This window comes from Hemicordylus capensis, chromosome 5, assembly GCF_027244095.1.
Source record: "Hemicordylus capensis ecotype Gifberg chromosome 5, rHemCap1.1.pri, whole genome shotgun sequence".
NCBI lineage: Eukaryota > Metazoa > Chordata > Lepidosauria > Squamata > Cordylidae > Hemicordylus > Hemicordylus capensis.
Genome location: NC_069661.1, coordinates 41,210,054 through 41,498,411, shown reverse-complemented (window position 1 = coordinate 41,498,411; position 288,358 = coordinate 41,210,054). Strand labels below are relative to the sequence as shown.

Below are 288,358 nucleotides of genomic sequence, written 5' to 3'. Positions count from 1 at the left end.
TTGTATTCATCCTCTGAAATTGATGAGAATGTTAAGACCTGGAGCTATCAGAACAAAATGTCTTTTACGCTCCTGGCACCATGTGAGTGTGCGTTGCATTGTGGGGATTTCCCCAGTGCCAGCCAGGGACCCTGTTGTCTCCCAGCCCCAGCTGCATTATGAAGGAGGGCTCCACAGGCAGGTTTGCCACAGTGGCAGCAGCAACGGCTTGCCTCCCACTGCTTGTCACGAGCAGCCAAGAGCAGGCTACGGCAGGATTAAATGGTAGTGCAGGCAAATGAGACTGAAGACTCTGAGAACAGAAGGTGGAGGAGGAGGAAATAGGTGCCAAGAAGGGACAGCTTTGAAACAACGTGGCTGTGTTCACAGCTGTCCAAAATCACTGGAAATGGCATGAAAATGAACCCAAAATTAGTACTTTTGGTCCAGCCCAATTGATAAGTACTATGAAAAGAATGTGAATGAACTTTAAACTGGATCATACATGTAAGCTATATTCTACTGTAACTTTAATATTGGCAAGAGAGATATTCCCTAAGAGTCACATTTCATTTTTCTAGCCACTGTTTTGATTTTTTTAAGAACTAAAAGACCCTAATTTTAAATGCAGCTCCAATGCAAATACTAAGCTATTCATTTCAGAATTCTCTAAGATTCCTTAATTCTTAAATAAGGCTCATTTCTGAACAAGGCTCAAAGAAATATTGCATTTAGCAATTTAGCTCTTCTTCAGGTTCCTAACAAGCAAATATTAGCTCCAGGATATTATTGTCCAAACTATTATTTCAGTTTATCCAATCAGCCCCACCACCTGCTGAATACAGTGTTCTGGCAGCCAATTAGATGCAGTGGGCAAGGAAATGGTTTTTTAGATCCACAGCTGCTGCACAATTGCTGTTTATCCAATCATCTGCGTTGCCAGGTAAGTATTCCAGCAGTGGTTACTAGCCTGTTTCCAAGCAACTGCCTCAGGCTGCCTCAGGCAGTTTTCAGATAGCAGGTCACTGCTTTCCTTAGGCAAAGTCTAGATCTGAAATGAATTTGCCCCCAAAACTGCCTTCTCAAACTTCTGTGCACTTTGACAGTGAACATTCTCTGAGATTTCAAATGTTTGCTGAATGTTTTATGTTCAGTATCTGTATTTGACTTCTGATTATTTTGGAGTAGCCGTCAAACTTGGGCAGCATCTGACATATAGCAGTCAGTAAGGTTGTTCTCACGGCCGGTGAGTGGGGCGGGGAGGGCATGTGGGGGAGGCAGGAGAGATCTTACCTCCCTGCCCCACCAGATGATCCATGTAGGCTTCTCGACAGAGCTGCTGCTTATGCACCCACATGGGCAATGCTGCTGGGAGAAGTGCGGTGGTCTGGAAGCTGGGGGAATGCAGCCTAGCCCTGAGAAATCCCACAATCCCATGTGTGATGGGTGCAATACTTTGGGGGATTCCCCCCAAAGCTGGGTATTCTAGTCACACAACCAGGTAACTGGGCAGAAGAGCATGCCTTCTACCTTGGTAATAGCTCAAGGGGAATCCTTGGGCTACCCAGCAAGGCAATGCCAGGATTTGCCCTGATCCTGGTGCTCCACACAAGCACCCCTACCCAGGAAGGCCTGTGCAAGCCCAGGTAGGGCGGTTCATTTAAACAGCCTCAGAATTTGGCAGTAAGTGATATGTAGCCATCACTGTTTTACAGCATCCTGATGTGCAATAGCAATCAGTATTTGACAATCTAATGGGTGCTGTGCAATAGTATATTTTGTATTAACTGCATCCATATCTTCCCTGAAACAATCACATTTGAATGCTAATGTCATCTTGATATTTAATGTAGGCTTTTGAGTTTTTTAATCATAAAATTGCCATGCTTTTGCAAGGGAAATTTGGAGCATACTGTGCATATCCTTATCACATTTACTTTGTATAAATCAGTGTTTATTTTTTACTTCTTTAATTTAAAAAGCATCAAGTATTAATAATGTTTTATGGTGGCCATTCCCCCCCCCCCCCAATGTTTCAGATCAAATCTACAGCTTGGCTTTGTAGGAATCCAGTATGGTGGCCAGCAGCCTTCCTTCCCCATGTTGGGAGGAGGAGCAGTGTGGTCATTAGAAAGATTCCTGATCCATCTTCAGTGGTGGACCCTATTGGGGCACTGGGGTCTCAGCAAGTGCTCAAGGATGCTGCATGGGGACATCAGGATTCCCACATTCACATGGTTCTACAATGAGAGCTGGTGTGTATGAGAATGTTGAAGAATAACTGAGGAATGTTTGAATCAAAATGATGTGTCTGCTCCATGTCTGCAACTGTAAACTGGTGCAAGGAAAATCTATTTTTTGATTTATTTACTTTTTCAGGCCTTATAAAGTTTTTAATATCTGACGTGATAGATATTTATATTGATATTTCTTTCTGCTCCCCCCCCCACTGCTCCTTGTTTTTATTTGAGTTTTCTGCTTTTATTATTTTGGTCAGCCACCCTGGAAATATTACTAGTGAAGGATAGGATATAATTGTATAGCATACTAGTAAAATGGCTTGCAGTCTGCAAACATATAAGAACATAAGAACAGCCCTGCTGGATCAGGCCCACGGCCCTTCTAGTCCAGCATCCTGTTTCACAGAGTGGCCCACCAGATGCTGCTGGAAGCCTACGGGCAGGAGTTGAGGGTATGCCCTCTCTCCTGCTGTTACTCCCCTGTAACTGGTTCTCAGAGGCATCCTGCCTTTGAGGCTGGAGGTGGCCTTCCACCTCCAACTAGTAGCCATTGATAGACATATTCATAGTTAAGATATATGAATATCTTATCTGTCTGTGACTCTTGCCTTAATTAATTTTCCCAGGGGGTTAGATTTGTGTTGTAGTCTGGACGAGGTCTGGAACCTACCTGTGAAAACAGCATGTTTCTATCTTTTGCGGTTTGGTCTGGGAGTTTCATGATAGGCAGGCAGACAGTCAGTGAGTCAGTAAGGCCCAAGCATCTTTACATTATAGATCCATTAGAGATTAAGTGGATGTGTAGTCAATGTGTCATAAAAGGGTCTGTTTTCATGACTCCATCAGAGGAAGCCCACAGAAAAATGAGATCCATTTTCTCAAGTGAATTGAAACAGGTTGCACAGCTTCCCCCCATCACACACACACACACACACACACACACACACACACTTTGTTGCTGTTGTTGTTTATTCGTTGGTAATATACAGTTGCATTCATGTCCTGTGAGTACATACTCCAAATACCCTTCTTTATAGAAGCAAATTTGATTTCAATGTACTCTGGACATCTAAATTCATGGTTGCACCATATATATACATTGTCACATGTCACTAAATTCATTCATGTGATGATTCATTGTCACATCTACTCAGAGATCCAACTGCCTGTTGAGTTTCCTGTAGGGTTTACCTAGTGAATTTTGTATTTGGCATTTGGAGCAAAAATATGCTGAGCCTTCTGATTTATTTTTCAGCAAAGCACTCCACAAAACACCTTTTCTTTAAGATTTGTGCTCCATCTGCCTGCAATTCTGTAGTTTCCATTTCAAGCAGCCCTTTGTAATTCATATAGATACAGGGACATGTTGTGCATTGTAGAAGCTCCTCTTAACTAGGTCAGCATGAGCTTGGTCAGAATGAATTTGCAAAGGTTATAAACCCTGTAGATTGTATTTATTAAAGGAGTATACTCAAAGATGGCAATCAAAACTGGCTCTTAAAATTTTATTTATTTATTTATTTGCAGCATTTATAGAAGACCTTTCTGCAGAAGCACCCAAGGCAATTTACAAATATTTAAATACTAAAATTACAACAAAAGATAAAAGTTACAAAGGATAATTACAGATTTGTCATGTCTCAAACCAGAGGTACACCTAATGGCCTTTGGAGTCCCACCCCCCGCTGCAAGTTAAGCATCATTTTTTAACACATAGGTTCTTGAGGGCACAAACCATACCACCCAGAACAGACTAAAGATTATGTTTGGGAGCCCAGAGGGTGTGAAGACCCTGGACTTCAGCCCCAAAGTCCAGGGGTAAGAGCACCTCTGTCTCAAGCTGCTGGTTGTCTCTTCAGCAGCAAATGGTGGCCTGGGTCCTCTTCTTTCTTCTTTGTTATTTATTTATATATTTTATACCACCTGATATCTAAATCTCTAGGCAGTGTGCAAATCTCAACATTAAAATCACAGGTTAAAATACATACAACATGATAAAAACCATATAAAACAAATTATTAAAATTATTAACATTTGAATTAAAAGCTTGTGAGAACAGCAAAGTCTTGAGGGTCTTCCTGAAAACAAGGAGAGAAGGAGATGCTCTTATTTCAGCAGGGAGCATATTCCAAAGCCCTGGGGCAGCCACAGAGAGGTCCAGTTATGGTTGCTACCATCTCATCTGGTGGCAACTCACATGAGATGATGGCAACCGTAACTGGACCTCTTTCTTCCCTCAGGACATCTTAAGGTCTTAAGCAGGCCCTGGGGAGATGAGGGGGAGGATGTTCCCAACAAATTTTCATGCCGGAGCAGGTCTCTTCAGAAGTGGATGTTGTGGGCTCCTCTTTTTCTTCTTCCTTCCATCAGAGCACACAAAGTATCCCTTAAGAAGGGCTTCCCAATCCATTCAGCAATATATATGCCTATCAGGACTCTCCATGTACAGACCTTGGATGTAACATACCATTTACTTTTAGATTTAATATATCCTCACAGTTATCTATCTATTTACCTATTTATTATTACTAGGATTTTTATGTTATCTTTCAGAAATCATAACCAATGTGGATCTTTATAACCAATTTCTATTCCATTTCTATCCACACATACACATGCAGGCCCTTAAGAGGCAATAAACCGATAGTTTTCAATAAATAGCATTTTATGTTTGCTCTCCACCCCCACCGCAATTTGATGTATAGGCAAATGGAAACAAACTGAAAATATACAAAAGATATGCAAACATATACAAAAGGAAGATAAATGGTAATCAATAATTTAACAAATGTACATGTATTTCTTTGTGTGGTGTGCACGCACACACTCACTAAAATAACCAAAATTCTGCAGATCCATTTTGAATGGTATATCTCAATAGTGAAAAATATTAAATAGCATTTTGATGCTGATCACAAATCCAGGATCATTTAAACACACATGCCATGCTCCTGACTCATGGTGGATATTGCCTCACGGCAGAATCATAAAACCAATTGCTTTCTATTAACTGCTTTGCACATAATGGGAAACTGCAGGTCCAACGGACCCGTGGTTTCCCCCATTCCCCACTCCCAAATAGTCCAATCTGGAGGAGTGCAGTGGGGAGAAGGACTGGCTGTATGGGGTTCCTCCTTCTCATGAAGGACAGCCACAGCAACCAACAAGATACAGAGAGAGGGAGGAGCTTCCTACCCTCAACTTTGGTTAGAAAAAAACAGCAGCCTTTGGATGACATGGTGCCACTTTATAACCGGAGTTATCACTCATAAAACCAAAGAGCAACTGAAAGTGCAAGTTCAGGTTTGTGACCTGAAACCTTGGCTTGTTTTTTGAACTGAACTGAGTTTCCCACATTTGAACGACCAGAAACCGTAACCTCCGACATGGTTGCCTGAGGTTTGGCATGATGTCTGAAGGCAGCCTTAGATTTAGTTTGAAATCAACCAAACTACTCACAGCTTCTAAAGATGGCAGCTATCCATTTTTATTGTTATTGTTAACCTTGATGAAGAGAACAGCATAGTTACTTCTTCCAAAGGCACAGACTTATTCTTTTGCTAAATGCATAGTAGTAAAATCAAAATTATCTAGACTTATCACATGGTCCCAGGAAACCTGAACTAAAAAATCTGAATATTGAAAAGGAAGAAACTAAAAATCTTCATTAGAAATCTCAAACTTTTCAAGTGGAGCAATTTTGATTTGTACCCCTCGTTAACAAGGATTGGTCTATTGGCAGAAAACATGAAAGAAGTATTTGGAAGAGGAATCTGGGATATGGGTGCCTAATCCTAGACACTGAGCCGGGTCTCACGATCAGTGAGACCTGGTTCGGGAAGCTCAGCAAGGAGAGCAGGCTAAGCCCACACTCCCCGCAGACGATCAGGGCGGGAGCCCTGGGCAGCTGGATTGGCTGCCCACATGATTGCTGGCTCCACGATGGAGCCGGCTGGGGAGTTTGGGGGGCCACATGGCCTCCGGAAGCTCCAGTATGCCCTGCATGAGCACGCAGGGCATACTGTGGAGACCCCTGAGCCGGGAGGCTGCTTTTCAGCTTCCTACCAGGGGTCTACTCGTGTGTAACCGCGGCACGGAGCCGCGCTACTCACTATAAAAAAACCTGGGTTTGTGGAGCACTCACTCCACAAACCCGGTTTTAGGGGCGGGCTACTTGAGCAGGTTACTCGCTCAAGAACCACCGGGTTCGCAGCCGAGCCTGGTGGTTCTCATGATTGTAAAAATCGAGCTAGCGGATGCTATACCGATTTTCTACAATCATGTGAATAGCCTCACTGATTCTTACAGTTACAAGGAGGTTATTTTTGCATATCTTTGAGGTTCTCTTCAGGAATTGTATTAAAATGAAAATGATCCAATTTGTAACTGGACAGGGAATCCCCCTCCCCTTGACCTCATGCAGAGGGGAGGGAGTTTGTCCCAGCCCTGCTCTGCACGAGGCCCAAGAAGTGGGCCGATTGGCTCTTCGGGTCTGGGGGCGGGGTTTCGGCCGTGGTCGGCCGATCCCCACCCCGTCCTCCTCAGTCTGGGCCAAGCATTCCCCTCCCTCCCTTCCCTGGTGCAGAGCAGTTCTAGTGACTGGTCACCCTCGGGCGCCGAGTAGGAATTTTTTGCTCCTAATGCATTGGCCAATGTTGGGTTTTTTTCCGCCTACCCCGTTCTGTGTCCCAGGTGTGTAGATAGAGTTAGGCCGGTCACAATGCCAGTAACAGTGCGGGTGGGGTAACAGTGCGGGTGGGGTGGTCATTTGAGGGATAGAACATCGGTGAGCACCCTTGGATATTTAAGGGGTGGATTGGTCAATCGCTCCTTTGTGGTCTGTGCGGCACGGGGAGAATGGATTGCCATAAAACCGGCTTCAGGACTTCACCAACCTTTGGGCTGAGTGGTCCAGGGTGGGTGAAGACCTTGAAGTATCCAGACCCTCTCTTACTAAAGGGGAGGTTGGCTTTGAAGGAATTGGGGGGGGGTGTACCTGCCCGTTTCCCGAGCCAGGGTGTGTCGCCCAGTAGGGCACTGGGTAGGACGTCAGAGTCCTAACCCGGTCCTAGTAGGCCCGCACTGTTCTCTAAGGGTGATTAATCACCTGGTGTTCCAGTCCGCCATGTCTTTTGTCCCAGTTAATAAAGTTGTGGCCCTATTTACCCATATTAAGTCTACGTGTCTTCTTGGGCTGGGGGCTGGGGACAATGTATTATCCATACCACCCCATATTAACACAATAAAATGAAAGAGATTATCGTTGTTTGTTAATAATATAGCTCCATCAATGTAGCTAGTGCTACACTGACATAGCAAAAAGAAGAAGATGCATTTCTGCCTTATGGAGATTATATTTTAGGTTTCAAAAATTGGGAACACTTCCCATGTGTTTCTCTGGTGTTTTCATATAGTGCAACAATGTCCCAAACAATATTATAGTCAAATAATGTCAGCTTGTTAAGCTTAACCATTGCAAGATGAATTGGATGTAGATTGTGATTCCATATTGCATAAAAACAGAAGTATAACATGAGAGTAATTTGCAGCCATTTTTGGAGGCTATATTTCAAGAGAGTTTTCATGTAAATGAAGAAAGAACTGCCAATACTTCAAAGAATATTGCAAAGTGTAAAATATGGCTGGCCTATATAAGTACCTGTTGAGAATTTAAATGAGCAGCATCATAAAATGCTAAAATCTTCTTTTGCAGATTCTACTTCAAATTCTGTAGCTAAAAGTCCCTTTAAAGTCTCGGTGAAATCAAATGTGTTTTAAATGTAATTGTTTCCAAGATACTTCTCTTTCAGACTGGAGTTTAGATCAGGTAGCTGCAAGCACAGAGTCTTTTGCAGAAAAGCATTTAATTTAGCATCATTTTAGCCTGAGAAACTGGCAAGTAGAACTCCTGCTGAGGCAGTCACTTTAATAGGTTTGGCTGGAACTGTGGGTTTTTATGTTCTTTAAGCTCATGTAATGGCTTGGAATCGCAACCTTTTTCAAGGACTAACAGACAAACCTATCATTTGAACAAAAAGGATCCGCCCACATGGACAAGGTCTTAGAATGGGAACTTAACATGGGCGCCCATGTTGCTCAAAGCAGATTTGAGAAGGTGATAGGGAATCTAGTCGCACTGGGATAATTTTGGTACGGGTTGCATCGTTTCAGCATATGTGGCTTGAAAGTTTGAGAGAGGTTCATCTTCCCTAGCAGCTCTGCTTCAAGCAGCCTGAAAAACCTGACTATTTTGATTCAGTATTTCAATATGTATATCTCAGATTGCCCATCTTTTGGTGCTCTGAAGTACCACCAGAGTGTCAGCATTACTCAAATTATAAGCCCTGCTAATTGGGCAAAGTGGCATTTAAAAAAGTGTTCTCTTATATGTAGCCGGGGATAGCAACAACATCCCTCTAGTGATTGATGCTGGTGTCTACCTTGTGTTTCTTTTTAGAGTGTGAGTCTTTGGGGGGCGGGGAACCACCTTCCTTTTATTTTATTTTACTTTATTTTACTTTACTTTATTTTATTTGCTTGTTTTCTATGTAAACCATTTTGCTGGGGGTGGAACATTTTGTTGGAAATAGGATTATTTATTTATTTATTTAATATTGAGGCTTCAAAATGTTTTATCAAAAAAAATTTATAAGAAGATCAGGAGCCGCATGATCCTGGGCCGCATGGCATGTACACCCACATGACTGATGCTTTTGCAAGCCATGCAGCCTTTTGGAGGCCGGGAAATGTGCCCTAGCCTCCACATATCCCACAATGCACTATAAGACTAGCATGATGCATTGAGGAATTCGCCCATGAGTCAGGTATTCTAGGTGCCCAGCTCTGTGTCTGCTGAGGCTGCGTTCAGCCCGAGCATTCACATGGCTCTGTGCTCAGGTAAAAGGACGCACTTGTGCCCTTCTATCCAGGTAAACAGTTGGGTAAAATCCATGGGCTATCTGGGAGGTCACTGCCAGGATCAGTTTTGACCCCGGTGCTTCACACAAGCAGCCCTACCCATGCCTGGGAAGGATGCTCGTGTGGACAGCCTCATGGTGTCTCTGCAGTTTCCCCTTTTCTTTCCATCAACAAATGAATAAAGAAGCTTGGGGTGGGGGCGTAATTTGAGCTGAAAAGTAGAGGTGTGCACGGAACCGCGGAGCTGCGGTCCAGCACTAGGGTGGGGGTTCCTTTAAGGGTGGGGGGAGGGTGTACTTACCCCCCCCCGCCACTTTCCCCCCTCCGGCGCACATATTTTAGTCAGCAGTTGGGGCGGCAGGATACCTCCCTGCCGCCCCTTCCCCCGCTCGGCTGCAAAAGGCTTCAGGAAGCCTTTTGCGCGTGTGCATGTCACGCGCTCACATCACGGAGACATGACATGCGCACGTGATGTGCGCACATGCAAAAGGCTTCCTGAAGCCTTTTGCAGCTGAGCGTGGGAAGGGGTGGCGGGGAGGTATCCTGCCGCCCCAATTGCTCACTAAAATACGTGCGCCGGAGGGGGGAAAGCAGCAGGAGGGATAAGTACACCCTTCCCCCCACCCTTAAAGGAACCCCCACCCCAGTCCGCCTGAGCTCCGAACTGTCCATGTCCGGACTGGTCTGGAGGCCTTCAGAATGGCCTCCGGACCCGTCCGTGCACATCGCTACAGAAAAGGCGAAAGCCTCCATCAAGCAGTGCATTATAGACACTGAGCACCAAACCAATCTCAGCAGGGTCCTGAACTTTAATATCAGTGATGGGCTTAGGTATTCTGCCTCTCCCCACTCTGGCTCACTGCCATGCCCTCCCTTCAGCAGTGCTAGAAGGCCATTATAGGACTCCATTTGCCGAGCGACTATGTCCTTGTGGCTCAGGGCAGATCGAAACTATCAAGCACATCCTCCTCTACTGTCTGTTCTATAGAAACCTTTGCGGCTCCATCACCCTTCCATTGCTTTGCAAGTATCTGGGACATCTGAGCCAATTCTCCAATTCAATTCCTTGTTGCTTTCTGACTTTAAGCCTGCCATCACATATAGCATTGCCAGAATCTGTGTGGCAGTGACCAGCATTTGTCGGCGGATGGTAGCCAGTGAGTCCTATCAGCCTTAATCTGACCCTTGGTGACTCAGGGTGGGCTCTACACTTGCTTACTCAATACTGTTTAAATAGAAGGACTTCCACTCCTCCCTTTTTCTTACTGCCCCTTATAGCCTTATAGTCTGGCTGTTATCCAGTTTTATTACTTAGGCTTTTATGTATTTTTGTCCTTTTCATGTCTTTTAATCTTTTTACATCCATGTTTATGCCCCCCCATCCCATTTTATGTCTTTTATGCACTTTTATTACTTTTATGTATTTTAGGCTTCTATGCCCTCATGCTTCTTGTGTACTTTCTACTATTTTTATTATTTTTAGTATTATTATGTACCTAGTACCATGCGGGAGAAGGCAATGGTAAACCACTCTTGTATTCTACCAAGAAAATCACATGGCGCTGGAACTGGAAAAGGTGCAGAAGAGGGCAACCAAGATGATCAGGGGCCCAGAGCACCTTTCTTATGAGGCAAGGCTACAACACCTGGGGCTTTTCTAGTTTAGAAAAAAGACGACTGCGGGGAGACATGATAGAGGTCCATAAAATCATGCATGGATTGGAGAAAGTGGACAGAGAGAAATTCTTCTCCCTCTCACATAACTCTAGAACCAGGGGTCATCCCATGAAATGGATTGCCAGGAAATTCTAGGACGAACAAACAGAAGTACTTTTCCACACAACACAAAGAGGCGGGTCTCACAATCCATGAGACCCGCTTTTGTAAGAACTGTGGGGAGAGCGGGCTAAGCCCGCTCTCCCCACAGATGAGCGGGCAGGGAGCCCTGGGCGGCTGGATTGGCCACGCACACGATAGCCGGCTCTGTGACGGAGCCGGCGGGGGGTGGGGGGAGAGGGGACTGCGCTGCCCTGCAAGCCCCAATGTGCCCTGCACGAGTGTGCAGGGCATACTGAGGAGACCCCAGAGCTGGGAGGTGGTGTTTTGCCTCCCGGCCAGGGGTCTGCTCATAACTAGGCGCGGCTACTCACGAGCTGAAAAAGCAGGTTTGCTGGAGCGCTTGCTCTGCAAATCTGCTTTTTAGCAGGGGTTCCAGAGCGGGTTTGCCGCTCCAGAACCACCGGGCTCAGCTGCAAGCCTGGTGGTTCTGATGATCAGCAAATATCGGGCTAGCGGATGCTAGCCCAATTTTTGCTGATCGTCAGAATCGCCCCATAATCTACTTGTGGAATTATCTGCCACAAGATGTGGTGACAGCCAACAACCTGGAAGGCTTTAAGAAGGGTTTGGATAACTTCATGGAGAAGAGTTCTATCAATGACTACCCGTCGGAGGGCTAAAGGCCACCTCCAGCCTTTAAGGCAGGATGCCTCTGAGTACCAGTTGCAGGGGAGTAACAGCAGAAGAGAGGGCATGCCCTCAGCTCCTGCCTGTGGCTTCCAGCGGCATCTGGTGGGCCACTGTGTGAAACAGGATGCTGGACAAGATGGGCCTTGGGCCTGATCCAGCAAGGCTGTTCTTATGTTCTCTGTGGTCACCAGGAGTCAACAGCACAATCTTTCCTTTCCCTAAGTACCATACCATATGAGTACTTTTTATTGACTCTTACTTTTAATATGTAATCACCCCTTATACTTTATCATGGCCTATGACTGTAATAATGATTGATTGAGCTAAAAATGGAGGAGAGGAGAAAAGATTAAATAGCCTCTCATGTGCACACTGCCTCCATTCACCTTGGGTTTAAAAAAAAACATGCAGTATGGAATCATGAAACTCCGTGTCCCATGTAGTTGGAGCCTCAGGGATTTCTCATCCTGCCTCTAGAGGTCTTTTAAATGGACAGCCATGAGATCTTACTCCCCTGATGCTTCTCCATCAGCCTGCAGCTGCAATGTCCCATATTCTCTAACAATTAGTAGCATTTTTGCTAGCAATTGATTGAAATGGCTCTAAACCACCCAGAGACATAAGTTTTGGGTGGTATAAAAATATGTGAAAAAAAAAATAATAATAATAATAATAATAATAATAATAATAATAATAATCCCCCAGTGAGGCACTACCTTGGCGTGATTGTGGGGCTTGTGTGCTCTGAGGAAGGTGAGAGCTATGCCAGAGGTCCAACCATACTGGACAGGTCTCACCAGAGGAGCCAGACAAAGAGTGCCTCTCCCATCAACAATATGGTGAGACGTAACTTTAATAAATCAATACCGGATCGGTCGCCGCCCGGGTCAACAAGGACCACGCCAGGTGCTGGAGTCCCTGGACATCTGGAGGCAAGTGGGCAACAGGACTCAGGATCTTCAGTTGAGCAACCAGGGCTGGAGACTGCAAGGTTACTGGAAGAAACATCACTTAACCGGAAAAATAATAGGAATAATGCCAAGAAGGAAATAATGATCTGCTATTACAAGTCTCGTTCAACTAGAAGAGGTTATTTAAAAAGAATGTACCAAATTTGGAAAGAGAAGCATCCAGATACAGAAATAACAGAACAAGGGTTAGCAGACCAGAAAAGATACATAATAAGAAATAAAGTATTCACAGGAGTTGAGCTGGAAGAACTGCAAAGAGCAACACAGGCTCAAGATATGGAAGAAGAATTACCACCAACGATGAACTGCATGGCTTTTGGCTTAAACACCTAACAAGCCTTCATAAACAACTATCAAATCACTTCAATCACATTTTGCAAGGAGGTGATATTGAACAATGGATAACAACTGGGAAAACTCATCTCATCATGAAAGACACAGGAAAAGGTGCAGTCCCAAGTAATTATAGACCGATAACTTGCCTGCTAACCATGTTCAAATTATTCACTAGAATAATAGCAGATGAAGTGATGCAACACTTATTAAATAACAAACAGCTTCCAGTTGAACAGAAAGGAAATTGCCCGAACACCAGAGTCACAAAAGACCAGCTGCTGATGGACAAAATGATTTAAGAAAATTGCAAGAGAAGAAAAACAAATCTAAGTGTTGCATGGATTGACTACAAGAAAGCCTTCATTTCATTGCCTCACACATGGATACTAAAATATTTAGAAACAACTGGTGTCAGCAAAAACATACAGATATTTATTTAAAAAAAGCAACGAGCATGTGGAGTACACAGTTAACAATCAATGGCAAGACTCTTGGACAGGTTTGCATTAGAAGAGGCATTTTCCAAGGGGACTCAATATCCTTTCTGTTGTTTGTAATCGCCATGACCTCACTTTCACAAATACTAAACAAAACAGGCCTCGGATACCAAACATCTAACACATCAAGTCAAATCAACCATCTGCTGTACATGGATGATCTGGAGTTGTATGGAAAGTCCCGGTCAGAAATTGGATCACTGCTAAACACTGCCCGTATATTCAGTAGCGATATAGCAATAGAGTTTGGACTAGACAAGTGTGCTGCATTAATAATGAACAGAGGGAAAATAAGAAAAACAGAAGGAATAGAACTGCCCAATGGAAGCAAGATCAAGAACCTGGAAGAGAAAGAACCTTAGAAATACTTGGGCATTCTCCAGGCTGATAACATTGCACACAGTGAAGTTAAAAGAAAAATAGGAAGTGAATACATCAGGAGAGTTAGAAAAATCCTCAAGTCCAAACTCAATGGTGGGAACACCATACAAGCCATAAGCACCTGGGCTATACGTGTTATCAGATACACTGCAGGAATAATAGACTGGACTCAGGCAGAGCTAGAGACGGTAGATCGTAAGACCAGGAAAATCATGACCATCAATCATGCTCTGCACCCCCACAGTGATGTATATAGGTGGAAGAGGAATGCTGCAAGTCCATCAAACAGTAGAGGAGGAGAAAAGAGTTCTCAAAGAATATATCAAGGACAGTGAAGAAGATGCACTTAAAATGGTCAATAACGAGAAACTATTCAACACCAATGAAACAAAGCAGGTCTACAAGAAAGAACAAGTCAAGAACCGAGCAGAAAAATGGAAAAAGAAGCCCCTGCATGGTCAATATTTGCACAATATAAGTGGAAAATCAGACATCACCAAGACCTGGAAATGGATTAAGAATGGCAACTTGAAGAAAGAAACAGAGGGTTTAATATGGGCTGCACAAGAACAGGCACTAAGAACAACTGCAATAAGAGCCAAAGTCGAAAAATCCACAACAAACAGCAAGTGCCGCCTTTGTAAAGAAGCAGATGAAACAGTGGACCACCTCATCAGCTGTTGTAAGAAGATCTCACAGACTGACTACAAACAAAGGCATGACAAGGTAGCAGGGATCATACACTGGGACATCTGCAAAAAATACAAGCTACCTGTAGCCAAAGATTGGTGGGACCATAAAATTGAAAAAGTTGTAGAAAATTAAGATGTAAAAATATTATGGGACTTCCGACTACAAACAGACAAACATCTGCCACACAATACACCAGATATAACTGTAGTTGAGAAGAAAGAAAAACAAGTTAAAATAATCGACATCGCAATACCAGGGGATAGCAGAATAGAAGAAAAAGAAATAGAAAAAATCACCAAATACAAAGATCTACAAATTGAAATTGAAAGGCTGTGTCAGAAAAAGACCAAAATAATCCCAGTGGTAATTGGTGCCCTGGGTGCAGTTCCAAAAGACCTTGAAGAGCACCTCAACACCATAGTGGTCACAGAAATCACCATCAGCCAGTTACAAAAAGCAGCTTTACTGGGAACAGCCTATATTCTGCGACGATATCTATAACAACAGCAACAAGATTGACAATAAAATTCAGCCATCCCAGGTCCTTGGGAAGGACTCGATGTCTGGATAAAACAAACCAGTCAATAACACCTGTCTGACTGTGTAAACAAGAAATAATATAATAATAATAATAATTATAATTATACTGTTGTTACGCCCATATTAATTAAATAATAATTTAATTGTGTTTTAATAGTTTTAACTTTTAAATTTTAATTGTTGAAATGTTTTAATCTTTTTATTGGTTGTTTTTATTCTCTTGTAAACCACCCAGAGAACTTGCATTCTGGGTGGTATAAAAATATGTCAAATAAATAAATAAATAATAATAAAACATCCCAGATCCTGCACCTAAAACACCACAAAGCACTTGAGCAGGCCCTGCAGCCCTCTGTAAGTGTTGCATTGCAAGCTAATTGGAGACCCTGTCTCTTGCACAGGTGTAACTTTTTAATTTTGGTAGAGGACAAAGGTGGTAGGGAAGACAGTGAGGAGCATAAGCAGAATCAGCACCAATTTAAATTATCCAGCCATCTTTTTTCCTTTCTAAGCCATGGAAGAAGAAATCATTTCCTTGTATTAATAACAGCCTGTGCTAATCTTCTTCTTCTTCTTTTCATGGCTGAAGCTTTCAGTGCAGTCTTTGCTCATTCTAGATCTAAAGCTGATATGGAAGAACAATATTAGTTGGTGCAGTTGATTAAAATTTCTTAGCAGGATTTAAAAGGCTCTGAAATATTTTGTTAAAATGAGCATGCTCATCTTATGGCCAGTTCCATGTTTAAGGGTCTACAGCTAAAAGCCCTTGATTGCCCCCCTGGACTCCTTGCTCCCTGTCCCTCACCCTTCAATGGCCCTGATCACCCTTCAATGGCCCTGCTCCATCACCAAGGGGGAGAGGATAGCCCATCCAATGCAGGCAGTAGCTGCTTCTTGCAGCATTGTGGCTCATTACCTGCCCAATTGGAAAAGCGCTTGTGGAATGCAACTGGAAGGTAGAGCAGTCATCACCTATGTTCTGTCTCTATGGACAGTATGGTGGTTGGAAATGGGCCCAGTGGGGAATGGGTGTTTAAAACATTCCAGGAGTCCTCCTGCCACTGGTGGTGACTTCTACTCCTCAGTGGCAATTGAAGGTACAGAGGTCAACACCAGAGAACCGTGCCAAGGTACTGTGGCCACAACAGCTTCCCAAGAGTGTTGACCCCAGACACTGGCCACACCATTTGCTCTTTAAGAGCTCAAGGGCCTCTATGACAGACATACATTTTAGCCCACAGGGTGTTATGGAGATTGGGGAAACATGCACCAACCATTTCTTAATAGAAGTCGAGAGGCAGGCCGAGCATCACATTTTACCCGCAGGGACACATTCTTGCCTTCCATCATCAATTCAATTAGTTTATTTTAGTTCATGAATTGTAAATGTCAAATGTGCTATTGCACTACTTTTAGGTCAAGTCTTGGATTTTTTTTTTTTTTGAGACATGGAATTTTCAGTTATTCTTAATGATATGCTTTAAAATAATGAAGTACTTTGCAATAATGTATAGAATAGGCACCTGGGGGTGAGGAAATTTAAGGGGGAGAAACCTCAGAATCTTTTATAAGGTTCCCTTTTCAAGTATATGTTTTGTACAGGTAACAAGATGATTGTATCTTCTGAACCTGCTTCATGGCCATCTTATTCCAATGTATTGAACAATCTTGCTGTGAATATGTTTTAATTAATGATTTGAAATGTGGAGCTGTACAATTACAACATAGTCGGTGTGTGGGTCTAGAGAAAAACAGCATGGAAAGGCATAATTATTTTCAAAAGCTCGGTTGGAATAACACAGGTAAAAAGGGGCCCTGCTGCACTTTCATTCCCCACCCCGCTCTGTCCAATTATCATTACTATTTCACATTCTTGCATGCTTTGTAGAAGGTTAGGTGCCTGGACTTCATGTTTTATGAGACTCCCTACGGTTCAATTTTTAAAAACTGAGTTTAAATGACTTTTGCACAGATGTCTGGAAGGGTAGTATTCAGGTAAAGGATTTAGGTTTATTTGGAAATTATGTTGGAACTCTGCATGGAAAAAAGGAAAGTGTAATCTAAACAGAAAAAAATAGAAAATTAAAAACGGCTTTTAGAAAATAATATCAATGTGAAATAGCCTTCCCAGTACAAAGGCTAGAAACATTATGTGAATCTTCAACTGCTTCTTCTTCTTCTTGGATCTTCTTCTTGAATCTTTTCTTCTTGAATCTTCAACTGCTTTTTTTTCTTCTTGGTATTTTTTGGAAGCATGAAGAGGAATACTCAGCTGTAACATCACAGTTTGGAGGGACATTTTCCCTTACAACATTGTGGGGCTGAATCAGGGCTGAATCAGCTTGAATGTGGTGGGCCTGTCTGAATAAATAAGTCTGATTCATATGTTATGAAAAAGCCCTGCTGTAGCCATGTACAGTGGGGCAAAGGGGGAAGAGGTCCCACCCTTGCTGCATCACTCACCTGTACAACCTACTGCTCACGGTTTCGATGGGGCTTGTCTAAAGAGGGAAAATCCACCCTCACAAGAGAAAGACCATGGTCAGTACATATGAGAGACAAGAATAATGGAAAAACAATGCCACTTAAAGTGTGCATTCTGGGGCTAGAACACTGCACATTAAAAAGACCTTCCTATATAAGGATGCCTGTTCAAACCGTGAAACATTGAGCACTGATGATGACGTGTTAACTTCAAAACGTTTGCTTTTACAGAAACCTTTTGGATTAATTTCCCTTTTATAAACACAGTAAAGAAGGTCTTCAAAAGAGTATTGTTGCAGGTTTGTCATTATGTGTATTCCATCGCCACTATATCAGCTGAAAACCAATAATTAATTAATTAATTATGGTTTGGGGGCATAAAAGATGAAATCAAGGTCTTGTGCACTCAGATGCATTAGAGACATGATGCATCGATCCATCAAGAGATCTAACCTCTGGAGATTCTGAGGGAGTTGAACCCCAACGAATGGCACCTCTAGAAAACCATTAGAAAAATTTAACAAGCCAAAAATAGAGACAAATAAGCTCTTCTCACGATCAGTGAGATGAGCTTCTTGGTGAATCTACAGGGAGAGCGGGTTTAGCCCACATGACTGCCAGCTTCATCATGGAGCCAGTGGAGGATGCGGGGATCAGGGGCCTCCTGGCCCCTGGAAGTTCCAGGATGCCCTGTGCAAACGTCGGGGGCATTCTGTAAAGACCCCAAAGGCCGGGAAGCTGGCTGCAGCCTCCTGGTCAGGGGTCTACTCATGTGTTGCTGCACGTCACAGCGGCACACGAGCAAATAAATTAGGTTAACGGAGCACTCTCTCCATTAACCTCATTTAAGAGGAGAGGGAACTAGGCAGGCTAGCTGCTTTGAAATCTCCAGGCTCACCTGCGAGCCCGGTGGTTCTGACGATCAGTAGAAAGTGGGCTAGGTTCCCTTAGCCCGCTTTCTACTGATTGTGGGAATAGCTTCAATGAGGTCATGCACACAATCAAAAACTGTTCTACCTGGGTTTGGGAGCTGTCTGTGCTCCCAATTTTTGGATGTGTGAAAGCAAAGTAGGAGGAAAACCTGGGTAGAAGTGATTTTTGTGGAAGCAAGGTAGGAGAAAATTTTGTGGAAGCAAGGTAGGAAGCAAGGTATCCTGGTTTTCCTACATCCTTGCTTCCACACAATCACTTCTACCCAGATTTTCCTCCAACCTTTTCCTCCAACCTGAATTCCTCAAATTCAGTCTGAATTTGAACAGACCACAAAAATCGGTCTGTGCACATTCCTAACTCTAGCCAAATTGGTATCTGTAGTACTTTATCCTATCCCCATATAATGTATATTAATTTAGAAATGAAACTCTGAGAAGAGACAGGAAAGGGCAGACTTTAGAACTGTTGAATAAGAAGAAGCATCAAGATGTAATGCTTGTTTGTATGTGGGAAGGAAATGATAGCAGTCTTTTCAGAGAAGTGTATAGGTGACAGAGAAATACCTGTGTGGGAAAGATTTGAATGGGAAGATCAGAAGTGCTTTTAAACATTTTCGTAAATCACAAGTAATAACTCTATATACACGTCCAACATGCTGGATTGGCTCTGAGGAGGTGGAAAGGGAAAACAATTTCTTCCTTTCTTTTCTTTTGCTTTGACTTGATAAAAGTGTCTCAAAGCAGATTATTACCTCCTAGGGCACTTGTTTTGGGTTTTTGGTGGTGAGTCAGATACTGGCTGACATACTGCACAAATTTCTGTCTGCCTTATCACAAAGACTGCATACAATTAGACAAGAGTGCCCTTGCACCAATGTGTGAAATTGTGCAAATGGAGTTTCATGAAGGACAGCCATTATTTCCAATGCCCATCCATCACACAACTATGTTTGCACAATTTTGTATGGATGGACAAGAATACTCTTGCTCAATTGCACACACCCTTTATTGCAAGACAGATGGAAGTCTGTGCAGTATGTCATCCACCATTTTCAACCTGAATTCAGATCTTAATCCTCCTATTAAACCCCTCCCAGAGTTTTCACAGGGTTAGAACAGGGAGAATGAATATATGGGCTCAGTTCAGCCTTAGCTGACATTATCTATGCCCAGCAGCTGTTGAATGTGACTGACATTCAGGGAAAGTGTCTCAGCCTTTTCAACGATTTGCGAAAGGGTTAGATTCTTCATGGCATGCCCTCAGAAGTAGCTTGCAGCTGTTGTAGCTCACACTTCATAGCACATGTGAGATAGAGAAGGAGGGAACACTTCCTTCCTAAGGCTCTGCTCATCAGTGGCATATAGATGTGACAGCTGCCACTTAATGTAGTATGGTAGCATCAAATGTAATTAGTGTCTTTTTAAAACATAAAATTGCCGTTGGCATGGCTGTTTCCTACACTATTCTGTCCATGACTTCAGAAGAACATCTATCCTTAGCCAGATGGATGGTCTTGCATTGCAATAAGACACATGAGGACAGAGGCAAAACCTAGAAAATCGAGGCCTATGAACTGCAGGCCCATTTGCACAATATGTTTGCCAGGCCCTTGGCAATGTGGGGAAGAAACATTAAAGTAAATTTTAAATTGTGAAGAGTAGTTCAAAATGATTGTCCCCATCCAACTATGTGATGGAACGTTGGCATGCAAGGTGCAAGGGAAACATGGACACATTTGCTCCTCTCCCGTGTGATTCCAAGGGCCAGTGGACATAGCATCCAAATGAAGATGTTGAAACAGTATACCCTGAATGTTCGTGGGGGTGGAGGTGGAATGGGATTGCAACTCTGCTGATCTACACTACCCGCTGCTGATCTACATTCAGTTTACCTGGGGTGTAACAGGGTTGAAGTGAGCCCTGGGACAAAATGTGGCCCCTCCCCCTCCCCACGTCCTCACCTTCCTCTTCAGAGAGGCAGGTGGAGGAAAGCAAAGAGGAAGCTGCCGCTCAGCTGTTTGGGCACCCTACTGGCTCAATTATAGCTATGCCCCTACAGTTTACTATTTGTCTTCATCCTATGCTCAATTGTGTATATGGCCCTTGCTATTCACGGGGGTTCTGTTCTTGCCTATAGGTGTGAGTACGGAAACCATGAATAATGAAACCTTACTTCTATGGGAATTGTTGCAGAGTCAGGGGCACCCTTTCCTGGGGACTTCCGAGCAGATGTCCAGTCCTCGCAGGCCTTGGGGCCCCCAAATTCCTGCTCAAGTAGTGGCGGGCTGTTGCTAGCTTGCCTGTGTGGTGCTGCAATGCCGCTGCCCCCCCCCCCACACTGTGCTGTGCTGGACTGTGCCGGAGGCTGAGAAGCAGGAAGAAGAACAGACCTCCCCTACTGGGAGCTCTAGCTCCATCTGGATGGCCTACCTGGCTGGCTGTCTCCCTCACTACCTCCCTCTGCAAGGGGGGCACAACTGGAGATGCTGTGCCCCCACACCGCCAGAGTCAGGTCACCTCTTGGCTCTGCTCTGGCCTGCCACTTCCAGCTGGGCCTTCCAAATGGAGCCGCTGCTGTGCCACCACCTCCCCGGCCAGTTCCAGATGGTGAAGCACAGTGAGCTGAGACTCCTTTCTGCTGCTGCTGCTGCTGACAGATCAATGCCACTCACCTTTCATCTGACTAGCAGTGCTCTGCAGAGGGTACAAGGCAACCAGCCTTCCCAGAATATGCTATGCAGCAGAAACTGCTGCTGCATGAGCAAAGGAGGCAAGGCAAGGTAAGGCAGTACCCCAGCTTTTTTACTGGTGAGGGAGTGTCATGGACAGGTGAGGCGGCAGGTAGGGGGTGCCTACAGCCTCTGTGTTGTGTTTCTCTCCCCCCCCACACACACACACAACACAAACACTTGCTTTTGGCCCCAAACAGAGGGGAGAGTGGCTGGACTCTCCATGCAACATGTGGCATCTGCAGGTCAATGGGAAGCATCTTATTCAAAATATCTTCTAAAAATAAAATAAATTTAAAAAGTTTCCACCTTTCCCTGAGCATGTTCTAGTGTAAAAATGTCAAGGCACTGTTATGAAGGGAAGGGGAAAATACATCCTTAGAAAACCATTGTCAGTGAGCAGAGAGCCAACCTTGTGGCAGTAGGCATGAACTGTTCCCTTTGTTAAGAAGGGCTCACCTTGGTTTGCAGTTGGATGGGCAACTACATGTGAGCTCTGTAAGATAGTCCCCCAGGGGATGGGGCCATAGCCCAGTGGAAGAGCATCTGCACTGCAGTAGGTCCCAGGTTCTCTCCCTGGCATCTCTAGATGAGACTGGGAGAGATTCCTGTCTAAAATTTTGGAGAGCCACTGCCAGTCAGTGTAGAAAATACTGAGCAAGGTAGACCAATGGTCTGATGATATAAGGTTGTTTCCTATGTTCCTATGGCCCATTTATAAGGTGACTTCATGAATATCTATTTCTTCTTTCCCAAGTGGTTGAACATACTAAAAGCAGACTGCAGAAGAGAACTCTACATTTGTAACGTTATATACATTTTTTTCAGATGAGAATGCAAGAGATGAGTGCAGCTGCAGCTTTAGCCAAGGTAGAGATAACTTTTTTGCATATTTTTGATATGTGATCTTATCAGCAGACAGCTTTTTTTTTTCCGCTGCCCTGTTCAATAAATCCTTGTAATACCACAGTACAGAAACCTGACAGTACAGAAAGTAATCTTCATGATTACTACAAGTCTTTGAGCAATATATATTGTAGATTACAACGGTTGCCTATTATGGGCATAATCATTATTGCAGAGTGCTTAATTTGCTCCTGAACTGTGGGCAGCAGAGGTGATATGGGGAAAGTGCTCATAGGGATGCCCTTACTTTAGTGCCAGTTAGTGTTTGGTGGTGTTCTAAGCAAAATATAATGTTTTCTCTGCTATGCATAGAAGGGGGAAACGTGGAAATTGCAAGGACCAACAGATAAATCTTGAGGCTCATCTAGCTGAATCTGTCTACATAGCCTCTTAACAATCACAGACCTAAAAGTACTAGACTTTTTAAACAGAAAACGTTTAAAGAATATATTAAGATCCCGAGTGCCTTACTGTGGCAAGATGGCTCCCTACAGAATATCTTCCAATACTTCCCCACCCACCTTACAATATCATTTTTATTTCTAATTTTCACTTTGTGGCTTCACTGTGTAATGACATTTCATTTACTTTCCCTGGTTAAATTATGCCACTGCTCGAGTGACCTTAATATTAAGTATTTTTTTAAAAAAATGTTTAATATGAATTTCCCCTACCTTTCTCACCTGAAAGTCATTACTTCTTTAAAGTACCCAGCAAATCCTTACCAACTTTAATGTTACTGTGCGTTGATATATACCGGGCGGCTTCACACATTCCCTGAGAACTTCTGGAGTGTGCACTCCTGGTAGGCATGACATCTGAACCCAGCCAAGTGTGGTTCCTGCACCAAACTCCTGAGACTCACCTAGCATTCTCCCAAGATTCTCCACCCAACTTCAAGCCTCAGTTACAAGTGGGCAGAGGACCTCATCGGTTACAAGTGGGTGATAGTATGAAGCTGCCCACAAGTAGTGGCTGACATGATGAGGATGATTACTTAAATGCCGAACTTGTCTTTTTAATTTCAATGGGACTACTTTGAGTAATTCCCCTCATCATGTCAGCTAACACAGTAAAGGTGCAAAGGGAGAACCACTGGTCAAGGGAGGATTAACTCTTTTGCCGCCCATATGCAAAAAGGTTTTAGCTGCCCCTAAAAAAAAAAGGTGCAGTGGCAGTAGCTGGGTTGGGGGAGGGGGTGAGAGGAGCATTCCCCCCTTTTATTTGAAAAGGAGGGGAAGCCACGGTGGCAGCAGTAGCTGCAGGGAGGGGGGCAACTGGACGAGGGAAAAGATTCCACTTTTGCCCCCTAAAGTTTGGCTGTGGCAGCTAGCTGCAGAGAGGGTGAGGGTGAGGAGGGGAGAGTACCCATTCTTTACCTTGTGAAAAGCCCGTTGATGCTATGTGGGTGGCACAACCTCCTCCCCCCCCCTAGTGACTGCACATGAGCTCTGCTATCCATAGCCCATTTCCGGCTTTCCTTCAGTGCAGTCAGTCTCTGGGGAGGAAGGAGGAGCTCCGCATCGACTTCTCCAAGTGCGCCAGCCTCAACATGAAATACAACAACAACATATGCGCCCAGACCTGCCTTTTGGGGACAGCCAGTCCTCCCTCGACTAGACCATGGCAACTGCCTTGGGTGCCCTGGGGATCATTCCTGCCTCTCCATACGCTGGCTTCCCTCCTGATTTTGCCATTCCTCAATCTGCAGGCCTCTCAATTCCAAATGTCCACGGAGTGCTTGCTCCTTTGCCTATCCCAGCAGCAATAGCCGCAGCTGCCGCAGGACGGATTACTATTCCCGCCTTCACCGGGGCAGGGAACGCTGTTCTGCTGGTTAACAATTTGAACCCCAAGTGGTCTATGGTGATGTGCAGAGAGTGACAATCTTGTTCAACAAGAAAGTGACTGACTGCATGGGTTCTGCTATCCGTAACCCATTTCCAGCTTTCCTTAAGGAAAGCTTGAAATGTGCTATGGATAGCAGGGCCCATGTGCAGTCACTGGGGAGGAGGGTGGAGGTTGTGCCACCTGCATAGTGTCAGTGGGCGTTTAACAAGGTATAGAATGGGCACTTTCCCCTCTTCACTCCCCACCCTCTTTGCAGCCAGCCGCCACCGCTGAACTTTAGGGGGCAAAAAGGATTCCATTTTTTTCCTTTTCCTTCGCCCGGTCTTCCCCCCTAACCGCAGCTACTGCTGCTGCTGCAACTTTACCCCTCTCTTCAAGTAAAAGGGGGGAATGCTCCTCCCATCCGCCCCCCCCCACAGCTACTGCTGCTCCACAAATTTTGCCGCCATAGGCAGATGACTCTTCTGCCTATGCCTTAATCCGCCATTGCTGCTGGTGTTTCTGAAGAGTTCAACTCAGCTCCACTGCTAGCTCGACTGTGGGGACCAATTTCTTTGACCTCCCCTTCCCTGGAAGCCCTCTGTGTCATCTGAAAATATGTCCCTGAGGGTTGTGCAGCCCTCAGGAACATATTTCTGCGTGACACAGAGGGCTTCCAGGGGAAGGAGAGGTTGTTGGAATCCCCCTATGTATACACTAAAACTCAAGCTGTGTTAGTCTGAAACTCTTCAGAAGCACTGGTGCTTCTCCCATTGCACCGGTGCTTCATTAATCCAGATGCCAGCCAGTGATGGCAGCCCATCTTTTTTGCCATCCATTTCTGATGACAAAATGACAAATCCCAAAGTCATGTGATGAGTTGAAGAAAAGTATAAAAGAACATGAATAAAATAAAATAAATCCCATTGTAACCATGTTTTATCATTTTGCTTTTCTCTGTGAATAAATGCCACTCATCTTTTGATATTTTATTTAGTGATAATATGTTTATTTTGCCTTTCAGTAAAATCAAATTTTGAAGTTCTTAATAACAATAATTAAAACAGGCAAAATATACACACTAATGACATAGCAATAAAAAGACCAATTAAATAGGTCACAACTGGCAGATGCAGTACAAAGAGCAAGACAACCTCAAAGACCAGCATTAATATGCAAATGGAATACATTATTATTATTATATTTTAAATTACTGGTACTGAAAACCTAATATTTTTTGTTTTTAAATCAGACAGAAGACTCCATTTTCTATTTGTGGTCCTTTCACATAGCCTAGACCAGTGGTTCCCAACCAGGGTTCCTCCAGATGCTGGTGAACTACAACTCCCAGCATCCAACACAATACATTAGGAACATAGGAGGCTGCCATATACCGAGTCAGACCATTGGTCTATCTAGCTCAGTATTGTCTTCACAGACTGGCAGCAGCTTCTCCAAGGTTGCAGGCAGGAATCTCTCTCAGAGAAGCCAGGGAGGGAACTTGAAACCTTCTGCTCTTCCCAGAATGGCTGCATCCCCTGAGGGGAATATCTTACAGTGCTTACACTTCTGGTCCTCCTTTCATATGCAGCTAGGGCAGACCCTGCTTAGCTAAGGGGACAAGTCATGCTTGCTACCACAAGACCAGCTCTCCTCTCCTCTCCATACCCATTATTGCTGGGGATAATGGGAGTTGTCCACCAACATCTGGAGGAACCCTGGTTGGAAACCACTGGCTGATACTCATTCAGCATTGTTAGTCCTAATTTTTACACCACTCTTTCCCATTTGGGGTGGGGGGATGCACCATCCATCCTGCTTCCTGAGACAGCCCACTAGTGTTCCCTCTAACAGGGATTCTCAGATATTGTTGACTACAACTCCCATAATCCTCAGCCAAAGGCCATTGCAGCTGGGAATGTTGGGAGCTGTTGTCAAAAACATCTGGGAATCCCTGTTACAGGGAACACTGCCGCCCACCCTAAATATCCCAACCCATAGAGAAAAGCTGTCCTGCAGATGATTGCCAAGGGATGTTCCATCCAAACACTTCCCAGGCATTTGGGAAGACATTGGAAACAGCTGAGGTGCTTGAGCCTTGCTATTTTCTTTCTCGGAAATGAGCCATATTTAACGACATGGGAACTGCTCCTCTATTCCTTCTTTTCACACTGCTTCAGTAATGTATGCATGAAAGAACTATGTAATTGGCCCTATTACCATGGCTCTTTCATGCACACATTACTGCAGTGGCATGGGAAGAAGCTACGGTGACATTCACAGGTTCCTTGCTATGAACTGGCCATCAGTTAACACATTCCTTCAGTGTGACAGGCTGTGTGTGAGCCATGCAAAAACAGAAGATGTTTGACCTAGATTCTGCACTGGCTGTCAAGCCCTGTTTAAGGAAGGAACCAATGATGAAAGGGGGGGGAGGTTTAGAGGGTGCAAAGGTTCAGTGATTTTGTTCCCTCTTCAGCTGAACAACTCACAGTGCCAGCTGGTGCCACCAGAGCCGGGGGTGTGGAGGGCAGGGAAGGTGGGTGCAGAATGGGCCACAGCTGCTGCTCTGTGGCTCTCTCCCCTTCTCTGAAATCTGCCCCCCTTTCTCTGAACCCCCCCTTTCTGAAACCCAACCCTAATTTTAACTTAAGCCATGTGGGTTGTCATTCGCCGGGCTGAGCCATACAGGCTGGTCATTTACAGAGAATTGTAGCTGAATGAATGACTAGTCCACCTGGTTCAATGCACTGAATGATCAGCCCATGCAGCTGAAGTTAAAGCCAGGGCAGGGAGAAATGAGAAAGAAAGGGGCAGCCAAGCCATGGTGGGAAGAGAAAACTGGAGCCTCAGGTATGACCCATTCTTTGCCCACCTGCCCTGCCACCAGTCTTTGCCCACCTGCCCTGCCCCGGTGGCACTGGTCTCTACTGGTACCCCACATGGAGCAGGACACAAGGAACCCAAGAGGAAGATGAGGAAGGAGGTGTCTGAATCTTCCTGCTTGCATATCCCCAGAGATATCTACATTTAGCTTTTTTGATTGTATCTGCTATATCTGTGACCAATTTAAAGTTGGTCACTTTAAAGCCCAATAATCACGAATTGTGAATTAGTGCCCAAATGGTGGGAAAGGACACATGAGTGGTCATAAAAACCTTCTACGTGGTTATTCGGAACAATGGCATAAGGAGATTCCATTTTTGGATTAGAGGCAGAAACCAACAAATTTGTCTCCAAATCCCCATGTGTTGTGGCAGCCAAACATATCAAGGGCAAAACATATCATATTCTCCTGTGATCTTTACAGGCTATATGAAGCTCACAGACTGAAGCCTCTGAAGACTGAATCTGTGGGACAGAGAACAGGAAATATGAATCAAGTGAAATCAAACACACAGTACAATTGAATACAAACCAAGGTGGACCCTGCTTGGCCCACAATTCATGCCCACTACCAGAAGACCAGTTCTCCTCCCTAGTGCTTTGCTCAGTCTGGGAACTCTAATTCAAGAAATATGTTGAAAAATGACAAAGGGGCAGAAGAGCCCTACAAGGATGCCAAGAGGTCTCAAAGGCAAGAGAGCATGGGGCAGCCTGCAGTAGACCATAAACTACCTTCGGTAGCAACCATAAACTACCTTCAGGAATCCGGCACATATTGCCACTGTTCATATTCATCAAAACTAGGGCAGCAAGCCATGGCTTTTCATTACAAAATATAACAAACATTAGGAATATTCCCTAAGAACAATCCGTCAGTTAAATAGACTGTCTAGGAAGGCTTTCAAGAAACTATAACAAACATTAGGATGATTCCCTCAGAACAATTGATCAGTTAAACACACTGTCTTGGAAGGCTTTCAAGAAAAGGATGTACATGGGGCACAAGTTTAGGGAGGTTTCTTATTCTATCTCAAGAGTATGCAGGCCATGATGTGGTGACTCATGATGTCAGCCGGTGTGGTGTAGTAGTCAGTGTTGGACTAGAACCAGGGAGACCTGAGTTCAAATGCTTGTTTGGCCATGAAGCTCAGGGAGTGATTCTGGGCCAGACACTTATCTGTCAGCCTAACCTACCCCACAGGGTTATTGTGAGGATAAACATAACCCTGTACACCACTCTGGACTCCTTGGAGGAAGAATGGGATATAAATGTAGTAAAACAAAATAAAATAAATGACGTTCGATCTAGTTCAATGGTAAATTCACACAACTATGCTTTCCCTGCCATGTGTTGGTTCTTCCAATAACATCCTTAAACACATACAACCAGAATTCTTCAATGGAAGAAAAACCTACCTGTGCGTTGATCATAAATCAGCCTCTGAATCTGCTCGAATTCCATTAATTTTAAGTAAGTTAAGATTTGATTCTGGACAAAGTTTCCAGATCTTTCTTATTCTGCCAAGGACCATTTACCCAGCAATTACCTCTGTTATTACTAGCAACTGTTTTACCATGAGCGAAAAAAATAGCCAGACTCAACTACTAATGGATGAAAGGAAGGCTTATTTTGATGCTATCGAACCAACTGTCATGTTTCCTGATTACCACACTCCATTGCTTTTGTTAGGAGGCGTAGAGTGCTTTTGACAGGACTCCAGTCAATCTAGCTGCTTCACCATTATTATTAAATGACTGAATTTTTGAAGCATGAATTTAAGAATCTCTGTTAAGTGGCATAGTTATAAGCAACAGGGCAGTTTTCTGGGAATCTTTCTTGCCAACTGTCTTGTAACCTGACAGTACTATTTAATTTATTCAGGTTGAAGGCTTCCTCACCATTATCCTAAACTCCTATTAATGGATCCTAGTCCATTAAATATATACAAATTTCAATTGCCTATTGCCCCAAACATATTGCAATCTGCAGGTGTTCTTAATACATAAGTAAATAAATAAAATTCCAACTCAGTGACAAGGAAGACCTATTTTGGTTTAAAGCCAGCAAGATAATTTACCATACAATGTTATAGGGCACTCATTAATTTGTTTTCACTCTTCCTTTCTTTCAGCCCCCCCTTCCCCCACCTTCCCTCACCACTTTTCTTGGTTCTTTTTGGTTACTTATTAGTTCAGTGTGCTAACTGACTAGAACTGCACATGTCAATTCTTGCTTCAGGAAAGACACTACCCTGCATTGGTCAGTCTATCTTCGTTTCAGAATTCCGAACCTGCATGCAGTGAAGCTGTTCTCTCAACCGCACCAGATTATTTTATTTTATTTTATTTTATTTTATTTTATTTTTATTATTATTATTTTTATACCGCCCTACCAAAATGGCTCAGGGAGGTTTACAATTAAAACAAACCACTAAAACAGTAAAGAGCTAAAACAAATAAAAAACAATATAACAATTAATAATTTAAAAGCATTTTAAAACAACAATTAAACAATTACAGTGATTAAAATCCCAAAATTGGGTTTTAAATTTTAAATTAAACCAGATATTATAACCCCCAAAATTTAGGAAGCTGAGAAAGCTTGGGTGAAAAGATGGGCTTTCAGGAGCTTTTTTAAAAATACCAGAGATGGGGAGGATCATATCTCAGCAGGGAGCGCATTCCACAATCTCGGGGCTGTGTAGCCACCAAACAAGTTGGTGGGAAATGGAGACAGACCTCCTCAGATGACCGCAATGAGCGGTGGGGCTCATAATAAAGAAGACGCTCTTTTAGATACCCAGGGCCTAAGCTGTTTAGGGCTTTGTAAGTTATAACTAGCACTTTGTATTTTGTCTGGGAACCTTTTGGCAGCCAGTGTAGCTCCATCAGTAAAGGAGTAACATGGTGTCTCCGAGATGACCCAGAGACCAACCTGGTTGCTGCATTCTGAACCAACTGAAGTTTCCAGACTTCAGCCCCACGTAGAGCGCCCCTCTACGTGGCAGCCCCATGTAGAGCACATTACAAAAGTCAAGTCTGGAGGTCACCAACAGATGTACCACTGTTTTGAGGTCATTGATCTCGAAAAACAGGCACAGCTGGCATATCAGCTGAAGCTGATAGAAAGCACCCCTGGCTACCACCTCAATCTGAGAAACCAGGGAAAGGTATGAATCCAGAAGTACTCCCAGACTGCGAACCTGTTCCTTTTGGGGAAGTGTGACCCCATCTAGAACAGGCAGATCAAAATCAAGAGATCCAAAAGGACCAACAGAGTCACACCTCCTCTTTCAATTGCCAATTGGAGATCATCCATGAGGCCGACCAAAGCAGTCTCCACCCCATAATCCGCCCGAAAACCAGTTTGAAATGGGTCTAGATAATCAGTTTCCTCCAAGACCGCCTGGAGCTGAGAGGCCACCACCCTCTCAGTTACCTTGCCCAGCCATGGGAGGTTGGAAACAGGCCTATAATTGCTCAACTCTGAGGGATCTAATGCAGGCTTCTTTAGAAGAGGTCTAATAACTGCCTCCTTAAGACAAGGAGGCATCCTGCACTCCCTCAGAGAAGCATTTATGATTTCCACCAGGCTGTTTACAACAACCTCCCTGCTAGATTGAAAAAGCCATGTTGGACAAGGGTCAAGAGAACAAGTGGTAGGCCTCACTGCTCCAAGCAGCTTGTCCACATCCTCAGGAGTCACAAACTGAAACCAATCCAGTCGAATCACATAAGAGGAGTTGTTGGGCACTTCCAGCTGACACATCAAATTAATTGTGGAGTCTCCATCTAGGTTGGCCCAAATCTGAGAGATTCTATCTGCGAAAAACTTTTTAAACACATCACAGCGAGTAACTGATGACTTCAAATTCTGGTTCAAGGGAGGGGAGGCAGATACTAATCCCCTCACAACTCTGAACAACTCCGCCGGATGTGAATTCGCAGAGGCAATACTGGCAGAAAAGAACTGCCTCTTTGCCGCATGTATTGCCTGAGCACAGATCTTTAAATGTGCTCTATGTCACAATCTGTCAGATTTGAGTCGAGTCTTTCTCCACTTGCGCTCCAGTTGCCTACCTTGCCGTTTCAGCCCCTGTAGATCTTCTGTATACTAAGGGGCCAAATTTGGAGCAGGTCGGAGGGGATGCTTGGGAGCAATCATGTCTACTGCCCTGGTGAGCAAGTTGTTCCAATTCTCAACCAGGGCATCAACAGGATCACCAGCAAAGCCAACATTAAATCCTTCCAAGGCTTCTTGGAATCTTAGTGGATCCAATAACCTCTTTGGGTGGACCATTCTAATGTGCCCCTCGCCCCTGTGGAGGTGGGAAGTGTCGTAAGTCCAACCTTAACCAGATGGTGATCCTTCCATGACAATGGGGAAATCACAGGAGTCCCCACCCACGGAACACCACCCTGATCAGAGTAAAATACCAAATCAAGCATGTGACCTGCAATATGCGTCAGTCCAGAGACTATTTGGGATAGATCCATAGTTGTCATAGCCGCTATGAACTCCCCAGCTACCCCGGACAGATTGGTCCTGAAATGAACATTGAAGTCCCCCAGCACCAAGAGTCTGGGAGACTCCAACGCGAGTTCCACGACCAAGTCCGTGAGCTCAGTGAGGGATTCCGCTGGGCAGCGGGGCGATCGGTACACCAACAGAAGTCACAATCTATCCCTGGTCATCAAACTCAAGTATACACATTCAATATGGTCCGATACCCTGACAAGGACCCTGGTAAGGGAGATGTTATCCTTATAGACCACAGCCACCTCACCTCCCCGCCCATGTCACCTCACTTTGGGCTGCCCAAGGCAGGTTTAGGCTGGTTGTGATAAGCGTCGAGATTCTCTCAGATCCCTCCACTCCCTGTCCGCCTAACTCCTTTAACAAACCCAGGTCAAGGTTGATCTTGCACCCTTTACCCAGCTACCGGGTATTGTGTGGCTCCTCAGGCTGCCCGCATGATGGAGGAATCCCCAATGGAATGTGCATGCCACACATTGCACTGAGGGATACCTGGAGGCCAGAACAAGTTCCAGCCCTGGATACCTCCACCCTTTTTCATGCTTCACAGAGCTGTATGGAGCAGGGCTGCCCTTGTGGGAATGCAGAAAGTTTGCCAAAGAGGACCTGCTTGGCCATCTGGGGGGGAGGGAAGGTGAAAGGAGCCTGAAAGTCAGTTGCACTTCAAATCTCATTAAATGGATGGGATTTATTGCAATTAACGTGCTATATAATTTCAATGGGATTATAAGCATAACTGATGTTATCTTGGTTGAGGGGGGAGCAATGCAGGTTTACTTACTTACTATGATTATTTGCACACCACTTTTCAACAAAAATTCTCAAAGTGGTTGACATAGAAAATGAAGAAGAAGGCTCACAGTCTAAAAATAAACACGAGGTGGACATCAGCAACAGCCACTAGAGGGGTGCAGTGCTAGGGATGGATTGGGCCAGTTGCTCTCTCCCTGCTAAATAAAGAGAATCACCACTTAAAAAGTTAGCAGGATAATTTTTGTTCACTTGGAAAATTGCAGTCTTTGCATGTTGTACTGTCACTGAAGCCATTTGTACTATAGTAATCTGCTGCTATTATTCATTGCTACAAGAATGCTGGGAAGGTTAACCTTGTGTGCACATGTCCATATGCCTTCACATGATTGCCTGAATTATATAAGGAAAGAAATAGGGGTTCTATGATATCCATGAGTCCAACCCTTTGACTTCCCCCACTTTTGGCCAAACAGGACTCTCCTATAGCCTTCTGAAAGCGGTAGCTAAGGGGCCCATAGCTATAGGTAAAGGGGCCCATTGCTATAGCCCCTCTCCCCTTTCCATATGCTCACTGAGCCATGTGTGAGCCACTTCTCTATGAATTTATCCATAGAGAAGCAGCTGCAGTGTGGGTGTGTGAATGCCACAACCACGTGGACAGGGATAGTTGCATTGGTCTTTCCCACATGATTAGCTCCTTTACTGAAAGGCAAAGACCTTTGTGGTTGGCCCTGCCCACATGGTAGTGGTATTCACATACACTGCAGCCCTGTGGCATAGAACCACAAAGAAGTAAACTACATGTGGTGAGTAGTGGGAGTAAGAAAAACAAATGGAAGCATAGAGACTTGTGAGGGAGAGAAGGTTGAAACAAGTGTAGGAAAGCTGCCTAACCTATCTCACAGGGGTGTTGAGAGTATAAAGTAATGTCTTCCTCCAAGCATCTCAAAGTATACCAGTCTAAAATACTTGGAGGAAATGGATGATACACACATGATGCATATAGAATCATATAGATGTGTGTTTCCTGATTGTCTTAATAGTAAGATAGTATATAAGTATCTCTATGAAAAGGTATAGATATATAGGAGAACTTCGTTACACAAGTTCTGTTCTTTGCCTACTACCATGCATAAAATAACCGTGAGTAATGAGGCCTGTATAAAACAAGGGGTTAGGTTCCTGGGTGGGGGAAAAAGTTTTTAAAAGGCCAAAAAATCCCACACAAAACCCCACAAAAAACCCTACTTTACTATCCTCTTTGTTCCCTCCTTGTGCCCAGCAATGCCCCCCAAGCCACAAAATTCACCCCCCAAATGATGAAAAATAATGGGGAAAATGCTTGCTTTTAAAAGAAATGAGCCACAAAATGGTTCTTGGTGACATAATGGCAGCTGGAAGAGACTGCAGTCACTTCCGGCGCTCTAGGAACCATAGATATGTGGGTTTTAACCCTTTAGTATTCACGGATAATGAAAACAGGTGTCAATTAGACACCCGCAAATACGTGGAACTATGAATAGCGGTGCTGTGAGTAATGAGGGTCTCCTGTATATCTAAAACCAGATATAATTTTTTCTTGCACTTTGATAAATGTATGGTAGGGCTATCTGAAATAACCCATGCTTTGTTCAGAGGCCACTTTGGTGCTTCAAAGGTGGCCTCAATTTGATTCAGCTCCTCCGAGGCTGGCCAGAACCTAAGGGGTATACTCGTGAGTCAAATGGACCATAACCCAAAATTTGGCTTTTAAAAAGCCAAATCTGGCAACAGAGTGGACTCGGGAGAGGGACTATTCAATTTAGTTTTAAATTGAGGGATCATCTAGAACTGAATCATCCTGGGAACTATAGCCACTGCCTTAGTTCCTGGGGGGAAACTCCAATTCCCAGGAGCACCAGTGCCATTCCCAGGAAAGCTAAGGAAAAAAGCCTGTTTTATATTCTTATAAAATAGAAGCTGCCCTTACAAGCTGCTGCTCCCTCAGTTTTGGAGAAATAAATAAATAAATAAATAAATAAATAAATAAATAAATAAATAAATATTACAGAGGCTAACACAGTAAGTACAGTGGTTGGGTGAGCTGTGTGAAGCTTTGGAGACCTATTCAGCCCTGAAGCAATTTGGCCCAGTCTGGTTAAACCCATGGTCCCTTTCTTTGGGTCAAAGCAAGGCTATTGCTTTGGGGCCAAAACAGGCCTATTAGCTTTGGCGCCAAATAGACTTTCCATTAAATATATGATAGACAGATAGATAGAACTTTTCATTACAATTGTTTCACAACACAATATTTTGTGTACTTTCTTATTAATTAGAGCAATTATTTCTGTAATTATTTTTTGTTAATTGTTGAGCAAACAATCACTGTATTTACTATTATTTCATTTATTCAGTGAAAAATGATATGTTAACTTGGTTGTTTATCTTCTGTCCTCTACTAGTGGGTAGTCTAAAAAATTAATTTCCTTCACCTTTAATGAGGCTCTGTTATGTGGCTTTGTGTGCATTATTGTATGTTTTAGTCATAGCTTCACTGAGGGGAAATGCAGCATCAAATTTATTGTCACAGCAATTTTCTTTAAAGTATATTAAAAGACGAATTGGCAGATGCCTAGCTCATTTGCAGAAGCCAATATTTTATGCAATATTGCCCTCTATGGGAGCAACAGATATATTCTAGATCAGCAAGAAATTCCTCGTCTGTGTTGTTTCACTTTTTGTCACATTGCTTTGTTTGTGAAGTTGCTCTTATTTTTAACAGCCTGCTTAGAAAACAAGCCAATTTTTCTCTTATTTTTAATCTGTTCCTTTCAAAGATATTTCTTTCTAAGCTCTCATATTGCAATAGCAATGCATATTGTCATTCATAAACATGGGGATTTTACAGTCACATTTGTTTTCTGAAATCAATAACAATAAAATTGCTCATTAGTCACCATCGTCATCACTGTAGTATTAGTAGTAGTAGTAGTAACATAGGCTACATAGGCAATAGCAGTCCCTGCTTCCAAGGAGAGAGAATGGAGAGGGAAGGGTAGAGAGGAAATAATACTGGCATATGCTATTATATTTAGTGAACACAGATTGTCAAATTCTCCCCCAAATTGGAAATAATGTAAATGACTTTTTGAGTTAATTCAAGCGAAGCTTGGGAGAGCTCACCCATCTCTATTAGCTCTACATAATGGCATTTGCAGTAGCCCTGAATAGGACTATTTATCCCATGTTTCCTCAGGCTTTCCACAACAGAGCACTCACACCTAACATATCAGGGTGATGGAAAGAGAGAGACATACATCTTCTCCTCTCCTTTTACTCTACCAGTCCTGCCCCTGCCATGACCTTCCGCTATAGGTATATAAAGGGAAGCAGGGGCGTGTTTTGGGGAAGAAGTGGCAGGGGAGACTTTGGGAATGGTGAGGGTTGGTAGGAATAGAAGTAGAGAATCCAGGAAAATAATTTGGAATGTTTAAAAGTTTACTTCTCATTTGGGGTAGGCTTTTCATAGCAACCACAATTCACCTCTGAGGTTTCCTCAGGAAACCTTCTTAGACAACTCAAGAATGTGAGAATAAGGCAAATAATCACATGGAAATATAGGATTTTGAGGAATGATTTGAGAGAAAAGAGAGAAGTGATCATGGTCAATGCCTACAGTATAAGTCATTGTATGCATGTCCATAATAACTACTAATTGTTATGGAATAATTCACATGATTTGCATAAATAGCATGAAAGGCTACAGCTGGTCTTATGCTGCTGTGTAAGCTGTCCTTTAACTTTCGAGGAGGAGGCAATTCCACATGTGCAAAAGGGAGTACACACAACTGGTCCTTCAGTGAAGTGAATGGAGTAGCTGCTAAAGATGGAAGCCATATATATGCCTGGACCAAGGTGACCAAATGAATGCCAATCAAATGTATTGATCTTATTATTATGTAATGCCAGATGGCTACTCATTCTTTTTTAAATCTTCACAATTTCATACTTCTACTAAGTTTTGCTCATATTTAAAATTCATATTTTTTTCATAGGGAGTTGGGAAATCTAAACTCGAGAGATGAAAATATCTCTCTCTCTCTGTATTTTATTATTTGGGGGCATATTCTGGTGGGCATCATGTGTTGAAAGTAGGTCAATAACTCTTTTATAAAAAAAATAAATCTATGTGATAATACAAGTACCCACAAATAACAGACTAGTTTGCCAAACTTTAGATATTTTTAACACTGGAATTGATTCATATATTACAAGATAACATTCTTCTTTGAACAAGCATCATGATCTTCCTTGATCCAGTAAATATATTGTCTGAAGATCATTTCAACAGCAGCATCTTTCAATGTTCATGCACATTTATGCATGGAGAGTTGTTGTGGTTTTTTTAATGGTGCTTTCATTCTTTTAAATGTAGTGAATGCAGAGAAATTCCTCCCTCCCCCTGAATCGCAACTTAAGTTGATTTAGGTCATTGTGCCCATTATTGCCCAGGGGAAAAATTAAGTCAGCCCTTGGAAAAAGTGGCTTATACTAGAGCTCCCAAAAGAATGTGGGCATTCAAAAGTTTCAAACATTCAGGGTGATATGAATGGGAGGCTGTCATGATCACGTCATGCAAGAATTCTTGGGCTTTGTTCTTGTGCTGGGTGGAATTTGGCAGCATTTGTTGGAAGTAAAGCACGGATATGGTGATTGATGGCCCTCCATGAAAGCACACATTAGGGCAAAACTTTGGGATGCTCATACTGAGTTCGCAGATATTGTTTATATATGTCAGGCCAACTAGGAGAGCTTTTCTGTTCAAGAAATTTACAAATCCATTTTTTCCCCCATTTCCCCTTGCCCGGTTCACAATGTTAGGTGACTCACAGTACACTTTGGGCCTTTTTTTAATAATATGTGCAGTGTTCTTGCCTTGCTAGCCACATCAATGAATATTTGTTTCAGTGTGTGCATGTGTGAGAGGGAGGGGAGGGAGGGAGGGAGAAGGAGAGGCAGAGAGAGAGGAGGGAGTTTATGCAGTACATTATCTCAGAATGATGGTAATTTACAGAACAGAAAGGTGCCTAAAAGAACAGAGGCTCTTTTAAGGAAGCTTAGTGCAACATTAAGATTTCCCACGCTGGCTGGAACATTAGCAAAAAGAAGGAGCTCATAAATGAGATGCTTTCCCCTATAGGACCAAAACAGACAGAAAACAAATGATGTTGGGATTCCTAACATAAAAGATGAAACAAAATACCCTGCAAGACAGAATAAATTTTCAGAGCAATGCTATCTTAACCGATTTGAAATAATTGAGCAGTAGGATTGGTGTTTTTTGTTTTGTTTTGTTTTAATACAACTGAGGATTTTTTTGGCTTCCAATTAGATTACCTAATAAAGCCAACCTTGTAAGCTCCGATGTGGAGGGAAATGATCAATAAACTGCAATGGAAGCTTGCTATCTGGATTGCAAAGAAAGAAAAAAGAACAGATAAATGCTTTTGTAGTTTCACCTTTGAAAAATATCTTTTGTAGTTTCACCTTTTATTCCTAAGTTGCTTGGGATATTGAAAGCTCCTCCTCCATGGATATGTTAAAGTCTCCCTTTGGAACTACTGTATGTCTAATTAAGGCACTTTATAAGCCCTTCAAAATGTTTGAATAACTTAGGGAGTGAAAAAAAAATAGAGAGAGTCACTCAAGCTCTTAAACCAAGTGTTCACATTGTAGAGAGGCCTCATTCTGAACCATCAAGGAGAAAGAAAATCCCCAGATTGGTATTTGCACGCCATGACTTGGGTTAAGGAATGCTGCTGTCTGATGTGAGGATTGGTTTGCCAAATGCTGCTTTTGATTTCTGTTTATTAGAATCTCTGTGCCTTTAGGCAACTCATGAGCCAAACTAGGCTTTGACTGTTTAGACCGTTTGTTCTCTTGCGTGAGCTTTCAACTGTTGGCTCTTCAAAGGACACATCTGAAGCACTGCCATGCTGCTTTACCCACTTGTCGAACACTGCACTACAGTAAGATAAGCAATCTGCTGCTCTCTCCTTCTTTACACACAAAGCTCTTTTGACTGACACATGCAACTGCTGAACATGTCAATGAGTGATGCTATGCTCCCTTCTAGAGCCCCCCCCTTAATGCTACAATATTAGCAGAAGCTGAATGACAGCCGCTTTCTCTTTAACCTTTGCTCAGCCTTTATTTTTAAAAGGTTTCCCTTTCTACCATGTTTGTGCCCAGATGCTAGACATGCTTTCCTGATCTCATTGATGCCAGTGTAAAATTGCTTCTAAGTAAGGGTGGCAGAATTACTTTCCAATCTGGTTTTAGCAAATTGTGTATAGGAAAGTCACAAGGTCAGAGGCATGTGCCTATGCAGTACCTATGGCCAGAGACATGTGCCTATGGAAAGGGCAGATGTGAGGATGGGCTTCTACAATAGGATGGTCTTCACTGTCTCCCTAATATGGGGTACTATGTAGCAGTGGTAATCCAATTGTAGAGCATCTTTTTTTTCATGCAGAAGGTCCCAAGTTCAATCCTTGGCAGCTTCACTTAGGGCTGGTAAAGACACATCTGGAATCTTGGAGGAGCTGATTCACTGCAGGCAATACTGAGCTAGAGAGAACAATTCCCTGACAATTCATAGGATGAATTATGAAGAAGATCCTTGGAGCTATGAAAGACTTTTGTATTTAGAGTTGACCAGTGTTCCTTGTAACAGGGATTCCCAGATGTTGTTGACTACAACTACCATAATATCTAGCTGCAATGGCCTCTAGCTGCGGTCCAATGGCTGCAATCAACTACATTTGGCAGTCCCTGTTACAGTGAATGCTAGAGTTGACCCACCTGTTAATACAAGCTGTGTGACCCTCAATGGCATATTTCTGCAAAAAGGACTTTTGGAGAAGGGGAGAGAATAGGGCCTGCCTTCCTGTGAAGTGAGCTAAAGACCTGCTTAGGATGCAAAGTGGGCAGGGGCAGCAATAACCTGGGTCATGTGAGATGTGGCTGCCCTTTGCCCCCTATCTATGGTCTCCACCCCCTCCATGCATTTGTGGTGATGAGGAGAGCAGGTGAGTGGGCAGGTGTTTCCCATCACCCACCCACCTGCTTGCCCTCCTCACCACCAATCCCTGCCAAGAGGTGGGTGGAGGCAGTACTGGTGAGGATGGCAGGTGCATGCTCCCCATCATCTGCCTACTCTCCTCTCTGCTGCAATTACTTCCAACTGCAACAGAGCCTGTGGCCAGGAGAGTGGGTGAGCAATGGGGGCAGTGGGGGCACCTGGATGAGAAGGGGGTGCCCCTGAGCCTTGGGCCAGCCTTGGGAGAGAAGCAAATATCTCCTAGCCAAAATTCTCCTGGGCGAGAAGCAAAAATTCCTCATCTCCTTCTCTCCATGCTCTGCTGCAGACCAAGCCTTTGCCTCCCTGCGAGAGCACAGCACTTCTTCCACTCTTCTACAGCTGAGGAACATGTGGGCCAATGCCTTCAGGGGGGAAATGCAGGATAGAATACAGCTTTCACAAAAACCGAAAATGAGAGAAGAGCCTTTTCTATACTGCATTTTATCGAAGGGCTACTTAGATACCCACTTTTCTAACAAGAAAGAGAGGTCAAGAGAGGATCTGTGTAGTGTAGAAACCCATATGCTTCTGTATAAGCCTATAGGGTCCCTTTCAATGTAGTCTGAGCCACTAAGAGTCAAGCAGAGGGCAACTTTTTCCTTTACCACAAGGGTGTCCTGCAGTGCTCTTTACTCCTTCAGAGTGGTGCATGGCAGCTATGCAGATATATGGAAGAAAGTACAGGTGTGTAATGAGGCAGGGGTTCCCAACCTGTTGTCCTCCAGATGTTCCCAAACGTCAACTCCCATCATTTCCAGCTACGATTTATTGATGCTGGGAGTTGTAGTTCAGCAACATCTGGAGAACCACAGGTCGGGAACCACGGTGCTAAGGGACATGGTTGCAATGGCAGATAGATTTGCCCCCTTCCCCTAGTATCTCAAGTATTCAAGAGAGCAGATTTCACCTCCTCCCACAATCTTGGTGATTTCAGCCTGTTTCCCCCCCAAATATTCTATTCTAAATGTTCTATTTTCTCCAATAGAAGCCCAAACGAGTCACTCTCATTTGCATACCCCTGCCCCTTTTCCTACATAAAATATCTACTGCTTGCTTTAGACCAGGGATTCTCAAACTTGGGTCCTCAGGTGTTATTGGACTTCAACTCCCATAATCCCCAACCAAAGGCCACTGAGGCTGGGGATTATGGGAGTTGAAGTCCAATAACACCTGAGGACCCAAGTTTGAGAATCCCTGCTTTAGACCGTGTGTTTTTTTTAAAATGTGAAATGAAATATCAAAATGACTTAACCAACCCATGTTTAACAGACACACAGAGATAGAGACTGGTATCAGGGAAATGGTGCCTCCATGAAGATCTCTCTGGTGTCTCAAATGGCTTCTTCATGCTTCACATTAAGGCCCTTTCTTTCTTGCCTTCCTTCTTGACATCAGTCCAAAATATAGCTTCACTTATGGAAGAATTAAGGCATTCATTTTGGTAGCAATGCCTATGAAGCCATTAAACTACCCTTTCAGAAACATCAATATGTCTCAACATGGAATTAAATCAATAATTATAATTTTGAAATTATACTGCCAATAGTGTAGAACATGTATACAAAAGAAAACTTCAGGATCTGAGACAGAAGGAATCCATCATCCACATATCTTCAATGATTATTAAATTATATTAAGAGGAGGAACAGGAGGGGGGAAGTAATCACATTCTTTAATATTACATAGCATGAAAGCCTTTTGTGGTTTCTTGGTCTCACTTCTTTTTAAAGCAGGGAAGATTTTTTTATTGACTTTAGTTAGAAAAGAATGTATCCCATGCAGGGCTTCCATCATAGAAAAAACACAGAATGTAACTGAATCCTGAAAAATTAATGTAAAATATACAGTGGTATTTTTTAATAGAAAAGGAGTAACAAAATCCTAACATATAATATGATGTTCTCTTTGTCTAATATCAAAATAAGCCAAGAAGCAGCAGAATTGAAGGGGCTTACATATGACCTTTTCAAAGAGCAGGGAAAACTAGTGACTAGTGCTAACTTAGATCCAGTGACAGTGGTCCAATACCTTATCCTCATATCATTCCATGATAAGGCAGTTTTGCTGTAAGGGGTAACCTCCTAGTACTTTGAAGAGAGGAAGAGCACAGCCTCTGATTTTAAAAATACAATATGTCAGAGCACAGATAGTTGGGCCTGGCAGGTGCAGCTTGCTTCCTTCATGTGGTGGCAGTGGTAGTGATGATGAGAAGTTAGCAGTTACCTAACTTTACTCAGTTAGCAGTTAGCCCTGCCTAATGAGTAAAAAGGCAACTTTGAAATGATGAATCTTTTATATTTATCATGGGGAGAACAACTGGCCTTATCCAACCCCAACACAAGATCCCTTAAATGGCTGATGCTGGTATTATGTTGCATTTTATGCAAAATGGAGACTTTTTTGGTGATGGACATTGACTTTTCTTTTTCTTTTTTCTTTTTTGCCATCTGGACCTGGCAACCCTATGCCTGCTTGCCAGAAACACAGTCTAAAGTACAATAGCCACATCTATATTTTCCCAGCAACATAAGTTGGCGGTACTGGGAAACACCATTTCCCACAACAGCAGCAGTTCCTTCATGGGAAATCTTGATTTCCCACAGCAACAAAATATTATTTACAGATTAACATTCTCATCTAAGGTCAATTAGCTCTATGGCTGGCATCCTGACTAACGAAGCATGCAAGCTTCAAGCAGGGGCGTAGCTATGAGAGATGGGGCCCGTGTTCGCCCCTCTCCCCAGCGGCCCCTCGGAGTGAGGGAGATAATGAAGAAAATAGGGAGGACTGGAGCTGGGGGATCTGGGTTCTTTGAACCCATCTGCTCAATTATAGCTACATCTCTGGCTTCAAGACCTGTAGGAGCAAAATGAGAGCCCTCACATATTTCCCCCTTCCCGCACCCCCTGAAAGCACACTGTTGTGTAAGATCCATTAGGCTTCTGAGCACTCCTCTCATTCTGGAAGGGGTCTATAAGATTGGAATCAGATAGTTGGTTTTGGAATTTCCTGCTTATTGTGTTTAAAGGTAATTGTGAAACCAATGGTAAGAGCTATTTCTCCCTCTTTAAAAGCTTGCAAGTACTTCTAGATGAAACAAATTCCCATCTATTGTTTCTTCTGGAGAGAGATAGTGAAATGATCAAAAGCTATGTGATGTAATTACCAATGAAGTGGGGAATCTGCAGCTCTCCAGGTACCCTTGTGGTAAAAGCAACTAATGATAAATTAAAGAACTTTAAAAGATAGTATGATTCAAGCAAAATGGTGTTGGTGTGTGTGTGTGTGTGTGTGTGTGTGTGTGTGTGTGTGTGTGTGTGTGTGTGAAAACAGTGCCTGCCATAATTTCTGAAAGGAATCTATAGAATACAAAAGAGTTAATTATAAGATGGATTGCTGTCCGGTGCAGATAACTGAGGGATGTTCTCAAGGTCCTATTCCTAACCATAATTTTTCAGTTAATGGGAACAAGAGCCATTAATGACAAACAAATTGGCAATCTATGATGTTTATAGATCTAGCCTACTGGAGAATCTTCTTATACAAAAGAATTAGCATATCAGACATATGATGATCTACATATATACTTACTTGGTCTAAGAGCTAGATTTTCCTTTTTTAATTCACACTTAATTGCAGTTTTCTCTTCCCTCTCCAAACTGATTTCCCTGCTCTGCTGATTTCTCCCTCCCGATAGATTTTCCAAAATAAAACACAAAGGCAAATAATGCTCTTTTATTATTGCTGCCACTTCAGATGACTATGTGATTTTAAACTACCCCACAATGATGCTTACCTATCCAGTTTGGTAGGATTCAGACATGGATTTTCTCATGTAAGCAAGTTTCTGTGAATCAAATCATGGGCAACTTTGTAACCCTGTCAAGTGCTAAGTGGTGAGATGACAAAAAGGCTAGATTGTAATTATTACAAGAAGACACGTATAGCCATTTCAGTATAGCCATTGACTTAACTTACAATGTAACATCATTCACAGTGTTGTGGTCTGTCAGGATAGGCTAACTTTAACTTGCACAATGTTGAACGCTAACCATGTCGTGTGCATGTGTGGATGTTTTGGGTGGCATAATGGCAATGCTAATAAAGTGCTTTAGACTCTGGGCAAATATGCCCACAAAGTATTCTCCAAAATTTCATAGGGGAAGAATATGGTGTTGGAAATTCTGAGAAATTTCTACTGAGCTTTCAAATATTCTCCAAAATATCATCACACTATTATTTCTAGAAATGATCCCCGCTCCCCACATGATCATCCTTCAGGATGGCCTCTCCCATTCAACTTTGACCCGCCCTGTGAAGTTGTCTCAGGTGGGTCTTCACAGCATTCCAGGCCCAGGAGAGGTACATGGGGCCCGGGCTCATGGGAAGGCCTTCTCTATTGCAACCCCCCTCCTTATGGAACACTCTGCCTCCTGAGATTTGTAATGCCCCCCCTCCGCCGGCACTCTTCTGTCCTTTAAGAAGCTCCTGAAAACCTATCTATTTTGCCAGGCTTTTAGTTTTTAACGTGTGTGTGTGGGGGGTTCTTTTTCTTTTTTTTCTCCCTCTCCCCCATCTTTTCTTATCTCCATTGTTGTTTTAATTTAAGTAAACCGCATTGAGTCTAAGGAAGTCAGGCAGTCAATAAACAAATAAACAAATAAATCCTCATTCAGGGGAAGAAAATGAAGAAACAGTCACCATTGAGAAATAATATATTAATATTAATATTAATATTATGGCTGGGGCAAGTTAACCATAAAAATGGGTCTCCTCTAAGTAGGACTAAGTCAAGAATTGGGTCTATATATTTTTTTAAACTGATTTAATAAACTAGGAAAAAATATCCCCAAATATCCACACACAGTCACACAGTCATACAAACACACAATTGCCAAATTCAGACATACTAGGAAATTGGAGGTCACTTCACCTCCATTTTCCCAAGCTGCATGTCTGAATTGGTGAAACCAGAGTTAAGAGTGAGAAGGGACCCATGGTTTCACTTCCTCAAACTCTACTCTGAACCTTTGGTCAGAGTGGAATTTCACTGCCCTTACCTCCGGTTCTTCTAGCATTACATCCAAATGCTGGCACTGCTTTTTTGGTTCCATGGAACTGAAGTTGAGGGAGGAAGCTCTTCCCTCACTCCAGCCTGATTGGCTGTGTGGGCTGTTTTTTGGTCAAGAAGGAAGCCCACACAGATAGCTACCCTGGCTCTCTACAGTCTCAATGACTGCAGAAAGGCAGCTCTTCCAAACATTCAAAAGTGGATGGGAGAGCAGTGGGAGGGGGGCGTGGACTGCGGGTCCATTGGATCAGTGGTTCCTTTTTACATCTGAAGGCAGCCAATATTCCAGTTCCCCATTCCATTGTCTGAGTTAAGTAAGAGCTCCTTCAGGCTTCCTGGGCCTTGGAGAGCCTGATCACACTCACCTCTCTGTTTCTGCCCTGCATTAGTGACACTGCAATGCATCACATGATGAGGTGCATTGTGGGATTCCTAAAGCCTGAGGAAATGAGTCCCAGCCTCCAGAGCTCTGCACTGAGCAGATCAATGTGGATCATGTGGGCACACAGCAGTACACCTGAGAGGAAATCATCACTCATCAGGTCTATCCCTGCCTTCCTCCCCACCAGCCTTACCTGCTGCTATTTGGGTCATGCACACTTATATTCTCTTAACAACTTCTCCCCGCTGTGTAAAGAATATTTGAAAATATTCAAATTATTGAACATTCTTTTCCAAGTATAGCTTTAATGCAATGTTGGGTGTGCACATGCTGTGGGAGTTAGTGCTCAACCTTGACTGCAGCAAGCTGTGTACCAAGAAATGTGTGAACACAGAAGCCTGATTCAGACATTATGCTGTACAGTTTGAATGGATGTACATAATGTCCATTTTAAATGTGAACCTGGATCCAGGCCCTTCAAATGCATGGTACAGATAGGAAGTATACATCTGTACCTGCATTCAACATAACATGTGAATGACTGCACCTGTGCATCCGTACCTGTGCACATTGTACACTCATTGTATGAGTGCTGAACATAACATGTGAATTGGCTTTGTACAATAGGCCCTTGTTAAGAGGATGTGAGTGTGCCAACACAGCTGACCACATGAATCCCAGGGTCTGTAATCAGGACGAGCAGAGATCAGTATGATAATTGATACAGTCCTTTCTGCCTGTTACTATTATTTCCTCTAAAATTACTCCAACTTTAGAACTCAAAGTATTCTTCTTTATCGATACACTGACCAGCTTGCTTTTCACTGATGCCCTCCTGCCTGTCTGCCCAGTGTAGGTGCTGATCAGTTCACTACTGCTTATTTTGTTCCTCATGCAACTAGTTTTGATTCACATGGTACCAACCCATTGCTCATTATACAGGACTATGATGCATTGTTTCCCATTTCGTCAAACTGGTTTATAAAATCAGTTACAATGGTTCACAAATTTTATCCGCTTTCCCTCTTTTGTTCCTCCTGTGAATCTGTGATAATTTTCCCTGAACCTGTTGCTTTAATGCTTTATTCAAGAGAATTCTCTGTAGCTCATAGTGAGTTTGGCAATGTCTACCCCATTAGAGATAGGTGAAAGCATTGTTGTACTTACAGCTTCCTCTGTGTTTATAGTAAAACTGTAGTCATTTTTTACTAAAATTATATCGTCAGGTTTTATGTAGTCAAATGTAGTCAAAATTATGTAGACATAATTTGACTTTTATATTGAAACTGTAGTCAATATAAAGGGTTAGGGTGAGTTAGAGTCTGGATTAGGGTAATAACGAACAAATTGTACTCTCCATATGTGGTAGTCTTTGGAGGACATTCCTGCCAATTTTCATCTTCATCCTCTGGCAAGACTGATAAAAAATTAACAGTAGTTTTTGTATTTCTAAAACTTTTAAAGCACCATTACAAATTTGGCCACTACAAATTTTTATTGCCCTGATGGTCAGGGCAATAAAAGGAAGATAACACTGAAAGGTGAAAGTACTGCAATGCTATCACCTATTTTCCATCTCTTGGGTTACAGACTTTGTCAAAAATAATGAGTATTTGTCCTCCCAGTTGACTCTGATCAAAATATATGGCTGAAATATGAAAATGACTCCCCTTGAGAAGCAATATGGCGTCTGAATGAAAACTGCTGACTAAGTCAGCTGTCAGGGTTTCCCCAACTGTTTGGTCTTATCACCTTCCATCAGCTAGATGGAGGTCAGTATGTGCGCGGGGCTTCATCCTCTTTCCAGAGGTGGGAGTCCAGGGGGCCTTCAGACACTAAAAAATCTGGAAAACCCTGGATGAGCATCTGGAGAGACCTTTCTGCTATCTTCGGACCAAACGGGAAGAGGCATTTTCGCCTAGTCACAGATGACCTGCTCTAACTTTTATCTTTCCTACTAAATCTCTGAGATGTCCACGGCCATGAGTTTGGCAGATCTACGGCTTTTTTATCGATAGCTCTTGCTTATTTCTTGCTCTCTTTATTTTGCTGGAGATCTCAGCATTCCAATGCTAACAGCTTTCAGTTTTGCCTCGAAGAATTTTTTAAAATGCCTGATACTCCAGCAATTACTTATTTCTTACTTCAGTCTTGAACTCTAAACTATTTACAGCTTTAGTCAGAGATCATTATGGGTTTTTTAAATTTGTTTTTTCCATTTTAAACTCTTTGTGACACACACCCCCACCGCCTTGAACTTCCCAGCAGATAAGCACTTGCAATAGAGAAGTGGAATGGAGAAGAGGATAGACTTGGAGAGAAGAATGGATTCATGTTTTTTTCTCTTTTGATCTCATTTTTTCACTTTATTGTTTTGCAAAGCCACAAGTCTAACCAGGATATGTATGTCTTACAAAGCCCTGCGTGGAAAAATTCTGCTTACCTGCTTGCTGGGAGGATTTGACTCTAGAAGATTTTGCTTTGAACTAACAGTTCCATTTACAATTCCTTCTGTTTTCACGGCTGACAAAGTGTTTTAAGGCTGAACAATCATCTTTTTGCCATTAATTATCTAAGCTCTGACAGGGGAAATGAAAGTTTTGGAAAAAGAGTTTACTTCTTTTATGTCGAGACCCTGACTTTATCTTGAAGAATTCCCATATATATTACTTGGTTGAGCTGGAGCGGTGAAGATTTATTATTCCTCATTACTCTCATTCCTCATTACTTTCACTTTTACTGAATGTTGATCTTGCTAAAGACAGGCAGGGCTAACCAGTATGGGAAGAGACTCTTAAGATGTGTTTCACTTTGAGATAAATTCAGAAGGTTCTATCAGAATGGACCTGATAGCTTTAATTTTATTTGAAAGTTTACTTGCTTCAGTTGTTTACTTTGTGTGGGTGTATTAATAGAACTATTTCGCTTTGGGAACTACAACTATGGTGAGGTTCTGCGTGGATTGATCTCCACTGGAGTGATTTCTCTTTGAAGAAACTTGTCTCAGCCACAGAAGTTAAAGTTCCAGCTTGCTTAGTCTCTATGAGAGAATGTCCTTGGACATTGTTTCTAAGATTTTAAATTAACCCTTTGTGGTGTGAGTGGGAAGATTCTCAAAGCCTCAAAGATCTTAATGCTGGCTTCTCCCTTTTTTCTGTGATGTTTCTCTCTTTTTCCTTGGTTCCAAGAAATGTGATTAACTCGAGGTCTATCTACCTATCTAAAGGTTCTGAGTATAAATACATATTATACCTCTTTAATTGGCTCTTCAATGTATTCCCTGTGCTTAATGTTTTCTACATAAAATATTATTTAGGGAGTTCCACATAGGGTTTAATACTGAAATAACCTCAATATTCAAAGTCTTAACCTAAAGAATTAATACATATCATCAGAAAAGAAACTGAATTATATGTGATGATTTAGGGTTTTACTTTAGGATTGTAACTTTGAGTATAGCTTAATATTAAGCCTTATTACTTAGTCTTTCAAGGTATTCCCTGTGTTAACTGCCTTTCTTATTTCAACCATCAATATTTAGGGAGTTCTAAATAAGGTCTAACTTGGGTAATAATCTGATCAGGAACTAAGTGGCATTATGAACACAATGGTTTCAAAGACCTAAGGAAATGTCACATATATCTGCTTGGGGTTCTCTTTTGTTTTCTTGTTTTCTAAGGAAGAAATGAGAATGCATTGGGATTGGAGGATTCAAGGAAGAACTGAGAATATTCTTGCAAACTTAATTCTTACAAGCAAATTGATATAATAGCACAAATATTTTTAAACATATGGAACAAGATTACCGGCTATATTCTATTATATGACATTATAGTTCTGAAAGGATACGAATGTCAAGCATCTGAAGATTATGCTGTTTTTCTTTTTAGCTCCAGTTCATTATTCCCTCTTTCTTCCCCTATGGGCTTTTATAAATTACCCATTATGAATACTTTATAATAACACTTTGAGAAGCTTAGCTGGATGCAAACAATTGGAAGTAAACTGCGAAGGATTAGATATATGTATAGAGGGGATATTTTACTACTATAGTTCGATAGCTTATGCCACCAGCTGTAGGTTATAAAGATCAGTTAAGGCTGAATTTAGTCTCCCTCCATTTATCTCTCTGTCTTGTTTGTTTGTTTGTTTTTCATTACATGTGGAGGGGGACTGTTAGAGGTTTAGCTGATCTTTGTTAAGTATTTTACTATGGTTTTTGAATACTAGTCTGCAACAAGATGGGATATTTATATGTTGGTGGACACGAGGCCTTGTATTTACAACACGCATATTACTTTTGTCATGGCAGAATTCATACTTCCAATTCTTGTTTTCTTCTCTGTTGAATATTCTCGTTGGAAATGGTGTTGTATACGCAGTTGTCTAATAATTAATTGAATTCAGTGGGAGTGTTCCGTGAGAGTTTTAAATTCTATCCTCTCTGACGATTAGATTTATAGATGAGCACATAGACATGAATAAGTTTTTTCTGTACTGCTGTTTTTTGAACTTCCCATGGATTCTGCAGGAGGTAGCTGAATTGTGTTTGGAGGAGACAGCCAGTATGAAGGGACTGGTGTGATATAGGGCATGATTTGAGCACAAAGAAATGCATAACCAATTTATGTTTGGCTTGATAGATCTTCCCTTATTTATTGAAATTATAATAATATAAACGGCATTGAAGCACATTTAAAATTACACACCAGGATATATTTGAGACATATATTTGAGGTACATTTAAAAATACATATCTATTTTTGAGCTCTTACTAGTGGGATTGAATTCATCAACTTTATCTAGATCCCTTCATTTGTTATTTATAATATTGAAACTCAATTGGAAGAGAATTGCATAGCATTTTGCTGGTGAAGTCTGCTGGTGAGGTTTTTGTGGTTAACCTGTAATCTGGTTTGATAGAACAAGGATTTTAAAGTTCTCTGAATTCATTTTTGGTTCTGCTAGAAACATAGATGTCCTTTAATCTTCTTATATTCTCTCAGTCCATCAGCTTGTCATATAAGATAATACACGAAATTTCTCATTTAATGTAGCTGGGACAGAAAAGACTAGAGGATCCAAGATTTTTCAGAATTTTCCCTGTTATTTAGCATTGGAGAGTAATACATAACAAAACATATTTTATTAAATATATACATTATGAGACTCAGTTAACTTACTTAACAAAGTTTTTGAATAAACTTCTATATAGGTTTCAAATCAGATGCAGGATGAAATCGGAGTGAGAGAATTTATACTCTGTTTCCTCTAGAATACAGAATTTAACCACCAATATTTAACAGCATTTCTTGAGCTTGTGGTGTGGAGCTCACACCACAGAGTATTGAGGATGTCTGGCTCTGCGCTTGAATTACTTGCATTATTTCTATTTTGTTTGTCATAGTTGGGTTGGTTCCCTCCTCCTTAGATTACCTAATAGTAGGATGATCAACTAGGTTGGGGCTGTCCCCCCCTTTTTTTCTTTATGGTTAGGGTTCAAGATTCTTTTATTAATAGCTACTGATACCCAGTTAAGGACTTTTTTTCCAATTCTACTGTATTTTTCTTTTGTCTTGGTTTTGATGGATAAGACTTCATATGTTGACTTGTTTGGTTTTGTTGGATTCTTAGAGATGTAACCTTTCTGTTTCCACTTATAACACTAATAAAAGCATTTCCACTTTCCACTTATAACACTAATAAAAGCATTTTTAAAAAGAAAAGAAAAGAAAAAGAAAATGACTCCTCTCTGGGCTATGATAATGCCAAGATGATCCTTAAGCAGGACCATATAGTGTTCATATGGAACACCAGCTAGATCTAAGCCAGGCACCAAGTTTTGTGTGGTTTGGAGCTGCAAAGCCCTTGCAAAAAACAGTTAATTATCTGTATAATCTGACATTCCCAACACAGAGAAGAGTCCTGACATTAGCTCGGTGGGATGTGCTGCACTCTTTGGTATAGGAGGGTAGGTTTAGTAGAGTTTCCTACTGTGTCCTTGTGGGAATGGGGATGTTGAGACAGCTGGCCATGTGCTTTTGAATTGTTCCTTCTATTGTGATTTGTATTCTAGATATGTTGCTGGTTTTAGATACCCAAATAATTCTGCTAAGTTTTATATCAATTTATTTCTCTTGGATATATACGGATGTTTCTCATCTCATAGCCAAATTTTGTACAGCTGCAATTAAGATTTACTCATGGCGTGTTAGAAACAGTTAATTCAGGCTTTTATTTTGTTTCACTAATTTTATTTTGTATTAATTTTAATTAAAAACATTAATTTTATGTAATAGTTCCTATATGTGCATGTGTGTACAGACGCCCACACACATCTGTATCGGTATTCACCTTTAATGTTCTTTTTATCTGGGTCTGGTCTGAGATCTGTATATATAATCAATGATCATAATAAACTAAACTGCACTATGAAAATGACTAATGTCCATTATAGTCAGGCATGCAAAATCTTCCACCTGGAATTCCTTCAGAGGTTTGCAACACACATGAATATTGATGCTATGATTTCCAGATAAAGTATTCAGATACATGCTTGTTGATATTTTCCCTGCCACTGTGCAGTGTCTTTGTAGAATGCTGTAACGGATCCCATGAAGAATTTGCCATATTGGTATTTTTTTCATCCCCCACTGTGGAGAACACATAAATGCACACAAATGCCAGATAGGCCTATATACCTGACCTTTTCTGTATGAGTGCATACATGTTTGTGTGAAGCGCACACATCTATCTATCTATCATATTTCTATACTGCCTGGTATGATATGTACATCTCTAGGTGGTGTACAAAATTTAAAATATTTAAAAGTTACAAATTAAAATATATATCAATAAAAACAATAGGATAAAATAGATATTAAAGGTTCCATTCAGGCAGAGGCTTTGTCCCTGTGACAATGGGGAAATTGAAACCACAAAGCATGTACTCCTCTCCTGCCCCTTTTGTCAAGACATTCGAGACAAGCTGCTCCTCCTGTTACTCTGCAATACCCTGGAAGAGCGGACGGGGACCGGGCCCTCACATACAACACTGCCAAGTTCTGTGCGGCAGCGTGTAAGATTCATTGGACCTTGACTGCCAGTTTATAAACATGCTACTGATTTCCTTAACTGTTAACTACAGTTTAACTTGTCTTGTCTGCTCAGTTAGACTGGGACTTTGGCTTGTCTGCTGAGTTCTTTCATACATATTCTGTTTTTAACCCACATACTGGCTTTTACCATTATTTTATAAACTGTTCATTCTTAATTCGTTATTACCTGTTTCACATTTATTTTGTTTGCCTTGTCCATAACTGATCATGTTATGATTTTTAGCCTTTTAACCTTTTATTGAGATGCTTCTTACTGCACTTCTCTCATTACATAAGACATAGTGGTTTTATAAGCTATGTAGTTTGTAGTTTTATTGTACCCGTTCTTTTATAAATATATAGCACACTTTTATTGTAGGGCAGTAATTGGCTAATAGAGATATTTTAGATTGTGATGTATTTTTAACAGTTGATGCTTTTTCTATGCCCTTGTATACTTTTTATTCTTGTGCTGGTCTGGGGCCGTCATAAAGATTGATTGATTGAAAACACCCCTAAGAGGTGCAGAAGAGTGAGAACTACTGAAACTATACAGTACTATGGAAAATTCAACTGTGAACTACTCATCCTGTATTCCCTGCACAAAAATATTTGAAAGGGATGTATATTTGGGGAGTGTTTTCTGAAGATGTGATCTTCAAGAATTCTGTAAGCTTCTTTGTATCCCATTCACTATTCAGTTTCATCATGAGTGCTGAAATTGACTCATAGGGCTGTGCAAAGATTCAACCTCACAGTGTGGACGTCAAATCACCTGTACATGGCCAGCCCTTTGGAAAGGCAGCAGCCTGTAGTGCTTACCTCCATGCAGAGCGGTCCTTTGGCAACACTGGGGAAGGCCCTTAAAGATATCTGAAACCATAAGAAGCCAGTGACATCTTGGATGTTTGATGGCCATGCATATGGGGAGTACTGGCAGTTAGGGATGTGCATGAACCAGTTCCCTTTTGCGGGCCTCCGAACATGTTCGAATGACTGATGGTTCGACTAGTTCAAAGGCAGGGTGGCAGTGTACCTCCTTACCGCCCTGTTGCCTCATTGGACAGGAAATGACAGGAAGTGACAGGAAGTACCTGATGCACATGCAGATGTCATGCGTGTACGTGCCTGACATACGCACACACATCGAGTACTTCCTGCCACTTCTGGTCTGACGAGGCAACAGGGTGGCAGGGAGATATGCAGCCACTCTGCTGGACCCTTTTGAAGTGTAGCGCCAGTCGGGAAAATGTAGCGGGAGGGATAAGAGCACCCTCCCCCACCCTTAAATGCACCCCCCCACACACCTTCGAGCCACCCCCACTACCTACTGGCAATCCTTCCCAGTGCTTTCTGTTATGGGAACTTTCTTTGGAAAGTCCTTATGCGTATGAGCACATATATTGCTGTGTGTCTTCCAAGACATCACCGTGGCCTCCCTTGTTCTGCACAGAGGACCACTATGTGCAGAGGCAAGCACTGCAAACCACCACCTCCACACGGTTTCAGGGCCAATGTGCAGATGATTCTGCTTCAATGCTTCAAACACCATTTTCGCCCAGCCCTACTGGACAATATGAGGTATTACAATTTAATGGACAAGTTGCTCTGTGTTGGATTCTTCCACTATAGTGGAAGCTGTTCTGCAAAGAAACGAAGCTTAGGGACAGGCTAAGCATATTGATTTTAGCATCTAAATTAAAACAAATTTTGGAGGACAAGCTTAACCACTTGGCTAAAATCCCTCAGCAGGAGCATCTGTGCTATTGCATTCTATTGATGTCCCATTAAATTCAGAGGAATAGCATGGTGTGTGGCTGGCAGTACTTGGCAGAAAAGGCAGCAGAACCTGCCAAGTCTTGGGAGCCTACCTTTCAGCACAAGAATATACAGAAGTCAGGGCAAGAATACCCATCCTGAAATATTTTAATAATGTATAAATGTCTACAAATGTACAGACATTTATTGAAATATATAACATAAAACACTGATTCAGTAACATGTTTCCTAACAAGCTGTCCTAAAGCATTCCAATCAGACTAATATCTCAATACACTTAATTTTAAGGCAAATATTTAATGAAGCTTCTTGCTAATATAAAGATTTATTTATGATAGTCATAACAGAACCACCATAATATGCTACGGTTTGTGCAAAAAAAAATTGTAGACTGAAAATTCAGTTTGCCATATGGGTTTTGAACTCTCAAGTCTTCTTCAAAATCTTAAAATGAGTAAACAGTGACTTTATTCTTCCAGAAGTGAATCAGGACATTTTTGCACAAAACTGAAAATGTTGAATCACCTGCAGGGGCAATTTTATATTTCAGTAGGAGTTGGTAAGGGATTTTAGCTGCAAGTGGGACAAAGTTTAACAAAGTCTGAAGGCCTGAACTCTTGGACCACTCTTGGATTCAACATTCAAGCTTAAACATTCAAGTTTAAATCGCAAAAATCTATTAAAATTATATATTGAGATCATGTTCAGCTTTAAACACACATCATAATAATGATAATAATAATAATAACAATAATAATAATAACACTACCAACATAAAGTCACACACACACACACACTTTAAGCAAAGACATTTGTGCCTAGTTCCATTGTACCTAGTTCCATTTAAATTGTTTACAGCTGCAAGTTTTCAATGTGTACTATAGTATTCTCAAGAAAAATTCTAAGCATAATAAAACAAAAGAAAATGGATTATGGGACTCTCCCCTATTCTGCATGTTAAAGAGAGAAGAGAGGCAGTAAAGGTGAACCTCTTAATGCTCCATCCCATAAGCTGTCAGCCTGACTGAAGGTTTAAAACAAGTCTGGGGACAGGAGACTCATCACCACCATCCATTGCATGCGGTAATCTCTTTGAACAAGCTACCTCTGATGGTTTTATTACAGAGTCCATGAAGCTGTCCTCGTTTTGTGAGGTGATTTTTCCACAAGAAAAAAACTGGTCCTGCTGCTACTAAACAGCAATTCTGTGTATAGAAACTGATTTTTAAAGCCCAGTTCATTGGATTTTCTTTGAGAAAGGGCCATGCTACACATGACATTAGACACATTTTCATTTATTTATTTAATACATAAATATTGTGGTACACATTGTGTAGTTCCATATTTATTTTTTATAAGGTATCAAGCACATGTGCTTTGATCCAGATCAGGCCACAGCATGGAGGGAGGGAACTTAGCTAATAGTAGCTTGCCCGCTCTAGGGATGTGCAAACCTGCTTGACGTTGATCAGGTTCGATGTCGAGCTGCTTTGGTTTGACAGTCTGGGGTTGAACCGAACCACCCCCTGTTCAGTCCGACCCTGGACCGAACACCCCCCCCCACACACACACCTGATTGTTTTGGGTCTTCACAAATTTTTCTTTAAAAAAATATCTTTTTACCATATCCCCTTCAGGGGAGTTCCTTGTGGTGGCAGGGATGTGTGTGTCTGCGGAGGTTCTCCCTTTTCCCGTTCTGTTATCACTGCCAGTGGCCTGTTTGGCTGGTTTTTCTGAGAGGCCTGGGAGGGGAGGTTCGAGGGGGTGCCAGACCAAACCAGGCCAGCCAGTTCCATGAACATCCCTACCTGCTCCCAGTCAGCATATGGCAACTTTGGGGGCTTTTCTTTCATTGGGTCTACAGCTCAGGGGAAAAGGGTTAAACTTCTCTGTACCACAGTCCCAGTCCAAATTGGGAAGGAAGCACAAATGCTATTTAAAGAGAGAAAGGTGAAACTTTTCACGAACTCGCATCCGTGCTGACCTGGACTCCAGAGTTTTGGCAGTTCCAGCAGACATGCCTCTGGTACCATCTGGTCCCGTTGTGTTGGATTCTTTTCGGTTGGTGTGGCCTGAGGATGTGGACAAGATCCTGGGCAGTGTGCAGGCAACTTCATGCGCTCTTGACCCTTGCCCTTCATGGCTAATAAAAGCTGCCAGGGAGGGGACAGGCAGATGGTTGGAGGTGATCGTTAATGCTTCATTAAGGGAGGGCAGGATGCCATCATGCCTTAAGGAGGCGGTGGTATGACCACTATTAAAGAAGCCCTCCCTTGAACCCTCCAACCTGGATAACTATAGACCTGTGTCTAACCTTCCCTTTTTGGGCAAGGTGATAGAGCATGTGGTGGCATCCCAGCTGCAGAGGGTCTTGGATGATACAGATTATCTGGACCCTTTTCAATCTGGCTTCCACCCTGGGTATGGGACTGAGATTGCCTTGGTCGCTCTAGTGGATGACCTATGCCGGGAACTAGACAGGGGGAGTGCGTCCCTGTTGGTTCTGCTGGACCTCTCGGCGGCGTTCGATACCATCGACCATGGTATCCTTCTGGGCCGCCTCTCGAGTATGGGAATCGGAGGCACTGTGTTGCAGTGGGGGGAGGGCCCAGAACGTGGTGCCGTTGGCCTGTGGGGTCCCGCAGGGATCGGTCTTGTCCCCCATGCTGTTTAACATCTACATGAAGCCGCTGGGAGAGGTCATCCGGGGACTTGGACTGAGTTGTCAGCAATATGCGGATGACACTCAGCTCTATCTCTCCTTGTCATCTGATCCTAGGGAGGTGGTGGATGTCCTGAATCGGGGGCTGGAGGCCGTGATGGGCTGGATGTGGGCTAATAAACTGAAGTTGAATCCGGATAAGACGGAGGTACTGTTGGTCAGTAGGAGAGCCAATCGGGATGAGGAGATTTTACCGGTTCTGGATGGGGTTGCACTCCCCTTGAAGGAGCAAGTACACAGATTGGGGGTACTACTGGACCCGGCTCTGCTTTTGGAAACTCAGGTGGAGGCGGTGGCCAGGGTGCCTTTGCACGGATTTGGTTAGTGCGCCAGCTGCGTCCCTCTCTCGAGAAGGCAGATCTGGCCACGGTTAACCACGCCTTAGTCACGTCGCGGCTGGATTACTGTAACGCGCTCTATGTGGGGCTGCCCTTGAAGAATATCTGGAAACTGCAGCTAGTGCAAAACGCGGCAACGAGGGTGTTATCCGGAGCTGCCCGTTGGGAGCACATCACCCCCATTCTGAAAGAATTGCACTGGCTGCTGGTTCGTTTCCGGGTCCAATTCAAGGTGCTGGTTTTGACCTTTAAAGCCCTTAACGGTTTGGGCCTGGGGTATTTGAGGGACCGCCTGCTCCCAAGGGTTGCTGCCCGCTTGACAAGGACATCTGAGGGGGCCCTGCTCTGGGTGCCAACAATGAGAAAGGCCCGGCTGTTGTGCACTCAGGACAGGGCCTTCTCTGTTGCTGCTCCCAGACTTTGGAATGCTCTCCCAGTGGCCATTCGCTCCTTGGACTCCATCACGGCTTTTAGAAAGCTTGTAAAGACTTAGCTTTTTACCCAGGCTTTTACATAATCATTTTATTGCTGCTTCTATGTGTTTTTACTTGTATTGTTTTTATGTATGCTTTTAATATGTTTTTATATTTTTAGCTTGCTGTTTTTATTGTCTTTTTATTGTATATTAACTTTTGTAAACCGCCTTGGGGTTGTCTTTTAAGGAAAGGCGGTATAGAAATGCAACAATAAACAAACAAACAAACAAACTACAATGATGTCTTTAACAACACATGTAGATTGAACAACACAGGTTTTTTTCCCACAGCTGTGCATTCATGAGAAATTCATCCTAAACCTACTCCATGTTACATCAGAACTTCAGCATGACAGATTGGCTGCATTTGAACATAATGCAGAACCGGAGTTGCAGAGGACAGAGGTTGCCAAACCATTATCTGTGAATGTGTGCAACTACAGCCCCATTGGGGAAGTGACTGGATGTTGTGCTCCACAAACTCCAATTTGAACCCTCGGCTTGCAGTGAATATCACTGCTCAAAGCCGGGATTGAGCATGAATGCAGAACAGGAGGCTGCATTTGCTCTTACCAGAGTCAAGGGAGGCAGCTCCTCCCTCTCTCTGGCTGGGATTGGTTGTGCAGGCTGTCCTTCAAGCAAGAAGGAAGCTCAAACAGCCAGCCCCCCCCCTCTGTAGTCTCCCTGACTGCAGAGAGCCCACTTTCTGTTTCATCCAAATGTGGATAGGAGAGCGGGGTGGAGAGAGGAGTGGAACTGCTGGTCCATTGGATCGTGGTTCTGCATTGCATGTGAATGTGGCCATGATGTCATCATAGGTTCTTTGGGTCTTGGAATTTCTGAAAGCACTTTAAGGATTTGAGGAGAACAGAGGAAAGGATTCAAAGTTAGCTCCATTAAAATAAACATAAGTAAGTAGTAATTTATTACGGTCAAGGACCAGTCAACATACACACCAAAATATAAATCAGCATAAAACAAATCAAAATCAAAACAGTAAAACTAGATAACAAAACATCATGTTAAAAAATAATAATAATACGACTAACTGTAGTCCCATAAACTTCAGTGGGACTTAGTCATGCCTAATTTAGTCTGGATCCTGCCCAGAGTTTCCACAGATATCACTGTCAAATTACTCACAATATTTTGTAGGATCTGGCTGTCTAGCACTCAAAATTACATTGCATCCTATGTATACTTATTCAGAAGTAAATCCGACTGAATTCAGTAGAATCTAATAAGTAAGCAAGTACAGGTATGAGCTATGAAGGTCAAGGGAAAAAACACACAGGGATCTAATTGTGGTTCATTCATTGATTTTGCTTAAAAGTCATTGCAACTGTTGAATGCAGGCCAGAAGAACATCTGATGACTCAGCTGAATGCAACGCACCGATCATGTATGGTGATGCAACAGGAGTTGGTGTAATATTCTGGTCTTGTTGCCTTGGTGGGACTACAAAACAAGAGAGATTGTCAAGCATTTTTCAGGGCTGAATGCAGTGCATCTGGTGCACTGCATTCAGCTTTGTGGATCACAACAACTGCTTAGTCCCTTCTAAAGATTTTATCCAGGTTTGGGAAGCACAAAGACCATGAGTGATTTCCTCTTCTGTTCACCCCATCCATCTAAGGTTCAATCTAAACATGATACTGAACTAATTGCCTTTCTGTGTGTGCGGGGGAGGGGGTGTGATAATAGCTGTGGGGAGCCCTGATCAGGATTGGGACCATAGTGTATAAAGAGGAGGCTAACCCTTTCCCCTGAACTGATGTCCCAATAAAAATTGCACCCTACACTCCTATTTGTATAGCATCTTGGGGTATACAACAGCTTGTTGGAAAGGGGAATTTTAGTCAGGAAAACAGCATAGGAGAAAGGGTTAAATGTTGCTCCCTACACATCTGTATTTAGGGCTGCTGCAGCTCCTATTTTTAAAAAAGTTGGAAAGATGATAACATGTTTAACTGTTTGTCTCATCTAGTTTGACTCTAAGCTGGTTGTTCTGTGGAGGAAAGGAGGAAAGGCATTATTTCCAGATAAAAAGCATTATTACACCAAATAACAACTCTTGATTGCATCTTTCTGTACAGCTATTCAGATTTCCTTTGACAGAAATCATAAGTGTGTGTGTGCATGTGCACGTGTACGTGCATACAATAATAACAACATAATAATAAAAGGACATTCCATGCAAGGATTCCCAATAGAGCAATGCAAAATGCACTGGGTGGTTAATTTTGATCATGGAGAAAAGGGGAACATCATTCACACAGATATTTTAATGTCTCAATAATAACATGGTGGATGAGAGAATAACCAAACTGTGGTTTCAGATCCTAGTTCATTCCCTAACTGTGGTTAGGAGTTCAGGAGTATCACAGAACTGTGAGTTCAGGAGTATCACAGAACTGTGGTATACTTCTCATGGAAAGCTTTCTCTCTCCTTTCCTCATGCATGGAAAAGGAGCTGAGGGAAGCATGTGAACCCAGAGTTTGCTTGGGCTTGTTACTGAGCTAAGAATGTCCTGCCACCACTGCCATATTAGCATAATCTTAGAATGTTCATGTGTGATTGCCACAGCCTTGGCAACATGGCCCTAGAATTCTGAGCACCCAATCACATATGGCGGGAGTGGCAGGGGCGTAGCTATAATTGAGTGAAAGGGTTCAAAGAACACGGGCCCCCAGCTCCTGAGGGCCCTCCAGCTCCATCCCTCCCTGTTTTCTCCATTGTCTCCCTCAATCTGAGGGGCCGCCAGAGAGAGGGATGAACACGGGCCCCCTCTTCCCTAGCTACGCCCCTGGGGAGTGGGGGACACATCATACCGTCCTTCACCTCAGGCAGCAAAATAACTTGGACAACCCTGATGTAGGGGGTCCTTACTATAACTCCCGGAGTAATGGAAAACATTCAGCCAGCCACTTCAAGAGCAATCCTCAGAAGTGTCATACATATTTAATAAAGAAACAGTCCAATAGGGATAACATCTACAATTGTGGTTGAAAGCTCTATAGTATCTTCATTGTTGTGGCACAACCAGACTCACTCATGTACCATCACAGCTAAAATAGCATCCTATTCTTGTTGAGATTGGTCCATACATGCCTGTTTCACTAAGCCTCTAAAAAGGAAATGTTTGTTGCATTAAATGCCATTATTTGCTATAAGATCTTGGCTGCTCTGACTGACCCTCAGATGAGACCTTGAGGCTCTACACATGATCAGTGTGTGTAGAGCCTTACTGGGCTCTGCAGGCAGAGCAACTTAGCCCGCTCTCCCTGCAGAAGAGCAGGGAGTCATCCCTAGGCAGCTGGATTGGCCACCCACATGATTACTGGCTCCATCATGGAGCCGGTAGGGGCGGTGGAGATCGTGGGCCACCAGGCGCTCGTAAATCCCAGGATGCCTCATGAATCACCATGGTGTGGAGCCATGTCTTATGATTAGAAGAATGGGGTTAGCGGAGCACTCAGTCTGCTAACCTCATTTAAAGGGAGGGGCTTTTAGTACAGTTTGCTGCAGGGAGCCACACGGCTCCTGTTGCAGCACGGAACCACAGGAAAGTGGGCTAGCAGCCTTGGCCTGCTTTCCTGTGGTCGTGAGAATAACCTCCTTGTGGGATGTCAGCGGGGAACTCCCCAATGTGTTCCCCATTCACAGCTGATGCTAGTGCATTGCAAGGAGCTGGGCTGTACCCCATCTTTGATACAAGCAGATGTGGTGGCACCAAGTCATATTCTTAAAGTCAACATACAGCATAACACAGCATTTTGATTGATGGCAAGTTATAATTCTTCTAGATATGAATGGAATTGTGTTCAGAAACTGATATGGGGCATGGAATTCAGACCACATCCTGAAAAACCGAGCCTTCCCAAGCAAATTTCTAATCCTGAAGACTGGGAGATAGGCTCAGTGCTGTTTAAGCAGTGCCTGGTGATATCTCAGAAGGTAAGGGTTGGTCAATGTGGGGGCTGAGGTTCCAGTATGGGGATTCAGTGCCTTACCTAGTGTTTTATCCCTGCCTATGCTCAGCAGCAACAGATCAAATGCTGCATCCCGCCCCGCTCCACAAAAAAATCTCATCTTCTCACTTTACCTTATTTAGTCAGGTTACAGAATTCAGGATTTCCTGATTTAGAATTACCTGCTGACATGCTGCACCACATTATGCTTGCAGTGAAATGTAACGTTTGTGTCGTTGCATTAGAGCACTGTTGTGCATGTGCAATTGTGGAAATTGAGTTGCATGACATTGAAGCAATTGTATACAATGGTCCCACTGTTGCACAACTCCTTTGGACAGTGTTTGTGCTTTCACAACAGTGCTCTTGCACAAAAACTAACATGGAAAAACAAACTGCGCAAACATTACCTTCCACCACATGTGTAACATTGTGCAGTGTGTCAACCGTCTTTTTAAAAAAGCACAAAATATATACAGACCTGGACATGGAAACACACACTGAGACTTTGTTATTAAACCAGCAGCCTTGGTAACATTTCTGGGTTAAAACAGGGCTGGTTTTGTTCTGAATGCTGGAAGGGTGAGCCCCCGTCAGTCTTAAGCACGGATGATTCTCCGGCTCAACTTTCCCCCGTGCTTTGTGTCTGTCTTTTTGATGACAGGAAAATCGCTCTTCAAACTTCTCATTTCTCTGCGATTTTATTTTCACAGCTTCAACTGGAGATGTCAAAAGCTGCAAGTGGCATTCCCACTCCCGGATTTAATACAGCCAGGTTATAAAGGAGGTGGTCCAACAGTACAATGACAGATTATGCAAATCCTCCAGGAACAGCTTATCAATCACCAGGGTGTGAGCAGAATGCAGCTGATCTCTGAATTAGCTTCTGCTGGCATGTGTTCCTGTGTAACCCCACACTGACTGAATGACATCACAACAGCTTCTAGTCCTTGAAAACCTTGAGGATGATTAGCTGAAGGAATTGGCTGTTTCTGCCAATCATAATCCTCCAAAGCTGCCTTTATAGTTCTGTAGACATGAGGGGAGAGAAAAAGAGAGAGCGAGAAGGAGAGAGACAACTACAGCTAAGCAAGAGGCAAAGCAACAGCAGCAGTAGCAGCAGCTGGTATTCGGGTGATTAAGTAGTTCTCATAGCCTTTTTGCTGTTCTGTGACTGCTCCCTGGTGTAAGTCTTGTGTGTCCGAAAAGGAAGCTGCATTTTAACGGTGTGCTGAACAGAGGTTTGAATCCTTCCAGCTGGCTGCTTGTTTTGGAAAAGGGCTCTGTGTATAAATAAAATGTGACTGCTCCGGAGGAGTTGAGTGGACAGGGGATGGAGCGGGAGGAGTCTTCCTGAGATACCAGCATGATCATTGTGAAAAGGCACAGAAAGAGCTCCTACGTTACCTGGAACTGAAGGATGAGATCTCAAAAGAAGATTTTCTATTCCCTGCATGGACTTTCCTGGAAATTCTCTTAGGGTGAGTTATTCCATAGTTTGTGCATAGCTGAGGATGAGTTGTGCCCATTTTTTGTATGCATTTTGATGTACAGGTGGTACATGTTCAGTTATGAGCATAATACATGAAGGCAGCTTGCCTGAAGGGAAGCTATACATATTACCCACCTTTTACAAAGTATATCTTGGGAGGAAATCCTGTTATTTTGCATTCATGTTTCAGAGCAGAAGTATTCCCATCAGCTAGACAGAAGTGTGCTGAGGGTAGATTAAAGCAATATATGTTGACTTATTGATTAATCTTTGTCTCGCGGTTTGAAAGGGAGAATTAAGTTAACAGGAAATCAGAAAACAAGGGGAAAATCAGGAAGAATTAAACTGATGATCTAACCCTGGAGTTGCACTTCATACTCTTTTGCTGCCATCCTGTGCATGCTTACTTGAGAGTAAGTCCCCTTGAACTCAACAGAACTTCATTTGGAGTACACACACACATAACTGCACTGTAAGCTTTACGTCTATTAAAAATCTGGCAAAACAAGCCAATGAAAAGGTTATGATTACTTGGGAGGATACTTAAATGGAGCCATTTAAAGCTCTTCCCCTGATAACTAATCTGGTAGGGAGGTAGAATGGGCAGATTTGTTCTGTTCCACTGGTTTTGTAGTTGAACAGCAGCTGTCTGGGACATTTAAGAGAGATGGATTGTTCTGTGCTTGCTAGTACCAATTGCTTTAGACAGGAAGAAAGTGCAGGGAATGCAACCAGATCTAAAGAGAAAGTGCCTACAGAGTTAAGAGCAAGAACAGGGCATCCCAGCAGCTCTATCTTCTGGCTCAGAGTCATTGCTGCTGGGAATAAATACTCAAAACAGAACCGTTCCTAGAAGTGAATCAAGTTATTCATAAACACAAGAAGTCAGTGTGACCATATAAAAGCAGCTATAACTATTCTGAAGTTATCCCCCCGCACTTTACAGCCTGCTGCTCTGCCCTTCCTAATTATGATAACCCTATGTACAAATAAAGGGTTTCGAGGGATGCAAATATTTTGTGATCCCTAGTTCCTAATAATCATGCAGCCTGAGCCTATGGGTGTTTACTCCCATAGTAAGTCCTACTTACTTAAACAAACAGTCCTTACTCCCAGGCAAGTCGGGATAGGATTGTAGCATTTGAGATGCCTTTCCATTGATTTTGCAGCAGAAAACTCCAGACTCACACATGCTATGGTATTAAGCCCATGGGGGTGCAGGAAACTCTGAAATAAACGAGGAATTGGTTCTGGATTGGAGTGTAACTTTGGCTGCAGTCCACTAATCTGTTACTCCAAAGCAGTCCCACTTGCACGAATGGGGCTCCAGGGTTTGATGAACTCTAGCCCAGATCTCACTAACATTAAGGAAAGTGTTTAGCTTTGATATTTTTCTGAACTACTTCATCAGAGAAACCATCCCTTCCACATGACAAGCTGATCTCCACACTTAGTTCTGGGCAGAAATGTTGAAGATTCTTTTTTAACACCTTGTGCCATGTCTTAGATTTGGAACTGCTCTTTGATTCCCAGCATATGCTGAATGCTTTATCATCTTCAGAAAGCCAAGCATTCACCATTCAGTGCCAAACTGGCACACATTGAGCGCTTTCTGTAATGTTACTGAATAGTTCTCCTCTGTCTCATCAATTTGACAGAATAAAACAAAGCCTGGGAATTAGTTTTAAATATAAATAGCAATGGCTGAGTCACACACCACTTGCTTGTCATTAACTCCAACTGCTCTATACAATTTATATATTAACCACTACCTTTAAAAAGCCCATAACTTCAGCACTTCTGAACAGAACTTTGTGACTGTTGATCACTGCTAGATGGTCTGACAATGTGGTCCTTCCTTCCTTCCTTCCTTCCTTTTGTAGTGTCTGGGAAGTCTTATAACTATTCAATCTGTACAGAATACCAACTATTTCTTAACACCAATAAGAACAAAATATCCTGATATTAAAATGCTATTTTAGCACATGCCTCATTTGACAGGGCATCATCTCCATTGGCATTTTAGTGGTAAAATGCTTTCCACGAGAAAGAAGGCATTGACTCCAATGGAAAACTCAGTATGGGTCATATTTTCAAGCAAGGAAAGCCTCTATGGATATTTGAAAAATTCAAAAGTTAACTATGAACTACTCAATCAGTGCTCTGATTTATTTCATAAGATTTTATTTTATTTTTTACCAAAAGGAGAAAAGGGAACTTCATGAAATAACATTGCATTTTGAATCTAAGGAAATGTGGTTTAAATCACATTGTGCTGTTTCTGCATGGAATGATTAGGGAAGTGCTCTTGGAACATATGGTTTCTTTAGCTCACCTCCAATATACCAAAAATGATTCCCTGTACTCAGTCAATTACATCCCTAATATCTGAAAAGTTTTCTGAAGGAAATCAGAAATTTTGGAACTTTTCCCAACATGCAAGTTAAAGCCAATGATTTATTTAGAATATTTGTACCTTTGTACCTGCATCTAAACATGTTTATTTGTTTTTGTTGATCAAGTGTACAAATTCTGCAAAGAGCAAGTGTTTCCTCTGTCCAGTGAATATATTGTTGGGCACATATGTGCTAAAAATACCAGTTCAACTTCCAATTTATCAAATGGTTCTGGGCAATTTCTTTCCCTGTCACCTCCCTCCAGAAAATGGTCTTAATAATGAGTTTTATGATATGATGACAATCTAATTATCATCATAAACTGTACTAATGAAAAGAATGGGACCGTATAAATGCCCATTGAATCACCTTCTGAAAGAAATAATATTCAGCAAATGGAATCCACAATGTTAACTAGGTTTGTATGGTACACTGGTATTTGAATGCCCGCAAGCCTTTGGCCAGCTGTGCATATTTTCCTTTTTTTTCCTACATGGAGACACTGACCGCATTCAGACATAATGTGAAACCAGAAATAAAGGGCCTCTGGTTAAAATTTGTGTATGTCCGAATGCATGCAACTGCAGTTTGGACAAAAAATGGACCCACAGTTTCCTTCCCAGACTCTGATTTGTATCTTCAGTTTGTAGTGAGTTTTGCTGCCTTCAACTCCAGTTCTGGAGTGCCAGCATTACGTCTGAATGTGGCACTGCAATCACCCTGGTCGGCACCACAGTTGAGGGAGGAACCTCCTCCCTTCCTCCAGCTGCAATTGGCTGCCAGGGCTGTCCTTTAGTCAAGAAGGAAGCCGAAGCAGCCAGTTCCCCCTCCTTTCTGCAGTCATGCTGAGTGATGAGAGGGAGTTCTCCCTTATGTCCAAATTCAGACGGGAGAACCCGGGGAAGGGGGAACAGAACCCCAGCTCCATTGGACTCCCAGTTCTGTGTTACATGCAAATTTGACCAGTATCTGTGTAAGGACATATTAGTTGATTGTAATGTGTGAAGTTTGGCTCAAGTATTTGCCATGTTGCATGCCAAGGAACTGGGACACTTTATACATACTTATAGGCTGTTCATATATTCCTGCATTTCAGTGATCTCTGGTTTGAAAAGGGGTGAAGTTGTGCTGTAAAGCATTCCTATGCATACCTAGATTTAAAAATACCTTTTGCTCCCACTGATCATCTGTGACACAGCAGGTAGCTGAACTCCAGTTCTAACAGTATCCTGATGCTTGGAATATCATCTCCTATTTCAAAATTCTGTAGAAGCTCATCTAGCAAAACAGACTGGCCAGCTGCCAGAACTGACAGGTATTGCTGTTGGAAAGAATATTTTCGGTGCTCAACTTCATTAACACATTATGTAAAAGGATGCCATTGTACCTGAGCTTTGTCTCAGAAGAATTCTCATTTCATACTGGCAAACCTTCATTTTGCACTAATGAGAAGCTAAGGTGGCTGTGCTTAATAAAAAACAGAGAATACTTTTTTTAGGCAGTATAAAAGACACTCAGAAGATGCAGAAAGACAGACACTCAGAACAGAGTTGTCCCTAAAAAGGATGAGTAATGTCCTACATACCAAGTTTTATATGAGAATAATGTTTAACCTATAAAAACTGGCTGGATTAAGAAAATGAATATTGTATATACTAAACCAGAGAGCGCATTTGTTTCTAGTAATCTCAATAAGAATAGTTTTCCGCAACTGTTAACAGATAGTATCTGTGGTCATGTCTTTTATATGGCTAGCACTGTAATCCTATACATGTTACTTAGGCATAAGCCCAACTATGATCAAGTGCATAGGATTGCAATGTCAGCTTCCAAAGCATTTGTCCAAATTAGAACATTAAGTGTACTGTTTTATGCCATTAATTTTCCAAGAGAGTATATATAGGTTTATCTACATAGGATCTTCCTGCCCCATTCTCTGTGTGGTGATGAGCATGGATAACATACTGGCAGTCCCTGGTTCAAATCTCAGCTCAGCAGCTAATTCAAGGGCTACATTTACACATAATATGAAACTGGAGGTGAAGGGATATCTAGTTTTGAAAACTGTATGTCCGGATGTGGGCAACTGCATTCCTGTCAAGAAATGGATATGCAGTTTCCCTCCCCGGCTGGTGCTTTGTACCTTCATTTTGTAGTGAGGTCTGCCACCTGGACCTCTGGTTCTGTGTTGTCAGCATAACATCCGCACGTTAGTACTGCCATATGGTTGCCCTGCAACTGGAATTGAGGGAGGAAGCTCCTCCCTCACTTTGGCTGCTATTGGCTGCCAGGGCTGTCCTTCAGTAAAGAAAGAAGCCCAGATAGCCAGTTCCCCCTCCTCTGTGAAGTTAGAGAAACTGCAGAGAGGAAGCTTCCAATTTCGTCCGAAATTGGAAGGGACCCAAATTTACGTCTGAAGGAGGCCACTGAGTAGAACAGGGAACAGGGTGTGGTCTCTCAGGCTTTCTCAGTTGACATCAGTTGGTAACATAAGAACATAAGAACAATCCTTCTGGATCAGGCCCAAGGCCAATCTAGTCCAGCATCCTGTTTCGCACAGTGGCCCACCAGATGCCACTGGAAGCCACAGACAGGAGTTGAGGGTGTGCCCTTTCTCCTGTCATTACTCCCCTGCAACTGGTACTCAGAGGCACCATGCCCTTGAGGCTGGAGGTGGCCCACAGCCCTCTGACTAGTAGCCATTGATAGACCTCTCCTCCATGAAGTCATCCAAACCCCTCTTAAAGCCATCCAGGTTGTTGGCTGTCACATCCTGTGGCAGAGAGTTCCACAAGTGGATCACGCGTTGTGTGAAAAAGTACTTCCGTTTGTTGGTCCTAGACCTCCTGGCAATCAATTTCATGGAGTGACCCCTGATTCTAGTGTTGTGTGAGAGGGAAAAGAATCTCTCTCTCTCCACTTTCTCCACGCCATGCATGATTTTATTGACCTCTATCATGTCTCCCCGCAGATGTCTTTTTTCTAAACTAAAAAGCCCCAGGTGTTGTAGTCTTGCCTCATAAGAAAGGTGCTCTAGGCCCCTGATCATCTTGGTTGCCCTCTTCTGTACCTTCTCCAGTTCAACAATGTCCTTTTTAAGATGTGGTAACCAGAATTGTACGCAGTACTCCAAGTGTGGTCGCACCATAGTTTTGTATAAGGGCATTATAATGTTAGCTGTTTTATTTTCAGTCCCCTTTCTAATGATCCCTAGCATGGAATTTGCCTTTTTCACAGCTGCCGCACATTGGGTCGACACTTTCAACGAGCTGTCCACCACAACCCCAAGATCCCTCTCCTAGTCCGTCACTGACAGCTCGGATCCCATCAGCGTATACTTGAAGTTGGGGTTTTTTGTCCCAATGTGCATCACTTTACACTTGCTAACATTGAACCGCATTTGCCATTTTGTCGCCCACTCCCCCAGTTTGGAGAGATCCTTTTGGAGCTACTCACAATCCGTTTTGGATTTCACTACCCGGAAGAGTTTGGTATCATCTGCAAATTGGGCCACATCGCTGCTTAACCCTGCTTCTAGATCATTTATGAATAAATTAAAAAGCACCAGTCCCAGTACAGATCCCTGGGGGACCCCACTTCTTACTTCCCTCCATTGTGAAAACTCTCCATTTATACCTACCCTCTGTTTCCTGTCTTTCAACCAGTTAGCAATCCACACATGTACTTGTCCCCTTATCCCATGACCGCTAAGTTTCCTCAGGAGTCTTTGATGAGCAACATAAAAGCTTATATCGATTGTGGAGTTAAATAAACTGACCAGTATTACTGAAACAATTTATGTGGAACATATACATTCTAATTATAATTATGTCTTAAAATGATTGTGTGGGGTCTGTATATTGCAAGATCTCCAAAGAAGTCCTATGTGGACATTACAGTTCTGGCTGTATTGTACCCAATTGGAGGGAGGGAGGGAGGGAGGGAGCATCTCTACATTCCTCCAGATTACCATACTCCATGGCCACACCCTCTGCTGTCCCTGCATTAGAAACATAGTAAACTGCATTATGTCAAGTCAGACCATTGGTCCATCCAGCTGTGTATTGCCTACACAGACTGTCAGCAGCATCTTCCCCAGGCAAGACTCTTTCCCAGGCCGATCTGGTAGGGATGTGCATGGAACCATGGTGGGGAGGGGGTTCAATTCCAGTGGGGGGGGCAGCTTTAAGGGTGAGGGAGGGTACACTTACCCCTCCCACCACTTTCCCCCTGCCAGCGCTTGTTGCCAGTAAAAACCTTTGGGGCGGCAGTGTACCTCCCTGCTGCCCTTTCCCCCTCCTTGGCCGGAAGTGGCCAGAAGTACCGGGTGCATGTGCGCCCATCACGTGCATGTGCGTGCATGTCAGATGGTGCGTGTGATGTGCGCACGCACACCGGTACTTCTGGCCACTTCCGGCTGAGGAGGGGGAAGGGGCAGCAGGGAGGTACACTGCTGCCCTGAAGGTTTTTACCCACAACAAGCACTGGTGGGGGGAAAGAGATGGGAGGGGTAAGTGCACCTTCCCCCACCCTTAAAGTTGCACCCCCCGCATCAAACTTCGAACCCTGCCCCCCCAGTATTCGAACCTGTTTGGAAGTCCGTATAAGGGCCTCTGAACAGGTTTGTGCACATCCCTACTACTTGGAGAGGTCAGGGATTGAACCTTGGACCTTCTGCATGCAAAACAGGTGCTCTACCACTGAGCTGCACCCCCCCATACCCAGACAAGCATTCAGTGCTTATCTGCAGAGACAAGTGATGAACCTGGAAAGAGCAAAGGGCATGGCCACAGAGTGCAGTGCAGGATAGAATATTGGGAACCAATTGATAGATAGGTTCCTAAAAGTGGAAATGCATAATGTTGCATGTGGGGGAAAAAGAGGTACAACATTACCTTAGGCTGTGTGCAGTAGTCCCCTATATATTATATCACGTGCAGTAACCTGTGATTCCTCTAGGTAATTTGCCCTGTTGCCATGAGGCTGAGGCCTCTTTCCCAGGGACTCCATGTGGGAGGCACTGTTGTGTGAAAATTTGAAAAATTCCACACATATGGCTCTCTGCCAGATGTGTGGAATAATCCCATTCAGATGAGAGAGATTCACATGAACAACCCTGTCCATGTGATCAGTTTATTCCTAGAAAACTATCTTATACCAAGCCAGACCATTAGTCCTTCTAGCTCAGTATTGTCTCTCCTGACTGGCAGTGCTCTGCAGGGTTTTAGGCAGAGTCTTCCCCTGCATACAAAGCAAACGCTGAGCTACAGCCCTATCTCCATATAGTCATATCTCTCTACACATACATGCTACTGAGATCACAGCGCACCAAAGCAGATTCCATGCATGTGTGGGAGAGAGGCGGGGGGAGAGAAGAGAGAGGGAGAGAGAGCACCTTACAAGGGATGAGATGCACTGAATTCACATACCTAATCCTTACATGCAATACTGTGAATTGCTGGCAACACCAAGAACTACGCTAAACTTTGAATGGCACCATATGGAGAATGTTATTTCCACTTCTTGGCAATTGATTCTCTAAAGCAGTGGTTCTTAAACTGAGTGGCAGAGTACAGATGTGCCAAAACATTATCTGACTAGCTGAATCGCATGTACCTCAATTTAAAATCGAGGGCTTACACAAACCCTTTAAAGAGGAGTAGAGCAAGTCCTGCTCCTCCTCCACTCACCGCCACTGGCACCATCCCAGCGCTCCCCCCCACCCCAGCTATGACCGCACGTTGGTGGGGCATCTCCCAGTGGTGCTGGCACACACATGGCCTCTGCGCACATGTGGTAGCCATTGGCATGGGCAGTATGGTTGCATTTCCACATTTCGGCACATCCCCAGGCAGAGCCATAACACTACAAATATGCTTTGGTTCCTCCTTGTCTGTCTTCCAGTAAAAAGCTCCCAAGGTGTCTAACATCCAGTGTACCAATCATAACAATCAATGAAAGAGATTAAAAACCAGAGAGAAAAAGGGAGAGCCGATCACTGATCAAACAGTTCAATAGCTTGCCTGAACAAAAGGGTTTTTGAAAGCCAGTGGGATAAAAAGAGTATGGGAGCAGTACAGATTTCCCAGGACAGTAAGATCCACTATTCAAAATGCCCTCTCAGCACTCACTCCACCTGGACCTCAGGTGGGATGCACAAGAGGGCCTCAGAACATGACATCACCACATGATAACATATAATATCACCATGTGACATCCATGAACACCTAATTATTATTTCATCTAATTCACCTGAATTCTTTGAGGAGCACACAAAACACTGACATTTCCAGAAAGTTTTGTTTACATAAATCTTTGACTTTGGTCCTTATGGTGGAGCACAGAAAGCTAATAACTAAGGAGTTTTGAATTCAAAGTACAGCTAAATAGTCCTCAGAGTGTGGGGTGTTTGACTTCACACTCTTTAAGATCCTGTCTTTATAGGAATGTGCAGAAATCTCCAGCAAATTTCCTTCTTCTTCTTCTTTTTTTTAGAAACTCATTTGGCCTCTCTTGAAAAGGCCCAGGTGTTTTGCATCAGGCAGAACCCTGACATTCACTTCAAAATCTACTTTGGGGCGGTTCTGACAATACCAGCACCAGCACACATAAAGAAGGCAAGTATGCACCAAGAGCACACCAGCTTCCTTGTCACTGAAGGACATCCTGATGCACTGTCGGGACATCCTTCAATTGCATGAGAAGGGCAGTAACCTGAATCATCCCTCTGCATGTGTTCCAAAACCTGTTGAAACAGGCTTTTGCAGCTCACGTAGAGGTGCACTTCAGTTGAATGATCTCATGCATTCGAAGGATGTCACAACAGCGCTTTGGGATGCCCTTCAGTGAGAAAGGGGCAGGTGCACTCTTGGTGCATACCCACCTTCTTCACATGTGCTGAGGCCAGTATAATTGGAACCAACCCTTAGTGTGGAATTTCAGCACTGTGCCATTACTGCCGCATCATTAGAGATGGCTCAGATCCAGAAGGCAGTGATCTGAGACAGATCCACTTCTCCCGCTTCTCTGCCTTCCCAGATGATGGTGCTCAAGCAAGAGCCTTGGGAAATGAGTGGATAAAGATACAGTGTGGAAAAGGTTTTTTTTAAAAAAATAATAATAATCCAGGTTTGGAAAATGAAACCCTAAACTGTGAACAGTATTCCCTCTAACAGGGATTCTGAGATGTTGTTGACTACAACTCCCAGAATCCCCAGCTGCAATGGCTTTTGCTTAGGGATTATGGGAGTTGTAGTCAACAACATCTTAGAATCCCTATTAGAGGGAACACTGACTGCTCTCTGATAGGGCTCCCTATGCTGCCTACGTACTTGAGGAGGCAGTCTGGCTGATCAGTTGGAGTTGCATGCACTCAGAGCTTTAGCTAATGGGAAGAAGAAAAAACACACTGTATAGCCTTTGTTTTGATGTGGTTTTGTGGTCATGATATGGATTGGCTTGTATGGGGTAGCTAGGGAAATTGGTCTAAAATGCAATGCAGTGACTGAAGGGTTGTTTTGCAGTTTAGACAAATCCTGGTGGGAAAGGACAGAGAACAAAGCAGCAGCTCTTGATTGCCACTGAATGTGTGAAGGAGAACATTTGGCATCCTTTAATAGTACCCAAGAGTGTGCTGGAGAAGGCAGCAATCCAACACAATGTTGATGCACTGCAAATTACTCTATCATTCAAGAAGCTGAAATGTAATAGGGTGTGGTGTACACAGTCGATTGGCATCAAGAGTGTGCAGTAGCTGGAAACTAATAACATATGCCCCATAGCACAGGCTAGCAACTGGGCATGTGGCATCCTGTCTTGCATCAGGAAGATGTGTCTTGTCCTAGAGGAATAATCTAGCCATGCTTTTGAGCTCAGCCAGTTCTCGGCCGCAAGCTTGGTTTCCGCAGCCCTTAGGGGACAAATACGTATTCCGCTTAGTTAATTAAAAGAGAGAATCCTGCAAGTAATAACAATCAAGTTCCTGCTTGGAAATGAAAAACCGCTTCCCATAGGATGCAATCAATATATCCCATTTCAGGAAAGGGTGAGTCTGTGCTGCTCATGCAGAAGTAGATGACCGCTTTGCCAAACCTTCAGTAATGAGTACAGCAGCCCACATTGTGATACACTGAAACAGTCAATTGAATCAGCCTTTTAATCTTAAGTCAAGGCTGACATTGGGAAGTTTGGATGGTTGGAGAAGATTGCTAGAATGCACCATACTGCTGCCAGAGACTTGTCCCTGTTCACAAAGGCAATATCCCTGCCCAAGAGCTCCCTTAGGAGCAAAGGAACGTCTGGCATTCTTAATAGGGATATGGACGAATTCTCAGATATTTTTCGCTTTACATTTCTCCTTGAGATGAACCCTGAAATTTCCTCCAAATTCTATTTTCTCCATGGAGGAAACCAGAAACTCTTCAAATTTTACTTTTTTGAAATTTCTTATCATCCCTAGTTCACAACAGAAGATATCTAGAAGGTATCCCTTTCTATGTGCACCACTAAGCCAATCCAGGGATGTTCTTATTCATATAGTGGGTGAGACGGCTTACTTCAGTTTAACCAAACAAAGGAATGGCTTCAGTGTGGCTTGGACTTTCCAGTTGATCGGTGGAGGCTCTTGTGAGCAAGAATGATTCTCATTCCAGGTTTATGGAGCGTTATCCTTTCTCAAATGAGATGCCTGTGTGTCCAAAGTGCTTCAGATCATATCCATGGTATTAGAAATGTTATTTAAACTACAAAAGTAGAGATGTTGGGGTAATCTATCAGGCTTGATTGGCAGATAAAGTGGTTCTACTGGCGTGAACAATTATCCCAAACTGTATTTGTTGGGCAAAGAATCTGTTGGGCAAAGAATCTGTTGGGCAAAGAATCAGATGCACGAGTCCTTCCATGAATATCCATGGAGAGGCAGAGCAAAATGCTGCAGTAATAAAAACGGTGTGCAATTTGCACACATTCCTGCAAATACAAGTTGGACTATGTCGCCGGGATTCAAGAACCATTGACTCAGCTTTAGCCCTCTCCTCTTGGCAGCAGCATCCTGTGCTGACAGGTGATGTCTGAAATACAAAGTGGCTTCAGAAGGTGATGCAGGATGTGGAGTGGGCATCTGAGAGGGAGGGAGGGAGAAGTACTTACTTGTAAAGTGTTTTCCTTGGATCTTTGTTTCTCAAATCAATGCAGCTTCTCATGTTCCAACTATGTTCTCCAATATTCCCCTATGTCAGGCTCCAAGCCAGAACTATGGAATTAATAGTGATGATGGGCACAGTTGTGGAGCCAGCAAAACGGCGGCCTGGGTCCGGCACTGCTTGGCAGCCCCCTCCAGTAATGCCCCATGTGCATGATGTCACATGCACGAGGGCATGACTCAAGCTCCATAGAAGCTCAGGCTCCCTCCCTGGAGGAAGAGAAAGGGAAATATGTCCTCTCAGGCAGCCAGCGCTACCTAAAATAACAAGCAGAGAGTTTGCTCAGGGCTCTCAGGAGCCCGGGCATGAGAGGAGGGTAAGCTCTACAGGAGCTCTACAGGAGCCTGAGCCATCCCCCTCCGTAGGTTTTGGTGGCCCCTTTCATTGGTGGCCCGGGTACTTTGAACCCGCTTGCACAATCGTGGCTCCGCTCCTGAATGGACAGCACTCCATCAACGCTAGGGACCCACCAGGGCTGCTTGCAGAACTTGAAAGGCAGCCTAAATGCTATAGCATAACAGGACTGCAGCAGAATGGCTTAAACCCACTTCTGAGTAGCTGGGCTGCTGCACAGTGCTCCTTCCATGGTTTCCAATGGAAGCAGCACTGTGCAAAAGTGGTTTTAAGTCATTCAACCACAGGGCTACTCAACTTCAGCCCTCTTGCAGATGTTGGCCTACTACTCCCATAATCCCTGACTATTGGCCATTGTAGTTGGGGATTATGGGAGCTGTAGTCCAAAAACAGCTGGAGGGCCAAAGCTGAGCAGCCCTGTTCTACAGTAACCTCTCATGCTACACTGTCTGGATTGTCTTTCAAGTTGCACCAGCAGCCTTGGTGGATCCTTACCATCAACAGAGGGCAGCTGTTGTGTTGGCTATGCCAGAATCTACACTCCCAGAAGCTCTGAGTGAAGCCTGAGTGAAGCCTGAGATAGTCTTTGTCACCTGGTAGTGCTAAAGACTACCAGTGCAAGTCTGCTGAACTCCATAATCCATTTAAAAACTGTTATAAGCTGATTCACCATGCTCAGAAGTTCTGACACACTTGAAAACTTGTGAGAGATTTTATGTCTTTTTTGTTGGTCCTAACATAGGTTTTGGCTGATAATGCACAGAGTTTTGTGTACATTGTAACAGAAGATCCATGCAGTTTATTTTATTTTATTGTTCAATTTTTATACCGCCTTTCATAAAGCATCCCGAGGTTGTTTCTGAAAGTTAAAATACAATAGAATTCCATAAAAATCATTTAAGACCTTAAAATTGATTAAACAGTAAAAACCATAAAACACCAAAAGCAAAAACCATACAAAAAGACATCAGAAGCAGAAAAGCTGAGAGGCTTGGCAACCCCTGAGGGGTAAAAGCCTGAACAAATAAAAAGGTCTTTAGTTGGCTTTTTAAAAATGCAGCCAGAGATGTCAAAGAGCAGACATTCACTGGAAGAGCATTCCAGAGCCTGGGGGCAGCAAAAGAGAAGGCCCTGTCCTGCGTGCACGGCAATTTAGCCTCTCTCAATGTCAAAGCTGATAGAAAGGCAGGATATACATCTTTTAAACAAACAAACAAACAAACAAATAAGCAAGCAAGCAAGCAATAATCAGCTGGCCAGCTTTGAGCTTTCAATAAGAACCAGATTCTAGCTCTCAGTAAGAACCTGTAGAATCCAAGTGAAGGGGTTGTGGTATGCAAGGAGTCAAATCAGGAATATTAACAGTTTAATGAAATAGATATTATGTACAGAGAGGCAAGTGCAGACCACTTTTCCGTACTCTTGCTGCTGGTTGTTTGTTAGCCCCACCTTTACTCCAAGACTGGCATTCAAGTAACTGCTTTCAAAAGCTGGCCTGGATCAAGGAATGGATTAATGAAAAACACCACATAACCTATTCAATAAATACCTTTTGGGGCCCTTGGGAATGCTGCGTGCCAAACCTCTATGACATGGACGAGGTTTGGAATTGCATGGAATCAGTGTACATGCTCTGATCTTAGGTCAGTGAGGTGCTGCACAGTCCACAAGAACTGTGCAGTGGAAACCCAGCTCTCCGAGGTTTCAGAGAAGGGGATGCCAAGGACTAACTCTGAGACCTTCTGTATGCAAAGCACATGTTCCACCACTGAGCTGTGGCCTCCACCTACTAACACTCCAACCATAAGCAGTGGAGAGGCAGGGAATCATATTTCTAGTTGTGATCGATGGCTTTGTTCCTCTAAGAAAGTTTCTTCCCTGTAGGGGGGAAAAGACCCAGATGGTGCATGTATCATGGAGCACACTTATATTTCCTCCAGGAACCTCAGAATAATTCTTCATATGCTGTGTCAAGTCCTAATCATACATAGATCTGATCTAACAGTTGTTAAAATGACTGCAAAGAAATAAAACTGCACGAGCAATCACTGAAAGAAAATAAAACAAGTACTGGATGTACCACTCCACTGCACACAGAAGATTATGCATGCTGCATATCCCTAGGTAACCGTACTTTGTAACAATGATATTCTCTGTTTTTAAAGATATCAGATCAACCACAGTAATGCAAAGCTGCATATAATCTTGAAGATTTTACAAATATGCACATATCTTACTGTAAACTAGTGGACAGGGAAGTTTTTATGCAACCCACTCTACTATTGTGTTCACTCTACTAGTGAAGCAGATGTATGCTGGTTTAAGTGGGTTTTTCTGAAATCAACAGAACTAGTGGCTTCATCCTAAACACTTTTGCTTAGAAGTATAAAGATTGATTCACTTAGTATAAAGCAGCTTCATATACCCCAGTAAGACTTGGGATCTCCCCTATTGCAGCAAGTTTCTTCATGATCATGCTTAAGAATGAGTTTTACAATGCTATATGGGGAAATAGTGTATTGAAATTCAGAATTGTGTGATTTTGATTTTCCATGAAAAATCTGTGTGGAGGAATCTTATATGGCTGACATCCTAACAAAGTGCACATGTAAGAAAGACAATGGGGACATGGCCCTCATTGATGTGTTTCCTCTCTTACAGATCACTTCTGGAGTGCAGGCAGAACTGAGAAGTTGCATCTGCTTACGCATGTGGGGAGGGACCGGGAAGGTTGTACATAGGCCTCCATCACATACCTGCAGTGCACTCTGTTAGGAGGAGAGCTGGTCTTGGGGAAGCAAGCAAGAATTGTCCCCCATGCTAAGCAGAGTCTTTATTGTTGTGAATTAATATTTGCCTCCCCTCTGTGACCCAGGAGGATCATACGTGGAGTGCATTGAATTCAACCATGCAGATAGTAAATACTTCGCTAATCAGGTATGACTTCCTAGAGATAATGGGCCAAACCGATGTGAGGGGGCCAGTTGGATGATATATCCACTGGCTTCTCCACATCACATGGCACAAGAGCACATGCATGTGTGTCTCCCCCACAACCAGCATGCTGTCTCACTCTGTATAATAGTGAGAGTGGGGGGCTTCATCCACACTACCCCTCAGTACATGAATTAACTACCAATTTGTGTGCAAGAGGGTGGTTTGGATGAACTGACCCCTCTACAATTATGCAGCAGCAGGATGGTTCATGGAATTGAGAAGGAGTTACAGGCATACACTCCTCCCTCTTGTGATAAGAGGGGATGAAGCCTAGGAGTTCTGTGACTGAAACTTCTAATGTCTTTTTAAACAAGTAGTTGTTGAGGGATGGGAAGAGGTTGGATCACACCATGTGGCCACAGCATAGTTGGAGAGGAGGCATAGTTTCTTGTTCCCATAATGAGTCGCCAACTTAAATTGCTCCTCTCAGTGCTGCTATTAGCTCCAGAGGGCAAGTCGGGCACAAAAATTTGTCTCAGACACTCAGCATGAGGGTAGAGGGGTGTAACTCTTTTTCCCATGCCAATTCAATGCCTCCCCCAAAGCTGTTATTAGTAGCAGAGAGCAAAAGCTACAAGCACAACAACACATGTACTAAGATTCCAGTTCTGTGGCTATGAATAATAAGGCACTGGTTATTTCTTGCTTTAATCACTATAAATCAGAATACAGGGGAGTGCTGTGCATGGAGAAATGATGGGAAAGAAATGAGAATGAGACCATTCTGATTTTCTGATTACTTTGATTGAGGTAGCCAGCCCGGCTGCAAAGTACTAGACCAGTGGTTCCCGACCTGGGTTCCTCCAGATGTTGCTGAACTACAACTCCCAGCATCCCCAGCCACAATAAATTGCAGCTGGGAATGATGGGAGTTGTAGTTCAGCAACATCTGGAGGAGCCCAGGTTGGGTATCACATGCCACCTAGTCCCTACAGATCTGGGTGAAATGGCGTTAATTGTGGGTCCTTGTCTGTATTACCCACAAAGTTCAAGGAAAGCACAAGAGCTTCACTTTGAAGAGTAGCTACAGGAAGAATAAAGGAACTGGCGGGGAAGAGAACAAAAGAGTTGTGTATTACATAGATGGTATTTTTCCTGTTATACTTTTAGTTTACTGTAGCTGTTCGGTCACCAGCTGTGTGCCATAAAACCCACTGAGTATGTGTGGAAATTAATGCTGCTGTTTGAGGCTTCAAATTTGCATTGCCTGGCCTTTTTATTTCTAACAGAGCAACCTTAATGTTGCATTAATGCAGGTCTCTTGGCTGAAAGGGGAAAGCAAATCATACCTCAGAAACTTGATTGTGTTGTTGGCAGTGGTACAAAAACAGCAGTAAATGTAATATATATGGACTTCACCAAAGCATTTGATAGTATCTCACAAAAAGTTGCTTGCAAAATTCAATTAAATCAAATTGGCTCAGAGCAATGAGTTGACACAAGGTCCAAAATGTAGCCAAAAACCATTTTCAAATCCCAATGATAAATGTTAATGCATCAAATTGTAACATCGTGGGGATTGTCTAGGTGCTGGCCATAGTTTTGTTGAGTTATTCAGTTGATATCTTTATTACTTGCAAGGAGGAAAGTTGTTGTTCAGAACAGAAGGATTAGATTTGCAGATTTTAGAAACATGAGCAAGGACATAAAAAGGAGTCTTGGGAATGAGTCTTTTTATAATGAAAGACTCCGACATAAAAGAACAGTGCTGTGTGCCAGTCTCTGCTCATCCGCCCTTGATCACTTGCACCACATCTTCAACCAGTTCACTGGCATAAACTCCAACCGTTTCAAAAGGCACAATCTAGAGAGTGTAGGGTGCAACTAAAGCCATTAAAGGCAATGGCTGAGATCCTGATTATAAATTACTCAATAATTTACTCCAAAGCCGTGTTCTTCAATGTAAGGCCCTGAGGAGAGTGATGGACACACACACACCCCATCTGCCAAAAGTGCAGCCCTCTGACTAATTGTTTATTAGGCCTGTGTGAAGCTTTGGCTAAAGGTGAATACTCTGCACAGTCCCCCTGCTGGCACCATTCAGAGACAATATTCTCACTGGGCGGTGTTGTGATTTGCCCAGCACTTGGTGTTTGTGTGTGTGGTGGGTGGCTCCTTTAAGGGAAACATCCCTCTTGAAGCCCTACACCATCTTGAGTGCCTACACCATGGCATGCTGGGAAATTTAGCCTTTCCCGGTGCTTTCCCCATAAAGCTCTTAAGCGAGGGCGCCATCTCTCTTAAAGGGCCTTCCCAGCACTGAGAAAAGCACAGTACTCTGCAGAGGTCAGCACAATGGGAAACTGAAGGCCCCTCACACTGAAGGTTTTGTTGTTGTTGTTTTGCCAAAGTGGTCTCTGCTTGAAAAATATCACTGCTCTCAAGGACTACTAAATCTCACTTAGACTGTCTCTAGTCTATTTATTCAAGATGTCAGCCACTGTATCACAGACTCCAATCTCATGCACGCTTATTGAGAATAAGCCCATTGCACACAGTAGGACTTATTTCTAAATAAACATGCAAAAGGCCAGGCTGCACATTCTATTGATTCCAGTGTGACTAAGTGTGCCCATTTTCCAAGTTATTATCTGAGGAATTGTGAGAGAACCAAAACGAGATTTTTTTATAAGACCAGTGAAGTGTCTCAGGGGTGTTTTCACATTCCAGTGTTTTGGTTACATTGAACTCTCTTCTGTAAACTGGAAATGGTACTTTGCATCTTTCTCACAGATGAATAATCTTTATTGTGTGATGAAAGGGCCAGAAGTGTTTGTACAACATTTTGTTTTATGCTAATTGGATGGAAGTGCATTACAGAGATGCAATGTTAGTGATTGCTTTATTGCTGCTACTAAGGAAAACTCACTAAAGCAGTGCCTGCATGAGCTTTCTTCGGGGACTCAATGTGCTCATCCAGTGCAGTCCAGTACCACACCCTCCAGGCTAGAGTAGGCTATTTAGTCAGTGTGATCCAAAGTTTGATACTGGTACAGCTGGATAGTCACAACAAACAGCATGTATCTTTTGAGAACGCTGACTTCCATATTTTTGGTCTGATGCTGAACAAAAGTGGGGAAAAGCTCACAGAAAGGTCTGCATTCTGTAACGTAAGTCAAAATACCTTACTTATTCAGGGTTTGAAAAACATTCTTGGGGGAAACTGCAGGCCATTTTTTTTACCCCCCCAAAAAAAATTACAACAGAGAGCCAGTGTGGTATAATTCAATAGAAAACATACAAGAAGGAAACATTGGCTAGGATAATCTCAACATCCAGTGTGGTATAGTGGTTAAACTGTTAGATCAGGACTAGGAGACCCAAGTTCAAATCCCCATCCAGCCATGAAATTCCCTGGGTGGCTAGGCCAGACACGTATCCCTCAGCCTGACCTATTTGTAGGGTTGTTGTGTGAATAAATTTAACCATGGATGATGCTCTGGGGTCCTTGGAGGAAGAGCAGGATAGAAATGGTTACAAAGGTAAATAACTCTAGTCCAGCCAATGGTCCATCAGGCAAAGGTAGGCGCATCTTCAAAGGAAGGATCATCAATCTAAACATCTCCACAGATCATCCCACTTAATCCAGACCATAATATACCACAGGCAGAGAGTGAAAAAGCACTCTGTTTACAAACTGTTTGTAAGGAAATAAGCCTCTTCCTCCAGGTGTCCTGTTTATTACGGCAATGGAAATGTTCTTGATGATCCTTAGGATGTTTCTTTTGAAATATGTGTGTGGTCTGCTTGATAAAGCAGTGTACAGCCCTTAAGAAAAGGCCCCAGGGTTTGTTTCTCTGTGATTATAGCATGCATAATCATTTGTTCAATTGATCTAGAAGGGTATAGAGTACAGACATGTGCATGATGGTTGGTATATCAATGGTTGTTTGCTAATGTGGTCATAAAATAATCTTGAGGTTGGGATCCCCTGAACCTCAATGAAATAATTCCAGATATAACAGCATAAGAGACTGAGGACTTTATTAATCATCAGTCTTGGGAGAAGACATAATATTCGGGACAGGGTCTCTAGTCCCTAGAAAAATTAAAATTATTACTACTATCTATATACTGCTTTTCAACAAAAGTTTCCAAAGCTGTTTACATAGAGAAATAATAAATAAAATAAAATAAGATGGATCCCTGTCCCCAAAGGGCTCACAATCTAAAAAGAAACATAAGATAGACACCAGCAACAGTCACTAGAGGGTTCAGTGACTAACTAACAAGAAGGAGAAAGGAAACTGAAATCAAGCCACTCATTTGCACCTGAAGGGATGTCTAAGAATCCACACACAAGGAATTGTCTCAGAATTTCCACAAGGAAATGTCACCAGATTCCCAATAAGTAACAAGAAACAGGATTTATCAGTACAACGTCCCACATGTAGAAGTCTGTATGCATCCTTCTGCCATTTAATCTGGAACTACTTCACTGGGGATGTGCACAAAGTGAGGGGTGTCATGTGTGGACGCCATGTGTGTGCTGGTGCTGCATGTGGGTTCTTGAGACAAGCACCACCACAGCAGGAAGCTGCATGCTTCCTCAGTTCGTGCACATCCCTGTGGTTCATCAGTATGGATAACAGATGTGACATTAGAAAACTGAGGGTGTGGAGAATGTATGCTTGGTGTTTGAGGTATTTGCAAAGACCCCCAGGTGTGCCTTTATCCTCGAAACTACTATAGCACTAGTTGAGTATGCAAGGTTGAAATGTCTGTTTACACCTGTTTTTTATGATTAGAAAACTCTAGCTTTAACTGGCAAACATGCACAGTCCCTTCTATGCTGCTAATTCCAGCAGCTGTCTAACAACTTTATGACCCTCATCTCATATGAAGCTACTCATATGTTCTGTTGCCTTTGGCCAGTTCAACAATAATCATGGAACCACATGACTGGCACCACTACAGTTCACAGAGAAAGTATCTGTTAATCCCTTTGAGATCCCATGGATGTTAATAGAACACTCCCATTGATATCTGCATAACTTTAGTTGGTTCATGCCCTATGTTGTTTTAATATAGAGGGGAATAGTGTTCCCTCTAACAGGGATTCTCAGATGTTGTTGACTACAACTCCCATAATCCCCAAGCAAAAGCCATTGCAGCTACGGATTCTGGGAGTTGTAGTCAACAACATCTAGGAATCCCTGTTAGAGGGAACACTGGAGGGAAATCCCCCCCAAATGAATCTCATTCTCATAACTTCCAGGCTATCAAATTGTGTGGGTGGCATTAAAAAATAAACCCGAAGTCAAAGTTGGTTGGGAAGTTTCCATCTAACAAGGATGATGTTTAGTGTAGTATCAATAACTTGCTTAGAAAGCAGCCTTTCTTTATCACCAAATATTATTTTCATAGCATAGAGTTCTGGTGCCCAAGTCACCCAAGGGGAATGAAAAAAATATGGTAAAGATGCAAAGGGAAAAAACGGAAGTCTTCTAAAGTCATGGTCTTCATTTGTGCTGCAGCTGAAGACCTTTTGCAAATAATAAAGCAATTGCAGTATATGATTGATTAGCACTTAAATTATATTGTTTTAGCATTAAAGCCCAGAATTGGTGCTTCACCTGTTGCTTTAGATTGCTCTGACCTCTTGCCTTGATTGCAGATCCATTCAGCTATCAGCTATCCTGGTGGATAAACAGGGGATACCAATTCTTGCCTGAGAAAAATGGGAATATATTGCCCTCTAGTGTTGGGAAAAACAATCTGGTGTGAAAGCCAAATTCTGAATGTCTTATTATAGCAAATATGTAAAGGGAATTGTTTGGGTCTTTTTTTCTTTTTTCTTTTGGTTGCTATAAGGACCACTTTTTGATTCATTTAAGGACAGTACATATCCCTAATGAGATTGTAAACTCATGAGTCGAGTGTGATTTGATAAACTCCAAAAGTTAAGTTGCAGTGATTTATCAGTGTCACTAGAGCTGCTCCAAAACTGAAGCTCAGCCTTACAGAGAAGATCACTTGATTTGATTTCATCTTTAGTTATATCTTTAATTGAACCCTGATCAGTTTGAAATGATACAGAAAAGTATTTGAAACATTGAACTCAGCAAACACTCTATAAACAGGATTATGATCTTAGCAATTAACCAGTTACTAGCAGTAATAATACCACTAGTCAACATGATAACATCAATAGACTGGTTCTGTTTAATTTTTATCATGCTTTAATAGGGCATGGTTATTTACTAATTTCCCAGTTCTAAATTCTGGTATTTATTGCTATTGCTGATGTTTTTGGAGTAGTAATGTGTGTCACCTTCTCATCCTTGGTTCTTCAGCTGTAACAATGGAATAACGGCAGACGATATCAAGGTCAAGAACATAAAGCTTTTTACAAATCATATGTACTATCATACATATCAATACAGGAGGCCCTCTTTATTCATGGGGGTTCTGTCCTCACCTATAGGTGCAAATACAGAAACCATGAATAAAAGAAATCTTACGCCATGGGAATCTAGGGGTTAGGTTCCTCACACCAACAAAAGGGCCAAAAAGCATGTGGGGGGCAGAAATAAGAAGAGAAAAGCACAGAACCTTATTCTCCAGGTCTCTAGCTCTCCTGCAATGCCCCCAAATCAGTCAAATTTTAGGCAAATATTTGCCAAAAAAATGGGAGGGGGGGATGAAATGGCTCTGCACTGTAAAATAATGGTTGGAAATGACATTGGAAGTCATTTCTGAGCCATTTCCAGCCACTCAAAACCACAAATGCCTATTTCACCTATTTTTCATACTGTAGATAAAGAAACTGGGTCTCTAAGATATGTGATATGTGAAAACCAGAGTTGTTGAAACCATGGATAACAAGGACTTCGTGTGTGTGTGTGTGTATTCGATTTCTGTGCCGCCCTTCCAAAAATGGCTCAGGGCAGTTTACACAGAGAAATAATAAATAAATAAGAAGGATCCCTGTCCCCAAAGGGCTCACAATCTAAAAGAAACACAAGATAGACACCAGTAAGTCACTGGAGGTATGTTAAAATTGTTAATCACTTTATGTCTGTCTGTCTGTCTGTCTGTCTAATCAAACAAAATGTTCAGCCACAAAATAATGAGTTTATAGTGATAATGTACCTTGTTCACTTTGAGATGCTTTTATTGCATTTATAATGGCCAAAAAACAAACCCTCTGCATATGGAGAAAAAAGTGTATTGGCTTTGCATGTAAAGAACTGAAAGCTGGCACTGATGAATGAGGTGGAGGGGAGAGAAGAAGAATTAAGCGTGGCACAAGTAGTGATGTACCTCAGCAGTTAAGTTTATGATGTTAGGGAACAATCTAGAACTGACGCTAGATGTATTCTGTTGAAATTAGACAAACTGGCTGGCCTTCAGAGCAAGGAAGCACCAGTGCAGTGAGAGGAGCAGACTAAGAGCACTTCCAGATTAACTGCACCAGTGCACCAGGAAAGAGGCAATTTTTGATGACCTCCCCTTCCTCAAAAAGCTCTCTGTTCCACTAGAAAATATGTGGCTGAGGGTGGTGCAGGCCTCAGGGACATATTTTCAGATGACACACCATCTGTCACACCACATGTCATGTGGACCCACCAAAGTTGGCATATCTTGTCTTACATGCTGCAGGGAATGACATCTGTTACTTAGATATGAAGTGAGGGACAAATTTCAGATTTCCTGCAGGATGTAGGGCAGGATATGCCTCATTGGTAATGTTGTACAAACCACCATATCAATATATCAAAGCCAACACTGGAAGTAGGGGCAATGCACTCTCCCAAGGCTGCTCATGTGAACTTGAGGTGCTATATCATGCATGAACCTGCCCTTCTTTTTAACCTGTAATAGAAATGGCTTTTAAAATGAATCACAAACATTTGATCTTATACTGAAAATTACATTTTTAAAATATTTGGGTATGATTTACCTTAACCTATGCTTTTTCTTTGCCTTCATTCTGCTGTTCTTGCAAACAACCATCACAGTCAAGCAGAAGGTGTCCGCATTAATTATGGTTTTATTTTATTAATTATGGTTTTATTTAGCATGATATATAGGAAGGTTTAATGAATTAATATGACAAGTATTTTCTAAATGATATCTAAATGATAAGATTCTAAGTAATAATGATAATAATAATGTTTTGGGTAATAACCATAAACGATAAGTACATGTTTATGCATAAAGATATCCTATTCCATTTTCTGCAGATGAGTCAATAGAACTTTTATGCTTAGAATTGTTATAGAAGTGACTAGCTTATTTAATTAACACATTTTAATTGCTGTATGGATTTTCTTAACCTACTCTAATTTATCTCTTTGTTTCAGATAATGTTAAGTGTCTACTCCATTGATTATTGGGAACTGATGCATGCAAAGAAGACTGCTTCCGATATAGATTTCCAATTCTGTGGACTTCCAGCTCTAAGTGTTTCATAGCCTCGCCCACCCCCTTTTAAATGCATTGCAATGGTCACATGAATGTTTGGAGAGTGGTGCTGATACCATCTCTTGGTCTGCTTATAATGGCACTTTAGGAGGAAAAAGCCAAGTTTTAAAAATTCAATTGTGAGTACTGCAAAAAATGAATCTGATTGTGAAACTTCGTAGAAGTTTCCGAACACTAGTAATTCTCTTAGCCACCTTCTGCTTAGCGAGTATAGTGATTTCTGCCTATTACCTGTATACAGGTCACAAGCAGGAAATAGCCCTTGTTGAGAGCACAGGAGGGGCAGAGTGTGAGGATCTTAAACTTTTACCATACAGGTCCATGGAACTTAAAACAGCAAAGCCAATTGATCCATCTAGAACTGACCCTACTGTGCTGCTCTTTGTTGAGAGCCAATATTCTCAGCTTGGTCAAGACATCATCGCCATTCTGGAGTCTAGTAGATTTCAGTATCAGATGGTGATTGCATCTGGGAAAGGGGACATTCCTCCTCTGGCAGATAATGGCAAAGGGAAATATATCCTTGTAATATACGAAAATATTTTGAAGTATACATCGATGGATTCGTGGAACAGAGAACTTCTGGAAAAATACTGTGCGGAATACAGTGTTAGCATTATTGGTTTTCATAAAGCCAATGAGAACAGCTTGTCAAGCACGAGACTCAAAGGATTTCCATTGCATCTTTACAATAACGTAGCTCTGCAAGACTGCTTAGTAAACCCCCAGTCTCCTCTTCTGCGCATTACCAAAGCCCCAAGGGTTGAGAAAGGCCCATTACCTGGCGAAGACTGGACTGTCTTTCAATATAATCACTCTACTTACCAACCAGTGCTTTTAACAGAATTCCAGGCTTCCAAACCATTCCCAGCGTCACTGCCTAAGATGGCTCTCTATGCTACAGTGCTTCAGGATCTGGGACTTCATGATGGGATTCAAAGAGTCCTTTTTGGGAACAACTTGAACTTTTGGCTGCATAAACTCATTTTTATAGACGCCATCTCTTTCTTGTCGGGGAAGAGGCTTACATTATCCTTGGACAGATACATTCTTGTTGACATTGATGACATCTTTGTTGGGAAGGAAGGGACAAGGATGAACATCAAAGATGTGAAGGTAAGATGAGAATTGATGGTGAGATTTCTTCTCTGCTGTGTATTTCTGACACATAAAGCCTAGACATTCCTCTTAGCATTGTGTTACACTACATTTTGAAAACACCAGCTTGCTTTAGAATGGTTTAAAATATTGGGACTAGCTTTTTCTTTTACTAGTTTCTTACAAAGATGTGGGTTTCTTGAAAATAGTTTCTTACAGAGATGTGGGTTTCTGTAATTTTGAATAGGAAAATTCCCCTATGCAAAATTTTCTCTCATTTGCATAATGCATATTTGCATTAACTTTTCTTTTTAAAAAATTACTATACAAATTTTCCTGATGCTTTAAATAGATTGTGATCCGATCTAGCCTGTTATTTATGGTAAAAACATTATTTATAGGGTGTTTTTTTTAAACCCACCATATTAATTTCTTTTTGGTATATCTCAAATGTTTTTCAAGAAGCCAAGCAGAAATTTTAGAAATGGAAAAATTTCCATAGGAAAGAGAAGTATGGGATTTTTTCCCCCTGGAAAATTTTCCATGCCACATCTCTGGTTTCTTACCTGCTTATTCCATCTTTCCTTCAAAGTTTCCAGGATGGCATACATAAGACTTCCCCATTTATTGTCACCAAAGCCTTTGGCCCAAAGACACATAATGAGCTTTAGGGCTCAGCAGGGATCTCAGTCTCCCCAGTGTTTGTATTCAGATTAAATATATATAGATGTATTTTATTTCATGTAGAGATTTTTCTCTAAAACTCCTGCTGGGTAGATATGAAAAGGCAATGAGCTACTCACTGATGAGTGGATGTTTTTACAAGTCAGAAGAGTGCACAAACCACAAACACAGAGTTAGTGTATGAACCAGTAGTCCAACCAAGGGATCACAGAGCTATCTCCATCCTATGAACTCTCAGTACAGCTGAGGCTAATACTCCAGTGGGCCATTGGAAGAAGTACTTAGACATCAATGGTTGTGTTTAAAGAGTTTGCCTCCTGCTAAGCTGTAATTGTTAAGGAAATAATTTTGAATGTTGTCCTAAGGGATTCCCAGAGAAGAGGCTGGGCAAGACTTCGATACAATTTGGAGATTAAAAATAAATTAGTAGCAGTAGCAGTTATATGTAATTAAATCTTCCCTTGGAATTGTTCTAAATGTGTCCAAATATCAAATGAATTATCATAATGGGAGCAAAAATTAAACCAGGCCTGCTCAACTGAGATCCCCCAGCTGTTTTTGGACTACAACTCCCATAATCCCCAGTCACAATGGGGATAGCCAGGGTTTATGGGAGTTGTAGGCCAACATCTACAGGAGGGCCGAAGTTGAGCAGCCCTGTATGATACTAACTCTCCATTTCAGAGTGATGAGCATTTCTGTCATGAGTACATATTTACCTTGAAAGTCTGAAATTGTTCTAAGCAGAGGTTCCCAACCTTGGGTCTCAAGATGTTATTGGACTATAGCGCCTTCAACCACTATGACTGGAGATGATGGGAGTTGTAGTTGAACATCTATGCTCTGAGATATTAACATATCCTGTGCTGCCAACCTGCCAACCTGGTTAAGACTCATCTGCTGGATTTATCATTTGTTTGTTCCTGTACATATTCTGGCAGGCCAAGACCTGTGCCAAAAACCCAGTTCCATCTTCAAGAGTCCAGAAAAGTCCTACAATATATATGGCTCTTTAGAGTTAATGAAAGAACTTGAAGCATAGGCCTTGAGATCTTTTATTCAACTGTAAAATTCAGTTGTTTGTACAAACTATGAGTCTCTTCTCAAGACTGGTGAGAAGGGCTCCAGGGTGGGCTGCGAGGAAGGTAGGTTAGACTTACCTTCCCTGTAGATGACTGCTCCTCCTGTGCTGGGTGCGCTTCCCAGCTCCCAGGTGTGTCATCCCAGCCCCCAGAAATACCATTATTTATTTTATCTCTATATTTAATTCTCTTATATGTTCCCATCACTAATCCCATGTGTGGCAGCTCTCGCGAGCAGCTGCTGGACTAGCGAGGGGGATGGGGGAGAAAACAGGGATGCCGGCCGGTGGCTGCAGGGAGCAGGAGGAGGCGGCCGGCCCAGCCGGTGGGAGGAGGCAGCCACTGCTGGGAGTTGGTGGGCAGGCGGGAGGAGGTGGTGGGCCATCTTTCCAGCCCACCCACCAGCCAGAAAGCACAGGGGTGGAGAAGGGAGGGGAGAACAGAAGTAGGCATGGGGAAGTTTAGGTTGGCTGGCCGGTGGGGATGCAGGGAGGCCGCTGCCATGATGGCCTGAGGTGAAGATGCTCTGTGCCCTGCCCAGCTTTTTGTTTTTGTTTTGGTTTTGGTTTATCATTCATTCATTCATTCATTCATTCATTCATTCATTCATTCATTCACATCCCGCTCTTTTTCTGAGGAGCTCAGAGCAGTGTACATGGTTATTTTTATCCTCACGACAACCCTGTGAGTTAGGTGACATCATGTGTGCGGTGCATCATGGGGATCCCCCCTTCCTTCCCTGGGCTCCCCGCAGTCTACCAGCCACAGCTACAAGTAGCCATGGCTCACCCATGACCACAAATACGGGGTTAAAGGAGCTCACGCTCCCTTAACCTCATTTTAAAGGCTGGCTCTGTAGGTGGGTTTGCTGCTGTGGTGCTGCCGGGATTGGGACCACTCCTGGTGGTTCACACAGGTATGCAAAACCGGGCTGGGCTCCCTTAGCCTGGTTTTGCATGTGTATCTGAATAGTGTCTGTGTATTTTCCATGGTATGTTCAGACGTGCAGAACTTGTCCCTTTATTTCTGGAGCATTATCTGCTTTTCCATTGCCTGGAAATTCTGCAGGGTATCTGGGATATCCTGGTTTTCAGGAACTGTAAACAAAAATCTGATGCAAATCTGGGTACCCATCCAAATCTGGGACTGTCCTTTGGTTTCAGTGGGATATTTAATTAATTGTGTTGCCCCATTCTCAAATCTCTGCTAGCTTACAGAGGAATTTGCTTTCCAAGCTTCCAATAATTTTTCCCAAATGGAAAGTAAATTGGATGGAATTGTACAGAAGGTGGGTTTGGGATAATTCTCCATGCCAACAGAACTACAGTATCTGCACTGGAAATCAAACCTTCTGAATGTTTGGGATGTCCCTAGTTATATGCAATACTGCATCGTGTACCTCACTTCAGTTACCATAGCACCTAATCATGGCAATGTTTTCTTAGAAGTAAGTCCCATTCATTCCAGTAGGATTTCCTTATAATAGGTGTGCTTAGAACTGCAGGTGTGCTTAGAAATAGGTGTGCTTAGAACTGTAGCTTTAGGATGCAATACAACAATTTCATACTCCATATCAAACAGCCAAGAATTAGCCTTGAGGTTCACAACTGTGGACAAGTTGCTTGCAGCTGGACCTAACCATAAGCAGTAGGCTCTGCTGCCCTTCTCATCCCAAGGCTATGTTCAGCTCTGGGAGGGGAACTTAGGTACAGATCCTCTTCTACGTATTTGAGGATGTTGGGGGTTGTTAATTTTTACCCTCAGCAGATAACCAGCAGAGCACTAAGGATGGCATCCACTCCACTTACAGAGTAGTTGCAGAGTTTAGGTGTAGCAGCTATTTAGAGAACATTTGTAGAATAAATATTGAGTATTTATAGAAGTACACCTTTGGATAGGAAAGACCTAACCCTAATCTATAGAACTACATAATGACTAGGTAGGGGGAGAGAGAAAGAGATATTTCCATTTGGGGTGTGCAATTCGGATTATCTGTGTTTTGATTTGTAACTGAATCGAAACAGCCCTGATTCGATTTGGATCTGAATCTGACCCATCCAAATCACCCCAAATTTGATTCGGATCCGAATCGCGGCTGATCCGAATCGATTCGGGTTTTGGATCTGTCCTATTAATTTCCCCAGATTCCCAGCTTTCATTTTTTTAAAAAAAGCTAAGCTCTAGCCCTTATAGAAGTGGAGTTATGGAGCAAAATGTGTGGTCACTATTTTTCAAGTGTTCGGATTCTTTGGTGTATAATAACTTTCACTCAATGAATCCTTATGAGGATTCATTACACACCTTCATTTCTTCTATTCATTTTGACTGTCTTTTAGACAGTGCCAATTGTCAACTGCCATGTGCCAACTACACCCCACTCCTACCCACAAGGCAGTGAGGTACTACTCAGTTTAAGTTAAGTGCCTAATGGGTGGAGGCTACCACCCAAATTGCAGAGGGATTGGGCAAAGGGCTGGTTTTTGGTGAATTGTTGAAGGTTTAGTGTCTTTGAGGCAGATTTGGGGCATAAAGTGGGATCTGGGGTGGAAGAGTGTGGTGAGGTGGTAGTGCCTAATGGGTGGAGGCTACCATCCAAATTGCAGAGGGATTGGGCAAAGGGCTGGTTTTTGGTGAATAGTTGAAGTTTATTCATCTTTAAGGTTTTTCCCTATAAGGTATAATGGAGGTTTCAGCAGCCCCATAAGTGCACTTGGAGGGCGCTAGGGTGGCCCAGAGTGAGTGGTGGTGTATTGCACATAGGGTGCCAGCCACTCCCATGGGGTTGCTAACCCATGGGGTATAGGGTTCTGTTGTTTCTGAGGTGGTCTGAGTGCAGATTCTATGGTAGCAAATGAGAGTGGATTCATGGTTTGTACTGAAAATCTCATTTGCTATCAGAGAATCTACACTCAGAACACCTCAGAAACAACAGAACCCTGAACCCCATGGGCTAGAAACCCATGGGGGTGGCTGGCACCCTCTGTTCACTACACCACCGCTCACTCTGGGCCACCCCAGCACCCCCCAAGTGCAGTTATGGGGCTGCTGAAACCTACATGATTTCCTATGGAAAACTTCAACAATTCACCAAAAACCAGCCCTTTGTCCAATCCCTCTGCAATTTGGGTGGTAGCCTCTACCCATTAGAAACTTAACTTAAACTGAGTAGTACCTCACTGCCTTGTGGGTGGGAGTGGGGTGTAGTTGGCACATGGCAGTTGACAATTGGCACTGTCTAAAAGACAGTCAAAATGAATAGAAGAAATGAAGGTGTGTAATGAATCCTCATAAGGATTCATTGAGTGAAAGTTATTATACACCAAAGAATCCGGACACTTGAAAAATAGTGACCACACATTTTGCTCCATAACTCCACTTCTATAAGGGCTAGAGCTTAGCTTTTTTTTCGAAAATGAAAGCTGGGAATCTGGGGGAATTAATAGGACAGATCCAAAACCCAATTCAAATCAAATCAGCTGCGATTCGATTTGTACCCGAATCTAGCCAATGGACCACAGGGGTGATTCGTTTTGTCTCCAAATCACCCAAATCAGCTAGATTTGGGTACAAATCGATTTGTATCCGAATCGATTCGCACATCCCTAGTTTCCATCTGCTCTCTAAGATGAAAGGAAGGGATTTTGACTCAGCACAGGAAATACCTGTAGAGTCATATCAGGGGTCATAGAGTAGGGACAGGTAGAACAGTTAGGGAGACCCTTACTCACTATCTCTACTCCCAATGCCCCTAGTGATCATTCAGATAGTTGGTGCAAAAGGTCAATGCACTGGATGTCCATCTCCAACAGAGGAGGTCCTGCATCATTTGAGAAGTTCTTCTCCCGGCCAAATTTAATAATCCATATCTTCAGTCCTCAAAACATATTTTTCTCCTCCCAAAAGTGCCTTTCGCCCTCCCCAAAAATTTGAGGGGTCACTCCTCAAGCTTTCCCTCTCTCTGCATCCCTGGAGTGAGCTCACTGAAAGTATGGGGGGAAAGCAGGTTTCCCAACTGCCCAATTATACTTCTAATGGACCTTTTGAATATAAGAACCATAATATTATTCTAGATACCAACTTGAACTAACTGTAAGGGTGAAGGGAAATTTTGCTTTAAAAGCAAGGTTCAGCTGGATGGCTTTGTCCTGCTGGACAGGGATAATATGCCACTTTAGCTGCTTCTGTACAAGCTGCTGTTTGGGGGTATTAAAGAACAAGAAGATGAAATGATATATCTCAGGCATTACAGTCAACTATGTGTCCAAAAATGCTTTTTGCTATAAAAAGCTTATATTTGCAGTGATTCCAGGCTATAAAATTTCTGTGTCGTATAGGTTTCTCCATCTCCAGGAATGGGGAGCTTGCAGACAGATTCTCAAGATACTTTGCAAGGAGTTCACTTTAAATAAATGAAACTTTTATCATCAGTGGTATATTTAGGAAGACTGTTATGCACATTACAGAAAGGTATCAGCCTTTGAGTCCATTCTCATGATTGGAGCATGGGCTCGGACGGAGCGAGGGGAGGAAGCCATGGAAAGCTTACCTCCTCCACAGATGATCCCATCCATGTTGCTGGGTGAATGGATCGGCCACCCAGACGATTGCTGGCTTCTCCCGGTAGCAGGGAGGGAGCAGGAAGCTTTGGGGACCAAGAGGTCACCGGAACTTCCATAATACAAGTGTGCAGTACATTATGGGGAGCCTCCCAACACAGGTCAGAAGGCTACTTGTGTGTGTCACGCGAAGCTGCACAGCACCGACATGCGAGCATTTAGCCAACTTTTAGCAGCGGGCTCCCTAAGCAGGCTTACTGCCACCAGGAGCCATGCATCTCCCGGCGGTACACACGCACACCGAAAACCAGGCGGGACTTCCTTAGCCATTCAACTTAATTGTTGAATGATTATGTCAATAACTGAGTTTTGACACATATTAACATAGGTTGTGTTTCTCATGTATGAGAATGCTGGATGCAAAATTACAGTTGGCGATGCACAGTTGGTACGTCAATCGCTTTCTTGTTCAGGAATTCTTAGAATTGACCATGATTAATTTGGTAGATACTTTTGGCTGAAGTCAAAGTTGTGATGTGCTAGGAAAGAAATTCCTAAAAGGTATGATAAAATATCATATAAAGAGGTTATTCACACAACCAAAAACTGGTAGGAAAAGTGTTCCTACCCAGGTTTGGCAGCTATGTGTGCTCCCAATTTTTGGTTGTGTGGGAACAAACTAAGTAGGAAGAGGGAGAAGTGATTGTGTCAAATCATGGTACAAGTAAAAGTTGGGTAGGACAGCTTTTCCTCCTACCCTGGTCAAATGCTGGGTATGAAAGTTGGGTAGGACTGCACTGTCCTACCCAGCTTTTCTTCCTACTTTGATTTCATTAAATCACTTGTCCCTCCTCCTACCTAGTTGTTTGCTCCCACACAACTGGAAATTAGGAGCAAATACAGCTCCCAAACCTGGGTAGGACACTTGTTCTACCCAGTTCTTGATTGTGTGAATGACCTCATTATATTTTAGAATTTGACCAGGGGTGGAGAGGAGGGAGAGAAAGTTCCTGCTGAGCATCATATCCTACACTGAAGCTCTTCTCACAATCAGTGAGAAGAGCTTTGGGCAGGTCTGTGGGGAGAGCAGGTGAACTTACCCCTCCCCGCAGATGATCACCGAGCCATCCTTGGGTGGCTGGATTGGCTGCCCACACCGTTACCAGCTTCGTGATGGAGCCGGTAGAGGAGTCAGGGATCGGGGGCTGCCTGGCCCCCGGAAGTTGCAGAATGCCCTGCGCAAGTGTGCAGGGCATTCTGGGGAGCCCCCCAATGCCAGGAGGCTTGTTGTAGCTTCCTGGTAGGGAGGTCTCCTCATGAGTTGCTGAGCTGCACTGCAGTGATTTACAATTAAAAAAAACAGGATTAGCAGAGCGCTCACTCCGCTAACCCTCATTTAAGGGAAGGGCTACTTTGGCGGGCTAGCCACCATTGAACTACTGGGTTTGCCCACGAGCCTGGTGGTTCTCATGATGGAGGAAAACTGGCCTGGACTCCCTTACTCTGGTTTTCCTCCATCATGTGAATAGCCTCACTGACTGCTTCCCGTTCCTCTCTTGGCCCCCCAGGCAAAACCATCTCTGGTGGTGGTGAACAGTCAAAGCATAGACATCTTAAGTCTTTTTACTACTACTATTTATATTCCACTTTTCAACATAATTTCTCAAAGCAGTTTACACAGGAAACAGATGATAGATAGATAGATAGATAGATAGATAGATAGATAGATAGATAGATAGATAGATAGCCGAGGGGCTCACAGTCTAAAAAGAAACATGAGGTAGACACCAGCAACAGCCACTGGAAGGATGTTGTGCTGGGGCTTAGATAGTGGGTCTCCTGTTTACATCATTTTACAAAGTTTGTATCAGAAACATATTACTTCTCTAGCCATTTTCTTTGCTGAATGGATACATGCCACAGGCACAGCTGTAATCTGTTCTGATACCTATGATCAATACCTTCCTGTTGAGGGGAAAAAAGAGAGGTTTGCTGACACTAAGGATGATACCTGAATATAAAACAGCTTGAGAGTAATACGTATCCCACTTTTAGCTTTTAGAAGCTTCTGAGTTTCATTTTATTTGGTTTCAGATCAGATTAGTTTCTTCAAGTATTTGTTAATGAATCATTTACAGGCCATAGCATTTTAAACTCCATTAGTATCCAAACCAGGTTCTTTGCTAATGAATACGATACCAAAAACAGTGATCGGTATACAGTAAGGAAAAACTACTGTGTCTTAGAGAAATGGCTGAGAGCACTAGCACAATTGAAAGTCAGTGCATATGACCTTCCCCAGTGGGTTAAAGCACCCTCTCCAGAAAGAGAAATAAAAGGTTAGGAGGAGGCAAGGGAATGGATTTTTCTAAAGGATGTTGTTGAGTTGTTTATGTATTTCAAGATGTCTAATGCTTCTTAGATAGTAGTTTTTTCTCTGTGCCAAAACATTCCTATCTGATGTAAATGTTCAGGAACGGCTCATGGTTCAAACTCCACATGCCTGTGTTATCTCAGAATGCACAGAGGTCCACTTATTTGAATGTGTTGCCAACATCAGCATCTCCTAAAAATATGTCCCTAAGGGCTGCAGAACCCTAATATTTTTGGAACATATTTTTGGGAGGCACAGTTAGCTTCAGAAGGAAGGGGAGATTCATGAAAACCATCCCTTCCCAGAGCATATTCATAGTGTTACTGCACAAGCAGTTTATTGATCTGGATGTTAGCTCTAGTTTCCTGTGTTGCTGATCTGCAATTTAGCCTCATCCCACCCCTACTCTATTTTAACCTCTGTCCCAGCGCAGTCCCTCCTCCTGAACCTCTAAGCTCAAGTAAAGCTTTCCCTACTCAATGCATACCTCAAACATATGTGTTTGAGGTGTGTTTCTACATACCTCAAACACAGAATCATCTCATCTTTACCACAGACTCATAGAATTTTGGCAGCTGCATAAAGTTGCATCTGGCTTTATAACTGGACAGCAGGAACTGTGTTGAACCATGAATATTACTTGCTCTGTTTTCAGAAGCATCTCCCAAGTTGGAAGATGTTTCCCAAGTCTATAATTTCTGCATTGTTCTATAGGAGTAGAAATGCATTCAGTGGAAAGGAAAGGAAAGGTTGTGCCGTTGCGTTGGTGTCGACTCCTGGCAACCACAGAGCCATGTGGTTTTCTTGATAGAATACAGGAGGGGTTTACCATTGCCTTCTCCCGTGCAGTGCGATATGGTGCCTTTCAGCAGCTTCCTATATCACTTCTGCCCGATATAGGAGTTCCCCGTATTCTGGGAAACATACCAGTGGGGATTTGAACTAGAAAGGTATTGCCAGAAGAGTACAGCTGTCTGTACAACACAAGCTGTTGAAAAGTGATAGACCATAGTTTAGGAATGCCCTCTGATCATGTATTACTTTTCCCTGTGGACCTCATGACCTTCAAGAATTCCTTTTGGTTTCACAGTCAAAGCATTAACCTCCTTCCCTTGCTTCTCAAATGATATAAAATGACATTAGTCTTTGACACCTCCTTGGATTTTTGAAGGCCTCTGTATTTTACTCTCACCTGATCTTTGTGCATTTAAAAAGCACTTTGAACTTTGAAAGAGTGCTCCCATTTCAGCACCATAAAGACACAAATACATATAAGAGTAACACAGTTCTTTTGATCATAAGGAATGAAATGGCGCCATAACATCAGGGGACTGTATCCTACATGTGTTCCGGAGAAAGTGTTAGGTATGATAAACCTAATTATAGAGCCTCCATTTCATAACTTCTGTGATCCTTCTGAAAGAATCATTGATTTTATATACAAAGGAGGTTCAGAAATGTATACCAGGCACCCATCTGTGGCCAAACTTTTATAGTAAAGTTAAGAAGTGTTTTGTAGGCTGGATATAAGCATTCTTCATAAGTATCTGCTTCACAAAAGCATGTACTTAGTATGATAATACAGACTTTATCAGGGACATTTATTTGGGATGGCATTTATTGTGGGTGGTTAGTCCCCTGTAGGTATTATGGATCTACCAAAGAAAAAGATTACAAAAATTCAAAGTGGCTATGATGAATGCACATCTGGGATGATGTAGCTTTATGAAAGCAGGCTCATGGATGCAGGTGCTCTTTGGATGTTTAGAAAAAAAACACACAGGTTGAGAGTGCAGTGCCTGCAACCATGATGCTGCTTCCTCCGCATGCATTCATTGAATCCACTTTGTCTATAATGGGGTCAGAGGGGTCAAACTATAGGATTTGCTTCAGCCTGTATCACACCATTAGTCCATTTAGCTCAGCATCTGTTTACTCTGGCTGATAGCTGCTCTTTAGAGGTTCAGAAAGCAGTCTTTGTCAGCCCTACCTGTAGATGCCATGGATTGAACCCAGAACCCGGCATTGAGCTATCACCCCTCCAGCTGAAATGGAGGCCAGCTTACAGTAAGTCCCCAGGGACCAAGTAACACCTATGATTCTCAAGGGTTTTGCTCAGCACTGAGCCAAGGACTCTTTCTTTGAGCTCACTGGCAACCTAATCAGTTTCATTAACTGGTGAAAATAAAGTAACTTGGAAACCTGCCACCTGAAGTGCACTTGCACCCATCCTCTTTGTTGATGCCGATGCCTGCCTACTGAGTTTGGGGTAATAATGTTTCTAACAATATGACCCTAACAAAATGCTCTGGGAAGATATGATCTGTCTCCAGCCAAATGTGCTTCCTGTGGAGTTTGCTCAAGAGGAAACAGCGGTGCCAAGGGGAGGATCCCTCCAAGAGAGGAAATCATGTTTGTTGAATGTGAACTTATAATTTAAATTGGTTACCAAGCTGTAAATTACATTTAGAGAAGACTCACAGGACTACCAAGCTCAGGCCCAGATATGAATTCTGGGGCTCCCCTGAATGGAGAGAAAAGTGTTACAAGCCCTCTGAATTGTTCCCTGGCTTGGATTAATACCTTAGCCAGGAATCCTGGTTTAGCCCTAACATCCCCAAACTCCATCCCTTTGATATGCGACAACAGCAGCACACAGCAACACAACAGCAACACACAACATTTGATATGCAACAACAGCAGCATACAGCAGACCTCGAGGCTCTTCTCATGATCCGTGAGAAGAGCCATGAGGGGGTTAGTGGGGAGAGCGGGCTTAGCCTGCTCTCCCCACAGACGAGCAGGGCGGCAGCCCCGGGCGGCCGGAATGGCTGCCCACACGACTGCTGGCTCTGTTACGGACCAGGCGGGGGCTGGGGGGATTGGGGGGCACGCAGCCCCCGCTAGCTCCAGCATGCCCTGCACGAGCGCTCAGGGCATGCTGGAGAGACCCCTTTCAGCCTCCCGGTCGGGGGCGGTCTACTCGTGAGTTGCCGCGGTGTGGAGCCACAGGGCGGCAACTCACGGTTTCAAAAACTGGGTTTGCTACTTAAGTGGGTGACCCGCTTAAGAACCACCAGGCTTGCAGCCAAGCCCGGTGGTTCTCATGATGGCAGAAAATCGGGCTAGCGGAGGCTAGCCCGATTTTCTACCATTGTGTGAATAGCTTCCTCTTCTTCTAGCTAGTAGCTTACTGGAAAAGTGCAGTGCCTAAAAACCTGGATTTGTTTGTTTGTTCTTATTTTAACACAGCCGATCTGCAAACTGTCTGTAATTTCTGGTTCATCTAAGCCTATAACTCCTCAAGTTCCTGAGGTCATAGAGGCTACACAGGCTTCTGCTGAAAAACTGAAACTGTTTCCCCAGTTCTCTCACATGGACTTCTCATTCTGTGAGGGAAGATGGCCATGGCAGGAGGGGAGGAAGGAGCTGTCTCCTTTCCTTGACTCCCCAGTTCACTAATGGAGGCAAGCATCCCCAGTGGCCCTTGGGAAATGTCACTTTCCTAGCCATGGTCAGGTACAATTTGTTCAAATGGAAGGGGTACAGGGGTTTGGGGGTCAGGTATGGCAAAATTGGGTTGCCTTGGAAATTAGCAGAACCATTTCTTGCTTTTGGAAAAATAGCTTGGCTTATTTCTAAGCCAATCCAACTCAAGCTGGTGGGAGCTAACCCCTCTCTAACTGCATGTATACTTCCAGGAAATGGAATTTAGGGTTAAACTGGACATAGCTTTAAACATGTCATTTGGCCCTGCATGGTTGGGGTTCTTTGGTAGGCTTATATATGAAAAGCAGGATTTCCTTTACTAATGATGGGATCCTCCTGGTAGCACAGCTGTTTCCTCCTGAACCAACCCAACAGAAAGCAAATCCCACCCCCCGCCCGCCCACCCACCCACACAAACACACAAGTGATGACCTGCCAGATTATTCTGTTGGGGACATGTTGATGAAAATATGTTCATCCATGCCAAGTAAGAATTTGAAGGCTGTATAATGCATGTTGATTCTTGCTCCCAAAGCTCAAAAGGCCCAAGGTCAGTGAGCTTCACTGGCATCTCTACACACAATTTACAGTTTGTATGCTGATTTAAATTATGAACGCCAATGATATCACTTTTCCTGCAACAAATAGCAGTCATGGGACTGCTATATGGATTGGGATCATGAAGGGGCAAAGAGTTAATTTCCCCCATGCCATGACCTAGTCTGGATCACCCCCTCCTGCTGCAACAGCTATTTACCAAAAACAAAGCGAAACCTCGCACAGGGCCAATTAACAGGTTGAAAGTTATGTCTAGTTTGGCCCTCGATCCACTTGTCCGTTTAATACAGAGAATGGATTGTGTCTTTGACTTGATATTTCCAGTTATTCTATCCTTCTTTGTGCAACAGTGTAAAAGATTTAAGAGGCTGTGACAAAATTAAATGGTTTATTAATAGTTTATTCTCTTATTTGGATTCTGTAATTGCCTTACTAAATTGGGAATCTAGGTGGGAGGTAGCTTTAAAAAATTGAATTCGTTTGCATTTTCCCCTCAGGCAACTTGCTGAATTGTCTGTTGGAGCAGCTTTTACTTCAATAACTTGAGATATGCCCCCCACCCCTGCCACTCTCAGGCCATCCATAGAAGACATGGGGTGCCTTGTCAGCTGTCAATAAATTAAATTTCCCCCAGGATGCCATTGGACCGAGTTTATTCTGCTTAGTCTGTTCTAGATAATTTAGAAAACTAAATTATTTTGACTTTTGAAGTTATCACATTCCAACTGATTTGCCACATGAAACATACAAAGTTATTTACCCAGTTTAGTATTTATTGTATTGGATGTAAGTATTGGTACACATTCCTGCAAGACCAGAACCTAGATATGCAGAAAAATCTGCAGGATCTGCAGATAAAACCTCAATTGCTCAGGCAGCACTAACAGCATGGGAATCAATGGGACTTCCCACCTTTAAGGATTCTCAGGCAAGCTATATAGACACTATATGGAAGCTATAGTATGTAGTTATTCTGTTGAAAACATCCATCTCCAGTGCTTCCCCCCCCCCGGAAAATAAATGTATGGGTACCTCTATGGGCTGGTTCGGGCAATACTGTTCCCCCCACCCTGTACTGACCCCCACAATTAAGAAGGGGAATGCTCTGAAAGTGATGCTTTCTTGGGATGTCCTGATGTTCATCCAGATGTTTTCCTTGTCTGTCCTGACATCCTCCCAGCATTTTCCTTTATCATATGGGAGGGCAGTTCATCCAAATCATCACTCTATACAGAGTCTGTACACAATACAACTTGTACTGAAATGTGCGGCCCTGTTCGGCCCCATTTGGGCTGGAGATCAATCAGCCCCGCTGCATTGACAGCGACACCAGGAGTGGGTCTCCCTGCCTTTAAGGCAGCAGGAACAGTCACTTCGGATGCTCTGCCAATGCATCACGGGCCAATTTCAGCTCCAAACGGGGCCGTGCAGCCCCATTTGGGACTGAAATAATGCCCCCCGCATCTGATGCCAGATGCGGGGAGCATGTCTGGGGCCTGATTGGTGGCAGCCCGGGTTCTTTGAACCCATTCACCCAATGGTGGCTCCGCCCCTGCTCCTACCAACCACAATTGCCTTTGCCCTTGCATTGTTGATCCACCCATGATATTACAATTTCCCCCTATAGTAGATGAATAATAGCAGTCTGGCTTATCCCTCGGCTGCAAACTGACGTCCACTCAAATTACTGAATGTCGTTGTTTGTGTATTTATTTGGTGTATTTGTATACCACCAAAAACATGTGCTCTCAAGGCAGTTTACACACAAATAAAATACAAAGATACAAATTAAAAGATCTAAAACAATGAAAAAGCAGACAATTTAGAACTACTTAAACTACTTTAAAATTAACTGAAAGCATGAAAAATTCTGTCTAAATAATCTTTCTGAAAGCTGTCAGGGATGGTGAAGCTCTGAATGAGAATAAATGCACAGTTTTCTCAACAGAGGTAGGTAGGAAGTGGGGGTCCCCCAGGGATCAGTACTGGGACCAGTGCTCTTTAACTTGTTCATAAACAATCTAGAAGTTGGGGTGACCAGTGAAGTGGCCAAATTTGCAGATGACACTAAACTATTTAGGGTAGTGAAAACCACAATGGATTGTGAGGAACTCCAAAAAGATCTCTCCAAACTGGGGGACTGGGAGACAAAATGGCAAATGTGGTTCAATGTAAGCAAGTGTAAAGGGATGCACATTGGGATGAAAAACCCCAACTTCACAGATACGCTGATGGAATCTGAGCTGTCAGTGACTGACCAGGAGAGAGATCTTGGGGTCGTGGTGGACAGCACATTGACAGTGCCATCTCAGTGTGCAGCAGCTGTGGGGGGGGGAAAAACTAATTCCATGCTAGGAATCATTAGGAGGGGGGTTGAAAATAAAAATGTAATATTATAATGCCCTTATACAAATCTATGGTGTAGCCACATCTGGAGTACTGAGTCAGTGCATACAGCTTTAGTCACCGTATCTTAAGAAGGATACTGTAGAACTAGAAAAGGTGCAGAAGAGGGAAACCAAAATGATCGGGGGCCTGGAGCACCTTCCTCCTGAGCCTGTTTTAATGCAGTAAAAAGGAGTCCCTTCCCCATTCCTGATTAGAACAGTGTGTGACCTTAATTGCTGTCAACCCTTTACTCCAAATTCACAGCAATTAAGGTCACACACTGTTCATTGCATTGAAACAGGCTAAAATCTTTTTTTTAAAATGATAAAAAATAAACCATGAAACCCACCAGCTTGGGGCTCCCGGGGGGATTTGTGGCCATACCTGCCTTGCACCCAAACCCACTTTGGTTCCCAGGCACCCCCCAGGAGGGCAGTTGGGGCATCCGCAATTCCCCATTATTCCCTGGGGGGTGGGAATTTGAATTTTTCAAAAAAATTTGAAAAGTCTTCAAAACAAATTATCTAAAATTGCAGGAGCATCTGATTGCTTTGGGGTTCAGTGGGTAGTAGGCACCCTTGGGTGCCTAGCAGCCACCCTGGGTGTGTGCCCATAGGTGCTCTATATAGGGAATAATGGGCCAGTTCAAGTCCCCATTATTCCCTATGGGGAAAATGCAAAAAAAAGGAAAAATCTTTTTAAAAACAATTAAAAATCGCAGGAGTGTCTGATTGCTTTGGTGTCTGGTGGGTGCTAGGCACCCCTTGGTGCCTACCACCCACACAAGGATCGTGCTCCTAGGTGCTCTGCATAAGAAATAATGGGCTTCTTCATGTCCACATTATACTCTATGTAGAACCTTTTAGAAATGGTTTGAGTTGGGTTTGAATTTGAACTGAACCAAGGGAGGGGTTGAGCAAAACCAAAACCAAATCTACCCTGGTTCAAATTGGGTTCGAATTTGAACCAAATAGGCCAAACCAGTTTTGTGCACATCCCTATTGGCCAAGCCAATAGGATCTCCTGCCCATAGGGCCTCCACTGGGAAGCAGTTCCTGCAAATAAATCACCTCACCATACAAGAACACATTTTATGTAACTATGGAAAAGTCACCTATGGACATGTTTTGTAGACCTCTATATTATCCCATATTTTAAACAACACTGCATGTTACTCAACAGAGGAAAACAAGGGACCAGTTGTTTCCTGTATTAGAAAACAACACATTAAGTACTGATTTAGTGCCATTGCAGAAAGGCTAGCTAGTCCAACCCTAAAGAGCAGTCATAATTATTGTCTTAAAAGCACTTGATGCAGCAATAAACACTTCACAAAGAATGTCAAACATAATGCACTTCCATTAGTAACAGTATTACACATGTTTCTTTAAATATGTCTTTGTCATCCAAATGCATGGGGAAGAAATAGCTCTCAGGGCAGCAGCACCACTTAGTATCATTAACATTATCCAAGAAATTTCCAAGCAACCCAGTTCAGACAGGATCATTATTTATTCATTCAGTGTATGCATAGTCAGAGGAATAGATGGAGATGGAAGATGGCTGTAGAGCAAAAGTCACAATTTACTGCCTGGGTACTCTTTGTTTTGCAATACAAAATCTGTAGTAGTCAGACTCGGGAGGAAAGAGATATGCCTTCATTGTTAATAAAGGATTTGCTTAGTCAACATTTTGTCCTGGAACAAAGGCTTACCACTAGTCACTAATCTCTGGGCAGCTCAAGAAATTATTGGAGAAATTTAAATATAGAATTGTTATAGCTAGTCTTCCGTTCCTTCTCTGGTCAGGCTTCAGTGACACAATATTAGAGTCCTTTGGTCTTAGGACTATGAAGAGGTTAAGAAGTGGTTTTCTGAGGGTGAGTTGTTTGTTTGTTTAACATATTTAACAAACCCCTGCTTACATTAACAGCCCCTGCTTACTGGGCAAAGAGGCACCTTTTAATGTGGTGATTCTCTTTATTTAGCAGGGGGAGAGTAACTGGCCCTATCTAGCCCCAGCACAATACCTCCAGTGACTGTTATGGTTCTTTTAGATTGTGAGCCCTTTGGGGACGGGGATCCATCTTATTTATTTATTATTTCTCTGTGTAAACTGCCCTGAGCCATTTTTGGAAGGGCAGTATAGAAATTGAATAAAATAAAATAAAATAAAATAAATATTTTTATACCTCCAAAAACGCATGTCTCTGGGCAGTTTACTACAAAGCAAAAACAGAAAAAGTTAAAACATTACAATGATTTAAAATATTTAAAACATTGTTAAAACTATTAAAACAATGAGGCTCTTCTCACGATCAGTGAGAAGAGCATGGATGGGGTTTGTGAGGAGAGCTGGCTAACCGGGCTAAGCCTGCTCTCCCCACAGATGAACAGTCAGTTTGCTCCTGGCGGCCGAACCGTATGCCCACACAACTGCCAGCTCCGTTATGGAGCTGGGGGGGGGGAATTGGAGGCCACGCGGCCCCCAGAAGCTCCAGCATGCCTTGCACGAGCACGCAGGGCATGATGGAGAGACCTCCGAGCCGGTCGGGGGTCTACTCATGAATTGCCGCGGTGCAGAGCCGTGCCGCGGCAACTCACGATTGTAGAGCCCAGGTTAGCGGAGCACTGGCTCTGCTAACCTGGGCTTAGGGGAGGGCTTCTTGAGCGGGTTAACTGCTTGGAGGCCACCAGGCTGACCTGCAAACCTGGTAGTTCTCACAGTCAGGCAAAATCGGGCTAGGCTCCCCTAGTCCAATTTCGCCTGATCGTAGGAATAGCCTCAATATTTAATTAAAAGCCTGGGTGAACAGATGCATCTTTAAAGACTTCTTAAAAGCTGTCAAAGATGGGGAGGCTCTTATTTCAGCAGGGAGCATGTTCCAAAGCCTGCGAGCCCGGTGGTTTACTCTCCTAGCCCAATTTTGCCTGATCGTGAGAATAGCCCCATAATCCCTGTATGGTTTCTTGAACAGCTCTTTATGTGGCAATCTACATCTGATAATGAAAGGAGTGCAAAATCAGTTAGTTTGTGATATAGCCCTGGGATCTGCTGTTTGAAGGGGGGGTACAAAATCTCATTAAGTGCACACTAGGGATGTGCAAACAGGTTTGTAACTGAACCGGCTGGAAATTGAACTGGAAGGAGAGCAGTACCAGGAAAGGTGGCATGCCTTCATCTCCTGGATGAGTGGCTTCCCAAGCCATCTGGCGGGCCAGTGCATGAAACAGGGTGTTAGACTAGGCAGGCCTTTGGCATGATCCAGCAAGGCTTTTCTTATTTTTTTAAGGAACACAACACTCTATTTGATCCTAAATCACCACCTGTCCTACAAGGAAGGTGGCCAAGCTGCTAAGCCTCAGGATACTTATGTTTTCATTTTCTGAATCTTTCAAGGTCTGCACAATTTTTCCCTATTTCCTATCATCATGATATTTTTTAAAAATAATAATTTATTTTTACTTTCAGTCAATGCATTATGCATTAGCCTGATCCTTTTATTTACTACCCTGCACATGCTGCTAGGAACTCATGCTGCCAGCAGATTAAATTCTTCTGCTTTTTTATTGCAACTCTCTTCTCAGTTCAGTAGCACGACACCAATATCAGTTTTAGCTTAGCCTTCACTTCCTGTTTGTGTGCCTTATATCTTATTCATGTGTTTAATAGCTCTGTTATCTCCATGTCCTTTGTACAGATGCAATTCCAGTACCACTGTGGAGCACTTTTGAATTACCGCATCTCAGAGAATGATATATTCCAGGATAGTAGGAGAGAGCCTTGTAGAGTACAAAACTCTGTGCTTTATAGCAAGTACATATAATTACTATATAAATCTTAACAATATCGTCATCCAAAGAAAGACTGTGGGTACATACATGCTTCGTCCTCTAGAGCCAAAAAGAGATTAATCTTAAGGCTAACGAGAATTGGTTAGTAGCTAATCCTGGAAATAATACTACACATTAGGGTTGTACATTTTGGTTTTTTTTTCTGTTTTGTTTTTGGCATGAATCCAAAACACCCCCATTTTGTTCTTTGTTCAAAAACAGCCAATCCGAAACACCCCAATTTTGTTCTTGGTTCAAAATTGTAAAATCTGAATCTGAAACATTTTGGATTATAAAAAATGGCTCTGGGGCAAAACTAGTGGGTGGGGGTGGTAGTGCCCAATGGGCAGGAGCTACCACCCAAATTTCAGAGGAATTGGGCAAAGGGCTGATTTTTGGTGAATTTTTGAAGTTTAAGATTTTCCCCATAGGGAATAATGGAGGTTTCAGCAAAAGTATAGCTTCACATCAGGGGGAAGGGGAGGCTCAGAGCAGAGTAGGGTGGGTGGTAGTGCCCATTGGGGCAAGGATGCTGCCAGAATTATTTTGAAGGAATTGGGCAGATTGCTGATTTTTACAGATTTAATAGAGTTTACATGTCTTTAAGGTTCTTCCCTATAGGGAATGATGGCGGTTTCAGCAGCCCCATAACTACACTTGGGGGCCACCAGGGTGGCCCAGAGTGAGTGGTGGTATAGAGCACATAGGGTGCCAACCACCCCCATGGGTTGCTAACCCATGGGGTACTGGGTTCTGTTGTTTCTGAGATGTTTTGAGTATAGATTCTCTGGTAGCATATGAGAGTGGATTCATGGTTTGTCATTGAAAATCTCATCTGCTACTAGAGAAACTACACTCAGAACACCTCAGAAACAACAGAACCCTGCACTTCTTGGGTTAGCAACCCATGTGGGTGGGTGGGTGGCACCCTATGTGCACTACACAACCACTTGCTCTGGGCCACCCCAGTGCCCCCCTGATGGAGTTATGGGTTTATTTAGTATATTTCTGCACTGCCACCAACTCGTGTCTCTCGATTATTTACAACAGAAGTAAAACACATTCAAACAGTTTAAAACCACAATTCTAGTTAAAAAGCTTGGGTGAATAAATATGTCTTAAGAGTCTTTTAAAAGCCATCAGAGATGGGGAGGTTCCTATTTTGGCAGGGAGCACATTCCAAAGCCGTGGGGTGGCAACAGAGAAGTCCCATGCCTGAGTAGCCACCAGATGAACTGTTGGCAACTGCAAATGGATCTCTCTGGATGATCTCGGCGGGTGGTGAGGCTCAAAATGAAGAAGACGTTCGCTTAAATGTGATGTGGAGAAATGGTGAGTATGGGCAGGGGTGACCTTTTCATGAGGCAGTGACCTCAGGCAGCAGATTATTAGGGCACCAGCAGTGTGTTGAGATCCTCCCTGCTGCTGTCATTGGAGCAGCTCTTTGAGACTGACTTGACTCTTACAAGCTTAAGGACCAATTCACATTCCTTGCGTGGCTTGCAAGTCACATGAAAAAAGAAGCTGCTGGCAACCTTCCCTCCTCCCCATCTCCTATGCCACATCCAAAGCTTGCAAAGGTTGTTTTTGAAAAGGAGCTGGCTCCCACCAGGCCATGGGGCAAGGCAGAATTTTGTGCCTTACTTCAGGCAGCTGGGTGTGAAAAGGGTTAGGCCCTTCCACTTCTGTGATGTGAAGGGAAATTTCCCCCTTCCCTATAAGCCTTGCTTTTTTAAAAGACATTGGAACACTGCAATATTATGCATATATTACATTAGCATATGTTGTCAGCCCATAATATTCCACTGATTCACCAGAGTAAAAAGTTTTTTAATCACTTAAATTGCCAGTTGTGATGGCTGAAATCTGCTTACTGAAATAATTCTGTTTAATGCTTTCTCAACAATAAATATATGCAATTGCCTACTCTACCCTTTGACTTCCCTCTTTAGATAAATGTGACGGGTCCTTTTGGTTCTGTAATATTAGGATGCCAGACAAGCAAAATAGTATTTTTAACAACATGATACATTTCAAAAATGCTATGAGTAATATCAATCAGAGAATCCTTTTGAAGGTACCATGAATATTTTAGTACATGCCTGAGGGGAAAACAATTAAACCAATGCAAATAATGTCTACTTTTAAAATTTTGCTTCCAAGAATCAAAAGCATAATTTGTGTTCAATATTCAAATATAAAACTAATACCCATATCATCCACCAGAACGTTCTAGAACTTCTGTTGTAAGAACTTGCTTACCACTTTGAGTTTGCTCTGCTGTGAGTGTGACATACTGTATAGATATAAGTTCCTGGGTTATGTATTCCAGAATTCAATGTATCGCTTACCAGTTTGGCATAACATGACAACAGTTCTCCAGTACTTGCAGTTGGAAGCAGCACAAAGAAACTAGATCTACTTCAGTTCTTACTATGTCAATGTGGAAAGCTTTCTTTGCATGTCTGCCTCAACTTCATGCACTCTGCACAAAGTTATGTGCAAAGTAATGTTCATGTTAAGGTCTTTCAGTCTTGGCTGTGAAAACTGCTCTTCAAGGATAAAGCTGAGGAATCACACAACCATTTCCTCCTCTTCAAAAAGTGTTTTTGGTGCTGTTGTTTGTAGTTGCTTCATGAAATATAGTATGGTCGCATTCAAATGTAATACAAAACCGGAGTTACAATGGGGCAGAGATTGAAACTCCATTATGTCCAAATGCGTGGAACCACAGTTTCACAGCAAAAGCAACCTGTGGTTTGCCTCGCCAAACTCCAATTGGAATCTTTTGTTTGCAGTAAGGTTCACTGCCAGATCTGCAGTTTGGCCGCCGAAGCATTACATCCAAATGAGGATGACACCATAGCTATGATTTTGTGTGGTTTTTGAAATTACAATAATAGAGATGGTGGTGCAGAACCAACAGGTTCTTTCCATGCCTGTGGCACATCTCACTGGCTGCCTCTCTGACCACCAGCCCTGTCCCTCCTGTCTCCAATGCAGCAATGCAGTCGCCTGGCAACAGGGACGCTGCCATGTTCCATCCCAAGCTTGTCAGCATATCAAGCAGCAAAGTCACACAGAGGCACTTCCCCTTCTCTTTCTGTCCCTTGTCCCCCCCCCCTCCTGGCAAGCAGGAGGGGAAGAAGATGGGATGACAGGATGCTTTGCTCCCTGATAATAAAGTGACAATGATGCATGTTCACAAGCACAAACACTCCAAGTGGCAACATTAACAGGGCACCCCATTAGATCACTGGGAAAGAAACACTTAGTATGGGTGTTCAGGAATCCAACCAGGGATTCTTGAACAGCTAATTTCAGTCTTTTGCACAAAAATGTTGGGGAAGCAAGGTCCAGCCTCTTCCCCTTGGGGGAACCCTAGGCTTACTCATGAGAAGGACTGGGCAGCAGGGCCAACATTGCTGCAGTGGAAAGAGCTATTCGACATCTGTGATGATGATGGATTCTGATCCTGTGTGAACCACTATTCAACCACTATTACACTCATGTAAGGCCATGAGGACACCCCCTCATAACTTATGAGAAGAACTGTCTATAGGGACAGGGGTGTCGGGCAGAATCACTAATAATGCGTGATGACAAAACAACCCATTCTCTTATGAGAGTGCCAGGCCATTGAGGCTCTATAGAAAGTCAGGTTGCTCTATACAGGAAAGCCACAGGGGCGGGTATCCCAGAAACTGCTCTCCCTGTCTTGGTGACTACCACCAAGTAGCTGTCAAAGTGTGCTCCCTGCCTGCCCACTCATGTGGACATGTGTACCCTTGCTTGTGCCCCAAAATGGCAACCCTGCTTTTTGCTGGAAATTGGAGATCCCCTCTCCAGCAATTTCCCACATTGGAGGATCTGCATATGGTGCAACACTGGCCCGAACCCGAGAATTTTGAACGGGAGTAAAGATCCTTCCTTGCACCCAGTGTTCCCTCTTTCCACACACATGGCAAGGCTCTGACACATGAAGCATCACAATCTCCTTTGGGTCTGTGCAAGGCTTCCAAGAGGAGGAGCGGGTTGCTATGCAAATGTTCTATCATTAAACAGAGAGAGTTCTATCATGCAAGCAGGGCACACTTGGCGGGGTTAGCTCAACTCATGAGCACACAGTGGGATGGAAGAGTGAAGGTGTTAAACCCAATGGTTCTCCCAAGTAGAATGGCCCCCCTCATAAGAGTACTTGTCCACTGGCAGCAAGCTGACAGGGGAGCAGGAGTGTGGTTTGGTCTTCATGGACTGCTTTGCCAGGGTGATCACTCTCAGGAGCATCCTAAGTCATGGTGGGATAGATCCCCCCCCCCCGATACTTTGCCTTCCCTCATATACATATACCTTCCTAGGAAGTCATCATGTTCCCTTCCTTTTCCTGAGTAACAGGAAAATAGTGCCCCCCAAGATCCTGCCCCCCAAAAAAAAATCCTGTTTGTGCAGGACAGTTTTGTCTCTTAGGAGCCGGGCAGTGTAATCACTGTAAGAAGATGTGCTTACATGGCATGGAATTTAAAGGGATTTAAGTGCCCTAAAGAGCTGGTTGTTTGTGAAAAATTTGGGGTGAAATAATATCATAGAGGGGGAAATGTGTGAATCCACATTTATGAAGATGTATTATGGGATCTAAATGGTGGTGGGCCAGTGGGAAGCCTTGCTCCTCAGGGTAATCACACACATGATAATCTGCCAGGGTGAAATGAACCCTTGGTTCGTTCTACCTCAGTAAAAAGCCAGGTAGAAAAGTTGGGTTCCACAGGTCTGGAGAAGCTAGGACAGGAGGACTCCTGGCACTTCAGACAACATGAGCTGCCTAGGGGAACTTAGGCAGCTTATTCCGTGAGAATAGGGTCAATGTGTGATTGAGCTGGATTAGCTACCACATTTGGCATATTATAACTCTAAGTCCCTGTGGGGCAGTTTTCTGACAGTGCCCTTGTATAGAATTTGTGCTCCGTAAACTAGCTTTGTTTAAAATGTTATTCACCTGGGGACATGTCTCCTTATCACATACAAGAGGAGCAAGGGCTTCATAGTAGGAAAAAATTGAAAATGTTCGGAACAATAGCTGACATCCAGAACTGCTTGTGGAAGGAAGTTGTGCTCGTGCACAACAGTTGCAGTAGCTAGTTGCACTAAATCTGGAACATGTGCTACCACAAGCATACTTGCTCTTGTGCAACAGTTGTACAACTGTGGCAAACCTCATTTGTTTTAATGGGGACATTTGTACAAGAGTGCAGTTCTACAAATCCCCCTTGTTTTTTAGCATAGCTAAGCTAATGTCAAGTGCCTGAGCAAACCTGCTCACTCCACCAGCAGTTCAGGACGTCAGCTGGTGGGTATTGAATGAGCTCTTTCATGTGGGAATAGTTGGGCAAGAGGAAAGTGTCTGTGAGGCAGGTCTCATGATCCAAGAGACCCGCCTCGAGAGGGTGAGCGGGGAGAGTGGGCTTAGCCTGCTTTCCCCACACACGAGCAGGCCGCCCACATGACTGCCAGCTCCGATGGAGCCGGCAGGGGTTGAGAGGATCGAGGGCTGCGCGGCCCCCAGAAGCTCCAGTATGCCCTGCACAAGCACACAGGGCATACTGGAAAGACCCCCAAACCGGGAGGCTGCTTTTAAGAGCCATGCTGCGGCTACTCACAATTTTAAAAACCAGATTTGCGGCGCTCTCGCTCCACAAACCCGGTTTAAGGGGAGGGCTAGTTTGGTGGGTTAACCGCCAGGAAGCTACTGGGCTCGCCTGCAAGTCCTGTGGCTCCCACGATCAGCCGAAATCAGGCAAGGCTCCCCTAGCCTGATTTCGCCTGATCGTGGGAATAGCCCCTGTGTCTGTGAATGCCTGTGTGCACCTGAAACAGTGAAAGCAGAGGAGATTTGCTTTATAGACTTGGTGGCAAATTGAATTAGTTTAGCTATGCTTAAAAGGATGGAGATTTGTAGAAATGTGCTCTTGTACAAATGTCAGCATTAAAACAAATGAGGTTTGCCGCAGTTGCACAACTGTTTCACAAGAGCATGTATGCTCCTCCCTCTCTCCAGCTGCTATTGGCTGTGCAGGCTGTCCTTCATGAAAGAGGGAAGCCCACACAGCCAGATCCCCTGCCTCTCTGCAGTCTTGCTGTCTGCAGAGAGGACACTCTCCAGTATGTCTGAATGCAGACAAGAAAGTTGGGGGAAGGGGCAGAGAACCATGGGTCCATTGGACCTGCAGTTCCATGTTACATCCAAAGGTGGCCCATGGCTTCGTTCAGACATTATTTGAAGCCATGGTTTGGCATGGGAATTGTGAACCTCAGCCTAGCAGAGAGGATTTTTAAAAAACCCAAAAAACTCCATGGGGGTTTAGAACAAGTCAGGATTTGTTGCAGCATACAAACCAGGCAAATTCTGGTGGCTTGTTATAACCACACTTTGCTAGCAATACATGATATGAAAATAGAAATTTGCTGAGTTTGGATGTTGTGACAAGTCCCAGTTTGTTCTAAACCATCAACAGATGTAGAAAACTGAATATGGGATTCCTGTGGGAAACTAGCGATCACTACTGCTGTGCAGCATAATTTCTTCCTGAGTTCTGGAAATGATGCTCATTAATGACTTCTGACTTAATAATACTTTGACTCTGATCATATACATGCTTACAACATAAATTCTTTTTAAATCAATGAGGCCTTATGCCAAGTAACTATTTCTAATTAGAGTATTAATAGTTGTGTCATGTGATATGTAGAGCATCCCATATACATTAAGGACACAATCCAGCCCAAGTAATTTAAGCACTTTTGAAATTTCAATAGCAGCACTTGTCTACCCTACAACTGCAACCAATGAGACACAAGATTTCTGAACTTTCTTGGAATGTGTCTTCATGTATATGGATGGAATGCTCTTGGGGCACTTAGAAGAAACAATTACAAGAAATGAGTAAGGTGTGCCTATACTGACATCCCTATATTATAGAAGAGAGAGCAGGAGTGAAGAGATAATAATTTGCACATAGAACCATATAAAGTTGTCTTATACTGGGAGAGAGCTCATTAGTCCATCTAGCCCAGTATTTTATATTCTGACTAGAACCAGCTCTCCCAGATTTCAGGTAGAGCTGCTGCCCATAATCTTTTCAGCTGGAGATGCCAAAGATTGAAGCTGGAATCTTCTATATGCAGACATGTACTCTCTAAGTGAGTTGACTTTCTACACATATACAAAACTACTTAGGTGAACTGGAAACGTCCAAGTTATAACGCATGCACTTAACTACTATGCTGCACTATTCTACACTGGCTCTTCCATCAGATTTGAAATCTGCTTATTATCTTTCACCAAAATCTTCTCCAAAATTGAGGTTGTTGGAATCAGTGCAGTGATGAGTAAAATTTTGCAAGGGACATAGATTGAAGGTAAAGATAAAGTGTGCCAGGTCAATTTCGACTCCTGGCGCCCACAGAGCCCTGTAGTTTTCTTTTGGTAGAATACAGGAGCGGTTTATTAATTGATTGATTGATTGATTGATTGTTGAATTTATATACCGCCTTTCATTAAAAACAATCTCAAGGCGGTTTGCAAAAGTTAAAAAACATACGATAAAATGACAATAAAAATATTAAGCTAAAAATATAAAAACAAACCAAATTTAAAATCTATAAAATACAAGCATAAAAACTATACACGGGTAAAAACACATAGAAGCAGTAATAAAAACAATCATGTAAAAGCCTGGATAAAATGCCAAGATTTAACAAGCTTTCTAAAAACTGTGATGGAGTCCAAAGAGCAAAGGGCCACTTGGAGAGCATTCCAAAGTCTGGGGGCAGCAACAGAGAAGGCCTTGTCCTGAGTGCACAACAGCCAAGCTTCCCTCATTGGCGGCACCCAGAGCAGAGCCCCCTCAGATGACCTCGTCAAGCGGGCAGCAACCCTTGGGAGCAGGTGGTCCGTCAGGTACCCAAGGCCCAAACCGTTAAGGGCTTTAAAGGTCAAAACCAGCAACTTGCATTGAACCCAGAAATGAACTGGCAGCCAGTGTAACTCTTTCAGAATGGGTGTGATGTGCTCCCATCGGGCAGCTCTCGATAAAACCCTAGCGCATTACAGTAATCCAGCCATGACATGACTAAGGCATGGATAACCGTGACCAGATCTGCCTTCTCGAGAAAGGGACGCAGCTGCGCACTAGTCGAAGCCATGCAAAGGCACCCCTGGCCACCACCTCCACCTCAGCTTCCAAAAGCAGAGTCGGGTCCAATAATACCCCCAAGCTGCGTACTTGCTCCTTCAAGGGGAGTGCAACCCCAGCCAGAACCGGTAAAATCTCCTCATCCCAATTGGCTCTCCTACTGACCAACAGTACCTCCGTCTTGTCCAGATTCAGTCTATTAGCCCACATCCAACCCATCACAGCCTCCAGCCCCCGATTCAGGACATCCACCACTTCCCTAGGATCAGGTGACAAGGAGAGATAGAGCTGAGTGTCATCTGCATGTTGCTGACAACTCAGTCCAAGTCCCCAGATGACCTCTCCCAGCGGCTTCATGTAGATGTTAAACAGCATGGTGGACAAGACCGAACCCTGCGGGACCCCGCAGGCCAGTGGCCACGGAGCTGAGCAGTAGTCCCCCAGCACCACCTTCTGGACCCTCCCCTCAAGAAAGGACCAGAACCACTGCAACGCAGTACCTCCGACTCCCATACTTGAGAGGCGGCCCAGAAGGATACCATGGTCGATGGTATCGAATGCCGCCAAGAGGTCCAGCAGAACCAACAGGGACTCACTCCCCTGTCTAGTTCCCGGTGTAGGTCATCCACTAGAGCAACCAAGGCAGTCTCAATCCCATACCCGGGGCAGAAGCCAGATAGAAAAGGGTCCAGATAATCCATATCATCCAAGACCCTCTGCAGCTAGGACACCACCACTGCCTCCTCCTATGAAATATGAGATGATGCCTTTCAGCATCGTCCTATATCGCTGCTGCCCGATATAGTACCAGCGGGTATTTGAACCGGCAACCTTCTGCTTGTTAGTCAAGCATTTCCCCACTGCGCCACTTAAGGTGAACAATAAAAAACATGGGCAATTGTTCACTCTCTTTCAGGAAGCCTCCTCATTCTCATCTAATGCTCTCATGTAGCGTAGTAGCCCACTGATAAGGGGAAATTTAAAAAAATTCCTTGCTGATATTTGCTTTATGAGATTAAATGCTAGCATGATGATAACACGTTTGTCACTTAGATTTTTATTAATGTGCATTCTTAATATTATCCTCAATGATAACCCAAAGGCTGTGTCTCTTTTTACATTTGAAATGTATGAGTGTAATGGAAAATAATACCACTTTCACAAAACATTTACAATGCTGCTAGAACTATCTAAATGAGAATAAGACATCTATAACACATTATCTTTGGTGCTAGGTCCCCGCCCCCAGTAACCTCCCACTGCTTTTGCTCTTTTCCAGCGAGGCTCTCCTAATATTGCTGCAAATTAGCTAGGTTTTACTGACTCAGATTAATAATAAATTTAATTTTTCTTCTTCTAAAAGACTCATCCAACCATAGTGTGCAAGTTCTTTAATATTACAGAAGCTCTGTGTGTGTGTTTGCATCGCAATTCATCCTGAAATTCAAGAGCACTATAAACACACGTCTGTAGTATTATAAAGTGCAATTTCACTGTATTTGTTATTAGGAAAGGGAATAAAGTCTCCCATATGTTTCCATCATTATTTCTGCTGTAACTGGAAACATGCTGCTGGTACATTATCTGGAAATAAAAGCAGCCCAGAGGTACTGTAAATAATTCTGGGAGGCCACTGCAGATGGGATATCCATTAACAGCTGGCAAGAGGTTCCTTCTGAACACTGAGAAGAAGCTTGCATATCCAGAGGAGGGAAAACATGTAAATCCTGTGACTAATGAAACCCACCATGATATCTTTATGTGGTGCTGAAGAACATTTCCAATTCACTGCCTATAAATTGCCTTCAAAGGCAACTGAGGATGCCCCTGGAATGTGGAAATGTGGCAAAGCATGTGGATAACTGACAGGAAGGTCTTGTGAGGAAGAGCTGCAAAATAGAGAAAGAGCGTAAAACTGACACCTACTGCACTATAATTTTTGTGACTCTTTAAGAGCAATCTCCCCATGCAGCTGGTGTTTTAATTTGAAGATTAACTCACGTTAATCTGAGTGTATACTCAGGGGTGTGGCAAGGTTGAAGTGGGCCCTGGGACAAGAAGTGAAGATGGGTCTTTGGGCTCTCTGTCTTCTTCTCCCCCACCCCATGGTTTTGTTGCAAAATAACTATATATGGATGTAGTGAAAAACAAAACATTCTTAGAATATCATTTTCTCTCACTATGCAAATAATATTCTAGAGATTTGCACAAATCTGTTCGGAGGCCCTTTTAAGTTACTCGAAGTACCCGAAACGCATGCTTCTGGTCCGATGAGGCAACAGGGTGGCAGGGAGGTATGCTGCCACCTCGCCGGTACATGTTAAAGTGCAGTGCTAGATGGACCTCCTCTGTTTCTGTTTTATTGGACGCAATGGAGATGTTGAGAACTTGGGAGATGATTCTGGGGGCTGCTGGGGGCACGCAGGCTCTTGAATCTTACCATATTCTGATTCAATGTATCCAAGAGCACTTTCGTCATGGTATGGAGAGCTCTTGCCCTCATAAGCCCAAGTCTAGAGTATGGTTTGATCATGATTGTTGGATTGCCAGAAAGAACCTGGTTGCAGTTTATAGGGCATTGTACCCAGACCCCAGCCCAAAAAGACACAGACACAGAAATTATTTTTGGGTAAAGGGCCACAACTTTATTTTAACCAATGCAAGGCATAGCAGACTGACAGCAAAGGGGGTGATTAATCACCCTTAATTAACAGTGCGGGTCTACCAAGGTCGGGTTAAGACTCCATCCTCCTTACCCGCACCTTTAAGGGCGACACACCTTGGCTCAGGCAAGATGGGCCTTTGGGGCTCTCTGTCTTCTTCCTACCCCCGCCTCTGTCTGGGGTTCTCCTACCCCCCGCTTCTGTCTGTCTGGGGCTCTCTGTCTTCAACCTACCCAAGGGGGCCTGAATACTTCTAGGCCTTCACCCGCCCCGGACCATGCAGCCCAAGGGCTGGTGAATTCCTGAAGCTGGTTTCATGGCGAATCAATGTCCCTGGGCCGCACAAACCACAAGGGAGCGATTGACCAATTGACTGTTAAATATCCAAAGGTGCTCACCAAAGTTCTATTCCTGAAATTACCCCCCAGCCCACACTGTTCCTGCCAAGCTGTGACCTGCCTATCTCAGCTACATGCTTGGAAACAGAATAGAGTAGACGGGAAAAAACCCAACAGTGGCCAATGCGTTGGGAGCAAAAAATTCCTACTTGGCCCCCAAAGGGCGACCAGTTACTAAACCCACTCTGCACCAGGGAGTGGGAGGGTGGGGAAAGCCTAGCCAAGACTGAGAGTTTGGGGTGGGAACCGCGAGCAAACGGCTCAAGCCCCGCCCCCTCTCCGCCCCGACCAATGAGGCTGCTTTTTGGCCTCGTGCAGCGTGGCTGGTACAAATCGCCCTCCCCTCTGCACGAGGCCAAGGGGAGGGGCATTCCAGCAGGATCCCATAGGGATTACGCCAGAAAGTTTAATGGTAGAAAAGAAGAAGTATAAAGCTATTCTTAAAAATAAAAAAGATGAAGCTTTAAGGTCCTCATGGAAGGCTCTCTTTGAGGCAGCCAAAGGATCTAACCCAATTTCCTTCTGGCTCATTGTGAATAATCATTTCCACTGGGCATGTCAGATCCCGATGAATGAATGGGTGTCCCATTTTAGTGCTTTATACAACTCTGAGATGTTCTCTTTGACTCCGGTGAAGTTGGAGCTTGGCTACCTTCTGGTTTGGAGAAAAAGGAAAAGCGGGGAAAAGGTGCAGTGCCGGTGGGGGAAACGTGGTGGGAGGGGTAAGAGCACCCTCCCGCACCCTTAAAGATATCCCCCCTCCAACCTTGAGCCACCCCCCCCCCACCAGTTCCATGAACATCCCGATAATATTCCTCTTACCTCCAAACTCCGTTCAGGAGCCAGAAGCTTGCCACTGAGTCAGGGAGGTGGGAGGGGAGAGCAAAGAGTGGGCTGTTCCAGTGGTGGGGGGTCACCCAGGGACATTTCCCTCCCCCTTTTTGTTCAATTAGCCATGCCCTGATATAAACGTTAGTACATATACAGAGGCAATTTTCATGAGCAGCAGAAATCGGGCCAAGAGAGCCCAGCCGAATCTCTGCTGCTCATGGGCAGGAACGGGAGCTGTGCGGCTCTCAGCGGCAAACCCACCTAAATGCCCTTCCCCTTAAATGAGGTTAGCGGACTGAGCGTTGTTGTGAGTCTGCAGTGGCAGTGGACACACTCAGGGAGGCGGGAGGGGGACCACAGGAATGGACCATGTAGACATGCAGTGCATTTCTGAGGGGTGGGGCAGCACATAGCAATGTTTTCCATCGCCCAACCCCTTGAGCAGCTGGACGAGCCATGGCCAGGTGCAGGAGCGCCCAAGCAAAGCCGCCGCTCATCTGGGCAGGTGATCTGCTTGTCTGGAGAGGGGTGGTTGATCATCTGCAGGGAGAGGGGGTCAAGCCCTCTCTCTCCACAGAACCTCTTTTGGCTCTACACACGTATCATGTGTAGAGCCTTACTTACATGTTTCCTGTTGAGTAAAAAGAAGAAATGCCTGAGAGAAATGCTGCCCAGCAGCAGGGGTGTGTGTGGCTGTCATCTGCTTATACCCCCAATTGCTGAGACACACACACCACACACACAATTTTGCAGTTTGCAAACAGAATGGTGAACTTGGGAGAAGGTTGTTTCAGCTCAGCTATCAAATTTTTTAAAATGGTCTATTTGGGGGGGAAATGCCTCCATTGTGTTCTTGTAGAAAAATTTTGCCCTTGCCTCTGAATTTAGAAACTGCTGAGTATATAACTTAAAGCTATCTAACTGACCCAAAGCATTGGTAGTTATAGGAAGGCTTTTGGCTGATTCAGGGTTTTTCCAGATGCCACTTAAAGCGTACAGCTCTTGCTGGTTACATTAGACAGCATCATGTATTATGCCAGAGTAAGGAAATAACTCTTTTTAAAAAAAGGAATGGTTCACTGGAAAAAAATATGTAAAGGATGAAAAGCACTTAGCCTAGTTATAGGGAAAAAATATTCTCTGATTTTGCAATTCCTTGAAAACGGACTAAATATTCTGCCATTAATCTGATGTTGAACAGCTTTTCTACCTTCATCAAATATCTGGGATTTACACTATCATTGGTGACTCACATGGAGGGCGGGGGTGAGGGGACAGGACTCTAGACATGTGTCAAGATTGTGAATAGACAGTAAGAATGAACTGTGTACAATAAAGTTAAAATTCCATGCTTTAAAAAAGCATTTTCACTCAGGCCACATTGGTGCTTTATTTGCATAATTAGCTGAAGTCATATTTGTTGTCTTCAAGAACATTTTTCAAAGGTTAAAAAAATTATAAGCTGGTAACCTCCAGGCTTGACTATTGCAATGCTCTCTACATGGGGCTGCCTTTGTACGTAGTTCAGAAAGTTTGGTTAATTCAAAATGTGGCAGACAGATTGGTCTCTGGGGCAACTCGGAGAGACTGGCTGTCAATAAGTTTCCGGACAATATACAAAGTGATGGTTATTACCTTTAAAGCCCTGAACAGTTTAGGTCCAAGTTATCTTAGAGAGCGCCTTCTTCTACATGATCCCCACCACACGTTAAGATCATCCGAGGAGGTCCATCTCCAGTTACCACTGGTTCGTCTGGTGGCGACTCAGAGGCAGGCCTTCTCTGTATCTACCCCAGGGCTGTGGAATGCACTCCCAGCAGAAATCTGTAATCTGAGTTCATTGCTGGCCTCCAGGAGAGCCTATCTGTTGGCCTGGTCTTCCAGGCTTTTTAATTTGTTGTAAATTGTTTTTAGCTGCTGTAAAATGTTTGGCCTGGCTCTCCTGGGTTTTTAACTGTTTAATTGTTTTAACTGTTAATTAGTTTTACGCTGTTTTTATAGTTTTGATTTTGTTAATTGATTTTAATGGTTTTTACTTTGATGTAAACTGCCCTGAGCCATTTTTGGAATTGCAGTATATTATTCAAACAAACAAACAAACAAACAAACAAACAAAGTGGCTACATTTTTAAAAGTCTGCCAGTAATTCATTCAGAATCAAAATGATATCCCATGTCACCATCTCACTTTCTGTCCTCCCTAATTTCTTGGGCTGTTTCTGAATTCCTCTTTTACTAAAATCCATGAAGTAGTGCATGGTTGTGGACCCTTCCCATGCCCTAGCGAATCAATTTGTATAAGACATATACATGCCTATAGATTCTATGCATTCTGTGAGTTTGTGGGAAATGTGCCCTGCAATATATTATTGCACCAGCTGTTTAAGTAGGAAATACATCAAAATACTAGAAGAAATGAATATTTAAATATGTGTTTTTTTCTGGTGATGGGAAAATGTATTCTGTAGATTTTTAGCAGAAAAGAGCAGAATGGAAATTAAAGAAAACTGCACGAAGTTCAGACAGAATGGAAACTAAGAGATCTATCTATCATTCTTGTATCCTCCCCTCTCCCTCCCTTTTCCTTCCTTAACTTAAAGTTGTGCCATCGAATCGGTGTTGATGCCTCGTGACCACAGAGCCCTGTGATTTTCTTTGGTAGAATACAGGAGGGGTTTACCATTGCCTCCTCCTGTGCAGTATGATATTATACCTTTCAGCATCTTCCTGTATAGCTGCTGCTCAATATAGGTGTTTCCCATAGTCTGGGAAACATAACAGTGGGGATTCGAACCATCAAGCTCTTGCTCCCTAGGCAAGTTACTTCCCCGCTGTGCCACACTAATCGGTTTATCTATTTCCAATATGCCTTTGGCCTTCTTAATGCCTTTCCCCCCTTTTACATCTTGGTTCTGATCTAGAAAACATATGCAATAGTGGGCTACAGAAAAGCCTCATTCAGTGTTTTTAAATTGCCCTACTGTAGCTGTGTGCATCTGGGCAAAGGGGGAGGAAATCCCACCCATGCTGCATCAATCAGCAACATGTCCTTCCACTCACACTTGTCAGAAGAGGGAAAAGCCCAAAGCATGATGGGCATTTCCATGATTGTGAGACTAGATCAATCCAGTCTCACAATCATGGAAGCTCCTGCAATCATGCATATAACTCTTCCCTCTTCGGAGAAGCCCCACTGTAAGTGTAAGCGGCAGAGCATGCTGTTGATTGATGCAGCGGGAGAGAGACTTCTTCCCCGCTAAACCCTGCTGTACACAGAGGGGTGATTCTATACTAACATCTGAATAAGGCTTTACTTTGATGTGCATTGAGAGAACTTCTGTAACAGAGCAGCAGCACTCTCAGTGCTGAGAGGAAGGGGTGTGGTGATTGCTGCTGGTTATTGCTGTTGTTGTTTGTTTATTTGTTTGTGGCTTACGTATCCCTCAGTGTGACGCAGGCATTGAAGAGCCACCCATGCAACCGCAGGCCTCTAACACACACACACACACACACACACACACACACACACACACACACACACACACATTGATGGTGCTGCATATAGGGCAATACCAGAACTACTGACCTCTTATACTATCACATTTTGGAAATGACATCCATTAGGGATGTGCGGACTGTTCCAGCGGTCCAGTCCGGGGGTTCGGGGTTGAACCAAAACACTCCCCCGCCCCCAGTTCCGTCGGACCGGAACTGGACAGCCGGGTCCGGTCCGGACTGGTCTGCAATTTTTTTAAAAAAATTAAAGTATAATTTAAATACCTTTAGCCTCTTTGGGGGGCTTGCTGAGGCCGCGGGGGCGGGGGTTCATGCGGGTTCCCTCTCCCCCCACTGGACTTCCTCATCACCAGCATGGCCCACTGCAGCCAGGTATCTTAGTATATTTGGCCCTTTCGGGCCTCCGTACAAGTGCGCAGCCGCCATTTTACGGGGACTCCGTGCACTCGTATGGGGCCCAAAAGGGCTGAAAATACTAAGATACCCGGCTGTGGTGGTGATTAGGAAGCCCGGTGGGGGGAGAGGGAACCCGTGTGGACACACACACCCCCGCGGCCTCAGCAAGCCCCCCGAAGGGGCTAAAGGTATTTAAATTATACTTTAATTTTAAAAAACAAAAAAATCGCAGACTGGTCCAGAACCGGACCGGGGGGCGGGGTTCGATGGGGGCCGGACCGAACCAGGCCAGTCAGTTCCAAAGCACACCTCTAACGTCCATTGGGAATTTATTTATTTTTAATTTATTTTTACATTTTATATCCCACTCTTCCTCCAAGGAGCCCAGAGCAGTGTACTAAATACTTAGGTTTTCTCCTCACAACCCTGTGAAGTAGGTTAGGCTGAGAGAGAAGTGACTGGCCCAGAGTCACCCAGCTAGTTTCATGGCTGAATGGGGATTTGAACTAGGTTAAAAGAAAGGCAAAAGAAAGTCTTTCACTCTACCAGACTACAGGGCAAGCTCCCATTATGAAAAATAAACAATGGCATATGGAAGTAATGTATGGGTGGAATGAATGCAATACAGGCCAATACAATTGTGGGTCCAATGAAAAAAGGAAGTCTGAGGAAGCTGGAGAACATCTTCAAACAAAGACACTGCAGGAGCTGCTCCTGCAATGTTTCAACCAGACTTGTAATTGCTCTCATTGGAAAGAAAAACATGTCATATCTGTACATACATCTCCAGAACCGCACACAGTACTTGGTGTGTGGCTCAGCCTGTTTGAGTGAGTCATGGAGAGCCCTTTGGCCTGCTCCCACCCCTCACTGGTTAAAGGGACCCACAAATCATTTTTCTCAGGACTACCCCAAATTCTGAAGTCAATCCTGTACAAAGGAAACATTGAACATTATTTCTGTGATATGAAAATAATGTTGCTATATTTTTGAAAAAGGATTATCAAAAGCTATAGAAGCTATTCTCATGACCAGGGGAAATACGCCTAAGGGAGCCTAGCCTGATTTCCCCTGGTTGTCTGCTGGCTCAGAAGCCATGCGGCTCCCAGCAGCAACCCGCGAAAACTACCCTTCCCTTAAACTGGTTTAGCAGATCGAGCGCTCAGCTAACCCCATTTTGTTGATTGTGAGCTGCCGCGGCACAGCTCCACGCCACGGCAACACATGAGGAGACCCCCGCCAGGAGGCTGAAACTAGGCTCCCAGGCCCGGGGATCTCTCCAGAATGCCCCGCGCACTTGTGTGGGCATCCTGGAACTTCCGGGGGCCAGCTGGCCCCCGATCCCTGCTGCCCCTGCTGGCTCCATGACAGAGCCTGCAGTCATGTGGGCAGCCTATCCGACCACCCAGGGACAGCTCCCTGCCTGTGTGCAGGGAGAGTAGGCTAAGCCCGCTCTCCCTGCACTACCCCGAACGGCGCTTCACACTGATCGTGTGAAGTGCTTCATAGAGGGAGAAGCAGAGAAGGAAACCCTCCTAGTTTGCTTTTGTAATTCTCATTCAAAATTGATGTCAAGAACAGCCATGTATACAACTGTATATCTTGCTAACTCCATGTTGACTTTCCCAGCTTAGAGAATCCCTTGATGGAATCTAGTTCAGGAGAAGTACACCCCTCATGAAAGCTGAAGGACAGCTAGATATTTGGAGATGCTTTCTTGGTGCAAACTGTCTCTCTCCTCTTCCTCCCATGCCCTGTCTGGCCTGCTGAGACCAAGCATGTTCTTGCAATGGCTAACCCCAGCAAAGCAGTCCCTGGAGACCAAACCAAACTCCTGCCCCCATGGTGGGTGGCCGCCAGGGGACTAGCACACTCATATGAGGGCCAGTCTAATGGGAAGCCAGCCTTTGGTCTTCCATCAGATTGCACACTCAAGAACTGAGCTATCCAAAAAAGGGGTCCCCACTTGCATGGGCCCCCCATTTTATCTGGTTAATTATAGATCTGTTGCATTGTGACCCCCTCCTCCCCAAGGAAGCTTTTGATGCACCCAAAAGATATTTTGCTGCTCCATGTCTCCGGGCACAGCCAGGTGGGCAGACTGGGGAAACAATGGGACCACGGACAGATCTTTACTCTCACTCAAATTTCCTGGGTGGCTGGCATTGCAGCATATGCAGATCTGCTGCTGTGGGGAATCACAGAAAGGGGGGTTGTTTGGGGCCCCAGTGAAGTGGGGTCGCTGTTCCGCACAAAACAAAGAGGCACCTTTTTAACATGGTGATTCTTTTTATTTAGCAGGGAGAGAGTAACTGGCCTTGTCCACCCACAGGACAGTACCTCCAGTGACTGTTGCTGCTGTCTATCTTACATTTCTTTTAGATTAAGAGTCCTTTGGGGACAGGGATCCATCTTATGCATTTATTATTTCTCTATGTAAACCGCTTTGGAAACTTTTGTTGAAACGTGGTATATAAATATTTGTTGGTATAGAAATATTTGTTATAAAGATGGCCATATTCAAATGGGCAGACCGGCTGGCAGAGGGCCCAGTTTGACTGCCTCTTCATGGCAGTCACCAAGACAGGGAAAAGTGTTGCCGGGGAACCCCTCCCTGTGGTTTGCTTATGTGGAGAAACCACATAATGGGTGGCATCTGCTGTCTGGCCTGCATGCGTGTCTCCATAGCCTGACATTCTCATGAGAGAGCAGTCTGTGGGAGAAGGGATATCACACATTATTAGTGCTTCTGCCCAACATCCCTATCCCCACAGATGGTTCTTCACATGAGTTGTGAAGGGGTATCCCCATGGTCTTCCACTTTCATGAGAAAGAGGTCCACTCAGGAATATCATCCATTGTCATCACAGATGTCGAATCATTCCTTTCACTGGAGTAATGCTGATCCTGCTGTCTGGTCCTTCTCATGAGAAAGCCTAGGGGCCACACAGGTACCCCAAAAGTGAAGGGACTTCCCCAACAGCACTGTGCAAGAAATAGGGGCTTCCCCATGGGCCTTCCCCAGCATCGCTGTGCAAAAAATAGACCTCAGCCATTCATGAATTCCTGGGTGAGGCAACCTTTTAAACCCGACCTTGGGTGTCGCCACCCTGCCATATGTTGCTGTCGCAGTGGTCTAAAGGGGTTGCCCTGTTTATGTTGCACCACAACTGCATGTGCTTGTGAACATACAGTACATCTCGATCCCTTCATTTTCAGAGCACTAAACACATCCCATCCCCTTTCTCTCCTGACTGCTGGTGGTGGGGGACAAGGAACAAAGTGGGAGGAGGGCATGCCGCTGTTTTACTTTCCTGTTTGATGGGCTTGGAAGCTTAGGATGAGTTAGGGTTGGGCTGGGCAACAGCTTTAATGGATTGCAGATGAGGGGCAGGTCAAGTGCTCATAGAGGTAGTCAGTGAGAAGCACCACAGGCATGGAGTGCAATCCCAGGTGGGTCTTGGCCACCCTCTCTATTATTACAGTTCCAGAAGCAGCACAAAACTGCAGTTATGGCACCTTCCACATTTGAACATAATGCTGCCGCCACAAAATCTCAGATTGGGATGGTAAAACTCACTACAAACTGAAGGTACAAAGTGCAGTTTGGCAAGGGAAACCACAGGTTGCTTTTAATATGAAACCTCAGTTGCACGCATTCGGATGGTCACAAATTCCAACCTCTGCCCCATTTAACTTCAGTTTTGCATTACGTGCAAATGTGTACCCCTCCACACTTTCCCTCTCCCTCTCTCTGGGAATGTGATAGCAGTGAGGTGCTAAAATACCTAATGTCACAGTACAGGCTGCTCACCTCCCATTGTGGCTAGTTTGTATGCAATAAATTTCAAGAACAAATTTAATATTTCTGAGTTCAGAAGTTTGCAATAAATGCACCAGAGGATTATGTGATTTTAAAGAGATTTTTAAAATGAGGCTACCCAATAAATAATTTACAGGAATAGTAGGAATCAAAGGGAACACTTTGGTATTTTTATTGGATCTGAAAGCAAACATTCTGCTGAGCCTACTGAACAATGCCAAGGATTTTTGGTTTTTTAATATAATATGTATAAACCAGTAAGTCATTGTCCTTATAATTCACTTAAAGAAATACAAGCAAATGACAAACCAATACAAATAAAATATGTCTTGTTAGAAAGGATTTCTCCCTATTTTATTCATCGATACATAGGCTGCAACTAAATGTGATTCCCAAAAGCATAAGCATGTATTTAAAGTACATGCTTAAAGTAAAGTATAATTCATAATGATTTAAATCAGTGCAATGGCCAAGTATCTTCCTTACAATTATGGGATATTCCAGTTAGCATTACTGATGGTGTTCAATTTGCCCATTCAGACGAGGAACGAGACTGTTAATTCTGGGCCATTGTAATGCTTTTGGATACTGCTGCATCTTCCAAAGAGCTGAATCAGGGAATCCTAGTGCATCATTACTCCCTCAGGATGAGGCTACTGTGTATCCTTATGCCCCGTTGGGTGATGGTGCTGCCCATATATGGGCATAGGGAGTGGTCAATGCTAAACAGGAATTTCTCCCCTGGCTACCAGCTCGCTACAACCCTACTTACTAGACTACAGAAGTATTGATACAACTAGCTATTAGAGTCTTGAATCTCTTCTTTCCCCCAGATTAGGAAGTTTGTTTATACTTAATTTCCCCCTCCTGGTACAAATTTCTGTAAGCACCTTTCAAAACTGAAGTGACATAAACCTCTGTAAAAGGGAACTGCTAATGGATGCACCACAAGACCCTTAAAGGCACAACTGAAAGTGCAATGGACCACTCCATCATTACTGCTTGAGGACATTCCAATGCCAAGAACACTGTTCAGCTGCACGATTTGTGACCTAGAAGTGTAGCCTTTCGGATACATGATTGCAGCTCTTATTGTTGCCAATAAGAGATACCCAACCTAGCTAAAAAGAAAATACAGTGGCTATTTTCAAAAATCAACAGTATGCCCTTCCAATTCAGTGCACCACATCTATGAGAAATCGGTGACAACAAAGGCACAGAATATTTTTTGTTTATTAAACCTTGCAAAAATATCAGAAAAGTCAAAAGTATTTTCTTTGTCTTTGTAAGTTGATTTAGGGGTGTGAGCCTATATACCGTAAATATATGAAGCTGCTACATAGTGAAGCTATTCACACAAGCATGCAAAACCAGGCTAAGGGAGCCCAGCAATGGTTTTGCACATTTGTGTGAACCACCGAGATCATGCCTGATCCCAGTGGCTACATGGTGGCAAACCTGCCAAAGTAGCCTCCTCGTTAAATGCACGCTGGGTACTTCCTTTAACTTCCGGCCGAGGAGGACACTGGAGCAGCAGGGAGGTACGCTTCCACCCCAACAGGGACTTATTCAGTGGAGTGCCGGCAGGGGAAATGAGATGGGAGGGGTAAGGGCACCCTCCTCTGCCCTTAAAGGTATGCCCCCCCCCGGGCTAAAAAAACCCAGGGTACCCAGAGGGCAGCATCAGGATTGGGACCTGATCATGGTGCTCCAGCCCTACCTAGATAGGACTGTGGAAGCCTTGGTGCAGCTGCTTGTGTGAACAGCCTTAATGATTCCAGGCTTGGAGAAAGTCTCACGAGAATCATTCAGAGGATAAACACTCTCTCTCCCTAATGTAAACAAAAAAGTCAATGATTTATTGCTAGGATTCAGGAAGGACAAGCATTCCCCACCAACCTTTGGAATATTATTAAAAGCACTAAATTGGAGCAAAGAAAGCAAAGAAAATCCACTTTATACTTTTATCTGCAAGCTTAGTTCCCTAAAAAATAGTTTATGTATACATTGTAACTTAGTTAGGAAAATCATAGTTGAACAGCACATCTTATATAAGGCTTCATGAAGAAAAGTTAACTCCAACCTGCAGCTATTAGTTAGGACAGACATCTCTCTCTTACATAGTTTACCTGCTTTCCTGGAAAAGTGAAAGATTTTTACACTTGGTCATTCATATTTTTTAAGATGTTGTTATCAGTATCATAATACAAACAGTTTAAACAAAGGGTGTGTTGCAGCATCACTAGCTATAGTGATGGTCAATAACTCATGAGTAATTGGTGCATTTGTGGCAGCATTACACCATTCATCTCACTCAACTGAAATTGGTTACCTATAAAGGAATGGCTGCAGTCCTGTACCCTGAATTATGGGCAATTAGATGCCAGACAGTTTTCTGATTCTTAGATTTACCGCCTGCCCTCTCCACCCCCACCCCCACAAAAAAGCAGCAAAAGAGGTTTTACTGCTACCGCTGCTAGTACTGATATTGAGATCTGGTAAAGGTAAAGTATGCCCTCAAGTCGGTGTCGACTCCTGGCGACCACAGAGTCCTGTGGTTTTCTTTGGTAGAATACAGGAAACATTTACCATTGCCATCTCCTGCACAGTATGGGATAATGCCTTTCAGCATCTTCCTATATCGCTGCTGCCCAATATAGGTGCTTCCCATAGTCTGGGAAACATATCCGCAGGGATTTGAACCAGCAACCTTTGGCTTGCTTGGCAAGTCATTTCCTGCTGCGCCATTTGGTGGCTTTGTACAAGCAGTCATTTTTACTATCCCACAGGTTTGTGTAATGCTTTCTAATATTAAGCAGGAGGTAAGTAAATGCTAGTCTCTTCTGCATACTGAGACTTTTACAAACTAGTCCCCATTTACAAACTAGACCCCAAGAGAGCCAGCATGGTATAGTGGTTAGAATGCTGGACTAGGACCGGGGAAACCCAAGTTCCAATCCCCATTCAGCTATGATACTAGCTGGGTGATTCTGGTCCAGTCACTACACCGCTCTGGGCTCCTTGAGGAAGAGCAGGATATAAAACATTAAAAAAAACCAAAACCCCAAAACATTTATAAATACATTCACAAAGTATGGCTAACATGGGAAATAGCTGAAAGCATGGCCAGTTCCAAAGGCTGGCCAGGCCAAACACCACCCCAAGGCTCTAGGGTCATGAATGGGCCCTGAGATCTCAGCCAGTTCACATATGGAAGGTTCAAGAAGAAGGGTGCCACCATTTCCTAGCAACCCCCCCCCCCCGACACCTGCAAATGGAGATAACCCCCAGAGACCCTTGTGATGATGCAAGGTCTTCTGGGAGGAAGTCCACAGGCTGAGGAGGCAGGGGAAGATGGAGCTGGCGCTTCTGCTGAGTCCCTCGACAATGGCTCTTCTCCCTCCACTTCCATCACTAATGGAGGGAGATGTGGCGGATGCAGCAACCATGGGTCAGAGGAGCTTCTGCCATTACTGCATTCCTCACGTGAGGCAATAAGTGAGTCCACATGAGTGCAGAGACAGTGGGGCCTGGCCAACCATATGCAGAGAAGTGAGCCCATCCATCAAAGGAGGAGGACCCCAAGCTGCTGCCACCCATTTAGCTCCACCCACCTTAGAACTGGGTTTCTTAACTTTCGGTCCCCAGATGTTGTTGGACTACAACTGCCATCATCCCCATGGCCTTTGTAGCTGGGGATGATAGGCACTGTAGTCCAAAAACATCTGCGGACCCAAGGTTAAGAAACCCTGGCTTAGCATCTGGAGAGATCAGCTCTGTGGTGGGCCCAGGTCCTGTGGGCCCCTCACCCTGAGAGGGGGATTCCCTCCCGTCCCAGGACTTCTTTGGTTTCTAGTTCAGTCATGTGGTCAAGGGCTGAGGCCAAAGCTGATCCTTCCCTTCCACACTCCACAACATTGGTAGAATACCAGGTGGGGGTTGGCACCAACCCCAACTCTCTCAGAGTCGCTAACATCAGTGGGGGCGGCAGCAGGCCAGGTCATGACAATGACAACTGCAATGGGAGTTCAGCATCTTAAATTGTGCATTACAACCTAGGGAAGGAAGAAAACAACTGTGTATTTAAAAGATTTTTAAAAGTTTTATTGTCAGTTTTATTACCTCTAATCTTTACACCCTAGTTTCTAGCCAATATGACTCAAGTAAAGTAAAGTAAAGTAAAGTAAAGTAAGGTAAAGTAAAGTAAAGTAAAGTAAAGTGTGCTGTCGAGTCGGTGTTGACTCCTGGTGACCACAGAGTGTTGTGGTTTTTATTTGGTAGAATACAGGAGGGTTTTACCATTGCCATCTCCTGTGCAGTCTGAGATTATGCCTTTCAGCACCTTCCTATATCACTGCTGCCCAGTATAGGTGTTTCCCATAGTCTGGGAAATAAACCAGTGAGGATTTGAACCAGCAACCTCATGCTTGCTAAGCAAGTCATTTCCCTGCTGTGCCATTAGACTTCCATAGCAATTTACAAAAAATGTTTTAAACATCCACACAACAAATTAAAACATAAAATCATGAATCATAAAACAGCATTAAAATATTTGAGGTTATTTTCAAGGTATTAATCTGGATCCCACACCCTAGCTGCTTTATGAAAAGAAAACATAAGAATATAGGAAGCTGCCTTATACTGAGTCAGACCATTGGTCCATCTAGCTCAGTATTGTCTACACCAGGGATTCTCAACGTTGGGTCCCCAGATGTTCTTGGACTTCAACTCCCATAATCCCCAACCAAAGGCCACTAGGGCTGGGGATTATGGGAGTTGAAGTCCAATAACATCTGGGGACCCAACGTTGAGAATCCCTGGTCTACACTGACTGGCAGCAGTTTCTCCAAGGAGACAGGAGTCTCTCTCAGCACTATCTAGAAGATGCCAGGGAGATAACTTGTAACCTTCGGCAAGGACATGGGGGAATCACAACAGTTTAGCCCTATTCCAACACACTAGCCCTATTCAAACATTCCGCTGTATATGTGTGCAGGTGTCTGTACACATGTACATGTTTTTGTGTAAATGACTATATGTGCATTCATGTTAAGAGTAAACCTGGGTTCAGACCTCTAAAATGCAGTGAACAAATAGGAAGTGTATATTGATCATAACATGCAAATAAATAACTTTACATACATACCATTCTATATGTGCATACATTGCATGTGCTATACATATGTGTAGTATGCACATTGAACATAACATGGTAATAGAGCTTTTTAGTGTATCTGATCTGACCCCCAACTGTACCATATTAAACCTAGAACAGGGTGGTCAATTGGCAGTCTCTGGGAAGCATCTGGACACAAAGACGATGTTTTTCCTGCCTCCCGCACCAGAACAAGGCAGTGTTTTCATGTTACAGACACTGTGGGCGTGTCTATAGAGTCAAAGTGGGAAAGTCCCAATCATTGAGCCCTTTTTCACAATCTATGAGAAGGGCTTGGCAGACAGGTAGGGAGGAATATTCGCTAACCTTACCTTCCCCACAGCTCATCTACACCCAGATCACAAGCACAAGATCACAAGTAAACCCAGATCACAAGCACACCCAGATCACAAGCACAAGCACAAGATCATCTGCTGCCCCAGGCACTGTGGAGGTTCAGGGGCCAAGATGCCTCACCCCGGCCTCTGGAAATCCCCTGATGCACCACACGAGTGTGCAGTGCATTCTGGGTATCCCTCCAGTGATGCGCAGGAACCCCACAGTCTCCCTGTCCCAACTGCAAGCAGCAGGTGCTGGCAGACAATAAAAATCTGCTTGCTCCTTTAACCTCCTTACGATCAGCCAAGACCAGTCTTAGCCCGGTTTTGGTTTTTTGGTTTTAACACAAGAACAGCTTCTTTGCTTGTCCCATTTTTTCATCCTTACAATGATGTTAAAGCAATGCAAGGTCATAGCCCTACAGCAATGGAAGGAGGGCTATGGGTCCACAAGGAACCTGCAGTGTCCCTGTGCTGAAGCCTTCTTGCACAGCAGTCTGGGCACAAAGGTGAGGGAGAAGCATTTCTCCCTTCCCTCCAGAAGTCCTTTCCACTTGCATAAATACATTTCTGAGTTCAAGAAGGCCTCAACTTCAAGAAGGCCTGACAGACTCGCAGCCCTCCTTCTCTTGCTGGAGAGCTGAGGAGAATATTGGCCATTGAACTTAGTGGGACTTACTTTCCCATATACACATTGTAGCAAGCTTCAGCATTACTTCCTCCTAATCCAATCCTATTCTTCATACACAAGCCAACCAACCTTATTGCAGCACCATTTGCTGACCAGGCCTTGCATTCTGAGAAGAGCCTTCCTTTTTCCCCAGTTGACACAAAAATAGTAATGGGAAAGGTGCATTGCACCCCCCAGCCCCAATGAAGACAGGACACACTTAGTTGGAGTAAAATAGGGCCACTTTATTAATCTACAGCAGAATAAGAGCTGCAACGAGGTATCTAACTAACCAGAGTGTTGGTACTCCTCCCATGTGGGACCGGCTCCTAGGGAGGGCTATCCCCACACCGGGGCAAAGGGTCGGGAACTGATTCATTCTGGCGCCAGGTCCTAACCTCCTCTCACTGTGAGGCAAACCAGCCTACCCCCAACTCAAGCCGCCAAAGCTCTGAGTTGGTGAGTCAAGCCACCCCCTGAGCAGGGGCCATTCCCAAACCTCTGGGCCGCAAAAACCCTGAAGGGCTGTTCCTTGGCCCCCCTCACCCCAAATGGCCCTCCAGCCGAACACCGTTAACCAATCTACCTACCCTTCCTCCTGCCAAGCTGCAGAGCAACTGTCTGGAAGGGAGGCTGCCAGGACCCAACTGGCCCGCCTCCTACCCCCATTGGTTGACCCCTGTCACGTGGAGGGGGAGGCAAGAGGGTGCCCGTGCCTGCCTCATGTGACGGGGGCACAACCCCGCTCCCTGCCTCATTGTCTTGGCGCAGTGGCGGGGACCAGAATTCTTTTCAGAATGCATGAGCTGGCTGGGAGCCACCCTCTGTGGTGCTGCAAAAATTACATGCAGTCCTTGCTTGGCATGCATGCAGAGAATAAGACTGCATTAGGAAGTAGCAAAGAAACTTGCTGCAGTATGTATATGTGGAATAAGATGGCGCTTGAAACGTATTTACTATTACTTATTTCTATACTGCCCAAAACTTGCATCTCTGGGCGGTTTACAATTCAAATCATTTAAAACATCAATTAACAATTAAAATCATTTAAAACATTTAAAACCCAGTATTAAAAATTCCAAAACTATAAATCTAATTAATAGCCTGGGTGAATAAATGTGTCTTCAGTGCCTTTTTAAAAGAGATGGGGAGGCTCTTATTTCAACAGAGAGTGCATTCCAAGTCCAGGGGCAGCAATGGAGAAAGCCCGTTCCCGAGTAGCTGCCAAACAAGTTGGTGGCAACCGCAGACAAACCTCTCCAGATGATCTTAACTTGCATGGAAACTTTGTACATCCTGCAGTTCCAGGCAAGAAGATAACGAAGGGCTCTTCGCATCTGGAAGAGCCCTTAGTCACATCCATGCATGTATCACTAAAACTGCTCAGGTTATCCATCTATGCTTGCCTCACATTTTCTGATAAGAAATATGAGAATTTTGTTGGCCTGGTTAATGCAGAACCTGTCCTTTGCCCCTTTATCAATCATTCCTCATGCAGACTTGGGATCCTGCTTCAACAGAGGTATTGATCTGCACAGACCTTTAGGTTAGGCCTGAAAGCTCTTTAATTACTTGGGCTGGCTTTTGTTTTGGAACATTTCACTCTCACCATTTAGTGGTGGTGTTATCATCATCAGCTTATATTTAGAGCTCTTCTCTGCCAGGATAACCATGCTGAACCCAGTTTGGCCTGCCTCTACTTGGTATAGCACTAAGGTAGAGAGAGAGAAAGCTATTCCTTCAGTTCCTCTATGGATTTGATAACCTCTTCACTCTCCTTAGCTAGAGGTGTTTTGACCTTTAATTAAAAGGCAAATTTGTTGTCTTCCATTCAGAAGACAGCAAATAATGATCTCATTAAAATGAGGTTAGTGTTCAGGCCTTAGAGCAATAAGAGCTGAAGTCTCATTAGCAGCTAACAATCCAGAACACAGCACATAAATAAAGCTAATATGGCAGAGCAAAATGCCTTGGTGCATTAAATTTGAGCAGAATCAAATGTTTACAGTCAATGATGTCTGGGGCATGAAGTTTTAATGTACTTAATAAAGGAAAGCAAATTGCTTCCTATTAGCCATGAAATGTTCCCGGAGAAAGAACCCTCCCCCCAAAAAAGTTTATTATGCAAATGAAGGAGATGGTTGTAATTAACAAGGACATAGTGGGAAAATATCAGTCCTGCTTAATAGATGCAGCAATTATGAAGAATAAAGACAAGGCAACTCAAACCTACAAAACGCAATTACATGGATGAATCTAAAATCCTGCTGAGTGTAAGCACAATATAAATAAATAAAGAGACGTATCCTATGGCTGCTGAAGAGAATTTCATACTCCTACCAACAAAGCTGGGAAGCAATTAATATAATGAAACGCACAATTCCACAAAGATTCTGGGTAACTGAAGTGCTTCATTTGATTACCTTTTTGAATACAAATCACTAAGCTGGGTATTCTGATGAGAGCCTTCCCGAATGCAACGACGCCTGATAGTTTTAAGTTTATTGTGAAACAATATTTATTTCCCCAGATTTGAAAGTTGTCATTCTCATTTAAAAACCTGTAATGATGTTGAGTTCCAACTTGAGTTAATTGCTCAACTGCAAAGGTTGCCTAGTTGGGTTTGTGTTTGTGGGCGGAATATTTTCTTTTAAATAACAAACAACTCATTAGTACCATGCTTTTAAAATAAAGTGGACATGTTCCAAAATCTGTGACCAGAAACACAACATTTTGGAATCACTGCTCTCTCTCCTGGATTTTCAAGTAGCTTCATACAGACTTATATTAAAAGCGAATATCAACACAATTTCACATTTAAAGGAAGTTGTATTATTTATTGCATTACTATACCTACCTACCTATTCCCACTTCCTTTAGAAAGCTCAGAGTGGGATTCTTATATTGAATTCTTTGTTGTTGCCCACGCAGGAACTGATCAGACCCACATCTGCTTAGCTTTAACAATACCACATCAGCTACAGCGGTAACATCACTCACCCAAAAACTCTTCAACAGGCATTAAATTTATACTGTCCATTATCAAGCTAGGCACAACTGTTTCTTGTGTGGTATTTATTAAAGAAAAATATGTGTAAATACAATAAGCCATTGTTTGGGGCCCTGGTATGCACTGAGGCTATTCTCACAAGCAGCCCAATGCAGGCAGTCCAGCCTGGGTTAGGCTGCTCATGTGGAGCACCAGTATTGCTCCTTATCCATCCCACCTAATCCAAATTTTTATCACAGCATTTAGCCAGGGTTAAGGGCACAAGCACGCCCTTAACCCTGTATGTGTGTGCTACAGAGTCAGGCACCTAGAGGGTCCAACTCACGGGGTATTCCCCCAATTCCACCATACTTATTGTGCTGTCCATTGTGGGATACTTGGATGCTGGGAACCATTTTCCCATCCTCCAATGATCCATGCTGCTGGGGGTAGCGTGGATCATGTGGGTGCACACCAGCATGCCGAAGAGGAGGCTGCAGATCGTCTGGTGGGGAAGGTAGGTGCAACATTGCCTTTCTTCCCTCTCACCCACCCACCCTAACCTTAACATCTAGTCACACCAATTTAAACTAAAGCTGATCTGAGAATTCTCTTTAAAACAGAGTGGTTTCAGCAAATTTGAAGTTGTGAAGGGTTTCCAGACAACATGGGGTAATCACAGAAGCTGAAAAAATAATTCAAAATTTCTCACAAAGTTTCAGAAGGGTGGCTTATTCCTGTTTTGGTAGCAGTGGTGGCACAGATGTCATTTTTCTTTTTTCTTTTTCTGTAGCGTATATGTCTCTGTCTCTGTCTCTGTCTCTCTCTCTCTCTCTCTCTCTCACACACACACAAACACACACATGCAACACTGGTAGCTCTAAACATGATGTAGTGTCTGGGGCCTAGCAAGGCTGGAGTGGGCCCTAAGACAAAAGTGAAGATGAGCACCTGCCCCTCATCCCCCCACCTTCTTTTCTACACCCCCCATGTCTTTGCTGCAGAAGAAGCACATGTTGAAAAACATTCTCAACACACCCTTTCTCTTGTTCCTCTTCAAATAATATCACACACTCCCCACACCCACAAACACTTTCACTTGCATGCATTCCACTGGCTCAGGAAATGGAAGAGGTCCCTAGAAGCCCTCACATCCTCCTAGCAGCTGGGTGGGCTTCCCAGTGTGCACAGCATCACTCCCTTCCCCCCCACACTCCTGAACATCACTGCACCACCAAGTTGCCCCCACACCAGTGCTAGGTGGCCAGTTAAAGGGCCGCTACCACCACCATTGCTCTACTTGCCCAGTGTTCTTATGCCTCCTGGTGGTGGGGGCCAGGAATTCCAACACTGGGATTCCCATTTTCGGACTTGCACAGTCCTGCATATACCTGCTACCTACATATACCTGATACCTCCTGAAGAGGGATTGTCTTGCTTGAAGCTAAGAAAAGTCCTCCATTCAAGAAGCAACAGTGTGCCAATGAGTTGGGGAGGTTGGGAGGGGGAGAGGGGAAAGTGAGCTGTCACCCGGCCAGTGGGCCTCTCTCTTTCGGAGGCCCAGGAACATTTATCCCCCCACCACATTGTTCAGTTATAGCTATGTCCTTGGTAGTGTCTTTCTTAGGGGGATACTGAAATTCTGAAAAAAGAAATTGATGACCGTTCCTCAGGCCTGCCTAAGAAATTGACAAAAATGAGTCCCCATTTTTGTGTGGTCTGAGAATACGGTGGGGAAAAAAATGGAAGGGTGCATTTTAGATCAGCCCTAAGTTTAACTCAGGGGGCTGTGTGTGCGTGTGTGTAGGAGAGTGTATGTGTGTGATTTAACCACCCTTTCAGTGAATTTACAGCTGGGCTACTTAAAGAATGGTAAAAGATTGAATTGTCCTACTCATTCAGACCAAGGATGTCACTCTGTATTTTAGTAGATAAAATTCCTGAAAATTCCTGTGCGGGGCACCAAACTTGTCTATTCGGTAATGAGGGAGATACACTCTGAGAGACACTTTCCTGTCTGAAATATATATTCAGAGACAATTTCCTGCCTAAAACGTCCCAGGAATGCTAATGGGTAGAGGCCACTGTGTCCAAAAGCATACCCAGCAGAAGAAAATGCACAGATGTGCAGACATGGTATCCTAGCTGTATGAATAATATAGATCACATGACACATAGCATAGACACATCTATACAACAGTTCCAACCAACTCCAAAACCTACCAGCCAGCACCGCTTGCACATTTAAATATGTCACAAAAGGGATGTGCAGCTTTTATAAAAAGCATTCCAAGGTGGCTGTCATCATTTCATTGCCTAAAAACCTGTTAAGTGCTATGGATGCAGACACGAAACACTGAAGTCACCTGCAAGATTAGGCCAACAACCTTGAATGGCTGTGTGCCTGGCAGTGCTTATGCAGGTTCCATCACCAACCTTTGCCACTCTGCCCGTCCACACAGCAGGTAAAATTTTGAAAATCCAAAATCGGCAGTCCTGGATAGAATACAGTTTTGTTCCTCCTCAGCCTTCTGTACTGTGTCAAAACATTAATAATTTAGTGGTCCATGGTCTTCAAAGCTTCACCTTACCTCTGTGCAAAATAATTGCTGCAAGAAATCGCTCTTGCCAGCAGACTTTAACATCCATGAAGAATGAATAACTGCACCCTTTCATTGCTCACCAGCAAAGTGTCCAGAATCTATCTGAGGCACATTGGTAAAGCTATCTTTCAACTGAAATTATGTTCCACCTGAAATCAATAAGAGCTTTGCCCTGGGCATGTGCTATTTTTCCATATACTTATTTTAAGTACAAATTAAGATAGAATCAAAGGGATGGAACAGAAAAAAACAAGAATGTATTGGGTGGATCCTAGCCTTTTGTGCTGCAGTTCCTATTTCTAGAAGCAACTTCTGTGAATGAAAGGAGAATGAGTTCTCAGAAAGATCCCTTCCAAGAGCACAGATCCATTCATGGAAGAAATCATCAGCCGGCCAGTGCTACAAATCCTCATTACAAAGTGAAAGGTTATGGCCCAATCCAGTAAAATGACACTTCCAAAGGGTGGCAGACACTGGTTCTGTACAGATGATTCTACTGTGGGCTATCCACCCAGAGCTCAGGCAGAAGCAGACCACAGAGCAGCTGCCACATGACCAGGAATTGTACCTTCCTCTGAGAAGAGCCAGAATCCAAATAGCCAGAGCCAGAACATCCATGGCCACCACTTTTTTTGACGACACAAATTTTTCCTCATAAAACAAGAACCAAACTTAATTTATAACATGAAATGGTAATAAAACGTAGTCCATCATGTTAGTTTTCTTTAACATAAACCTTAAATCTATGTTGGGGTACAGTTTTGCCATAGATTAATGCATGTGTGGGACGGACTTCACTTATATGTCAACATATTTGTTAGGACTCTTAACTTTATAGCTCAATAAACATTAGTTTCAAAATGAGGCATTTTTTTCTAAATGCATGCTATTTCTTATTTGTTTCAGGCCTTACTAGAGACTCAAATTTTACTACGCACTCAGGTTGCAAATTTTACCTTCAACCTTGGATTTTCAGGAAAGTTTTACCACACAGGTAAGAAGGAGTTATATAGTTTCAGGTAGCAGTTAAGTAGGTGGGGTATTTTAAAACTTTTTTTTCTTAGCATGGGCCATAGTTATGATTCACCTACATTTTGGAAATTTAAAATATTGAGAATTTATCTCCTCTAATTCCGTTCAGAATGAGTTAGAACACTTGAATTCCCATCAAATCATACTGTACTTTAAAACATTCATTGACACATATCTCCTTGCCAGCAGGAACGAGGGTGCACAATCACCCAAGTATATTGCCTTAAAAAATAATTATATTATTATTATTAGTAGCAGTAATAGTAGTAGTGGTGTTGCGAGCATAGAACTTTGGTCTCATGAATGACTCTTCTGGAGAGGGAGATATGAAAAGTTGGTCATGTCTTCAGAGGTTGAGAACTGGCAAAACTGACTGATCATAAATTGAAATATCTCCCCTCCCCAAAGGGAATTCACTCTGAATATATAACTCAATCAAATTCAATCAAAATGAACAGGCTGAAATCTTTGAATGTTTAGTTATACATATACATACTGAATATTTTAGAATCAAATTCAACTTATTCACATGGAGATTCAAGAAGTGGGAATCTGAGCTCTCCAAATGGTTCCAGTTTCACTAAATTGATGGAACGGCAGGAAATTGGTGCATTCATTTCAAAAACACAAGTAATGTAAATGGTATATGTAGGAGAAGTGCTCTGAGTCTGATCATTTCCCTAAGTAGGTAATGTAAGTTCAAGGATTAGAAAAGAAACAGACATAACTGCCAGGTACGGTATTTATGCCAATAGATGATAAAGCAAAGCTGGCACCATCTTTGACTTTCTCATCCTGTCAGCTAGAATAAGAGACAAAATGTTAAAAGCTGAGTGCCCTGACCCATTTCAGCAGGAATGGTATTTCTGTGTGAAAGACACCCAGTAGGGACTTCACATAGTTACGAATTGGGCTTTCTAAAATACTACTGTCACACAAGTGAGAAGGCGTTGTGGAATGGTTCGTTTTTAAAAGTGTACTGTTAAGCCCAAGGGAGAAAATATGTGGATTAAAAGGAATTTAAATTAAATGAAAAGAGGATTACTTCACCTTTCCAGTTCTAAGTCATTAATTGATTCTGCCCGCCCACCCACTGATTCTGCAGATTAGCATTCCTTGCTTCCAGCCACATTTTTGCATTTCCTATCTGCCTGCATTCTCTTGTTAAGCCCTCTTTAAAGTTTAAACTTTACTTGCTTGCTGTCCATTCCCTAGCTATATTTCTTGTTCATCAAGAGCTAGCTTTAAGGGTAGACAAACATTTGCTCTCCACAGAATTCAGAGGCAGCAAAAAGACTCCCTGCTGCTTCCTTTAAGGTGACTTCAATAGGCCTGTCAGATTTGCTAAAATGTATGTGTGTGTCTCTGTCTGTTTGTGTGAAGTTGCATATACAAGTTGCACACCAGCATTTTGGGAGCACAACTGACATGGGAAACAATGTAATTTTACTCCCCAAGTGTCAATGTGCGACTTTAAGTATTTGTGCACTTGAGCTCTTTGTGCAGCAGTGTGGGCTGATCAGAAATGCTGGCATAAGCCTGCACAATGTGTGGGCCATTATTTCCACCCACAAAAAAGTTCCCAGTAAGGTACAGTGGTTAGAGTGTTGGACTAGAACAGGGGAGACCTGAGTTCTAATCCCCATTCAGCCATGAAACTAACTAGGTGACTCTGGACTAGTCATGTATCTCTCAGCCTAACCTCACAGGGTTGTTGTGAGGATAAACATAGCCATGTACACCGCTCTGGGCTCCTTGGAGGAAGAGCGGGATATAAATGTAAAAAATTAAAGCAACAAAAACTGTGAGAAGATGGTTTTCTATCCCCAGAGAGCTCACGGTCTAAAAGGAACCACAGGCTAGACACCAGTGCCAGCCACCGGAGGGTTAACAAGAGACAGTTGCTCTCCCCCTGCTAAACATAAATGAGCCACCACTTTAAAAGGTGCCTTTTAGCTCAGTTAGAAAGGGTGGTAAACTGCTTAGAGAACTGTACATTGAAGAGCAGTATGTAAACAACAATAATATCTAACCTGATGGAAATCTCACTAAATTCAGTGCAACCAAGGCAATATGATTCTGGTTTTGTACCAAAAATGTACCCATGTGACATTCTATGCACCCATGTGGCCATCAGCCTCAAGTATGATGTTAGGACATCAGTGCAGCATCCACCCAGGCCACAGGTTGCTGATGTGCTAATGCTAGACACATACAAGCAAGGCGACCAAATTTAATTGAGGCTCCAGGCACGCACATGGAATGCCCCATGGATACATCTTTGTGCATGCATTGTTTTGCACCGAAATTGAGCCTCAGTCTCAAATGTGTGCATAATTCTGCAGCCCTAAAGTGGTCACAATAGCATGCTGAATGTGATCTGATTTCAGCTTATGTGGCGAATACATAGCAACTGAAGAATCTGGAAGAGAGAATATTTTGACCTTTCCCCATGACTACCACAATTTGGGATTGCCATGTGGTGTTGATCAGCTCTCATTGCAATGAGGGGTAAAGGCAAGATCTGTTTCTGGCCTCCAAGTCTTCTGAGGAGAATATATTTGAGAAGGTAGGCTGTCAAGCCATCAGAGCACACATGAAAGCAGTCAGCACTCAGCAGATAATAAAAACAAACATTATTATCCAGGCTGCAGAAGCAATGTGGGTTCCTGAGAGACCTGTCGTTCCAACAGTTCTCCTTGTCAAAGCCCAGGCTGTGCAAGGACATCTAACAGCTATTCTAGTGATGCAAACAAAAGGGCTGGAGAGGAGTTGGCATCACTCAGAATCCAGGGGAATTTTCTGCTACTAATCTTGCGTAGCAGCAGCACTGGGATGTAATCTGAGCAAGTACTGACGCAAACCTAACCCAGAAACATTTTAAGTCCTCAAACTCATTCTTGATCAGTCAAGAATGATCAGTGAGAAGAGCTCTGTGGAAATCTGCGAGGAGAACGGGTTTTACTTATCCTCCACACAGACAAATGCTGACCCTTCCCTGGATGGGCGGATTGCCTGCCCAGATGAGCACCAGCTCCTGCCAGTAGTTCTGGGGCTCAGGTGCAGGGAAGTGCCACCGTGCAGTGCCCTGCCCCCCAAGGCCCCAATACTGGGATCCTCCACTCCTCCCCCCCACCACCACCGAGTGCAAGCAGCCGCAGCAGAAACATGATTAAAAAACTGAGGTCAAGGGAGTGCTCACTCCCTTAACCTCATTTTAGCAGGAGGGTACTTTGGCGAGTTTGCTGTCGTGTAGCCACTGGTTCAAACAACCATGCAAAACCGAGCTGGGCTCTCTTAGCCCAGTTTTGCATGCTTGTGTGAACAGCCTCAAGGATTAACCAGAGAGTGCCCTTCAGCATGTGCAGAGAGCTTTCATGTCTCCTCTGGTATTAGGCAGTATGTGTTCCCACGCAGGGGGAATTAGGCAGTGAGGCTTTCCACATGAGCAGTGTGGTTAGGGTTTGGTGGGGAGAGCAGACATGCCCCGCTCTCCCCGCATATGAGCATTCAGCCCTCCCTGGGTGGCCAGATCGGCCACCCACACAATTACAGCTCCGTCGTGTAGCCGGTAGGGGCGGCAGGGATTGCGGGCCACCTGGCCTGCAGAAGCCCCGGAATGCCATTTGTGAGTGTGTGAGGCATTCTGGGGAGCCCCCCCTCCAGCTTTGGGAGGTTTTTTGTAGCCTCCCAGTCAGGGGTCTCCTCATGGTTTGCTGCTGTGGTGACTCACAATCCGAAAAAACGGGGTTAGGGGAGAGGTCACTCTGCTAACATCATTTGGGTGGGTGCTATTAGGCGGGCTAATCACCGGGAGCCACAAGGCATCCGGCAGTTTACACGCATGGAGGAAACTGGGTTGGACTCAGCCTCAGTATGTGTTTCTAGTCAGATCAGGCTAAGTGGGCTTGAGCCCTGGCATCTGGGAGACCTGAGGAGGCAGTGTTTATTTTAAAACTGGGTCCAACTATTAAGCTTCTTGGAAGGATGAAGCCCAGAATAACAGTCATTGATCAGGTGATCTGTACTTCACTGATAGCTTTGAATTGGATTCTGTAAAGGAAAGATAAGGACTGCTTCTCACAATACTTTCCCCCCTCTTTGTAGTCTTATAACAGAAGATGTCACAGACGCATGCAGTTTTAATTTGTGAAAGTCATATATGAGTCTGAGATGCATACTCCTGGAGAAAAAGCTCCAGGAGTCTTGCTAGAAGCAAATACCTGATCTTTTAAAAATGCAGTTGTGCACATCCATAGCTGTTTTGGGGGACTATCCTATGTTTTCATAACATAATTAGACATGACAGATGATGTATAATGCATCATAGGGGTACAGACAGGGAAAATTTAATGAGAAACTCCTCACTTAACTTTTTTGAGGAGGAAAAAACACACTTTTATAGGTGGAGAAAAATATGTTTCGGGTGTTGAGGATATGGTGGGGGTTGAGGGGGGAGTTAAGTAAAATGAGGGTGCAACTCTTTAAATATTGAGTGGGGAATCTGAAACCTGATGCATCATGATAACAAGCAGCCGTGAAATTTCTGAGAATAGAAAGGACTACTTCTGGGTCAAAAAGGCTGATATACTGGCTGGGTTCACACAATCACATGGATCCTGGTTAAAAGGCTAATCAGAATTAGTGAGCCCACCAGAGCTGCTGTGTGGATCCAGAATTTCAGGGCAATCCTGGTCAAACTGCTGTAGTTAAGCTGCCTTTAATCATGATTCTTGTGATTGTGTGAACTCTGCCACTGAAAGGTAAGTACTGCAGATCTATTAGATTGTTGGGGTTTTTTTTTGAGAACTGCCAGAAATGCATGCTGGGTCAGCAAGGTTTTTTTTAAGGATCACCCTTGAGGTAAAATAGAATCCTTATCACAAGAAGGAGGTCATCTTATCAACCTCTCCAAGTACATGAGAAATGTTTACTGTCCCTATAAACTGAGGGGAGACATTCTGTTTTAATTGCTGCTTAATTACCCAATGAGAAGTATGCTATCTATACAGTATCTCAATCCTGGCTTGCCAGTTTGATTATATTCCTTTTGTTATTCTTGACTCTCCGGTGAGAATTCACTGATAAAATTTGTATAACATACCAACTGTTCAAATTTTCTATTTCCCAGTTGACCTGAACATTAACAATATTGAATTTGTGACTACTGTCAAGATTGAAATTGTGTATCGAGATTGAAATTGTGTGCATGTGCCTCTGAATATGAATACCCTGGTGGTTTATAAGGCTCACTAAAATAGCACAAAACTATTGAATGAGTTGAGCCATCTCCATGTCTTCCATTAAGGGACCTGCTGCAGGGTGGACTCAGTCAGGCATCCAGCTTTCAAAGCGAGCCCTACTTTAAAGTTTGCATTGCTGTTTTGTCACTTCAGCTTAGAGGCAGTGTGTCAGAGGATTCTCCATGCAAACATACACTTTATTGACTCATTATAAATAAAACATGGAGAGGTATTCTTTAATTACTGTAAATGCAGCTTGTTTACCCAAGGAGGCTTTTAATGTAAGATGCTCAACATGTTTTATTAGCACGTTGAAGCTGTGACGCTTATTGACTTGCTCCTTAATGGACGATTCTCAGCTCCATTCTGAAGCTGAAGCTGAATTTGGGATTCCAAAAACAAAAATAGAATTGTGAATGCATCAGTTCAATTGGAATGGGGCTGCAGGATCCAAGAGCAGCTGAGCCCAAACTAAACATTTAAATGTGCAGCCTTACTCATGTCCTACAAGGTTGCACCCCCAATTTTGTTGGGTTTTTAAAATAATTTAATTGATTTTCTTTAAAAACATACAAAGAAAATCCAACTAAACTCCAACCATCCATTATGCAGATCCATTGAAAAATGAACGTTGAAATATTAACCCAGCCAACCAAAATTATAACCACCAATTTTGACTCATCTTCAAGCTGCCTGAACTTTGCCACTTGCACGGTTTTGAACTCCCTACCCTTTATCTTCAAGTTCATTTCTTCGTATCACAATGATCATATCCATTTTGAATTTGATCTAATCTCTGTTGCTTAGATAATTCAGGGATGCTTTGCCATAATTCCAGCATAATGCAAGAAGACTGAGAAACATCCCTAATAATAATATTGCTGAGGCATCCAGTTAACTCTCTCCTGTCTTCTAGCAGTGTATTCTGAAAAACTACACACTACAGCATAACCAAGAAATAATACACAGGGTAGGGCTAGGCAGATAGGAACTAACTCAGTTCTCTCTGGTTCCTGTTGAGTTCATATCAGTTCTATGGAACAAAATTTTGTTTGTTTGTTTGTTTAAAAATCAGGTTTATACACTGCCCCAAACTTTAGTCTCTGAGCGGTTTACAGTGAAATAAAACAGGTTAAAACACAGAAAAATAAAAACCTTAAAACAATTTAAAACCAAAGTCAGATTTAAAAGCTTGGGTAAAGAAATAAGTCTGCAAGTGCTTTTTAAAAGTTGTCAGAAATGGGGAGGCTCATATTTCACTAGGGAGCACTTCCCACAGTCTCAGGGCAACAACAGAGAAGTCCCATACCTGTGTGGAACCAGACAAGCCGGTGGCGACCAGAGACGAGGTTCTCCAGATGATCTCAATGGACGAGGGGGCTCATGGTGAAGAAGATGTTCTCTGAAATAACCATTGCAGAAGTCAAGTCTGGAGGCTACCAGCATATGTACCATGACTCTGAGGTCATTCTTCTCAAGCAATGGACACAGCTGGCATATCAGCTGAAGCTGATTGAAAGCACCTCTGGCCATTGCCTCAGCCTGAGACACCAGGGAGAGGTGTGAATCCAGAAGCACTCCCAGACAGGGGCGTAACTACCATTAGGCAAGGGGAGAGAGTCGTCTTGGGGCCCCACTGCCTCGAGGCCCCCCCCCCAGAGGCACATCACATGACTCCCCACCCGCCTGTGTTGCACCCCCTATGAATTATGGAGTCTCTTGGAGATCGGCAGTAGCAGGGAGTAAAAAAACTAGATTCAATGTGAACTAGATAGTCACCATATTCATAATGGGGATGTGAGTGTGAGTGCACTATATATTGTGAAGTGTGTTTGTGTGTGTATATCAGCGAGGGGCCCATTTTAAAATCTTGTCTCTGGGCCCACTCCAACCTTGCTACGCCCCTGCTCCCAGACTATGTACCTGTTCCTTTTGGGGATGTGTGACCCCATCTAGAACAGACAGATCAAAATAATCTCTGGAGTACCAACCCTGCACAATCAGTAGCAGGTTATGCCTTTTCCTGATGATGTTGACATGGAGAAATTGATCTGGGTGTCATCAGCATACTAATAACACCCTTTACCAAATCTCCTGATGATCTCTCCCAGCAGTTTTATGCAGATGTTAAAAAGCATTGGAGGCATTATGGAGCCCTAGAGTTCACATTTTGAAGAGCAACAGTCTCCAAGTGACACCATCTGGAATCTGTCTGATAGGCAGGAGTGGGACCACTGTAAAACAATGCCTCCCATGCCCCCATGCTCTCAAATGTTCTAGAAGGATACTATGGCCGATAGTATCAAAAGCTGCCAAGAGGTCCAAAAGGACCAACAGAGTCACACTTCCTGTCATTTCCCAACTGGAGCTCATCCATCAGCCAACCAAGGCAGTCTCCACCTCATAGCCTGCCCAAAAGCCATTTTGAAATTGATCAAGATTATTAGTTTCCTCCAAGTCTGTCTGGAGCTGGGAAGCCACCACCCTCTCAATTACCTTGCCCAGCCATGGGAGGTTGGAAACAAGCCTATAATTGCTTAACTCTGAGGGATCCAATGCAGGCTTCTTCAGAAAAGGTCTAATGATCGCCTCCTTAAGACAGGGAGGCATCCTGCCCTCCTTCCAAGAAGCATTTATAATTTCTACCAGGCCTCCTAAAACAACCTCCCTGCCAGATAATGTAAGCCATGTCAGACAAGGGTAAAGAGAACAGGTGGTAGGCCACACCACTTCAAACAGCTTGTCTACATCTACATTTATCTGGTGGCTAATCATGGATGGGCCTTCTATGTTTCTGCCTGGAAATAGTGCTCCCTGCTGAAATAAGAGCCTCCCCATCTCTGACAGCTTTTTAAAAGTCTCTAAAGACACATTTATTCACCCAAGCTTTTTAACTAAAATTGTGGTTTTAAATTGGCTTTATGTTTTAATTTTTTGTTTTATGTTGTAAACCATCCAGAGATGTAAGTTTGGGATGGTGTACAAATATAAACAAACAAACAAACAACTCATGACTGTTCAGGTAGATGCCATTGAGGTACCTACCTCTTAGGTTAATACTTGGTCCCAGTTTAAACATGATGTTGGGTGTGCTAAAAAAAAAAAGTGTAGCTGTGATGGGTTCCATGTGTTCAGTGTCACTTTTAAACTGAGTTCAGGGTTCCTCCACATGCAACACTAGCAAGCTAGATCATACTGCTGTTTTGGTACTTCTTTTAACCATTGCTCTTTGGTGTTGCCTTCCAGCATTATTTAACTTTTGGCAGTTCTATTAAAAAGCAAACCAACCTCCAAGCATCACTTTGATGTACCATCGCCAACTTGGAAAAAACCAACACCTTCTGATGTTGTATACACTTTTTAAAAGGTAATCTTCTCTTAATTTTTCAGGAACTGTTGAAGAAGATGAAGGCGATGATCTGTTGTTGAACTCTGTGGATGAGTTCTGGTGGTTTCCTCATATGTGGAGCCACATGCAGCCTCATCTCTTCCATAATGAGTCATCATTAGTGGAGCAGATGATTCTCAACAAGGAATTTGCACTAGTGAGTAATCTTCTTGTTTCAAAATTATCTTGGAGAAAACTGGGCATTTTATAGTAATCATTCCTAGCTATTCCAGTGGCCTTACTTTTCAGTCACAGTGATAGCTCCATGACCATCACAGAGCTGTGGACTTGAGTAATTTTGGGAGTCCAGATCCTATCAACAGCAAATATTGTATTTATACATATATAAAGGGATCTGTAAGGGATCCTTGGTCTATAATTATATTATATTGGGATAATTTGGCCATGATTACTTTTATTTGGTACTGACTCAAAATAGAATGTCTCTAAAAACACACACACACACACACACACACCAGTAGTAAATAAGAATATAAACTGGGCTTTATTTCTCAGAATTAAGGTTGTTTCCATCTCTCAATACTGAATTGTATAGTGGTACAGTTTCCTTATGAGCACTTTAAAAAAAATGCTGCCCTGTAAGAAATTTATCTTCTTGACATAACAGCCTCCCTGATGTCTAACATGGAGCAATCTTCCTCTTCTGCTGTTCAGTTCCAATTGCCTTGCTTTATTTCCCACTGCCTTCTTGTCCTGTACAAAAACAAACTCCCTTTTCTAAATCATATTTTGATTTAGGAATCTAGGTTTCCATTGAATTAAAGAAGACTTAAAGAAGAATATCAAGGAAGATACTAGAACAAATTAAAAAGTAGTTAGTCTGTAAGCATCTTAAGACCTATGCTGTGATTAGTAGAAACCAACATGGATAGGTCAACAATAAATCCTGCCAAGCTAATCTTCTTCTTCTTCTTCTTCTTCTTCTTCTTCTTCTTCTTCTTCTTCTTCTTCTTCTTCTTCTTCTTGAATTGTGGGGATGCTGTGGAAAAAATTTATCTTGATTTCAGCAAACTGTTTGTTGAAGATTCCCATTTTATTTTGGTTAGCAAAATCGTCAGTTGCAGACTAGATTATGAGAAACTGCTTGCTGGTCATGGGAATTAGGTATTAGAGGGTGGCAAGTGAGACAGCAGGCTATACCTTGACACCCCACTGGTACCCCCAAATTCTGCTGCTTGAGGCCATCACCCAGAGGCGTAACTAGGGAAAACGGCGCCCGGGGCAAGCACTGAAATGGCACCCCCCACGCCCCCCCGCACCCCCCCCAACATACGACATTATACTTAGGTTTTTCCTCACAAGCGCCCGCTGCCGCCGCCAAGCCAGGCCACTGACTGGCCGCCAGGCACCAGCAAAGCAATGGGGGGGGCGCCGCAGGCGGCACGGAAGGGACTGCTCGTGGGGAAGGGGGCACCGACACACTCCCTTGACTGCTGCAGCGCTGCTGCACTGAGCAGGAAACATTTGTATTAACAAAAAAAAATCAAAATTTTTTTTAAAAAATTGGTCATGGCGGCGCCCCCCACGTGACCAGAAAAGATGGCGCCCGGGGCACGTGCCCCCCCTGCCCCCCTATAGTTACGCCTCTGCCATCACCTGACATGGCTTCATGAACATCTGACCACCTGATGGTCCTGACCAACCACCTGACCAGTTTGCCACACATTGGGCCAATTTAGATGTAACAGGAAAGCTTGGTTTTCTGCTACATAAACAAGCCCTGAAGAACTGTGAGCTCATGGGCTCTCTCCTCCCCGCTCCCTTTACCTTCACTACACACACAGCTGGGAATACTGGCTAGTTTAAACTATGGCTCCATGGCTAGTGTTAAACCAGGAACTGTGGTTTAATTCTGATTAACAAGCCAGGATGTGAAACCAGAGTTTGAAGCAGCAGGAAGTGATCTAAGGATGCTTCCTTAGGGTCTGTTTCCCCACCCTCAGCAAGGCAGGGCACAATGTCAAGAAGTGATGCAATTTAATTTAATGTGTTCTTTAAAAAAAAATACTGCTTTATTATTTGTAAGCCACCCAGAAAACAATTTGTTATTATTTATTTATTTATCATATTTTATACCGCCTGATATGTATATCTCTAAGCAGTTGTTATGGGGCCGCCATATCAATCATCAATCATCATCATCATTTCATTTCCTGGTTTGTTAACCAGAGTTAAACCACATAAGGTGGCATACACAAAGCAGGAAGTTGATGTCATTGCTCTGTAACAGGGCTGAAGAGATAAGTGTGTGTGTTGCGGGGTGGGGAATGCATGAGCCTGTAGCTTTCCAGAGCTTGTGGGAAATCATAGTTCCTATTACATCTGAAAGGGCCTATTATTAGAATAACATGGTACTGTACAATATGCTGGCAATGTTTTATCATGAGGAATCTTGCCATGTTTGGCTTTGTATACATGGAATGGAAGGAAGTCTAAAAGGCTACATATTTTAGTCTCTGCACTGAGGCTGTAGAGACTGGAATATGTAGCGTTAAGACTTTCTTAAATTCCAGGTATAGAAATCCCAACATGTCTACAGTATATGTTTTGTCACCCTTGGACAAAAGCACAGCATAACAAACTGATGGGACAAACTCCCCAAGATGAAAGAGTTTTAATGTCCTCCCCAAGAGCAGAACTGGAATTTGTGTCTGTCACTGCCTGAGTGTGAAGGTTTTCTTTGAATCATTACATAATTATTAGGTCCATCACTAAGGCTACAGTAAAAGGATGATAATAGATCATGTTCATTTCAAATATTGAAATAACTTCAAATTGTTGCCAAAGAAAGTGGAGTCATGCTTCTAAAAGCCTTCCATAAGTGTACCATTTCTGAGAACAGTTGTCAAGATGTTATGCTGCTATTTAAACCGAAACTACTATCCATGTTGGAAGAAGGAAAGATGTTTCTGACACATACAGCATATAATTGTAAGCACTCCATTTGGTGGAATTCAGCATAGAAGCAAGATAATATTTACACTTACATCACTGTCGGAGGCTTTTTTGGCCTCAGTTGCAGCCTCTCTCTCCTGTCAAGTGGTTGTCTTCTCAATAACCCCAGCCTCTAAGGAATGTACAGCCAAAACCAGGAGGGAGGTGAATATTAGAATGCAATAACCGAAGGAAATGCACTGTCTATATCAATCAAAATGTATTAATGCAATACTACCTGGGTTTGCAGATGACTGTCTGAGACAACATACTGATACTGTGTACAAACAGAAAAACAGACACATATACATAAAACACACATATGATCTTTTTACTTTGTGCTCAGACTCCTTACACATAGAATTTAATCTCTTCATGCCTCACAAAGAAAGCAGTATTTGGAGACCACCTAGGAACCCTGTACACACTGTCTTGAGCCAAATGACATGAGACAGGCAGGATATTAATGCAATAAATGTCTATTGATTGACTGGTTTTGCCTGTTGTGCTTTTTGTAACTTTTTGTTATGTCCAATGGCTGAAACAAACAAACTGAACGGAATTGAAAACCCTTTGGCAGGTTTCCCAATCAATCCATTGTATCAAGCATTACCTCCCTCCCCGGCCCCCTTGCCAGCCTTTCCTCATCTCCTTGGCTCTAATCCCACTTATTTCATTCCTTAATGGGTCTGGTCTACTGCTCCGATCTTCCAATATGCTCTTAAAGGCAACTGCAATCTTAGATTTCTATGGTTACAGCTGCTAGTCTGAAAGGTGAGTTACTAGCTGATTATTGAGTGTAATAACTCTGGTTAAATAATGATGGTGCTGGCACTTAACTTGAAAAGAGAAAGTTATGGATGAAATCATAAATTACACAAAGGCCCTCTTTATTCTTTTATTATTTGTTTAAGAGATGCATATGCCACCATTCTTTATGCATGAATTCATGGTGGCTGTACCATATAAGGCCAATGCTTATTTAGAACTTTATAACACCAATGCTTTCTTAGAAAATGGTCATTTGTGGATAGGTCCTAAGGCCCCATCGGTCTGTCAGGTATGTGGAATGTTTTGGTCTAGTACCATAGGCTGCATCTGCATGTCCAGTACCATAGGCTACATGCAACACAGAACTACAGGTTCCGTGGCCCCACCTCCCACTCTCCCATCCAAATTTGGATATTCAGGAGAGCAGCCTCTCTGCAGTCTGCGAGACTGCAGAGAAGCAGGGGAGCTAACTGTGCGGGCTTCCTTCTTGACAGAAGGACAGCCCACACAGCCAATCAGTCCAGCGTTGAGGGAGGAGCTTCCTCCCGCAGTTCTGGTTCCAGGGCCAGCAGCCTGCAGTTCCGAATTCAAATGTGCCACAGGCTGTCTGGAACCTCAGGTTGTGGCAATGAAACACACTACAACCTGAGGGTTCAGATTGGAGTCCCAATGCTGAACCCTCAGTTTCATTGCCATGCCTGGTTCCGGTTCCCCGCATTCAGATATAATGTTTGTTGAATCGCAGGCCTATTCAACTGTGGTTCCACATTACATATGAATGCAGCCATAGTGTGTTATTGCTGTTCAGACTTGCTACAAATAATGTTGTGGTCTATGCCAGACCTCATTCCTTAGTCTGTATTTATGGACCCAAGATCTTTTCAGCAGCCTACAACAATGTTGTTGTTTTTTAAAGAAAGCACAATAAAACACAACAGTCTCTATAATCATAAAAGTGCAGAAGTAAAAGAAAGTTTTTAAAAATAGGGCAATAATTGAGAGATAAATTGCTAAGGAGAGACCTGCTCAAATAAGTATTGCATCTTCATGTAAAGTGGAACAGGGAGAGGGCAAGCCTAAGGTCAAGAGAGAAGGAGTTGCAGAGGGCTGGGGCTACACTGAGAAGGCTTGCCCACCCTTTATCACCAATCATGCGTCAGAAAGTGGCAGGATGCACAGGAGATTTCGTGTTGGGATACACTTTGGCCTCTGTGTAGTTTTCATTTATCATGGCTGACATACAGAGCAAGGATGGGCCAGTGCAGCAAGAGAGCAGCCTGACAGAACAACCTTCAAAATACCCTCCTGAAGTTCTTTATATGTACTATTTTTTCCTATGTTGAAAAGCAGTATATATCCATAGGAGTAGAAGCAGAGGCATAGTGAGCCCCACGGTGGCCCATGTGTCCCCCATTGCCATCCCCACTGCTTATATGTAGATCATGTGGAGTGCCCCTTTCCCACTTCCTCCTCTTAACACCACTACTGTCTCCTCCTTCCTCTTCTTGCTGCTCCTGCCTTAATCTGCCCACAGTTCTGGGGCAGGCGAGGTTCCCTTGCTGGCAAGAGAGAAGCAACCTTGTCTCCCCTCTCCTCGTTCACTGCTCTCTAGGAGCTTGCCGGGAACTCCCAGCAGTCTCTTAAAGTGGACAGTGAGGGGGAGAAGAAGCGAGGCTTCTTCTCGAGCCACCAAGGAACCTTCTCCGCCTCCGCTTCACAGTTGGGGCCCCTTTCTCCTCCCACCACTCCCACAGCCATAAATATGCCTGCTGTTGTGGGTGGTAGGTGAGGTGAGGTGAGGTTAGCACAATTTGGATTTTGCTATTCGGTTTGAGGTCAAATTGAATCATAAAATCTCAAATCAAATAATCAAATCAGTGGGCACCTGTGAGTTGATTCACCAATTCGATTCATGAATCAACATATCAGTTCAAGTTTTTCACAGATAACAGGTCTGCCTATTAAACCCAATTGGTTGAGCAGCTCTCCCCAGAAAAACAGTGCAATTTAAGGACTGTTTTTCTTGGGAAAGCTGGTCTACTGATTGGGTTTAATGGTTAGACCAGTCCTCCGAGAAAAGCAATTGGTAGACCAGATCTCCCAATCAGTAGACCTGTTCTCCCAGGAAAAACAGTAGCAATTAACACAGGTAGCTGAATCTTTAATTGATTCATAATCAAATAATTCAGATCTTGAATTGTTCTTTCAAATAACCCAAAACTATCAGTTGTTCTTTGGAACAAGAAACCATCATTTTAAGATTATTTTACATACCGGTGGCCCTCATTGTCCGCAATCACAGTACCCATGGTTTTACATATCTGTGGTAGGGACCAGTGGTCCCTCTATTATTATTTTTTCATCTCTGTGCGGAATGAGTTTTGTTCTGGGTTGCAGTATCAAGGCAGCGTGTGCGCACATGCATTCAGAGTGGGGTCTTCCTGATTAACACAAAAAAATGGTTGAGTGCACGTGCACGCATGTGCACGCCTTAGAGGGAACACTGATTCCAAGATGTCCTTTGAGATTCTGAATTTTAGAAATTTCCAATCTCTTCATTGATCTCTATCAGTAGGCAGTGAGGAAACTGGGGTATAAAAATCAAACTGTTTGCATTCAATAAGATCCATGCTGCAAAGCTCAGCATAGATATAGAAAGTAAGTAGCACTGAAACCGATTTTGGCATTTGGAGGTAAATGTGTTTAGTATGTCAATCCATATCTATATACGTGCCTAGAATGCAATTCTGTGACAAAATTCTATTTGGATTCAACAAGCTATATTTTCCCTAGTAAAGTACTTTATACGAGTGTTGACAATATGCCCAGAGATACTGACTCTACATAAAAAGCACCAGGAATTCGGGGTTAAAAATACTACTTTAGATGGTCCCCCCCTCAGGACATTCATATGAATGAGCTTGTAGGAGCCTTTGTCTTGTAAACATGATGATGGATGGTTTATAACTCTAAAATTATATTGTGGCTAAAGAAAGCTGTGGAAAAAAACTTTCTTGAAGAATAAAACAAGCTCACACACTCCAGACATCAGTTTGAGCTACATCAAACTCCTTGAATAGATTTAAATTTGCTGTACAGGAGGCTTTCTTTTTTCACAGGGGTTCCATTCCCACCTATTTTCATAGATAATGAAACCGTGAGTAAAGAGACCTTAATCCAATGGCGATTTGGGGGTTAGGTTCCTAAGCATGCTGAAGTGTGCTGAAGATCACAGGAAAAATCAGGAGGGAGCAGAAATAAGCACAGTACCTTGCTCTCTCCAGCAATGCCCCCAAAACTTACTAATCCTCTGATTTTTGTTCTTTTAAAAGGTTTTTTTAATTAATTAATGTCTATTTAAAAAGAGCCACAAAATGACTCAGTACTACAAAATGGCAGCAGGAAATTACATCAGAAATCATTTCCGGCCACTCAAGAACTGTGGATAGGCAAAAATAATTTTAAACTGGGTTCCTACCACTATTCCCTCTAAGGCATGCACACATGTGCGCACTCACAAGTTTTCTGACATCCGCTCAGTTAATTTTAGATCCCACTCAGGTTGAATCAGGAAGGCACCATTTTGAATACATGTGTGCGCACACTGCCTTAATACTGCCGCTCGGAACAAAATTCATTCCGCACACAGATGGAAAAAAAAATAGAGAGAATACTGCTTGGAATATATGTTAAAACATAAAGATACATTAGTTATCTGTCACTCAAATGTCAGTTATCAAGACGCATATTTCCCTGCATCCATTGTGTGTATTCTTGGTAGTGTTAGCTCTCAGACATTAAAAAGGAGGTGGCACGGCACCCATGTGTAGCATCTCAAGAGCGTGTCTGTAAGCCCTGCCTCACCTCCCTCCCATGCTTAACATGGGAGGCCATTTGCATGACCACACAAATTTACATTTCAGGATGCCCTTAAGGTGGACGGTTATCCCGCCACAGGGATTTCAAAGTCCTGTGTTTTTTAATGGATGAGGTAAACTTTTCTGAGGTAACCATTACAAATGCTCTTAAAATGCATTACTTTCTCCACATTTAAACTTGAATATATCCAAGGCCTGGCCTTTGCCCCTTGCCTTTAATCCTGTCTCCCATCTCCTACTGAAATATCTTTGCCATCTCCCTACCCCAAATCCTCAAGTGGCTTTCTTATGGCCAAACATATTATTTTAAACCATTATTAACTGAAGCCTAACATCAAGAGTTAGCTTAAAGTGCCCCTTTGATGTGAAAAATGCTGCTTCGTACCACAGGAAGTGGGGCTTACTCCCCACCCCACCCCAGCATCATTTACTCACCAAAAACCACCACCCTGGAGCAGGTCTTTGGTCCTGAAACAGCAAATAGCCACTTTTGTGGTTTTCGGAAAGCAAATAGTGCAAAGACAAGTTGTTAGTCACTCTCCCCATGGTCCTGAGCTTGATTGCCTCCTCCCATGTTTGCTTTATTACATCAAAGGGGCACTGATGATTAGGCCATCTGCTAATAATAGTGGAAAACATTATATAAGTGACTAACATTATGCATAACATCAATTAATGACAGTGGCTAACAGTGCTGCATCTGTTGGTCACTGTCATAGCTAACATGACAGTGGAGAAACCTGCAGAAATGCTGTTTGCGCAACCTCAAACCTGCAGAAAAGCTATTTCTACAATTGCTGCTAATGAAAAGTGTTGCAGCTGCCTCTGAAATCCACAGCAGCCTTGGGTGCAGCATTATGGACCCATAATACTGCGAATCATGTTAGCCCTTTCAATATAGCATGCTGTTTGGCCCTTAGACGTTGACAAAAAAAGAGAGTAATTCACCGCATACTCTTGTTTTCCCTCTCATTCTTGGGCTCCTAGCCATAATTCACCCTTTACATAATGTAATCCAGCTCCATGGAAATCAATTGGATCCCCCCCACATTGATCTTAGTTGAAAGTGGATTGTGCCCAGAATTCTCATGAGCCAAAAATTCTATCTAATCATTAACATTTATATACAACAGCTGTAGTCTTCAATTGCACACAGCAGGATAAACTGTAATACTTTAAAATATTGAAAAATTGATATCTGGAAAGATTATAGGTACATTCACCCCCCAAAATGAAACTTTACCAGAAAAAATGCATTAAGCTGACACAGTAAAAATAATCTCCTAGGGGAAGTCTCAGCCTGTCTGAACAATAATAATAGTGTGTGTGTGGTGGTGGTGGGGGAAATATCCCAGCACTAAAAGTAGATAAGAGCTTATGTAAATCTTTTAATTCAGCAAGGTGACAGCTCTGAAAATTCTGAGACCCAGCATAGCACCTCTCTCCTTTTGACAAGCCTGAAAGCAATTCAGCAGGGATCACCTCTTCACTTAGCCTTATTGCGCCTACAGAGAACAAAACTATTTCATTTTACAAACTGTGGAGAACATAGGATTTGCTATGCTAAAACAGACAGTTATTCTACTTCAGGACTGTAGCCACATGGGGTGAGGGCTTTGGGGACCAAGCCTCATTAGTGATATTCCATGCCTCTCTCTGAATGCGTAGCTTTCAATTAAACATGTTAAGTCTTCAGCCCTTTTACTTGTGGAGATATAAGGAAAGTATATAGGCAGTAAAATGGTAAAATGGGGGGACTGGGGGGATTCAGGCAGTCCTCCTCCCTTTCCCATTTTCTCCATGTTTTTTTCCTAGGCTTTCATATCTCTTGAGCCAATTCATCCAACCCCCATTCGAAGATTTAGGTTCCAGAGACTCTTGAGGTGGGAGCCCAAAGAATGATAACTCTAATTAATGGTTCATAGAAACATTTTGAACAAGCATCTACAGAATATAACAATAAGGGTGCTAAATTACCAGGATCAGGTACTGAACATATGTGCGCATACCAAGTAAATAAGGACATTTGGAGCAAATATATGTAGGTGATGATCATGCTTATGCTGTGAAAAACATCACTTGCTGATTGCTACAGATCAAGTCACAATTGAAGACACAGGAGGAGGCCAGGCTGGTTATTTTTTTCACTATAAGGAACCTTAGGTGGGAGAACCTGTCTGGCAAACTTGTTCCCTATTTTCCTGTTAACCCCTCCTGCTAACTCCACTCATGACCCACCAAATTTTGCCCTGATTCTCAGCCTGAACTGCCTTGGACTGCTCCAATCCCACCCCCTGACAGAGAATTAGTAGTTGACATCCAAACAAATGATGCCCCAGTCCTCCAGACTGGTCCTGCACCACCACCATTGCTGCATTCCAGAGTAAGGTGGCATGCATGCTCACAGCAGGGTTATTTTTGCTGGTCCTGCCCTCTGAGACCTACTTTTGGGTTGTACAAAGCACTTCTGGGAGAAGAGGAGATCAGCAATCTACCCATGTGCAGGGGGGCACCAAGGTAACTTGGGCGCTCAGACCACCAAGCCATGAGCCCCCCCACCACCACTCGAGGCCTCTCTGCATGAGACCCCATGTGAGGCCCCCTGAAACTTCCTTTGAGGAGCCCGCACTGCCAATGCTCCAGGGGTTTTTTTTTTGTTTAAAAACTCTTACCACGGCCCAAGGCTGGCTGTGGGGGGTGGAGTGGGTGGAGCAGTCCTTCTCCCTTCCCAGCCCCTCCCGCAGCGGTGGTGGGGTGTGAGCAGGAACAACTCTGAGCCCATCCTCATGAACAATTCTGAGCCCATGACAGGCTTGCAACGATCTCTAAACTGTGCAGGCACGGCTCACAGTTGCTTCATGCTGGCCCACTCAGCACCATACCTGTTTGCACCCTACCTCTGCTGGAGGGGGTGGGGAAGAGAGAAGGACTGCTCTGCTCCCCCCCTCACCAGCCACCCTTCAGTCGCAGTAAGAGTTTTTAAACCAAAATAACCTGGAGCTGGGGCAGGCACAGGGTGGCTCAGCTGCTGGAGGCCCCCGGCCCCAGCCATTTGGAGGCTCCCCTGGACCTAGGAGGAGCGGAGCGGGTCCCCAAGGCCGGGGGTTACTGCGCCTCTGCCCATGTGAGTTCAGAAAAGCACCAACTCTTCTAGGAACATTGGAAGCTGCCATATACGGAGTCAGACCATTGGTCCATCTAGCTCAGTATTGTCTAAACAGACTGGCAGCAGCTTCTCCAAGCTTGAAGGCAAGAGTTTCTCTCGGCCCTATCTTGGAGATGCCAGGGAGGGAACTTTGAACCTCAAATGCTCTTCCCAGAGTGGCCCCATCCCCTAAAGGGAATACCTTAGAGTGCTCACATATAGTCTCCCATTCAGATGCAACCAGGACAGACCCTGCTTAGCAAAAAAGACAATTCATGCTTGCTACTGCAAGACCAGCTCTACTATTTTTTTAGTCTGGATGTCAGTCAGTGTTTTTAAAACCCAAAATTGACAACTCTGTTCCTCTATTGCTGTCATCTGAGGCAGAGGAAACCAAATAAGAGCCCAGGAGCTGATAGAACATCTCAGCTCAGCTCAGCTCAGCTGACACTTTTGGACACTGCCCACCTGTTTAATTGTATTGTTATCCTCATTGTAAGCTGCCTTGGGTGCTATCTCAGTGGACAAGAGGGATTAAAATCCTCAATTAATAACTGAACAACATAAAAATACTCTCCCAGCTTCTGGTGTGAGTAGAGCAGCTGCTAGGCTTTTTTGATGGTGATGGAAAAGTACTGTGGACATGTTTGGAAGGACAGTTTTCATTGTTGTTTCACATTTTCCAGCAATGGGCCCTGGACCTCCAATGTATTGTTATGCAGGGTCCTGACAATCTTTGGCTCAGATTAAGCTCCGCTTCTATTCACCTACGCAAATACACACAGCATGTGAAGTTGCCAATTAGAGCATGGGCATGTGACAGAGAGTAAAATTACTATTGTTATATTACTTTCTATTTCAGAAACCATTGTTTCTGATCTGCCTTGCTCCATGGAAACTTCTTTATGCATTACTCATCAGTTGCATGAAAGTGACTTGATTGTCCATAGCACTAAAAGCATGTGTTAAAGCCTTAATGCAAGGGCTGTGCCTCGCAGAACTGCAAATTCTGAAGATGTTCAGTTAAACAGGAAAACTAATGTACAGACATTCAAGATGTATTGAGGTGAAGCTAGCTGACCAAAGTGGTGTTTCATTTTTAGCAGGAAGAAACACATTACAAAGGAGAAATCCCTTTACATTATCTACAAATCCCTTTACATTATCTTTACATTACAAGGGAGAAATCCCTTTACATCATCTACAGTTATCAAGTCAAGCTTCAGTTTTCTTGACACTTCTGGATTTAGACACAATCATTCAATTTGCAGGGTTCGCTTTTGCACTTTTAGCACTTGTGAAAACAGGAGGTGACTCTAGCCTTCTAACAGACACTTACTAATGCTTTAACAGCTTGCTCAACTGTATAAAATAGATATTTTATTATTATTATTATTATTAGTAGTAGTAGTAGTAGTAGTAGTAGTCGTCGTCATCGTAGTAGTAGTATTTAGCTGCCAACATTCTGTGCAGTTGAATGCCAGCAAAAGGGACCCACCAAGCCTACTGTGCAAGGGGAAATGCAGCTCCAATGGTGCTTCACAACAGGTCAGGTTGCACAATGTCTTAAAAGAACATCTGTGCAATTGCATAAGGCCACTTCCATTATTTTTATTGCACAGAAGTCCGACCAGGTCCCTTACACTGTGAGGAATGTTGGCCAATATTATTAAGAATGTTTATATACCAAAAAAGGTTCACAAAGCAGTTTACCTAACACAAGGAATAAGAAAAATAAGGGTGGGAGGAATATCTGTCCCCAGAGGGCTCACAATTGAAAAGAAACACAAAGAGGGCACCAGCAACAGCCACTGGGATAGCTGCAGTGCTAGGGTTGAATGGAGACAGTTGCTCTCCCCTGCTCAGTATAAGAGAGCCACCATTTCAGAAGGTTCTCCTTTGGCCAGAGAGCAGGTATCATTTTGTGGGAAATTGTAGTGATGAGGTATCAAATATCCACGTTCACTTTAAATTTCCAATATGGAATATGAAATCTTGCTTCTTTAACAAACAAACAAAAGAACCTTCTTCCAATTTATTAGATATTGAATTTTATTTATAGTAACTCTGAAGAGAAGGATATTACATTTCCTCTCAATAATACATTCCCTTTTCTCCACCCACTCTGGTTTTATCTTGCTTGCTTATAAATCTCACATATAAATGGAGTCATTTTGTTTGTTTGTTCAGTCAGTTATGTATGATGTTATAATTGTGGCACAAATGCTGGTAACCTCCAGGCTTGACTACAGTCATTCTTCACCAACTGTGAAGGTTCCATTCCGGGAAAATCTCACAGTTGTCGAATTCGCTGTTGGTGAGGCAGTAAAACCAATGGGAAACAGGGGGTTAGGGGAATTGTGGTCATGAAAAGACTGCAAAATACAGTTAAAAATAGTGGGGGATATCACCTCAGAACCCCTGAAAATCACCCCTGAGCCCTGAAAATCACCCCGGACCCCCACTCCCCAAATTACTAAAAACTCTTACCAAACCGCAGATACTCAGGTTGCGATTGGTGAGACCTTCCACTATTTCCCAGCAGTGGATACTTAAAGCTGTGATTGGGGAACCCACGGTTGGCAAGAGATGACTGTACTGTAATGCATTCTACATGGGACTGCCTTTGTACGTAGTCCAGAAAGTACAGTTGGTGCAGAATGTGGCAGCCAGACTGGTCTCTGGGACAATCTGAAGGGACCACACATCGCTGATTTTAAAAGAACTGCAGAGACTGTCAATATGTTTCCAAGCAAAATACAAAGTGCTTGTTATTGCCTATAAAGTTGTGAATGGCTTGAGTTCAGGATATTTAATAGAGCACGTCCTTTGTCATGTACCCTCCCGCCTACTAACAACATCTGGGGAGCTCCAATTACAGCTACCACCAACTTGTTTGGTGGCTATTCAGGACCGGGCCTTGTCAGTGTTGCCTTGGGGCTCTGGAATGAACTCCATGTTAAAATAAGAGTTTCTCCATCTCTTTTTAAAAGATTTTTTAAAAGATTTTTAAGACACATCTTTAAAAGATTTTTAAGACACATCTGCTTTCTTGGGCTTTTAATTAATTTAAATTGGTTTCATATCATAATTGTTTTAATCATTTTATCCTGTTTTTATATTTTTGTATTTAAACATGTACACAGCCTAGGGATGCACATGTCAGGCAGTATAGAAATATGGTAGGTAGTTAGGTAGGTAGATAGATACTTGTTTTTGTACAAAATCTTGATTCAGTTCACTGGCAAATCTTTGTCAATTTCCCCTGTATATCTTAAAACTGAAAGAACTTGGCAGCTATTTTAAATTATCATTCCCTAGAGTTCTAATCATCAACATCTTCACTGCCTGACATCTCTCTATTTACTGTTGTCACACTCATTTTTATTGGTATTTCAAACCGAGAAAGAACATTCTAGTAAGTTATTCTAGTAAGTTGCCTAATAATAGGTGCAATTCTTTGATCACAGGCAGGACACCAATTAGAGTTTGGTATACACAAGCGGGGCTTTGCCCACCAAAGCTCTGGTTTAGATACAAACAAGCCCCATCAAGGTACAACTTAACAAACAAATTCCAAATAACCAAGTTGGACCTAGACCACAGCTTGCCCACTCTTGAAGAGACGTTCTGTTCATAGATTAGGTGTGTCAAGCCACAAAACAACATATTTGCACCCAGACCAATAAAGACACAAAGTGCTTAAACTGAATTAAAAATGGGCCACAACTTTATTGATTAAATCAGAAAGAAAAACAGGAGGATTGGCACTCCACCGCACCCACCCACCACACCACACACACAGTGTGGAAGCTCACTATTCACTGATCTCAGTGAATTCCTACAGAGAACGAGCAATACACCTTGGCTCCAGCCAGCATCATTCCTGTGGTTAATGCTGCCATCTTAGCCAACCTATGTCAAAGCAGCCTGCCTTGAGCTCACCCCCCTCAAGCTGTGATGTCCTTTAAAGCGGGTGAAAACTTGCCAGGGAGGAGTAACTCCAGGGCCAGCACTTCTTGAGCCGTGAAGCCTCTAAGGACTGCCATGGACTCCTCATGATGCCAAACAATTTGCTTTAAGGTGCTCACTAGAAACTGCACTGCCCACATTTACCACACTGCACCTGTCGTTGTGACCAGGAAGGGATTAAATAACTAACTAGGGGTAACAATGAGAGGTAGGCGAACATGCCCTCCACCCCCACCAGCAAAAGCCAATCAGCAAGGTAGCAAAAAATTCCTACCCTGCCCCTGACAAAGGGTGACCAATAAAGAACCCCCACTGTACTCAAGGACAGGAGAATGGGGGTTACTGCTCAAAACGGACTGACAGGGAAGGCTGGGCTTCGCTGATCTGGCCAGCCTAAACCCCACCCCTGAAACCCTTCGGCCATTGGCTGTTGGGGAAGCCTTGTGCCTTTTCCAATTGAGGCTGGGGCAAAGGAACTGCATTCCGAAGGTGTTGGGAGCGAACGGCTGCATTCTTATCAAGGCACTGCTGGTGGCATGGGTGTCTGGCAGGAGGGGAGGCTGGAGCCCATTCCTGAATTCATGGCTGAGTTAATATGGGAAAGCAGTTGCTTTTATTTATATATTTATAAACTCTTTTCAGGTCAAAAGTAGATGATCTTAAAATTTATTTTCATTAGGTTGAAGGGAAACAGCTGTGAAGGTTGTAAGCTAGTTTAAGCTCAGAGTAGAAATCCATGATAAGGTCATGTTTAGCACAAAGGTGAAAGAGTGGGAGAAGTAGGTATGTGTGAATCAATTCGGATTTGAATTGATTCAACCTGAATCTGGTCAATTCAGGTGATTTGAGCTCGAAATGAATCTGCCCAGACACTCCTGGCCAAATTTTGAGCTTGAATTGAATCACACCAGATTTGATTTGAATCAATTCCAGATCCAGATTCCTCCTATGTTTCCACCAGATTCCCAGCTTTCATCACACACACACACACACACACACACACACACACACACACACCGCGTGTAGAAGAGGAGTTATGGAGCACAATGTGCAGTGATTATTTTTCAAGTGTTTGGATTCTTTAGTGTATAATAACTTTCCCTCAATGAATCCCTATGAGGATTCATTACACACCTTCATTTTTTCTTTTCATTTTGACTGGCTTTGGACAGTGCCAGATGTCAACTGCCATGTGCCAACTACACACTCCTTCCACCCAGTGGCGTATCGGGGGGAAACGGCGCCCAGGGCAAGCGCCCTGAAATGGCGCCCCCCGGCCCCCACATACCTGGGCCGGTGCCGGCACCGGCTCCAGCGTCCCCCAGGCAGCAGATCGCTGGCGGTGGCAGCAATTCGGTGGCGGCGTGCGGCGGCGATGTGGTGGGCCGCGGCGATGTGGCAGGCCGCGGCGGTGGCGATGTGGCGGGCTGCGGCGGTGAGTCACCTGCCGAGTGGCGGAGGGGGCGGGTCCAGGTCGCCTGCCGCGCCGAGTTCAAATGAGAGGAATGTAGTTCTTACAGTGCACAGCAGCGTCATGCCATGTGTTGCTTGATCACATCTTCAAAGGGAAAAGGCAGCAAGCTTTCAAGAAATGAAGAATTAATTCTCAAACTTTTGTACTTGGAAGAAAATTAAAGAAGATGGCGAGGCTTATATTTATCCAGTTGTGTCTGTAGCTTTTCAGAACAAAGATATAAGAGGCTGCAACATACACTATGGCAACATACCAGCATAATTTGCATGTGTGTACAAGCCTTTTCCTATGTGTAGCACTGGCATACTTCCCTGGGTATAAATCTAGTTACACATTACAAAAAAGACTCCAGTTACAAAGATATTCAGAAACAGATGAGCAAATGTGCATTGGGTGGGGGAAAGCATATTTGGGCATACAGAAACAGAGAAGTTATTGCTATATCTCCAGTACATCCTGGGTCTTGCAAAACCCATGGGATACAGACAAAAAGTATTCATTGTATGCTATAAATCTATATAGCAGCATACACCAGTCTATATAGTCTATATAGCAGCATACACCAGACTTCTTCTTTTAAAAGTTACTGCTTCCAATTTATTGGGAAGGCTCAGGGCACTTAAAAAATAACAATAACCTAACTACTACAGCTTATCTGAGAAATGTCTTTGATTATTAGTCCATCTGGATCTATAACTGCTTTGGCTCCTGAGGAGATCATACAGGTTCGACCACTTACACAGACCTCTGTGGCAAAAGTGAGACTGTTTTCTCCAGTTCACTCACATGGCCTGTCTCTTCCTAAAATCTTCTGGGCTTGACTTTTAAAGAGGCAGTGCACAACACAAGGCATCTGGCAAGTCAACTAGAGTGACATTTGATATTACCTCATGGCTGGAGGGATAAAGGTTTATCACACTGAGGACAGGACAACATTCATAGAACAGTGGTGGAGGCCTTGATGGCACACCTGTGCTTCTCTTCTTGCTGTAAAGGTAAAGTGTGCTGTCGAGTCGGTGTCGACTCCTGGAGACCACAGAGCCTTGTGGTTGTCTTTTGTAGGAGCGGTTTGCCATTGCCTTCTCCCGTGCAGTATGAGATGATGCCTTTCAGCATCTTCCTATATTGCTGCTGCCCGATATAGATGGTTCCCGTAGTCAGGGAAACATACCAACGGGGATTCGAACTGGCAACCTCTCGCTTGCTAGTCAAGTCATTTTCCACTGCACCATTAGGTGGCTGTATTTTATTCCAGAGCACATCACTACCCATATGCAGTACTAAAAATGATTAAGAAGATGAGGGACAAAAATAACTAAGACTAGAGACTTCAGTTATGTTGTTTTTATGTTGCACTGTTAAACAGATTTCGTCTACAGCTTAAATGACCATTTGTATATGTGTGGCTGTCTATGTGTTTATCCACAGCATGCACATTCACATATTCACACATTATACAGATAACAGTTCCAGCCAATGGCTCTTTATAAAGATACACGTCTTGATGCTATATGTAAATCATTTTATACACTGCAATGTGTGGGAATGGGCTGTAGCCTTGTGAAAGATCTTTTTTGCATGCAGAAAGACCTAGGTTCACTCTCAAGAGAGTGATTTTTCTCCCAGAGGTCATCCTGGAACCAGGGGTCATCTCATGAAACTGAAGGCCAGTTTCACGAGGACTAACAAAAGAAAGTACTATAATTATTATAATACAGCTCACAATTAATATATGGAATTCTCTGCCATGGGATATGGTGATGGCCACTAGCTTGGATGGCTTTAAAAGGGCTTTAAAATGAAATAAAAAATATGTAGACAAATTCATGGAGGACAGGTCTATCAATGGCTACTAGTCTAGTGGCTGTAGGCCACCTCCAGCCTCAAAGGCAAGATAAATACCAGTTGCAGGGGAGCAACAGGAAGAGAGAGGACATGCCCTCAGCTCTTGCCTGCGGGCTTCTCAGGGCATCTGGTGGGCCACTGTGTGAATCAGGATGATCCAGCCTGATCCAGTGAGCTGTTCTTATGTTCTTAATCCCTGGACCCTCCAAGTAGGGCTGGGAAACCTTTCTGAAACCTTGAGGAGCCCCTGCCCATTAGTATAGAGACAATGCTGAGCTAGATGGACTTAGTTTATGTAATGCTGTCCTCCTTGCTTTCCCCTGCCCCAGGAACATGGCATCCCGACTGACATGGGCTATGCAGTGGCTCCACACCATTCTGGCGTTTACCCTGTCCATATTCAGCTTTATGAAGCCTGGAAGAAAGTCTGGGGGATTAAGGTGACCAGCACTGAAGAGTACCCTCATCTGAAACCTGCACGGTACAGACGGGGCTTCATCCACAATGGCATCATGGTACACTGCATTTCCATTACTTCATAATAGTAGTATCTCCACAAAAGATGGATAAAGCAGTATTATTTTCTACAGAGTTTTGAAAACAGGCTTTCAAAACTGCCTGTGACTGAGAATATTTAAGAAACTTTGCCAGTCTTGAACTGGAAATCCAGTCACATTCAGGTACCCCAGTCGAAGGTCCTATTTCCTACAAATATGAGCTAAAAGATGGGAGGGCAGTTGGAGTGAATATTCAGCCTGCCAGGTTCCTTAACTGGTAGGTGAAACCATTTTCCATTGCTCTGAATCACTTTGCAGAGGTCTAATTATGGGCAAAATGACTATTTCCTTTTGTCTGGACTACTTCATGAGGGCTTTAAAAATGTGAACATTTAGACAGTAATTGTGACATAAAGACACAACCTACAGCCACTCCTATGGTGTCACCTCTGTGTAGGATCACAGCCTACTTTATGTCCCTTGCAAACACAGATGGGCCTGCATATTTCTCCTGCCAATGTTTGGTGACATGGTAAAAGCAGCAATCACATAGCAGAAGAAGTACAATGATGATTCCCAGCCAATACAAAGAGGGGACAGCTGTTTATATTTTCCTCTGAATGTCATGGTATGAGGTCAAAGCTGTTGGTACAAGGTCACATCTATGTTGGATTAACTTGGCCCATCACTAATAGAAAAAGCTCTAGCTCATTGGCAGCTGTAACAACCAAAGCAGCAAGAGGGAACAGATTGGAGCAAAAAGACACAGATGAACATTGTGTGCAAAGGAAATGTCAAAGAAATATTCGGCCAATGAGAATCAGAAACATTTACCAGAAGCCATCAGTACTGTATCAGTAGAAAAGTTAGTTCAAACTGCTCAGCTCAATGAGAGGAGAGCTGATCTTGTGGTAGAAAGCATGAAATGTCTTCTATGCCAAGCAAGGTCCACCTTGGTTTGCATTTGGATGGGAGACTACGGGCCCTTTCTCACGATCAGTGAGAAGGGGTACTGGGCGTGTGGGAAGGAAGGCTGCTGAAATTACACATGATCGTTGAATCTGTGCTGGGTGCACATATCGTGCACCCAGATGGACACAGGCTGCCCCTGCCTGTGCGGAGGGTCAGGGGCCGGGATGTGTCATCCTGGCCCCCAGAAATCCCATCATGCACCATGTGACTGTGCAGTGCATTATAGGGAGACCCTCCCTTATGCTGCTCCTGCATCTGCTCCTATGTTGGCACCATGCTTTGCTGCCACACAAGCATTTAGCACAGGTTAAGGGCATGCTTGCACCCTTAATTTTGGCTAACAGGCAGGCCTCTTTGGCAGGTTTGCCACTGAGGCGGCACCAGCAGCCACGTGGGCTTGGCTGCCTTAGCCTGGTCTTGGCTACGTGTGAGAACTGCCTCTATATGTGAGCCATGTAAGATATTCCCCTTAGCAATAGCAATAGCAATAGCACTTACATTTATATACCGCTCTATAGCCGAAGCTCTCTAAGCGGTTTACAATGATTTAGCATATTGCCCCCAACATTCTGGGTACTCATTTTACCAACCTCGGAAGGATGGAAGGCTGAGTCAACCTTGAGCTTAGGGCTCAGTGTAGCTCAGTGGATGTGCATCTGAGGTCCCAGGTTTACTTCCTGTCATCTTCAGGTAGGAGACAGTCCTTGGAGAGCCAAGGAGACACTGCCAGTCAGTGTAGGAAATGCTGAGCTAGACGGACCAATGGTATGACTCAGTATAAGGCAACGTTAAGATCTGTTTCTAGATCTACAGGATCGTCTTCTAAAATAGATGTCATACTCATTGACAAATACTTTCAGCTGCTTATGGATTTTTGGTTTATCCACAGGTGCTCCCACGACAGACATGTGGGCTTTTCACCCATACAATCTTTTATAAAGAATATCCTGGAGGTCCTCAAGAGCTAGACAAAAGTATCAAAGGAGGCGAACTGTTCCTTACCATTCTTCTCAACCCCGTATGTAATGCATTTCTTTACTTTACAATGATAATAAAAACTCTGGCTGGCATATGCTCAGCATTCCATCTACCTTGTAACGAAGCATGTGTGCAACTGTGCAAGAGTGCTCTTGCACAAAACACAAGAATTTTGCAAATACAAGAACTGTGAAAATGTAGTCATATGATGAATGGCCATTATTTCCCATGGCCATCCATCATATGACTGCATTTTCACAGTTCTTGTATTTTGTGAAATTGCACACGTTCAACACAACAGACAGCTAAAGGCCACATCCAGCCTCTAAGGCAGGATACCTCTGAGTACCAATTGCAGGGGAGTAACAGCAGGAGAGAGGGCATGCCCTCAACTCCTGCCTGTGGCTTCTAGCGGCATCTGGTGGACCACTGTGCGAAACAGGATGCTGGACTAGTTGGGCCTTGGGCCTGATCCAGCAGGGCTGTTCTTATGTTTTTATATGTCAGCCACTTATACAATGAAATCTGGGCGGGGGGGTAGGGGAGCAAATTTTATTTCAGTCCAAAGTACAAATAAAAACTGTTGGTGACTATTTACTGCATACTTGCACCCAGAATAATTAGCTGCATTGTAGCTAATATGATCTTTTCAAAAATGTTGACTGGAACTACATTTTTAAGGAAAAGTTGCAGCCTAAAACACTGGGAGCCTATTCCCACAACCACAGATTCCTGGGGAGGACAAGTTTAACTCAGGAATCTGTGGTTGTCTGGGGAACCGGGAGGCCTCCTGTTCCAGCAGCTCCATAAGAGACAAAAAGAGCTGTCCTACTTTTTCTGTTTGGGTCGTCTGCAGCACCAGTGCAATTTAACTCTTCCCAGACTGAGGGTGGCCATGTTTACCATAGAGTTCTGTAGAAAGCTGGGCCAAGCAGAGCTCAGCTGTTGCAATACTGAGGGCTGCATTTCTGGTGCTCGTGCAATGCATTGCAGGTTGTGTGGAGGCCGCAGGTTCTAACGTCAGCAATGGAGAATGCCACTGTGGCATTCATGTGGGTGTGTGAGCTATAGAGACCAAAGGAGGCTCTGATTGTCCAGGAGGCATGAGGTAGTAGTGTGCCTTCCTTCCAGCCCACCCCCATATGGCTGTGAGAACAAGCCCTGGGTTTATTTCAATATTGTATTTCAGTCTTACTATTTATATCATCATTATTATCTCAGTATTTATATGGGACCTTAGAAGACTCAGTGCATTTTGTATGACATATCTTGTAGCTTCACAACAACCCTGCAAGGTACTTCTATATTGTTATCTCTATATAGAAAATGAGGTTGAATAGTTGACTTAGGACCACCAAGTGAGTTTATGACATGGGCAGAATTAAATCAGGGACCTCCTGACTTGTAACTCTACCTTTTAAACACTATGTTATAACATACGTATGCCACGTGGTACATAAAGAGCAACATAATCCTGAATTTATATTATTTAATTGCATTAATACAGTAAGTATTAGAAATAACTATTTTTGCAGTGTTTTCTCACAATTTTTGATGATAGCAAGCCTAGATCTGTTGCTGCTAATCAAATACTTCATAAATAATGCACATCTGAGTATGAGTTTTTCCTACAAGAAAATTCAGAAGTGCCTCGTTTGACTTTGAATAAATGTCAAATGCTTAGAATTTTGCATTGGAAGAGAACTTTGTTTTCTTATCAGTCCTAGCAGAAATGGTACATTCTCTATTAGGGTGCCAAGGAATTGTGAAACTGGAGGAAGCCTCAACATAATGTGTACCTATTGCTGAATCCATCTACAGGATCCCAAACCTATCAGTCTATGTAACGGAATATTCTGTCTATCTATCTGTCTATCTATCCATCCATCCCTCCATCCCTCCATCTATCTATCTATCTATCTATTCATTTATCATTTTATATATCGCCTGATATATGCATCCCTAGGCGGTGTACATAAGTTAAAATGCAACAACTATAAAAACGCGATAAAATGATAAAAACAATTTTACGATGCAAAACAGGCCATTAAAGATTAATTAATTAAAAGCCTGAAAAAACAGGTGTGTCTTAAGGGTGTTTTAAAAAACAAAGATAAATAATGTGTACTAGGAGCTCTTAAATCAAGCAAATAAGAAACAATAAGATCCCCACATATTTTGTACAAACCATATAATGAAGAGTATGTAACAAATGGGTTTAGTATAGTTTTATAATCAAAGATTCTCTCAACCTGAGATAAAACAAAAGTTCTATCAATTAACAATTAGAATTCGCAATTATAAAGCTAAATGTATTGCAGTGAAGAAAAAGTGAAGTCCATAGTGTGGAAGGTAATATGGTCAGTTCAAACAAGTCCACAAATCCACAATGGAGGACCCAGTGACCTCCATTTCAATCTTAGTTATTGTCAAATGGAGAATAGTCTTAGAAAAGATTCATAAACTTGATAGCACTGGTCTAAATAATGGCTGCATTTGCATGTAACATTTGCATGTAACGCACGGTTTCAGGCAAGCCCGGTGCTCCCAAGGCAGCTAGCCCACCTAATTCCCCCTAATTCCCCCTCCCCTTAAATGAGGTTAATGGAGCGAGTGTTCCGTTAACCTAATTTATTTGCTCATCTGTTGCCGTGGCACACGGCGACACACGAGTAGACACCCAACCGGGAGAGCTGCAAGCAGCCTCCTGGATATGAGTGTCTCTCCAGGATACCCCACGCACTCGCGCGGGGCATCCTGGAACTTCCGGGGGCCACATGGCCCCTGATCCCCGCAGCCCCTGCTGGCTCCATGACAGAGCCGGCAGTCTTGTGGGCGACCGATCTGAGCCTACTCTCCCCGCAGACCCGTAAGAAGCTCTTCTCACTGATTGTGAGAAGAGCTTCTATATGAGCTAGTTGGACCAAAGTTCTGACTCTATATAAAGCAACTTCCTAGTAAATGGAGGCAAGTGGCTGACATACTGCACAACGTTCCATCTGGCTTGTAGTGGAACATGTGCACAATTGCACAATAGCACTCCTGCGCATGATGCAACAATTGTGCAAATACAGTTCATCATGTAACTGGGGAAAAATGGCCATCCATTGTCCAACTGCACTGCTTTGCACAATTCTTGTGCAAAAGTTCTCTTTCACAACTGAAAGCACATTCCATTACAAGACAGATGGAATGTTGTGTAGTATGTCAATCAGTATTTTTTCTAGATCTAGACTCTTTTAGCCTCTTGTTCCTCACACAGCTACATAGATAAATGAACACAGCATGGTACTAATCTGTTATTCTGTTATTTATGTCCTATTCTTTTTCCAGACTATTTTCTGTACACTTAAGGATTGTATCTTAAGTCCCATAAGACAGCCCATTTTCCAGCAGTCCAGACTAACATCATCCAGTGGCTTTATTTTCAAGTGCCAGAAATACCAGTGGGATAGATAAAAATTTAGCTCCTCAAAAAAGTAGGTCATCACTTTTTAAACTTCCTAAATATGGATTGAAAAGGCTAGTTTTAGTTACCTAGGTATTAAAATGATGGCTTCAGGACCTCAGGAGTAAAGTATGGCTTGACTTCAAAGAGATTTAAAGAAGATTTAGATATATGGAGCTCTTTTACTGAAGAATCTTTATGTATACTATGACCTGCACTTCAATGTAAAAAGTAACACTCTTTGTTAACTATGCTTTTATTATTTAGAAGATATTTCTGTCTTCAGACTTGCTTATCACTCTCTACATTATGATTAGAAAATGTTTCTTCCTTGACCATGCTTTCGCTTCACTTTAATCTTTTTTCCATGTTTCTCCACTTCCTGCTTAAGCTTTTTATGATTTCTCTGAACCATTGCTTGGTAGAATGTAGAAGGTTCTGAACTCTGAAACTAGATTTTTCACCAGCAATGTAGCCGCCAGCAGCAGGGGTGGGACTTCACTGGTCCCGGTGGTTTGCAGCTGCCCAAACTGGAAGAGTAGCTATGACACTCTTTTTCATAGTGTGAGCTGAGCTTGACTGGCCACCGGACAAATATTTACGTTCATATGTTTTCTTGAATTACCTTTTAAAAATGTAGTTTTGAGTTAGACAATATTGAGCAAATAGTACTTTAACAAGAGAGATAGTGTAAACATCTTTATGTGCTGGACAAATGTAGAGCAATCCATTTATTCTGCATATGGATACAAATTAGACCTGTTAATTCCACCATGTATTAAAAAGGGCTAATGCAGATTGCTCTTTTTCTTGCAAACCCTATTCAAAGAAAAGCTGCACTGTGACGGGTACTTTCAATTGACGTCCAGACATAATGGACCAGTAATGATACACTTCTCAGTGGTTTGTCTGCTAAACTTTAATACATACAGGGTAGTTAATGAGATTTTCTTGTACTTGTATGTCAATCTCAGCTGGTCCTAGAGTTTAAAACACAGTGCAGTACATTATAGATAAGCTCTTTGAGACGGGTAATGGAACAAGCAGCAGTCTGGCATAAAGAAGCATGGCACCATACCATTATACATAGGCATAATTAGGTGGGGGCAGGCATGAAGGCATGAAGGGATGTGTTCTCATCTCTCTTTCTTTTTCCTAATTTCATATCTAAGACCCATCCAGTGCCAACACCAGGGGGGAAATCATGAAAAAGTACTATTTTAAAAGTGAATTTCCATCCATTTACCACAGGGGTCCAGCAGTTGCAGGCAGGGGAAGGGGATAGTGGTAGGGATGAGCTGTGGGTCAGGGGGTGCTTACTTCTCTTGCCTCCCCTCTGAGGTGAATCAATCCTAAACCTCAGCATGCTCCAAAAGTTGCCACTGGAGCCGTTATGTCCACAGTGGAAGCAGCAGCACTGCTGTAGAGATCAGGATTGTTACTGTACCATATTTCTTCTCATTGTAGCAAATGGGGGGAAGTACATTCAGGATTCTAGCATTACCACTGCTTCTGTGTCTGCAGCACTGGCTCCACACATCACTCCCCTTCATGTTAGCCATGCACATCATGTCAGACTTTGATTTGTATGGAATTTACCTTCAAATATATCGATTTTAGGATTGCAGCCTTGGTGTACCTCTTCAGCTGCCATGACACAAGCCACTATTTATGCAAAAACAGTTTTATAGAATCAGGCTGCTATGTATGCGCAGCAAAGTGGCATTTTATTTTCTGAGTCTGTAACCTGCCCTCTGTGAAATCGATAGGTTTTAGTTTAGAGAACATTGAGTGAGGAAATGATAGCTCTCTTCAAAATTCTGAAGGTCTGTCACACAGCAGAGGTAAAGACTTGATCAATGGCTGACTTCCTGACTGAGGAAGCACTGGTGTGGTAGGAGAAGCACTAGTCCTTCTGAAATGTTCAACTAAGTCAGCTCCATTGGTGGCTCAGTGGTGGGGACAAATTTTGACAACCTCCGCTTCCACGGGAAGTGCTTTGTGCCACACAAAAATATGTCCCTGTGGGTTATGTAGCCCTCAGGGACATGTTGTGACACAGCGGCCTTCCTGGGGAAGAGGAGTTCATTGCCCCCCACACACACACACACAGAGTGCAGAGTTAGTCTGGAACTTTTCAGATGCACAGATGCTACACTAGTGCTTCTCCTGTTGAACTGGTGCTTCATTAGTCAGTGCTACCCAGGGCCAGAGGACAGTACTAGATCTAATGGGCTTAAGTTACCAGTGGGTAGATTTCACCTGAAATCTAGGATATTGAACATTAGGAGAAATATATAACCATAATAGCAGTGGGGACAACAGAACCAATTGCCTAAGTGGGCAGGGTGGACTCTCTCTAAGTGGAGATCTTCAAATGGAAGCTAGATAGCTATCTTCTGGGAATGTTGTAACTCTGTGTTTCCTGGATAGAACAGAAGGTTGGACTAGACAGCTTACAGGATCTCTCCAAGTCTTCACCTATGACCTCTATTATTCTCACTGATGTATTATTTTAGTTTTTTTGGTCCAGACAGAAAACAGTTTGCATTAGTTGTATGCACTTACATCCCTAAACATCCAACCTAACTAATATGAAGCTGTGCAAATGTAAAGAAAGAGATCATATTAAAGCACAGAGGAGGGGGAATAGAAGCACTTCAGGCAGTATAAGTGTTCAATTATGCAAGCCCAAATAATCTAAATATGCTGGAGGGCCTGGAAAGCAAAATTGTGTTCACAGTAAAGTTGATATACCTAGACCTGCTTCCTTCTCTTCCTTGAATGAAATAGGCCAGATAAGGTTCATTTGAGTTCAGATAGCCTTGGGTTTGCATACAAAGGTATCAGCTCTGTACTTGGAAATGGAGTCATTTTCATTTGTGCCACTGAAATGCCTTCTCTAGTCTCTCTCTCTCTCTCATGCTAATTATGCCATCCAAGTGTGGATGCTGATAATACTCCATAAAAAGTGAAAGAGAATCATATTTAAAGACAATGGCTGACATACGGAGCAAGGATGCACCAGGGCAGTGAGAAAACAGCCTAACGTAACTTCCCAACTAACTGCACCAGAGCGGGGGGGGGGATGACAATTTTTGATGCCCTTCCCCTCACCAGGAACCCCTCTGTATCACCTGAAAACATGTCCCTGAGGCTTGTGCAGCCCTCAGGCAGAGGCGTATCTAGGAAAAATAGCGCCTAGGGCAAACACTGACATTGCGCCCCCTGTCCAAGCATCTGACACCCATCTTTCAGATAACTTTACCTTAATGTCAGCTGAAAAATACAAGTCAAGCTCGTTAATCTTTTAATATTTCAAAAACTATTTATCAGTGGACTTAGCCAGACCAAAAAATGCTGGAAAACTACAAATTTCAGTATGTGGGGGCTCATGAAATACCCAAATACTATGTGGAGATGTACTTGGAAAACTAAACAGAAGTGCCTGTCTAATACTCTACTATGCATTGTAGCATCACCATTACATAAGTTTTAAAAATCAATGGAGAATTTGACTTTTCCCAGATACTCTGTAAATAATTAAAGGATATGCAGAGTAAACTGTGTCACTGCTTGGAATATATTCTAGTCTTTCAGAAAGACAGTTAAAATGAGAGAAAGAGAGCAAGAAACTCCCAGTGAGCCTTAATATTAAGGGTTTCACACTGATTCAAAGACAAACTCACCATTAATAGCCATATTAGCAAGACATCACATTTAACTCACTTATCACAAGAAGCAAAGTAAGAGCAAATGAATACAATCCTAGCTATTAAGCATCAGCTCAGTATTCACAAGCCCTGATTCTCTGTACATAGTGCCAATGTGAATATGTGTACAGTGTCTTATATTATTATTTTATTATTATTATTTTTACCCGTAGCCCCTTTGGGGGGCTTCCTAAAGGCTGGGGGGGGTGCAAAGATTCCCCCTCACCCCGTTGGCCTCTAGGGCCTCTCAGGGACCATTTGAGCATGTGCAGTGGCCGTTTTTAAAAATAATCTTTTTTTTTTTAAAGGCCACTGAAAACAAAATGGCCACCGCACATGCTCAAATGGCCTCTGCAAAGCCTGGCATGACCTAGAGCCTCACAGAGGCCATTTGAGCATGCACGGTGGCCATTTTGTTTTTGGCAGCCATTTTTTTTAAAAAAATTAATTTTACAAAATGGCGCCCCCCTTCAAGTGGCGCCCGGGGCACGTGCCCTGCCTGCCCTACCCCTAGATATGCCCCTGCCCTCAGGGACATAGTTTCAGGAAGCATAGAAGACTGTCTGGGGAAGGGAAGGGCCATTTCCCAACTGAATGGTGCAAGTAGTTGGGAATTTCTGTTAGGCTGCTGTCTTGATACCCTGGTGAATTCTTGCTCTGTAATTCAGCCAGTGGCTCACATGCTGCACAACAAATTGCCTGTCTAAGTAACAGACCTGCTTGCTGCTTCTGTGGCACATAAACCCTGTCCGTGTGGGAGGCTCCGTGTCTACTATGGCGCCTGTCCTTGCACTCCTGCCTGCTCCTGCCTACTTCCTTAGACAGGCAGCTCACTGCGCAGTATGTGAGCCATACATTCTGGCCACTGGAAATTTTATATTCTCATTTGAGACAAATGTAAGGAAAGACCTAAGATAAGGATTTTCCAACAGCAGTGCCAAAAAATGGAGGAGGAATCTTTTGGAGCTGGGACTCTAGCAGCATCCGCTCTCTACAGCAATACCTCCTAATGACCACTAGGGCCTTTAGAGGCATATATGAAATGTGTAGGACTCCTCCCCTCTTTCTTCTCCCAGAGGTCGTCTCTCAGTAGTCTTTCCCAGAGATAGTTTATTTATTTATTTATTTTTATTTAAAATATTCCTATACCACCCAAAACTTGCATCTCTGGGCGGTTTACAAGTAAAACAATTTAAAATCAATTAAAATCATGTAAAACATGAAAACACTTAAAACATTTTAAACCCAGTTTTTTGGGGTTTTTTTTTTTATTTTAACCATAGATCTAATTAAAAACCAGGGTGAATAAATGCATCTTTAGCGCCTTTTTAAAAGTTGCCAGAGATGGGGAGGCTCTTATCTCAACAGGGAGTGCATTCCAACGTCCATGGGCAGCAATGGAGAAGGCTGGTTCCCAAGTAGCCACCAGATGCGTTGGCAGCACCTGCTGATGAACCTCTCCAGATGATCTTAACAGGCGGTGGGGCTTATGGTGAAGAAGATGTTCTCTTAAATATCAAGGGCCTAAGCTGTTCAGGGCTTTATAGGTAACAACCAGCACCTTGTATTTTTCCTGGAAACGTATCGGCAGCCAATGTAGTACTTTCAACACAGGAGTAATATGGTCTCTCCTAGATAACCCAGAGACCAACCTGGCCCCCACATTCTGAACCTACTGCAGATTCCAGACTACATACAAAAGCAGCCCCACATAAAGCGCATTACAGTAATCCAGCCTAGAGCTTACCAGCATATGTACTACCATTTTGAGGTCATTCATCTCAAGAAATAGATGCAGCTGGAGTATCAGCCAAAGCCAATAAAAAGCACCTCTGGCCACCGCCTCAACCTGGGACACCAGGGAGAGGTTGGTATCCAGAATCACCCCCAGACTGAGTACCTATTCCTTCCAGGGGAGCGTGACACCATCCAGTACTAGCAGATCAAAATCGTCTCCCAAGTTCCGACCACACACACAATAAGTACCTCCATCTTATCTGGATTCAGCCTAAGTTTGTTATCCCTCATCCAGCCCATTACTGCCTCCAGGCAGGCATTTAAGGAGGTTATGCCTTCTCCTGATGTTGTTGACATGGTGAAATAGATTTGAGTGTCATCAGCACACTGATAATAGCAAAAGCAAAAGCAATAGCACTTACATTTATATACCGCTTTATAGCCGGAGCTCTCTAAGCGGTTTACAATGATTTAGCATATTGCCCCCAACATTCTTGGTACTCATTTTACCGACCTCGGAAGGATGGAAGGCTGAGTCAACCTTGAGCCCCTGGTCAGGATCGAACTTGTAACGTTCTGGTTACAGGGCAGCAGTTTTACCACTGCACCACCAGGGGTGATAACACCCTGCGCCAAATTTCCTGATGATCTTTCCCAGTGGTTTCATGTAGCTATTAAACAACACTGGAGACAATATGGAGCCCTGAGGGGCACCATAGGAAAGTTCAGATTTTGAAGAACAGTCTCCAAGGGACACCATCTGGAATCAGCCCATGAGGTAGGAGCAGAACCACTGCAAAGCGGTGCATCCCACCCCATTTCACCCCATAGTTGTTGGTTAATCTCTCTCTCCCTTCAACCATAAGCTCAGCTAGAATAGGTTGCAGGCTTTCTTGTTTTACCCATTGCTTCTAAATAAATCCTTGTTTTCTTCAAACTTGGATGATTGTCTCCAGACCTCCTGCTTGGCTGAGTTCTCACTATACTGGTTTTACTGTGCTGATAGCGGTTGAACTGCCTCCCCTCCCCTACAGAATCTCCACACTGTAGAGGCTTCTAAGCAACAGCAGAGACATATGTTATCATCATCAGCCTGCACTGGTAGCTAAAAGCTTCTGTGCAGGTGCAGATTGGGCCTGCCCATCCCATTTCTGATATTGTGCTTTTGGTGCATAATAATAAATTGGAGCTTTTTTCATACTTAATATGCAGTCACCCACAACTTTGTTGTTTTTCTAGACCATATATTTCTGCTTCCCCCCCTCCCAACATTTTAGCTATGAAAGTATGGAATTAGCCTAGGCTTGTTTGTATCCACTTTGTGTTGTCTGTTTTTCCTGTTAATAATAACCTAAGGCAGTAGACATCAACCTTTCCAGACCTGGGACCATGTTTAAATCCAATCCGTAATATTAACCCATTTTTAATATACTGACCCTATTCTGTCCATCTCTCACTAGAATGACCAAATGCAAAGGAGGATAGCAGGGCTGCTCTATGCCAAAGGGGTAATTTTGACATGTTTATCAATCATAAGTTGTAGTTGCTACAGTTTCCTCTTCTACATAAACTATTAAAGGGTAAAGGAGTCATGTCAACCTTTGTATTTTTAAAAATACATTAAAAATATTTTTTTTAAAGAATGCTAACCCCTCGCCCTTCAAAAAGTGCTGGTGAACCCACCGGTGTGACCCTCTTGTGACTTCCACGTCAACATTTGAAGGCCAATGGCCTACAGTACCATTTCTTATGGTGAGGGAGACAGTGCCACTAATGACAGAACATTGGCGATTTGGTCTCTCTTGCAGGTTGGTAGGTGAATGTGTTTAATGGGCTGCTGTAGCACGCTTCACTTCATAGCAGCACATATGCAATTTATTCTTATTTGGGAGGAATTTAGAGGAGTTTCCTATGTGTTTTTAAAAAGCTAGAATCAAGCTATTAATAAAGAACCTGGGCACCATCTGTTGGAATCACCAAGGCCTAGATAATAGATAAGAGGAACATTTCTAGCAACATTTCTCACAGGGTCCGTGTGCACATCTCTCACTAGAAATTGCCTAGAAATGTGAGTTGAGGCAATATATAAATCCATTGAATTGATTGATTGATTGATTGATTGACTGACTGATTACCTGATTGTCTCTCCTCCAAGAGCCCTTACTCATGGACCAACATACCTGCTCCCATTTTTGTGTATTCCTTCTGTATAAAATCTGTGATGGAAATGGAAAGTCATTTTGGCTGAGGGGAAATGTTGCACTGGAAATAGGGCAGAAGAGGAGCTACAGAACTGAGTTAGATGGAAGGCCAGAGAAGCCAAAGGGGGTAAATTTCAAATGCTCATTACAAAAAATACAAAATAAAATAACAAATATTTGGCTGTAGGTTTGCAGCTTAGTATGTGATGGTAAGGAAAATTACTCAAAGTAGTCCCATTGAAATTAAAAGCACAAATTAGGCAGTGTCTAACTTGCCCTTTTGATTTCAATGAGATGACTTTGAGCAATTTTCCTCATCATGCCAGTTATTGTCAGAAGCATCAGTGTGTGTGTGTGTGTGTGTGTGTGTGTGTGTCTTTAGAGAGATACAGATATATAAACACATGTTAATAATAATAATAATAATAATAATAATAATAATAATAATAATAATTCAATTTCTATACCACCCTTCCAAAAATGGCTCAGGGCAGTTTACACAGAGAAACAAACAAATAAGATGGAACCCTGTCCCCAAAGGGCTCACAATCTAAAAAGAAACATAAGATAGATACCAGCAACAGTCACTGGAGGTACTGTGCTGGGGTGGATAGGGCCAGTTACAGCCCTAACATATATGTTAGAGGCAAAGTTTCAATTAAGGCAATCTAAAGAAGATATGCTTTCAAATGAAATCCATTGCACTGTTTGCTCAAAGGAAAGAAGTGGAGATGGGCCAGCAGGGGAGATCAGAGTGTACATTGTCTATTCTCATTCATAGAATCTGTAGGGATAGCATACAGTGCTTAGGGAAAGTATGCCATTTCCCCCCATTTCTTAAGCCTTCATTGGAAATGTATAGAATTCCTGTGCCATTTGTCAATGAATAGAATTCCTAATTTGTAGGATGCTGATATGGTAAACATATAATTTAAGGTATTTTGACAGATATCATATAACACCAACATTATCCAGAGAAATAAGAAAACAAAATTTATTCAATAAATAAGAGTACATTAAGAATAAAGAAGCAGGAAAACCTGGCATTGCATACACTGATGATGACATGCATTAATCCTGAGGGACAGCATTCATAGAGATAATTTAACTGACTGAATTACACTTGGCATGAATAGACACCCCCAAGAGCAATATATCCTGAGACATTGTCAAAGCTAAATTCCATTATCTGTCACTGGTGGAAAACGTGTCCCACAGTTACAAAAGTATTGATCCAATAGATTTCCTTGCGAAGCACACATAATGCAACAGGTTACTTGGCAATTATCTTTAAGCAAATACATTGACTGAGTCTGGGATGGCACCCAGTGGAGTTTTAAAAGTTGTGGTTCTGTTCAGTGAACAGGCATGCCTTTCACATTCAGTCTCGAGTATGCACTGGAAAATTACTGGGTTGGATGATTTAGAATACAGGTTTTCAAAACCCAAAATAATGCCTTGATTTATAGTTGTCTTAAGAGAGTTTTGAAGAATCAGCAGAGCAAAATATAAAAGGAGACCAAGTGAACTACTATCTATTCTTTCAAAATGGCTATTACAACTAGTTAAACTCTGCATGACATCTCCCAAATGGAGTGTAAATAAAATGCTGCCTTTGTGAAAATCACTGCTTCTTTCAAACTCCTTCTCCATTATCCAATAGAAACTTTCTGTTTCCTTGACATTTCCAGGTGTATCTGCCAAGCTGTTGAGCCCTTGGAATTTAAGCCAATTAAATCCTATATCTGGGCTGCAAGTCAGTCTTTGTGATTAACAAAAGGTAAAAACAGATGACCATTGATTAGATAGTAATTTATTGCAGTTTGCATATACACCACAATATTTGGTAATATGCCACAGTATCTGGCATATTGAATGCCAAATATTGTGGTGCATATATATATACCACACTAAGATCGTTCACACGACCTATTGGTATGGGGCTGGGGAGGGTGGGGGAGGAGGTAGGATCACACCCACCCCAGATGATCCCCCTCCTCTTTTTGCCCATGCCACTCACATGCCCACATGATCCGTGCTGCTGGGAACAGTGCAGCCAACTGAAGGCTGGGGAAATGAAGTCTGGACTCCAGAAATTCCACACTGTGCCACACAAGAGCATCGCACACATTGAGGAATTTCCCTCTAGCTGCAGGCAGCCTGAGCAGCCAGACAACCAGAGCTTGCGGTGGAAGGGCATGCTCACAGAATTGGGGTGAAGGGTGTGCTCATTGCTCATTGCCCATTGCGGTGGAAGGGCGTCCTTCTACCCCATGCCCAAGTAAAAAACTCAGCCTACCTGGCAGGGCAGTACCAGAATTGGGACAGATCCTGGCACTCCACACAAGCAGCCCGACCCAGGTTGGACTGTGCAAGCCTGGATAGGGCTGCTCATGTGAACAGCCTCAATATTTGGCATATACACCACTTGGTGAACTGGTTTTATATATTGCTTTGCCAGGTAGTGAGGAAGAAGAACCTTACCTCTCTCTCCCTTTCTCCTCATTCTGACCAGGTTAAACCATGTAGATTTCCTCACCACTTGATGGGATTATATTTATGTCTGCCCTACCAAGTGGTTCTGTTCCACCTAATGGCACAACAGGGAAATGACCTGAGTAGCAAGCCAGAGGTTGTTAGTTCAAATTCCCACTGGTACGTTTCCCAGACTATGGGGAAAGCCTCTATTGGGCAGCAGCTATATAGGAAGATGCTGAAAGGCATCATCTCATACTGCAGGGGAGATGGCAATGGTAAATCCCTCCTGAATTCTACCAAAGACAACCACAGGGCTCTGTGGTTGCCAGGAGTCGACACCGACTCAGCAGCACACTTTACCTTTTACCAAGTGGTTATATGGTAGATTACCACTCATCAAATTGTTGCCAGTATGGACTCATTGTTTTGCTATGATTCAGAAAAAGTTTAGCACGTATAAATCTCTTTAGTTTAACGAATAAGTTAAATGTGCGCTTAACACACTCTTGTGTGAAACTTTGGGGCAGTTTGTGCCCTTTGTTATTGACCTACTAAGCAATCTCCAAGGTAGCAAGATTAGTATAGATTATTTAAATGGATGCTTATGGATTAGTTACAGCCCAATCTCCACAACACAGGCACTCTGAAGTATTTGGATTTAAGCTGATTTAGCTCTATTGAGTTATTTGACTGAGTTCTGGTTTGGGCAGTATGTGACAAATTGGAGTTGCCTTTCTGTTTAAGCATGCTGCTTCTCATATCTGAAATTCCGTAACAGCCAAGAAGACTGCTTCCAAATATTCTGTTCAATAACATTATACTTGATTGGCATGGCAAGATATAAATTGTTACCAAAAGGGCACCTGCTAAGGAGTTGGAAGAGGGAGGTTATTGCTCCACCCAGGAAAAGCACAGGATTGCACCCACTTCCATGGTCTCTGAAGTTCACAAGATGCCATTCAAAGCTGTGATGAGTATATCTGATGTTATCTTACCAATTCAGGGCAACAGCTGTGGGAGTAAGAGTGGGTGCTGGGTTCAGGATAGCAGCTTTACAGCTAAAGCTCTGTCATAAGGGTACAAAATCTCTGTGAAAATTTAGCTGGTCTTAACAGAATGCTTTAACTGTTTCAGGTGTTTTGCCTGAATATGACCACCTGTACACACAATGCCTTTGAATTCCACTGTAGACAAAATTCTAACGGCAACTCAATTTCAACGGCATTTGGTATATATTTACTCCACAGTCTAAACCAATTACAGCAATCTGTAATTCCACAATACCTTCTACCCATCCAGCTTCCTTCAGTTTTTGCACTTCTGCCACCCGCTTTAATGCTTCCCACATTAGCAGCATATACATATGCCTGTGTGCAATTTGGATGTGATTTTTTTTAAGACTCCTCTAAGCCAGAAGAATAATTATTCTATTACCGATGGAGAATGCCTGTGCATACTATAACCACAAGGTACAATATGCAAGGCTTCCCACCAAACACTGCCAGGATACAAGAATATTATTTATTTATTATTTATATTTTTATACCACCCTTTGTCCAAAGACCCCTGGGCAGTTGACTAGCAGTAATATAACTTCAATAAAAACAAACTGCTATGTATGTTAGGAAACCTTAAAGATCCTAACAGAGATGTAACAGTGCAGACAGCTGCATTTTTAAAGACTGGCATGCAAAGTGATGATCATGTCCATGTTTCTATATCAGTTTTCTGCATGTTTTCTGTGGATTTCACTTCCCATGAATCTCTTCCTACTAGTCTTTTCATTTCCTGCCATTTTAGCTACAGCTGCAAAATCACTTGCGTTTTCTTTTCTTATCTGTTCTGCAAGCTGGGACATGATTGGGGTTCATAGCTTATGGAGCAGGTAGATCAATTTTTTATCATCCACCTGTGTATCTTCAGAGGTACACAGGACACCAAGTGCATACCACTTGGAATAAAATTGTGCTTTAAGTTTCCAAGAACATTTGCACATATAATTTTATGTTGCAATACTACACAAGAATGAATATTTCACTTTGGTTTCATTCAGAATTAGCCCTTCTTGGAAACTTAACAACTCTTATTATTCACCCATTCTGCTATAATACCATACCAATTGCATGACCTTGAAGTACAACTCAAAAAGAAACATATTAACATAATTAATGTTCTATTTGAAGAATGCATTAAAAAGGCAAGATATTAATTGTTTGATTAAACATGGACTTGTTTATAAATACTGTATGTCCCATTGGAAACATGGAGATAATGTTGATTCAGATAATGATCTTCATGTGGTATATAATTCAATGTGTGGCATCTGAATTTTCCATTTAATAGGATTCCTCCCCCCCCCCATTTATTTATTGTCTTATTTTGAGAGAGAGAGAGAGAGAGAGAGAGAGAGAGAGAGAGAGAGAGAGAGAGAGAGAGAGAGAGAGAGAGAGAGAGATATTGGCAGTCAATATGTGCTTGTAGCTCTGGTCAGAAAATCACAAAAGGAACACTTGGCTTTTTGGGTGTGGTAGGGGTTAAAGTTAGCTCTTTCTGCCTCCTGGGTTGACTGGAGCTGCTGCCAATGATGTGAACTGGGCTAAGTAAATATATAGAGGGATTGGGACAATGTAATTTGGGCTGATATGCATGAGAAAACAATAAAGCAATAATATTATCAAAAATGAAATAAAGTTACTAAAAGCAGCTAAACAACACTTTACTACAATCAAAATAATTAAAGTAGGAGAAAAACAAAACAGAGTCACAGAAATCAGAAGGCCTACAGGACTCAAATATATATTTTGAACAGCAAAAGAGCAGATCAACTCTCCTGCAGCAAACTTCCACAGGTTGGTTCCCCACTGAAAAGGCCTTGTTTCACGTCCCTGCCAGCTGGACCTTTGAAAATGGCAGAATGCATAGCAGGGCCTCCTCAAAGGAACTCAGGAGACTGCCATTTCTGTTCAAAGTGGTCTAAGAGAAAACCCACTTAGATAACAATAATCTGTAACTCTTTTCCCATGCCACCTATAACTGGACATCAATTTAACTCAACCATTCAGACAGTGGCCCATGTGACGTACAGCATTGTAGAGTTGTAGCGCTGCATACTGGGGCTGCTCTAGACTCCTAAAAGCAGACCAGACATTGGTAAAAAGAGTTATCTTCTTCGTTATGAACCCCACCATCCAATGAGATCATCAGGAGAGGTCCATCTGCAGTTTGCCACCGCCTCATTTGGTGGCTACTCGGGGATGGGCCTTCTCCACTGCTGCCCCAGAGCTTTGGAACACTCTCCTTGCTGAGATAAGAGCCTCCCCATCTCTGACAACTTTTTAAAAGTCTTTAAAGATGCACCTGTTCACCTAGTTAATTATTGTTTTAACAGTTTTATCAACGTTTTAAATGGTTGTTTAAAAAATTTAAATTGTTGTAATGTTTTAACTTTTACTATGTCATTTATTTTGTTTTAACTACTGTTTTAAGTTTTTTGTTGTCATTTATTTTAACTAATTTTTTAGCTTTTTGTTTTTTGTAAACTGCCAGAGACATGAGATTTGGGTAGTATAGAAGTATGTTAAACAAACAAACAAACAAATGGGTTGTAGCACAAGCATCACTTCTGCAGTTTTCCCCACTCATGACAATGGTGGAAATTGCAGAAGCACTTGCTACAACCCACTCTTACCAGTGTCGGGACTGCCTTAAGAGTCCACACAGCAGTCCCAGAGTGCCACATTATGGCTCCTTAACACTGCAATCATGTGGGCCAGTGAAAGTACGTACATGAGGATTTCAGTATTTAGGTACTATATTTTCTCCAGCAACTATACTATGAGGCTGTTGTCACATGAAGCCTAACCCAGGCTAGGAGGGCTAGGATCCTGCGTGGGCTAGGATCTTTTGTTAGGCTCCTGGGCTAAAAGCAGGAACCACATGGATCCTGATGCTCCCACCCAGCCTAACTCCACTCCCAAGACCAGCACTTAGCTGAGGTTAAGGGAGCAATCTCTCACTTAACCTGGTTGCTAGCATTATGTGTCTCCTCGGGCTCCATGGAGCCCAAGGACACACAGAGATGGACTCCTAGAGCACCCATCTGATTGGGGAATCCCCCAAGGCACCATGCTCATCATGTGGTGCCTAGTCAGATATCTGGAGGCTGGGAAAACGAGTCCCAGATTCTGTTGATCCATACTGCCGGGAGCAGCATGGATAGTGATCCGTGCTGCTGCTGGCAGTGGGGGTCGTATGGTCATGTGGCTCACACACCGAAGCAACAGATGCCGATCGTCTTGGTGAAGGTAGGTTGAACCCTGCCTTCCTCCCCATCCGCCAGCCCACGAGCCCGAACGGTCGTGTGAATAGCCCCTATTTATTACATGACAACTAACTGAGATGCATGGGTTTGATTTATACATGCAGCAGCATGAGTGGTGAAATGTTTTCTAGGAATTTGGGTTCTATCCTTGGTGGTCTCCATGGACAAGCAAATAACATGATTACTGTTGCATATCCAATGATTTTCAATCAAGTGAAAATCAAGGGAGCCAGCATGGTGCAGTGGCTAAAGTGCCGGACTAGGACCGTGGAGACCCGAGTCTAAATCCCCATTCAGCCATGAGACTTGCTGGGTGACTCTGGGCCAGTCACTTCTCTCTCAGCCTAACCTACTTCACAGGGTTGTTGTGAGGAGAAACTCAAGTATGTAGCACACCGCTCTGGGCTCCTTGGAGGAAGAGTGGGATATAAATGTAAAAATAAATAAATGAAAATTCCAAACCAGCCTAAAGTGGCACCATGCTTCTGCCACCAAAGGGTTCTGCCATTTTATTCTGTTGCACATGTGGACAAGGCCAGCATCTGAATCAAACTGATTCAAAAGAAATATTATAAGGAAGTTTTCAAGACTTTGGCCTACAAATATTCTAACCATAATACAGTTCCATCAGAGACAACAATATCAAACTGATGTCCATAGGAATTATGCATAAGCAACTGGACTAATAGTTTCATTGAGACGCCAAGGACAATTTTCTGTCATTCTTCACACTCCAGGCTGAAAGTGAGAGTAGAATTGCCCCATGCTCCTTGACCAGTACCCTTCATTTAGTGAAGCAGAGAAGTGCTCTGGCATATTTAAAGCATCCTCAGAGACGGGGCTATATATCACATGTGCTCAGTGTCCACAAGGTCTCACAGTATCTGTTTTCCAGTTCATCTGTTTTACTCCCTTGCTCCACGGACTATAAAGAACCAGCTCATAAATGTTTAACAGAGAAGATAAGCTAATAAATACACCTCTAAATATTTCCCCCTTGCAACTAAGAGCATGAGGGTTATTTGTCCTGAAATCATCTTTTAAGCCTGCCAAGGCTAGCTTCTTAATAAGCTAGAAAGATTAATCAGAGGCAGTACCATAAAGCCATATAGCTGCCAGATAGCAATGTGGCTGCATTCATTTTATTTATTTATTTCTAGAAATGGTTGACAAAATTATTATTTTCTAAAATCTGAAGTATATAAGTAGCCAGTTAGACTGTGATCCATGACTAATTTCAGCTCATGTGTACTCTCTCATTTCCTAATACGGCTCTAAAACCATATTAGCTTAAAAGTTCAGCATTGCTAATCCACTCAGCAGTTGCTCACACTCTGCTGATTTCCAAATAGTTTTCATGTGAAGATGACTTCATTCATTTCAATTAACAGGTGCCTCCTTATAGTCCCCCAACAAGAAACCAGTCATCTTGGTTGTGTTGCTTCTGAAGTCTTAAGCCGTGTGTGGCTTCAGATGTTCTAGGTGCAAGGGTGGGAAAGGAATGACACCATCCCTTTCAACATTTGAGAGATGAAAATAGGTGCACTTGTGAAAGAGGAACTCCTAACAGTGGGAAGTGAGAAGAACATGTGGTCCAAACAAACAGTTTCCATGCCAACCTGAAAGGAATTTTGGAAGTCTTTGCTGCAAAGTCTATTTCCCACACCACCTACAAAACATATTTATATATTAAGGTTCCACAAATCGTTATAAGTTTCAGTATGGTATACTAACATAGCACAAAGTACTAATGCTACCAAGTGTCCATAGTAATCTGAATGAAATAGAATGTATTTGATGTCATGGGCATTATATGTCCAAATGGATCGCGGAATAAAAAATGTTTGCACTGAATCAGTGGGTTTTAGTGTCGCATCTGTGTTGCACAATTAAGCTAACTTTCTTCGTGATACACAATAGTCCTATTTAGACCATAGGTTGCATGTGTGTACAGGTGTCTGTACACACACATATATATGGTTTTGTGTTAATGACTGCACATGTGTTCACTTCAAACATGAACCTGGATAGAGAACCCCTTAAATGCAGGGTACAGATATTACAGAAGAGTACTGCTATATCATATCTACTCAACATAACATGTGAATAACTATATGTGCACAAATATCTATACATGTATACACTGTACACAGATTCATTCATTCATTTGCATTTGTATCCTGCTCTTTCTCTAAGGAGTCCAGAGCAGTGTACGTGGTTATATTTATCCTCACAACATCCCTCTGAGATAGGTTACACTAAGAGAGAACTGACTGGCCCAGAGTCACCCAGCGAGTTTTTCGGGGGAATGGGGTTTGACCTACATCATACTGGTCTTCCTGTGCAAGAATGTGCCTTTGAATGGGGAATGATGCAGGAATTAATAGTGTATGTAATACACAACAATTATATGATACTTCTGATTGGGAAACTGTTGTGCTATTGTATATGTAATTATGAACAATTTAATGAAAGGCTGATTCAGACGATACTTTTCCAGCCCACATATTACAAGAGGGATGTGCTGAAAGCATGCTCATCATGACAGCTTTTGAGATCATCCTGACATTCTCTTGATATGTTCTTTTATTGCATGGGGGACCATTTTGTCCAAACTTCTCTCCATGCCCATCTACACAGGAGTAGGGTTGTGCATTTTGTTTTGTTTTTGGCCTGAATCCAAAACACCCCCACTTTGTTCTTTCTTCAAAATCAGCTAATCTGAAAACCCCCAATTTTGTTCTTTGTTCGAAATCGCAAAATCCAAATCTGAAATGTTTTGGATTTTAAAAAATGGCCCTGGGGCAAAACTAGTGGGTGGTAGTGCCCAATGGGTGGAAACTACCACCCAAATTTCAGAGGAATTGGGCAAAGGGCTGATTTTTGGTGAATTTTTGAAATTTAAGGTTTTTCCCATAGGGAATAATGGAGGTTTCAGCAAAAGTATAGCTTCATGTCGGGGGGAAAGGGGGTGGCCTAGAGAAGAGTAGGGTGGGTGGTACTGCCCAGTGGGGGCAAGGAAGCTGCCAGAATTATTTTGAAGGAATTGGGCAGAGGGCTGATTTTTAAAGATTTAATGGAGTTTATGCATCTTTAAGGTTCTTCCCCATAGGGAATGATGGAGGTTTCTGCATCCCCATAACTGCACTTGGGGGGCACCAGGGTGGCCCAGAGCAAGTGGTGGTGTAGAGCACATAGGGTGCCAACCACCCCCATGGGTTGCTAACCCATGGGGTACTGGGTTCTGTTGTTTCTGAGATGTTTTAAATGTAGATTCTCTGGTAGCATATGAGAGTGGATTCATATTTTGTCATTGAAAATCTCATATGCTACCAGAGAATCTACAGGCTGGGCTCAGGCTGGCAACAAGGCAGGCATAGGCAATGGTATGGCATCTCTCAAGGGGTGAAAAAAATTCTTCTGGAACAAAAAAGCAATGCAGAAGATAAATCCATTCCCAGGCTGGCATGCAGTAGCCATAGCAGGCTGGCAGGCTGGGCTCAGGCTGGCAACAAGGCAGGCAGGCATAGGTAATGGCATGGCATTATCATGGCAACTTGAGGCATGCCATACAATGCAAACTAATTCTCTCTGTCTCTTCAATGAGGCTGAAAGGCAGAATGGTGAATGAGTAACTAACTTATTGAATGAATTGAAAATCCCTCTTTGAACTTCCCCACCACACCCTTATCCCTTCTTCGACCCTTCCCCTGGCCAATGTGGGGTCAGTAAAGAGTGGCAAGAGGCAAAAGAGCCAATGGGGGACAAGGAGGGAATCGTCAGCAGGTCAGCCCATGCTTTAGGCTGGAAGGGTGCGAAATTCAAAGATATGTCAAACACAAATGAAGACTGACTCAGAGATCACCACAAAATGGAGGTCCAAAACATCAAAATGTTTTCTAGCCGAAACAGGAATGTTTTGTTTTGTGTACAAAACTTTCGGATTTGGAAAATGGGCATTTTGTTTTGTCTATAAAACACCCAAAACATTTTACACATCCCTGCACAGGAGTATTTGTGTCACGTGTAAAGTGGCAATTTCGATTAACTAGGAGGACATCAGGACATATGCAAAACACATAGGGCTGGGTGCATTTTTGACTCCTTTTTAACTGTATGAGCTGGAAAAGTATCATTTAAACTGGCCCCAAGTGATAAAATGTGCAGCAACAATACTGAAGGTATGGCCATAACTCAGTGGTAGAGAACATGCTTTGCATGCAGATGGCCCTAAGTGCAATTGAGAGATGTACCGAAATGCCTTGAAAAAATGTCATTGTTTGAGAAATCAATTCAGCTTCCCTTTAGCATTCTCAGATGTTTCTGGGGAAAACACTGAAATTCACTTTGAATTTCACTTTGTGTAAAATTTCAGTGCTGATGTATAAACACCTCCCTCTCTCTGCCTATGAGGCTTTCTTTCTTTCCCAAAAGCAGCAGTTCCTAGACCCCATTTGAAAATGCTTCTACTCCCATGGCATTTCAGGGAGATACCAGATTTCAGTAGGAGCAGAACCTGCTAGAGGACAAACATCTTAGAGGTCAACCAGCCCACACAGCTCTGCCCGACGACTGGCCAGCCTGCAAATAGAACAGGTCTTGTTAACACCAGGGCAGGGACAGAATGAGAGAAAGAGGAGTGATGGAGCTGCTGGGAACTAGAGGCAGCTATGTCTTGTTCAGCAACCCCAGCTCGTTAGAATGGGCTGCTCCTGTTAATAAGGCATGGTAAGGTGGCTGCCTTAGGTGGCAGATTGGTGGAAATAACTGATTGGCAGGTGCATGCCACACTCCCTCCATCTACCTCTGCTGCCCACTTCACTGTGCCTTTGACCCAGTGCCTCCCCTTATCTGACAGTGCACCATTCACTGCCATTGCTGCTGCTGCTCCTCCTCCTCCTCCTGCTCCCCCTCCCTGAGTTTTCAAAACACAGAGGTGAATGGCTGGAGTGGAATGAAGTGTGGTGGACAGTAGAGTGGTAGACTAGAGTGTACCTGTTCTAAAACACATGGAACCCGTGTTCAAGAAAGTACAAATATCCATAAAAGCTTTTGAACATTCATGAAACTAAAGGCTTTGAACATCCCTAAAAATACTACAATTTTCAGAATTTCAGTCAATCTTTATTATTACAGTCCATGACCAGCAAAATGATTTCAACACTATGGGGCTATTCACATGCTCAGCAAAGCCGGGCTAAGGAAGCTCAGGCTGGTTTTGCCGGTGCATGTAAACTGCTGGGAGCCCTACGGCTTCCGGCAGGGGTGCAGCAGTAAACCTGCTTGGGGAGCCTGCTGCTTAGCCCGGATATCGGGTGTGAAGGCACCCTTAACCCGGGCGAGCTGCTTGTGTGTCAGTGCCACGTGGCTCTGCATGGCACCACACTTGAGTAGTCTCCCGGCCGGTGCTGGGAGGATCCCTACAATGCACTGCACTCTTGTGCGGTGCATTATAGGAATTCCGGGGGCTGGGAAGACACATCCCAGCCCCAACCTTCCACACTGCCAGCAGTAGCCAGCAATCATCTGGGCAGGGCAATCCCCCTGTCCAGGAAACAGCCCTCAATCATCTGTTGGGGAGATAAGCATTTTAAAGCATCCTCCCCTGTAGATTGGAGCCCTGTTCCAAACAACGTTTCAGTTGTTATGAACAACTAAAAAGTTGTTCAGAACAAGATTAGAGTAGGAAGAGTGATATTCTCAAAATAAAATATATGCATTGGAATACAGATTATGAGTCTATTCTCACACACTGTGGGAACTGGGCTAAGTTAAACTGGGTTGAGCGGCAGGCTACCCAAGAGGGTTTGCCGCCACACCGCCGCCAGGAGCCGCGTGACTCCCGGCAGTTCTCTCGCACACTCATGTGGGTCATTCTGGGAGTTCTGGGGGCCGGGAGGCCCCCAAACCCCACCGCCCCAACTGGCTCCGTGATGGAGACGGTAATCGTCTGGGTGGCCGATCTGGCTGCCGAGGGAGGGCTTCCTTCTTGTGTGCGAGGAGAGTGAGTCAAGCCCCCTCTCCACACAAACCCCATTCAGGCTTTCCATACTGCTTGTGGGGACAGCCTTATACTCTATGATCAGGTACCAATTTATGTCATATCAGCAACATGAAGGCCACCAGCATTTTCAGATTCAGTACTATCATTATCATTTAAAACATTGTGCTGGAATCACAGCACCCAATGATGCCATTCTTCCAGGCTGACACAGAGTCCACTGCTGACTCACCCCCTACTGTGTTCCTAGATATGTGATCCCAAGATGACTCACAAGTGGCCAACTGTGTCCCTTGAGTGAATAACATCAAAGCCACAACATGTGTTCAAGAGCATGTGTAAGATGGTCAGAGCCACTCATCACACTGCAGGTGGAATGATCTGGGGAATCCTAATGAGAAAGGCAATGGTAAACCATTCCTGTATTCTTCCAAGAAAACCACCTGGCTCTGTGGTCGCCAGGAGTCGACACCGACTCGATGGCACAATCTTTCCTTTCCTTTAATGAGAAAGAGGTTTGGCAAACTAGTGAGGACACAGAGTGGAAGGAAGGGCTATTTAATCAGTGGTATGGTAAAGCTGAGGAGGAGGAGATGGACAAGTGGTGGTTGGCCCTGGACCCAGGAGTGGCCAAAGGATGACATGGGTGATTGAAACTCCCCCTCCCCTCCATGACCAAGGCCTTGAGCAAGGGGAAAGGGGAGCCCAAGGTGGACACCAGATCCACAATTCCTGACACATTCCATTTTTATCACCTGATAGCATGGATATAACTAGATTATGTTTGATCTTCATAGCCTTGCCTGTTTTGCTGATCTGTCTCTGGTAACTAAATGGATTTTTTTCTTCAACAGAGCCAGTTTTTTAAAAAATCTGGAGTTTCTAGGCCAAGCCACTGTGGATATTAAGACTAAGAACCAATTAGAAACCTTCTGCAGTGTGATTTAATTTTAGCACACCCTGAGGAACATTTTGGTTTATTTAAGTTAATGGAACTTTGTCACTGGCTTCTGCAAAACCATTCCTCTCTCCACACCATACTCCATAGCAAAAAACCCCAAAAAACCCACTTGTGATTTTTGGCCAAAACATGCTAGAAATTTCAAATATTTGAGCTGAATAGTAGCCTATTAGCATGAATGCTAGTTTATTTTTCAGCAAACTGTTGGAGATGCGAAAAAAACAAAAGTGTGCTATGTAATGCAGGTCATCTGGCTCCTCCCTTCCATGAAGAACCAAGTCCTTCCTCCTCTACTGTCATTGTCTTCAGGCTGCATCAGAGGGTGAGCCAAGCAGCAAGCCCCCTCCATAAGCCTGAAGAGGACCAAGTATCTTCTGGTCCCTCCCCTCTGACAACTCCCCTCTTAATTTTTGTTTGATTTTTTTTTTTTAAGATTGTGAGCCTTTTTGGGACAGGGTTATTAATTATAAAGAATATTGTAAGCCGCTCTGAGCCTTATGGGAAGGGCGGTATATAAATTTAACAAACAAATAATCAAATTAATAAAACAAATACAGGCTAAAATGAATTTTGCATTCCATTCCAAGCTTGGAACACAACACAATGCAAAATCCGTGGATCATTCCGTCAGAACAAAGGAGTTGTTCCAAGGGAAGAGCCCCATTCTGAATGGAACATTCCGAGCAGCATTTTGGATACCAAAATGGTGCTCTTCTCATCTCTGCACATCTGTGGGTGCATTTTTTGAATCCAAAATGGCATTCAGAATGGGACGGAACATTCCACCTCAGATCAGGTCGTTCTGAGCTTGAACCAGCCACCCCTTTTAAAGGGTGTCTGTTTCTAGCCCAGAATGCTCAAAACAGCCCATTTTGAGACAGAACGTTCTGCACGCAGAATGTTCTGCACATCCCTAATACAGGCAGACTAGAATGAATTTTGTACAAACATTTATTTATTTATTTATTATTAATACTACTACAACTACTACAACTACATTGGGAGAATATGATCTATCCTAGCTAACAGAAGGTAAACTCTTACAGTTGTTGTGGGCCATTTTTAATTTTCACGTGATTTTCATTACTTTAAGCTTTACATTATAAGCACTTCCTTGTAACTAAAAGATTATTGTTAATTTCAGATTGTTACATCTAGATTATACAGTTCTCATAAGTGCCATACTTTGATTGTTCCTGGTTCCTTCACATCATTTGGATGGGGGTCGGAATCACTGCACAACTTTAAAAACAGATGCAGAGAGGGGTTAAGGTATTATTTTCACAGGAGATATGGGCTTTATAATGTGTGTCTGTATGTGTGTGCATGCACACACATTCATAAAATATGTTCTTTTTAAATTTGCTTTCTTTCTCTGAGCATAGCTGTGGGAAGTATGCAGAAAAATAACCCTAAGCGCAATAAGAAATAGATTGTAATCTCAACGGGATCTATACTATAATGGAGTTCCCACAAAAAAGTAAAATAAAATAAATCTTACCAATCAAATAGTGGCATATTTTTAAGTTAGGAGGATAATAGCAGACAGAACTCATGGAGGGTCACTCCATGAAACTGATTGCCAGGAAGTCTAGAACCAACAAACGGAAGTACTTTTACACACAATGCATGATCCACTTGTAGAACTCTTTGCCACAGGATGTGGTGACAGCCAACAACCTGGATGGCTTTAAGAGGGGTCTGGATAACTTCATGGAGGAGAGGTCTATCAATGGCTACCAGTCGGAGGGCTGTGGGCCACCTCCAGCCTCAAAGGCAGGATCCCTCTAAGTATCAGTTGCAGGGGAGTAATGGCAGGAGAGAGGGCATGCCCTCAACTCCTGCCTGTGGCTTCCAGTGGCATCTGGTGGGCCACTGTGCAAAACAGGATGCTGGACTAGATGGGCCTTGGGCCTGATCCAGCAGGGCTGTTCTTATGTTCTTACTCTCAGAACTCAGGCAACAATAACAACAACAATAATAATAACTGGAATAATAGCAGATGAAGTAATGCAACACTTATTAAATAACAAACAGCTCCTAGTTGAACAGAAAGGAAATTGCCCAAACACAAGAGGCTCAAAAGACCAGCTCCTGATTGACAAAATGATTTTAGAAAATTTCAAGAGAAGAAAAACAAATATAAGTGTTGCATGGATTGACTACAAGAAAGCCTTCAACTCATTGCCTCACATATGGATATTAAAATGTTTAGAAACAACTGGTGTCAGCAAAAACATTCAGATATTTATAAAAAAAGCAATCAGCATGTGGAGTACACAGTTAACAATCAACGGCGAGACACTTGGACAGGTTAGCATTAGAACAGGTATTTTCCAAGGGGACTCACTATCCCCTCTGTTGTTTGTAATGGCCATGACTCCACTTTCACAAATACTAAACAAAACAGGCCTCGGATACCAAAAATCTAAAACATCAAGTAAAATCAACCATCTGCTGTACATGCATTATCTAAAGTTGTATGGAAAGTCCCAGTCAGAAATCGAATCACTGCTAAACACTGTCCGTATACAGTGGTCCCTCTACTTACGAAATTAATCCGTTCCGAATGCACATTTGTAAGTCGAAAAATTCGTAAGTCGAAAAGCGGTTTCCCATAGGAATGCATTGGGAACGGATTAATGCGTTCCGGAGCCTAGAAAAAAGACCCAGACCCCCAGTAAGGCTTGCAAACTGCACAGGAACATTTCTTTTCAAGAATAAACAGGCAGTAAACAGGCAGGCAAGTCAAGGAAACCGCATGTAAAATTCGTAAGTCGAGGAAACCCCATCTAAAAATTTGTAAGTCGAGGAAACCCCATCTAAAAATTTGTAAGTCGAAAAAACCGCATCTAAAACCAGATCTAAAACTGCCGTTTGTAACTCGAAAAATACTTATGTCGAGTAGTTTGTAAGTCGAGGGACCACTGTATTCAGTAGCGTTATAGCAATGGAGTTTGGACTAGACAAGTGTGCTGCATTAATACTGAACAGAGGAAAAATAAGAAAAACAGAAGGAATAGAACTGCCCAATGGAAGCAACATCAAGAACATGGAAGAGAAAGAACATTACAAATACTTGGGCATACTCCAGGCTGATAACATTGCACACACTGAAGTTAAAAGAAAAATTGGAAGTGAATACAACAGGAGAGTTAGAAAAATCCTAAAGTCCAAACTCAATGGCGGCAACACCATACAAGCCATAAACACCTGGGCTATACCTGTTATCAGATACAGTGCAGGAATAATAGACTGGACCCAGGCAGAGTTAGAGACGCTCGATCGTAAGACCAGACCGGGAAAATAATGACCATCAATCATGCTCTGCACCCCCGCAGTGATGTAGATAGGCTATACCTCCCTCGTAGCTCAGGTGGAAGAGGAATGCTGCAAGTCCATCAAACAGTAGAGGAGGAGAAAAGAGGTCTTGAAGAATATATCAAGGACAGTGAAGAAGATGCACTTAAAATGGTAAAGAACGAGAAACTATTCAACACCAATGAAACAAAGCAGGCCTACAAGAAAGAACAAGTCAAGCACCGAGCAGAAAAATGGAAAAAGAAGCCACCGCATGGTCAATTTTTGCACAATATAACTGGAAAATCAAACATCACCAAGACCTGGCAATGGCTTAAGAATGGCAACTTGAAGAAAGAAACAGAGGGTTTAATACTGGCTGCACAAGAACAGGCACTAAGAACAAATGCAATAAGAGCAAAAGTGGAAAAATCAACAACAAACACCAAGTGCCGCCTTTGTAAAGAAGCAGATGAAACTGTGGACCACCTAATCAGCTGTTGTAAAAGGATCGCACAGACTGACTACAAACAAAGGCATGACAAAGTAGCAGGGATGATACACTGGAACATCTGCAAAAAATACAAGCTACCTGTAGCCAAAAATTGGTGGGACCATAAAATCGAAAAAGTTGTAGAAAATGAAGATGCGAAAATATCATGGGACTTCTGACTACAAACAGACAAACATCTGCCACGCAATACACCAGATATAACTATAGTCGAGAAGAAAGAAAAACAAGTCAAAATAATTGACATAGCAATACTAGGGGATAGCAGAATAGAAGAAAAAGAAATGGAAAAAATCACAAAATACAAAGATCTACAAATTGAAATTGAAAGGCTGTGGCAGAAAAAGACCAAAATAATCCCAGTGGTAATTGGTGCCCTAGGTGCAATTCCAAAACAACTTGAAAAGCACCTCAACACCATAGGGGCCACAGAAATCACCATCAGTCAATTACAAAAAGCAACTTTGCTGGGAACTGCCTATATTTCGCGACGATATCTATAATAACCAACAGTATTGATGATAAAATTCAGCCATCCCAGGTCCTTCAGAAGGACTCGATGTCTGGATAAAACAAACCAGTCAATAACACCTGTCTGACTGTGTAAATAAATAACAACAACTCCTGGTAGGCATAGTTGTGTGAAAGCATATATTTCAAATTGTGAGGCTAGCCACTCTATTCTCAGTAGCTAGGGAAAGCATCTTTTCCCCCATGGAGCTGAACAGTTTGGTGGAAAGCTTGATTGGATCTGGAAATGGAGTGACAGAACACTCTCTTGCACTGTGGGCCATTTGTTGTTGTTGAGGAAGAAATATCCATCAAGGATGTCTCTATTCCTGAGCAATGAGCTAGACTAGAAAACCTCTAGCCCATTCCAGCTCTAAACTCCTCTTATTCTATCTCTGCGGTAGCAGCAGGGAAGATGCATGTGGCAACACTTCCATTGTTCTTTCCTTAATATGCCTTTCAGCTGAGTGTCGATAGCTTACAGTTACACTGAATGACAGACTGTTACCAGAGAACAATTGTCTTAAATCCAATAATCCCCCATCCCAAATGTAAAATGGACTCTTAGTTTTGATGACATAATAGAAAAATTGTGGCAGAAACAAAAATTGAGACCATTTTTCTTTTAGCTGATTGAATCAGCCCCCTCCTTTCTTAGAGTTTCTGAACAATTTTTCCTAGTAAAATAAATTTTCCTTCCACACTTTTCACTCATTCAGCTTCTACTTTCTTCCTGCCAGTTCTACTGGGCGACATACAGTACAGTGCAGGAATTCAAGCTGTTAGCAACATCATTTTAAAAATAAAATAAAATAAAATAAAATGCAAATGCAGAACAGGCTGCACATCTCTTGCAGCTAATCAGTTGCCTTCTCTTATTCATTTAATCTACTTTATCTTTCTTGAAAATTCCTTTTCATAACATTTTCCCCCAAGGAAAACTGGTTTTGTGCCCTGGTTGAAGGCACTTCATCAGAATTAGTCCTGAGTAACTTAGGTGGTGACAGATATAGTAATAAATGGCCATATGTCAGCTAGAGGGTTGCAAAGGAAGGGAAAAAATCCAGTTATCTCCAGCACTCCTCATACGATCATTTATTAAACTGTCAGAAGCAAACCTAAAAGGTTATTTAAAAAGAGAGAGAGAGAGAGCTGATTCAAAATTCTCCGATTAACAAAAATGATGCCTTAATGGACAAGAACAAAATTGCCACATCTGTTTTCACCATTCAGTATTAATTGGAAGATGTGTAATTTAAGCACATCCTATCCTGCAGTAAACTAAAAAAGTACTTTCCCTTGAAACAGAGAAGAATCAAATTAACTCCGTAGTTTGTTTGCTCGGAGCTGGGAACCAAAATGGATAAATTAATCATCATTCATGGACTCCGTAAAACATAAAATAGGCAGCTTTTCATAAAACTGCAAGAGTTGCAACCTGACAGTAAAGGAGTTATGAAAAAGGATGATGTATCTTCTCTCGCTCCAATTTCCACCCACCGGCTTCTTGTATCTTTGCTGGTAAGGTTTTTTAAAAAATAATTAGTTATAAAAATCTTAATCTCGGTTTATAAAGAACTACCAGATTAAAAGATCTAAAATTGTATGACAGACAGACAGACAGACAGACAGATAGATAGATAGATAGATAGATAGATAGATAGATAGATAGATAGATAGATAGATCCAGCACTAGTTCCAGATTATGGCAAGGGGAAGCCTTGCACTGGGCTATCCTTAGTGCATCCCCTGGTAAGAGGATGAGAACTTCTTGGTGGCCAGCAGGCAACATTTCCAGTGACAGCAAGCTAGATTTCCCTCATCCTGAGAGAGTGGGAGAAAGAGGAGTAGCAGCCACCCCATTTGCCAAGAGTGAGTTTGGCAGAGGGAGGAGCTACCACCATCTCTAGGAGGTGGCTCCTCTTCCATCCTTCCCACTCAATGGATGGGAAGCAATCCTCCTAGAAGCAATCTGGGAACTCTGGGAGGAAGTCCATTTGCTGAGGGGAAGGGTGGGAGGAGGAAGTAGCATTTCAAGTCTTTTGCACAGCCGCTGCCTTGTCCCAGCCACCTCAAATAGAGACCCTCCTACCTCTGGTGGATAATTTCTATTTGTGGTGGCAGCTAGAATGCAGTGATGGCATAAAACACTTGCAGCAATACTACGTCCTCCTGTCACCCCATCCCCTGTATGGGTCCAGGGGCCTTGGGGATGAGCCATGGGCTTTGGTAGTTCCTGACTTGGCCAACCCCTGACAACACCCCTAAAAATCTCTTATGCAATTTAAAACAATTTCTTTTTCTAATGAGTGAACGGATGGATAAACATAACTTGAATAATATTTCATAAGGCTGTTGTGGAGGGAGGTAAAATTGCATTGTGGGACAGATTCAGCCAGTGGACTATTGCCAGTTGGTCATACGTTTGTTTGTTGGTTGTTGTGTTTTCAGATTGCACAGTGCATGCACCATTTCTTTTACCAGCCATTTCCACATGCTGCATTTATCCCTTTTAACTAGGGACAGTCACTATTTTCTGATCCCAGATTCTGATAAATCACCATGTTTACCTTCGATGCTTTAGTAAAATGTTGCTAGTGTAAGTTGCTAGTGTTGTTCTTTATGGTTCTCCAGCCTTCCAGTCACAGAAACAAGCTCCATCATGCTCATGGTGTTTGCCTCATTAGACAAATGCCATAAGTATGGAGAGCATTGCGATGTGAGGCTTTTCAGTGTGTCAGCACCAGGGCAGGGCTTACCGGTGTGCTCAGACTACAGCGTCCCCTCTTTAAAAAAAAATGCTTGCAGAGGGCTTTCATTTTTCTAATATACTCTTAACCAAAAGAATGATCTTGGCTTTTAAATCAGTGCGGGGGAGGGGCAGGGCAGTCTATGGCAGAGTAAATAAATCCAGCATTCAGCAGGTAGTGTAAAGCAACATATTTATAGAAGCAGGAGAGGGGACGGGCACTGAAAACTGGGGTGTTACCAATATGCCCTTATTTTCATCTGTGAAATTTTGGAAGGCATGCATCAATCAATTAATCAGTCAATCAATTAATACATTTTTATACCTCCCTATCTGAAGGCTCTGGGTGGTGCACAACAACCAAACAAAAAAATAACAAATAATCAAAACCGATCAACTTAAAACAATATTTTAAAAAACAAATTTAAAAACAGTTTAGAACCATTTAAAAACAGTCACAAATATTTAAGGAAATTTTTAAAACCTTGGAAGGCTAGACCAAACAAAAAAGTTTTAAGCGCTCTCTTGAAGGCCAGCAATGACCCCAAACCATGGATTTCTGCCTGGAGTGCATTCCACAGCCCAGGAGCAGCTAAAGAGATGATACTCGGTAATCTGAGAAGTTACATAGTAAGTTCCTTCCTGAGAAGGTACATTCATGAGAAAGAACGTAGCTACAGCTACATTAATAGCGAGGCAGAAAGCTATACATGAAGTTGACTGAGTCATTAGCCCTGATGGGCATAGCTTATGTTTACTCGATAGTAGCCTGGTCACTGGGAGTGGACTTAATCTAGAATGGGGCCATAGCATGGTGAAAGTGGCTTTAACTCATTGCCCCCGCCACTGTTTTGATCCAGAGTGGATGCCCGTAGCTGTTATTTACCCCAGTATGAATTGGTGCCCATTGGCACCAATTCTGGGGCAAATAATTGGGGAAGGGGAGAATTTAAAGTCTCCTCCTCTCATGCCATGATCCTGATCCTGATTAAGGCACCTCACACCTATTACTGAACAAAGAAAACCAAAGCCCATACATATAGTGGCTGACATCCTGCACAACATTCCTCATGCTAACAAAACATTGTGCAGATGTGCAAGAACACTTTGGTGCAAATATATGAAGTTGTGCAAATGGAACATAAGAAGCTGCCTTCTACTGAGTCAGGCCATTGGTCCATCTAGCTCAGTATTGTCTTCACAGTGGGGCAGCGGCTTCTCCAAGGTTGCAGGCAGGAGTTTCTCTCAGCCCTCTCTTGGAAATGCCAGGGAGGGAATTTGGAACCTTCTGTGTGCAAGAAGAAGAAGAAGAAGAAGAAGAAGAAGAAGAAGAAGAAGAAGAAGAAGAAGAAGAAGAAGAAGAAGAAGAAGAAGAAGAAGAATTCGATTTCTATATATGTAGAAATTTCTATATATGTAGAAATATGTATGCAGGTGCTCTTCCCAGAGTGGCCCCATCCCCTATGGGGAATATCTTACAGTGCACACATAAGTAGTCTCCCTTTCAAATGCAACTAGGATGGACGCCGCTTAGCAAAGGGGGCAATACATACTTGCTACCACAAGAGCAGATCTCCTCCCTCAAAAATCTTTCCCAACCCTACCTTAAGATGCCAGGGATTGTACCTAGGATCTTCTGCGTACAAAGCAGATGCTCTGCCACTGAGCTACAGCCTCATCCCCTGTTTTCATGGCCATCCATCACACAGCTGTGTTTGAGCAAAAAGAGCACTGTGGTGCAACTGTGCACATGTTCCACTTCACTGTGTGCAGAACATAACCCAGTACATCAGCCAGTTAATGCGACAAATAGTAAAGTATAGTTTGGCCCTAAGTGAAACAAAATGGGTACACAAGAACTCCCCCTGATTCTTTGGTAAAAGTAAAGTGTGCTGTCGATTTGGTGTTGACTCCTGGTGACCACAGAGCCCTGTGGGCTCTGGTAGAATACAGAGGGGTTTATATCTTTGGTAGAATACAGGAGGGGTTTACCATTTTGTATCTTTGGTAGAATACAGGAGGGGTTTACCATTGCCATCTCCAGTACAGTATGAGATGATGCCTTTCAGCATCTTCCTTTCAGCATCTTCCTGCACAATATAGGTTTTTCCCATAATCTGGGAAACATACCAGCGGGGATTCAAACTGGCAACCTCTGGCTTGCTAGTCAAGTCATTTCCCCACTGTGCCATTAGGTGGCTCCCGAACCTTTGGTATTCTATCGCTGATTTTCTTTCTTCCTCTTTGTGGACTTCCCAAGCCAAGTACGGCTCCACTGTTTCTGTAAGTTCTTGATTGGCAAGTTTTCTTGTTCTTATGCAAAAGCCATAAGTATAAGGTACTGCATGACTTTAGCAAACATGCATGGGCTGTTATTTATCATATGATCCTTTGGGGTTTTCACAACTATGAGATTTAATATTGCTTGACAGATAGATGTCATGTTTGGGTTTCTTCAAAGAAAGGAAAGAGCAGTTTGTTGCCAGCAAAGTAAAGCACAAGCTGGATGGAAGATTTCAATGACTAAAAAACCCAACAAGCCTCTTTTAAGTCATTTGGGAAATTACTTTCATTTTCATGGTAGTGATATTTAATCAACAGTTAAACACAGATCCCTGTTGGACGATATTTCATATTTTCTGTGCAGCTTCGATGTCTTAATATTAATTGCTCATCAGGGTTCTGGAAGTGAGCTTGTAAAAGTGCAGACACTACATTTCAACACCATTGAAACAAACATCCAAGATTTCAAACTCTTTTTTAAAAAAATTAAAGAATGGTTGGGCTTTATCCTGCATCTGCAATTTTGAATAACTGCTTTATATAGAAAAGTGATTTTTAAAATATATACATGTCTTAAAATAAAATAACTACTGGAAGTCCCAGCTTACAAATGGGTTATGTTTAAAGGTTTTTTTGTAAGCTGGATAGCTCAGAACACTTATAGTTCCCAAGTTTGTATGAGTGGGTTGGCATTTGTAAGATGGGGACTTCCTTAATGTAATATGTTGTGAAGCTTTGTAAATACGAGTGTTTGTAAGTTGGGTGTTTGCAACTCAGGAAGTGCCTATAATTCACTCGAAAATGTTCTAAATTGGAATCCGCATTTTTAAACCAATTCATGGTTTTCCATTGTGTTTAGTGTACTTAAAGATATAATAATTAGCTTTTCATGCATTGATCTAATTTATAAGAACAGGCATGCTGGATAAGTGCTATAAAGTGTCATGCTTCAGTCATTCACTCTTTACCTGCTAATTGAACAAAGAGGTACCTTTTAAAAGTGCTAATTACCTTTATTTAGCAGGAGGAGAGCAACTGGCTCTATCCATCTCCAGCACAGTATTCCTCTGCTATGTTGCTGGTGTCTATCTTATGTTTCCTTTTTATATTGTGAGCCCTTTAGGGTGTAGCCCAGTGGCAGAGCATCTGCTTTAGGGACAGGGAGCCTATACACACATACACAAACAAACACAGAGACACACACAAAACGTATTTATTTATTCATTTATGTTATGATTTCATGTGTTAAGTGTTTTTATTGTGTGTTTTAATCCTCTATTGTGAGCCACCCAGAGAACATTTTTTTAATGGGGCAGCTAACAAATAAAGTCTATCTATCTATCTGTCTATCTATCTATCCATTTTTATTTCTATGTAAACCACTTTGGAAACTTTTGTTGAAAAGCGGTATATAAATATTTGTCGTATTCATATTCATATTAGTATATCTGAAACAAAACTCTCCACATGGTCACAGGATCAAAGAAAATTCCATGTTAAACGTGTGTTTTGGTCCTCTATGTGTGCTTGGCAGCTCTGAAGTTCAGGATTGGGACCATGTCACACAGGGAGAAGGCATTTTGCCATTTCCCACTGCACTGCACTGCAGTTCTATCTAAAACTGCACCCTCATATCTTCTATTAGCCCTGAAAGAAAAGCATCCAGTGTAGAATCATCATCCAGACTGATGAAGTGCCAGTGCAGCATTGCTGGGCACATATTCTTCCATCTGCCCTCCCTCTGAAGCCCACTGTGACTTCTGCAAATATGTCCCTGAGTGTCATGACGCCCTCAGGAACATATTTTTGGGAGATAGTTGGCTTCAGAGGGAAGGGGAGTTCAATTAAAATTGCCCCTCATTGTGCATATGCAGCACTACCAGCACCACTGCTTCGTTAGTCTGGATCTCAGCTGTACAACTTTAGAATTGGAAGGACCTTGGCAATCTTCTAGTCCAACCCCCTCCTCAGTGCAGGATTCTGCTACAGCATCCCTGACAGGTGGTCGTCTAACCTCTGCTTTAAAATATCCAGGAAAGGAGAGCCCACCACTGAGTGAGCAAACCGCTTTATTGTCAAACAGCTCTTACAGTCAACAAATTCTTCTTAATTCCAGCCTAAATCTGCTTCTTTGTAATTTCAAAAGAAGCTTCCATCCTGGATCTAATAATTGAAGCACAGCAGGAAAGGGGATGCCTTCCCGTGTTCTGAGGTCCCAATCCCTATTATCCTTCCCCTTTTAGGCTTTTCACTAGCCTACAAATAGTATGGTATCATCTCCTTCCAGCGATGCTAGGTGGGTCTCTCCATAATGCAACCAACTGACTTGGGGCCAATCTCCCCTCCACAGGACCCATAAATTGTACGCTATCTTCGTTCTCTTGAGGGTGAACATCATCCAATGAAAAATGAGTCTGTTGAGGCATGGTCTATGCCGGCAAGACAATCTTATAACTGTGATATACAGTATTAACTAGGAATCCGTAGAAATTTTAGCCTATTTCCGAGAGTAGGCATGACCCACTCTGAACTTTGCTAAGCTTTTATTTATTATTTATATTTTTATACTGCCATTTGTCCTAAGAGTGCTATTCATATTTCTGTGTTTTTATTATAGACTTTAGCACATATGAACTGGGAAGTGAGTTGTACATAGGAACATAGGCAGCTGCCATATATCGAGTCAGACCAAGGGTCCATTTAGATCAGTATTGTCTAAACAGATTGGCAGCAGCTTCTCTAAGGTTGCAGGCAGGAATCTTTGTCAGTCCTATCTTAGAGATGCCAGGGAGGGAACTTGGAACCTTCTGCATGCAAGCATGCAGGTGCTCTTCCCAGAGTAGCTCCATCCCCTAAGCGGAATTTCTTACAGTGCTCACACATAGTCTCCCATTCAAATGCAACCAGGGCAGACTCTGCTTAGCAAAGGGGACAACTCATGCTTGCTATCACAAGACCAGTTCTCCTCCCTTTGGCCTCAATCAGGCCAAAGCTCTACCTAGCCCAGCATCCTGGGAAGCCCTTGAGCAGGACATGTAGACAATTAGCCTTCTCCCACTGCTACTTCTAGGGGTGTGCAACGTAACTGGCTGGTCCAGTCTGGTCCGAGTCCAAAATGGACCCACACCAGACCAATTAGGTCAGGCACCCCCTTGCACCCCCACCACACCAGTTCAGTTCAGTTTGGGAGGGGCTTCATGAGCTTAAAAAATTTTTTTTTTCAAACTTACCCCCTCTGGGGGAGTTATCCCTGGTGGGGGGGAGGTCCACAGAGGTTCCCCCTCCCCCCACCGGCCTCCCTTAGTTCCAAAACCTTTGACCCATTTTCAGGCCTTTCCTCCCGGCACCGTGGCCATTTTGGAGGCCGCCGTGCCTGCGCAATGGGCTTCTGCATGGCTTGGCTTTAAGCTAACTTAATTGTAATTTCCTGGATGCCGCCTGCATTCTTTTTCAAAAACTGGTGTTGCATTGGCTTCCTTTCCATCCTCTACCACAGAGGCTGCTTTGAGGGACAACTTACATATTTTTGGTAGAAGGTCAACAATTTCACATTTGAGTTTTATATGAATTCTTGGGTGGATACCATCTATTCCTTTGATTTTTAAATTTGTGTTGATATCCACTAGAGCATGGATGGGCAAACCTGGTTCTCAAGCTGTTGTTGTACTACTGATACTTGGTTAGGGGAGGTTGGTGGCCCGGTTTGGTCCTGGCTTCTCCCTGCAGGGTACTCTGTTGAGGAGCAGGGGAGAAGATGTGGGTGAGGAAGTGGAGTGGCTGTGGTCTATAAGAACAATATCTCCCTTTCCAGGATCCCTGTCGATTTGTCTGACCATAATGAATGTGTGTACCTAAGTTTGGAGACCAAGGATAGATTGGAACTTGTGTTGGTATACCGATTGCCCCGCTGCCCAACGGAGTCCCTAACTGAGCTGACAGACTTGGTCTCAGGTTTGGTGTTGGAGTCTCCCAGGCTTGTGGTGCTCGGGGACTTCAATGTTCACTTTGGGACCAATCTGTCTGGGGCGGCTCAGGAGTTCATAGTGGCCATGACAACTATGGGCTTATCCCAGGTGGTCTTGGGACCGACGCATATTGCTGGTCACATGCTTGATCTGGTTTTTCACTTTGAAGAGGTTGGTGTTCCATGGGTGGGGACTCCAGTGATTTCCCCATTGTCATGGATGGGCCACCATTTGGTTAAGGTTGAACTCACGACCACGTCCCACCTCCGCAGGGGCTGAGGGTCCATTAGGATGGTCCAACCGAGAAGGTTACTGGATCCAATAGAATTCCAAGAATCCTAGGAGGGATTTAGTGTTGGCTGTGATGGTGACCCTGTCAACACTCTGGTGGAGAATTGGAATAATCAACTGGCCTGGGCAGTGGACATGATCACTCCTAAGTGTCCTCTCCAACCCACTTTGAAACTGACCCTTTGGTATATGGAAGAAGTACGGGAGCTGAAGCAGCAAGGTAGATAACTAAAGCGCAAGTGAAGAAAGATTCGACTCGAGTCTGACAGATTACTACATAGGGAGCATTTGAAGATCTATGCTCAGGTGATATGTGTGGCAAAGAAGCAATTCTTTTCCTCCCATATTGCGTCCGCATGTTCATGTCCTGTGGGTTGTTCAGGGCCATGAAGGGGATAATGTGCACCCCTTCCCCCTTGGATCAGTACTTGGAACCAACCATTACTCTCTGTGACCTTTTAAATGAGTTTTTCGTGGACAAAATCTCTCATATTCAGGCAAACGTAGATTCAAACTCCATAATTGTAACAGAGTCTGAGGCCTAGGGGTCCAGCAACTCCTCTTATGTGATGATCCTGGATCAGTTTCGGTTCGTGACCCCTGAGGATGTGGACAAGTTGCTGGAATGGTGCAGCCTACCACCTGCCCTCTTAATCCTTGCCTGACATGGCTTATAATATCTGGCAAGGAGGCCTGATAGAGATCATAAATGCTTCTCTGAGGGAGGGCAGGATGCCTCCTTGTCTTAAGGAGTTAATCAGACTGCTTCTGAAGAAGCCTACCTTGAATCCCTCCATGTTAAGCAATTGCAGGCCTGCCTCCAACCTCCCATGGCTGGGCAAGGTGATTGAGGAACTGGTGGCCACCCAGCTGCAGGCGGTCTTGGAGGAAACTGATTATCTAAGCCAATTTCAAACTGGCTTTCGGGTGGGCTGTGGGGTAGAGACTGCCTTGGTTGGCCTGATAAATGATCTAATTGGGAATTGACAGAGGGAATGTGACTCTGTTGGTCCTTTTGGATCTCTCAGCAGCTTTCGATACTATTGACCATAACATCCTTCTAGAATGTCTGAAGGGACTGATGGTGAGAGGCACTGGTTCTGCTCCTACCTCATGGGCAATTTCCAGATGGTGTCTCTTGGAGACTCTTCTTCTTCAAAATCTTAACTTTTGTATGGTGTCCCTCAGGGCTCCATATTGTCTCCGGTGTTGTTTAACATCTACATGAAACTGCTGGGAGTGATCCTAAGATCTGGTGCAGAGTGTTATCAATATGCTGATGACACTCAAATATATTTCTCCATGTCAACATCATTGGGAGAAGGCATAAATTCCCTAAATGCCTGCCTGGAGGCAGTAATGGGCTGGATGAGGGAAAACAAACTGAGGCTTAATCCAGATAAGACGGAGGTACTTATTGTGCACGGTTGAAACTCAGGAGATGATTTTGATCTGCTGGTTCTGGATGGGGTCATGCTCCCCCGCAAGGAACAGGTATGCAGTCTGGGGGTGCTTCTGGATACGAAACTCTCCCTGGTGTCCCAGGTTGAGGCACTGGCCAGAGGTGATTTTTATCAGCTTCAGCTGATATGCCAGCTGTGTCCATTTCTTGAGATGAATGACCTCACAATGGTGGTACATATGCTGGTAAACTCTAGGCTGGATTACTGTAATGTGCTCTATGTGGGGCTGCCTTTGTACATAGCCTGGAAACTGCAGTTGGTTCAGAATGCGGCTGCGAGGTTGGTCTCTGGGTCATCTAGGACAGACCATATTACTCCTGTGTTAGAACTACACTGGCTGCCAATACATTTCCAGGCAAAATACAAGGTTATTACCTATAAAGCCCTAAACAGTTTAGGCCCTTGATATTTAAGAGAACGACTTCTTCGCCATGAGTCCCACCACCTGTTAAGATCATCTGGAGAGGTTTGTCTGTGGTTGCTGCCAACTTGTTTGGCGGCTACTCGGGAACGGGCATGCTCCGTTGCTGCCCCTGGACTTTGGAATGCACTCCCTGTTGAGATAAAAGCCTCCCCATCTCTGACATCTTTTAAAAAGGCACTGAAGACACATTTATTCATCCAGGCTTTTAATTAAGTTTTAAAAATTTAATACTGGGTTTAAAATGTTTTAATATTTTCAATGATTTTAATTGATAATTGATTTGATGTTTTAAATTATTTTAATTGTAAAATACCCAGAGATGTAGCTTTTGGGCGGTATACAAATATTTTAAATGAAAAATAAACTCCTATCTTTCCCAGCCACAAAAACACGGGGTAGGGGCAACGTATGCCCACCCCATCCTAGAGCATCATTTCATCACTTGTGTCTCCCTGACACTGGCATGTGTATCTACCCTCTATCTTTCTGTGGTAAAGAATTCATTCAGCTTCTTTGCAATCTCCATATCCTATTTAAGCATCACTTCTACTCCTTTGTCATCAAATAGTCCAACTGCCTCACTGGCAGATTTCCTGCTTCTGGTGTATTTAAAGACATTTTTATTATTCTCTTCAATGTTTTTAGCCATATGTTCCTGAGATTTTTTGTGTGCATCCTTTATTGTCAACTTGAATTTCTTTTGCCAGAGTTTGCCTGTTTGATAGATAACACTTTATATAAGTTGTGAATGTGTTGTATTTTTAGAATGTAGTTACTCTTCATGGACTTCAGTAATACAACATACTCTGCATTCGCACGTCATGCAGAACTGCAGGTCCAGTGGACCCATGGTTCCGCTTTCCCCCAACCCTTACTCTCCTGTCCACATTCAAACAATAGGGAGAGTGTCCTCTCAGCTGTCAGTGAGACTGCAGTGAGTGCTGTATTCCTTCTTGTTTGAAGGATAGCCTGCACAGCCAATCATTGAGGGAGAAAGGGAGGAGCTTCCTCTCTCAACTCCAGTCCAGCTGAATGCAGTCTCCAGTGCTGCATTCAGGCACTACAACAGAGACTCCTTTGACCCTTGGTTTTGAGCAACAAAACTCACTACAAACCGAGAGTTCAAATTGGAGACTACAGAGCACAACCTCGGGTTGTGAAAGGGACAGGTCCAGAGTTGCATTCATTCAGACATAATGGACCAGAGTTGCATGCATTCGGACATAACCACAGGCCCCTGCAACTCTGGTTCCCTTTTCCATGTGAATGCAGCCATACTATCAGTATAAATCCCTCCAGTAACAGTGATCTACTGAAGTTCTGCCCAGGGCTAGAATTGTGTGCAGTGTACATGGGGGTGAGATGTATTGGCAATTCTGCACTGAAAAATTAAAATGCCACTGTTTGGCTCAAAGCTGTAGCCAAGCTTTCCCATACAGCCTGCACCAAAAGCTGGTAATTCAACTACAAAAGAAATGAATGCTTACAGGGAATTCTGTGTATTATGAATTTCTCCATGCAAAATTGAATTTATGTTTTCAGTCAAGATAATGAATAATTGCATTATAATTGCATTATAATTATAATTGCATTATAATAATTGCATTATATGAGCCCCTGGTGGCGCAGTGGTAAAACTGCCACCCTGTAACCAGAAGGTTACAAGTTCGATCCTGACCAAGGGGCTCAAGGTTGACTCAGCCTTCCATCCTTGCGAGGTCGGTAAAATGAGTACCCAGAATGTTGGGGGGCAATATGCTAAATCATTGTAAACCGCTTAGAGAGTTTCCAGCTATAGAGCGGTATATAAATGTAAGTGCTATTGCTATTGCTATTATATTAACACTAGCTGACCTGATGCAGAGCATCTGCACCCCTAGTTCTCCCTGTCTCTCCCCCATCTTCTTTTCATTCTCCCCCCCATTCAGCCTGATTTCATCCCCCCCCCATTTCATTCTCCTCCCCCATTTCTCCCCGATGCTTCTCCCAGTGGCCGGCCTGCCTGGTTGCCACTTCTCCTCCCCGCCGCTTCTCCAAGCAGCCAGGCCATTCTTCCTTTTGGCCAACAGGCAGGCCAGAGAGGGAGTGCACCAGCCTCTTTGCCACCCGCCCACTAGTTCTGGCCACCTGCTGGCCACCTTCTTTTGCCCGGCAGGCTGGGCCTTCTTTCCTTTTCGCTGGCAGGCGGGCCAGAGAGGGAGTGTGCTGTCCTCTCTGCTGCCCACCTGCTAGTTCTGCTCGCCGGCTGGCTGCCTTCTTCTTCCCAGCAGGCCAGGCCATCTTTCCTTTCGGCTGGCACTCAGGCTGGAGAGGGAGTGTGCTGCCCTCTCCGCCACCCACTCACCGCAGTTTTCTTGCCTGCCCACTGCTTTCTCTGCCTGGTGACATCCATTCTCCACCATTCTTTCCCCACTGGCCAGCCAGCTGCCACCGCCATTTTCTTGCCCATACCCATGGCTATCTGGCAGATGCTCATGAACTCTTGCGAGAGCTGCCACACATGGGATTAGTCACGGGTATGTCTTAGAGAGGTATCTATAAAGATATTTGAAAAGTAGAACACAGTTTTGTATCAGTTCTTAGGATACCTTACAGGCTGATTCACAGAAATGTTCTGTAGTGTTGCGGAGATCTTGATCTAAAGTGAGGACAAAAGGGGATAGAGCTGACTGTGTGTCTGAACGGAATACAAACAGTAAGAAATAAAAGCCTCAAGTATCACCAGAATATCCAAGTTCTGTGCAGGGTATCTTGTAATTTACACATGTCAAAGGATGAGTGACAGGAACTTAGACAAATAACAGATTTTGTAGCTTATTCCAGTCAAGGAGGACACATAGGCAGGTTCATTATCTACTCCTGCATAGTCTCTATCCTTCACCTTCCTTCATCTTTCTCCTTTCTTTTTTCTCCTTTATCTTCCTGATGTATTGAGAAGCCTAATTCCAAGAACAGGTGTACAGAAACTCTAAAGAGAGAAACTCTAACAAGGCAATGAGTTCCATCTAGAATGTAACTCCAGGAATCTGCATTAGCATAAGAAGCGTAGTCATGGGTATTGCCTTCACTGATGGTGCCATCCTCAGTGTCACTAATCAAGTTCTTATGAGCAGTGTCACAGACACTCAAAAATTGTAGGTGGAGATCCACTTTTGCAGTAGCAAGCATGTTCTGTCCCCTTTGCTAAGCAGTGTTCATCTTGGGTTGCATTTGAGTGAGTGACTACATGTGACCACTATCTGCTGTAAGATATTCCACTTAGTGGATGGGGCTGCAATTCGGTGGTAGAGCATCCGCTTACAAGCAGAAAGTCCAGGGTTCAATCCCTGCCATCTCCAGGTAAGGCTGGGAAAGACACCTGCCTTTAACCTTGGAGGTGCTGCCGCCAGTCAGTGTAGATAATAGTGTAGATAATACTGGACCAATGGTCTGAATTGCTATAAGGCAGGCAGCTTCCTATGTTCCTATATGTTCCTATCCTTAATGCTCAAAATCACCCTGTTCACATTGAGAAAGGGGCTAAACTAATTGTCACCAAACCAAAAAGCTGAATGTATGAATTGCATATATTTTAAGAATATGGATCTATGAAGTTGCATGTATTTTAAAATAGTCCTTGAGACTTCCGTCTTGGAAAGTCTTGGCACTTCCAGCCTGAAGAAATCCTTTGTATGGCTAATTCTGTTTCCCTTTGTTGTTGGAAGCTCTTATAACGTCATTTCCAAGGCAATGTAGAGGTATCCGGTAGCAACAGTTGCCTCTTGCCATGCATATCTATGCATGGTGTAATTGCCTGTAAATTTGTAGCAAATTAAAATACCTTGCAGAAGAAAAGGAACTGAGGTAGCAAATTTACAGCCATTTTTGTTCTAATTAGTTTTGTTAAGACTGTGACATGATGCTCTGGCCAGCTATATCGTACAGTGCACCTTAATTTTGATAGTGCAAGTGGGATTGTGGGGAAATGCTTGACTAACAAGCAGAAGGTTGCCAGTTCGAATCCCCACTGGTGCTATATCGGGCAGCAAAAATACAGGAAGATGCTGAAAGGCATCCATACATAAAATGTGGGAGGAGGCAATGGTGTCATGGTTAGAGTGCTGGACTAGGACTGGGGAGACCCAAGTTCAGATCCCCATTCAGCTATGATACTTGCTGGGTGACTCTGGGCCAGTCACTTCTCTCTCAGCCTAACCTACTTCACAGGGTTGTTGTGAGGAGAAACTCAAGTATGTAGTACACTGCTCTGGGCTCCTTGGAGGAAGAGTGGGATATAAATGTAAATAAAATAAAATAAACTGTGAAGAACCTATCACTGCTGCTGTTTTGTGTTTTGGTGAGCCAGCGTGGTGTAGTGGTTAGAGTGCTTGACTAGCACCGGGGAGACCTGAGTTCAAATCCCCATTCAGCCATGATACTTGCTGGGTGACTCTGGGCCAGTCACTTCTCTCTCAGCCTAACCTACTTCACAGGGTTGTTGTGAGGAGAAACTTAAGTATGTAGTACACTGCTCTAGTTTCCTTGGAGGAAGAGAGGGATATAAAATGTAGATGATGATGATGATATTTTTATTTAAAAAACAACACAACCCCTCCTGCATTCAACCAAATAAAACCACAGGGTTCTGTGGGTGCCAGGAGTCAAAATCAACTTGACGGCACACTTCACCTTTACCTAATGTCTATAAAAAGGACACATATACACACTGCAAGCAGTGTTCCCTCTAAGGTGTGTGCATGCTCACACATTTTTTGATGTCTGCTCAGTGAGTTTTAGACCCCACTCAGGTTGAATCAGGAAGCCCCCATTTTGAATACAGGTGTGCACACACTGCCTTGATACTGCCGCCCAGAACAAAACTCATTCTGCACACAGGTGAAAAAATTAGAGAGAACACTCACCTCAAGTCCTAGGTGTGTATTGATTTTTCTTTGAATTGGTTTACATGTTGTTGTCCTAGGAACCATTATTTCTCTCTATGGCCTTCATCTCCCCACTTTTGTTGGGCAGATACTCCATTTTGGGATACATCTAAGGGAAAGCTGTTTCCTGCCCTCACACCACCAAATTCTTCTGTGCTGCTTGAGAAAGAAATGTCAATGCTAACTCACAAAGTATCTTCAAACTAATTGCTGAGAAGGATACTAGAATGTCGTGGGTGGTGTTCAGAGGACAGAGGCTGCTGAGAAAAAAAATCTGGGCATAGGAAAAGTAGAGCAGATGTGACAGAAGTTTTCTTTTTTTTTTCCCCTTCAGTGACATCTGGAATTCACACATTATCTCATTGTTTTCATGTCTCTCCATGCTTTATGCATCAAAGGGTAGAGGACTAAAGTGCATAAAGAAAATGACACAGCATGAAAAAGGCCTATTGGCTACAGTTTCTGTAACAGGTAGAGGAGCTTTCCCAGACAGCAGGCTTTACTGTGAGATTAAGAGGGCTGAAGTGCTGTGAGTTATATTTTGAATTTACTTTAAAAACTGACGCAAAAAAATTGATTATTTTTTTTAAACCCCGGACAGAAATCGGAGTAAGCACCAATGGGTAATGAGAAACCCGTATCATGTATGGAGCGCTCCCTGATAGTTCACAGGGGCTTCCGCTTAAAGCTGGACGGTATGTGAACACACACTTGCACTTCCATGGTTAATCAAAGTAAAATCGTCATCTGGGAATGCTCCAGGGAAGGAACAAAGGATGTGCTCAAAGAAAAAAAGAACAAAAAAATGTAACAGTTTCTCTGAGAAAAATTATGAACTGCAAAGATAACTTTTGTTCCCAGGCTTTCACTAGAAAAGGCAAATCCCTTCAAGATGTCAATGGAGGCAGCATGCATATAAGTGTTTGTTAATATAGTATAGATGATTGAGAGAGCAAACTTTTTTGTGAAGCAGCTCCATTACCCAATTTAAAATGGGGTGTTGTTAACAAGAATGCCCCCCCACAAGAAATTTCACATGTCTTATAGAAACTTGCTTGGTTTCCCTTGAAAATTCCCAGGTGCTTCTCCTTGGGAAGAATCTTGAAATTCACTCTGAGTTTCACTTCTTTGATATTTCAGTGTCAACCCTACTTTAAAATTGGAGAGAGAGAGAGCATTATCGAGTTATCAAGTGATTAGAGTTAGACTAGGGCTGGGGAAACCCATGTTCAAATCCCCATTCAGTCATGAAACTCACTGGGTGTCTCTGGGCCATTCACTTACGTCTCAGCCTAACCTACCTCACAGGTTTGTTGTGAGGATAAACAAAGCCATGTCTACTGCTCTGGGCTCCCTGGAGGAAGTGAGGGTTATAAAAGTAGGTAGGTAGATAGGTAGGTAGCAGTGTCCCCTCTAAAAGAGATTCCCAGATGTTGTTGACTACAACTCCCATAATCCCCAAGCCAAAGCCATTGCAGCTAGGGATTCTGGGAGTTGTAGTCAACAACATCTGGGAATCCCTGTTAGAGGGAACACTGGTAGGCAGGTAGGTAGGTAGGTAGGTAGGTAGGTAGGTAGGTAGGTATGCAGTGTAGCTTCCTGTCTACAGATGGCTGTCTCACTGACTTATTTCTCAATGGGTTACTGAGACCCCATACCTTTTGCACATAGCCCTACTTCTTTAACTACATAGGCTAACTTTGGGTTCTATTTCTTGGTCACACTTAAGTGTGACAATAAAATTGGATCCCAGAATAGAGCCTACTCTTTCTGCAAGACTGACTCTTCATTTCTACTGCCCAGCACAAGACAGTTTGATGCCTGAAGCAAGGCAAGGGACAGAATGCCATCCACTTTACCCCTCGTCTCCCATCCACTTACCTGGCTACCCTGCTGGGGCTTGGTGAATGCCTGGTGGGACCAATAGGAATGTATTGGAATGGAGAAGAAGAGGAAGTAAAAGCAGAAGGAATGAGAGTGCTGCCTGTATAGCTGGGCTAGAGCATCCCGTCTGTGGTGCTGTCAGTAGTGACAGACACGAACAGGTGAGTGATCAAGTGAGTGACTTAGGTGGACAGGTTGGACACCCCAAAGTTGCTGTCCTCCTTAAATTCACCACTTCACACAGCACACTTCAGGTGGCTGCATGGAAGAGCCAGTCCTACACATGATCAATTCTGGGATTCGATTGCTTGGTCACCCTTGAGGATAACAAAGACACAGGGTGATAAATGAGCATTGTTCGTGGCTCCACCTCTTAGTCTGCATGGCTTAAATGCCTGTTCGGTTTCTTGGCCGCACTTGAGACTTGAAGGTATCACTGAGATGGCCTCATCAGGTGAGCTCACCTTCTGTGCTTGTCTCCAGCCTCTCATCTGCATGACCTTTCATCTGGTTCTTGGTCACTCTTGAGTGTGTCAGTGAGATACCCAGAAACTGGTGTGTATGTGTGTGTAGCAGTGTTCTCACAATTGCTTTTTTTCTGCCCCAGGATGTTAACCAGGACTAGCTCGTAAGTCTTACACAAAATCATTATCACTGTTGGGCTGATAAGAGTTAGCAGCTCTGGGGGAGCCATTAGCCTCCAGTGACCCAGATGGAATCCCATCAACCCCCAAACTTTGGCCTCATGCTTAAAATCTTTCATTGTATCATTACCACGATCCCATTGGCAACAGTGCCAGAGCAGGCAGCCAGTTGCAGAAGCTCTGTGCATAATTAACATGGTTGTGGGAAAGTGGGGGGGGGGGGCAGCACTCTCGTTCGTTCTGCCTTTACTTCATGAAACATAAGAACAGCCCTGCAAGATCAGGCCCAAGGCCCACCTAGTCCAGCATCCTGTTTCACACAGTGGCCCACCAGATGCCGCTGGAAGCCACAGCCAGGATTTGAGGGTGTGCTCTCTTTCCTGCTGTTACTCCCCCACAACTGGTACTCAGAGGCATCCCGCCTTTGAGGCTGGAGGTGGCCTATAGCCCTCCAACTAGTAGCCATTGATAGACCTCTCCTCCATGAAGTTATCCAAACCCCTCTTAAAGCCATCCAGGTTGTTGGCTGTCACCACATCTTGTGGCAGAGAATTCCACAAGCTCATTATGTGTTGTGTGAAAAAGTACCTCCATTTGCTGGTTCTAAGTTTCCTGGCAATCAATTTCATGGGATGACTCCTGGTTCTAGTGTTATGTGTGTGAGAGAGAAATTTCTCTCTATCTACTTTCCCTACACCATGCATGATTTTATGTCTCCCCACAGTTGTCTTTTTTCTAAACTAAAAAACCCCAGGTGCCTCCTCTTCCTCTCCATTCCAATAATAAATGTATATCATGCTTTCCTGACTTGGGAGAAGGGTTCAGATTAGGTTCCAGGACTGGCTACTATTGGACCCTGACTTATGAAGTTGTGCTGCAAGGTAGCCTTGAGTCTCAGCAGCAATTATTTTAGAAATTAAGCACTAAATTAACTGTTCATTCGCTGCAACTGTGTGATGCTCCTTTCCAAATGAGCAGCACTTTAGGATCAGCGCAATGGCTATGATAGCCCTCAGTATGCAGCCGAGTGCTGTCTAAATATGTTTGGCCTAGAATTAATTGCACTGTGTTTAGCATCTATTGCCTTTTTAATGAATCGGGCCTGTGCTGGAAGGGAAAGAAAAATGGCTTGTCAGGCACTAGCTGGTTGAAATATAGCAAGAACCGTCTGTTCTTTGTTCAAACAGCTGCCCTCTTAGAGCTGCCTTAATGAAGTCACTGCTCGGGCTCTTTATTCGGTAAGATCAGTGTTTACAAGCTCATCTGTCGCAAGTCAAAACAGTTCCTATTTGTTAATAATTCACTAACCAAATATTATGAATGAGACTCTGGGAAGCTAGTAAATAACCAGATGTAGGGTGTAAGTTTGGGGGATTTTGTCAGCTAGAGGAAATAGTTCAACCAGGCCAAATGGCAAATAGTAAATTACCCAACCTGAAATATACTCTATTAAATGGACAGGTGGTCTGAAAGCTTCATGAATGCTTTGTTTTAAAGGAAAGAAGTTGAGAAACTCAAGATTGCAGTCCTTGCCAGTCAGTCACCAGCTCGGATGGCTTTGGGTACAGCTTAGACAAATTTGTGGAGGATAAGTCTATCAGTGGCCACTAGTCTTGATGGCTATAGGCTACCTCCATGCTCAGAGACAGGATGCTTCCAAATAGCAGTTGCAGGGGAGCAATGGCAGGAGAGGGAGCATGCCCTTGCCTCTTGCTTGTGAGTTTCCAGAGGCAGATGGTGGTTGGGATGTGCAAACTGGCTCAGCCTCAAGTCAGTTTGACATAGAACTTGTCTGGCTCAAGGGACTAGGCCCCGTTCAGCTCACGGTCGAGCTGAACCCCCTGGGCCAGCTCCAGGCCGGTTAGGGGATTCAAGAAGTTTGGGGTTGTTGTTTTTTAAAATTAGCTTAAGAACATAAGAACAGCCTTGCTGGATCAGGCCCAAGGCCCATCTAGTCCAGCATCCTGTTTCACACAGTGGCCCACCAGATGCCACTGGAAGCCTACAGGCAGGAGCTGAGGGCATGCCCTCTCTCTTTCTGTTACTCCCCTGCAACTGGTATTCAGAGGCATCCTGCCTCTGAGGCTGGAGATTACAAACCTAGCAGTAAGTGACCTAACTTACTGCTGGGTTTGGCATTGGCCTCAGGGGGTGCTGCCATGACTGTGGGGGGTTCCCTAGCCCCCATCGGCCTCCCCCAGTCTCCAAAGGGCCATTTCCAGCCATCTTGTCCCTTTCTGAGGTAGTGGTGGCCATTTTGGAGGCCGCCGCAAGTATGCCCTAGCCATTTGTATGGCTGGTTTACCCAGACACATGACATGCAGTCCTCCATCAAGGCTAAGGGTTGTGACTGTAAAGCACTACAGGCACAATGACTGTAAAGCACTTCTGGGCAGCAGTGCAGTGTTCATTTCCATTGGAAAGAATGGCAAGGAGTGCTCACTGCCGCCCAGGAACATGTCTTAGTCTGATATCAACTTCTTATTGTTGACGGAGGGCTGTGCATCTTGTAGCCCAATAATTATATCCAATGACAATCCATCACAGAACACAAACCAAGAGAATAAGCAGTGCTGTTAGAGTTATCCCATTAAAATCCACTGAAAAGCTGTATAAATGAGACAGTTTCCATCTGATACCTAGTCAGTGCTAGACAACTATTTCTGGGAAGGGACATAGGAACATAGGAAGCTGCTATATACGGAGTCAGACCACTGGTCCATCTAGTTTAGTATGATCTACACAGATTGGCAACAGCTTTTCCAAGGTTACAGGCAGGAGTCTCTCACAGCCGTATCTGGAGATGCCAGGGAGGGAACTTGGAACCTTCTGCATGCAAGCATGTAGATGCTCTTCCCACAGCAGCCCCATCCCCTAAGGGGAATATCTTACATCTAAGATATTCCCTAAGGGGAATATCTTATCCCATTCAAATGTAAACCAGTGTGGACCCTGCTTAGCAAAGGGCACAATCCATGTGTTTTGTTTTGTTTTCTAATGCTGGAATGTGTCTAGAGTGTTGCATGTATACTAGGCAGACCAGGGTTCAAACCCCCATTCAGCCATGAAGCACATTTAATTATCTTCTCTCAGCCTAACCTACATAGGAACATAGGAAGCTGCCATATACTGAGTCAGACCACTGGTCTATCTAGCTCAGTATTGTCTTCGCAGACTGGCAGCAGCTTCTCCAAGGTTGCAGGCAGGAATCTCGCTCAGCCCTATCTTGGAGAAGCCAGGGGGGGAACTTGGAACCTTCAGCTCTTCCCAGAGTGGCTCCATCCACTGAGGGGAATCTCTTACAGTAATGTAACAGAATGTAAACTGGGATCATAGTAAGGATAAAGTGAGGGAGGGGTTGGGTACCCACCATGAGATCCTGGAAGGAAAAGTGAAAAGAATTGAGAAAAAAGCCAGTATAGAAGCAACTCTAGTAATCAGTAGGGATGTGCAAACAGGTTCGAATTCAAACTGCTTCAGATTCAAACTGGTTCGGTTCAAAGGTTTGAACTCAAACCAAACAGGGCATTGAATTGGCAATGCCAGTCTGAGTTCGAACACAACAGAGCCTGGTTCTACTCAAACTGGTTAGAAGGTTCGAGCCTCCAAAACTGGGTTGCAGTGGTTGGCACCCATGGGTGCCAACTACCACTCAAACCCCAAAGCAATTGGGCACTCCTGTGATTTTAAATGATTTTTCTTTGGGGGTTTGCATTTTTCCCATAGGGTATAATGGGGACTCGAACTGGCCCATTCCCTATGTAGAGCACCTAGGGACACAAACCCAGGGTAGGTGGTAGGCACCCAGGGGTGCCTATCACCCACCAAACCCCAAAGTAATCAGACACTTCTGCTATTTTAGATTTTTTGAAGATTTTTTCAGTTTTTTGCATTTCCCCCATTGGAAATAGTGGGAATTTGAAGATGCTCCAACTTCCCCCCCAGGGGGTGCCTGGGCTCCAAAGTGGGTTTGAGTATGGCCACAACTCCTGCAGGGAGCCCAAAGCCTGTTGGGTTCATGGTTTATTTTTTATATCTTTTAAAGATTTTAGCTGGTTTCAATGCAATGAATAGGAATCCCTCCCCCATTCATAAGTAGAACAGTGTGTGACCTTAATTGCTGTGAACTCTGAATTATCACAGCAGTTATCGTCACACACTGTTCATTGCACACGTGTAACCAATTGTATTATTTTTACCGGCCCACAGCTATTGGTACAATGTGCAAGTAAAGCCGTGAAAACCAGACAAATGTTTTAATATTTGCATTACATCCAATCAGAGCATATCCCTAGATATATGCAAGGTCTGTGACCAAGTCCAAAATGTGAATCCATTTAGCAAAGTTAATCTTATTTGCTAAACAGATGAGATCTTTTAAATAATTCTTCTTTGATCTCTAGCATCTGAAGTTCAACAACACTTTGCATGGAGAAAGAGCTTTAACATGTTAGATCAAAGCAAAATGTTCTGCAGTGTAGTTCCTCTTCTTGTAAACTAAGTGAGATTGCTCAGAGTTTACAACAGAGCTCAGCCAAAATGCCACCTCCACTTTACAATACTCTATAAAAAAAAGTACTGGGAGAGTCACACCCCATTTTGATTTGGGGGTTGCAAGTGTGGGAGTGGTGTTCACCCAACCTACCGGTAACAGTGACTGAAGTTCAAATTGCTGCTCAACACTAATTTGTTTCCCCTTCTGAGGGCAGGAGGCACTGCGCTCACCATGATTTGGATTCATGACAATACCACATAGCTAATAAGGTTATACTAGGTGATGAAATTTGAAGTCAGATCAGAGTCAAGGCAATGCTTCTTCCTCTTACTTTTACATTGCATTGTACAAAAACAGTGTGTGAAGCTAGCTAGTGCTGCCAGGACCACCTAGTGAAGGAGCAAAACCATGAATGCAGGAAGGGCAGAAATTCACCTAGATGATTTTGGAGCCTGGGATTAAAGGCCTTTGGAGGCCCACCCACCTCCCGTCCCCACTGCAAGTTATTTATTTAGTTATTTAATATATTTTATATACCCCTGCTAACTTGGCAAAGAGGCACCTTTTAATGTGGTTATTCACTATTTATCAGGGGGAGAGTAACTGGCCCTATCCACCCCCTGCACAGTACCTCCAGTGACTGCTGCTGGTGTCTATCTGATGTTTCTTTGTAGACTGTGAGCCCTTTGGGGACAGGGATCCATCTTATTTATGTATTATTTCTCTGTGTAAACCGCCCTGAGCCATTTTTGGAAGGGCGGTATAGAAATTGAATGAATGAATGAATGAATGAATGAATGAATGAATGAATGAATGAATGAATAATATTTTAATACCACCCCAAACTCACGTCTCTGGGCGGTTCACAACAAAGCAAACAAAGAAAAGAAACAGTTAAAACATTAGTTAAAATAAATGACAACAAAAATTAAAACACCAGTTAAAACAAAGTAAATGATACAACAAAAGTTAAAACACTACAATAATTCAAACCTTAAAACATTTTTTAGAATGTTTACACTATTAAAACAATATTAAGTTAAAAGCCTGGGTGAATAGGTGCATCTTTAAAGACTTTCAAAAAGTTGTCAGAGATGGGAAGGATCTTATTTCAGCAGGAAGTGTGTTCCAAAGCTTTGGGGCAGCAGTGGAGAAAACCCATCCCTGAGTAGCCACCAAATGAGCTGGTGGCAACTGCAGATTGACTTCTCCTGATGATCTCAATGGGTGGTGGGGTTCATAACGAAGAAGACGTTCTCTGAAATACCCAGGGCCCAAGCCATTTAGGGCTTTAAAGGTTATAACCAGCACCTTGTATTTTGCCCCAAAACTTAGCAGCAGCCAGTGTAGATCCTTCAAAGTGGGAGTAATATGGTCACTCCTAGATGACCCAGAGATCAACCTGGCTGCCGCATTCTGTACCAATTGTAGTTTCCAGACTACACACAAGGGCAGCCCCACACAGAGCGCATTGCAGTAATCCAGCCTGGAGGTTACCAGCATACAGTATGTACCACTGTTCTGAGGTTGATTATTTCAAGAAACGGACACAGCTGGCGTATCAGCTGAAGCTGATAGAAGGCACTTCTAGCCACTGCCTCAACTTGGGACACCAGGGAGAGGCTCAGATCCAGAAGCACCCCCAGAATGTGTACTTGTTCCTTCCTGGAAAGTGTGACCCCATCCAGAATATGCAAAAGTTCTAGGGAAGTGTGACCCCTATAACTTTTGCATATTTTTCATGCAAAAAAAAGTTAAGCATCATCCCCCTCCCCCTACACACACACAGTATTTTTAATTATGTGTGTCATTATTATTTGAGAGTGTATCATTTGAGAGCCTTCTAAGAGCCACATGGGTTCTTGATGGCACAAACAGCAGGTGATCTCACAAAAAAAATGTAACAATATAAAGCAGGCATATTTATGCAAATATGCATTAGCAGAACATTTCAACACACAATTTAACATATTCCCAGCCCACATATTTCTTTCCCCACCAGAGTGGGCACCCCTCTGTCTCTAAGGCAGAGGTCATGCTTAGCCATCTGGCGCAGGTCACAGTTACACTCGGCCACACCACCCGGGACAGACTAAAGAGGATTGGGGGGGTGACAGGGGGGGCAAAGGCCCTGGACTTCAGCCCAGAAGTCCAGGGCCAAGTCAAGTGGTAAGAGTGCCTCTGGGGAATGGCTATTGAGAAAATTTTCATCCCCCCACAAAAAAACCAATCTTTCAAGCAAAACACAAAAAAGAGTGAATAAAAGAGAAAGACCAGTTATAAAAACTGGAGTATTCTACTGTAATATTTTTACAAGATGATGAGCAGAATCAAGCGAAGGGGGGGGGTTATTAGTATGCTTTGTGTTGGTTAAAAAGTGTTGCAGATTGTTACTGCAACCCTGTCTCCCTCACTCTCTTCAAAGGGTTTCCAGAAATTTTTAATTTCTCTTCAGCTGAAATGTTTTCTAGGAATTTGGGTTCTATCCTTGGTGGTCTCCATGGACAAGCAAATAACATGATTCCTGTTGCATATCCAATGATTTTCAATCAAGTGAAAATCAAGGGAGCCAGCATGGTGCAGTGGCTAAAGTGCCAGACTAGGACCGTGGAGACCTGAGTTCAAATACCCATTCAGCCATGATACTTGCTGGGTGACTCTGGGCCAGTCACTTCTCTCTCAGCCTAACCTACTTCACAGGGTTGTTGTGAGGAGAAACTTAAGTATGGAGTACACCGCTCTGGGCTCCTTGGAGGAAGAGCGGCATATAAAATGTAAAATAAAAAATAAAATAAATAAAGTGGTGGAGCTTAACTCAACTCATTTTAAAACAATACAGTAAGCTGAGCTCACCAGATTTTGCTCAGAAGAGGCTCAGAGCAAGATGAAAACCACCGGAATGACCTTTTGTGAAATAAAGTGGAGGCAGCACTAGCACGGCTGCAGATGGGTCATGAGGGACACTTCCTCCTCAGTTCCAGCCATCTTCACCTTACAGATGTACTAAAAGCTTTATAAATAATTTAGCAAACTAATGGACATGTTTTTAAACACTGTGAACCCACTGTTAAAGTGGCACATTGGCAGAACTGCAGGGGTGAAAATGGAAAACAAACAGTATCTATCTCACTTGCTCTTCCACAGAGCAGACAGGAACGGTGTGCATGCCAGCAGTCATGAGAGGCTTTCAAAACACCAGTGCCACTCCATTCCAGACAAACAGGGCAGAACTCACATCGCACAAATATACAGGGCTGCCACCCAAACCAGCAATCCCGTGTTGAGTTTCTGCCTCATCCTCCACAACATGCAATTTTCTTTTAATTATTATTATTAATTTATTTATTTTTACACTTATATCCCGCTCTTCCTCCGAGGAGCTCAGAGTGGCGTACATGGCTGTTTTTATCCTCACAACAGCCCTGAGGGTAGGTTAGGCTGAGAAATACGTGACTGGCCCCGAGTCACCCAGTGAGTTTCATGGTTGAATGGGGATTCCAACTCGGGTCTTCTCGGTCCTAGTCCAACACTCTAACCACTACGCTATGCTGGCTCCTACCACAATTCTACCACAGAGTCCACACTCTCCAACATTTCACAGATGAAAATCAGGATACACAGCCATATCTCATCATATTTTTAAAGGATTACTTTCCAAGCCCCGCCCCCCACTATTACACATCACTGAAGACTGAATTTCACCTGCTGTATGTTGTGCGCTGAGTAGTCTTAGTGTTGTGCACTAATTGACACAGAGGTGTGCTTGATACACCATTCACCCACTGAGAGGTTAATTTCTAGGATGGGAGCGGAATCCTGAAGAATGACAACCCTGGCAAATCATGAGAAAAACCTCAAACAAGGCAGGCCATCCCAGGAGGCCAAAAGGGGATAGTGATTTACCAGGAACAGATTCCAAACAACGGAGACAGTCCCTGCTAATTAGGGAAAGTTGGAGCCTATGGGAATCCAACCATTAAAAATTGGGTTACTGTTTAATTTCAGGTTCTTCAGTATTCTCTAGTTTAGTTCTGGTTCAGACACTATCTTCAAAAATCTGTTCAGCAACCAGTTTGGACACTGTACAGTGTTCCCTCTAATTTTTTTCATCGGTGAGAGGAATGAAGTTGGTTCTGGGTGCCAGTATCAAGTCAGGGTGCGTACATGGGCATTATTATGTGCCACTATAGATACAAAACACACACATACACACACAAATATTGAAGGAAAGAAGTGCATTTTACAATTCCATTCTATTTATAAAATTATAATAAAAATATAAAATATTATTATATTTCTAAAATTGGATTTATAACTATATAGTGTCAAACTAAGTATGCCAGCTTTGGGGTTGTAACCGAGCTCTTAAAATTCCATAAAGACAAAATGTATTCCTTCTGAGCTTCTATGAAAGTAGCATCTTCTTGTTATGATGATTGGTTTTGACTGAACTTGGTAGAACCATACCATACTAGGTTAGCCTCCTGCTTACTCTACCCTATTATCTTCTCTGCCACTTATCAAAAATTCTTTGGGAATCGTGCTAGATTCCCTCAGTTGACATCTGGAATAACTGGATGACATACAGAACAAAAGCCCTCAATTAATTAACTAGGAAATATACTAGTTACACTGAAGATCCATTATTTTTTGCCATTAAATAACTGGTAATTTTATTATAAATTGCCCCTGGGGGTGCACGGAGGCATATACATTTTCTCTCTCAGGCAACAGAACCTCTTGGGCCACAATTCTGGCAAGGGGTGTCAGAGAAAGCAGTATATAAATGATCATGTCCAAGAAAAGGCGAGCCCTTCTTTCCCCCACTTTACCCTGCACTCATCCCAATCACTCCTGTGGGGAAGGCAAGGCATCTTAACCACTCAAGCAGCCAGGGCCTGGGTGATAGGGAAGTATGGAGAGTGTGCCAGAAGAGAAAAGGCCCAGTCAAAGAAGCACGCAGGGACAGGGAAAGTGCTTCTAGCACCAGGACCGCTGAAATCCCATCCCACTACAGTGCTGCTGGGTCGCTCCCTCTTTGCTTCTGCTGCTGCTTTGGGGGCCACCTCCAGGAAGTGCAGCCACCTCCCCAGTCCCCACGCTGCTGCTGTCTTGGGTCTGGAAATGGCCTCCCTCTGCCTTCAGTTACCCTGATTGGGTTCTGATCTTGCCCTAACAAGAACCCATGTGGCTGTGACGGCGGCAGCCAACAGGCCACAGGACTCTGAGCCAATTCCCCGATCTTGCTGCACCAGAACCCATGTGGCGCGGAGAGGCAGAGGCAGAGCGGGTGGGTGGAAAGGGAAGTCACTGGGAGTCGGGGAGCAAGGGCCAAGTGACAGGTGATGGGGAGAGGTGGGGGAGGGAGTAGCAGCCACAGAGGAAGCGGCACTTTCTGGGAGACCAGGGGAGCAGCAGCCGGCGGCGGCATCAGGACAAGTGAGTGGCTCTTTGGGATCACTGCGCAGGGGGCTTGGAGTGTGTGTGTGCATGCGTGCAGCTGCGTAGCTTAGAGGAAACAGTGGCTGTGAACTAGTTTTGAATATGCTTAGATAGATTTCATGCATAGAATATAGAACACTGTAGCTTGCAATGCAATTCTACAGAATGAATATGAGCATGCCCCACGCAGGCACACAGGACATGCTGGAGAGACCCCCGAGCTCGAGAGGCTGCTTGCAGCCTCCCAGCCAGGGGTCTCCTTGAGTGTTGCCATGGCACGGAGCCGTGCCATGGCAATACACAATCAGGAAGCCCGGGTTAGCAGAGTGCCCACTCCACTAACCTGGGCTAAGGGGAGGGCTACTTTGGCGGGCTAGCCGCCAGGGAACCACCAGGTTCGCCTGCAAGCCTGCTGGTTCTCACGATGACTGGAAAGTGGGCTAAGCTCCCTTAGCCCACTTTCCAGTGATCGTGAGAATATCCTCAGTGACTGCTTGTGCCCCAGTTGTGTGCAAACAATTGCAGAGCACTGCAGATCATGTGGGGGAAGGTAGGTTGTGCCCTGCCTCTCCCCCCCACCACACACACACCCCTCCCCAGGCCTGCCCGGAATGGCCATGAGAATAACCGTAATATCCGAGCACTTGAGAATCTGGACTTCCAGAGAGGAGTCAAGTCAAAATGAGAACATTGCTTTGGAGGAGAACAAGGGTGCTAAAAAACAACAACACCCTCCTGGAGTGCAAGGGGAAATTCAGGTGGGGAGATACCTTCAAACACTTCAGAAGTTATAACTTCATCTGTGTAGTGGGATGAAGGGAGAGGAAGAAACATGCCCCACCACATCACTCACCCACACCCCCACTGCTCTCGGTTACAGTGGGTCTTGGAAGAGGGCAGAGTCCTCCCTGTGATGGCAGGTGCCATCTGATTGCAAGTCTGGATCGATTCAGCAGGGCACAGTCATAACATCTGAGGAGGGCTATTGTCTTCATCAGAAGTGAATGACACGTTTCATGAAAGCAGGTACACATTTCATTCACAAATGAACCTGGGTACACACTCTCTCAAATGTGTGGTATAGATAGGAAGTGTACTACTGTACACACATTGAATACAACATGTGAATGACAGTACATGTGAACAGATCTGTACGTGTATACACTGTACACAGATAGTATATGTGTTGCACACAGAGTGCGCATAGTGCTCTTCTAGTACAAGAGCCTTAAGTACAAGATAAGGATGTATTCACACAAACTGCATTTAACGATGGTGCTAAAATTCAGAATTGGAGGTGATGGTTGGAAGTTAACTTCCCCAGTTCAGAAAGCAGAGCAAATACTTGCTGCCCCAAATTTGAGGTGTAGTGTCCAAAGGCTCACTCTGGTGCTAGCATGCTGCCACTGCTCCCACCCCCTTTCCCAAAATTTACCTTGGCATGTGGCAGCAGCAGTAGGGGGGAGTGTTGTGGACAGCTGTAACAGTAGCCAGCCATACCTATTAAACTCCCAGATTATTCTGAGCATGCTCAGAAATATCTGTTGCCACTGGGAAGCCTGGGAAATGGCATCCCCAATGCCTGCCAATTCAACCCATTAAGCAGAGAGGCTTTGTAGTTCTGTTCCTGGGCTATGTAGTGGGAGAGAAATCCCGGAGTAGCCTTGCCTTAAAAGATGTAGCCTCTGCCACTGTTGAAGCTTCAGCCCTACCTGTTGATTGCCACCTCTTCCCATCACCAGGATACATTTTGGGGGAAGTAGAGCCTGGCAGAGAGGGCTGGCATGCTTGGGCTTCAGAAAGATTCCAAGCTTTTTCTGAGCTCTCTGAAAAAGCTTGGGAAAACCGAGCTCATTACAAGGCAAGCTGGGGGCAGGGAATATATTATTAATAAAAATCTGTATTTCTTGGACATTGGGTTGGAGGAGGAACATTTCCATCACAGCTTTTCTTCCTCATAAAACCATCTGAATGCAATAAGGACTACAAAATATACTGTTTAGTGTGTCTTTTCCTAATTCTGATGGTGGCATTAGTTAATTTGCATTCCCTCTGACAAAATGCATATTTCTTATTAACCCGAGAGTGGTTCTGTGAGAAACAAAAGCAAAGTACGATAATCAGTTACCGCTCTTATCTCTTGATAACTATGTAATTAACTCATTTTCCGTGTACATCCTAATTTTGGTTAATCCAGTCCATAGAAGTTGGCAAGTAACAAATCCTTATGTAGACTGAATCCTCATAATGCTAGATAAAAACCATTTAATGATAAAGAAGTGCCTTTGCACTCATGAAAGTTAATTTTATATCTCTGTATGAATTATCCTTATACTGTTCATACTTGAAAGAGATGTCAGTATTTGAAAAGCCATATTCATGCAAAAGAGAAATAAAATAAGGATGTTGGAAAGATAGGAGGAGGGGAGACCGTATTTCCTTCAAATAAAAGATCAGCACATTCATGACACATTCTATGAGTTGTAATTCATTTTTTTTTAAACTTGAAAGCTTAAGGTTCCAGGAATAATGTGTGCCTATGAATTATAATGCAAATTGAAATAAATAATTAAACTGAGAAAACTAGACATTTCTCCAAGCCCACTATTACCTACAGTGTTGCCAAGTTCTGTGCGGCAGTGTCCAAAATCCATTGGACACTGGCAAGCAGTGGGTCCAAGCAGCCCTAGTCTGACCTCCTGCTGGCTCTTACGTACTATAATGTGTGTTCATCCAAATAGCACACCATCTGAAAGACTTATGCTCCTCTTCCCTCCCCCTGTTATAGCTTTGCACTCTTTTCATATATATAGTTATATAGTCTCACTGTATTTATCACTTAGACTTTTACGCAATTACACCTTTTTATGCCTTTTATACCTTCATGTCTTGTATGCCTTTTTCTCTTACTTTATGCCCTTTAATGCCACCTAATGGCGCAGCGAGGAAATGACTTGACTAGAGAGCCAGAGGTCAGGGGCGTAGCAAGGTTGGAGTGGGCCCAGAGACAAGATTTTAAAATGCCCCTCCTCACTGAAGCTCAGCTCATGAAGTAAAGAAATCTTAAATGAGGCTGAATAGTGGTAACAAAAAGCATAGTTCTCTCTCTCTCTCTTTCCTATGTGCCACAATAGAACATCATCCTAAATTATTTTTTAAATGGTTTTGTAATCTGTGGATGATGCAAGTCATTTAATGGTCCTAGAGAAAGACATGCTGTTCTGGTAGCTCCAGGTCTTAACACCCACATCAATTTTGGAGGATGAGAACAACTGAAGGAAGCCCAGGCGGGTGCACAGCTGGGGGAGTCAGTCATGTGACTTGCCTCGGGGGGGGCAAGGCAGTGGGCCCCCAGACAACTGTCTCCCCTTGCCCTATTATAGTTACGCTCCTACCAGAGGTCGCTGGTTCAGATCCCCGCTGGTATGTTTCCCAGGTTATGGGAAACACCTATATCAGGCAGCTGCGATATAGGAAGATGCTGAAAGGCATCACTCACACTGTGCGGGAGAGGGCAATGGTAAACCCCTCCTGTATTAAACTACATGGCTCTGTGGTCACCAGGAGTTGACACCAACTCAAGGACACGTGTTTAAATGTGTTTAAATGCTTTATAATGTTTCCTTAGGCCTTTTAATGTATCATTATGCATTATACTTTGTACTGTGTAATCACCCCCTGCATTTTATGCTGGTCTGTGACCGTAATAAAGATGATTGATTGATTGATAGATTGACTAGACATTTCTGCACTTTGAGGGATCCTAGAACTTAGCTGAAATTTCACTAGTAAATTTCACTAGTTTTTCGTGGGAAAGCAGTCTTGGGGCGGGAATAAACAGGTTTCATGAAAGCCACACTCTGCTCTCCTTGTGGCTCTTTGGACCACAATATGATGGGGTTTGAAGTCAAACAGACTTAAAGGTATCCTTATTCTTCAGGCACCTTGTGAGTAAAATGAAATAAAATTTAAAATGGGACCCAACCACTGTGGGGATTGTCCTCATGATAGGCATTTTGAGTTTTTAAACAATTACCAAAGTGAGGGCACTGTTTACAGCTCCTGAGCAAGGCAATAAATTGCAGAGGTGCTGCATTTCAATACAGCCCTACAATAATCTACTGCAATTTTCTAAACTTATAGGATCCAAATTTTAGAACTACAAATAGGATAAATACGATGACTATTTATATACCGCTATTCCCCAAAGCGGTTTACATAGATATAAATTAGATATAAATAAAGAAATAAAATGGTTCCCTGTCCCCAAAGAGCTCACAGTCTAAAAAAGAAATATAAGATAGACACTATAAACAGGCTAACAGCCACTGGAGGGATGCTGTGCTGGGGATGGATAGAGCCAATTGCTCTCCCCCTCCTAAATAAAGATAATCACTACTTTTAATCACCTTTGCTCTGTTAGCAGGGGACTACTCTGTTAACAGGGGAAGGGTTCAGTAATCCATAATGCAGAATATTATGGAACAAGCCAAAATTAAAAGTACTCATATTTAGAAAAGGCTGTACTTATACAACATCAATATCCTATTCTGTTGGGATATCTTGGGTCTTATTCTTTATTTAATGGTCTCCATTCTCTCTGTTAATTAATTGTCTGTCCAGGCCTTCTATTCATTGGCTAAGAAAAAGAGGTTTGGGGGACAAAAAAAGTCTCTTCCCACCATAGACTCTAGCAACTCCTAAAACAGCTGTAATGAAAATTGGGATTGCAGTTGGAATGGGAAACCTGTAGATCTCCTACGTATGCATGATAGTATTTGGGGTGTTTGCGTGGAGTCTTGGGATCCCTGATAGAATCATTGCTGTGATATAGAAAACCAAAAATGTACAGTCTTGTTTACATGCATACTGCAACTTTTATGATTCTGTATTCTTTTCTGTCTATTCATATTATGGTTCAAAATGCTGATGGTGAAATAACATTGCAGGTTGGGAGCTTTTTAGCATCTATAATTTAGTACAGAATTCACAAAAACTTTTTGTTCTATGTATAATTGTTTAGAAATGGGGATGTGTTTGTGATTGCCTGGAAGATGAGGCCTCAAGTCTTGGTTCTGTGTATGATGCATTGCACTCAGAAAGACATTATGAAATTAAGACATTTGCACATGGATGAATCCTGATCCCACCCCCCAACAAAACATGTTTGAGGAAAAAGTCCCCTGCTTGCCTACATATTGAAGAAGAAAGTTGTAGTGCTTTCCATCCTGATCCATTCCTGGTCCCCAACCTTAAGTACGCACATTCGATATGATCATCAGACACTTCAACAGGGATCCTGGTAAGGGAGATGTTATTATTATGGATCACAGCCATTCCACCTCCCTGCCCACACGCCCTCTCACCTGCTCCTTAACACAGTACCCTGGAGGGAGAAGCTGGGACCAGAATGGGCCACCAGCCTCCCCCAACCAACTCTCTGTGATACATAGCAGGCTGGTTCCTTCATCCATAATCAGATCATTGATGACTTCTGATTTATTCTGAACCTACCTGGCATTACAAAGAGCAAGGTGAGGCTCTGTGGGAAGTGGGCACTGCTCCTCAGGGTCAAAAAGCTGGCTGTTTATATTGCTGTTTTCCATTCCCCTGTAACAGCCTGCTGACCTGCCAATGTTACTTCTTCTGTTCCACACCACCTCTGGAGTAGCCTCCCCACAGTTCTTATGTTCTTATTGCAGAGAAGCTAAATAGATTCTTTGCATCTGTCTTCACAGCAATGGATACCGAGCCTGTGTAGACCTGAGTTTCTCAGGTTCAGAGGTTAAGGAACTAAATCAGATAGAGTTGATGAGAGATGACAATCTAAACTGTCTGGAAAAATTAAAAATTAACAAATAGCTAGAGTCAGATGGAATCCACCTGAGAGTCCTTAAAGAACTCAAATGTGAAATTGCCAGCCTTGCAAAAATATGTAACTTATCCTTACAATCAGGCTCAGTCCCAGAGGACTGGAAAGTAGCCAATGTAACATCAATTTTCAAAAAGGGATCCAGGGGGGATCCAGGAAACTACAGGCTGGTTAGCTTAACGTCTGTGCTGGGCAAATTGATAGAAAGCATTCTCAAAGATAAACTTGTTAAGTATATAGAAGAACAGGCCCTGCTGAAGGAGAACCAATATGACTTCAGCAAAGGTAAATCTTGCCTCACCAACCTTTTGGAGTTCTTTGAGAGTATCAACAGGTGTGTGGATAAAGGTGATCCAATTGACATAGTATACTTGGACGTTCAAAAAGCTTTCAACAAATTTCCTCGTCAAAGTTACATATTAGGAACATAGGAACCTGCTTTATACCAAGTCAGACCATTGGTCCATCTGGTTTGATATTGTCTACATTGACTGGCAGCAGCTTCTCCAAGGTTGCAGGCATGAGTCTCTCTAAGGCCGATATTGGAAATGCTAGGGAGGGAACTTGGAACCTTCTGCATGAACGTATTCAGATGCTCTTCCCAGAGTGGCCCTATCCCCTAAGGGGGACATCTTACTGTGTTCACATGTAGTCTCTCATCCCATGCAAACCAGGGCAGACCCTGCTAAGCAAAGGGATTCATGTTTGCAGCCACAAGATTAGCTCTTGCAGACAGATACAAATAACTCATTTAGCTTCTTACCTGCCAATTGCATCTGTTGTGAGGCCATGCTTTGTGGAGTCAGACTGTAGTCATCATCACAACATTTATTCAAAATAATAGAAGCCCAGTTAGATTGTGTACCAAAAAGGAGGAAAGGTACCACCAAGTCCAGAAGGATGCCAGCATAGCTAACAAGTGAGGCAAGATGCCTCTAAATACTAGTTGCAGGGGAGCAACAGCAGGAACATGAGAACAGCCCTGCTGGATCAGGCCCAAGGCCCATCTAGTCCAGCATCCTGTTTCACACAGGGGCCCGCCAGATTCCACTGGAAGTCTACCAGCAGGAGTTGAGGGCATGCCCTCTCTTCTGCTGTTACTCCCCTGCAACTGGTATCCAGAGGCATCCTGCCTTTGAGGCTGGAAGTGTCCTATAGCCCTCCGACAAGTAGTCGTTGATAGACCTCTCTTCCATGAAGTTATCCAAACCCCTCTTAAAGCCATCCAGGTTGTTGGCTGTCACCACAACTTGTGGCAGATAATTCCACAAGTTGATTTTGCATTGTGTGAAAATGTAGTTCCATTTGTTGGTCCTAAATTTCCTGGCAATCAAATTCATGGGATTACCCCTGGCCCTAGTGTTATGTGAGAGGGAGAAGAATGTCTCTCTATCCACTTTCTCCACTCCATGCATGATTGTATAGACCTCTGTCATGTCTCCCCACAGTCGTCTTTTTTCTAAACTAAAAAGCCCCTGGTGTGGTAGAAACAGGGTGCTGGACTAGATGGGCCTTGGGCCTGATCCAACAGGGCTGTTCTTATGTTCTTAATTATCCCTAGCATAGGAGAGAGGGTGTGCCCTCAGCTCTTGCCTGTGGACTTCCCAGAGGATTCTGGTGAGTCACTGTGTGAAACAAGATGCTGGACTAGATAGGCCTTGGGCCTGATCCAGCAATGCTGTTCTCATGTACTTATGTTCAAATCAGACCATTGGTTAGGAATGTGTGAACCAGCTCAAGGTTGAGCCAGTTCACCATTGAACCAGGCTGGCTTGAGGGCTTGGAGTGTGCACAAAATTGGCTGGTCTCATTTGGTTTGAGTTCAAACCAGATGGGACCAGTTCAGTTTTGTACCCCCTCGAACCCCCCACCCCATCGGTTTGTTGTGTGTGGGGTGTGTGTGCAGATTTTTTTAAAAAAAATTAAATCATCTTATCCCCTCCGGGGGGCTCCTACAAGGCCACGGAAGTGTAAAAATTCCAAATAGCCATGGCCCATGCCCACAGAGGGGGCCTAAATGGCCGAAAGATTGGCTGAAGAAGACCAGGGCACCATAGAAGGCCAGCGGGGGTGGGGGGGAACCACCAAAGCCCCCCATGGCCACGTTAGAAACCCTGGAGGCTGCCAAACCCAACCGTATGTAGCTGTTTTATTAAATTACACTTTAGAAAACCAAACTGGCTTGAATTTGAGCTGAGCCTGGGTTCTAGTTTGGAGTGGCAAAACCGAACATGTCCAGTCCAGCTCAAGTCCAGTTTTGTGCACACCCCTACCGTAGATCCATCTAGCTTAGTATTGTTTACACCAACTGGCAACAGCTTTCCACGGGTTCTGGCAGGAGTCTTCCCCTGCCCTACCTGGAGATGCCAGGGAGTGAACCTGGGACCTTCTGCATACAAAGCAGGTGCTTATCCACTGAGTTATGGCCCATCCCCATAGGTTGCCTCAGGCAGAAGTGCAAGGACTGCCGCAGAGGATAACAAATGGTGGCCCTCCATTACATTGGGTACCCCCCCACCATGGGCCTCCCTTCCTCACCCCACTGGAGCATGTTCATTTCTCCTTCCTTGCCCTACTGGGACACACCTCTTCTCCCCTCCCCCCCCCCGACCTGAGCTAAGAATATCACTGTTTGTTTATTTGTTGTTTTATTTATTTATTAAGTTTATATACCACCCTTCCAAAATGGCACTGTTGCCATTGCCTGTCCTGGTGGCATAGTCTGAGAGTGTTTGCGTGTTGCCACCACTGCCTTGGCAGTATGGCCTGAGAATGCTGTATAACTGGCCACAGATTGGGGGGCGGGGTGGTCATATTGTCCTTTGCATTCATGCCAGTGTAGAATTAGTCTGCCTTCGCAAGGGAAACTGTTTGTACTCGCATTGTTCTTTTCGGGATTGTAAACAAATTATATGAGTCTCTAATGCCTTCCAACATTCTTCACACCTTGAAAAAACTGTAGACGCCGAATGCATTAGACGTGGCAAAGATGCTGCTACTGCATTAGCACTGTGGCTTTCAAAGTCAAATATTTCACAGGCTCCGGAAACTACAGACAGCCCATGCGATACAGCAAGCACAACAAACTGGAAAAGTTCTATGAAATGCAACTTGCAAGACATATTGTGCTACATATGCAGGCAATACAAAAACACATTTTGGTTTGGAAAGCAGAAGGTTTTTCTTTACTTTTCTTTTCCTTTTAACATGTTGGTTCACCCAGACTATACATTTGCAGAAATGAATCCTTGCAAAACAACAGAGGTATAGGGAAGGTAGAGCACTTTAAATAACAGCAACCTATATGGGTTGGAAATACAGCTGCTGCCATCTAGTGAAATCCGCCTGCTGCTACAACTAACACAAGTATGTCTGTTTGCCTTTCAGATCAGCATCTTCATGACCCACCTGTCTAACTATGGGAATGACCGACTAGGCTTGTACACCTTTGTCAATTTGGCCAGCTTTGTTCAAAGCTGGACCAACCTGAGGCTACAGACCCTGCGTCCCATTCAGCTAGCTCACAAGTACTTTGAGCTCTTCCCTGAGCAAAAAGACCCACTCTGGCAGGTAACACCGGGTAACTGAACAGCATGAGCCCAACATTAATTTGCAATATTGTTGCAAGGAAGACTGCTGGGGGGAAATTAGGAAAGCAATGTCTACCAATTAAGATGTTTAAGTCTGTTTCAAATAGCTTGCTAGGTTCATTTAATTTCCTTTTCAAAGTCAGCAGTTTGAGCTAGGAATACATTAGCTAGCAGATAAGGAACTGGCTGTCACATTACCTTTATTAACACCTGCCTCAAGCCAGGCTGTAAAATATCAGCTATTAGCTTGGCTGTTATTTATCAGAGAGAGTGAGAGAGAGAGAAAGAAAGAAAGAGAGAGCATCCTATCCCCCACTACTTCTTATTTTCTTGATGCATTGCATTTCATTAACTGTTGCATTCAACAACCAATAAAATGACTACAGACAGACAAAACAGACAATCCATATTATAATATGAAATTTGGGGAATGGAATAACTGAAAAGCAGTGTGAGGAATGGCAAAATGTGCCATTCTTCTCTTTGAATGTTTATAAGAAGTTTTTTAAAAAATAATTTAATTTATATACCACCTGACTCCAAAGGCTCTAGGCTCTGACTCGAAAGGCTCTAGGTTTACAAAAATAATAAAAACAGAATAAAACCAACTATTAAACAGTTAAAATTTAAAACATTCAAAGATTACCACAATTAAAAAATTTAAACAGCAATTAAAGTTTTAAAACATTCAGAGAGTATTAAAAGCCTGGCTATATTTATTTTATCTTATTTTTTAAAAAAGATATACATGTTATTTTTCAGAGAAAGAGGGATCCTTTGTAGAGGGGGCATCAGGGCTTGGCCAAGATGGGCATTGGCCAGGGAGCCCAGGGCCTTAAACATCCCCAGAGACCCACCTGCACAGTGTCCACTGCAGTGACCGCAGTGGCATAACAGCAGTGGCATGACAGCAGTGGCATGATTCTCTTATCTTGCACCTGCACTCCCTGTCTGCAGATAGGAGCCTTTTCCACAGACCTCTGCAATGAAGCAGAGGCTTCTGATGAAAGCTGCCCTTCCTGGATGGGGAAGGCAGGAGGAAAAGACAATAGAGTGTCTTACTCAGTTGAGTGAATGGCTTAATCTTCATCTTGTTCCAGATGCCTTCCCTGTCTGTGAAGAGACTTCTCTGAGGACCCCACGATGATGCAGGGGCTTCTCAAGGAAGTCCATTCATGGATGGGACAGGTGCCTGAAAAGCCCCCTTTGTTGTGGTTTATCTGTGTGGCAGGGCAGTGGCAGGGGCTATTGTAGTCTATTTAGCAATATTTTATGATTTGTTAGACATTTGACCCTATGAGGAGAAAGTAGAGAGTGTGGGGTAGAGTGGGAAAGGAGGAAAATTGAGTTGTTTCTGAATAAAGCTAAACTAAACAAACATAAGATAGCTTTGTGGCTATAAAACGGGCCTAGACTGCTTTGCAGCACTTGTGCTGGTGAGTGCCATCTTGGTTAACTACAGTGCCACGTGCATGTCTTGACAGGTCCATTGCATTGTTGCTAAGAACACTGTACCCAGCTGCAAAGTACTCTGGGCCCCTCTGTTGACCCACCACTCAAGAAGCCTCCTCCATACTCTTGTGGGGGCTTACTTAATTGGCAGGGCAGTGGCCTGCATTGGATATATATCCAATATATTGAATTGCCACTTCTCCCCAATCCCACACTTTGCTGTGACCTATCTGATGTGACTTCAAACATGACATTAGCAGCTGGGAACATCCTTAATGCTTCCATGAGTCAACAGAAGATCCACAGTCGTCATGTCCTGATGGACACATTGCATTGTTGTTTAAAAAAAAAAAAAAAGGTACCTCCCAACACAACCACTATGAAGTGCTTTGGGCTGTTGCTGCTGCCCCACCACCCAGGTAAGCCCCAACTAAATACACTGTTGCAATGGGGGTGCAACAATGTTTGACTCCCTTTCCTTTCCTTTCCTTTCCTTGGAAGCCCTCTGTGCTATCCAAAAATATGTCCCTGAGGGCTGCACAGTCTTTAGGGGCATATTTTCAGGTACCACAGAGGGCTTACTGGGGAAGGGGAAGGTTGCTTCCCCGCTGCATCAGTGCAGTTAGTTCAAGGTTCTGCTAAGCTGTTCTCTTGCTGCACCAGTGCATCCTTGCTTTGTGTGTTTTCCAGTATAGTTAAAAGCATCTAGAATGTGTGGAACAGATTTTAGAAATGATGAAATAAAATCAAGATGGCAAAAATTGCATAGGCTCCAACTGTCCCTGTTTTTCAGGGTCAGTCCCTGTTTCTGGAATCTCTACCTGGTAAATCATGGACCTTATTTTTTCCCCCCTATTTTTGTCTCGTGGCAATGCCACCTTCAAATTCTTTTCATGTGAGTTGCTAGAGTTATCATTATTCAAGATTCAGCTCCCTCCCCACAGTCTCTAGAAATTAGAGGATCCAAGTGGATAGGTGGATGTACAGTCATCCCTTGCCAACCACGGTTTTACCAACCGTGGTTTTGAGTATATGCGAATAGGAAATTGTGACAGGTCTTGCCAACTGCGACCCGAGTATCCATGGTTGGTGAGGGATTTTTTTAGTAATTTGGGGAGTTCAGTGATTTTGGGGGGTTCAGAGGTTCGATCCGTTCGTTCCTCTTTTTGACCCTGACTGAGCTTGCTGTCCCTTGCCAATTTATAATGTCTTTGAGTGATTCTAGGAGGTTCAAAAAAAGTTCAGAGGTTTGATCTGCCTATTCTTCTTGGTGGCTCTTGGCAATATTATAGGAATTTTTTGTGAATTTTTTTTTTTTTTTTAGCATTTTGGAGGGTATTTTTTCTTTTATTTTTAGGTCTTTTTGCAGTCGTGGTTCCCCTAACCCCCTGTTTCCAATAGACTTTAATGCCTCGCCAATCACAAATTTGCCAACAGAGAGGTTTTGCCAGAATGGAACCCTAGCGGTTGGTGAGGAATGACTGTATTGTGTTTCTAGTACCCCTACAGGTCAATGGGTGCACAACAGTAAGGCAGTTTGCAGTGCACAGCATACAGAGGACAGAAGCCAGTCTTCAGCAATGTCTCATTGTGGGTAGAGGGCTTGGGCAGTGATCCTTGGTATGGGAACAAGTGTATCCATATTTGTTACAACAAGTGTATCCCTATTTTCATCTGTGAAATGATGGATGGTATGTGCCTGGCTCATCTCCTTTGGCAATCAGAAATAATGTGCTCTGTATACTGTATTTGTGGCACACGTGCCTCACAGGTTGGTTGCACACCCACCCACCCCACCCCACCCATACTTGGTACACTACAAATCCCAGGTTGTTTGGCCACATCCTCTACACATTCACAAGCATAACCCTATTTCTGTTGGTGAAATGATGGAGGATATTAAAATGCAATTGTACCCTTCTGATAAGGCTGCAATCTGAGTCAGACAGGGCTGGAAGTCCATAGCTTCCAGACCATGGGAAGAAGAACATACATGTGAATAAGCATATGATCCCAGATTCAACTCCTGGAATCTCTAGGGAAATGATTTAAGGAGGGCTGACCCCCAAACCCTGAAGAACCCTGTCCATCAGGGCCAGACTAAACAGGATTGTGAGACATCTATGACTTGATCTCCCTTTTTCAAAAAGGGAAGAGCCAGTTAGAACTGCCACTGAGGTGCTAGGGAGCTAGTTTATAAACTCTTTCTCCTCTGCTGTTTTCCCTATTTAAATCCCTTGTAGTCCCTGTTTCTCCTGGAGGGCAAAACATACAGCCTTATGCATGGTTTAAAAACAACAACACATTCCCCAGCATCCTTCCACAGTCCCTGTTGGACCTCTCCTCCTTACAGCTGCATTTGCCATTTGAAAACCAACAGGAGAGCCAGTCAGGGATCTCCTGCCATTTCATCTCGTGCCACCCTCAGAGTTGATGGCACTACTGGGCTAGATGAAGCAAAGGTCTGGAATCAGTATAAGGCACTTACTTATATCCTTAAAATGACTACAATTTATATTCCTGTAAGAAAGCATTATCCACTTTCTTTAAGCCATGATGCCTGCGGACTCTAATAAAGCTGTTTTGATCAATATCATCTGAATATTCGGCCCACTGCGTTCAGCACACCAGGAACCCTTAAAAGGCAGCTCTGGCATAATCATTCTTTTGAAGAGCCTCCTTTCATTTTCTTCTCACATTTTATTTCTCATTAACACATGGTAGAAAGACAAGGTGTTAAATAACCTCGAGCTGTGATATGTTCCTTTTTACTGTACCCATGTGAATGATAAATGTTGCCAAACACTTTATGTTGAAAATTTATTTGCCACCTCACTTTGAAGTGGGTAAATTTTAGTTTATATGACAATTCCATTGATAGCATCTTTTTCTTTAGAAGAAAAAATAATACCAGGCAAATTGCCAATCTCTAGAAATCAAATGTCAGAACTGGCAACATCTTCTATATATATAATTCTCTTAAACGTAACCATCGCTAATCCCATGTGTGGCAGCTCTTGTGAGAGTTTGCAAGTGAGCTACCAGGGGAAAAGCGAATGGGCAGGCTAATGGCAGGCCGGTCGGATGAGAGAAAGTGGTGCTGGGGAAAGTGGCAGCAGGAGGGAAGCGGTGGTGGGAGGCAGGGAATCAGTGGGGGGGAGTGGGGGGGTGATAGGGGAAAGCGGCAAGGGGTGGGAAAGCCACGACCGAAATGGGCGGAGAATGGGGGAAGAGCTGAGAAGGAGAGAAGGGGAGAGGAGGGAGAGGGCTGAGAACGAGGGAGGGGCTGAGAAGGGGTGGAGCCAAGAGGAAAGGGGGGCCAAGAACGAGGGGGGAAGGAGGAGACCTAGAGGTACAGATGCTCTGTGCCTAGGCCAGCTAGTACATTATTAAACATGTATGCAGCACTTCAGCTGGGGAAATGGCTTTATGAACCATGTCTTCACAACAGCCCTTTGTTCTGAAGTCGGAGATGAATATCTCTAATTTTATGGCTAGCAACTGGGGCTGATGGAGAATGGCTATCTAGTAAACTTCCCTTCATGCATTACCACATTGCCATGGAAGCCAAAATGTTGATATAACAATGAAGGGCCCAAAACATGGGGAAATCACATGGGCCTTCAGCCAAGATCCATGTGAGAGACACATGCAGTTAGCCCCAGTCACATTGTTTTGAGCCACTAAATGCTACAGCAAGAACATGAGATGAAGCAAAGGAAAAAGAACTCCTGTAGCATTACTGTAATGTGCAAGACACTTCTTTATGTGGCTGTAGTGGGACTAACCACAGCCCTGTTTTAATGTTCTCTGCCTACTGCACAACATGGACTTTTTTTGTTTACAGGTACAAGTCTGATGGTAACCCAGCTGATCAATTAAAGTTATTTTATTTGACTAAAGAGCTTTATTGCAATAATAAATAGATTAACTGAATACATTACATATTGGAATAACTGCCATAAACTAGGGCTGGCATCCAGACTAATGCAATGAACAAAGATACACACACTCAAGGTCACATAGCTGAGTGAATGCTCAGTGTTGCTCCGTCTTGCATTCTAGATCCACTTCCTCAAGCACTGCAATTATTGTTATTTACTACTACTACTACTACTACTACTACTATTATTAAAGATATTTAATAATATCCCTCCTAATAATATCCCTTGTCTCTCCTGGCTGGTTAGAACAGCTGGTGGGAATGTAAATTCTTGGTTACGGGAGTTGGTTAACTCTTCGCTACGTGAGGGTTTTGTACCAGCAGCCCTTAAAGAGGTGATAGTTCGCCCTCACTTGAAGAAACCCTCCCTGGACCCTGAGGTCCTTGACAACTATAAGCCAATCTCCAACCTCCCTTTTGTAGCGAAGGTGTTAGAGAGGGTTGTATGTGCCCAGCTTGAGAGGGTCTTGGAGGAAACTGGTTATCTTAATTCTTATCAGTCGGGTTTCAGGCCTCGGAATAGCACAGAGACAGGATTGGTCGCTCTGGCAGATGACCTTCTTCAGGACCTTGATGAGGGTAGTGTCTCTCTCTTGGTCCTTTTAGATCTCTCAGCGGCTTTTATTTTATTTTATTTATTTATTAAAATATTTTTATACCGCCCAAAACTTACGTCTCTGGGCAGTTTGACACTATCGATCATGCTATCCTCCTTGACCGCTTGCGTGGGTTGGGTATCAGGGGCACTGTCTTACAGCGGTTCTTTTCCTACCTTAGCGGGCATGTCCAGTCGGTGTGCATTGAGGACAGATGCTCTGACCAATGGCCACTCCTTTGTGGAGTTCCCCAGGGTTCAGTTCTTGCCCCTGTCCTCTTTAGCATCTATATGGAGCTGCTGGGTCAGGTCATTTCCCAGTTTGGGGTGAGATTTCATCAATATGCTGATGATACTCAGCTGTATATTGCCATCCCAGACCATTCTGGAGATGCTTGTTCTGTGCTTACTCAATGCCTAGAAATGGTTAAGGTCTGGATGAATCAAAATAAGCTCAGACTGAATCCCACCAAGACTGAACTACTTTTACTCAGCCCTCATACCGGCCAACAGCTGGATGTGAACCTTGTTTTAAATGGGGTGGCGCTGCCCCCAAAGGAGCTTGTACGTGATTTGGGGGTCCTTTTGTTTGTTTGTTTTTTGGTCAATTTCTATACCGCCCTTCCAAAAAATGGCTCAGGGAGAAATAATAACACGGAGAAATAATAAATAAATAAGATGGATCCCTGTCCCCAAAGGGCTCACAATCTAAAAAGAAACATAGGATAGACACCAGCAACAGTCACTGGAGGTACTGTGCTGGGGGTGGATAGGCCAGTTATTCTCCCCCTGCTAAATAAAGAGAATCACCACGGTAAAAGGTGCCTCTTTGCCAAGTTAGCAGGGGTGTTTTGGACTTGCACCTCTTGCTTGAACAGCAGGTGGAGGCTGCAGCTAGAAGTGCCTTTGCCCAGCTCCATCTGATTCATCAATTATGCCCTTACCTTAATTGGCAAGCATTAATGACAATGACCCATACCCTTGTTATCTCCTGCCTAGATTACTGTAATGCTCTCTATCTAGGGTTACCTTTGAGGATGATCGGAAAGCTACAATGGGTCCAGAATGCAGCGGTTCGTTTACTTATGGGTGCCAGAAAATATAACAGGGAACACCTCTCCTGCAGTCATTGCACTGGTTGCCTATTCGCTATTGAGTTCAATTTAAGGTCCTGGTTTTGACCTTCAAAGCCTTACGGGGTTTGGCACCTGTCTACCTACAGAGCCACCTCTCCCATCCAGTTACATCCCATCCGGTCAGATCTGCTCAGATGGTCCTTTTGTCAGTCCCCGATTTCCGAGAGGTTCGGGGCACTAGGACCCGTGAAAGGGCCTTCTCGGTTGCTGCCCCACTTTTCTGGAATTCTCTTCTCCTGCAGATTCATTTAGCTCCTTCCGTGTTGATTTTTAAATCTTTATTGAATACTTTTCTTTTTCGCCAGGCTTTTACCCTGTAGTTTACCTATTTTTTCCCCTTTTTCTTTTTTGTTAGTTACTTTAGTTTTATTTAAAATGTAATTTTAATGCTGTCTTGTTTTGCATGTTTTTTGTACACCACCCAGAGTCTTTGGAGTGGCCGGTATATCAAATGTTTCTAATAAACAAACAAACAAACAAACAAATATTTAAGAGTTTTTAATATAATGCACTTGCACAACAAGGTTAATGGATAGCTTTGCATCATTCCCTGCAGCATATATGGACTAAGAAAGAGGTGTCACAAAAAGAGGCATGTCACAGGTTGCACAAGTACATCCTGCTGCACCAGTCACTGCAATGTAAATCAGGAATGCAAGCTCCCAACTTAATGGAATGAGCTGGTGCAAAATCCTTCCACTGGTGCAACATGTTTATGCTAGTACAACATTAGTCCAGGTATCAGCCAATATCTTTTGAGTTCCCTGAATGAAGGTCATTTCCCCCGCTTCATTAAACACATTTCCGTGCAGAAAACCACACATTTTTTGAAAAAGGAAAACCACCCTTATATTCACTATTGTGTGTGTTATCAGATGTATACCTAGACTGCAACCCAGAGAAAATGGTATGTTAGCTAACTGAAATCCCATTTATTTCTGCTCTCTTTTCTCTCTCCCACCCCTCTCCTTACCCTCTCTCAGAATCCATGTGATGACAGACGCCATCGGGACATCTGGTCTAGAGATAAAACTTGTGATCACCTACCAAAATTTCTTATTATTGGACCCCAGAAAACAGGTGAGCAAATGATGTATATAATTTATTATTATTATTTACATTTTATATCCCTCTCTTCCTCCAAGGAGCCCAGATACTTCCTCCAAGGAGCCCAGATACCTACATACTTAAGTTTCTCTTCACAACAACCCTGTGAAGTAGGTTTGGCTGAGAGAGAAGTGACCGGCCCAGAGTCACCCAGCTAGTATCATGGCTGAATGGGGATTTGAACTTGGGTCTCCCCGGTCCTAGTCCAGCACTCTAACCACTACACCACGCTGGCTTGTGGTGTAATAAAAAGAAATGCTTCCCAGCTGGAAACATAAACCTTTTTCCAGGATCTGGAGACTCACTGACTTCACTGGACTTCTTAGGAATCATACGAAGCAGCCCTAGCCAGAGATCTGTTCCTTTGGACCCCAAAATGTAGCTGGGAGTTTTAGAACCAATGTGCATGTGCTTGCATCAGGGCAATATAGGTTCATGGATTTTGGTGAAAACTGGATCTTCTGGCAAGTGGGATGAGCATCAGACTGCCCTGTGAGTTGTTACTGGAAGAACGGTCTTCACCACCATCTCCACCTGCTGTTGCTCCTTCAGCTGGAAGTGGGCCACAATTCCCATCCCAGAGGCTACTAAACCACCAATTGCCCTGTGAAATGATGGAGGAGGAGGAGGAGGAAGATTGGGATTTAGGCCATAGATCAGTGGTAGAGCATCTGCTTTGCATGCAAAAGGTCCCAGGTTCAATCCTTGGCATCTCCAGGTGGGGCAGGGAAAAATTCCTGCCTCAAACCTTGGAAAGCCACTGCCAATCAGTGTGGACAATACTGACCAATAGTCTGACTTGGTATAAGGCAGCATCCTATGTTCCTGTGAGCTCATGAGGCATCACCACTGCCATCTTCACCTCCTGCTGCTTTTCCAGATGACTGGGCCCCTCCTCCACTCACAGAGACCAGTAAAACCACTAACTAGCCTTTGAGAGGGAGGAGAAAGAAAAGAAGAAGAAGGAACCATCAAAGCAAGAAGAAAAGACTCACAAAATCATTTATTTTTCATATCAGCTTTATGTAAGCCATACTGGGAGCCTTGTTGCCAGGAGAATAGGGTAAGGGGGCTTTAAATAAATAAATAACGCTATGTGATCACACTGTGGTTCGCCACTTCAGCACCACTTTCTTAATGCCTTTTTCTTAAGAACCTAAGAACAGCCCTGCTGGATCAGGCCCGAGTCCTATCTTGTGCAGCATCCTGTTTCACACAGTGGCCCACCAGATGCTTCTAGGAAGCCCACAGGCAAGAGGTGGAGCATGCCCTGTCTCCTGCCATTGCTCCCCTGCAACTGATATTTAAAGGCATCTTGCCTCTTGGGCTGAAGGTGGCCTATAGTTCTCAGACCAGTAGCCATTGATATTGTCCTTCGTGAATTTTCCTGAGTCCTTCTTAAAGCCATCCAGGCTGGTGGCTGTCACCACATCTTGAGACAGAAAATTCCATAGACAATTAGACTGTGTGAAAAATGCCTTCCTTTTGTCGGTCCTAAATTTCTTGGCAATCACTTTCACGGGATGACCCCTGATTCTAGTGTTATACGAGAGGGAGAAAAATTTCTCTCTATCCACTCTCTCCGCACCATGCATACTTTTATACACCTCTGTCATGTCTCCCCTCAGTCATCTTTTTTCTACACTAAGAAGTTCTAAAGTGTTGTAGCCTTTCCTGGGGCCTGGAGCACTGTAAGGATTCTGGTGCTCCGATGTCTCTGGATTTGAATAGAGAATGCTGATTAATAGGGAGATGAGAAGCATATCAACATGCCAAACAAAAAAGGAGAAACTCCATGATCCAAGCAGTGGATAATGGGATCTATGGTCTATTTCAGTGACAGAAAAGTCCAGGAGGGGAAAAGGTAAGTGTACCAAAGGCTCGTTCTGTACTGTGGGCCAACACTGGCAAAAGGATGAATCACAATTTCCTTTTTCTAAAAGAACACACTTGAAATCGTTCTGAGTACATGAGATAAGCATGTGTTTGAAAACATGTATATTATCCAACTATATTCACCAGAGAACTGAGGTTGATCAAAGTTTGCTGTCAAGTCAGTGTACACTTGAGTGCTCCCCCTTCACTCTCACTCTGGAGCTGGGTACAAGTTCTGGGCATGTCGCTGCCATCCACCTCTGTACCCAGCTCGCAGATGAGAATTGCAGAATTCTCACAACAGCCAATCAGGAGTGTGCATGGCTCCCGAATTAGGGTATGAGGCATCTCCTACCCTAATGTCAATTGTGAGAACAGTCCTAATATGTCCTGATCCTCTTCCAGTATTTCAAATCTGCAATGATTGCATAGAGTAGGGTGCCAAGCATAATAGCGATGAGCAGCTGATGGAATCTTGCTTTTGATAAGAAATTCTCATCAGCAGGAAGGCACTGCATGCGCGCACACACACACACACTAAATTACATATTTGAAGAAATCCCACTGACTTCCCAATCAGATAACTCTGTTTGCCAGCCATAGAGGATCCAGTAGAAAATGATGTTTTTAAATTATCTAAGCCTAATTAAGTAAAACTAATTTAAAAGGCCTGCTGCTACTGTAAGTTTGTTGGAAATTGAACATTATTGAACCTTCTCCTCCTAAGCCATGAATTTGCATTGGTTTCTCCTCTAGATGATCAGTTTGTCCAAGAGACTGTGAATACAAAGAACTTACACTCCAATTTACACACCTATTGAATAAATTAATATATTATTCGCAGCTGTCCTCCTCAGTCCTAAAGCTTAATAGGTGGTCGGTCAGGGCAACACTTTATTTTACCTTGACCTACCTCACAGGATTGTTGTGTGGATGGTGTTTTTTTTTTTTTTTAAAGATCTATTGATATACACCTCATGCATGTAAGAGAAGGTGGGAAAGAAATCTAACTTTTTTTTAGTAAGTTTGCTTTGGTAGTCATTATTGTGGACAAAATTACCCAACTGATTGATAGGAAAACAAATCAAAGGAGAGTTCTAAAAAATAAGCTGAGCATTGCCATGAAGTAGATGAATCTGTTGAAAAGATTCCTCAGATCCAGGACAAGTCTTGAGCTTAAACATATATGCATGCTTCCCAGTGAAGTCAGCAGGGGCCTCATTAACTCATCAGAGAGCAGAATTTATGTGTTCAAAAGCAATTTAAATAAGTCTTTGCCTACACTGATATAAAAATTACATAACATTAACATATTTTTCCATAACTGGGATTTTCTTCTTCATTTGGGAATATATTTCTTGCAAAACCATTGTTCAATGCTTTACATCTCTTGCCCTTTCTTACACTATCATCTAATCCTGCCTTCTGTTTTTCTTTTCCCTATAGGAACAACAGCACTTTATTTATTTCTCCTTATGCATCCTTCCATCATTAGTAATCTCCCTAGTCCAAAAACCTTTGAAGAAGTTCAGTTCTTTAATGGAAACAACTATCATAAGGGAATTGACTGGTAAGAAGAACAACAAAAAAACAAATGCCCATTGTTAGCATATGCTAAACCACCAAGGAGCAATTATAGAAGTATTTGCGACATCTACATAATTTCCATATGAATTTTCTATGCATGGTGCTTTGAGAATGAATTAGAAATTAGTTCATACTGATGAGATGTTTGCCAAAATGTTGCTCTTTCTCTTCTGACAATACCAATATTTATGTTTCCCATAAACACAGTAGTGGAGAGAGTGGGGTTTGCATGTGTATTTCTTTCCTGTCCTTTTAATTGGTTTTTAATTGCATGTTCTAGATGTGCCCTACATTATTATCAGTAGCAATGGCAAAGGCAGCATTGGGAATGATGAGGAAAGGGAGTGAAATTAAAACAGAAGTATCAAAATGTTATTTTATATGCTTACGATGCACCCAGTTTTATGCATACTACACAGTTCTGGATGCACCGTCTTCAAAAGGGTGTCATAGAGATGGAAATGGTAGCAGAAAGGGGGCAACTGTATGAGAAAGTACTAAAGAGGCTGGAGGTTTCCTTTTTGAAAAAGGATGACGAAGAGGAAAGAGGACAGGAATAGGAATGTTACTGAATTCCTCTCTTGCAGAAATTCACATGGACCACATAGTGCAATGAGGTGGAACTAGTACAAGCATGCAGCATAAGGGCATTGTGCGAAGAAAGGGATATCTATATATGAGTAGCCCTTGAGATAGTGGAAGATGTGGTGTAGTGGTTAGAGTGCTGGACTAGGACCGGGGAGACCTGGGTTCAAATCCCCATTCAGCCATAATACTTGCTGGGTGACTCTGGGCCGGTCACTTCTCTCTCAGCCTAACCTCCCTCACAGGGTTGTTGTGAGGAGAAACTCAAGTATGTAGTATACCACTCTGGGCTCCTTGGAGGAGGAGCAGGATATAAATATAAAAAATACATAATAATAAATTGCACAACAGAATGTGCAGCCTTGTAGTGCAACCTTGTCCATGTCCTGGAGAAAGTCTTCTACTAGCTATTGAACAACATTGCAGAGCACCAGAAGTTTGTGCAACTTCTCATTGTGCTCGTGTCACACTAGTCTGGATGTCAGCTGCTATCCTTGTAGCACAACAAATAAGCACAATTCTCTCCCCTGTAGGCACAGCTACATGCATAGAGGGGATCAGTATATGGCCCAATAGGGACTTTAGTCTTCTAGAGTCACCTGTGGGCCAGAGTCCTGGGCATGAGAAGGATGGCTAGATGCATATACGGAAGAAGGCAAACATGGGTTTCCTACTAAATGTAATAGATCATGCACTACAATGTATGTGTGTCCATCTACATGCCAGCAGAGAGGAAAAACCAGGATTCCATTGAGCCTTACATCAGTAAACGTATGTGCACAACTGATCCCACAGTAGGGGCAGCCCATGGCCTATATTTCCCAACATATACCTTTGACTTGCATTACGTCAAATCCATTTCACACGCCTCTCTCACATGACTGTTTGATGAGTGTCTTCTTGTCCCCATCATCACTGCTGATACTGCACCTTTACTTGCAGGTATATGAATTTTTTCCCTACCCCTTCTAATTCCACCACTGATCTCTTGTTTGAGAAAAGTGCCAACTACTTCCACTCGGAAGAGGCGCCCAGGCGTGCAGCTGCACTGATTCCCAAGTCAAAAATAATCACCATTCTCATTGACCCATCAGACCGAGCATACTCCTGGTATCAGGTATGGCGTTTGTGCTGGGGAAAGTGAAATAGCTGCTGTGAGAGTCCAATTTATACATTACTATAGTGATATGGGAGCTCTTTTCCTGTAGCTTACTCCATGCCACTCTAATAATAAAGAAATAGGTAGGTTGGACAAATGCCATAGTTCCTTCCCTGCTAACACTGTGATCCTCCCACCTTATCAGAGGTCTGAGGGAATATTATTAGAAACTATGTACTCACCAGAAGAACGTAAGTACCTAACTTTAGAAGAAAATGTCAGATAGTTAAGCTATTAATACACGTGTGGAGGTGGAGTGACTGTGGTCTATAAGGATAACATCTCCCTTACCAGGGTCCCTGTCGAGGTATCTGACCATATTGAATGTGTGTACCTACGTTTGGGGACCAGGGGCAGATTGGGACTTCTGTTGGTGTACCGATCACCGCGCTGCCCGACGGAATCCCTTACTGAGCTCACGGACTTGGTCTCGGAACTCACGTTGGAGTCTCCCAGACTTTTGGTGCTGGGGGACTTCAATGTTCATTTTGGGACCAATTTGTCTGGGGCAGCTCAGGAGTTCATAGCAGCCATGACAACTATGGGCCTATCCCAAGTGGTCTCCAGACCGACGCACACTGCAGGTCACAAGCTTGATCTGGTCTTTTACTCTGATCAGGGTGGTGTTCCGTGGGTGGGGACTCCTGTGATTTCCCCATTGTCATAGACGGACCACCATCTGGTTAAGGTTAGGTTTACAACCATGTTCCATCTCTGCAGGGGTGAGGGGCTTATTAGAATGGTCCGCCCGAAGAGGTTATTGGATCCAATAGGATTCCAAGAAGCCTTGGAAGGATTTAATGTTGTCTTTGCAGGTGATCCTGTTGATGCCCTAGTGCAAAATTGGAATAACATGCTCACCAGGGCAGTAGACACGATTGTTCCTAAGTGTCCCTCCGACCTGCTTCAAAACTGGCCCCTTGGTATATGGAAGATCTACGGGGGCTGAAGCGGCAAGGCAGGCAACTGGAGCACAAGTGGAGAAAGACTCGACTCGAATCCGACAGATTACGACATAGAACTCTTCTAAAGATCTATAAGCAGGCAATACGGGCGGCAAAGAAGTGGTTTTTTTCTGCCCGTATTGCATCTGTGAGTTCATGTCCAGCGGAGTTGTTCATGGTTGTGAGGGGGCTAGTATGTGCCTCCCCTTCCTTGAATCAGAATTTGGAGCCATCAGTTACCCGCTGTGATGTGTTTAAAGAATTTTTTGCAGATAAAATCTCTTGGGTTAAGGCCAAGTTGGGTTAAGGCCAGTTCTATGTCTGAACTGGAGTTTCCAGCAACTCCTCTTATGTGCTTCGACTGGATCAGTTTCAGTTTGTGACTCCTGAGGATGTGGATAAGCTGCTTGGAATGGTGAGGCCTACCACTTGTTCCCTTGACCCTTGTCCAACATGGCTTGTTCGATCTAGCAGAGAGGTTGTTGTAGGAGGCCTGGCAGAAATCATAAATGCTTCTCTGAGGGAGGGCAGGATGCCTCCTTGTCTTAAGGAGGCAGTTATTAGACCTCTTCTAAAGATGCCTGCATTAGATCCCTCAGAGCTGAGCAACTATAGGCCTGTTTCCAACCTCCCATAGCTGGGCAAGGTAACTGAGAGGGTGGTGGCCTCTCAGCACCAGGCGGTCTTGGAGGAAACTGATTATCTAGACCAATTTCAAACTGGCTTTCGGGCGGGCTATGAGGTGGAGACTGCCTTGGTCAGCCTGATGGATGATCTCCAATTGGCAATTGACAGAGGAAGTGTGACTCTGTTGGTCCTTTTGGATCTCTCGGCGGCTTTCGATACTATTGACCATAGTATCCTTCTGGAACGTCTGAGGGTGTTGAGGGTGGGAGGCACTGTTTTACAGTGGTTCCGCTCCTACCTCTTGGACAGATTCCAGATGGTGTTGATTGGAGATGGTTGCTCTTCAAAATCTGATCTCAAGTACGGCATCCCCTAAGGCTCCATACTCTCTCCAATGCTCTTTAACATCTACATGAAACCGCTGGGAGAGATCATCAGGGGATTTGGAGCGGGGTGTTATCAGTATGCTGATGACACCCAGATCTACTTCTCCATGTCAACTCCTTCAGGAGATGGCATAACTTCCCTAAATGCTTGCCTGGAAGCAGTAATGGGCTGGATGAGGGAGAATAAACTGAGACCAAATCCAGATAAGACGGAGGTACTTATTGTGTGGGGTCAGAACTCCAGAGATGATTTTTATCTCCCTGTTCTGGATGGGGTCACACTTGCCCAAAAGGAACAGGTTTGAAATCTGGGAGTACTTCTGGATCCACACCTCTCCCTGGTTTCTCAGGTTGAGGCGGTGGCCAGAGAGGCTTTCTATCTGCCACGGCTGATACGCCAGCTGTGTACGTTTCTTGAGATGAATGACCTCAGAACAATGGTACATATGTTGGTAACCTCCAGACTGGACTTCTGTAATGTGCTGTATGTGGGGCTGCCTTTGTACGTAGTCCTGAAGCTTCAGTTGGTACAGAATGTGGTGGCTAGGTTGGTCTCTGGGTCATCTCGGAGAGACCACATCACTCCTTTGCTGATAGAGTTACACTGGCTGCCAGTAGGTTTCCGGGCAATATACAAAGTGCTAGTTATAACTTATAAAGCCCTAAATGGCTTAGGCTCTGAGTCAGGGGCATAGCTTTAATTGAACAAAAGGGTTCAAAGAACACGGTCTCCCAGCTCCTGAGGGCCCTCCAGATCCATCTCTCCCTATTTTCTTCATTATCTCCCTCACTCTTGGGGGCCGCCAGAGAGAGGGATGAACACGGGCCCCCTCTCCCCTAGCTACGCCCCTGCTCTGAGTATCTAAGAGAACATCTTCTTCATTATGAGCTCCACCGCCCATTGAGGTTGTCCAGAGAGATCGGTCTCTAGTTGCCGCCAGCTCGGCTGGTGGCCACACGGGGACGGGCTTTCTCAGTTGCTGCCCCGAGACTGTGGAATGCGCTCCCTACTGAGATACGATCCTCCCCATCTCTGACAATTTTTGAAAAGTATTCGAAAACCTACTTCTTCACCCAAGCTTTTTCAGTTCTTTAAAATGTTAAGGTTTTTAGGTGATTTTTAAATGGTTATATTGTTTTAAGTTTCTGTATATATTTTAACTTGTTTTATGCTTTTGTTAACCACCCAGAGATGAAAGTTTGGGGCAGTGTACAAATCAAATCAATCAATCAATCAATCAATAAGGGAGCCCAGCCCGTTTTTGCATGTGTGTGTGTGAACCACTGGGATTGGGGGAGGGATTCCATTAGTTGAGCTCCAGCAGGGGCGATGTGCCCTGGCCCCCCAAGCTATTGGCAGGAGCCGGTGCTTGGCCGCCTGCCCAAGTAGGGAGAGCTGCTCATCTGCGGGGAAGGTAAGTACAACCGGCATTCTCTACAGACTGCTCTGGAGCCTTCTCACTAATCATAAGAAGCGGCTCAGTGTACCTGAGCAAGTGTTGTAATGTATATATGGTCTTTCCTTTCCTTTCCAATACATGAAATGGCTCTCTGTCTGAAATTTGTGAAAATATATTTAGGATGGGTCTTGTTTTATTTTAAACTGTTCTCTTTTCCTTCCTTTAATGATGTATATACAGACTGTGAATGTATCAGAGACCCCCACCTGATTTTTGGTTAATTAACATTCACTGTTTTTGTACTAGCATCAGCGTTCTCATGAGGACTCCGCTGCTCTGAAGTTCAATTTCTATGAAGTTATTACTTCGGACAACTGGGTACCCTCTGAGTTGAAAATGCTACAGAAAAAATGTTTGACTCCTGGCTGGTATGCTATCCACATAGATAGATGGCTAACACACTTTCCTACTTCACAGGTAATTTCCATCTAGAAAACTGTTTCCTTGTGATAAATTATCATTATAACTTGATAACATGTTAAATATTGTAGGATGCTTAATAATGGATTGCAGTATTGTAACATGTTTAATAATAGATTGATCAATTCCAAGCATACATCTTCTGGTTCATCTTAAAAAACAAAGCACTTCTGTGTTTCTTCATTACTAGAATGCGCAAAATGTTAGGCAGTGCTGGAAAAACACTTGGGCACCTAAAACCTCGGTGATGGTGCCTAGATATTGTTTTCAGTTCTTTACAGCAGGAATTCTCAACATTGGGTCCCCAGATATTATTGGACTTCAACTCCCATAATCCCCAACCAAAGGCGTCTGAAGCTGGGGTTATGAGAGCTGAAGTCCAATAACATCTGTGGACCCAACAATAAGAATTCTTGCTCAACAGGACTGATGGATGAATATTTGAAGCAAGTGCCTAGACATTTCAATTGTTTCCCTAACCTTGCTTTGTAAATATGCCCAATGACCATTCAGAAATGGTAGCCTGACCTGCGAAACCTACCAATGATACTCCAGGAAGATGCATCCATGCTACATAGAGCTTTCCTAGTTGGCAGTGTTGGGTGTGCAGTGCAGAGAGTGAATTTCACTGGTCTGTGCTGTCTCTGGAAGTCCCCTGCATAGGAAAATATGTCCTTGAAGGCCCCAAACCCGGGTAGAACACAGTTTTTGATTATGTGAATGACCTCAGTATGTTGAAAATTATATATATGGGCCTCACTCAACTGCCAGTAAAAGGGCCTTCCAGATTCAAGTCATCCAAAAATAATGTGTGTCAAAGTTTCTATACATGATTCTGCACTAGGGCAATGTTCTAAGTATCTGTCAATTCTTTCTATTTCTGATTGTGTTACTGAAGAAATGAGAACAAAACAAACCTGTCCTTGAAATATAGGTTCCATAAACCCATGTGGAACACTGGGAGAATTCACATATAACTTGTGGTTCCTCCAGCCCAAGTTGCAGTGGGAACCTGCAGTTGGTGTTTCGGACACTCACATATCTTGGAAGTAGCTGAGTTGAGTTACAGCCCCTGTCTATGCCTCCCAGCAAGGCTGCTATCTCAGCCTGCCTATCACTGCCCTTTGATGGGCAAGCCTTCCATGCATCATCCACAATACCGTTTAATGAATTAATTAATTAATTACACTTTTATACCACCCCACACACGTGTCTCTGGGCAGTTCACAATGATAAAACAGTTAAAACACATAAAAACAATTAAAAACTAACAATTTAAAAATCAATCACAGAATTAAAAACCTATACATTATTAAGAAGCTGAAAAAGCCTGAATAAAAAGATGGGTTTTAAAATATTTTTTAAAAATTGTCAGAGATGGGGAGGATCGTATCTCAATAGGGAGTGCATTCCATAGTCCCGGGGCAGCAATCAAGAAGGCCTGTCTCCATGTGACCACCAGACAAACTGGAGGTAACTGGAGACAGACTTCCACAGACAACCGCAATGGACAGTGGGGCTCATAGTGAAGAAGACGTTCTCTCAAATACCCAAGGCCTAAGCCATTTAGGGATTTATAAGTTATAACTAGCACTTTGTATTTTGCCCAGAAACCTATAGGCAGCCAGTGTAACTCCATCAGCAGAGGTGTAATGTGGTCTCTCCGAGATGACCCAGAGACCAACCTAGCCACCACATTCTGTACCAACTGAAGCTTCAGGACTACGTACAAAGGCAGCCCCACATACAGCACATTACAGAAGTCCAGTCTGGAGGTTACCAACATATGTACCATTGTTCTGAGGTCATTCATCTCAAGAAACGTACACAGCTGGCGTATCAGCCGTGGCAGATAGAAAGCCTCTCTGGCCACCGCCTCAACCTGAGAAAACAGGGAGAGGTGTGGATCCAGAAGTACTCCCAGATTTCAAACCTGTTCCTTTTGGGCAAGTGTTTACATTTCTTCTCATGCTTACACAGTAGGTGAAATTAATGTTACAAGACTAGCAACAGTGACCACATACAAATGTACTAAAGTGCAGTCACTGTGCAAACATACTTAATAATGTGCACTCAAAATTTCAATAATTCAAAATAAGCTCACAACCAAAACCAATCAGGAAATTTGAAAAGCTGTGCACAGTTTTCCACAGCAGCATCTATAAATCTATCATCTATAATCAGAGGAGTCAGTTAACGTTGAGATAGTTGCAACTGACTTAAACTAGATCTGTTCAATGTGAGCATGAAGCATTTGCTCACATTGAACAGATCTAGTTTAAGTCAGTTGCAACTATCTCAGCGTTAACTGACTCCTCTGATTATAGATGATAGATTTGCATTTGAAGCAGTCTGCCCATGGCTTGAACATGCCTTGCACACCACTGCTAAAGATCCCATAACCAAAGATTCAGGGATGGCCCAAGATCTTTTGCTGTCCCAAGTGGCTACACTGCAAAATATAAGAAGGTGAGCCCCAGAATGTCTTGCTATATTGCAGAGGATGTGGGGGCACCGTTCTTGGATTGCATGTATTTGTACACAATATGATTGTTGTTGAGTCCCAGAATTTTCTGTGACATTTCCAAGAAAATCTGCCATACCACTAGGTTCATGCACTGTTCCATTTGTAGAATTCAAAACTAATGATGCTGTTGAACATTATCCAAACACAGCTCAGTAACAGACTCTACCAGGTACATAAATGCAATGCAAGACAAACATTAGGACCAGTGTTCCCTCTAAGGTGTGCACACATGCTCGCACTTACAAATTTTGTGATGTCCGCTCAGTTAATTTTAGTCCCCACTCAGGTTGAATCAGGAAGGCCCACTCTGAATGCACATGTGCACACATTTCCTTGATATTGCTGCCCAGAACAAAACTCATTCCTCACACAGATGAAAAAAATTGGAGAGAACACCAATTAGGACTTGTAATTTTCCCTCAGCATAGATGATATCCTCCTCCTTCCCAACCATCCACCCACCTATTGTCCCAGTGCTTCCAATCCCCAATCCTACGCCCTTACTTTTCTTGTTGCTGCTCTGGAGAGGCATTTCTCTCCCCTCTTTGATGCCTGGCATGCTGCAGTGGCTACATGCAAGATGCAAGGAATTCCCAGCACTCTTTTCATCTGACATGCAACCTTCACAGCATGCCATGCATCAAGTTGGGGAGAGGGGAGGAAAACATCTCTTCATTCTTCTGATCCTGCTGTCAGAGTAGCAATAAAGGTATGGGGAGGGGAGGCTTCAAGGGGAGGCAGGCAGGCAGGCAGGTGAGCAGATGGGTAGGTAGTATTGGGCATTTACTGGGGGCTCTGAGGGGGATCAGACACTGTGGCATTTCCAGTGACATTTTTGGGAGCACAATAAAGTCTGAAACAAGCTCAAAAACATCTTCTAAGTTGCGGGGAGATCATTCATTGTTTCCAACTCCAATTCTGAGGGGGGGGGCATTCATCCATCCCTACTCAAAATATTGCATGTACTTGTGCAATTAGTCTGATCTTGCATATGTTGTATGTGGGCCAGGGACTAGCAGTTTAGTTTGGAGTTTAGAAAACTCTGATTGTCTCTCCCCTACATATCTGTAGTTGTAAAATTACTATCCACCAATGTTCCTTTGAGCCGAAAAAAGTGACCAAACTACTCTAGAATGAGCTCTTTCGGCATGGGTAGCTTGGTTGTCTAAATGCTACCACGTTGCAAGGAAATATCAGGTGCAGATAGAAAAAACAAGCCATTTGCTATATTCACACAATCTCTCAACCTCAGTATGCATTCAATGGCCATTCTCGTTCAACTGTTATTCTTGTTGTTGTTGTTTTTATTTGCAAGATGTTGCTTGTACTATAATGTTATTATTGTCATCTCTTATTCTGAGAGTCTTTATTTGTACTGTTTCACTATCTGATCAACCAAACAAAGGGCAGGAGGTCATACAGTGAATCTTATGTTTATTCTTCATCCATGTGTGTTTTTGAGATTTTCTTAAACCTTGCCTTACAAATGTAAAGTGATCCCAGAGCCTTATAATAGATGTGTCTGTTGTGACTCTTAAATCATGTCATGAAAAATGAGATGCTATCTTAAACCTATCTTTTGCTTAGGTATCATATAAATCATGCTAAGATAAGCTAAGCTATTTTCCCCCTCAGCTGAGTTTTGTATTTAAAAATACCCATATATCTATCCAATACAGTTGCTAATTATTGATGGACAGCAGCTAAGAAGTGACCCCGCTTCTGTAATGGATGATGTGCAGAAATTTCTGGGAGTTTCTCCTCATAATAATTATTCTGAAGCCCTAACGTAAGTCCCACTTATTGCTTATCTGCATCAATTCTTTGCACAGTTAATCTATCAGATTGATACCAGGTGTAAATCGCTCCAGGGAAGGGAAGTTGAAGGTTGCATTTTATGTCTGATTAGTTCCTGAGTTTGGCTTCAATTGAAGGAATACAGCATCAGAAGAGGAGAGATGATCTTTTGGTAGCAAGCATGAATTGTCCCCTTTGCTAAGCAGGGTCCACCCTGGTTTGCATTTGAATGGGAGAGCACATGTGAGCACAGTAAGATATTCCCCTTAGGGGATGGCCCTGCTCTGGGAAGAGCATCTGTATGTTTGCATGCAGAAGGTTCCAAATTCCCTCCCTGCCATCTCCAGATAGGGCTGCAAGAGGCTCCTGCCTGTACCCTTGGAGAAGCCACTGTCAGTTTGTGTAGATGATACTGAGGCTCTTCTCACAATCGGTGAGAAGAGCCTCTAGGGGATTTGCGAGGAGAGCGGGCTAAGCCCGCTCTCCTCACAGACGACCAGCCAGTATGCTCTGGGGGGCTGCTGCGGTCGCCCCACAACTGCCGGCTCCATGATGGAGCCGGTGGGGCTGGACGGATAGGGGTCTGCACGGCCCCCGGAAGCTCCAGTGTGCCCTGCACGAGCGCGCAGGGCATACTGGAGAGACCCCCAAACTGGGAGGCTGCTTTTAAGCCTCCTGGCTGGGGGTTTACTCATGAGTAGCCGCAGCGCAGAGCCACGCCATGGCTACTCATAATTTTAAAAACCAGAGTGCTTGCTCTGCAAACCCAGTTTAAGGGGAGGGGTAGTTTGGCGGGTTAACCACCAGGAAGCCACCGGGCTCGCCTGTGAGCCCGGTGGCTCCCACGATCAGGTAAAATTGGGCTAGGCTCCCCTAGCCCGATTCCACCTGATCATGGGAATAGCCCCAGTGAGTTAGATGGGGCAATGGTCTGACTCAGCATAAGACAGCTTCCTATATTCCTGTGTTCAGGAAGGTTTCAGCACCTTATCCCTTTCTACCCCCTTAAACCATGGTTCCCTCCTTCTTAGGGGATGCTTCTAGGGTGCCAACATTTCATTGCCAGAATGATGGACACAAGTTTGGAGGGGCTCGTCAGGGTGTGTGTGTGTGTGTGTGTGTGTGTGTGTGTGTGTGTGTGTATGCAGTGGTAATCAAGAGCCTGAGTATCAATGACGTACATGTTATTGAATTATATGCTATTGAATAATGCCAGCATTGTAATTATTTAGAACATATTCAGGTTATAGCACTTTTCAACCAAAAATGTCTCAAAATAGTTTCCATAGCAAAAGGAATAAAATGCCCCCCATTGCAAGTATTTTACACTGGCACTGCTCACCTCATCACCAAAATGCGGGACAAATGCTGTCCCTATAGGGACCAACATTTCATCCCTGAAATGAGGGATGTCCTGCATAATGCAGGACAGTTGGCAGTCCTAGTTGCTTCCTTGACTGTCTTGCCTCATGCTTGGCAAAAGTCTTAGTTTTTTGCTCCCCTCCCCATCTTTATTTGCAGCCTCATGGTCACTGCAGTGCTCATAACAGAAGGAACCCCTGCCCACCCCAACAACGCCATCGCTTTGGTCCCTGCTGCTAGCCTCCAGTGGCCAAACAGCAGCTAGGAAACTTCCTCATGCTGTATCAGTGGTGTCACACACAGCCGCCCGCCCTGCAGAACCCATCAGCTCCCAACACCAAGTGAATGTTTACTTCACAAGTCAAAGGACAATCTGCATCTACTGGGTGTGTTGGGTTTGGCTTTTTAAAAAAAATTATTAGCAATGTTACTTGAAAGAATAACATGACTTAAAAAGTGAAAATACTTAAGTTCTCTTAAGTAATGTCAGAGAAACTAAATATTGGTTTTGATTATGACTGTGCGCTTTCCCCAATGTATTTGTATTTGTTATGACATGTATACTTAACATGATGTATTGAACATTGCTTTGTTTCTCTCCTATATCAATTTAATCTCATACCCCGTATCCAACTAACACTAGCTGCCAGGCACAGGCTACCGGGAGACTGAATAAACGTAGTGCATGACTAAGTGAAAATTAAGCACCTTCATTTCTCATGAATTTCAGTGGGAGAAAGTTTGTGTTGTACTCTTCCATTCAAATCAGTGAAACGAAACAAGTTTAACTTTAGCTGGAATGTATCCTTTCCTTTTTCCAGGTTGGATAGAAATGCCTATCAACAGTGAATTATCTTTCCCATTTTAGTATTCAGACACATGACCCTTAAAATTACCACTCACCCTCCAGCTTTATGTACTTTTGACCAAATCATTATACAAGTCACAGTCTAGCCAAACTTAAATCTTTTAAAGTCATGATGAGAGAGTTAATCATTTGCCATAACCAAAGGCATGGAAAAGTGCTTGACTGGATCAGGCCTACATTGTCTCATTCCAGAGGTTACAAAACGGACCCATTTTGTGCGACTGAATTTATTTGCTTTAAAAATGCATTCCGAATTAGCACTTTTCCTTGGTAAAGTTAAATACATTTCATTGAAAGCTGATGTATTAGTTGGAACATAGTTCCACAGCTTTATTTCTTTCCTGGTGCACAGCAAGTGATATTGCTTCTCTCTTGGGAAATTACTGGAAGCCAGTAAAAGTACTCTGCTATGCAAAAAGGAGATTGGGAAATCCAAGCTAGAAATGAATCTCCTCTCAATATATCCATTTAATCAATGATTTATTTTATTTTAATTGATACAGCTACTCAGGACAATGTTGGCAGTAAGGATTAGGCCCATAATAGGCTGAGCTCAGGAGAGAATCCCCCTTTGTCTGAAATGAGCTCACATGTGTGCATATGCAGGTGCATTGCTATTATAGGAAAAGGCCTGAGGCAAGGAAATATTTGGCAGCTAATTACTTTTATATCCCAACCAATTATATTTCAGCCTGCCCAAACATCTGCTGAATGGTGAAAATATAATGCAAACCTTTTTAATGTTTTAGGTATGTTGTGAGTCCCACAGCAATATATTTGATTACTGTACACTTAGCACTGTTTTTAGTTCATCCTCGTGTGTGTGTGTGTGTGTGTGTGTGTGTGTGTGTGTGTGTGATTGTGTTTTAAAAAACCTTTTAAAATTTCTCGGTCTTGGCCTTTTCATGCTTACAAATACCTGCTTAGGTTGCTTTTGTAGTAGTGAGGTTAAACAGATTGGTGGCATAGATTGTTGAATGGCTTTGGCTATCCCTATATCAACCTTACATTAATCTAGGCAAACCTTTGTAGGTTTGATCCTCAGAAAGGGTTTTGGTGTCAGCTGCTGGAGGGAGGAAAGACAAAATGCCTGGGGAAAAGCAAAGGCCGAAAATACCCACCAATGGATCCAGAGGTACCATCTATATTATTAATTCTCCAAGACGGGCCATGCGTGGGGACATGGTAGAAAGGAGGCAATTGGCTGACAGAGTTTGCAAGCAGAAGCACCTGACTGGGCAGTGGGGATTCCATATGCAGATAGGGAGGAGGCACCTGTGGCACCATGGTGATTGGGCAGTGGGGATTCTATATGCAGATAGGGAGGAGGAGCTTATAATGGTTAAGGTCAGTTGGAATGCAGCTGTTACTGGTCGGAAGATGTTCTTGATTGTAGAGGAGAGGAATCTATTTATATAAAAGGATAGCAGGCAGTGGTCTGCAAAAAGACAGGTCGTGAGGGAGGAAAGAGCTCCTTCAGGAGAAGAGGCTGCCGTTGTGTGAATTAGATGAGGAAACAAAATGAACAAGATCTGTTAACTCAGGGAGGGAGGGAGAGAGAGGGGAAAAAACATGAAAGGAGGGAGAAGAAAGAGTGGGGAAGAGCGAGTGGAGGAGAGAGAGAGAAAAAAAGAAGGGAGGGGGAAGAGAGACAGAAGGAAGGGGAAGGGACGGGCCTGAACCACTGGGGCTACCAAGGCCATTGTCAGAGGCAGGCAAGGAGGCAAGGGAAGGGCCCGGGCCTGTCAGCGGCCTGAGGGGAACAAGCGGCCATGGTAGCAGCAGCAGCGAGGAATGGCCCGGTCAACCACTGCTGCTGCTCCTGGAGGGAGGAGCAGGTGTGGGGCTCAGGTGAGGGTAGGGAGGTCTCTGGGGATAGGGGGCTGCAGCTTGGCCAATAGGCAGCAGCAATGCTGCAGCCACGACCAAGAATGGTGAGGGGGATAGAAGCAACAGGATGGAGGAGGAGCAGGAGTGCAGCTCAGGTAAGGGTGGGGAGATCTCTGAGCTGAGGAGAGCAATCAAGTACTAAAGTGCAGATGCTCTAGAGCGTGCAAGAGTTCCAGCACTGAAGCGGAGAGAAATAATGGCAGAGGTCAGGATGCAGAGGTGGAGGGCCAACAGGCGAAGCCTCTCCAGCCAGTAGAGGTGGGTGGACAGTGGGCAAAGCCCCGCCAGCCAGGAAGAGGAGGCGGTGGCGGGGAGAAATAATGGTGGCGGCAAGGAGGTGGGCAGACAGCGGGCAAAGCCCTACCAGCCAGGAGGAGGAGGTGGGAGGCGGTGGCGGAAAGGCCTGGCCCTGGCCTGCCCAATGGGGAGAGCTGTGGGAGGAGAAAGCTGCGGGGGGAGACAGCGAGCGAGCGAGAGCACTGCGGGGGGATGCCACAGGCTCAGTGCACAACTGCACAGATGCTCTGTGTGGGGTCAGCTAGTTTTCTTATACATCTAAAATTATAACTAGAAACAATAGTATGATTGGGCTCAATTCTAGCATCACAGTGAAGGAACAGGAAATAGTTACTACTGATCATCACTGGGAGCTGAATTTAGTTTCAGTTTATTGCTGGGCAGGTTTCCTTGACTAAGGGAAGAGAATAGTGCACAGTTCATACAACAGATTTATAATGACCTGATTTGGCTATTGATTTCAAGATAGATTGCACTGCTGATAAACAGACAAGCAAGAGCAGAAGTCAGTGGTATTGGACTCATACAATAAAGGCAAAATCAGCTCTCTTATGGCTGGTCTTTGATAGAAGGTTATCAAAGACCAGCCATATCATGGCGCTTTCCAGATTAGCCACTTAAAAGTGACTAAATGCCTCGTTCAAGCAAATCACAGTCAAAACATAAAACCAGCAGGGGGAGCAGTCTTACAAAAACTAACAACCTAGAAAAATGACACCTTTGTTACACCGGATGAACAATGTCATAGCACTAAATTGCAGTGATTAAATTCAAAACAAGGCATCCGACATATGAACGGAACCCCAACACGGGAAGTATGGAAGCACACTTCAGAGATATGTCCTGACCCTGTTTTAGGGTCTAATCTGGAAAACGTCCATGTTTCACACAATATGCAAAAGGCTGAACTGCTAGATCCTGGAGTTTGGCACTTTTGGTATGGGGGCAATATGCTGATATTTGTTATGGCATCCAAACTCACCAATGTTAGCATATTCTGCCCTAGTTATATTTCCAAACCCAACATCTGTAACCAAAATTGGTTACAGATGTCATCTACCACCACTACAAATATTTATATACCGCTTTTCAGCAAAAGTTCTCAAAGTGGTTTACACAGAAAAACAAACAATAAATAATGTCAGGTTCATAACCATAATGTCAGGTTCATAACCAATGTAGAAAATGCCTACATTGGTGGGTTCAGATGACATTACCAATGCCAGCATACCACCCTCCACAACTTCAAAAGTCACCAAGCTTTGGGAACCAGTGGTTCGGCTTTTTGCAGGTTGTGCGAACTGGCCCAGTTTTTAATCTTTCAAAAATTAGCCATATGGGAGCTGATTTTGCCTTTATTGTGTAAGTCATACAATTGCCATTTGCCCCAGAAGAGAAGCTCCAATTGGCACTACTTTGACTCCCCTGCTCCAGGGCAAATTACAGCCACAGGAGAGTGATTCAGATCAGTTCTGCAGCAGGAACAAAGGGTTAATGTCCATCACCCCACCATGGTCCTGATCCAGACCAAGAGCCCCTACATGTGTCATTTATGTTAATCAAACACACAGGCTGTAGCAGAAACAGTTAACTCCCAGACCAAGTCTAGAGATAAGACAGTGTCACAATAGTTGGAATAAAGCACTGAGAGAACACAAAGCTGCTTCTGCTCTTTTTCTCCTGAATAATACACAGGCCTCCATCTTGCAACAGGTGAATTACCTAGTCTGGCCTAGAAGTGCCAGAGCCCATTTCTTGAAAAAGTAAAGGCTTCCTGTGCTTCTGATTCACAGGATTGGCTTCAGTGCAGCCACTACTGCAATATCAGACCATCTATCAGACTGGAGGGCAGCCCAATGCTTAAGTCATGATGATGTAAATAATGAATGATTTAATAAGTGGTCATCAACATAGTGTCCATTTTGAATCCTTTGCATAACTTGGGTCTCCCCCCCCCCTGTAGTATTTCAAAACTAATACTCCCCAGGAGCTTGGATAATTGTTAAGTATCTGATAGTTTCTTTGTTCTCCTCATTGGCAGTCTAGGGCATTCCTTTCAAACTACTACAGAGATCACAATGTGGAACTGTCGAAATTGCTGCACAGACTGGGACAACCTTTACCATCCTGGCTAAGACAAGAGCTACAGAAAGTGAGATAGCAGAGAGAGAAGGATCCCAAACCTTCACCCCGTTTCCTTCATTCTTCACTCCTTCACTCTTCACTTTCCCAGTTCACTTCCAATTGGCAGCTGAGGGTCTCGTGAATAATTTTTAAGATTTTTTTTTTAAAGGCCCCCAAAGGGGGGAAATTGGTATATATGCACGTGCTGACAGTTATTAGAATCAGCCTTTTGGTCAGCTTCTGGGAAAAGATACAGAGCTATAAGGCATTGTTCTTTATCCAGTCTGGGGCTCATACATACTCTGTTTACCAGAAAGACCCAGAAACTGTATGATCGATAGTCTTCATCATATATGACAAATTACCACCTGTCAAGATGCAAGCAAAGGATGGAAACTTCTCTCAGTGGATTGTAAGGTTTGTAATTTCCTTGAAAGTTTCCTTATGTATTCTGCTTTTGTTATTTGGGGGCTAATCTTACAGCTAGATATTTTCAGTAAAATGAAGGTGGTTACATTCTCCAAGGAGCTGTCTTTCATAGGTCTGCTTGCTTGTTTTATTCGTCCGTCTTAATAATATAGAGCATACCTCAGTCAAAATAAAAAATAGTACACAGCCCAGGGGCTTGAGCTAGCTGCTTAGGCAACTCTCTTTCAACTGGTACTTACAACAAAATCATGATATTTCCAGCTTCCTGTGTTTTATATTCATTATATTCATGTCCCTATGATTACAGGGCAGGGGGAGCTTGAATCTGTTGCTGCAACATGTACCTTAAGCAGCCATTATGGTTAACATAATTGATACATCACTTTGAGTTGTTCTGCATAGTGGCTGTTTCCTCGTGGCAATAAGCTCCTCTGCAGAGCTTTCAACAAATGGACTGGGTAGTTTTCACTACACCACCACAAACCTTTCTTGTTTTGTAGGTATAGTGAAAAATGCACTGATGGGTATAGTGAGGCACTTCACACAAGCAGCTCACCATCTACGGATAGAGTTGGAAAAGACCCATGCCTGAAAGAGAGCCACTTCCGGTCAGAGTAGACAATATGACCTAGATGGACCAATGGCCTGATTTGGATTAAGGCAGCTTCATATGTTCACTGTGTGAAAGCAGGGCTGCACATCTTTGGCCCTCCTGAAGATGTTGGACTACAACTCACACTATCCCTGGCTATTGGCCACTGTGGCTGAAAATTATGGGAACTGTAGTCCAACATCTTCAGAAAGGCCAAAGTTGGACAGCCCTGCCTTGAAGCAACCACCATCTGGTGGCCATTTCATCTGTGAGAAGCATCCAGAGTGACATTCATGGAAGGACATTGTGCAGTTGTTGAGCTCCATAATGCTATGCTAGCACTAGCAGAAGAGGAACCACCTGAATGAATGTTGTGCAAGGGGTTCTGCATTTGTACATTTGGGGTTGTTCAAAAAATGCAACATGTGCTAGCAAACGGCTAGTCTGGAATGGAGGTGAGTTTCTTCATGCAATGACCCTGTGCTATGTCCTTATACTAGCGCAACAACATTTACATTAGTACAAGACTACACTGGATGCTACCCCATATCTGCACAGCAACTTCTTGCATTCCTTTGCCATTGGCTGCCCTGAGCACTTGTGACCTCACTCACATCTGTTGAAACCAGGGCACATGCTAATTTCTAAATTAGTTTGTCATGGCTTCCCCCCTACGCCACAAGAACTGAGTCTGGTTTTCTGTAAAGGAGTAAGAAATTCTCAGTAAGTACCTATAAAGAGGGAATCTATGGTGGATAATAAAGATATTTAAAATCAGTTCAAGTGTATATCTGAACCAGGTTTACTTCCATAAAGTCTATCAAAACACATATCAGGAATACATTTCAGTATGTTTAAATGTTGTTTTTCAGCCTATGCAATGAAAACAAAACAAAACACATGTACATGCACATTAAGGAGTGGGAGGCGTTGCCAAGTTGTGACAAACAAGGGACTGAGTATTGGTTAAAATGGGACAAGTGCAACAAGGGGGCTATGAAGGTTTTAAACAGTTGTTAAAATGGTGGCATTTTATTAATGGTCCCTTTCATGTCATTTGCAGTAAAGAGTAGCAAAGCAAATTACAGCCCACACCTCATTAATGTCGAATTCAGACATAACTGGAAATTGGAGCTCCTTTCACCTCCAGTTTCCTAACCCTCATGTCCAAATTCGGGGAAACTGAGTTTGCAGGGGGAAAAGATCCACAGTTTCTCTCCCGAAACTCCACTCCGAACCTTTGCTTTAGAGTGGAGTTTGGGCACCACAAACTCAATTTCTGCAGTGCCAGCATAACATCTGAATGCTTGCCCCGCAGTTTCAGCCCAATGGAGCCAGAGTTGTGAGGGACAAAGCTCCTCCCTTATTCTAGCCCGATTGGCTGTGCGGGATGTTCTACTGTCAAGAAGGAAGCCCATACAGCCAGTTCCCCCACCTCTGTGCAGTCTTGCTGACTGCAGAGAGGCAGCTCTGCCCAATGTCCAAATGAGGATGGGAAAGTGGGGGGAGGGGATTGGAACTGCGGGTTATGTCTGAACAGGGACCCTGTGTCACGTTCTGAGAAGTGTTCCACTTTCTGGTTTCCTAGGCTGATTTCTCACTAAAGCGGTACACCTGACCTGTGTCTCCTGAACTGTGCCTGGGCTGTACCATTTTCAGATTGCTTGTGTGTGGAGTTTAAATGACTGAATGTTCCCTTATACAAATAATAAAACAAGCTCGTCAGGGAGAAGATGAGCCAGAAGTGTTTCTCCCTGACATGTAATTTTCTGTGTCTAGGGCATTTTTTTATATGGAGAAGCATTCATTCAAGGGAGTCATTACCTGCAGTCTGAGGTGGTACAGTCCAAACACAGGTTTAGCACTTCCCTGATAACTTGGCCTTATTATGTAAGTTAGAACTCTCCAAACAGGTACTGAACTTACCAATATTGAAGCAGGATGCCTCTGAGTACCAGTTGCGGGGGAGTAACAGCAGGAGACAGAGCATGCCCTCAACTCCTGCCTGTGGCTTCCAGCGGCATCTGGTGGGCCACTGTGCGAAACAGGATGCGGGACTAGATGGGCCAGGGGCCTGATCCTGCAGGGCTGTTCTTATATTATTATGTTAAGCGCTTCACACGACCCATGTGAAGCGCCAGACGGGGGTTGGCTTAGCCTGCTCTCCCCACAGATAATCAAACCCCTAGCCCTGGGTGGCCGGATCAGCCACCCACACGACTACCGGTTCTGTCACGGAGCTGGTGGGGGCTGCAGGGATCAGAGGCCACCTGGCCCCTGGAAGTCCCAAGATGCCCCTCACGAGCACATGGAGCATTCTGGGGGGACCCCTAACACTGGGAAGCTGCTTGTAGCCTCCCGGTTGGGGGTCTACTTGTGTGTCGCCACACACCACGGTGGCGCACGATAAAAAAAAACAAGGTTAACAGAGCGATCGCTCCAGTAACCTTGTTTAAGGGGAGGGAAAATTAGGTGGGCTAGCCATCTTGGAACCACTGTGCTCACCTGTGAGCCCGGTGGTTCTGACGATCACTAGAAAGTGGGCTAGGCTCCTTTAGCCCACTTTCTAGAGATCGTGGGCATAGGGTCTCTTCAGCAATTTCCCCTCATCCCAGCCACTATGTCATTCCTTCTTTTTCACAATCAGAGCTTCTGATCCTTCTTAAGACACATTTGTTTAATCAAATAGCACACATGCAACATGCAACCTATTCACCAATCCCTCCCTTCCCTACAATAGACTACCTGTTCTTTCAATGTTTTTCTAACACTCTACAACCACTGGCTATTTATCAATCTCACATACACTTCCTGGAATAAGGAAAGGGAATTGCTCCTTTCAGACACTTGAAGGCAAAAAGTAAATACCAGAGATGGCCCAGGAGGAAATCGCCTCGACAAGAAGAGAACTCCTCTTCGAAGGAACAGCGTTGTACAAGGGACCAAGCCAGGAAGGCATGCAACCTCATCAAATGCATTTCCTCAGAAATGAAGCCCGTACACTGTCCGATCCTCAGTTCCTCTTGGAAGTTACCAGTCCCACAGCTTCACATGGCTGTACATTATTATTGTTGTTGTTTACACAGTCAGACAGGTGTTATTGACTGGTTTGTATTATTATTAATTATCATCATCATCATCATCCAAGGAGCCCAGAGTGGTGTACTACATACTTAAGCTTCTCCTCACAACAACCCTGTGAGGTAGGTTAGGCTGAGAGAGAAGTGACTGGCCCAGAGTCACCCAACAAGTATCATGGCTGAATGGGGATTTGAACTCGGGTCTCCCTGGTCTTAGTCCAGTACTCTAATCACTGCACCACACCTCATACAAACATGACGAGGAGTGGAGACTCCTTGTCTTCACACAGCAGCGTCATTCCCTACCTCTGTGGATGGGGTGGGGCAGATTTTGATCATTACTTGTTGAGCTTCATTTATTAGCCATTTCATATCCTTCCACCCCAAAGATTTATCCTGCTTTTAAAAGAGGATATGTACATTCAGGAAGTGAAATATGGAGGCATAATTACTGATCCAGGCCCTTAAGCCTTGGGAAGGCCACAGCTCAGTGGTAGAGCACATATGTTGAATGTTTAATCCCTTGTGTCCCCAGGTAGGGCTGGGGAAAGCTTGTCTAAAACCCTGGAGAGTTGCTGCCAGGTGGTGGATGATCCACTGAGCTTGATGGACCAATGGCCAGACTCAGGATATGACTGCTGCATATATTCATATGTTCAAGCCACAAAACTCAGACAATTCCACTGACTGCAAATGTCCTGCATTTTCCCCAACTGTCATTACTCACTTTGCCCACAACCAAAGGAATTTCAGCATGTTTGTCTTTTATTTACAGCAGTTGTTACAGCATTTGGGGATGTGAGATCTTATTAAACATCCTCATAATGTCATCAGATCTCATAAATCAATAATCAGACAGGTTGAAATGTAACCAGACCTTTGGCCTATTCAGCCCACTCTGACAGCTTAATTCTGGCACTTTTAGAGTTACGGTTGGAAGCCATTTTTCCCCTCTGCTTAAAATTTCCAGAGACTTAATTCATTCCATCAGGACCAGATGCTTTCCTTAGGCTCATAATCACCACTAATAAAAGCAGTAATAAAATAAATCAGACTTTCCTTTGTATGGGATTTGTAAATCAAGTCAATCAATAAATCATGCTTATAATATGCGCATTGGTAACCTGACAGCAATATGATATAGGCAAAATCAAGATTCTACTGAAAGTAATAGGCCACATTCACACAAAACACAAAACCAGAGGTGAAGGGACTTCCAGTTTCAAAATCTGTCCGATTGCAGGCAACTGCAGTCACCACAGAAAATGTGGTGTTTCGTTCCCAAGACAGTGATTTGTACTTTCAGTTTGTAGTGAAGTCCACAACCTGGACTTCCGGTTCTGCGGTGTCAGCAGGTCCAAACGCTGGCACCGCAACCAGAGTTGAGGGAAGAAGCTCCTCCCTCACTCCAGCTATTGGCTGCTGGGGCTGTCCTTCAGTAAAGAAGGAAGCTCCAGCAGCCAATTTTCCCTCCTCTCTGGAGTCATCAAGACTGCAGAGAGGGAGCTCCTGAGCATCCATATTCAGACAGGAGAGTAGGGTGAGGGGTATGAAACCATGGGTCCATTGGGCCTGCGGTTCTGCGTTAGGTGAGAATGCAGCCATTAGCTGGCATCTAAACAGCCTCGAACCAGGAATCACTTCCTCCATTCTGAACTTGAACAGACATTTAGACATTTTGCTTCTCTGCCCCCATCCTGCTATTTGAAATATTCCAGATGGATATGCTGCTCATCCTAGTAAGGGCCAGGAGTTCAAAAGCCCAACAGGTGTGTCTCTCAATCAGGCTACCTGATTAGGCAACCCAACCCAGGTACAAGATATTACAACACAATTAAGGTGAGCTAAAACACCAGACAGCTGATCATGTTGGTCTGAGCCTCTTACTTGCCCCTTGAATAGCATCTCTTACTTGCCCCAACATCTGAGTTTATTATTTATTTAGCATAATAAATACCACCCCATAAGTTGTGTTTCTGTTTTTTTGTTCCTGGGATGGTAGGGTGGCATTACTTATTGATTTCCTCTCAATTTTATTCTTCTATTTTCTAATGGCAAAAGATCACTCACTATAAAATGGAGGGACTGGGGAGGAAATCAGTAATTAAAACCTGCCCCCATGAGAGTACACTGGCATTGGGGCCATTAAGACAGGCTATTCTGTGCCAATTAAGAGTCTATTCATCATTCTTCTCCCAGCCATGATGAACATGAAACACTAAAACTGGCAGGATCTGCCAAGAGGGGACTTTTAATTAACACTGGAAAGCACCATTGCTGAATAGGACATACTTGTACTAAACATTATAGAAGGATCTTGGCCATGGGTGATATTGTACTATATTAAGTCCCATGTGAAATCTCAATTTTAATTCCACTTCCAGCTAATTATGGAAGAGCAATGCCTGAACACTGCTAAGCTTGGACTGGCTTGACCCTGCTCCTCCCAGTGGAAGCCACATTGCTCTTTTCAAATCAGGATCACATTACAGAAGAACTTGTTCTTTCCCTGATAATCTGAGAGTTGTTGTGTCTTTGCTATGCATAATAAAACCACAGGAAAATAATAGGGTGCTGTTTTGTGTTTCAGCATTACTCTTGCCTCTAATGTGAGCTGTCCACATGCATTTTCTCCAGTACATGTTTACTAAAGAGTAGCATCAGTGCTGGGTTTGAATCTGATCCTGCAGGGTGCAGTTACTCAACTCTGTTTCTAGCACAGAGGTGGCAAACTTGGCCTTCCAGCTGTTGAACCATAACTCCCATCTTCAGAGTTGTAATTCAACCACATCTGGAGGGCCAAGTTTGCCCGTTCCTGTTCTAGTATCACTGAAAATGTGTATAAAAGATAACAAGGTCTCCTCTCATTTACTGAGTGTTTCTACAAAAGATGTGACTCCATTTTTCAAATTGTTTCCATTCTGCAACATATCACGCAAAATCCTACCTTTTCTTTTAAAATTCCCCAAAGGCTCCCACATGGTTTCACAGTTTCTTGCAAGGTTTCTTATATATTTTCATTGTTTTCCTTACAATATATCACCATTTTAGTATTTGCAATCAATTATGCAGATGTTCTTAACATGTTGTAGAGGACTTTTTGTCTTAAGGCGTAACTACACTGCAGACTTAAAACTAGTTTAATAGCTATTCCTTTTCCCGCAGAAATCCTGGAAGCCATAGTTCTGAATTCTGGAGGTGCCCTCAAAGAGAATAATTGTATGTTGCTTTTTTAAAATTTGCTTTCTTTTTCTCTTCATCCAGTGCATCCTTTCCATGAACTCAAGGACTGGATGCCGCTCCCCCAACATAATTGCATATCCATGAATGAATACAGATTCACAAGCGACACAAAGTTTACATCTTCAGCGTTTCAAGCTCTGGATTACATATAGATATATATATACACTCATATTGGAAAGTAAATCCAATATGAACATTGATGGTAATTGCCTTGAACATTGATTATTTTCTTTCTGACTACTGCAAATCCTATTTGCTCGGATATATTCTCATCCAGAATATAGATCCACAAAGTTACTGGGATGTAACTTTCAATCACCCTTGAGCATTTTTGAGGGGTTTCCCCCTCTTTGTTTAGGAAATGGAGTCAAAACTGTCCATACACCTTATTGTTTCTTCGCACTTCTACTAAATAAACATTTTGACTACAGTATTATAGACATGGGCTCCTATTGTTTCCTTAAAACCTCTAGATCTCTCTTATCTGTGCTGGGAGCTTGTTTGTTGCTTTGTGGCGTTCTCTTTTCTATTTCAAGCTGCATACCAACACAATTCTCTCTGGTCCTCTTGCCTATTCACCTGGCTTCTCAGCACTACAGATTAAACCATTCAAGATTTAAAGGTTCCCACTCCATGAGGAAGAGTGTTTGTTTTTCATGTGATATGTAAACAAATTGCTTGTTTCGCCCTTGGTCCCACAGCTGTCGTGCAGAGAATATTAATGTTAGCCATAACGCAGTGTCTTTGGTGTTTATCCAATCCAAATGGTCGATTCAAAGGATACCTCATGACATTTAGGGTTCTTTGGGAAATGATATGGCAAGCCCTGATTCAAAGGCAATAACATCATATTGGTTGGTTGGGTGGGTGAATGATTTATACATATCATACATTTATATCCCACTCATCTTCCAAGGAGCCCAGAGTGGTGGACATGATGATGTTTATCCTCAAGAAAGACAACCATGTGAGGTAGGTTAGGCTGAGAGATAAGTGACTGGCCCAGAGTCGCCCAGTGAGTTTCATGGCTGAACAGAGATTTTGAACTTGGGTCTCCACAGTCCAAGCCCAACACTCTAACCACTACACCACAACTCCTCATATCCAGTTCAGGTCCATTAATGGCTGACATGTAGCCCAGCTGTGCAGGGAAGATGGGAAGATGAGGCTGTGCTCAGGGATGGCCTTTTCATGAGGCAAGGTGATGATATAACCTCGGGTGGCAGATTACTGGGACACCAAGAGGGTGTCAAAGGGCCCCTAATGCTGCCATCTGAGCATCTCTTCAGGACCAATCTGACCCTCACAAGTTTTGCAAGGAGCACCTTTCCTCACAATCCTTGCAAGAAGCATGAGGATAGGGGAGGAGGCTGCTGGCAACCTCCCCTCCTACCTGCCCCTGTGATTCTTTCAAAGCTTGTAAGAGTTGGTTTTGAAATGGAAATGGCCCCTGACAAGGGTGTAGAGCAAGGCTAAATGTGCCACCTCACCTTAGGCGCTGAAATACTTTGGGCCACTGCTGGCTGTGCTGCTGCATTTCACCACCTTCTTCTTAAAGAGGGTGATTTCGGTTCTAGCACATGATGGGAAGCACATAGCCCACAAACAAGGGTTCACAATGAAGTTCAAATGGACTAGTCAGAAGAAGCCCTACATCAGCTTGGTCAAGGGTGAAAGTAGATGTTACAAGAGACATGGATGGGTGGCTGGCAACTCCATGTTACTTTCTCCCTTCTTCTTGGTGATGTCTAGTATGACACACAAGACAGGATGTAACCAGTGCAATGCAGTGGAGGGGGGGAGATCAGATCCTTAATGAAGTTCACAAGCTTCACAGCTGATTTTTTTCCAAGATAGCTAAATTATGCCTCTATAGTCAGTGTGGTATCATGGTTAGAGTGCAAGACTAAAGCTGGGGAGACCTGGGTTCAAATTCCCATTCAGCCATGAAGGTCACAGAGTGACTTTGAGTCAATCACTTGTCTCTTAGCCGAACCTACCTCACAGGGTTCTTGTGAAAATAAAAAAAATAGCTATGCACATGTGCATGGGGCTGTAGTTCTCATGAACAGATGTATGTAAGTAGACATGGCTTTTGTGGGGAGGGGAGTGACACAGAAATTGCACTGCACAGGGACATTTAAGACTACTTGTGGACTACAGCCCTCCTTCTGTCACAAGAGGGCTGTAGATCATAGAAAGCTGCCATATACTGAGTCAGACCATTGGTCTATCTAGCTCAGTATTGTCTTCACACACTGGCAGCGGCTTCTCCAAGGTTGCAGGCAGGAATCTCTCTCAGCCCTACCTTGGAGAAAAGAATTCATTCCCCATTCTTCTTTTGGGAGAGGACTATAGCCAGTGTAATTGAGAGAGGATATGCTACTACAATTCTTCTCTGCTTTGATTTCGAGCATAGTAGTAAATGCTATCACTGTGCTGATAGGAGTGTTGTAGAGAAATTACTTATCCTTTATAAGTAATTGAACAGAAAGCAACCTTGAGAAACAAGAGTTTGATATTTATTACTTACTCAACATAGGCTAAGAAAACAATAAACAGGCTAACAGTGTTACACAGGTAGAGGGAGAACCTATCAGTTTGAATTTAAGTCAGCAAGTGAGGAGCAGACAAACTGTGACTCCACCCCAAAACCAGTACATAGATACATAGACTAGCATGCCACCCATAAGAAACTGAGACAATGTCCATGACAGAATCCCAGCATTCCCCTTCTCATAGTCTCGTTCTTGAATTCCAAGCCCCACATTTTGTTTTATTATGTGATACAATCTTTTCTTTTCCTGATTGCAGCAATTTATCTTTCTCTGAATCTAGCATGCCTTCAATTTTGTGCCAGTCGGTAGGTTATGGAATTTTTTTTCGTTTGCTGCCACTGACAATCTTTTAGGTGGAATCCATTTATAAATTCTTCGTGGATGTCTCACTTCTTCTTCCATCTCAATCTCCCCTTCTTGGTTGGATCTCTCTGATTCCAACTCAATCTCCCTTTCTCAATTGAGTCTCTCTGCTATATCATAGTCTATGATTACGTGTTCATTTTGTTGTTGTGACTGCTGTTCAGCCTCTTCACATTGAAAAATCCTGGTCCCAGTCAGACATCACATTGGCATTCAACTTTTACCTCTCATCAAAATATGCAACCCTGCACAGTTGCAACCCTGTGATAGGATCATGTATTCTATAGCTCTTGCTACTCAATGCGCAACCAATGAATGTTTCTTCTTCACTTCTACAATCTAATTTTCCTCTCAGTTCTTTAGGAATATATGCATATGCTTTGCATCCAAACACTCTAATATGCTTTAAGTTAGGTTTTGTCCCATTCCATAGCTGAAAGGGTGTTACTCCTTTTGTTTCAGTTGAAAGTCTACTCTGCAAATAAGTTGCAGTCATTAAAGCTTTCCCCCAGTATTTGTTTTCCAGACCTGAGTCAAGAAGCATATTTCTGGACATTTCAATCAAAGTTCTGTTCTGTTCTTTCTCTCTGCCACTCCATTTTGCTCTGGAGTATAAGGTATTGTTTTCTCAAGTTTAATTACTTGTTTTTTTAAGTACTGTTTAATATCTTTCCCAGTATATTCCACACCATTATCAGTGCACAAAGTCTACAGTTTTCTTCCAAAATTGTTGCTTATTCTAGCCACATAATTCTTTATGTTTTAACACCACCTCACTTTTCTCTTTGAGTAGGTACTGTAAGTGTAAGTACAGTGAGAAAAATCTTCTATGAAAATCAGAAAATATATATTCTTTCCTGGTGTCTTTACTGGAAAGGGCCCACAAATATCACTGTGAATCAAATCCAAATCCTCTCTGGATTGTCTTTGTGTGGTTGATGAATATGTGTCCCTTGTTGCATTTATTTTAATATATTCAGTGCATTTGACTTCAGATTTGCATGGTTTATCCTGTATGTTTCTTGCCAATTGTTCTTTTACTAACTTTGAAATGCATTCCTTGCTTCAGTGCCCAAATTGGCAACACCATAAACTCATGCAATCTTTGTGTGTACACTCATTTGCAAAATTAGCTTGCTCTCTTTTGCAATATGTTTCATACAGTTGGTCATCTTTAAAATTGCCTTTCATCAGAGGTTTTCTTCCTTAATAAAGCAATGGTCCCTTCTGAAAAGAACTCTACATTCACACCTTGAAGCTGTTTTTACACTCAAACTGTTTTGCAAATGTGGAACATCATATGGAATACATACTTCATTGACTCTATTTGCTCCAGGATTACACTTTAGATAAACTGTTCCTTCTCCTTCTGTAAAAATTTGCTTTCCCATTAGGAAGGTATATAGGATTTTTATCATTGAAGAAATGTGAAGTACTGTAGCTCCATTATCCAAATATATTTTGTTTCTACTTTGACTTGCATCAACCCTGCAGATGATTTCTTTTTCAGCACAAAATTTTCCTTCTTTCTCAGCATTATTTTCATTGCTTTCACTTTTGCATAGACAATTGTTTGTTAGAAAGTCCATTTTTTCTGGAATTTAGTCTTATTCAATTTTCTCTGTTGAGAGTAATTCCCTTGCTCTCTATTAGGACAAGCATTCCTCAAATGCAAGGTGCTTCCGCATATAAAACATTGCTTACTGTCAGCAGCTTTGTAGGCTTGATTCTTAACTGATTCCTCCCTTTCTGTTTGCTTTTTCAAATTAAACTCTTGCAAACATTACTGAACAAAACTCACATTTTCTTTAATGTATAGAAAATTGGCAATATTCATAGGAACATAGGCAGCTGCCATATACTGAGTCAGACCATAGGTCCATCTCGCTCAGTGTTGTCTACACCAGGGATTCTCAACGTTGGGTCCCCAGATGTTATTGGACTTCAGCTCCCATAATCCCCAGCCCCATTGGCCTTTGGTTAGGGATTATGGGCACTGAAGACCAATAAGATCTGGGGACCCAACGTTGAGAATCCCTGGTCTACACAGACTGGCAGCAGTTTCTCAAGGTATTAAGCAAAAGTCCAGTCTTTGCTGGTTCAGGCATATTTATCTCCTGCAGTTCCTACTCTTTCAGTATTCCCAAAAATGAGCACATGTGCTGCTGCAAATTCTCTCCCTCTCTGAATCGTTAGTTACACAACTGCAGCATAAGAAAAACTTCACTATTCATGGTTCTTTGTTGAAAGACCTCCTTCTTTCCCACATCTCTCTGGGTGTATTTTTCTCTTTCATATGATAGATTAAATTATCACTTACAGTCAGAGATGTGTGTCCCATGGCTGGCTGGCTTGCTTACAGAATCCCATTCTCACTGTTTCTCTTCATTCTGTGTTGCTCTTTATTCCTCCAGAACATAAGACAGTCCATGAGTATTCAGCAACATCTTCACTCTGAAGGAGCATTTTCTGCAGTTTGTTTCATTGAGCAGTTCAACAGTGGGATGCACAGATGCAAAAGTAGTCATCTTGTATAGCTTTCCTGCCTACTAGCTCTTTGTTATCACACAACTTATTGCTTCACAATTGGGCCAATAACCCAATGTTGCAAAGAAATTATAAGTAATTGAACTTTAAACAACTTTGAGTAAGAAGAGAGTTTGATATTTATTACTTACTCAACATAGACTAAGAAAACAATAAACAAGCTAATAGTCTCTTATGCAGACAAATAGAGCACTTCCCCATTTCATTTGAAATTAAGTCAGCAAGTGAGGTGCAGACAGACAAACTATGACTCCACCCACCAGGCCCGTACATAGACACATTCAAACATAGACAAGCATGCCCCACACAAAGAACTGAGACAATGTCCATGGCAAAATCATAGCAAGGAGATATCTTACAAAGTGGGAGAAAGAACTGTTTGTGATGCCACTTTAATAAATCAATAGCTCATGACCAAGGTGTTAGTTCTCTTGAACTCTTCACTCGAGGCATGTAGCTACAATTGAACAAGGAGAAATGAATGTCCCTGGGCTTCTGAGGGAGGGGGGCCCACCAGTTGGGTAAAAGCTTGTTCTTTGCTCTCCTCTTTGCACCTATATGAAGAAGAAGGTGGGGAGGTAGGGGTCCATCTTCACTTTTTATCCCATGGTCAACTCAAACCTTGCTTCTCTCACCGAGAAAAGGTACATTATATGTATGTGAGTGAATTGTATGTATGTATTTGATCTTTTTTAAAATACATTCATTTATATTTATATTTATATTTATATACTAAGAGTGATTAATGAGAAGATAAAAACAATTCAATAAAAACAGAACAAATGCAGCTAAAAAATTAAAAATAGCAAGGAACAGCTAATTGGCCAAAAGGGAACAGTTGGTGGGAACATGGACACGGTGTCAGAAATGTCATAGCTTTCAGCATTTTCACTCAGCCTCTCGCTGAGCCTTGGTTTCCATCAAAATGGGGACATAATAATAGTTACCCTCTCTCTCTCTCTCTCTCTCTCTCTGCCCTCCCTCTCCCCTTGAGTTTGTGGAAATGTCAAAAGCCCACTGAATAAATCTGCAGCCACTGAAGAGTCACTCTTTTTGTTCCTGTGACCTTTCCCTGTTCTTACATAAAAGATTCTATAGTCACATAAAGTATTACTGCTATTATTAGCCATGCCAAATTGAAAGCTAGGTGCTTCCACTTCAGCCTGCCCCCTTCTTAAAGTCTGATCACACTGCCAGATACTTCAGGAATCTGAAATCAGTTGTACATACTGCTGCTAGTTTTTCTATGTACTTAAAACCCAAACAGCAAGAGACTTACAAGAAGAAACAACCCAGATTATTCCAGTAACCTTTGTAACTATTGATTCTGCACAACTGTTGCAGTAAGGAAAAAAAAAGTAGGGGGAAATTGTTCCTCTAGCTTTTGACCATAAGTAGTGCGTTAACAATCAAAAACTCAGTTGATTCAGCATGGTTCACCAAAAGAAGGCTGACCTACTGCAAACTACAGGGCGTTTTCCAGACTAGAGATTTGCAACAGGCAAAGCATTGCAAAGTGTGACGGAATATTGCAACAGTTTAAAAATGAGAGTAAAGTGTTATTCAATGCTTCATTGTACACTGGTGGCCATTCATATTTTTTGTCCATTGCAACATTCTTTTCAAGGCAGGACTGTCCATATTCTCCTTGGAAGGTGTTTATCTGCCCCTCTTCTTGCTCTATTTGGGCCAATGGAGTTGTGGTCTAACTTTGTCTTGCCTCATTCCAGTGATACACAAGAAAACCTGGCGGGGGGGTTAAAAAAAGAAAATGGGGTGCGTGAGGAGATCCTTTGGAGTGACAAAAGAAGGGAACTGCTTATTGGCAGGGAGCAAAAGGGAATCCTGCGGTGAGCCAGGAAGGGGGAAAGACAGGAACTGGTGCGCCTCCAGAGGGAGGAGGTGGAGAGGAGACAGGTTCTCCTCCAGTGAGGGCTGTGGGATTGCACAGAAGTAAATGAATCATGATTCAGTTCAATGGGTTTCCTTTTAAGTAAGTGGCTGTTTTCTCTCCCTGCCCTTTGCCTTGTAGTAAGCAAGTGGGATTGCACAGAAGTAAATGATTTAGTTCAATGTGCTTCCTCTTCAATAAAAAGTGCACGAGAAAGGGTTGGATTCAGAAATCTATTCAGCTACACTCCCCTCCCCTTCTGTGTTGACAAGCTCAAGTTATATTGGAAGCAAACAGAGGAGGAGGGAGGTTTGGGGTTTGGGATCAGTGGGGAGGAAAGGAGGGGAAAGCTGAGATTTCTCCCTGCCTGTTTCGCTCCCCAAAGTGAGGGAGCAGAAGAAACAAGCACGAGCAGGGGGAGCAAAGAACTGTCCATTCTGAAGCACGCTGCAACACATAAACTCCATTGCAAGCCTCCCTTCAACAGAAAAATACAGCTACTTCCCTGCAACACAATTACCACATTATAGAGCCATAATGCATCATTAAAATTCAAAACAAGGCATCGGAAATATGGACGGCACCCTGCCGACAGCACAGCAAGTGTGATGTCAACACACTGGCAATACGGAGGGGCAATTATGGGACACGTGGCAGCATGTAATCTGGAAAATGCCCAGGAATCCATAAGAAGATTTAGCTTCCAGGCTGGTGACCAACAATCACAATGTCTCCAGTTAGCTAGCTAAGGCTAAAATTCAAACATGACCATGTGGTGTAGTTATGCGGGGACTGAATCATAGGGAATGCTCCCTTCTAGGCATGCATTATTAAAATGTAGTCAGCATGAATTGTTAGCATTGCTACTTGCACCCCAGGGTCTCTGCAAGTAAAATCTCTGAGTGTGTGGGTGGATGAATCTCATCTCTAGTATAGGTGTAGGAAAATAAGTTGCCATGTAGTTCGCTGCCTGCTACTTCACATGCTAATGAAGCTCATTTTGAACGGTTGAAACCAGATTGCAGGACAATTGTGGTTTCCAGGGATAACTTTCACCAAGAGCAAGCAGCATCTCAATTTTTGGAACCATGAGGACAAACTGTTGGAGAGGAAATTCAGCAATGTGTATTTGGTGTGGGGAGTGTTTCAGGCATGATCCTTGATATGTGAAGAGGTATATTAGAAGCATATATCTGTTTTCATCTGTGAAGCATATGCACTTTTAGCCATGTTTCTGAGACATTCTGATAAGTTCAGTTGGTTGTGTCATTTACAACACCTTGGAAATGTCCACACACCTTGGAAATCTTCCAGAAATGAGTCCCTCTACCATGTAGTTAATCATTGACACCTAAAATATCAACATATATCTTGTGGCATGAGCTTTCATGGACTATAGCCCACTTCAACAGATGCTACAGCCCACTTTACTGAGTAGCTGGACACTGGTCCATTCACAAGGTTTGCCAAAATCTACTGCAAAAGTCAGCTTACGTTAAATTCAATGGCTGAAAAGATAAACACCATTATGGGGATGGTGTGCAGAACCAAAAAGCTATGGGGATGCGGTTGCCAATGCATGGTTGTACAATGAACATCCTCACACTTTCTCCCATTGTAGCAAATGGGTGGAAATGTGGGGATTCTGCTTGTGCAGCCACATATTGGCAGCATCATAGCCTTCCAGTTCTGTAACAGCAGTGCAGCGTTGCACAACATCTCCCTAACAGTGTACATCATGTTGGCCAGTATGTGAGAGTGAATGAGGTCATGCACACGACCTCAGTCACATTCTTGGGAGGGCTGGGGGGAAGGCAGGTCTGCAGATGAGTGGCGGCCATCTCAGGCTCTATCACACCATGCTCCCACAAAAGCAGTGCCACGGTGGAGCCTCAAAATGGGCCAGTTTGCTGGTTTGCTAGTGAACCGAATCAGAGGTGGTTCGGTCCGTGATATAAAATGAACCAAGCCCAGCTCAGGTGGAGCGGTTCAGAATTAAGGGGCTATAGTTGCAAAAGGGAATCCAGTGAAAATTCCCCTTTCCAAGCAAAGGGGTGGGAAAGTCCTTGAAAGATGTTCTAAAGGGCAGGCAGGGTGGAGGTGAGAGAAACAGATTACAGTTATTGGCCTAGCAAACAGCCACAGGCACTGCCACTTGCCCCCCCCCCCCCCGCTCGGCACAAATGTGCGGCACTCCCTCTGCAGAGACACACCCATGGGGTGGCATGGTTCTGGCCTCTGCAGATGTGCATATTATTATTATTATTATTATTATTATTATTATTATTATTTTGATTTCTATACCACCATTCCAAAAATAGCTCAGGGCAGTTTACAAAGAGAAACAATAAATAAATAAGATGGCTCCCTGTCCCCAAAGGGCTCACATTTTAAAAAGGAACATAAGACAGACACCAGCAACAGTCACTGGAAGTGCTGTGCTGGGGGTGGATAGGGCCAGTTACCTCCCCATGTTAAATAAAGAGAATCGCCACAGTAAACGGTGCCTCTTTGCCCAGTTAGCAGGGGTGCATAGAGGTTGGAACCACACCACTGTCACGTGGGCGGGTGTCTGCAGAGAGAGTGTCGTGTGCTTGGGCTGTGCCAGGGGGACAATCAGCAGCTGCTCTGGCACCCACCACTGGATCAGTAAGAACAGTAGCTACTTCTCTCACCACGCCTCCCCCAGCTGCCCTTTAGAACACTTTTCAAGGAAATGAACTGCCCAACTGGACTGGACCAGCCAGTCAGTTCAACCAAACCAGTTCTGGAACAAGCAGTCCAATTCAAATTCTGTCTGGATTTGAAGTGAACCACACTTTTCAGTTCATGCACACCCCTACCATGGTTGATGGTATCAAAAGCAGTTGAGAGGTCTAGCAGAACATGTGATGTCCCAAAGACATCATCTATATATTTATTTCTCCTAGGCATACCTGTCACTAATCCCATGTGTGGCAGCTCTCACGAGAGTTCGCAAGCAGCTGCTGGATAGGAATAGTGATGGGGATGGGGAAAATAGGGGTGCCAGCTGAGCCAGCCAGTTACAACAAGAGGCGGTGGTGGTAGGCAGCCCAGCCACCAAGAGGAGAAGGCGGCAGCGGGTGGGCCTGACAGGGCCAGTGGAAGCAAAAGGTGACGGTGGGCTGGACCAGCCGCTGGAACAAGAAGGCAGCGGCAGCAGGCCAACCCAGCCCGGTCAGCAGGAGTTGGCAGCCGCTGCCAGGAGTGGGCGGGTGGATGGGAGGAGGTGGCAGGCTGGCTTTCTGGCCAGCCCACTGGCCAGAAAGTGTGGGGGTGGAGGTGAGAAGCGGGTGAAGGGAGAGGAAGCAGGCCAGCCAGCCAGCCCAACAGAAAGCGTGGGGGGTGGGGGGTGAGAAGTGGCTGGCTGGCCAAAAACCTGGGCGTGCTGGTGGGGAGGAAAAAGTGGCAGTGGGTGGGCCGGCCGGAGGCACAGAAGTTCTGCACCTGGCCCAGCTAGTAATCATTAGTTCAGCAATATTGGGCACTTTTTGGATATATATTTTTTCATGTTAATAAAATCAGAAGCTACTGTTTTAATGTTGAAAACAATCTCCAGCAATTACTCTGATCTATTGGGTTGCTGTGGGCACATAGACTCTGATGTGTACTCTCACCACTACTCTTGCATGGTTCTCCATTTGTGTTTAATAGAGGGAGCAGCCACAGGAGCTCCATGTCTGTAGTGGAGCAAGTATGGGCTCTGGAACAACATCTTTCTTGCTGGTAGATGATCACAACAAGATTGATTCCAAACTAACAACAAAGAATAGACACACAGTAAGACTCTTTTCACAAGCAATGAGAAGGGCTCACAAGCGGGCTGTGGGGAAGGCGGGTTAAACCTACCTTCCCTGCACACGATAGTCTCCCCTTCCATGGGCAGGTGGTTTGCCCACCCAGACAAGCAGCAGATGCTCAGAGCAGCTCTAAGGGTCAGGGTGCTGGGACGTGCCGCTGCATGGAGCCCCACTGCCCGGAGCTCCAATAATGCACCACGTGAGAGCATGGTGCATTATGGGACTCCCCCTCACCTCCCCGATTATGGGGATCCCCCCTTCCGTCCCCGCAAGCAGCCACAGCCAACACACAAGCAAAAAAACAAGGGAGTGTTCACTCTCTTTACCTCATTTTCAAGGGAGGCTACTTAGGCGAGTTTGCCACTGTATTGCTGCCGGGATTGGTCCAATCCTGGTGGTTCACATGCATGTGCAAAACTGGGCTGGGCTCCCTTAGCCCGGTTTTTGCACACACGTGTGAATAGCCTGTATGTGTTTCATCACCATCACAACAGATAATAATTTAGCAGCTACAGTAATAATGCAACACCCACCCACCCCAGAGTGTTTCACAAGTAATAGGTATGGAAAAACAACCCTCCTTTCTCCAGCTGTATTTGCTCAAAGCATTTCAAACCAACAGGATTCTACATTTGTAACTGAATGACAGGTTTGAGGAATTTTAATTACTTGCTAATTAAAGAAGTCTGAAGTATAAAATAATCCTTTCAACATTAAATGATAGAAAGAAAAAAGAATATATTCTTACAAGCGATATCTATGTAAACCCACCAGTGTGAGTATATTAAACATGTAGGAGATGTTACAAATGAAACATGTGGAAGTGCTCTTTCTTCTGCTACTTCAGCTCCAGTTAACTGTGATTTTGTGCAGAAGTGACACACTGGCCTTGCTCATTGGGTTTACATTCTACTAGATGACCCCACACAGAGCATCTGTGCATCAATACACTCCCCTCAACCTCCCCCTCCCCCACCACCGTGCCTCCTGCCATCCCGCCGCCGCGCCTCCTCTTCAGCCCACTGGCGGCCTCCTACCACCTCCCTTCCTGCTATTTTCTGGTGGCCACCGCCCCTCCTCAACCCACCTCCCGAGTCCCTCCCTCCCTGCCTGCCGTTTTCAGGTGGCTGCCACCACTGCAGCTCCTCCTCAGCCCACCGACCTTGGAGCCGGCGGTTCCCCCTTCCTCTGCACCTTCTCGACTACCCGGCCTCCTCTCCTCCTCGTCACAGCTGGGCGGGCCGCCTCCATTGCCGTTGCTGCCTACATTACCCTGAGGCCGGGCCCAGCCATCATCCTCCAACTTCCTCCCACCCAATGCTGGGAACTCTCGCAGCAAGTCGCGAGAGTTCTGCCGCCAAAGCCTGGCCATACATGGCCAGCCAAGCGAATTAAATGTACAGAAGAGCCAGTACGGTGTAGTGGTTAGAGTGTTGGACTAGGACTAGGGAGATCCAAGTTCAAATTCACATTGAGCCATGAAACTCACTGGGTGACTTTGGGTTTGGGCCAGTCACTTATCTCTAAGTCTAACCTACCTCACAGAGTTGTTGTGAGGATAAACATAACCATATGCTGCTACAGGCTCCTTGGAGGAAGAGTGGGATATAAATGTAAAAATAAACTAAGTACATAAATAAATAAGGGTGTGTTCAGATGTCTGTGCCATGCACTGTGTTGGGAAATCAGGGATTCTTTCATTTATCTGAAAGCTTTGGATAATCCAACAATCAAAATAATTATACATAACAGACCTGGGATACTTTGAAAGTTCAGATTATAATATTTCAAAGTTTAATAAAAGGACTGAGGCATGAATTTCAACCATGAAAATGACAAACTATAAAACTTCAACTGTCAATTTCCATCTTAATTTCGTTCTCAAGAATCGTTAAAAGAGATACTAGTCTTTGTACAGTTGGTCTGCAGAACAGATGTTTCATGATGGCTTTTCACTAAATGTGCAGAGGGAGAATGTGCATGTGAGCTGGCCCCAGGGATCCAGATTGAACATGGGGCCCCTTCCCACAAATGTTAAACAAGTGGACATTGGAGAGTGCATGTCCCCATTGGAGGCATGGCCAGTGGGTATGGTCCCAATTTCTCATATATTCACTGAATGCACAGGATTGGGGGATGAGTGAAAGGCCCTATGCACCTCCTGTCTTCATGTGCATTGTAATTATGACAATACTTTTAAATGATGTGTTTCTGCCATTGTGCCTAAGCTTCCATTCATCACAGCCAGCTTGATAATGTTTTTTCATCTGCTTGATCCAAAACCATGTCTCACGTACTGGCAAGCACCAGTCAAGGAAACTTGGGAGGACAGTTAAAAACCTTCTAGAATATCACAGGGACCTCTGGGACAACTTCTCATTTAGCACTTGGGAATCAAGTGGGTTCCTCAGCCAACAATCTCCAGTCAATGTGCAGAGAGGAGAGCAGTGACATAATTGCCAAAGTGGTTTGATCCCTTAGTAGTTAGGGGTCCTCATGCTGAAGAATAAGGATATGGTTCCTCATGCTGATGAATTTGCATACCCCTACTCGAGATGGACAAACCTAAGGCCAAAACAACAATAGGGTTTCTGAATGCCATTCTGCCTGGTGCCTAACGGCTATCAAGCAAAGTGGAGTTTGTGGATGGGCCTCCAGAAGGCAGGATGCATGTGTGCCTCCACCCTCCGCCTATGAGCGGGGTAGGTCATGGGGTTGTGCTGGCCTAATGTGGAAGTGAGAGCCGTGTTCATACAGCACACTCTCCCTCCCCCACTTTCTTCTAACAAGGCTGCTGTCTCCCTCCCACCCTCCCTCCCAGTTACCCAGCAAGAGACTAACTGGTTGCTTCCAGTCCAAGTAGGAATTTTTGTCTTCACCCAAATTGGTTTGGGATGTAGCATTTTTCATCTACTCCTCACTCAAGGGCTCACCTAGGCAATTTGGGTGCCCAGACTACCCAGCTCTGAGCCCCCCCCATATAAGGTTCCCCAAAACCTCCTTTGGGGGCCCCGTCACCAAATGGCCACACCCACAGCACTTCCACCATGTGAAACATCTCTCTCTCTCTCTCAATCTCTCTCTCTATATATATATATATACTGTATATATATATACTGTATATATACTGTATATATCTCCGTGGCTGAAGCAAGCTGGGCTTGTGACGATCTCTCAACTGTGCAGGAACATCTCGCAGCTGGGAAAAGATGCTAGCCCAAACGGCCCAGCATTGCTCCAACCCCTGCCGCTGCCCAGGGAGGGGGGAGAAGGACTGCTCCACTTTCCCCCCCCCCCGCAGCCAACCCTCGGCAAGGGTAATTAGATAGATAGATAGATACAGAAGTTTCATGGGGCGGGTGCAGGGTGGCTGCCAGAGGCCCCTGGCGTCAGCCATTTGGAAGCCCCTCCCCTGAACTTGGAGGACTGGACCAGGTCCCCAAGGTCTGAAGGTTCGAGCTCCTCAATCCTCACTGAGGCATGTTTTAGGAGAGTTGGGGTGGTGCCGTTTGATAAGGAGTTGGTTACTTGCATGGGTGAGTGTGGGCTAGGTAAGGTAGGGCATTCTTTGGTGTTCAGCTGGAGGCACCATTATTAGGTGGAACAGTCCCTCAAGGTTTTGCAGCCTGGGCTCACAGGGAATGGACCATTTTTAGGTGGTCTCTTGGATCATCCACTCAGAGCTTTTGTGGGGTTGAGGGGACTGTTGCCTCCTCAGCACAGTAAACTATATCACAGTTTCTCAACCACCAGTCCCTGGACCGCTGCCGGTCCCCGAAGGGTTGAGTGCCGGTCCCTGACTGGGAGTCAAACATGCCCCCTCGCAAACAACTGCAATCCAAGTAAGTCCACTCACATCTGGGAACCCAAGGTTGAGAACCCTTAATATTCCATGTTTGCAAAAGATTCCAAATTTAATTATTTTAATGCTTATATTATTTTAATTGTAAACTGCCCAGAGTTACAAGATTTGGGCAGTATAGAGGTCTGTTAGATAGATAGATAGATAGATAGATAGATAGATAGATAGATAGATAGATAGATAGACTTAAACTTGAAACCCCTTTACTAACTGCCGGTCTGGGAAACTGCGCATGAAGAATGTAGCGGTCCTTGAAACTCTGCACGAGGAATTTAGTGGTCCTTGACTCCAAAAAGGTTGAGAAACACTGAACTATATGGCTAGGCAGTGGTCATTGCTGGCATTTTTCAGGCCCAGTTGATTAATCCAACAGTGATGGGGATACAGTTCTTGCTAGGAGGCTGAATTCCCCTTGAGGGGTTGGAGTTGCCCGCACTCTAGTTACATAAGCTTGGTGCATATAGCTAATAAAGTGTAGCCCTATTTCATCCCATACACATGTGTCCAGTCTTCATTTGGGGGGTATGGAGGCAATGTATAGTGTGACAGTAGATCAGAAATTAATGCTTTGGGGTTTATTTGATGAGCCCCTGGTGGCACAGTGGTAAAACTGCCGCCCTGTAACCAGAAGGTTACAAGTTCGATCCTGACCAGGGGCTCAAGGTTGACTCAGCCTTCCATCCTTCCGAGATCGGTAAAATGAGTACCCAGAATGTTGGGGGCAATATGCTAAATCATTGTAAACCGCTTAGAGAGCTCCAGCTATAAAGCGGTATATAAATGTAAGTGCTATTGCTATTGCTAAGTGCTATTTAGGTGTTAAAAGAGCAAAGAAATTGCAAGGGTGATCAGAGTTATCCTTTGCCAAGAAAAGGTAGTTCAACATATAGAAGGTCTAGTAGCTTGGTCTATTAGAGGTCTTGGAAGATTATGGCTATTGCCAGTTACCTGATTAGGGCTAAGTGTGGGCAACCCCATCAGATAGATCAGGCCAGGAACCACACACATGGCACTGATTTATATGTGCATTTGTGCCAATTATTAGGGCTGTGAACAGATGAAATTATGACATCTTATCCAATACACCCATACAATGCAAGTGATTATCAAATCATGCTCCCAACAATTGTTCCAACCAGAATTGAATAATTCAATGTATCAGAACTGGGGTTGATGCACTGGCCCATACTGTAAGATATAATGGTCCATAGGAAGTAATGGGGAACCACTGAAAGGTTTGCAAAAGTATTATTGGAAGTAAAAATGGGATGCAACTTTCAAATGTGATATATCTTGATGATCTTCATGGTGTTCATGGTGGACCCTTCTTAGAGCTTGATGTCATCCACATTTCATGCAGACGTGTCAGGGATTCTGAAAATGTCTTAAGAACGTATTCAAAGCAGGGATTTTGATCATAAAACGTTTCTCTCCCCACCTCCACTCAACACATAATCATGTTCAAACAGGTTTTGTGACATCAACAACAGCCAAGAGCAGCATGAAAACAGCCCTTCCAGTCACTGAATGAAATCTAATACTGACCAATACAACATGGAAAATATCGTACCAAGCGTTGCCACTTTTGCATCAAAACTGATATGATGGAAATGTACCTAATAGGGACTGTATTGAATCGGATCTGATTATTGCTCTGATTCAAAGCACAACTCTACTAATTATACAAATTAATAATTCTGCTTCTAGAAACACATGCCCCTTGCTGCATCAGAGTGTTAATTTGCAATTGGATAGAATCAATAAGCAATAACTGATCAATAACTGATAGAATCAATAAGCAGCAGTATGATTTTAGGCTCACTATGCAGAAACAGAATATGAGGACTCTTTATTGGGCAAAGAGGATAGAGCTGAGGTCTCAAAATGTGGCCCTCCTGCATATGTTGGCTACAATACCCATCGTTCCTGGCTACTAGCCATTGTGACTGGGATGGTGGGAGTTGTAGTTAAACAACAACTGGAGGGCTAGATACCTTAGGAATAAAGAAATAAGCCCTACAGCAATGATATTTTCATCCTATTATATCACAAACAAACAATTTTGTTCTTAACTTATTGAAGGTATTCCCACGATCAGTAGAAAGCGGACGAAGGGAACCTAGCCTGCTTTCTACTGATCATCAGAACCAATGGGCTCACGGGCAAGCCCCATGGTTCCAAGCCAGCTAGCCTGCCTAATTCCCCCTCCCCTTAAATAAGGTTAATGGAGCAAGCACTCTGTTAACCTAATTTTTTTGCTTGTGTGCCGCTGCACGCGTGGCGATAAATGGGTAGACCCCCAGCCGGGAGGCTGTAGCCAACCTCCTGGCCTTGGGGGTCTCTCTAGAATAACCCGTGTGCTTGAGTGGGGCATCCTGGAACTTCTGGGGGCCAGGCAGCCCCCGATCCCTGCATCCCACACCATCTCCCTGATGGAGCCGGCAGTCGTGTGGGTGGCTGATCCGGCCACCCAGGGCTTGGAGGCTGCTCATCTGCAGGGAGAGCGGGCTAAGCTCTGAGAAGAGCTTCATTGTCTGTAGATCACAGTGAAAACTGCAACCACCTGTCCTTTCCCAGCAGGTATCATAGAATAACACAATATGTGGTGTATTATTCTGTCAGCTATCTATTATTTCATTATCTTATCTGTTCCTGTTCCTTGAACAAATATCCCCATAGCTCTTGGGGACATCTATAATTGTACTTTTAAAAACCAAAGTTCAGTCCAGCTGGATGTCTAACATGGCTGATTTTTTAAGGATAGCCTTATTTAGGACACACCTCATGGGAATCATATCTCACCTTCGAGCAATGCCAATGGAATTGTTTGTGTCAGATTTTGCTATATTAGAACAAAAATTCACCCACCAAGATCCCTTGAGGCTCAGACTTTTAGAGGTTAAAAATAAGATTCACCAGATGCAAAATTCTCCCA

The 288,358-nt window shown here is 43.4% G+C and overlaps 1 protein-coding gene across 7 annotated transcripts; it reads left to right on the top strand.

Moving 5' to 3' along the window:
- The first annotated feature begins 62,084 nt into the window (after positions 1–62,084).
- On the top strand, positions 62,085–270,794 carry NDST4 (N-deacetylase and N-sulfotransferase 4). Of its 7 annotated transcripts, none has more exons than XR_008308702.1 (15): positions 62,087–62,521; positions 85,789–87,025; positions 138,448–138,535; positions 147,207–147,361; positions 165,574–165,759; positions 167,603–167,731; positions 234,694–234,876; positions 243,006–243,102; positions 246,451–246,574; positions 248,119–248,293; positions 251,999–252,169; positions 256,379–256,488; positions 259,759–259,861; positions 262,955–263,454; positions 270,403–270,794. XR_008308702.1 is itself a non-coding variant. In XM_053256600.1 (15 exons), the coding sequence occupies exons 3-15, from the start codon at positions 86,231–86,233 to the stop codon at positions 263,072–263,074; spliced, it is 2,436 nt and encodes an 811-aa protein (XP_053112575.1). In that variant the 5' UTR covers positions 62,088–62,521; positions 85,789–86,028; positions 86,151–86,230; the 3' UTR covers positions 263,075–263,556. The 7 variants fall into 7 exon arrangements, 6 of the variants coding, with proteins under 6 accessions (XP_053112573.1, XP_053112572.1, XP_053112574.1 ...); XM_053256600.1 differs by lacking the exon at positions 270,403–270,794 and having other exon boundaries at positions 62,088–62,521; positions 85,789–86,028; positions 86,151–87,025; positions 262,955–263,556; XM_053256597.1 differs by lacking the exon at positions 270,403–270,794 and having other exon boundaries at positions 62,086–62,521; positions 259,745–259,861; positions 262,955–263,556.
- The last annotated feature ends 17,564 nt before the right edge of the window (positions 270,795–288,358 follow it).

Bases quoted from the DNA above. Each gene is read 5' to 3' on its own strand.
- NDST4 (XM_053256596.1), top strand. From the start codon at position 86,045: ATGAATCTGATTGTGAAACTTCGTAGAAGTTTCCGAACACTAGTAATT. The intron at 165,760-167,602 runs GTACACTGCATT...GTTTATCCACAG, and splicing joins TCATCCACAATGGCATCATG to GTGCTCCCACGACAGACATG. The intron at 248,294-251,998 runs GTATGGCGTTTG...TTTTTGTACTAG, and splicing joins GAGCATACTCCTGGTATCAG to CATCAGCGTTCTCATGAGGA.